General features: G+C 35.0%; 7 protein-coding genes and 1 long non-coding RNA gene across 12 annotated transcripts; 4 read left to right on the plus strand and 4 right to left on the minus strand.

Moving 5' to 3' along the window:
- Positions 1-28,796: 28,796 nt before the first annotated feature.
- Positions 28,797-29,735, minus strand: LOC149944183 (uncharacterized). The gene has a single exon (XM_090176302.1). The coding sequence runs from the start codon at positions 29,733-29,735 to the stop codon at positions 28,797-28,799; it is 939 nt and encodes a 312-aa protein (XP_090032428.1).
- Positions 29,736-30,970: 1,235 nt separating this feature from the next.
- LOC149944184 (alpha-ketoglutarate-dependent dioxygenase alkB homolog 3-like) lies at positions 30,971-32,751 on the minus strand. Of its 2 annotated transcripts, none has more exons than XM_090175220.1 (8): positions 32,419-32,751; positions 32,275-32,364; positions 32,029-32,204; positions 31,868-31,965; positions 31,605-31,806; positions 31,324-31,545; positions 31,180-31,260; positions 30,971-31,125 (listed from the first exon to the last, which is right to left on the minus strand). In XM_090175220.1, the coding sequence occupies exons 1-8, from the start codon at positions 32,489-32,491 to the stop codon at positions 31,051-31,053; spliced, it is 1,017 nt and encodes a 338-aa protein (XP_090031346.1). In that variant the 5' UTR covers positions 32,492-32,751; the 3' UTR covers positions 30,971-31,050. The 2 variants fall into 2 exon arrangements, with proteins under 2 accessions (XP_090031346.1, XP_090031347.1); XM_090175221.1 differs by having other exon boundaries at positions 32,029-32,192; positions 32,419-32,745.
- Positions 32,752-34,414: 1,663 nt separating this feature from the next.
- LOC149944185 (ubiquitin carboxyl-terminal hydrolase 20-like) lies at positions 34,415-39,749 on the plus strand. 2 transcript variants are annotated; one of them, XM_090175944.1, is made up of 15 exons: positions 34,415-34,807; positions 34,870-35,203; positions 35,267-35,336; positions 35,394-35,872; positions 35,934-36,165; positions 36,230-36,422; positions 36,480-36,691; positions 36,754-36,904; positions 36,975-37,155; positions 37,215-37,411; positions 37,474-37,661; positions 37,725-37,833; positions 37,899-38,001; positions 38,071-38,139; positions 38,203-39,749. In XM_090175944.1, the coding sequence occupies exons 1-15, from the start codon at positions 34,736-34,738 to the stop codon at positions 38,526-38,528; spliced, it is 2,916 nt and encodes a 971-aa protein (XP_090032070.1). In that variant the 5' UTR covers positions 34,415-34,735; the 3' UTR covers positions 38,529-39,749. The 2 variants fall into 2 exon arrangements, with proteins under 2 accessions (XP_090032070.1, XP_090032071.1); XM_090175945.1 differs by having other exon boundaries at positions 36,230-36,416.
- Positions 39,750-41,389, minus strand: LOC149944186 (beta-1,4-mannosylglycolipid beta-1,3-N-acetylglucosaminyltransferase brn-like). Its single transcript, XM_090175946.1, has one exon. It carries the CDS (start codon positions 41,305-41,307, stop codon positions 40,108-40,110), a length of 1,200 nt encoding a protein of 399 aa, XP_090032072.1. The 5' UTR covers positions 41,308-41,389; the 3' UTR covers positions 39,750-40,107.
- A 15,487-nt stretch (positions 41,390-56,876) lies between these two features.
- On the plus strand, positions 56,877-81,327 carry LOC149944187 (retinoic acid receptor RXR-alpha-B-like). Of its 2 annotated transcripts, none has more exons than XM_090175909.1 (8): positions 56,877-57,230; positions 77,196-77,356; positions 77,447-77,550; positions 77,627-77,796; positions 77,864-78,009; positions 78,076-78,202; positions 78,271-78,495; positions 78,569-81,327. In XM_090175909.1, exons 1-8 carry the CDS (start codon positions 57,098-57,100, stop codon positions 78,817-78,819), a joined length of 1,317 nt encoding a protein of 438 aa, XP_090032035.1. In that variant the 5' UTR covers positions 56,877-57,097; the 3' UTR covers positions 78,820-81,327. The 2 variants fall into 2 exon arrangements, with proteins under 2 accessions (XP_090032035.1, XP_090032036.1); XM_090175910.1 differs by having other exon boundaries at positions 56,881-57,230; positions 77,627-77,784.
- Positions 81,328-81,904: 577 nt separating this feature from the next.
- Positions 81,905-130,416, plus strand: LOC149944188 (uncharacterized). 2 transcript variants are annotated; one of them, XM_090175906.1, is made up of 4 exons: positions 81,907-85,419; positions 102,214-102,445; positions 128,274-128,561; positions 129,047-130,416. In XM_090175906.1, the coding sequence occupies exons 1-3, from the start codon at positions 82,696-82,698 to the stop codon at positions 128,507-128,509; spliced, it is 3,192 nt and encodes a 1,063-aa protein (XP_090032032.1). In that variant the 5' UTR covers positions 81,907-82,695; the 3' UTR covers positions 128,510-128,561; positions 129,047-130,416. The 2 variants fall into 2 exon arrangements, with proteins under 2 accessions (XP_090032033.1, XP_090032032.1); XM_090175907.1 differs by lacking the exons at positions 128,274-128,561; positions 129,047-130,416 and adding an exon at positions 102,837-103,081 and having other exon boundaries at positions 81,905-85,419.
- LOC149944189 (uncharacterized) lies at positions 128,968-156,697 on the minus strand. The gene is made up of 2 exons (XR_016481057.1): positions 156,488-156,697; positions 128,968-129,211 (listed from the first exon to the last, which is right to left on the minus strand). It is a non-coding gene; the product is annotated as an uncharacterized LOC149944189 (long non-coding RNA).
- LOC149944190 (WD repeat-containing protein 47-like) lies at positions 131,174-189,501 on the plus strand. The gene is made up of 14 exons (XM_090175908.1): positions 131,174-131,385; positions 131,611-131,858; positions 131,927-132,274; positions 132,544-132,962; positions 133,032-133,220; positions 133,357-133,573; positions 133,637-133,902; positions 145,404-145,539; positions 183,246-183,467; positions 185,951-186,125; positions 186,186-186,371; positions 186,441-186,581; positions 186,653-186,871; positions 187,642-189,501. Exons 2-14 carry the CDS (start codon positions 131,619-131,621, stop codon positions 187,785-187,787), a joined length of 2,904 nt encoding a protein of 967 aa, XP_090032034.1. The 5' UTR covers positions 131,174-131,385; positions 131,611-131,618; the 3' UTR covers positions 187,788-189,501.
- Positions 189,502-262,605: the final 73,104 nt, after the last annotated feature.

A 262,605-nucleotide genomic window follows, 5' to 3' on the forward strand; every position in this document is an offset into this window, starting at 1 on the left:
ATACTGTACAACTAGTACAAGGAAAATCTTGAAATAATCGAATATTTGACAACCCGACTCAATCGAAATATTACACGACTCGACTACCCAATGAGTAATAAATTAATGAAATTCGATTGCATAAAACCACTACTCGCACAGACCCGTGATTGACTGCTTCGTAACGAAGCCTTTCCCCACTTCAAGCACTTGACCTCCAAAAAGCTGCCTCCTTCGGTTGCTTTATGGTCAAGCTTGATGACGCGCTGTTGCGCGAGCTGCGCGTCATCTAAACTATGTTTTGTTACCATGCTAACTATGGAGCGAATGTTTTCGGAGTTCCGGTAGGAAGTGGATAAACACTATTGACTACGCGAGAGACAGTGTTGTCGAATCTAGGGTACGAGGTTTATATTATTATTTGATGTAGGCCTTTAAACAAACAATTTAACTCAATTTTTTTTAAACTTGTGGGGTAGTGATGATTTTCTTCCTGGCAACCGTAATTAATTTTCCCGCAATATTGGCTTAGTTGTATAATGCATAGACTAGTTAATTAGGGAAATATAACTTTCACTGTAATTAGATGTCATTATCAGCTGTTAATATTAAGTTATCGAACATAATTTAATGCAAGGGATGATGAGGAACCAAGTCTTGAAAGCGATTTCGGAACCCGCAAGGAATCTGTATTAACTGTCGATTTTATTCAAATATGAAACAGTTAGATATGGTCCTTACGGTGGAGGCTGATAACAACGCGTAGATAATTAATATATGTTCATTGGAATTAACTTTATTTGCTCAATCAATTATTCCTAACACCTGGTGGTTCAGATTACAACTTCATGGTCTGGAATTTAAAAAATGTTTAAGGGCTTACAGGTTTTTGGGACATAAAGATGCCGTTAACTTCGTTACCCAGTGGTGGATTCACCAATAGGCTGATAAGGATTAAGTGGCTTAATTTAAGCCTATGGGCCCTGAACCAGTCAAATGTTTAAGGGCCCGAAACTAGGATTAAGCGAGTTTAGAATGGGCCCTAATAAGGTTTAAATTTAGGTGCCTGGGTGGTAGTTTCTCCACCACAGGCATTACCACGATCTGTTGGGGAACCTTCTGGAAATCTTCGCTGTGTTGACATATTTATTGAATGTCCTCTATCTGTTGGGTAATTTACTGGATATCTTCGCTGTGTTGAGGTATTTGTTGAATGTCGTCGATCTGTTGGGGTATTTTCTTGATATCTTCGCTGTGTTGACGTATTTGTTGAATGCAAAGGTGGAAACTGTACAGCTTACCTGTGCAGGTCTGTAGATAACAGCAACCTGCACAAGTCAGGTCAGATCGGTTCACGATTTTTGCAGGTTGCAGGTTGGACAGGTAAAAAGAGTCGCAGATACAGGTTGGCTAGATCATCTAATCGCAGATTATTCTTAACTCTCTCCAGTCTCTAACTCTTTCCACGAGGTGGCGCGCCTCGACTTAATTTCGACAGCCGGTTTTGTTCTCGAGGGTGGATTTAACATTCTTTCACGACCATTTCGAATAGTAAGGACATTGTTTTCTTCAGATTTATAATAGAACCAGCGCAAATAATATCCCAGACTCGGATAATATTACTATAAAAATAAAAAATAAACGTTTAAATGATTGTACTTGCTTACTCTTTAGTATTTACCTCAATAAAATATATATTAATACTTCTCTACATATATGTCCTTAATAGTATTTCTGCATGTGATTTTCAGCATGGATTAACAATAACTCACAGGGATAGTTCTCTTACATAGAACTATCATAGCCAGCCCAAAATACGTTTGCTAGAAACTCTTCTCCCCTTACAGTCCTAAACTCCCCACTTTCCGCCCCAAAAACGATTCAAATCCAGAAATAGTAACGCCATCTCGTGTCTGAAATCAACACTAAGTTTTTTTAATATGGTTTTTAAAAATGGCGATTGTCAGTAAAATTGGTCCGCAGATTATTTTGTTCGGAATTTAATAGGATTTGTCATTATTTAAGCCGTATTTTTAATATCGCATAGGTAAATAGTAATTAGCTTTGAAGTACCAAAAACAGAAAGCGATGCAAAAAATGCGTTAGATTTCGCGGCGCCAAAAAAACTGCCCGTCTGCTCGCCGAATTGAATTGTTTCCTCTTAGGCCTAGTTCTGATGTCACCCGCTAGGACCGATGGCGTTTGAATCAAACTTATTTTCGAAGAGAACTAGTCCTGTGAGTTATTGTTAATCCATAATTTCAGGTTAACTGCGCGCAAATTCGACAGGTTAAATAGCTTGCGGGTGCAGGTTGGGTAGATCATTGGTTTTAGGAAAAATTGCAGGTTGCATGTTGAACAGGTGCAAGTTGGACAGGACATCGAAAATGCCTGCAGGTCCCACCTTTGGTTGAATGTCCTCGGTCTGTTGGAAAATGTTCTATATATCTTCACTGTATTGAGGTATTTGTTGAATGTCCTCGATCTGTTAGGGTATTTTCTGGATATCTTCGCTTTTTCGAAGTATTTACAAAGTATCATAGCTTTCACACAGATAAAACTTCATTTGGTGTTGTCAAAAACAATTTCGGTTGCCATGGCAAAACTATATCCCTTTAAAACTTTTCCTTTTTTACTTTTCCTAAATCCTTAAGTTCAACCGAAATTGATGAGATACACCTCGGCTAGTCTCTTTGAAAGTATATAGCAAGATAAAACCACAATTGATAATATTTTAATAAGTTTCCGAACTGTACTATTTAAAAAATTAATTTAATTTTTAGGGTGAAGGGAGCATGAGGGGATTGGGAGCAATATGCTGAAATTCGTCTCGACGTGGCCATTTTGAGCATGAGGGGATTGGGAGCAATATGCTGAAATTCGTCTCGACGTGGCCATTTTGAGCATGAGGGGATTGGGAGCAATATGCTGAAATTCGTCTCGACGTGGCCATTTTGAGCATGAGGGGATTGGGAGCAATATGCTGAAATTCGTCTCGACGTGGCCATTTTGAGCATGAGGGGATTGGGAGCAATATGCTGAAATTCGTCTCGACATGGCCATATTGAGTATGAGGGGATTGGTAGCAACGATGAAATTCGTCTTGACATGGACATTTAGAGCATGAGCGGATAGGAAGCAACGATGAAATTCGTCTTGCCATGGCCATTTTGAGCATGAGGGGATTGGGAGCAATATGCTGAAATTCATCTCGACGTGGCCATTTTGAGCATGAGGGGATTGGGAGCAATATGCTGAAATTCGTCTCGACGTGGCCATTTTGAGCATGAGGGGATTGGGAGCAATATGCTGAAATTCGTCTCGACGTGGCCATTTTGAGCATGAGGGGATTGGGAGCAATATGCTGAAATTCGTCTCGACATGGCCATATTGAGTATGAGGGGATTGGTAGCAACGATGAAATTCGTCTTGACATGGACATTTAGAGCATGAGCGGATAGGAAGCAACGATGAAATTCGTCTTGCCATGGCCATTTTGAGCATGAGGGGATTGGGAGCAATATGCTGAAATTCGTCTCGACGTGGCCATTTTGAGCATGAGGGGATTGGGAGCAATATGCTGAAATTCGTCTCGACGTGGCCATTTTGAGCATGAGGGGATTGGGAGCAATATGCTGAAATTCGTCTCGACATGGCCATATTGAGTATGAGGGGATTGGTAGCAACGATGAAATTCGTCTTGACATGGACATTTAGAGCATGAGCGGATAGGAAGCAACGATGAAATTCGTCTTGCCATGGCCATTTTGAGCATGAGGGGATTGGGAGCAATATGCTGAAATTCGTCTCGACGTGGCCATTTTGAGCATGAGGGGATTGGGAGCAATATGCTGAAATTCGTCTCGACGTGGCCATTTTGAGCATGAGGGGATTGGGAGCAATATGCTGAAATTCGTCTCGACGTGGCCATTTTGAGCATGAGGGGATTGGGAGCAATATGCTGAAATTCGTCTCGACGTGGCCATTTTGAGCATGAGGGGATTGGGAGCAATATGCTGAAATTCGTCTCGACGTGGCCATTTTGAGCATGAGGGGATTGGGAGCAACGCTGAAATTCGTCTCGACATGGACATTTTGAGCATGAGGGGATTGGGAGCAACGCTGAAATTCTTTTTGACATGGCCATTTTGAGCATGAGGGGATTGGGAGCAACGCTGAAATTCGTCTCGACATGGACATTTTGAGCATGAGGGGATTGGGAGCAACGCTGAAATTCTTTTTGACATGGCCATTTTGAGCATGAGGGGATTGGGAGCAACGCTGAAATTCGTCTCGACATGGACATTTTGAGCATGAGGGGATTGGGAGCAACGCTGAAATTCGTCTCGACATGGCCATATTGAGCATGAGGGGATTGGTAGCAACGATGAAATTCGTCTTGACATGGACATTTTGAGCATGAGCGGATAGGAAGCAACGATGAAATTCGTCTTGCCATGGCCATTTTGAGCATGAGGGGATTGGGAGCAATATGCTGAAATTCGTCTCGACGTGGCCATTTTGAGCATGAGGGGATTGGGAGCAACGCTGAAATTCGTCTCGACATGGACATTTTGAGCATGAGGGGATTGGGAGCAACGCTGAAATTCTTTTTGACATGGCCATTTTGAGCATGAGGGGATTGGGAGCAACGCTGAAATTCGTCTCGACATGGACATTTTGAGCATGAGGGGATTGGGAGCAACGCTGAAATTCTTTTTGACATGGCCATTTTGAGCATGAGGGGATTGGGAGCAACGCTGAAATTCGTCTCGACATGGACATTTTGAGCATGAGGGGATTGGGAGCAACGCTGAAATTCGTCTCGACATGGCCATATTGAGCATGAGGGGATTGGTAGCAACGATGAAATTCGTCTTGACATGGACATTTTGAGCATGAGCGGATAGGAAGCAACGATGAAATTCGTCTTGCCATGGCCATTTTGAGCATGAGGGGATTGGGAGCAATATGCTGAAATTCGTCTCGACGTGGCCATTTTGAGCATGAGGGGATTGGGAGCAATATGCTGAAATTCGTCTCGACGTGGCCATTTTGAGCATGAGGGGATTGGGAGCAATATGCTGAAATTCGTCTCGACGTGGCCATTTTGAGCATGAGGGGATTGGGAGCAATATGCTGAAATTCGTCTCGACGTGGCCATTTTGAGCATGAGGGGATTGGGAGCCATATGCTGAAATTCGTCTCGACGTGGCCATTTTGAGCATGAGGGGATTGGGAGCAATATGCTGAAATTCGTCTCGACATGGCCATATTGAGCATGAGGGGATTGGTAGCAACGATGAAATTCGTCTTGACATGGACATTTAGAGCATGAGCGGATAGGAAGCAACGATGAAATTCGTCTTGCCATGGCCATTTTGAGCATGAGGGGATTGGGAGCAATATGCTGAAATTCGTCTCGACGTGGCCATTTTGAGCATGAGGGGATTGGGAGCAATATGCTGAAATTCGTCTCGACGTGGCCATTTTGAGCATGAGGGGATTGGGAGCAATATGCTGAAATTCGTCTCGACGTGGCCATTTTGAGCATGAGGGGATTGGGAGCAATATGCTGAAATTCGTCTCGACGTGGCCATTTTGAGCATGAGGGGATTGGGAGCAATATGCTGAAATTCGTCTCGACGTGGCCATTTTGAGCATGAGGGGATTGGGAGCAATATGCTGAAATTCGTCTCGACGTGGCCATTTTGAGCATGAGGGGATTGGGAGCAACGCTGAAATTCTTTTTGACATGGCCATTTTGAGCATGAGGGGATTGGGAGCAACGCTGAAATTCGTCTCGACATGGACATTTTGAGCATGAGGGGATTGGGAGCAACGCTGAAATTCGTCTCGACATGGACATTTTGAGCATGAGGGGATTGGGAGCAACGCTGAAATTCTTTTTGACATGGCCATTTTGAGCATGAGGGGATTGGGAGCAACGCTGAAATTCGTCTCGACATGGACATTTTGAGCATGAGGGGATTGGGAGCAACGCTGAAATTCATTTTGACATGGCCATTTTGAGCATGAGGGGATTGGGAGCAACGCTGAAATTCGTCTCGACATGGACATTTTGAGCATGAGGGGATTGGGAGCAACGCTGAAATTCTTTTTGACATGGCCATTTTGAGCATGAGCAGATAGGAAGCAACGATGAAATTCGTCTTGCCATGGCCATTTTGAGCATGAGGGGATTGGGAGCAATATGCTGAAATTCGTCTCGACGTGGCCATTTTGAGCATGAGGGGATTGGGAGCAATATGCTGAAATTCGTCTCGACGTGGCCATTTTGAGCATGAGGGGATTGGGAGCAACGCTGAAATTCGTCTCGACATGGACATTTTGAGCATGAGGGGATTGGGAGCAACGCTGAAATTCTTTTTGACATGGCCATTTTGAGCATGAGGGGATTGGTTGACATGGCCATTTTGAGCATGAGGGGATTGGGAGCAACGCTGAAATTTTTTTTGACATGGCCATTTTGAGCATGAGGGGATTGGTTGACATGGCCATTTTGAGCATGAGGGGATTGGTTGACATGGCCATTTTGAGCATGAGGGGATTGGGAGCAACGCTGAAATTCGTCTCGACATGGACATTTTGAGCATGAGGGGATTGGGAGCAACGCTGAAATTCATTTTGACATGGCCATTTTGAGCATGAGGGGATTGGGAGCAACGCTGAAATTCGTCTCGACATGGACATTTTGAGCATGAGGGGATTGGGAGCAACGCTGAAATTCTTTTTGACATAGCCATTTTGAGCATGAGCGGATAGGAAGCAACGATGAAATTCGTCTTGCCATGGCCATTTTGAGCATGAGGGGATTGGGAGCAATATGCTGAAATTCGTCTCGACGTGGCCATTTTGAGCATGAGGGGATTGGGAGCAATATGCTGAAATTCGTCTCGACGTGGCCATTTTGAGCATGAGGGGATTGGGAGCAACGCTGAAATTCGTCTCGACATGGACATTTTGAGCATGAGGGGATTGGGAGCAACGCTGAAATTCTTTTTGACGTGGCCATTTTGAGCATGAGGGGATTGGTTGACATGGCCATTTTGAGCATGAGGGGATTGGGAGCAACGCTGAAATTCTTTTTGACATGGCCATTTTGAGCATGAGCGGATAGGAAGCAACGATGAAATTCGTCTTGCCATGGCCATTTTGAGCATGAGGGGATTGGGAGCAATATGCTGAAATTCGTCTCGACGTGGCCATTTTGAGCATGAGGGGATTGGGAGCAATATGCTGAAATTCGTCTCGACGTGGCCATTTTGAGCATGAGGGGATTGGGAGCAACGCTGAAATTCGTCTCGACATGGACATTTTGAGCATGAGGGGATTGGGAGCAACGCTGAAATTCTTTTTGACATGGCCATTTTGAGCATGAGGGGATTGGTTGACATGGCCATTTTGAGCATGAGGGGATTGGGAGCAACGCTGAAATTTTTTTTGACATGGCCATTTTGAGCATGAGGGGATTGGGAGCAACGCTGAAATTCTTTTTGACATGGCCATTTTGAGCATGAGGGGATTGGGAGCAATATGTTGAAATTCGTCTCGACATGGCCATATTGAGCATGAGGGGATTGGTAGCAACGATGAAATTCGTCTCGACATGGACATTTTGAGCATGAGTGGATTGGAAGCAACGATGAAATTCGTCTTGACATGGCCATTTTGAGCATGAGGGGATTGGGACCAACGATTAAATTCGTCTCGACGTGGCCATTTTGAGCATGAGGGGATTGGGAGCAACGCTGAAATTTGTCTCGACATGGACATTTTGAGCATGAGTGGATTGGAAGCAACGATGAAATTCGTCTTGACATGGCCATTTTGAGCATGAGGGGATTGGGAGCAACGATTAAATTCGTCTCGACGTGGCCATTTTGAGCATGAGGGGATTGGGAGCAACGCTGAAATTTGTCTCGACATGGACATTTTGAGCATGGGGGGATTGGGAGCAACGCTGAAATTTTTTTTGACATGGCCATTTTGAGCATGAGGGGATTGGGAGCAACGCTGAAATTCTTTTTGACATGGCCATTTTGAGCATGAGGGGATTGGGAGCAATATGTTGAAATTCGTCTCGACATGGCCATATTGAGCATGAGGGGATTGGTAGCAACGATGAAATTCGTCTCGACATGGACATTTTGAGCATGAGTGGATTGGAAGCAACGATTAAATTCGTCTCGACGTGGCCATTTTGAGCATGAGGGGATTGGGAGCAACGCTGAAATTTGTCTCGACATGGACATTTTGAGCATGGGGGGATTGGGAGCAACGCTGAAATTCTTTTTGACATGGCCATTTTGAGCATGATGGGATTGGAAGCAACGATGAAATTCGTCTTGACATGGCCATTTTTAGCATGAGGTGATTGGGAGCAACGATTAAATTCGTCTCGAAGTGTATACCTCTATAGTTTCCTGGTTGAATATGTCAAGGTTTAATTTACCCATGAGGAGGATTGGAAGTGACTCTAAATTAGATGGTCTCGACTGTATCCCTAAGTAGAAATAAATATGTAGATGTATATTTTTATGTAACTAATTAAATATTTTGAAACCAGTCATGAAGTATCTCGTCCTTTTATATCATATTATTTCTAAAATAGAAATAAATAAATTCTTGATAATAATGTTAATTTTTAACCGCTGTGAATTCAACTCTTATAAATCGATCCGGATCTTGCAAGAAGACGAGTATTTTTATAACTGTAGTTTTGTTCTTGAAATAACATTTCACATATGAATTGATGGTGAATTTCGGTTAAGCAAAATATTTTCAGGCAATGTTTTACTAAGCAATACGATTATTATTTGGGTCAATTTCTCGTAACAAGCATTTCATAGAAATATTTTTCAGAATCTGTGACGGCCGATTCCGAATTTTCCATTCCAAACTCCAATAAATCCACCGTGTGACGGTGAGCGTTAACGGAATCATTTGCGGTTTGGTTTGGATGGTGTTTTTTCGCTCACCGTCGTGACGGTTCGGTGTATTACGTTTTTGTAATGTTTATGCGTAGGTTGTGAGTGTTGAGTTTGTTGTGTTTGTGTTCTGATGGTTGTGCATGTTGAGCCTGTTGTGTTTGTGTGGGCGTTTTCTCTCCAACTTCTTCCTGATGACTTTGGGATGGACCGAGTGCTGAGTGTAATGCTACCTCTCAACGTCCAATGGCAGTGTTTCCACCAGTTGTACACGGTATTCGTCTTAGTATCAATTTGCGATCGCATCGGGCGGGATTTGAACCCGGGACCTCCTGCTTGACAGGCGGACGTTCTACCACAGAGCCACCAACACTTGTTACGCTGTATTGAAAATTAGACCTTCAGCTTTATCGGAAGCGTATTTAATAGAGTACGAAATTTTGGTTTAATTGAAATTGAAATTATTGCATCGAAGAAATTCTAATTTAGCGTTTCTCTATTGATTAAAAACAAATGCGCCACCCAGGTTTCGAACCCAGGCCATTCGGCTTGGCAGTCGAGCGCTCTACCACAGAACCACCGATAGCTGCTTAGCTTCACTGAAATTAAGACACACATCGTAAGCATAATAGGTAATAAAGTCCTTTTTTATTAATGAATTTATGAAGGCCTAATCTGGTTTTTTTACGAATGAAATTTTAAAGGTTAAATCTTGTTTTAGCGCAGTCAGCCGATATTAGAGGGTTAAAGGGTAGACCCTGTGGGTGGTCCACTTTCTTAACGACCTATATATAGTTCTGTTAATTCAAAGGAGATAATTTAACGTTAATTGCTTTAAGAGCTGGCGGTTAGTCAAGTGGCTCTCTGTGCTTTGTTGATGGTAAGGTTTTTGCTTCTTGTAAATATATTTGGTGTGGATATTTGGATATCTACGATTTCTAACGCAGTCAATGATTTCCTGGGTGTGCGAGTCATTATATGATATTGGAAATTGGACGGCATTGGTCTTTTTCATGCGGTATGTGTCACAACGTCAACTGGAAGTCTACGAGTGTTGAAATAAAATGAGCGTTAAAGATGCGGCAAGTATTTCGTAAGCGAGAAAAATACAAATACCATCTGTAGATATTTCTTTCATTAAAATTTGCTTAGTATTATATTCAACTGATAAACATGTACTGTAAAAAGGGTTAAATTCAATTGTGCATTGTTTTAGTACGTCTAACTCGCTGTTGTAAATACTTAATTTATAATATTCTGAATAAATTAAACTCGATTGTTTCGTCTCAATTATTTAAATTAAAATTAAAATTTTATAACGGGCAGGGTTTGAACCGAGAATACGTTTTTCGTAAATAACTCTGAATTGCGGAGATATCTTTGGGGGTCGTGTCGAGAAATTAATGTCACTAGGGACCATTCTTCCGAGGAGAGGTATATTTTGGCTTGCCAACTTGTTTTCTGCACAATCAACAAATATACAAACTAACTAGTAATTTAAGTAGTTGTAAGTGGGGGAGGGGCAGAATAACCAGAGTGAGAAATTGGTGTATACAGGGTGTTTCAAAAGGTTAATAAAGAATTTCAAGGAGTTGTAGGGGGTGAGTTGATACATGGACTAATTAAAACCGGGACACCACATTCCCGAATATTTGCTTCGGGCGATTGTTAAATGTGCGCTCTGGCGGTATAGTTAAGAACTAACGGAAAACTAGGGTCAAACATAAAGCTAGTCCATGTGGCTAACATGTTGTGGCGCGTAAAGTTTTGTTTTTCGGATTTAAATTAGCAAGAATTGTCCTTCTTAAGGGGGAAGACTACAGTGGCCATTGTCTACTTTCGCGCTATTTCAAGCTGAACTCTTTTAATTTTGTATTTTAACTTATAAAATTAATATTTCAGTGTAAAACAGCCTCTTGTTTAGTGACTAAAATAATTTTAACAATTTTAAATTTTAAAGAAATTAAGTTATTACGTTTTAATTCAGACCCCCGGAGCCAAACAAGTTGGGCAAGCGCCCAAACTACCCTTTAGTTAGGACCTTGCATCTCGTTAACTTTTAATATTAGAATTATCAAAATTATTTTAAACACTAGAGGAAGGTTCAGCCTAATAAGAAAAATATAATTCAATTATGTAATTGTTAAAACAGAAACGTTCAGCTTGAACGAAAAAGAGGCTTTTACTTTATTCTTCCCCCTTAATTTGAAGTAAATAGAAAATGAAATCATCTTCATTAATTTATGAAACGATATTCATTTCTCCATTTAAAAAAGGGAAAAAAAAATTTGATATCGATTTTGTTTCTGGTAACTGTTTACCAAGGCTTAATAACCAGACTTTGGATCGCTATCAATTTCAGAATTTTGGTTTAGGGAATGGTATAAAAAAAGTCCACTTATATGCTGTTTACTGCTGTATCTTGAATCACTTTTACACTATTTACTTAAACAGAGTTTTTTATTTTACCCAATAAAAATGTAATCTAATGCTAAAAATTATCCTAAAACGTATTGTCGCGGCAAAAAAAGACCGTTGTAAAAACTGTGACAGAACCGTCTGCTATATTTTTCAAAATTCAGAAGTGATATTGAAAACTACTAGATGGCGGCAGCCGTTTCCTCCTTGTGACGTTTTGACCCAAGTAAAATTCTGTCGGGGGGGGGGATAAAAAGAGGAAGAACATTTAACAAGGGTCTTTAGGAGCTCCCTATAGGTATAACATGGGATCGGAGTGTCCCTGTGTTAATTAGTACATGGTTGAGATAGTATGCCTCTTTTTTCCCCATTTTCCAACGATGAGTTAAAAGAGCGACAGAGAGCTTCAAAGTGTGGCCTACTTGCCCCGGGAAGTAGGCTGCAACAAGCGCAAAACCAAGCGACACTTTAATAACTAAGTATCTGCCAAAAGCGATGGCGTACCAGTAATCCAGAGAAGATGTTGGCTTTTAGTCAAGAGGGGAACCGTAGTATTCAGGCTCTTCCAGGGGTTTCGTACCAGTCTTTTCAAGAAGCTTGTCGTTACCAAACCTAATTCTCGTCAGCGTCTCCAAAAGCATTGGTTCGATCCGGAAGTGAAATCTGCCACACGGGACCGCAAAATAGCTAATAGAAACTATCATACGATTGCGAGGAAAAAAGTTCGATCGCTTGAAATAGTATCGGAGTAATAGTCCAAGAGCCCATGACAAAATAAGCACGTGATAAGCTACACGATGGGTCAAGGTATTTTTTAATTAGGTTAATGATTTGTAACAAAGAACTGTTTGTCTTGCGGGTCAAAGTGGGGGCTTTCCGGAAATAAGAACCACGTGACGTCACTTCCGGTGACCTTGAAAATTGATATGACCTGATATTGGTATCATTCGATTGGTCTCAACCTTCAAATCTGAACCAAACGGCGTATAAGACTTAAAAAGTAATTTTGTCTTATACATGTAAATTTGGGAGGGGCTCGAAATTTCTGAGTTTCATAAAGTTACACTACTCTCCCAATGGAATTCAAAAAAAGTTATTTTAGCTTGCCCAGCTTGTCACTTTTTCAAGTCTTATTTTGTCAGTGAAAAAGACGACTATTTTTTTCGCACCAACGCTATTTGTACGTTTTCGGTGACGCTCTACAATTTTCTCATTGACAATTTTCTTATAGCACCTAGCGGTTAAAATTTTTCGATTTAGATGCAATTTTGGTAGAAAGTGTCCCCCGGTACGTATAATGTACAGTACAAATTTCAACTTTCTAGAAAACATAGTTTATGACAAAAATCACTTTTTCGAGCAAAAAAAACACGCCCATCGTAAAATTGCCATTTCTCAAAGCCTCTCAAAGTTATACCTCACTATATTAAAAAAACCCCGCCTCGTTTGCTTGGTGGAAGATAAACGTATACTGGGTGGGCTTCTAAATGGGTTTCGTAAAGACCGAAGAGGAGCCGATAACCTTTTCACGCTTACGCGACTAATTGAAATGTCGCGACTTGAAAACCGATTCATGTACGTCGCATTCTTAGATTTACGTAAAGCGTATGACAGCGTGAATGGGAATATGTTGTGGAATACCCTTATTCATCTGGGAATCCCGTCGAATTTTGTTAACCATCTATGGGCTATTTACGCGTCTACGGCTTATTGCTATTGGTTCGGAGACATCGCTACCAGCTGGATCCCGTCCACCTGCACCGTCGGGGGGGGGTGGCAAAGGGAGCATCTGCCCCACCCCCCCTAGATGGTGGTTGCTCCGTTGCCCCCCCTTAGCTCGGACTTTGCTCCCCGTAAAATGTTTGATTTTCATACGTAGTTACGTTTTTACATTTTAAGATATCCTTATTAAATTATGCAGTCCGGACGCACTTTTTGAGTAGAAAGCGCAACGATATTTTCCGGGAGGTACATACTGAACTGACGACGAATTAAAATTTAAAAGTGGTAAAGCAGGGTACAGTAAACACTTTTTATTAAGTTACATTATCTATAGATTTTAGTATTGAAAATTGTATATCGTCACGATTTTGAGGTACCCGATATTGAGTTATTAACGAAAATAGAAAAATGTATTAATTTGGCATTGAACAGTAAAAATTTGCTGGCCCTTGGTCCTTGGAAAATTAGGAAGTGATAGGCGAAAGATTTAGAAACGTAAGGAATATTATCTATTTTCTAGTTTGATAAAACGTTTTGAGATTTTTGTTGGGATTTAAGCATGGATATACGAAATTATTTTTCAAATAAAAAACTTAAAACCTCCAATGAAAATTATAATGACAATGTAAGTATAGTCATTTTGGAAACAAATCCTGAACCCAATGAACCTCATAGAAGTGTACTGAAAAATATAAATGACTTACAAGGAGACTACCCGAGGTGTTACACACCGATTTTGTTCTTTTGTGTATTGATTCTTGTATATTTACGGAATGAGCTTTAACGTATATGGATATAACTGATTTATTACATTGATGAATATATACATAATATGAAATGATGCATGACGCTTGTGTCGTAGTAACGGACTAACTAACTTCTAGTTTCCTATCTACAGCGTTGCCAGGTCCCAAAACTGAAATTATAGTATCGAAGCTCAAAAATTATCGAATTTTCTAGAAAATTATAGTACACAAGTACGGCCAACTTTGATTAAAGCTATAGCGTGGTAGCAGTTTATCATAGTTGGCCGTTACTAACATATTTCGTTTTCGTTAGGCTACAACACGCTTGATTAGTCAAGTCGGCCGTATTTTCAAGTACTAACCAAACACTTCAAGGAGTATAATATTTCAATTCTTAGCCTACTAGGAGTAACATAAGAAACTGGAAACGCCGTTCTTATGTTAAAAGAAAGGAACTTTCTAAAATTTCTTAAATTATCGCCCAAATATCGGAAATATAGTAAAATTATAGTACAATTATCGCAAAAAACGTACTATATAGTACGCGATTGAAATTATAGTACGGAAAAATTTGAAAGATAAAATTATCGAAATGTACTATAATTATAGTACGGTTGGCAACGCTGCCTATCTATCTCCTTGACTGCCTCTACTATATGCGCCACCTAGCGGGGTCTATCTAAAGAGTCTATGATGTCATACACTACATGTTCAAACTCGGGGGATTAGTAGACCTTCATGTAACTTGAAAAATCCTAAAGGTATTTCATTCAATGGGCAACGGTTTTGCCATGGCAACGAAAAATGTTTTTGACAACATAAAATGGAAATTTTCCCATTGAAAATAACATGGGATTTTGACCAATTCCAAGGGCCCCCCCCCCCTATGAAACATTTTACAAAATTGGGAAAAAATACACCAAAATAATAGAAAAATTGACGAAAAAAATAAAATTGATCACATTTTTGATCAATTTTTTAAATTTTTTTCACAGGGAAATCGGTTAAAATCCCATGTTATTTTCAATGGGAAAATTTCAATTTTATGTTGTCAAAAACATTTTTCGTTGCCATGGCAAAGCTGTTGCCCATTGAATAAAATCCCTAAAATATATTAGACGTTGGGAAATATTTGGATCAAAGAAATGCTCATATAACCGATGATTTAAAAGTACAGATTTTACGTACACCATGGACACCACCATCGAGCTACGATTTCAAAAGCTATTTACCATATGTGGATAACGAATCGAAATCAAAACCAAAACGTACTTTTCGCCGTCAGTGGTTGACTGAATATTCGAATTGGCTCGTATATTCCGCGGAAGTTAAAGGCGTTCTGTGTAGAACTTGTGTTTTATTTCGGACACCTACGCACAGAGGATACCACGGTAGCTTCGTAGTCCAACCCTTTACGAAATACCAACATATTCATGAACGCTGTAATGACCATTTAAAATCGGAATGCCACAAATTTTCTACTCTACAAGAAAAAGCTTTTTTGGATACTGTTGACAAACAGAAGAACGTAGTGGAGCACATAACTTCTGCTGCTAGTCTAAATATTAAAAAAAAAAATAGAGAGAAACTCGTATCAGTCGTATCATCGCTAATATTTTGTGGAACCCACGGGGTGTTTTCCGTGATCTACTCGAGTTCCGTGTTGAAGCAGGCGATACCTTACTTCGTGATCATTTTAGTGTAACCGAGCATTCTTTCGCGAAAAATGCCAAATATACTTCTCATAGAACTCAAAATGAACTAATTTCTATTTGTGGTCAAGTAATTCAAAAAGATATTATATCGGAAATTAACGCAACAAATGCGTTTACCGTAATTGCGGACGAAACAGCGGATATTTCTGGGAAAGAACAATTATCAATTGGGGTTCGTTTTGTTGATAGAAGCCAAACTTCAGCAACGATAAGAGAAGAATTCTTAAGGCTGGTTCACACGGGCAGTGTTTTCCTGGTGTTCTCTATTTTCTCGTTTTACCACCTTTTCCCGTTGTTCTGGCGCACGGGAAAGCGACTGTAAACACGGACAAAATTTGCCGGATTTTTCCGCCGTCAGCGCTGCCGGTAAACGAGAAAATGTTTAAATATCTCTACTTTATTTTCCCGGTTTTTGAAGCTCTTTGAGTTCGACTAATCAGCGAGCGTTTCGCTGTCACGTGATATAAGGAGCGATTTTGAAAGTCTTTAAAAGTAGGCTTAAGAATTTTTGCGTCTACCACGTGACGGCATAACGCTCGCTGACTGGTCGAGCCCAACGCCCCTCAAAAAAAGGTTATCTGTTTCCTCGTTCCCCGGCAGCGCTCGCTGTGATAAAATCCGGCAAATTTTGTCCGTGTGTACAGTTGTGTTCCTGCGCGCCAGAACCACGGGAAAACGCGGAAAAACTAGAAAATATAGAAAACCAGGCTTTAGGTCTTAGATCGTTGGAAAAGTTAACTGCTGAAGCAATATCTAAGGAAATTTTGAACTTTTTGCGATCCTGTGGATTAGATATGGAGAAACTAGTTGGACAAGGCTACGATGGATGTTCTACTATGTCTGGTGAAGAAGGTGGCGTTAACAAACTGGTCAGAGATGAGTATTCTAAAGCATTATATTTTCATTGCGCTAGTCATAAATTAAATTTAGTCGTAAATAATATAGGGCACTCTGAATGTTTATTAGTTTAACTGATATCGGCAGATCTCCGAGTAAAGCTAGAGTTCCTACACAGTACTGATGAGCCCCAAAAGGGCGAAACCGGTCTACTGTTGGAATCTCTGGCTAAAATTTTGACTTTTGATATAGTCGTAAATGACTTAAACAAACTAACAATTGTAAGCGCGATTCGAAACACAACAGGTTTAGTGAAAGAAATAATCAAGTTCTTTCGGGAAAGTGTTTTTAGACAAAAGCTAATTCCAAATATACCTCTTTTTTGCGAAACACGGTAGTCGGCCAAGTACAAGTCCATTCGAATATTCTCAAAGAATTTTATTTTCACGAATGGTCATCGGCTGTTAGCCGCGTGTACTACTCCAATTTTTATAGTGAGTTTACATAATATCGCAAAATATTGCGTTATCCTCGAACCGGTGACAAATATTCTACAAGGGGAATCTTTGGATCTTTTAAAAGTACGGGATCACATCAGTGAGCTAATAAATATTTTTCGTAATGAACGGGAATTTGCCGCAGAACACTTTCAAACACTAATGAATGCCGCTAAAACTATGGCAGAAGAACTTAAAGTTGAACTGACAATACCTCGAATTGCATCACGTCAAACCCATAGAACAAATATAGCAGCAAAGTCTCCAGAAGATTATTTTCGCATTTCACTATTAATTCTTTGATTTCCTCCTTAGAAGCACGTTTTTCCAGCAATAACACTTATCGTACTCGTTAATGCTGTTACACCCTAATAACCAGCTACGGAACATTCCTCGAGAAGACTTTAACAAAAGTGCTTCGAAGATTGCCGATTTCTATCAACTAGAAGATTTTGAAAACCAAGCGGATTGTTGGTATTCAATATGGCAAACAAAATAATGCAATTGTAATTTAAAAGACCTTTTTCAAGATTGCAAGGATATTTTTCCAACTGTAGCGTTAGCCATTTGTTGTATATTTAATATTATATAGTTGTGATTCTTACCACCCGATGTATTAAGAAAAGTACGCCTATATGTCAGGGGCGTAGGAACGTTCTAGAAGTTGGAGGGGGCAAAGAGAAACGAAAAGGGGTCTGGAGAATGGTTTTTAATTTTTAATGGAGTGTAGATTCTCCGAATGCATGTGTACTTTTTAGTACTATGTAAATTGGCGGGAAAATACTGAAATTTAAACACAGTTGAGATTCTATAAACTGTATATGCTTTCAAAATGATAATTTGAGTCTTTTGAAGATTTTAACTGACCAAATAGTTGGACGGGGGCAATAACATTAGTTGCCCCTCCCAACCAAATTCTAGGGAGGGGCATTGCCCCCCCTGCCCCTCCCGGTTCCTACGCCCCTGCTATATGTACAAGCAGACGATATAGGCAGATATAAAAATAAGAATGTAACAAGCTAGTCAATGTTACTCAATGTAAACAAATACAAGTTGGCAAGCCAAAATATACCTCTCCTCGGAAGAATTGTCCCTAGTGGTATTAATTGCTCGAGATAACCCTTAAAGATATATCTCCGCAATTTAGAGTTATTTGTTAAAAATATTAACCCATTTCTATCCCGCCCGGTATAAAATTTTAATTATAATTAAAATAATTGAGACGAAACGACCAATTTTAATTTATTCAGAATATCATAAGTTAAGTAGTTACAACAGTAAGTTAGACGTACTATAACAATGCACAATTGAATTAAACCCTTTTACAGAACAAATTTATCAGTTAAATATAATACGAAGCAAATTTTAATGAAAGAAATATCTACAGAGGCTTTTTGGAATTACTCGCTTACGAAATACTTGCCGCATCTTTAACGCTCATTTTATTTCAACACTCGCCCTTGATGAAGATACCGTAGATATGTGGTAGTGGACGACTCGTTCACTTCCTGTTGACGTTGTGACGCATACCACATGAAAAAGACCAATGCCGTCCAATTTCCAATATCATATAATGACTCGCACACCCAAGAAATCATTGACTGCGTTAGAAATCGTAGATATCCAAATATCCACACCAAATGTATTTACAAGAAGCAAAAACCTTACCATCAACAAAGCACAGAGAGCCACTTGACTAACCGCCAGCTCTTAAAGCAATTAACGTTAAATTATCTCCTTTGAATTAACAGAACTATATATAGGTCGTTAAGAAAGTGGACCACCCACAGGGTCTACCCTTTAACCCTCTAATCTCGGCTGACTGCGCTAAAACAAGATTTAACCTTTAAAAAATACCAGATTAGGCCTTCATAAATTCATTAATAAAAAAAGACTTTATTACCTATTATGCTTACGATGCCTGTCTTAATTTCAGTGAATCTAAGCAGCTATCGGTGGTTCTGTGGTAGAGCGCTCGACTGCCAAGCCGAATGGTCTGGGTTCGAAACCTGGGTGGCGCATTTGTTTTTAATCAATAGAGAAACGCTAAATTAGAATTTCTTCGATGCAATAATTTCAATTTCAATTCTATTTCAATTAAACCAAAATTTCCTACTCTATTAAATACGCTTCCGATAAAGCTGAAGGTCTAATTTTCAAAAAGGCGTAACCAGTGTCGGTGGTTCTGTGGTAGAACGTCCGCCTGTCAATCAGGAGGTCTCGGGTTCAAATCCCGCCCGATGCGATCGCAAATTGATACTAAGACGAATACCGTGTACAACTGGTGGAAACCCTGCCATTGGACGTTGAGAGGTAGCATTACACTCAGCACTCGGTCCGTCCCAAAGTCATTAAGAAGAAGTTGGAGAGAAAACGCCCATATAAACACAACAGACTCAACATGCACAACCATCAGAACACAAACACAACAAGTTCAACACTCACAACCTACGCATAAACATTACAAAAACGTAATACACCAAACCGTCACGACGGTGAGCGAAAAAACACCATCCAAACCAAACCGCAAATGCATCCGTTAACGCTCACCGTCACACGGTGGTTTTGCCAACCCTTTGAGAAACTGCGTACGCAGTGATTACACTTTGCACCGAAAATGCGAACGCGTTTGCAGTCCTGACAGACAGACAGACCCACCCACAGACAGACACGGTCGTTGTATAACCCCTCCTAGGGGACTTTGTCCCCTCGGAGAGGTAAAAATATATTTGTATTAGTTTAAAATAGTTTTTGGTAATCTTTAATATTACAACACCATTGAGATAGCTCTGGCAATTCGGGCTACGTCATGTAATGCTGAAAGGTCATTTAGCACTTTAAGACGAGTGAAAACTTGGTTACGATCAACAATGACGAATGATAGGCTAAATGGACTTTGTATGATGAGTGTTCATAGAAAGCGTGTGAAAGATTCACAGAAAAAGGCGGCATTCATAGAAAAGGTTATTGATACCTTTGCCCAAGAACCACGAAGGTTATTATTTGTTTTTAGTAAAGACTCAAATCACTCAATTGAAGCCATGTAACTATTTTTTGTAAGAGTTAGGGTAAGAAATGTTTAGTTTCCAAAAGCTTCCGCTTAGAGGAAATTGGAAAATAAAATTTACCTCATTTGTTTTATTGTAAAAAAGAGTTTAGTCTAAAATATTCTTTTTATTTTATACTCGGGAGTCCGGTTGTTACGCGCGTTGCTTTAAACATAGAAATCTCATAGGTAACTAGAATGCTGCCGTGTAACTGGCAAATGGGCCAAACGCCGTGGCAGACGATAGCCAGATCTCAGCCAATCAGAGCACTACGGCAGTTGATAAAGCCAATCTCTTGGCTTCTACCTTCCGTAGTACTTTCCCGGTGTACGATCTGGGTGAAGTTCCTCTTCTGGAACCCCGAGCACCGATAATGCCTGACATATTATATTCTACCAAGGGAATATACCAATTACTTGCTAAAGCCAAACCACACAAAGCACCTGGTCCGGATGGTATCCAATCTGTTGTCCTCCGCAAATGTGCTAATGCATTAGCAGCTCCACTCACAGCCATCTTCCAGTCGTCTTATGACGAGGGTGCTATCCCGCGTGACTGGAGCCGAGCAAACATCACACCAATACCTAAAGGTGGAGACCGATCTGACCCTGCCGAGCACCGCCCTATCGCCCTCCTGTCGCAAGTTCTTAAGACTACTGAGCACGTAAGTGCGTCGGCCATCTCGTCGCACTTCACCTTACACAACTTGATAAGCCCCTATCAGCACGGGTTCCGGAGTGGTTTCAGCACCGAAACTCAGCTTCTCTGCTGCATCGAGGATTGGACCTCTGGACTAGAGCAGACCGGACGAGTGGACATTATTTTTCTAGACTTTCGCAAAGCTTTTGACTCGGTTTAACATGAACTTCTCAAAGCGAAACTCCACGCTTACGGAGTAAGAGGCCGCACTCTCAACTGGCTGTCGGCATACCTTAAAAATCGGGAATTCAGGGTTGTCCTTCCAGGAGCCACGTCAGACTGGCTTCCAGCTTCTTCTGGGGTGCCGCAGGGTTCTGTCCTGGGGCCGCTACTTTTCATCATATACATCAATGACGATGGGGAAAACGTTGTCTCCACCTTGTATATTTTCGCGGATGACGTGGCGCTCTCCAGGATTATCTTCTCGCAGCAGGACTGCGCCATCCTACAAACTGACCTCGACTCTATCGGCAAGTGGAGCGAGCGTTGGCTTCTACCGCTGAATTCAGCCAAATGCTCTGTCCTTTCCCTTCGCAGGGTGGGCCAGCCAGAGCAAGTCGCTAAATATGTCCTCCATGGAGTTGATCTCCGACAGGTCCCCTCCCTAAAGTATCTGGGAGTGACGCTCACAGATACACTAGAGTGGACCACACACATCACCCGGGTTACCGCGCAGGCTGCGAGATTGCTGGGTTTCATTCGCCGCCACCTCTCTCACTGTTCCTTCACCACGAAGTCTCTTGGAGTTAAAACATATGTTTTTCCGATCCTAGAGTACTGTTCTGCCGTCTGGGCTCCCTCGACTGTTGCGGGTGTCCATGCGGTTGACCGCATTCAGCGGCGTGCCCTCCGCTTCGCTGCCAGTGTTGGCTTTTCGTGGAGTACCTCTATGACCAGAGTTCTCAAAAACTTCAAATGGGATAACATGACTTCGCGTCGTCGCCTTAAGAGATTGGTTATCGTAAATAGTGTTGTACATCGCACTTGTGGTGCCCTCGCTCCGCTTTCGAAGGCCATCTCTGGCTGGCATCGCCCCCCTAGAGGAAATCGTGCGGCCTCTATGGTTCTCCCCGGTTTTCGCCTCGCCGTTCGAAAACATTCTTTCCTCCCCTCCTCCATCCGCGAGTGGAATTCTCTTCCGGAGCATCTGAAAGACATTCCGAGCCGTGTTCCTTTCCGGAAGGCACTCTCTTCGTACCTGGACATGTACGAGTAACATTTTTTTAACATTTTTATTGTCTTGACGTGATGGGTTTCGACCCTTTGTTAAGCTATTACTGAACTTAAGAACTTAAGAACTTAAGGATCCAAGGAGGATTATTATCCTCCTTGGCGGAACCACTCTACGGCCTCTCATTGGCTGAAGGTTCAAGGCGAAATGGCGTCAAGCTCGGCCGTAGGCGGCAGCATTCTAGTTACCTATGAGATTTCTATGGCTTTAAACCAAGCTTAAAACGTTTTACTGCGCCGGACGACCATTATCGCAAATTTAGTCGGATATTTTTAGGGCGACTGTGCCATAGAAATCGGATAACAAACTAGAACGATTTTTGAAATTTTGTCGCGGGGTCCGATTAGAACTTTTAAAGAACCCTGCTTTTGGCCCATGCTTTTCGTTTGACTGGCAACGAAAGCTACGCCATCGGCGCTGTACTGGTGAACTAACACTCTATTTCACCTAAGATTAAATGGCCGACTTTAGCTCGACACTGACGCGGTTTTTTGACATCTTTAAGGCGACTTATGTTTAATTAAAGTTGAAGAATGGCTCAAAATTGCGTAATTAAATCATGTAAGAGTAAATACACAAAATAAAACATATCTTTTCACAGGTTAGTGTTCGAAATAGTTTTCTTTTTACCATAATTTCCAATCGCTAAGAACGCACTAGAAAACGCGTTTCTTTCAAATCATGGAAAGCTAGTTTTTTATAAATAAAAAATGAAGAATGGTTCAAAATTGCTTAATAAATATTTAAGATGTAATTACTCAAACAAAAACATATCTTTTCACAGGTTAGAAATAGTTGTTTTACGCGTAATGGTTATGGGGGAAACCAGTGCACAGTAATGGTTTATCACGTATATCTACGTTAGTATTGTAGGTACAGCTATAAACCCAATTACGAACATTAGGGTCCCGCTATTTCCTACATAAAATGTCTAGAACATTTTACATACGAGCAATCGTTGTGTCGAATCATGGGCAACTTTGATCTCTCGCGCTACAGCGGCCATCTCAGTCGTTGAAGTTTCTGTGTTAACCTATGAGCAAAAGATGTGTATGACGTGAGCGCCTCTAGCGGATTATTATTTTTAGAATAGCTTTTACATTGAAGCCAATATAAAAAACGAGCGTGGCGCTGAACTCCTACACACGTTATAGTACAGTTTATAGAGATGTATCACGTCGTCTGCTCTCCCTAGCTTTACCAGTGGAAACGGTCGCCATGTTGTGGGGGTTTCTCTTTGCTAAAAAGCATTAGTGACGTTAGTCACGTGGTCACTAAAATATCTCTATAGGGGGAAAATCCTTGCTCGCCCACAATGGCGGCCATGGCCAAAGCTACGGAGTGCTACTACTCTATATTAGGCTAATAGCCTAATCATAGTAATTAATAATAAAGTAACCATAGAATATTTTTTTTTGGAATTATTAATGTACCGTCAGTCCGTATATTGCTTAGGAAGTTAAGACTCCTAAGTTCTAACGCCGCGCCGGCCGACATCCGAATTCGTGAAGTGACACTCCAAACCAAACAAAAACTTAATAATAATGTTTGAAGAAAAACATCGCAGGCGCACTGCGTATTAAAAAGCGTGATTCATCCCCAAGGTCATTCAAAGCATTTGTTGTTTGTACGTCTTGTAGGTACCCTTTATTATTTCCACCCCAAAAAATTGCAAAAACCCGTCTTTGAACTTACAGCAGCTTATTCGAGTAATCAGATACCCGACTATTCAACTTTTTGGTCTCGATAATCGACGAGTATTTTCCAATTACTTATTCGAGGTCCAGTACAAGTACTCGATTTAAAAAAATGCCGAGTAATCGATGATGTACGAGTACTACGCACCATAATAATAGAAATGAGACTAGAAGTAAGATTAAACTGTGGTGAGATGTACGAGTAAGAAGGCTGCCATGAGAGTGGAATCGTCAGTATTCTTTGTGGGAGCACGCCATCTATTTTATAAACTTTAAGTTTAATTTTTTTTTAATAGATGGCGCACTCCTGCGTGGATTAGTAGCGATTCCACTCTCATGGAAGCCTTCTAGCTTGCCCGTTTCCCTTGAGATTACCAGATAGCGCAGTGGTTCTAGTCTCATTTCTATTTTGATGACTCGCACAGCCCTAGAATTAACCATATTAAAAACCGTTAAAAGTTAAAACACGCTATTATAATGTAGCAGACGAAGTGCACTGGTCATGGTCCAGTTTGTTTATTCTAGGCATAGAGGAAGTTCCTCTATGTCACTGGTCACCTGTCCACTTTAAAAAAAAAAGTTATTTCCCACCCTGCCACCCAAGCACTATGTTCCGAAACGCCCAAAAAAACGGCTAAAATTCCCCATAGAATATTTAAAAAACCTTTTTGCATATTATGAATCAGTGTAAAATCAGATTTCACCCACAGAAATTTCTATTCTCTGCGACCCCTGGCGGCGAAACTAGCCCCCCTGGCGGAATATCGCAACAACACTTACCACAATCTGTAGTTTGCCATCGGGCTAGTCATTTTTAAAATTTTCAGCATTTTTCCACTGCCCAATTTGTTGCCGCCACCGTAAGAAAAGTGAAAAACCCCATTTTCGTCCATGTTGGTAGAGGTTTTTCTCAAAAACCCGCGGGTACCTTTTCAAAAGTTTAACGACGTCTCCTAGTACAATACCCCAACATTACGTTGTAATTACTTTCACGCGTTGATCTCCGCGCATTTTAAAGAAAAATTCGTTTGAAATTTAAAAATAATTTTTCTAAAATAGCCCAAAAACCGCCAAAGTTTTGGGCTAGCTTTGGCTGAAAAAAAATAAGTTAGTTTTTTGAAACAAAATGTTTCATTCGTGTACCTGGCTTTATTCAGTTTTATTTTTCCATGTTACAATGTAACGAGTAAGACTAACGCCTTATTTGCATATATATTCTTAATTATCGAGTTCCATTTCATCTTCTATTTCTAATAGAATATTATTCAATGTGTTTCTAGTGAAGTCTTCAAGGAATTGGTCCTCGTCAGAGATATCAGTTGATTCGTTTGAAGAAAATATATTGTTTGGAAATGGCGGTTCGTCGGGTTCTTTAAGTAATTCTAGCGCGGCTTTCGGAAGTTGAATGGCGCTTCGTTTTTCTAGCCTCTTTTGTAATGAATAGTTGGGAGACAATTGGATCAGAAGAGTCCATAGCTCTATTGAATATATCTGTTAAATTGTCAATTCTTGAACTTTTTCGAGCGTGTAACTCTCGATCCTTGCGATATAATTTGTTTCGGGACTCGCCTGCATGTTCGCTTAACATGCCCATAGGCAAAGTCGAACTTTGAATTATTTCTTGACCATGAAAAATAATTTTATGAACTGTAACTGGCAAATAATACCATGGCCATGGTATTATTTGCCTATGGGCATTTAAGCGAACATGCAGGCGAGTCCCGAAACAAATTATATCGCAAGGATCGAGAGTTACACACTTGAAAAAGTTCAAGAATTGACAATTTAACAGATATATTCAATAGAGCTATGGACTCTTCTGATCCAATTGTCTCCAACTATTCATTACAAAAGAGAAATAGAAGATGAAATGGAACTCGATAATTAAGAATATATATGCAAATAAGGCGTTATTCTTACTCTTTACATTGTAACATGAAAAAATAAAACTGAATAAAGCCAGGTACACGAATGAAACATTTTGTTTCAAAAAACTAACTTATTTTTTTTCAGCCAAAGCTAGCCCAAAACTTTGGCGGTTTTTGGGCTATTTTAGAAAAATTATTTTTAAATTTCAAACGAATTTTTCTTTAAAATGCGCGGAGATCAACGCGTGAAAGTAATTACAACGTAATGTTGGGGTATTGTACTAGGAGACGTCGTTAAACTTTTGAAAAGGTACCTGCGGGTTTTTGAGAAAAACCTCTACCAACATGGACGAAAATGGGGTTTTTCACTTTTCTTACGGTGGCGGCAACAAATTGGGCAGTGGAAAAATTCTGAAAATTTTAAAAATGACTAGCCCGATGGCAAACTACAGATTGTGGTAAGTGTTGTTGCGATATTCCGCCAGGGGGGCTAGTTTCGCCGCCAGGGGTCGCAGATAATAGAAATTTCTGTGGGTGAAATCTGATTTTACACTGATTCATAATATGCAAAAAGTTTTTTTTAATATTCTATGGGGAATTTTAGCCGTTTTTTGGGCGTTTCGGAACATAGTGCCAAGGGAAGAAGTCTTAGAATTTTGACATGCCCCAAGCAGCCAAAAAATAACGCCCACTGTTAAAAATATTTTTCATAAAATAACCCAAAATATAGCTCATTAATTTGAAGAAACATGTATTTTTTTTAAGCCCAAATTGAGTATAATCTGTGTGGCACTGTCCCACATACTTTAAAAAATGACAACCCTGCAATAAGGAAGAACATTTTATCCTCAAGGTCTTTGGGCGGGGCCATGAAAAATAACAAAAATGAGCGTTTTTGGCGGTTTTTTTAATATTCGCGATTATTGCCTTGTAGTGATAGCGCATGGTTACAAAATATACCCGAATTGTTCGAAATTGGTATACAGCTCTGAAAATTGATATACACGTGCCTTGTACTATACTCTCACTTAGTTTAATGTTGTTTTAAAATGATATGTTCTACGTTGCACCGTATCTCCGCAACTTTAGGAATAAAAAATGGTAAATCGCGTGTAGCAGCCGAGTTACACGTGATTTACCATTTTTCCCTATGGAGAAAAATGAAAAATGGTAAAAAACGTCAAGTAAAAAAAATACCTCGATGTGGTTCCATATCAGGTTTTAAGTAGCACTGTGACACGTATTACCATAAAAAAATTCATAACTTTACCACCTTTACCACACGAGCTACACGCGATTTACCATTATTTATTCCTAAAGTTGCGGAGATGCGGTGCAACTTAGATATATTAATTTTAAAAACTCCACGATACTAAGATGCGCGCGTCCTCCCTGGCTTTGGCCTTTCCTGTTACGATCCCTCTGTGAGCGGAATGAATGACATCCAGAATGTTTTGGCGAGCTTCTTCAGGAACAACCAAGCCCTGACCTCTGCAAAGAAGTCCATTCGAGGACAAGTAGAGTTCATCTCGACAGTGAAAGTACGGCCTCGCTCTGACCCGAGCACTTGTCTTAGCATCTGGCCATCCATTAGAGACATGAAAAATTACGTCCTGAAGTGCCAAGCTGCGATCTGTCAAGGTCTTCAACTCGTTCCATCTGGTATTAGACGCTGTTACCAACAGACAGACCTGAACTGGCACTGGAATGGACTCTTCCATAAAATGGTTATCGATCAGTTGGGCTCGGGACAATGCGTCAGCAACGAGGAGTTGCTTCCCTGGAACATACGTCAAATGTACATTATATCGATTTAACTTCAACAATAGTCTCTGAAGTCTCGGAGAAATCGTATCATACGGCTTCAGACTTAACCCCAAAAGCGGCTTATGATCACTCTGGACTTCAACGGGCACCCCATACGTGTAATAATGGAAATGTTGTAGCCCAAATATTACTGCCAGCAACTCCTTTTCAATTTGGGCGTATTTCTGCTGAGTTTCCGATAAAGATGCTGAACCATAGCCCACTGGACCATCATCTTGAAGCAGAACGGCTCCTAGCCCATATTGACTGGCATCCACTGATAGCAGGACTGGTTGACCAGGATTGAAGAACTTCAGACATGGCGCTTCAGACAAAGCGCCCTTGATTGCGTTGAAATCGCTCTGGACATTTGCGTCCCAGCACCATTCTGACGACTGCTTCAACAGTTGACGTAAAGAGTGGGTCAGCGTCGACAGGTTTGGGGTGAATTTGGTGAGATATGTTATCATACCCAAAAATCTTCACAGATCTTCTCTACTCGTTGGCTGGGTATACTTTACGACCGCTTCAATTTTCCCTGGATCTGGCTCTAGACCTTCTTTGGAAACGACATGACCAATATATTTCAATTTCGTCTTGGCCAACTGAATCTTCTGTGGGTTGAATTTAAGATTGACCTCTCTCGCAACGGACAGAGTCCTACGCAGCAATGTACAATGCTCAGCCACGTCTTTGGAACCAATGGCGATATTATCAAAATAGGGGTTGATTCTTGGCTCCTTCTCGAATATGTCATCCATGGCCTTTTGGAATTCCTCTGGCGCATTGTTTAGTCCAAATGGTAAGACCAGAAAGCGATATCTCCCCCATGGTGTTGCAAATGTCGTAAGATATGAAGACTTTTCATCCAACGGCAGCTGCCAGAAGCCATCCTTTGCATCAAGCGCCGTAAAGATACTGCAGCCTTGAAGTCCTGCAAACAGTTTATCTGGTTCTGGTATGGGATAATGCGGACGCATTATCCCTTCATTCAACTGCCTTGGATCTAAACAGATCCGTATTTTATTCGGCTTCTCGATCACCACCATGTTGTTGACCCATTCTGTCGGCTTGTCGACTCTTGTAATAACTTCCAACTCTTCCATTCGTTGCAGCTCGCGCTTTATTTTTTCTTGTTGAGCCAGCGGAATTTTTCTTGGCGCAGAAACGTGAGGGTTGGCGTCTTTCTTCATGTGGATGGTCACCACTCGCTTCAGACGGCCCATACCTGTGAAGACATCGGAAAAATCAGCAAGGACCCTTGCTGGCGTGTCGACTTCAGCTTGACAAACGGATGCTGACTTTCTGACTCTTTCAACCAAACCCAGCTGAACGCAGGTATTAGCGCTCAGAACGGGTGTGGCCATCAGGTCTGTCACGATGAAACGGAATGTACCATCTCTCTTCATAGAGTCTGTGGAGCAGGCTAAACGACAGTCCCCAAGCACAGGAACTTCATTTCCGCTAAAGTCCAGGACTCTCTGATTGGTCTTTCGGACAACTGGACAATTTGACATCTTCAACAGCTCAGATTTTGTAATTACATTTACCTGAGCACCCGTGTCTAGCTTGAAATTGACTTTCTACCCATTGACAGATATTTCTTCATACCAAACGTCACTTTGATCTTGAGAATCGCTTATCACATGTACTGATGCTCCGCACCCTTGGTTACATACGTCGACTGAACCGATGTAGACAACGTCATCCATGGATTGAGAAACTACATCAACTCTCTTATCTTTTGGCGCATGTGGTTTGCTCTCTTTAGCGTTCTTGCGGCACTTGGAGCTGAAATGGTTTTTAATCCCACAGTTGTGGCAAATCTTACCATACGCCGGACAGTTGCTTGAAGCGTGACTTAAACCACAATATCCACAATTTTTAATTTCTCGGGAACTTGCCTTGCTGCGACCTGCTACGACCTTCTTTTTCCGTGTTACGATGTGGACTTCGCTCTTTGGATCGTTCATAGCGATTGCCTGTGCTTTTGATAACTCTGCCGCTTTACAGTCGCTGATAACATCAGCTAGCGTCTTCTTTTTCCGACCGGCTTCCCTGAGAAGTCGTTCTTGTAAAGCTTTGTCTTGCAGCCCATGAACCAGCTTATCTCGCAACATCCTCTCCATGGCCGTGCCGTAGTTGCATTCTTCAATGGCCAGTCGCAGTCGAGAGTAAAATTCAGGAAAAGGTTCACCTTGCTTCTGCTTGATACCCAAGGCAAAAAACGACGCCGAAATCTCATTAGTATATGCATCATACTGTTTGTTGAATTCGTCAAGGATTTGAACCAACGTCACGTCTGTGTCTGGAGACAAAGGTTGTAATTGAAACGAACGATATTGCTGCTTCAATTCGTCCCCACAAACGTGTCTGAACAGCGCTGTCTTTGTCGACTCTTCCTCCGTATCGTATTTCAAGGCTGAGATGTAGTCCGTGAAATCCTGTCGCCAAAATCTCCATGCTTCGGCTGGGTTGTTTCCTGCGTGAAACGGCTTAATCGTCGGAATATTACTCGCCATACTGGAAGATTCCTGAACTAAGCTAAAACTTTGACTTAAGCATAACCTCTTCTAGGCAAAAATTCTATTAGGCGCGACGTTCTTCATAAATCTGACACCATGTTATGTCCTGGCTTAGTGTACCACAATATAAGAAGGAGAGAGAGTAACACCAAGGTTTAGATGCAACTTGAATGTGTTTTATTAGAACCAAGCGAATGAGTTTATATACAAATAAAATAGACCTCTTTTAGGTTTTGTTAAAACAAAGCATATATAAAAAACTAGATTAGCAAAACAAAACAATAACATAACAAAACCTAAAAGAGGTCTATTTTATTTGTATATAAACTCATTCGCTTGGTTCTAATAAAACACATTCAAGTTGCATCTAAAACTTGGTGTTACTCCCCTCCTTCTTATATTGTGGTACACTAAGCCAGGACATAACAGGCAACAAGGGCGTTTTTTGCTTATAAAGTTTTTCCAGCCGGTTTTTTTTTAAATAAAATTTAGGTAGTCGAGAGTATAGTTCAAGGCAAGTGTGTATTAATTTTCAGAGCTGTATACCAATTTCGAACAATTTATCACCCTGCGCTCCCACTATTGGTTAAAAAACGTTTCACTAGAAAAAATAAACGTTGGCCTCAAAACTTTCGAGTACTCGACTCAAAACTCGATCGAGTACTCGCACATTTCTAATATTTAATGCTAAGGGCTCCCAGCGATTTTAAAAAAAAATATTATAGGAATTATAGGAAATTTCTTAGAAAATATAGGAATTTATAGGAACATTTTTAGCCAAAAAATAGGAATTTATATGAACAATTTAGCTAAAAATAGGAATTTATAGGAATTTTTTTTGAAAAAATAGGAATTTATAGGAACTCTGTGAGCCCAACTGTTGAGGTTTTCGGGAACACCGGACCTAAGCCAGAGCTAAGCTCTATTTAGAAGGCAAATTTTCCCCAAACGTTAAGGCGGTTTTCTAATACATTATTTTTAAAATTATAGGAATTTCTAAATATAGCTATAGAAAAACTAGAAAAATTCTAAAAAATAGGAATTTATAGGAACAATTTTGAGAAAATAGGAAATTATAGGAATTATAGGAACTCTGGGAGCCCTGAATGCTGTGACCACCGCATTAAATAAATTATTTGTTCGCTAAATAGCTAATAAAAAAATGAAGCCTGATTATTCAAGTATGAATCTTTTTTAATCATTCCGACATCACATATTACACATAAAGAAAATTTACATTTAAAATTTATTAAAATAAAGCTTAAAAGTACAGTAGGAACTTCTTGTTCAATTCTTTGGAGCAAGTTTTGATTTAAAGAGGTTGAATGCTACGGTATGTCAGATTGATTCTTGGCCCTCTGTCGTGGTATTCGGTAGGGACTCTATGCTGTTAAAACAATTATTAACTTTATTAGTTATAAATAAAGTAGAAATTGCGTACTTTCCAGTCCAATTGCGTATTGCCACTCATCACCAACAAGCTACCAGTAGCTAAATAGACCCTCCATTCTGGCTCGGAAGCCTGGAATGGAAGTTTAATATATTACAAATGAACGTTTTAAAAGAAAATGGTCATATCACACACATCATTGCGTTTCAACTCAAATTTTCTAGTTTCACCCAAAGAAATAGAAGCGATAGTAGGCTGCACTCCCATGGAAACTTCATCGTCGCTGTGCCACGCAACACCATCCTTGCAGTCTCGATAATAATTAAGAAGCACAGAGTTGAATGTCGCATCACATTGGGCCTTTTTAGACAAATATTCCACTATCTTCATTTTGATTGCTTGAACCTCTGGTGCCCACTGAAATAGATTTAAGATTAGAAGCTCTTTGACTATTTGTAAATGTATGAATCATTTACTTCGTTGTTGGCTTTGTGTTTGATTCCCCTGCCATAGATATAATCCAAAGGGCCATACCAATATGTTAATCGGGGGATTGGAATTGGGGTGCCATCTTTTTGCATAGTTTTTTGTTCCCATTCAAAGTATTGGGAGTTTTTCAGGGCATTAAAATAAAACGATGCTTCCTGGGCGTCAAAAAAACTAGGATCATAGTAAATTCTGAAATAATAGTTATTTGAAATGATGATCAAAATGGCATTTGTAATTATTGCTAAATTACAGAGATTCTTTTTCAGCTGTTGGATCTAATTTAATCCATTTTCTGTAATTTTCTCCCTTTAACACCTTACAAGGTGGAGGTGGTTTATCTACTTCTTGCTATGAGAGAAAACCTTATTTTAATATTTTTAAACAAACTAAGATATTGATTTGAAATCATACTCTAGTGCTTTCATAATTAAGTTTAGTCGCCATAGTCTCTGAAACCGTAGTGTTTCGTCCTCCATTCTGCATTTTATCAGCATACTTAATGATTTCTGCATTGACACTATTTACAAGCGATACCTGAGGTGATACATCTGTTGCGTTTGGTGAAGCACCAATACCTGAAAGTGATACTATGTAGGGAAAGGTTAAATAATTTTTTTTTTAAACAAATAAAAGTATATAAGATTAGTTTAGGTTTACTTCTTCTTGGAGGTTTACTATCCAAAGAATAACGGCCTTGTGTTCTAGAGGTTTGTGTTACTTCTGTTGAGTTTGGGGAAGCACCAATACCTGAAAACAGTATTATAATAAAAAATGAAATATAAAGAAATAGTTTTGGTTTACTTCTCCTTGGAGGTTTATTATCCAAAGAATATCGTCCTTGCGTTCTAGCTCTTCTTCTAGCGTCTTCACTCATTTTTGTTATTCAATCTAATATCACAAACCACGTGCTTTCAAGCTGTCAATTTTTTAAAAACAGTGCAGAAGCAAAAGAATCTTCGTTGTCGAAAGGTCAAGCAATTAAAATTTATCTCCTAGGTTACGAACCTTGCTAGGTTACCACCAAATGGCGATAGTAGCGCCAGCCCACGACCAACTTTGACACTCGCGCCATGGCGGCCAACCCATTCGTTGAAGTTTCTATTAGCGTTTTCCATTTGATTGCTCGAGATTCGTACGAAACTGTCTCTGACGTCATAGATCTCGTCCCAATCGACTAGAGTAAAACCGCAAATGAAACAAGTCATAACATTAACATAATTATTCCCGTGCTTTGTTGTTTTTCATCTGCTAGTAATATTAATTTTCGCGTCTTGGTCTGCCATTTTGCCAACAAAACTAAAAGGAACACGCAAAAATTTTCTCCGATCTCGATCTCGATCCGTTGATCTGTCAAAATCGGCAGATCAGTTTTGGGCGATCTTGGACAAAGAATTTAGACCCCAGGAATGGAAACTGCAGCTCTATCTAGTATAATTGTGTGTCTCTAGCCTCCAAAGGCAAACCTAGGTTGACGGGCATATTTCCGGTTCTATTGATTCGCCTAGCCGGAAGCTCTCCCGTCAACTCGAGAGGCGAGGCATAAACGGTTTTTCTTTCGATTCCTGGGGTCTATATTCTTTGTCTTGGAGCACCCGAGAAAGGGAAATGGAACTTGCGAAACTTGATCGATCTAGAGCGCTCGAGAGCAGTCAAATGGAAAACGCTATTCGTTAACCTACGAACAAAAATACCTCTCTGAGCGCCCCTAGCGGAAAATGATTTTTAGAATAGTTTTTGCATTGAAGTTAATATAAAACCATGATAAAACCGAGTGTGGCACTGAACGCCGATAGTTTATAGCAGGAAAATCCTTGTTCATGGAATTTCGGCGAATGGGTTAACCGCTATGGACGCTCCAATAAAAGATACTCGGTTTCTACTCCCCTTTCCAAATTCATCTGGGAAAGAGCTATTTCCGGTCGGTCGGTTAAACGGTTAGAATGGCTAGCCAAATGTCATATTTAAGCCAAATGGAGACGCGTTTTTTCCCTCATGATAATTTTGCGTCAGATAAGAAATCGTTGGCTCACGTGTATAAGGAACATACTAATGTTAATTTTCGATAATATATTTTAAGGTAAAATATATAATGTTACTAAAACTAAGTATAAGAAGATAATAATATTATTATTATCATCCTCTTATGGTATAAATAATTTAAATTATATGTAATATTTTTATAATACCGGCAATTTTAAAGCTTCTCGTGGAGGCAGAGTTAATTCTTTTCGTATAAAATTATATTTTGGAAAAAGATGCAAACTGATTCCTTTAGAACTAAACATTACTTTTGCAGTACGGTATGCAACAAGTGTTTCCTTTTAACCAGGTAACTTTTTTGGCATGTTAAGGCTTAGCAAAAAACCGATGTTACGTTCGAGAAAGTTTCCAGCTTTCTAATATTTCAACAAGCACTATATAAATAATAACTTATGAGTCCTGGATGTCGGAAATATTACTTCTTGGCAATTTCTGGGAAGATGTTTTATTTAAGCGCCTATTGCGCGAGTGTAAAAGTTGGCCGTGGCCAACCTAACGAGTTGTCGAGTTCTAGGGTAATTAAAACTTAAAACGGATCTTACATAAATTTAAAGAATTCATTGGAGAATAACTATAAAAGCTTTTGGAGTGCTTTCGAAGAAGCAAACGAAGGTTTGGACCAAGATTAGTAAAGAAGTTTGTAGAGGGGAGAGGGGTGATGGAAACGGAATAGTTTCCGAATTCTAGGGGAACAAATAATAAAGTGGTCGGTAGCACTGTAGTTACAAAACTCTAAAAAATATTTCCGGTGTTTTATTTATTTCATTTACCTTAGTTTACGCGTTAATATTATTAATCGATAAAATGTAACTTGTTTCTCGGGTTCCCGTATTTTGTGCCCGCTACCTATATATTTTATTGACTTTCTTTGTTAAATCTGTCAGTAAACTCTCTTTATTTACTTGATGTTTGTTGGTTTTTGTAGCCGTAGTTAGAATAACAAAGGCTTAGGGTACATGTTTAAATGTTTCACTAGTTTTAGCAGAGTCATTTTTATCGCTTGTTGTACCACCAACATCGACCGGTTTTCCTTGTGTTTTCTAAATGTAAAAACTATTCTGAAGGGAAAATTTCGATAATGTCAAGCACTTGTGGTCATGTATGCATTGTGGGAGACTATACACAAGAAGATATAGCTAAAAAACAAGAAGTAAGATGAATTGACAAGTATATTGAAGGGTTTTTACTTTGAATGTTATTTAACTTTTGCAGAAAAATAAGTGTGAAAGTTGTGATGCCACTGGTCCTAATCTGTGGGCCTGCTTGCATTATGATTGTCTTTATGTTGGTTGCGGAGATGGGCAAGCAGATCACAGCACGAAGCATTTTCAGAAGAATAGCATGCATTCTTTGACACTGAATTTGTTAACACTAAGAGTTTGGTGCTATCTATGTCAAAGAGAAGTTTTCTTAGAGAACAATGACCCACCCGCCCCAGGAATTTTGTCTCAAGCCGTTCATATATCTAGCAATTTGGTAACTGCTGCAGAACCTGATGTTAATGATGATGATGACAATGATGATCCTCAAAACTTTAAGCCCAGAGGTTTTACTTTTAACTTATTAGAATTGTAAATCTTTCTAAAAAACTTAAATTGGTCCTTTTTAGGTTTAACTGGCCTCCAGAATTTAGGCAATACATGTTATATGAATGCAGCTTTACAATCTCTTTCCAATTGGTTAGTTTGATTATAAAAATTGTTAAACAGTTTAAATATTTTATCTTTTAATTTCAGTCCGCAACTTACGCAGTTCTTCTTGGATTGCGGTTGTTACGTTCGATCGGATGTAAAGCCAGGCTTAGCAAAAAGCTACATGAAATTAATTTCTGAAATCTGGCATAAGCAAAGGCCAAGCTATGTAGTTCCTTCTGGTATTTCGCATGGTATAAAATTAGTGTTCCCAGTTTTTCGTGGCTACACCCAGCAAGATGCCCAAGAATTTTTGCGTTGCTTTATGGATCAACTACACGAGGAATTAAAAGAGTCGGTTCCAGAGTGCGACTCTGATTCTGATTCTGGTTGCATGATGGAAACAAACAACAGTCAAGCTAGTGGAAATGAAACGGATAACTTAATAAGAGACAGTGATAGATTTCACGGCTGTGGTGACAAAAAGGAAGTGGCAGATGTTTCTCCTGAAGATTCGAGTCAATCTGAAGCTGAATTTGAAACTTGTGACTCAGGGTTGAGTAGTGAAAAGAGTTCGTACTCTGGTTAGAATCCAGTTTATTTTTGGTCTCGACATGATGGAGAATTGCAATTTAAATTTTTCAGGCGAATTTGTAGATCAAGAACACATGGATGAAACTGAATTTGTCAGTTCAAACACCAAAGAAAATGAAAACACTCTTCAATCTGGTAGGCAAGGTTTAGATGACAGTGACGAAGGCATTAAATTAGCCAATGAAACTTCTTCAACAGCGTCTCTTGACACGACAATGGAAACCAATGCCGATAGAAATGCAGCTGGACCAAAGTCAACTGACAGAACAAATGCTCCCTACAGGTTCTTAATGAGACCAACATTTACTTAGAAATATTCTTATATTAAATTTTTTTATCTTTTTCAGATTTTCAAACACATTGTCACCTGTAGCCGTTGGAAATAAAGCACACCATGTACCTAACAAATGTGGTCGATCTACGATGAAAGGACAGCAGGGAAAACGAAAAAAGCCTACCCTTTTTCACAGCATTATTTCTGACATCTTTGATGGGAAAATTCTTAGCTCTGTACAGTGCTTAACCTGCGATACTGTAAGTGTAAGTTGGTTCAATTGAAATTTGCGTATATTATATTGAACCCGGGATCTGTTTCAGGTCTCAACGACTCGAGAGACGTTTCAAGATCTTTCGCTACCCATTCCGTCTCGAGATCATCTCAATTTACTTCATTCCACACACGGTGGCCTAATCAACTTACAGAAAGTTAATAGTACCAGTCAAAGCAGTTTAGTAGCTGCTGGAGGATCATGTTCCGAAGGATACAACCACCAAACCTGGTTTCAATGGATGTTTGGTTGGATGTTAAAGTTAGTTTTTGAATTTTTTTATTTACAAATAACATTTATTATATATTTACATACTTTAAAAGCTGGTTCTGGGGTCCAACTATCAGTCTACAAGACTGTCTGTCAGCTTTTTTCTCAGCTGATGAGCTAAAAGGTGATAACATGTATAGTTGCGACAAGTGTAAAAAACTTCGCAATGGCATCAAATATTCAAAAGTCCTTCAACTACCTGAAGTAATTGACAATTTTATGATTTTTTCTAAAATATGGCACTGATTATGTATAAATCGCATTTACATTAAAGGTTTTATGCATTCATTTGAAACGTTTTCGTCACGAAGTTATGTTTTCATCCAAAATTGGTAGTTACGTGACCTTTCCTCTGGAAGGATTGGACATGTCTATGTTCCTTCATAAAGAGTGTCCAAGAGGTGTGACGACGTACGATCTTATTGCTGTGATTTGTCATCATGGAACTGCAGGATGTAATTAACAACTGATAAATACTTAATGTAAAGTTGCCCTAATCCTATTTTAAATTTAGCGGGTCATTACACATCCTATTGTTTGAATCACCTAAATGAACAGTGGTATGAGTTTGATGACCAGTATGTCACTGCTGTTGATCCCCAAGTGGTACAGAACTGCGAGGCCTATGTTCTGTTTTATCGTAAATCCTGTGATGAAATCATTAAGAAACGACAACTAGCCGTAGAGCTAATGGAGAGGAGCAAGTCCGAAGTGAATCTTTATATATCAATTGACCTTTAGAAGTGTTTTTAAAACAATAACGCCATTTCCAGCCTGGACTGCTACAGTTTTTCATATCAAAGCAATGGGTGAACCGCTTCAACACTTTTGCGGAACCTGGACCAATTACCAACACTGACTTCCTTTGCAGTCACGGCGGTGTTCACCCAAATAAAGCAAATTACGTCGAAGATCTTTGTACCATGCTTTCGCAAGCTGTGTGGGAGTACCTACACGACACGTAAGAATAACAAATGTGCTTTGCAAATGATTGTCATTTTTATAAATTTTTGCTCAACTTTAGGTTTGGAGGTGGGCCTCCGTGCAATCATTTATTCATTTGTCCAACATGTCAAGGGGAACAAAAAGCTTTAGAATTTAGACAAAAATTGGAGCATGATACCTTCGTCATGGTAATTCGTATTTACGGTTGTACTACTAATGATTTTTGTAATTCAATTATGCAAATACCTCACAGTTGAACCAAGAATACCAAGCACAAGACTCACCGCAAGCGGTTTATGCCTTGTCCCTCCATTGGTTTAAACAATGGGAAGCCTTTGTCAAAGGAAAATCTAGTGGTACGCGTTTCTTCTACGCCTTTAACTACCAATTTATTTTGGTATTGATATAACTTTTTAAATTTATAGAACCACCAGGTCCTATTGATAACTCCATGATTGGTTACGTTAAAAATGGTGTTAATGTTCTTCGTTCTGGTACATACCCATTATTCCAGTTGCCAAATGAAAATGTAAAACTTAATGAGAACTGATTTCTAGGTACAGACTATGGTTCGATCTCCGATTCAATGTGGAAGTTTCTACTGAAGATTTATGGAGGTGGACCTGAAATTGTCTTACAGAAAAGCATTCAACATATGCAAAATACAAGCAGCAGCCAGTCCATTCCTACTGCCGTTCAACAAAGCGCTTTAGCGTCGCTTCACACTACAGGCAGAGCCAGTACTGCAACCAATTTATCTGGAGGGGCCAGCGTAAAAAGAGAGAAAGAAACTCCCGTTGTGCACGATTCACCATGTGGCTCGTTAGCCAGTTCGTACAAGGGATCATCAGCTTCGAGTTTAAATCCTTTCGCAAGCGAGTGAGTTTTCTACTAAAGACTTGGAAAGCTGGGGCATTATTCATTACTGAAAATCTCAGTATAAAAAAGTGATTGCGTAAAGTGCAGTATTTATATATTTAAAAAAAAAGAGAGGCAAGAGCCAAATTTTAGAAAACCAGGTTTTAATCAGTAATTTCAACTAGTCTGATATGAAACAGCCTGTTGCTCTGGTGGCAACATTTACTAACTGATAGAAAGTTAAATTTTTATTTCAAAATTTCACCTTTTATCTTAAATATGAAGGAATTTTCTAAATTATAAATAAATTACCTAAAATACTACGCGTGTCATAGAAAATTTTAATCAACTAACGTATGTTTTGATTTTAACAAGGGCTGTTTATAAAAATTTGGCCTATTTTACAATTAACTTAGAGAAACAAAATTTAAAGTAAATTTTCTATTCCATTTCATAAAATTCCTAAAATCTGATTAAAATAAAATTTAACAAAAACTCCAAAGTAACCAGAAGTAAATGGACATTATCAGTAAGCAATATATTCCACACGTTAATATCTTCACTTCTTTAACTAATGATTGATTTACTCCATAAATGGTGTTTATAGTTATTATTTTTTTGATTTAAAGGTAAAAATTAATAGCATTCGTGTTTGCTAGAATAGGAAGTTAAATCTTTTCATTTTTGGAGTTTCTTCCAATACCCGTGTTTATTTACTTCTGGTATTACAATATAATAATTACTATGAAAGTTATTGTTATGTAACGTATTGAGAAACATTACATGTAATACAGGCACTTTCAACTCAAAAAATAGAATTTCTCTTTCCGAGTTGTTTCTCACATAATATAACCACAAATTATTCAGACTTTACGGCGAGTAGCTGATTAATATTTTAAAACTAGATTCATCACTCGTGATACGAAATAATTCACAACTAAGTCAGTTTATTTCATTGTTAAAGTTTAATACTATTTATTTATAAGAGACATTTCGTAAACTTTTCATGTCTGTAAAACTTTTTGAGAGTTTAATCTGCAATATTGTGTGAAACTAAGTACCTGCACTTAGAAAAAAAAGGGGAAAAAATGTGACAACCATATCTATATAAGGAATAAACCCAAAGAACTCACTTTTTAAGAAAATAAGACGGAGAAAAAGAAAGGTTATTTCTTTCAATCTGACACAAACAATCCAAATAAAAAATAATAATACTGCTTGAACAATAAAGTTAAAATGATAAAAACTATATACCAAAGCTTTTAAGAAATATTTTACATTATTAACCATTCACATTAAAAGTAATAATAAAAAAATTCTGATACCATGAAATGTAAAACGAGGGAAAATAAAACTGTATTTTCTTGGAAACATTTTTTGGGATTTTTTAAGGCCTACATTTTTAGGATTTTATAGGTTTGATTGTCTAAGGTAGATTTTAAGTTTACACTCAACCAACTTTGAAGAGTTTATGTCATTTAAAACTATAGCTATTTTGAATCTAGTTGTATTTTATTTTTAAGTCCACACAGATATGTTCTTTGAATCATGCATAATTTCTCAAAACTTTGAATAATTTTAAAATTTAAATATCTAAAAAAATTCTAAGCATTTCCAGCACTTCTTTGTTCTTCCCAGGTTTTGTACAAGATTTGAGGGTTGTTAAACCCATGAGCAACTACAACATCGGAAAACCCATCTTTAGTGTAAGATTTCCCCCAAAAATAAAATCTATCACTATGGATAGGAGAAATATCTGCCCTTTTGGCCAAAATTCCCATGTAAATATCGTCAAATTTAAAATTTTTCGTATAGAAACTGACGTGATACATATCACTCAAAGCGGGAAAGCTAAGAGCCACAGCACCAGCACTAATATAAGGTGGATATTTATGATACGGGTAATCGGCTAAGCTGATATACCATTTACTAGTTTTATGTCTCATGGGACTAGAGCTGGGAAATAAATATCCACCGTATAATCTCCCGTCATAAAACTTTCTTCCATTTTCCAGACTTTGGCTTTCAAATTCTTCAACGTAGTCTACATCATCTTTAATTACGCTGTCAAAATTACTTTTTAAGACTACTCCAAACATTAACTTTCTGGAAGCCATAATTTGTACATCTAAAGGGTTTCTCAAAAATTTAAGTAGATTTTTTATAGAAACATACATATCATCATCTACTAAAAACACAAATTGAGTTTTGGGGCAGTTGATCACAGCCCATTTGAACCCCATCATCGTTTTGATGGTATTGTTGTAATATGCATCAACAAAATCCGCTTGTACTAAGTCGTTGAACTTCTCATTTTCTATGTTAATTTTACGCTGTGTGTTATCTTCGAAAGGATCAGTCCCAACTAAAAAAACTCTTCTTATTTTGACATCGGAAAACCTCCGTTCAAATCCCCAAGAATTTCTTATGGCATCTCTCTGCTTAAAATTGTTCATGGCAGACTTGATTAATATTAATAACGTGATATCGTCGTATTCTCTTTCGTCCAAAGTTTTGCATTTTATTTTATTGCTAATTAAGAAAGTGTAATTGTAAAAGTTAATGGGGTCAACCTCAACCTTCTGCCCTTCCTTTTTTGCACTAATAAGTTTCATCACATTGATATCCAAAGGATATGAGAAGTTGTCGTAGTGAGTTTCCAAAACATGACTGAAAAGTCCGCAGATATCGGCAATGATAACCACCAGCACTCCACACAGAACATATTTAATTTTTAATCTGTAGAAGGTTAATTTCATTCTACAGAGCTTGGGAGAAAAGTAACCAAAATGTAGTTTCGTCATGCATAATCCGTGAAACCAAGGCTAAAATTTTATCACAGGCCCCTATCGGATCAGCAAAACCGCGTGGCATCGAAATATTCCGGGTAAGTTTCTCTAAAGAAAATATAGTGAGGAATAGAAATTTAAGCAAGGGGCACTCACTTCCGCTAGTATTATGACGTAAGCCTATTCTACAAAAGCTTTCAAACGTCGAGTATGGTATTAACGCCTCCTAGAAGTTGTAGTTTCTATTCCTCCTCTTAATTTTCTTTGGTTTCTCTTTCAGGAGCGTCTTAGAACATTTCATTGGTTATAATCATTTTTGTCAACCAATCAACAACGTTCTTTTTGGAAATATTTTTCGAAACGCCGACTTTTTTTCAATTTTTTTTGCGTTTCGCAACGTTCATTAGGTATCGAATTCCTTAGTAAGATTGATTTAATTCGTTCTTTGTTTTGGTCAATTATGCGTATTTTCGTAACCGTTATCCTCTAATTACAGCTTTAAATTAATTTAATTAGATTTCGTTTCGGACAAGTTCACTGACCGTAGCTTAGCAAGCCGCGGTGTGAGAGGCCTCTGCCGGGCGATTCGATTTTCAATGTTAAGGGGGGTGGAAACGTTAAAGCGTTTCGCCTATCGCCTATTTCGTTCCATGCCGGGGGACGCAGACAGGCAGGCTTTTCGAACAACAAAATTGACCTCAAAACATTTAAAAGTAGGCCTAGATGCACCTTTCAATTATCGGAAAGACCGCAAGTACTACAAGCTCTACATCGGAATTATAGTATGAAAAGTACTTTTATTAATATCGTTCTACAAGAATTTTGGACGTTACCGTGTCTAAATGCTTGCAGAGGCCCTTTAGCTCCTCTTAAAATGGGCCTCCTGTTGTGCATATATTTGCTTTAGAAGAAGCCTAGGCTTAGATCAATCTCAACATTCAAGCATTTATCACTTGAGAAAGGTAACTTTATTTCTTTGGAATACCCTACAAGTAGATTTACAATATAATCGGACGTATGGACCTAAATTTGCTAAATTTAAAAGCATTTTATCTTGTGAAGTATCTAAAGAATGTTATTTTGCACAGAGATTCTGTCAACTTTTCAATTGTGGCTGATAATTCATTATCAGGATTTGATATCTGGCTCCAAAATATTTGGACTCTTCATTTGATAATTGAAGACTGTTAGAAGGTCAATCACCAATATACCAAAAGGACAAATGGATTTAGATGATGAATGTAAGTGTCAAATTTCTTGTTTACACATTTGTATTTTAGCGTGTTACTTATGCCATAATTTGGGATTAAGTTGTTTGTGAGATTAAATAGCATTAAAATATCGATTTCCCTTTCATTTTGACCACTAAATCTATACAATTTATGTAATTGAGAATGTCCCAACCCTGTGCTGCTTTTCAATCTTATCTAGGTCAAAACACAATTTTTATGTAGGTCCTGCTAGGTCTAGGTCTATAATATTAGCAGGTGCATTTCATTAAGAATTCGATCCGTATTTAATTGATGGATTTATTGATATCATAGATATTTTAACTATTTTATTATCATTTATCACTCCGTATTGAAAATATTAAACTCCCGATCGGCAGTAATATCGCCAAACAGATGGCGCTAGTGGTTCCGTAAGCCACAGAAATTGTCGAAATCATAGTTTCGTAAGTCGATTTGCAAGATTTTGATAAATTAAAAATGAGCGCGTGACAATGAAAAGTAGGTTCTCTCGCTATATTCTCGTTTTCGTAGGCACCCGTAAGTTGTCTTAACCTTTGAGAAAGGGTTAAATTTTTTTTCCAATATACACTGGTTTCTTATACGCCGCGATAAAAATCTGTTTTTTTTTCTTCGCCGGGGAGGGAGGGGGAAAGGAAAAGGGGGACGTCTGCGAACATTAAGGAATTCAACAGTGGCTCGTTTCTCTACTGACCTTGAATCGGCCAAGTTGTTTCGCAGGTTTTTCAACTCTGTTGCTATAGAGACGGGAAAATATCTATATATGAAAAACTAGATACCGAATCGAGGATTCAGCCCGTGACGTCAGTACGCGGCGCGATTGTATAAGCCGGTTCTTTTAAAAAGCAAAATAACCACCCTTTTTTTGTCCTTTCCCAGTAACATGGCTTGGCTTTAGTAGTCTGCTAACCCGAATTTGTTATTTTCACACTTTTAATACGTTACCATTTTATTTATTAACACTCTTTTACGTAAAATCGCGCATCGGTTTAAGTTTATTTTCTTAAACGATTCGTTTACAAATACCTAACGATCGTACCGAATTTTTTTCGCGTCCGAATTATCGGAACTAATAGCTAGATGGCGCCAGCCTTCACGTACCCTTTGCGATTACGCTTTTTTGGCTCTTATAAGTCACGAAGGCCAAACTTTAAAAGTTCAATGAAATTAAACCTACCGTCTAGCGAGCGAAAAAGAAATAATTATTGTCAAAGGTTGTTCACTGCTGCTGGGTGAAAACACAGAATCTAATAATGTTTTTGGATTGTATCCAACTCCGTCGGTTTTAAATAAGCAAGGCCATAAATTTTTATTCGCTTTCGTATCGCCGTGTAAAAAAGGGTTAGCTTAACTTCTATTTTAAAAGCGAGTTAAAAAAATTCCTCTGTCAGTCTCGAAATGGCCTCCAATTTTTTCTCAACAACGGTATCTACCTTATCAGTTATCACCTTGACACCAAAATAAAGCATTTTTTAGCGAGTTCTAATACCCCTGTCGTTAGAAAACGTTGTAAGTTAGTTTTTTACGGTTTGAGGTTTGGCGTATAGGCCTATTTAAATTAAATTAACAGAGTTTTAGTTGAATGTGGTTGAAGGCGACAACTTGTTTCGAAGGCGTGAATTTTACGATAAAAATATATGATCTCGAAGCTACTTCATAATGATGATGAAAATACCTCATTCTAGAAATAGAGCCGCCATCTAGTGTCAGAAACGAGCGTTCAGAAATTATATGATTTTAGTTATTGTAAAACATTCTCTATAGAGTTCACTCAACGAACTTCCTCTTAATTCAGGGTTGTCACAGGTCAGGAAAACAGGGTTGCCACACGTCAGGGAAATCAGGGAATTTAAGAATGGACCTAAAAAGTCAGGGAAATGTCAGGGAATTTTTAGAATTTGTAAAAAGTCAGGGAATTAAATTTTATCTTGGCACTTTTTTAAGATTATTTTTTAGACCAGATCTATGACAAATTTTATGATTATCATTTATTTCCTTGAAAGTTTGGCTAATTTTTTCAACATTGCAATAACCTTTTTACTGAAATATAAGTTCATTAAAATTTATTAACTTCTGATAAAAGTCAAATATAAAATAAAAATTGGCCTTAAAATGTCAGGGAAAATGTCTTAAAATAGTCAGGGAATTTGAATCTCAAAATTTTGTGGCAACCCTGGAAAAGGTTGGGGAATTTTATCAACTGGGAAAAACGTCAGGGGAATTTTAAAAACTGGTAAAAGTGTGAAGGATTTTTATAAACTGGTAAAAGTGTGAAGGAATTTTAAAAACTGGTAAAAGTGTGAAGGATTTTTATAAACTGGTAAAAGTGTGAAGGATTTTTATAAACTGGTAAAAGTGTGAAGGATTTTTATAAACTGGTAAAAGTGTGAAGGATTTTTATAAACTGGTAAAAGTGTGAAGGAATTTTAAAAACTGGTAAAAGTGTGAAGGATTTTTATAAACTGGTAAAAGTGTGAAGGAATTTTAAAAACTGGAAAAAGTGTGAAGGATTTTTATAAACTGGTAAAAGTGTGAAGGAATTTTAAAAACTGGTAAAAGTGTGAAGGATTTTTATAAACTGGTAAAAGTGTGAAGGATTTTTATAAACTGGTAAAAGTGTGAAGGAATTTTAAAAACTGGTAAAATTGTGAGGGAATTTTAGGAACTGATAAAATTGTGAAGGAATTTTAATAGCTTACAAAAGTGAGGCAATTTTAAAAACTGGGAAAAGTATGAGGCAATTTTAAAAACTGGTAAAAGTGAGATGGAATTTTATAAACTAGTAAAAGGGTGAGAGAATTTTAAAAACTGGTGAAAGTGAGATGGAATTTTAAAAACTGGTGAAAGTGTGAGGGAATTTTACGAACTGGTGAAAGTGTGAGGGAATTTTAGGAACTGGGAAAAGTGTGAGGGAATTTTATAAACTGGTAAAAGTGTGATGGAATTTTATAAACTGGTAAAAGTGTGATGGAATTTTATAAACTGGTAAAAGTGAGATGGAATTTTATAAACTGGTAAAAGTGAGAGGCAATTTTAAAAACTGGTAAAAGTGAGAGGCAATTTTAAAAACTGGTAAAAGTGAGAGGCAATTTTAAAAACTGGTAAAAGTGAGAGGCAATTTTAAAAACTGGTTAAAGTGAGAGGCAATTTTAAAAACTAGTAAAAGTGTGATGTAATTTTAAAAACTGGGAAAGTGTGAGGGAATTTTTTAAAACTGGGAAAGTGTGAGGGAATTTTTAAAAACTGGGAAAAGTGTGAGGGAATTTTTAAAAACTGGGAAAAGTGTGAGGGAATTTTTAAAAACTGGGAAAAGTGTGAGGGAATTTTTAAAAACTGGGAAAAGTGTGAGGGAATTGTTAAAAACTGGGAAACGTGTGAGGGAATTGTTAAAAACTGGGAAAAGTGTGAGGGAATTGTTAAAAACTGGGAAAAGTGAGAGGCAATTATTTTAAACAGTTATTGAAATAGCCCGATCCTGAAACGTTTTCAAATTATTTACGGTTCCCTTAAACTCCCCCAATTGATAATGCCATGATTGCCATCTAGCGCTTCGAATCCTGCCCTGAAGTGAGCTTTAAGGAAATCTAAATAAACGTAATATTATATTTCGATTAAATGTTTCCAAAAGTTTCCAGCGTTTGTAAATGGGTTAGAAATGGAAACGGCACCACATAAAAATAGCGCGTATGTAAATAAGTGAAAACCAGATAGAGGTTTATGAAAACTAAAACTTGTCGGAACGAGTTTTCGACTCTTCCTCCGAACGCTGGCATCTTGGTTTGACGTGGCACGCCTTCCACGGAGTACTTTCCGTTTCGATTAAGTTGACTTAATGACCTTGGCCTTGAAGAGCTTCGCGGGAATGTGGGTTTCACGTTACGTCCCACCCGCGGCAAGACTACCATCCTTTCGATTTTATTTTTTTTTAATAAACGTTGACCACGTAAACCAAAACAAAGCGCAAACTGATCACGTGATCCTCAAACCCACTAATTTGCGTAATTCCGTTTGGAACCTCTCCAAATTGAAGAGTCGCCGGGTTTTTCGCGGTTCATGGTGCGTAGGTTTCTAAGAAATTTAACAATAAAAGGTTTTACTATTAATTACTAACAACAGCACCTCTAGGGTGTGATGCGCGTGGAATGGGACGCGAATTTTGAAAGGGCTAAATAAAATATCTTTTAATATATTTTGATGGTGTGGTTTTATTTTTTACATACCAATGCGGGCAGGACCATAGTCCATAGAATATTCCAAACTTTACATCGCGGCTGTTAAGCTGGTTTTTACCTACATTGGTAATTATGTGTATTAAAATCGTGTGCGGTGTGGCAGCCGCCGTACTGCACATACTCTTCAACCGCTAAGGTTAAAATGGTAATTGATGCACCTATCTGTAGGAAGTTATACGCCATCAACACCAAACTGGTTTTTACCTTCAATCTCCAATTGGTAATTGTGTGTATTAAATAGTGTTGTAAGTCCGAAAATGACCGAGGCCTTTTCCGTATTTTTCTGAAAAAAATAAAAAAAAATGTTTAATTCCATGATTAGTATAATATTGTTTTCAAATTTAAATAAAGCGGTATTTTTTCGAATCTAAAAGTAAAACTAAACCTCTAGACTAGTTTAAACTGATAAACAATGTAACACTATTAAAGTTTTGTAGAATGTTTACTGATATTAGACATTTTATATCGATAAAAAGTCAAAAACATTAAAAACCCTTAAAAAGTAATTTATGGTTCAATTTTTTATTGTTCCGATTTTAATGGTTCTTTGGTGAAAAACTGAAACATTATCTCACGTGTAAGTGATGCTACATATCTGAAATATATTATTTACATCATTTAAATGTATATACTGATTATAAGTAGCTTTTTGCCATATTTGCCACTTTTTGCCACTGACATTTATTCTAAAAAGTGACATTTAGGTAACACTGTTAAAATGGTAAATGATTTACCTATCTGTATTAAGTTAAACTCCATCAATGCCACACTGGTTTTTACCTACAATCCCCAATGGGTAATTGTGTGTATTAAAATCGTGTGCGGTGTAGCCGCCGCCGTACTGCACATAACTCTTGAACCGCTAAGGTTAAAATGGTAAATGATACACCTATCTGTAGGAAGTTAATTAATGCCACAATATTGATTTCGGTGATCGGTGCGCTGGAAGTTGGTAATTTGCTCGTTTTAGTAATTGCGACGATAGTGTGTACTAAAATGTCGTCGACATCTTGTTCAATTGTATCCGCATTTAAATATCACGTAGAGATAAGAAAATTTTTTCTTGATACAAAGTATTAAATAGCCAAAATACTGATAAGCAATCTCACTTAACCTTATCCACATATCCACAAACTATATATAACTCAAATGAAAAATGTATATACATACATACATATATTTATTTTCCTTTTGATTATACAAACCCCTTTTGAAACCGCCGGGGAAACCATTTTCACTTTTTCCAAGGGAGAAGATCCTTTTACAGGGGTAGTCTTACCAAAAATTTAAGTTGTCTAAAAACTACGAAAATGTAATAATAATAATAATCAGCTAGGCTAATACCCAAGGCACCACCTTAGGCCCAAGTCATCTAGCGACTTTTAAGGCCATTGGTTCAGGTGGCCGGGTTACAACGCGTAGGAGGGTGGTGGCCAGCCCTTCAAGCCACGCGAGCCAACAGCTCCCTACACTCACCTTTACCGTTAACCTCAAGTTTTTATGGAAAGGGGAAACCGAAAAACTCGAGGGAAAACCCCTTAAACCAGTGGGGATATAACTTGCAATCTCAAGTTGTTCCGAGTTTTCACCCAGTGCCGCTAGCTAGGATCGAACCCGGTTCCCTTTGCTGCGAGGCGAAAGAGCTAACCAATCCGCTATTTTTTCTAAAGTGTTAAATAGTGGTTTTTTTTAATATATCGTTTTGAATTAACTTCCAAAAAAAATTAAAATGGCGCCATCTAGTAGAAATAAATGCATTAATATCGAACCTTTAAAGGAAGTATGAACCTAGTGATGATTGGCGCTAGTTACGCTAAAAACAAGTCTTAGCGCGCGTTAGTAGACGATTTTTCGATTTAGTTCATACTCCCAGGGTGAACAGACTTCCTTCATTTTAACCTATTTTCCTATAATTTCACGGTCGTTTGAAAATGAAAGAACTTTTTTGAACGTTTCTTAGAACCTCTAATGAAAACACAGCCACTTTCGAACCAAATCTGGAAATGTACGGCCTTTGTAAATCCGCTAAGTGATCCAATAATGCAATGCAGTATACAAATTTTTTTCAATATTCTTGGTGATTCGAGTCAAAGTATACCGATATGCAATAATTACCTTATTATTTTTTCCCATATTTTCCTATAATTCGCCTATTTTATTTCTTATATTTTCCTATAATTCGCCTATTTTATTTCTTATATTTTCCTATAATTCGCCTATTTTTCCCTATATTTTCCTATAATTCGCCTATTTTATTTATATTATCCTATAATTCGCCTATTTAGTTAATTCGCCTATTTTACTTCCTATATTTTCCTATAATGCCTATTTTCCCCTATATTTTCCTATAATTCGCCTATTTTATTTCTTATATTTTCCTATAATTCGCCTATTTTTCCCTATAATTCGCCTATTTAGTTTCCTATAATTCGCCTATTTTACTTCCTATATTTTCCTATAATGCCTATTTTCCCCTATATTTTCCTATAATTCGCCTATTTTTCCCTATATTTTCCTATAATTCGCCTATTTTATTTATATTATCCTATAATTCGCCTATTTAGTTTCCTATAATTCGCCTATTATTCCCTATATTTTGTTATAATTCGCCTATTTCATTTCGTATATTTTCCTATAAACTTTTCAAAGTCTTTCCCTGGTCACCCTGTAAATAAAATAAAACTTTAAATAGTTATTTAAATCAAATTATTTAATCAAGCCCTGGTCACCCTGTACTCCCTTTAAGGGCTTCCGAATGTTGGTTTCCCTGTAAGCTACATCATTCTTAAAGCTTTCGATTTCGTAGATTTCGAATCACTCTATAAAATCCAATGGCTCACTTTCAAAATGGCGGAGTGACGAAAATCACCCACTTTTTTGACTTGACTGGTAAAAAAAGGTTCTTAAATTTCCCCCAACTTCCGGCCCATGTTTTTGTTCCATTCCAGGGGGTGTCCCTCCTTTCTCCGGGTGGGGAGGTAATGTAGGCCACCGGGAACACTCCTCCGAACCGCGTCTTGGGTCTAGGAAATTACTATACCTCCCTCTGCCGGCGCGCATGTCGGGTCCACGTGCGTCGCGTGTGTTTTTGCGTGGCGGAAGACGATCAGGGTTCTGGCGGTGCTCGCGAGAGCGAAAGGATAACACCTTGACCTTCAGACGCGTTCGTGGAGACTGCAGCCGTTTGCTAATGAACATCTGGTCCGTGTGTGTTTTTTTCAGGAAATCACTTTAGCTGGGTTTATCACTTCTGGGTTTAATTTTCATTTTTATGTTATGGCTGAAATGGGGTGCCGGAAATATTATCTGGGTTAGCTGAGATGGATCCACAAACAGAGATTTGTTTTCTGTTTATATCGTATTTAAAGTTTAAATTTTCAAAAGACGCGGTTGTAATAAGTGTTACTTTTAATTCCACGATTTTGTAATGATATTTATTTTTATAGCAAGAAAATTAATGTATTTTATTGTGTACTATATTAATTTCGATCAATTTTATCGAAATAATTTTGGATTCATTAAATTAATCGTAAAATATACGATAGCAATTTTAATATCGATTAATATTTAAGATTTTGGATATTAATTTTATTAAATATTTACGATATGCAATATTTATTTCGATAAATTTCTATTAATCGCCCAATATTAATTTCTATTAATCGCCCACTATTAATTTCGATTAATCGCCCACTATTAATTTCGATTAATCGCCCACTATTAATTTCTATTAATCGCCCACTATTAATTTCTATTAATCGCCCACTATTAATTTCTATTAATCGCCCACTATTAATTTCTATTAATCGCCCACTATTAATTTCTATTAATCGCCCACTATTAATTTCTATTAATCGCCCACTATTAATTTCTATTAATCGCCCACTATTAATTTCTATTAATCGCCCACTATTAATTTCGATTAATCGCCCACTATTAATTTCTATTAATCGCCCACTATTAATTTCGATTAATCGCCCACTATTAATTTCGATTAATCGCCCACTATTAATTTCGATTAATCGCCCACTATTAATTTCGATTAATCGCCCACTATTAATTTCGATTAATCGCCCACTATTAATTTCGATTAATCGCCCACTATTAATTTCGATTAATCGCCCACTATTAATTTCGATTAATCGCCCACTATTAATTTCGATTAATCGCCCACTATTAATTTCGATTAATCGCCCACAATCAATTTCGATTAATCGCCCACTATCAATTTCGATTAATCGCCCACTATCAATTTCGATTAATCGCCCACTATCAATTTCGATTAATCGCCCACAATCAATTTCGATTAATCGCCCACAATCAATTTCGATTAATCGCCCACTATTAATTTCGATTAATCGCCCACTATTAATTTCGATTAATCGCCCAATATTAATTTAGATTAATCGCCCAATATTAATTTCGATCAATTGCCCTATTAATTTTGATTAATTGCCCTATTAATTTTGATTAATTGCCCTATTAATTTTTATTAATTGCCCTATTTTTTATTAATTGCCCTATTAATTTTTTATTAATTGCGCTATTAATTTTTTATTAATTGCGCTATTAATTTTTATCAATTGCCCTATTAATTTTTATCAATTGCCCTATTAATTTTTATCAATTGCCCTATTAATTTTTATCAATTGCCCTATTAATTTTTATCAATTGCCCTATTAATTTTTATTAATTGCCCTATTAATTTTTATTAATTGCCCTATTAATTTTTATTAATTGCCCTATTAATTTTTATTAATTGCCCTATTAATTTTTATTAATTGCCCTATTAATTTTTATTAATTGCCCTATTAATTTTTATTAATTGCCCTATTAATTTTTATTAATTTTGATCAATTGCCCTATTAATTGCAAATATATAGTAATTCTAATATTTATTACTTGTCAAAAAAGGCTTTAATAATCGTTACTCAAATGTCTAAGTTTCGATTTTCGCCTGATACCGAAATTGGAATTTTCGTAATGTCAATGAAAACGGGGCTGCGTTTGATAATGACTCTACTTTAATACAAAGTTTCTTTCCCTACCTTACGTGTATATCTGTACTTGTATCTTCAGCCGCTGTGATGACACTTATATTGGAGCTTTCTCCTTATCAGCATTCTGTTCTCCAGAGTTTTATTTTTAAATCTCTGTTTGATCTTTTCGGGAAAATAAATACCGCTTTTTGGTCGACGTCGCGCCGCGGAAACAAATATTGTCACTTTGGTCGCTATATTGAAAATTCTTTTAATTAAATTCTCGCGGATTTAAGCCGGTGATCGCGTTTATTTTAACAACAGATAAGCTCCGCCCTCTCCCACCAATTTTTACGCGTTTTTACGCTTTCTTAAAAACAGGGAATTTGATCATGGGTCTAAAAGTCGGGAGGAAAATCAAGGAATTTAAAACAATTGGCCAAAAATCAGGGAATTTTAAAAATTTGTCTATAAATCAGGGAATTTAAAACAATTGGCTAAAATTTATGGAAATATCAGGGAATTTTAAAAATGTGGCTAAAAATCAAGGAATTTAAAACAATTGTCTAAAATTATGGAAATAACAGGGAATGTAAAAACTTGTCTAAAAATACGGGAATTTAAAAAATTGACTAAAAATACGGGAATTTAAAAAAATTGTCTAAAAATCAAGGCATTTTAAAAAAAAAATCTAAAATTAATGGAAATATCAGGGAATTTTAAAAAATTTGGCTAAAAATCAGGGAATTTAAAAATTTGTCTAAACTTGGAAAAGTCAGGAAATTTGATTGTGAAAAATCTGGCAACCGTGCTCGACCGCCGTGGGCGTCTTAGTGTCATGGCCGACGTATACGCGTTACCACGGCAACGAACACAAGCCACACCCACGAGCGAGCTACGAATAACTGACGCCACGCAACCGAAACGTGTAACAACGCTGAACGACGTAAACATTCTCGTAATGAAGGTTTCGTATGGACCCGAAAAGGACCACGTGACGCGTCTGCGCGGGAGTCGGCAAAAATAACAAGTCGTAAAAGAGAACATTTCGAACGAAACTTTCAACTTTGAGCCTCGCATCTTTCTCTTTGCGACAAATGGCCGAAACACGGGCCATTAATATTACGAGGGGGAAATGGGGAAAATAAATAGCGTCTAATGGGTTGAAAAAGAATACACGCAGCGGGAAACCAACTCGGATCCCTTCGCTCAAAAATACGTATCGATAGGAAAATCTGTATTTCTACAACGTTGAATTTCGTAATCCTCGTCTGAGGTTTGGAAATAATAACGTTCTTCTTTGCCACCCCCAGGTTAGCAACCGATGGTAATTTCGCCAATCTTGTTCCCAAAATGATAAATAAGCAGAAATCTATGCCAATCGTTATATAAAATGCCAAATAAATTAATGATCTTCACGAGCCTATTTATTTCAATTAAAAAAGATCGCTACTGGTTAAGGAAATAGATCGGGATTCGAGATAAATTTCGACAAGATGGCCGCTATGGATCCAAGCGTGATGGGGAGCCTTACAAAATATAGCGACGTCACCTGAAAGCTCGTCAACAGGGCGATTTAAAATTTGGTCTGTAGTTGGCGGGGCGAGCGAAGCGAGATAGTATTGCTAGTAAACTAGAAATTGTCGGTGTGTGGCTAGGTTCTGTCACGGTCACAGGGGTGTGCGAGATATTTGGTTACACCAAATAATTCGATCGAATACCAAATCGAATATTCGATTTATCGAATAGACCTTATAAATGTTGGCGAATATTCGTTTTTCCCTATCAAATAGTTGAATATTCAATTCATTGAATCGAATAGACCTTTTAAATGTTGGCGAATATTCGGTTTTCCTGATCGAATATTTGATTTTCCTGATCAAATAGTCGAATATTCGATTTCCCTGATCAAATAGTCGAATATTCGATTCGTCGAATCTAATAGACCTTATAAATGTTGGCGAATATTCGGTTTTCCTGATCAAATAGTTGGATATTCGATTCGTTGAAACAAATAGAACTTGTAAATGTTTGCGAATATTCGGTGTTCCTGATCAAATAGCCGAATATTCGATTCGTCTAATCGAAAAGAGCCTATAAATGTTTGTGAGTATTCGGTTTTCCCGATCAAATAATCTAATAGACCTTATAAATGTTGAAGAATATTCGGTTTTCCTGATCAAATAGTCGAATATTCGATTCGTCGAATTGAATAGATCTTATGTTTTCGAATATTCGGTTTTTCCCGATCAAATAGTCTAATATTCAATTCGTTGAATCGAAATGTTTGCGAATATTCGGAAGGGTGGTAGAAAATATTTGGCATAGCTTGCAAAACTGTCCGAATAACCGCGTTTTTTATTGTTGCGCAGCTCCGTTGTTAAGTATCTTATTGAATAGATTATTGAGATTGTTTCCTAGAACAGCAAGCTAAAACGGTTAAGCCTAAATACGTCCAATTATTTAGTAATCGAAATACTATTGGGTATTTGATCAGTAACTGGCTTTTTTCATTAAAAAATATTCGATCAAACTATTCGACATTTTAATTATTAGATTCTTTATTTGACTCAGTTATAAAACAAATATTTGATATACGATTTGACCCCATAAAATATTGTATTTGCCTACTTTTACCAAAAAACCCCAATGCGAGTTGTTAGGACCAAATACATATTTCTATATTTTGGAAGAAGCTCTTGTGGTATAAATATTAGCTCTCTAAATCTGACAGATCCGTCAGTTTAAATGCGTAGAAAATGATTTAAATAAAAACTAATAAACAAACACCATCTCCATCATTTCATTTATTTATTTATTAATGAAATTTCCAGAAATTCCTATAAAAGGGTTGCCATGGTACCTGGAACTCCTGGAGATAGTGGGGGGGAATCTCCGGAGATAGTGGGGGGGGAATCTCCGGAGATGGTCGGGGGGGGGGGGAATCTCCGGAGATGGTCGGGGGGGAAATCTCCGGAGATGGTCGGGGGGGAAATCTCCGGAGATGGTCGGGGGGGAAATCTCCGGAGATGGTCGGGGGGGGAAATCTCCGGAGATGGTCGGGGGGGAAATCTCCGGAGATGGTCGGGGGGGAAATCTCCGGAGATGGTCGGGGGGGAAATCTCCGGAGATGGTCGGGGGGAAAAATCTCCGGAGATGGTCGGGGGGAAAATCTCCGGAGATGGTCGGGGGGAAATCTCCGGAGATGGTCGGGGGGAAAAATCTCCGGAGATGGTCGGGGGGAAAAATCTCCGGAGATGGTCAGGGGGGAAAATCTCCGGAGATGGTCGGGGGGAAAAATCTCCGGAGATGGTCGGGGGGAAAAATCTCCGGAGATGGTCGGGGGGAAAAATCTCCGGAGATGGTCGGGGGGGGAAAATCTCCGGAGATGGTCGGGGGGGAAAAATCTCCGGAGATGGTCGGGGGGGGGAAATCTCCGGAGATGGTCGGGGGGGGGAATCTCCGGAGATGGTCGGGGGGAAAAATCTCCGGAGATGGTCGGGGGGAAAAATCTCCGGAGATGGTCGGGGGGAAAAATCTCCGGAGATGGTCGGGGGGAAAAATCTCCGGAGATGGTCGGGGGGAAAAATCTCCGGAGATGGTCGGGGGGGAAAAATCTCCGGAGATGGTCGGGGGGGGAAAATCTCCGGAGATGGTCGGGGGGAAAAATCTCCGGAGATGGTCGGGAGGGAAAAATCTCCGGAGATGGTCGGGAGGGAAAAATCTCCGGAGATGGTCGGGAGGGAAAAATCTCCGGAGATGGTCGGGAGGGGAAATCTCCGGAGATGGTCGGGGGGGGAAATCTCCGGAGATGGTTGGGGGGGGGGAAATCTCCGGAGATGGTTGGGGGGGGAAATCTCCGGAGATGGTTGGGGGGGAATCTCCGGAGATGGTTGGGGGGGAATCTCCGGAGATGGTTGGGGGGAAAAATCTCCGGAGATGGTCGGGGGAAAATCTCCGGAGATGGTCGGGGGGAAATCTCCGGAGATGGTCGGGGGGAAATCTCCGGAGATGGTCGGGGGAAAAATCTCCGGAGATGGTCGGGGGAAAAATCTCCGGAGATGGTCAGGGGGGAAAATCTCCGGAGATGGTCGGGGGAAAAATCTCCGGAGATGGTCGGGGGGAAAAATCTCCGGAGATGGTCGGGGGGGAAAAATCTCCGGAGATGGTCGGGGGGGGGGAAATCTCCGGAGATGGTCGGGGGGGGAAATCTCCGGAGATGGTCGGGGGGGAAAAATCTCCGGAGATGGTCGGGGGGAAAAATCTCCGGAGATGGTCGGGGGGAAAAATCTCCGGAGATGGTCGGGGGGGGGGAAATCTCCGGAGATGGTCGGGGGGAAAAATCTCCGGAGATGGTCGGGGGGAAAAATCTCCGGAGATGGTCGGGAGGGAAAAATCTCCGGAGATGGTCGGGAGGGAAAAATCTCCGGAGATGGTCGGGAGGGAAAAATCTCCGGAGATGGTCGGGAGGGAAAAATCTCCGGAGATGGTCGGGAGGGAAAAATCTCCGGAGATGGTCGGGGGGGGAAATCTCCGGAGATGGTCGGGGGGGGAAATCTCCGGAGATGGTTGGGGGGGAATCTCCGGAGATGGTTGGGGGGGAATCGCCGGAGATGGTCGGGGAAGAATCTCCGGAGATGGTCGGGGAAGAATCTCCGGAGATGGTCGGGGGGGAATCTCCGGAGATGGTCGGGGGGGAATCTCCGGAGATGGTCGGGGGGGAATCTCCGGAGATGTTCGGGGGGGGGGGAACCTCCGGAGTTGGTCGGGGGAAAAACCTCCGGAGAAGGTCGGGTAATTTGAATGATAAAAAACTGTGGCAACCCTGTATAATTGAAAATTTGAAATGACTAGCATTCGCGACGCTTTTAAAGTACCTGTCTAGCCTAATTTTTCCCAATATAATAAAAGACGAAATATTTTCGCGTTGATGGACAGACGGCATTAGCAGTTGGGGGAAATCCATGGGCCACCCAGGTCGGAAGCTCCTCGCGCGCTCGTAACGGGGCGGGCGTAAAAGAAAGACCTTCAAATCAGTCTCACTGTACGTCGTATTATTAGCGTTTTGCGTATGCTCGGAGGATGCGAGAGAGAGAGTCTTTTACTCTCCCGAGAGAACTCCGTTGAGTCGGCCAACGAAGAGGCAACGTTCACAGGTCCTCGCGAGCCCGCCAAAACCCGCGGCGTTGCCGGCCACGTAGTTCCTGATATCCTCACACGTGGTGTACCGCGCACGTGTTCCCCGGTACCATTTAAGCGCGGGTGTACCGCGTACCAGTAACCGGTATATTTCGATTCTGAGCCCACGATGTACGCCGGTGCCACGGTTTGAATCATCGCCGATATGTACAAGAAGGAACGACCCAAGTTGTCGGTAACGGCGCTGTTGTACGGCAGTCCGTGGATGCACAATTTGCCAAATTGCGGAAATTTAAGCCCGCCAACTACACCGACGACGCCTTTAGGCTTAAATACAGGTAATTTCGACGGTTTTAATGCGTGTCACTTGTTCGTGTTTAGTCGTTTGCTGTTTTATATTTACCGATACATATATTTGAACCGATAAGAATTTTTAAATTAAGGATTGTCAGATAGTTGTTACTTTTCTGAGTACTCCCAATTTTAAGTTCTACCGATATTTCGATTTTACCGATATTTAACCGATACCGGTATCTGAACCGATATTTATATTTTACCGATATTTAACCGATACCTGTATTTGAACCGATATTTCGATTTTACCGATATTTAACCGATATCTGTATTTGAACCGATATTTCGATTTTACCGATATTTAACCGATACCTGTATTTGAACCGATATTTCGATTTTACCGATATTTAACCGATATCTGTATTTGAACCGATATTTCGATTTTACCGATATTTAACCGATATTTCGATTTAACCGATACCTGTATTCGATCCGATATTTCGATTTTACCGATATTTAACCGATATCTGTATTTGAACTGATATTTCGATTTTACTGATATTTAAAAGATACCTGTATTTGAACCGATATTTCGATTTTACTGATATTTTACCGATATTTAACCGATACATGTATTTGAAACAATTTTACCGATATTTAACCGATACGTGTATTTCAACCGATCTTACGGTTTTACCGATATTTGAACTGATTTTTCAGATTTTTGAACCGATATTACAATTTCACCAATACCGATATTTGAACAGATTTTACCGATTTTTGAACCGATATTTACCCGATACCGATATTTCAATCGAACTACCGGTTACTGTTTCAGTTCCAGACATGGATATTCTTATTTCATTTGAAACATCGGTTTGCATATCGGTTATTTTCTTCCCAAACCGAATATCAGTAAAACTTAAACTTTACTGAAGTTAAGGTCATTACTAAAAATGTAATTTGTACATTAAATATCGCAATAACATTTGACATTTATTCTAATAGCCCCGTAATAAAATCATTTAACTAAAATTGATTAAATCAATGCCATTTTCCGATAACGGTATACTTTTCTCCCTACAAACCTATTTTTGCTATTTTGAAACGCCACGCAACTCCGCGGAGATAAAACTAGTCTGAGAATGTAAATATAAACAGAAAATTGGATAATAGAATCGGTTTCATTGTTTCTACACTTTTTATTTTCTGCTTTCTAAGCGTTTTCGCTGCTTTAACCCACTTAATTTCGCTAAAGGTACGATAATTTCTCTTTGGAAATGTACACCCGTGAACGGGCTGATTTGAAGGATAACACGTTTAATAATTATCCACGACTCTCTTGACATTGTCATACCAAAAATCATTGGTACATTTTAAAGCGCGATTTTTTGGCCAAAATGCTATTGAACATTAAGGATTTTAAGAGCAAAATGCCATTGAACATAAAGGATTTTCAAGCGAGATTTTTACGACAAAATGCCATTGAACATTAAGGATTATTAAGCGCGATTTTTAGTTCAAAATGCCATTGAATATTAAGGATTTTAAGAGCAAAATGCCATTGAACATAAAGGATTTTCAAGCGAGATTCTTAGGACAAAATGCTATTGAATATTAAGGATTTTAAGGACAAAATGCCATTGAACATAAAGAATTTTCAAGCGAGATTTTTACGACGAAATGCTATTGAATATTAAGGATTTTAAGGACAAAATGCCATTGAACATTAAGGATTTTAAGGACAAAATGCCATTGAACATTAAGGATTTTCAAGCGAGATTTTTACGACGAAATGCTATTGAACATTAAGGATTTCCAAGCGTTATTTTTCTGCCAAAATGTGATCAGTGTATCGGTTTCCGTGGTAGATCAGCTTTCGTGGCGTTTTCGCAGCATCCGTAGCAGGTGCTTCACGTGAATTTCATGGTGTTTTTAAATGTTACGCTTTAGTCATTTCAATCGCGCCGTAGCTGTGTCTTTCCATTCGTAATATTTATCTCCAGGGTTGAACTGAACAAATTTGACAACGTAGTATTCAAGAACCAGTACACATCGATATGTATTCGAATGGAATTTACTGTGGGCTATTCTTCCAAAATATAGGTAAATTAATGTCCTCAATAGTCTTTTATTTATATTTATTGATCTACTCAGCAAATCTCGTTCGATTGAACATTTTTTATACATGTGTATGTATGTTGTTATACAGCCTGTTATCAAGAAAGTTGATAACAATTTATAAATGTACCGTTTTCCTTTTTAAATGACGCTAAAAATCTAACTGAATTGTGTGATATTTCGATTTGGATATATAGCATTAAAATCTTTACCTTAATACAAAAGTATATATTTGTGATAAATATTTAATATAAATCTAGAAAATGCTGTTTATTCAGCTTTTAAATTATACACCCTGATAAATGTAGGAATGACATAAATTAATTTAATAATAGTGTTCTTATAATTCAAAATAAAAGTAATAAAAAATAAATTACGTAACTTTTTAGCCGTGGCTGCCATGTTGGTATACAATTTTTCACCTACATGTATAGCCAAAAGCATTTTTGACGTTCCATGACGTCATAGTGCCAAGTCTCTATTTTCTATATACCGTGTAACAATGATTTACCATAATTTTTCCTTAAACATTTTGCAGTTTAAACTTAACTTATCGATAAATAATATTTCTTAAACAATATATTAATAATAATAATAATCAGTTAGCCTAATACCAAAGGCACCATAGGCCTAAGTCATCGAGCGACTTTTAATGCCTTTAATTCAGATGGCCGGGTTACGACGCGTAGGAGGTTGGTGGCAAGCCCTGCATGCCACGCGAGCCAACAGCTCTCTACACTTATTTTTATCTTTAACCTCAACCAGTTTTTATGGTAAGGGGAAACCGAAGAACTCGGGGGAAAAACCCCTTAAAGACCTAAAAACCATTTAGGGTGAGCTCGAGCTAATTTGAATAAATAGGTAGAAATTTTAGGTATAATACAAAATATTTGTAAAAAATATATTTTCGCCGATAAATCTTAAAATTGCTACATTACATTATCTGAACGATGTATACAGATTTTTAGATTTCGTTAGAAAAACGACGCCATTTTATAAAATGGCGGATACAAATATAAATCATGGTGCAATAAGTTAGGTAATTTGTATCCGATTAACCTAAGATTTTCTACGTTACATTATCTACCCGAATGAATTCGTACTATAGATTTTTATAGAAATCCGAAACCATTTTGGAAAATGGCGGATATCAATAAAACTCATCGTGCGATAAGTTCCGTAAATATTCGTCGATTAATCAGACATTTTCTACGTTTCATTATCTGCCCGAGTTAATTAGACCTATGGGTTTTCCAATAATAATCCGACGGCATTTTGAAATATGGTGGATATAAATATACCTTATGATGCGATAACTGCCGAAATTATTTGTCGATTTACGTGAAATTTTCTACATTACATTATCTGATCGAATAAATAAGCCCCTTACACTGTGATAGAAATATGACGCCATTTTACAAAATGGCAGATATCAATATCTCATAATGCGATAACTGCCGAAATTATTTGTCCAATTACCTCGGGTCGTCTCCTTGTAAGTTAATTTAAAGGGGGACAGGCAGAAAAAACCTAGGCCTTTAAGCCAGTGGGGAGAGAACTAGCAAACTCAACGCGGAAGGAGTTGTTCCGAGTTTTCACCCAGTGCCTAAAGGCGGATGCACACATAGTCATGGCGCATGGGCGCGTGCGCGAAAATTCGCAGGCGAAATCGCTTGCGAACCGAACCGTATGTGTGTTTGGGCCTTTAAGGTGGGATCGAACCCGGCTCCTCTTGCTGGGAGGCGTATATGATATATATTTTTAATTTTCTGGTCAGAAAACGGTCTCCTTGTAAGATTTAACCTTAACGGCGCCATCGCCATTGTCATAGAAGCCGGTAATTTGTGAGATAAATACACGGATAGTCGACAGATCCGGTCGCCATCCGAATTTGAATATCCCCTTTCGTTTATCTGTGAAAGAGAGACTCGCTCATTCACGGTGTTGTATTACTTTTTCTTCGGAGATAATTTCGTCTGCGATGAAACGGTATGTCTGAGGATAAGCCTTGTTTTTCTAGTTTTAACCTTGAAAACCGTATGCCTTGAAACCCGAGGGAGGAAATTTGCGTAAGATACGATGCTATATTTCTCTTAACGGATATCTTAAATTTCATCCGCGTTTTAGCCAGGCCTAAATATTTCTTGTTTTTAAGTAATATTTTAAAGCTCCGTTATAACAGAAGTTACTTATCTTACGAAAGAAGTATCCACGAGGGCTCGGAGATTCACCAAAAATGTGTACGGGAATTCTTGCTTGATTTCATGATTTCTTGTTGGATTTCGGATTTCTTAACTTTAGTCCCGGATTTCGGGATTTCTCAACGGATTTTGCAATTTCTCTATTTACCGTCAGATTTCTGGATTTTTTGCCGCATTTCGAGATTGCCAGTCAGATTTCTGGATTTTTTGTCCCATTTCGAGATTTCCAGTCAGATTTCTGGATTTTTTGTCCCATTTCGAGATTGTCAGTCAGATTTCTGGATTTTTTGTCCCATTTCGAGATTTCCAGTCAGATTTCTGGATTTTTTGTCCCATTTCGAGATTTCCAGTCAGATTTCTGGATTTTTTGTCCCATTTCGAGATTTGCAGTCAGATTTCTGGATTTTTTGTCCCATTTCGAGATTGCCAGTCAGATTTTTGCAGTTCATAATAAAAATACAAAATGCATTTTAAAAATGTTTTTTAAAAATGCTAAATGTTTTTAAAAATGCAGTTTAATTTAATTATTTTTATTATTAATATTCAATTAATAATGAATTATTATTGTTAATTAGTAATGAATTATTATTGTTAATTAGTAATGAATTATTAATAATAATTACGTAGAGATTTGAAAACCATCCTCGCAGCCAGCGTGGGAAATACAGCGATGGCACTGTACGAATGTTCGTCTGCTTCTGCTTCTGAGTAACTGAGTATCGCCATCTATGATTACTTGCGAGTAAATAGCAGACGAACTTTCTCTACAAGAGCGGCGATGATGGTAGCAGAGTAAAAACATTTTGAAAATGTTTTTCCACATATCAAACCCACAAAATGCAAAATAGTTTCCTAGAAGCTCAAAATGTAAAATGCCAAATAGTTTCCTAGAAGCTCAAAATGTAAAATGCCAAATAGTTTCTTAGAAGCACAAAATGTAAAATGAAAAATAGTTTCCTAGAAGCTCAAAATGTAAAATGCAAAATAGTTTCCTAGAAGCTCAAAATGTAAAAATGCAAAATAGTTTCCTAGAAGCTCAAAATGTAAAAATGCAAAATAATATTTTGCATTTTCAAAATGCATTTTGAACAACGCTACCGAATATTGGGTTTTAAATCGGCCAACTTCCAATTGGTTTTCTAGTTTTGACAGTTTTAGGAGAGTAAACATACCTATCCAATTTCTTAAGGACTATTAATTTTTTTCGGCGCGTTTGAAATTTATTCCTTTGAAAATCACGCCCGCAATATTTTCGAAGAAAAAATATTCGCCGCGTTAAAAATCCTAGTTTGAGCTCCGTTTGCACCTCGCTTTCTCATCTCAAGGTCGGTTTTTCCAATGTTTTATTGAATGGTTTATTTTGGGCTAGACTATGTCTGTCGAAACGTCTCGTATTTTTTACTGTTTATTTTGCACAAAATTTAGGACGAAAAATATAACTTCAATAAACAAAAGAAATTTTCACCGGGCCAGGGTTTTCTGATTCAAATCAATTTGATTTAAATCAAGTGATATAAAATAATCATTGATTTAAATCACCTATTTAGGAAAATGTCTGTCTAGAAATGTCAATTCAGAGCAAACTAAAATTAAATTTAGTTTTAAAATGTAATTAAAATGTTATTAAAATCAATTTAAATTTTAGTTTACATAACTCAAATTATTATTCATTTTGTCAAAAAAAAGGCATAAAATGTTAAATAAATCATTAAAATAAAAAAATTATTAAAATCAATAAAAATTTAAATCAAATTAATCAAAAAACTCTGTACCGGGCTTATTTGATTTGGAACGTGTGGGGGATTGGGAACCACTTAAAATATTGTCTCAACATTCTCCCTACTTTGAAATAAAAATGTCTGTTTTAGCTATATAATTCCTGAAAAATGGATTTAAAACTTTCTACGCTAATTATAAGTTGAAAATGATAAAAGCTTTAAATTCATGTAATACCCTCCTTAGAAGCATCTTAACCTTGAGGTAAGAGAGCATTGGGGTTAAGAACAACTCGCAGGAGCCGACAAAAGCGAAAGAAATTGACTAAACCCCCTCGTTAGTTGAAATTGTAACCGTGGTCCGTTCTTAGCCCCATGATTAAGCCCTTGTTAGTTGTTACGGTTCAATCCTAATATCATTTGACAGCACTCTGAAAGGCAGCGAACGGGTATAATCTGTAACCTTCTCAGTTCTTATATGAAAGGTCTTTTCTTTCAAATCCGAGGAAAAAATCGTAGCAAAGGCTTAAGAAACCTTAATTTCGTCCTCATCCTTCAATGGCGTTTCCATGGTAACCGAAGCAGACGATCGTCCTAATAAGTATTCTTATCCAAATCTTTTTTTTTGAGCCGTACTTAGGGTGATTTGCATTTTTTGTCACTTTTGGGGTGATTAACCCTCGACCTTTCATTGCACCATTGAGATGCGTTGCTTAATATACTTTAGTCGTTAAGAGATCATATTTTAAGTTATTAATATTATTATCATTATTCATTTACTTGGTAATTTGGATAAAATAGACCAATGGTTTTGTTTTTTTCTTAAAGGTCTATTTGGGGACTGTTAACAATGGCGAAATAAAATATATTTTATTATTTATGTTTAGTTTTCTAGGTAAAGCAATAGATAAATTCGTTTAATTTAATAATTTGAAGGTTTATTTTAATTTAATAGTATTAAAATTATATTAATATAAATAAAAAGGAATGTAATAATAATTTAATTTAATGTAAAAATATTAAATTAACTAATATCAACAATATTTAAATATTTTAAAAAATTATTATAAAGTACTAATTTGCAGCTGCAATTAGTAGTAAACAAATTTATTTATTGCTTTACCTAGAAAACTAAACATAAATTTAAAAATTTATTTTATCATTTAATTTAATAGTATTAAAATTATATTAATATAAATAGTATTAAATTAATTTAATGTTATGTAATGTAAAACTAGTAAATTAACTAATATAATCAATATTTAAAGGGAATATAACCAGGTATTTAGTGTGGAACACCAACGTTTGCAGCTCTGACCGCTCTTGCCTTTAGCTTTAAAAATGTTTGGCGCCACTGTACAGGGTAATTGGAAAAATTGAAGAGGTCTTCCATAAAGATTGCTTTGCAGGTTATATTTATATTCCCTTTAAATATTTTAAAAAATTATTAAAAAATAAATTATAAAAGTACTAATTTGCAACTGCAAGTTACAATATTTGATAATAAAATTATTAACTATTTTACCCCTTTTACAGCGTTACGTAATTTGTGAATGGGCCCTTTTCGTAATTTTGTGACCAGTGGAGTGAGCTCTTCCAAAAAATAAAAATATTTTTAAAAACGTTTATTTTAACGAAAATAAGGAAGAAATCTGACTTTTAAAAATGGTTTAATAATTGCTACCTTTTATAGAGAGTATGAAAAATGAATTCGGCTTTTATAAAGCAATGATTCTTACAGACAACTGTAAACATTTCGCAGTTTTTTGCTTGAAACGAAATTTCAAGATTGTACCCTCTATCATTTGACATTTTCTTGAGTGAAAATAAAGAAATTAGGCGAATTAAGGTAAAAAGAAAAACTTTAACCTCTTGTGAGCACCTTTAAAAAATCATTGCATTTGTAATTCTTCATTTTGACGATAAAAGGTAGCACAAGCGTTTTTGGAAAGGCGAAATTTTGTTTTCTATGGATTTTTGGAACACCCTACAGCGGAGGTTTTTCTATAGTGGGGAGTTTTTGACCGATCGTGGTTTTTGTAAAATGGGGAACATCTTGTGACTGATCGTTGATTTTTGTAAAATGGAAACTATCTTGTGACCAATCACGGTTTTTGTAAAATGGAAACTATTTTGTACCCGATCGTGGTTTTGGTAAAATGGGGACCAAGTTGTGACTGATCGTTGGTTTTTGTAAAATGGAAACTATCTTGTGACCGATCGTAGTTTTGGTAAAATGGGGGCCAAGTTGTGACTGATCGTTGGTTTTTGTAAAATGGAAACTATCTTGTGACCGATCGTAGTTTTGGTAAAATGGGGACCAAGTTGTGACTGATCGTTGGTTTTTGTAAAATGGAAACTATCTTGTGACCGATCGTAGTTTTGGTAAAATGGGGACCAAGTTGTGACTGATCGTTGGTTTTTGTAAAATGGAAACTATTTTGTACCCGATCGTGGTTTTGGTTAAATGGGGACCAAGTTGTGACTGATCGTTGGTTTTTCTAAAATGGAAACTATCTAGTGACCAATCACGGTTTTTGTAAAATGCGAACTACATTGTGTCCTAAAGATGACTTTGTAAAATATATGCTATTATAAAACACCTTTTTTTGTAAAGTAGGGGCCAGGCTGGTTCCAATCGAGGATTTTGTAAAAATAAAAAATACCCACGCTACAATTCCCGCAAGACAAACACGCCAATGAATGAGTTTAATGGGGAAAAAAATGTTTTTATCTCGAGTTTAATCGTCTTGAATAGCGTTTTAAATGCTCCGGCAGCGTCATGTTTCCAGCCGAGTGCCTTGTTAAATTGACTGCCTCTTAAAATGTTTGAGATATTATTTTAGTGTCTTTTCATTGTTGTTCCATAATCCCACATTCTAGAAGCCAGTTGCGGAATGCGCTTATAGTGTTCAAATCAAAGTGGGCATTTGCCTCGCATGGATGTCTATTGTCATTTGTATTACCGTAAGTAACATAACATGATAACAACAATAAGTATGACAATTAAAGAGATTTACAACCGAATTGATTTTCATAGTTATTGCGTAATCAGGATGTTTTCGCGGCACAGAGCCCTCTAGTGTCTAAAATACGCGAGACTTCCGCCAAACCGAAATATCTGGTTCCCGATAGATAGGCGGAATATTAGGCTGAAATTATAAAAATGTAAGTAGTTTTTCTCGGCGCCACGAGCTAATTTTTTTTATCACGCGTGATTCGCAAGCGGGCTTCGAAACAAAGCCAAAGCCCCTCGCGTCTCCAGATATAGGCTTAATTTTTTATCAAAAAGTAGTCATCCAAAACGGTAAGTCGCGAGTCCAAGTCGCAGCTTGAAAAGAGTATCAGTGCCGAAAAAAGGTTCGGTTAGAAAATTAGCATTAAAGCAATAGGAAGTGTCATACTTATTGTTATTATGTTACTTATGGTATTACCCAAGAATGCATTTCTTTTTTGGGAGAATGCCTATGTTAAGACGATCCAAGGGCATTACTGGTCTAATTTCCCACTTGCACGACTCGTGAGAGAGGGGATAAAGGAAACACGTCACAGGTGTGCACTGCAATCGCTTAGGAAGACGTTAGTTTTACCATGGCTAACTTTGATTAAGCGCTGCTCGCTACATAGCGGCCGACCCGTTTGAGTACGTTTCTATGCAAATGAGCGAGAATAAAACTCCCGCTAGGAGCGCTGCCTCCATACAGAAATTTTCTTCTTCTTTATATAAATTATAAAATAAAGGCGGGGAATTCGGACTTATATTAATAATTTAATTATTTAATATATTTTAGTGTTTTGAAAAAAAAAACTTTTAACGATATAATTTAAATTTCGTGAGAAAAACGCGACTTATTTGTAGTTTTAAAAAAGGAAACATATAATTAAAATCAATATATTAATGCTTGAAACTAATAATAAAAATAATAAGCTAGGCTAATACCCAAGGCACCACCTTAGGCCTAAGTCATCAAGCGACTTTTGAAGCCTTTAATTCAGGTGGCCGGGTTACAATGCGTAGGAGGGTGGTGGCAAGCCCTGCATGCCACGCGATCGAGCCAACAGCTCCCTCACTAACTATTACCGTTAACCTCAACTAGTTTTTATGGAAGGGGAAACCGAAGAGCTCGGGGGAAAACCCCTTAAACCAGAGGGGAGAGAACTTGCAAACGCAACGCGGAAGGAGTTGTTCCGAGTTTTCCACCCATTGCCACAAGCTGGGATCGAACCCGGCTCCTCTTGCTGCGAGGCGAAAGTGCTAACCACTCCGCCACCCCACTATTAAACTAACATTGAAAAATAAACTTACCTTAATTTTTTTAAATGTTTAGATTAAAACTATTTAGGTAACAAGATTTTTTGAATTTCACCGCCGTTTTTATATTGAAGTCAATGGAGGAAATCATGTGTGGGTGCAGCGCCGTTTTCCCCCAGCGGGAAAATTCTTGTTTACGAAAAAAACAGCGACTGGATCGGCCGCTGTGTAGCGCGTAGGGCGTTATCAAAGTTGGCCATGGTTTTACAGAACCAATGAGATACCAGTCTGATTTGATTGACTTTAGGGGGACTCGAGCGTGAACGGGATTGGCCGCGACATTAGAAATTGGCTCAACCTACAATTGTTAGTCATTCTCCCTAAATAGAATTTATTCCATTCTTGCTAAATTACCTGCAGCTGGAAGGAAAGTTAAACTTTTCCTCAATTATCTCGGAATTCCGATTTTTTATATAAATATTATCCTTCAGTCCATTGTTGATATAAATTATTCTACTTACCAATGTATTCACGTAATGTTTGTAAAATACCGATAATTTATGTAATTTAAGACCAGAATATCAGCATAACGCAATGCACGTGCTATGACTTAAATTCTGGAATACCTTGGTTACCAAATTTTAATGTTAATTACAATTTTCTACAGTTCTATTGTTAATTAAATAATTTATTAATTAATTATGTCTTCAATTAATTTATAATTTTTTTGAAATATCTAAATTTAATTGATATATTTTTTGAAATATATAAATTATTTTTTTTTTGAAATATATAAATTATTTTTTTTTTAAATATATAAATTTAATTTATTAATTTTAAAGTATCTTTCATGAAATATCTAAATTTAATTTGAAAGTATCTTTCATGTAATATCTAAATTTAATTTATTAATTTAAAAGTATCTTTCTTGAAATATCTAAATTTAATTTATTAATTTAAAAGTATCTTTCATGAAATATCTAAATTTAATTTATTAATTTTAAAGTATCTTTCATGAAATATCTAAATTTAATTTATTAATTTAAAAGTATCTTTCGTGAAATATCTAAATTTAATTTATTAATTTTAAAGGATCTTTCAAGGTTAATTTATTAATTAAAAAATATTTGGTTAATTTACGTATATTTGCTTAATTTACAAATTTAAACGTATCTTTGGTTAATTTATAAATTTAAAAGTACTTTTGGTTAATTTATAAATTTAAAAGTACTTTTGTTTAATTTAAAAAATTCATAGTATCTTTGGTTAATTTACATCCCAAAAAATATCTTTAATTACTAATGTTAATATTTCAAATTTTTTTTTAGTTTACAAATTTATCTACCTCTTTTATTAATTTATTTAGTTTTCAAATATATCCTTAATAAATTTGTATTCATTCTTTTAATTTAGTAAATAATCATTTGTAAAATTAAAACATCCGCAACACTTAACAATATTTGATTATTTTTAATTAATTTTTCGTATATTTCTTGACGTAATTAAAAGTTAATTGAAATTGTATGACGTATACGAAATGACAATCGTCCTCGAATTAAAACAAATCGAAAAAAATGCGAATAACACAGTGACAAAATTCTTTTATCTTTTCTTCGTGTAGAGCGAGCGAATAAAACCGTAGGCGTACGACTCGTCATTATACACCGACTGGATTATGTCCTTCGAAAAAATACCTATTGAAATAAGTTCTGTGTATATTTTAATATACCTGTGTACATCCTCTAGGTTGACTGCACCGCGACTATCTCGTTTAAGTAAAGGTATTCTGCCAAACTTTGCCAGTTCCAGTCTCTGTACCTTTACTTGACCAGAGACGAAATAGAGTCGGGCGCTCACAAACCCGCTGACCTTGGGGCACGGTGCCAAAATATTTCTATCTCATTCTTCTTAACTGAAACCTCGTATTGTTTTTAGCGAAGGTTTTCCAAAGAGTTTTCGTGTCTTCGGGTCCTACAACCATTTATCCAGACTAGTCTCTTTTGGTTTGACGAACTCTTGCGAAATCAACGCGTAGCTGTAATATTTTTTGTTTCTTTTATGTTTTCACGGTTAATATTTCCTACGCAGGTTTTTCTCTCCGCTAAACCCACCTGTTAGAAAGGATACATACGGCTTTTCACTTTATTACATAATCCGGTATCTGGCATTTAAATGTTTTAAATGTCTCGTTAATATTTGCGCTTAGCAACGTTTAAATGTTATTTATAAAATAAGGTTTTTTTCTCGAAATTTAACTTTGAATTATAAATTTATAATAGGTTTACTGACCTACTGACTAAGGGGCATTAGGGAAGTAAAAAAGTTGGTAAAATCGGCAAATTGAAAAATAGGCTTATAAATTCAGTTTAATCGGCTAATTTAAAAATAGGCTTATAAATTCAGTTCAATCCGGTAATTTAAAAATAGGCTTATAAATTCAGTTCAATCCGGTAATTTAAAAATAGGCTTATAAATTCAGTTTAATCGGGTAATTTAAAAATAGGCTTATAAATTCAGTTTAATCGGGTAATTTAAAAATAGGATTATAAATTCAGTTTAATCGGGTAATTTAAAAATAGGCTTATAAGTTCAGTTCAATCGGGTAATTTAAAAATAGGCTTATAAATTCAGTTTAATCGGGTAATTTAAAAATAGGCTTATAAATTCAGTTAAATCGGGTAATTTAAAAATAGGCTTATAAATTCAGTTAAATCGGGTAATTTAAAAATAGGCTTATAAATTCAGTTAAATCGGGTAATTTAAAAATAGGCTTATAAATTCAGTTAAATCGGGTAATTTAAAAATAGGCTTATAAATTCAGTTCAATCGGGTAATTTAAAAATAGGCTTATAAATTCAGTTCAATCGGGTAATTTAAATTTTTTAAAAATAAGCCTAAAAAGTCAGGGATAGATCAGGGAATTTAAAAATAGGCCTAATAGTCAGGGAGTCGGGGATTTTTAAAATAGGTACAAAAAGTCGATTAAACCGGGAAATTTATAAAATTGGCCTAAAAACTCAAATAATTTAAAAATAGGCCTATAAAGTCTATGAATCGGGGAATTTAAAAATAGGTATATAAAGTCTGGGAAATCAGGGAATTAAAAAAAAAACCTATAAAGTCGGGGAAATTTAATAAATAATAAGTAAAAATGGATATAATATGTAAACTGAAATTTATCATAAATTTTTTTATGGATGTGATGTATAAAGTTATGTTCCGATCTGAAAAGTTAACTTTTTACTAAAGTATCACCAAATTAATTAATTTCTTGTATAAGTAAAATATATGGTTACAAATGTCTCGTTTTGGCCTTAACAAACGTCAGAGAAAATCTCTAAAATGATCAGGGAATTTGGATATGAAAATACTGCTGCAACCCTTCTAGCTATCAAAACGTTTTTCGTAACTCGTTTTTACACACAATCCCCAAAGGATTTGTGTGTACTGGGCTCACGTATAGTGTAGCCGATGCCGATGCCGCCGCTGACCTATTCCACATAACTTTTTAACAAATAGGTCTAGAAGAGTCAGTGATATGTCAATCGAAAGCATACGGCATACCCTCGGTATCCCGTTATAAACTTTTGAAATCGAAGCCCAAGAAGTTAATCATTTTTACATATTAGTGGTTTTGGCGATATTTGACTTCAAATCTACATACTTTTTTTAAATTAAGAGCTACTTGGTTGGATATTATATTTTTAGTTAGTACTGATCATTTCAGAAGCACGTTTTCGGTTGCATTATGAAATTTTAATTTGAAGTGAGATTTCTGGCCTATTTGCGGGACCCTACAACCCGTGTACGCACTATTGTCATATTTGCATTCGTGACAATTGATGCAGGAGATATAAATTAAAAATTAATTTAAATTAAATAGTTCGCGTTTCGCTACTTCATTTCCAAAACCAGGTAACTCACAAAATTCTTTTTCGATGAAATTCCTCTTGGGTTTATTCAGGGTTCGTACACGACCTGGAAAAATGTGGAAATTCAGGGAATTTGAAAATATTACAAAAGGTCAGGGAAAAGTCAGGGAATTTGAAAATGATTCCAAAATGTCAGGGAAAAATCAAGGAATTGGAAAATGATTCCAAAATGTCAGGGAAAAATCAAGGAATTGGAAAATGATTCCAAAATGTCAGGGAAAAATCAAGGAATTGGAAAATGATTCCAAAATGTCAGGGAAAAATCAAGGAATTTGAAAATGATTCCAAAATGTCAGGGAAAAATCAAGGAATTTGAAAATGATTCCAAAATGTCAGGGAAAAATCAAGGAATTTGAAAATGATTCCAAAATGTCAGGGAAAAATCAAGGAATTGGAAAATGATTCCAAAATGTCAGGGGAAAATCAAGGAATTGGTAAATGATTCCAAAATGTCAGGGAAAAATCAAGGAATTGGAAAATGATTCCAAAATGTCAGGGAAAAATCAAGGAATTGGAAAATGATTCCAAAATGTCAGGGAAAAATCAAGGAATTGGAAAATGATTCCAAAATGTCAGGGAAAAATCAAGGAATTGGAAAATGATTCCAAAATGTCAGGGAAAAATCAAGGAATTGGAAAATGATTCCAAAATGTCAGGGAAAAATCAAGGAATTTGAAAATGATTCCAAAATGTCAGGGAAAAATCAAGGAATTGGAAAATGATTCCAAAATGTCAGGGAAAAATCAAGGAATTTGAAAATGATTCCAAAATGTCAGGGAAAAATCAAGGAATTTGAAAATGGTCCCAAAAAGTAATGGAATTTTAAAATGACCCCAAAATATCAGGCAAATTTACCACAAACCATTCTTTTATTCTACAAAAATGGTCAGGGAAAATTTGGCAATTTTATTCCGGAAATTTTGTACGAACCCTGTTATTAAGTTAATGTAAGATGATTGTAAATTCGTTCAAATTTAAATTTAATATTTAAAATATAGTTAATACATCGGGAGGATTGTGTGTACTTAAATGTCCGTGACATCTTGTTTTTGGTTTGATCCGTTTTGACCTTTAAGCGTATTTCTTTTGACAAAATATGTAAATCCGCTAAGTTCGATTTGGAAATATCTGCAAAATTTTTAAATCAGTTTTTTTGTAAGTTGTACGCTTACTTAACCTTTAACCTTATATTTTAGGATTAAATTTTTATAAAGATTCCAAACCCACTGATATTAAATGATGTCATAAGTATATAAAATTTAGTTTCTATCTCAAATTCCGTTAGTATTTACAAGAATGCATGCACTTTGAGATAATGACTATTTCGAGACGATTTTTTTGCGTTGTTTTGAATCTTAAAGTAATTTCAGAAATTAGAAACTTATTTTGAGATTTAGAGCAAGATTTTCATTTTTCTCTAGAGAGTAGCAGAATGTTTAGAAGTGTTGAAGGAAAAGCTATTTAATCCGTAGCAATGTGCAACGCGCAAGGTTACAGTTAACTAAGGCATATGTTGTCATTAGAAGCTGTTTTTCGTGCGCGGACTATAGACTCGTAAACGCGCTTCCCCAATCGACCGCCATTACCTTACAGTTTACGGGGAGGGTGATGATAAAACCGGTTTTGGGGGGATGAAATTTCTGCGGCAGAGCGCTTGCTCGTCGGTTGCCTGTAGGATCATGGCGGCGCCCAGTAAATGTTTCTAAAAAGAGTGTTACTTACACAGTAGAATTTAGTGACTAAACCGTGACTGAAAATCTACCAAAATAAAATCTGTTTTATTGCTTTTTTTGACTAGTTACACTAGTTTATACGGAATACCCGCGAAATCAAATGAGCAGACGTACTTCTTAGTGCACCCTCCCAGGGTGAGAAATAATGATTTTTTTAAAACTGTACCTGTGGCCAGTAGAGCCTAGATAGTTTAATTAAAAAACTGGCCACTGGCCACTTACCATTTTTAACCTTCAAAATCAGGCTTTCATAATTTAATGAACTAAAATCTTGAAGGGAAAAAACTTTGAATTAATTAAGTGGTCACTAGGGCCACTAACACCCCAAGCATTTGATTTTTAAACTGGCGATTGGCCTGTGATAGTGCCTTATTTCTCACACTGCACCCTCCTCTCGCGGAGCTTCTCAACTACCGCAGCGCCAAAATGAGCAAATTATTAAAGTAACTGGCGGGATTTTCAAAAATTTAAAAAAGAAAATTATAAGCGAACGGAGTTTTATTTTATTATTTGTAAAGAAAAGGGTTGTAAGACAGTTTTCTAACGTTCAATGCTAAGGAAATCTAGAAATTCCAAAAAAGTGATAAATAGTAACTAATTTTGGGAAAAGTGACTTTTTGTGACAGATTTAAAAAAAGTGATTTTAAGTGAGAAAAGTGACTCAGTATATCAGGCCTGTATATATCGTGATAAGCGTACGCGTTTTAATAATTCCAGCCGTCGAAAGCATTGACACTATTCAAGGTCGATTCGTGTACAAACATAATGACAATTGTTTTTGTAACTGTCACTTCAGTCGTTGACCTAAGCCATCGAGATCGTGGCACGTTTACTTACGCTTATTAATTATCGCGTCTTGAGCAATTTGCTCAATATGGCCTCAGGTGGCGTCAACAAGTTACGTTATTAATAAGCGTATGGCTTCTGTAGGTTAGAAAAACTTAGAATATCTGATAAGAATATTTTGGGAAATCCGAGTGGCCTAGAAAGGAATTCTAATAATGACGAAGGCTGCTCACTGTGATTTTCTTCGGGTGGTGTTGACCTTTTCAATAATAAAGGTTCAAGGCTGCTCATTGTGCGCTAAGTTAATACTCTGTCAGTTAAAGGACCATTTCGCGCGCGATCGAAGGTCGTTCGTTGTAGAGCTCGAGAGGCGGGAAGCAACGCGTTGGAAGGGTGGGAACCCCCCTACTTAAATGGCGGGTAGTAAATGGCAAACTCGATGGCTTTTGATCGAAGCTTTTGTTCTTATTTTGGAAAATGTGCGGAAAGAAAGAGGTTCGAGGTTATTTGACCTTTAGACTGACTTTAATTTCATTGTAATCATGTTTAAAAGGGGGTGGGGGGGGGGACAAGCTACACGCGACAATGCGTTTTGTCTAATTAGATCACGATAGAACCTTTTAGATGGACGCGAAAGTTCATAGCCGAGGCTTAAATGGATGGTCGCGCCAAGGCTAAATTTAATTACGGCTGAAAATCTTGTATTGTAAACGTATATTGCCTACCACTACTGCCGGAGACATCCGATTTAGGTAGTGACGCTCGGTTTACGCCCTTGGAATAGTTAATGCCCCGTATTATAAATTTAGGCGTTAGGAGGGGCTGAATTGAGTGGTAGTGGGATATTTAAAATGACCAGCGGTCTCTTCGCCGTGGTCATTTGCCTCTTGGTGTAACTGTATTTATGGGAGGAGGATGGTAGCGCTGACACGATATTTTCCGTACCGTGAGAATAGTTTAAATGATCGGTTGCTGGGAAATACGAATAAATGTGAATTATTTATAGACACTTGTACGTGCTTCTCTATAGAGTAGTGGCACTCCGTACCTTTAGCCGTGGTCGCCATGTTGGTGACTTTCGGTGACGTCACAGTGCCATTACTCTATAGTTAGACCATGGTTAGACATATAACAAGTACTTAGGCGAAACGTGTCTGCTGTGTTTCGAATGCTGTTCCTTTTATAGTTCGATTGGCCGAGCAAAGCGAGGATTACAATTAAAGTGTAAATAGCTAGTGCGAAGATAATATAAACCTCGTACCCTAGATTCGAAATAACTGCCTCGTGAGTAGTTAATAGCGGTTACCCACTGCGTAGTTACCATGGTAACCAACTAAAGATAAGACCTAGGCCAACTTTGATGACGCGTTCACAACAGCTCGTAATCAAAGTGGGCTGTAATAGGACTATGGGAGCTAGGAGTAACAAACACAGCACCCCACACAAGAAGAACGCAACCCGTCAAGAGTCGTACATTTTTGAATGGTCAGACGCTTTAGCGCCTGCTGCCGTCAGAAGAGGAAATTTCGGAAATTGTTTTCCCCCTTTCCATAAAACGTGCAGAGTAAAGATTCGTCCAATGAAATTTGTACACAACACTGCGTTAGCGTGTTTAAAGCCTAGCTGCGTTCTCCTTGTATTTGTTGCTCCTAGATGGCAGCGACCGTAGATATTTCGGAGGTCACGTGCCGGTAATGGGTAAACTCTTCGTTACAAAACCGTCAATCAGAAAGCTCTCAGAATACGAATCTAGGGTATGAAGGTATTTAATTCTCCTGAGGATGTGTGTGGCGGGAAATACGTCATCATTCAATGGCGTCGGAAAACGTCAGTTTTAGGGAACTTAGATTCTTTTAGGGTGAAGTTTTTTGTTTGTTTTTTGTTTAGAGCGTGAGGGGGTTTCGGGAGCAAAGCTTAAGATTGTTGTCTCAACAATCAACAATAGGTGGTTTCTTTTCGCCTGTTCTCGGACTAAAAGTGTACTCTTTTTACCATAAATTGTTTTATTCGCCTGTTCCGGGGGATGATAATTACTCCGGCCCATAAACTATTCGCTTGTTCCGGAGTATTAGGGCTACTCTTTTTACTCCTTCTGGAAAGGAGGTGTACACGAGTAAATCGAATTTGGTCGTCTGCTAGCCAGAATTTATCTGCTAAAAAGGCCACAGGCAGCCATTTTGGAAAAACTTTTTACTCCGACTCGAACCAACTTGCTCTAACTATCTGAGTAAAATGACGTCATAGCCTCTTCTTGCCCAACTCCGAAATCCCGGAACAAACGAAAAGAAGCCACCTATCGTCATTCTCCCTAAGAATAAATAAGTACATTCTTGGTTTAAGGGAATAGACTCACTTACAAGGAGAGTACCCGAGGTGTTTATTGCCGATTTTGTTCAAAGTCGGGCGTTATGTAGACCTAGATGAGATATGAAATTTCCCAAAAGGAGACGTTGCACTATCCGTTCGATTTTCCATGGCAACCGAAAATAAGATCTTTTCCTTACTTTACCCAAAAATTGTTACAATTTTACCCAAAAAATGTTCCAATGTGGTCCAAATTACCCATTTCGTGATTTTAAATTTTTCTAAAAAATTTTGTTTTAAGTGATCAAAAACATTTTCGGTTGCCATGGCAAATCGAATGGGTAGTGCAACGTCTCCTTTTTGGAAATTACATATCTCATCTAGGTCTACATTACGGCCGACTTTGAACAGAATCGGCAATAAACACCTCGGGTACTCTCCTTGTTAGTTTCTCTTGAATTTTAAAGTTGGTCGCTTCTTGTGATACCTCCGCACAGGGGCGGTCGCTGTTATGTATATTGTTTTTTCACTCTATGGGTTTTAGTTTTCATGGTCCTACAGGGGTAACTGGGGTAGCTTCTTTTTCGGGGTAACTCGGAGCGGTAGCTCTTATTGGGGGTGACTGGGAGGGATAATTTCGCTTTCGGGGTGACGGGCGGTAATGAAGTATTCGGGGTTACGAGGGTTAATTTGGTTTTCGGACTGACGGGGGGGGGGGGGCTATCAAGTATTCGGGGTAGCTGGGGGTAATGTCACTTTCGGGGTAGCAGTTGGTATTTTTTCGGGGTAACTGTGAGGGGGGTAGTTTCGTTATCGACGAGATTTTATCAAAAAGATTGAGTTCCAATTGGTTTTAAAATCTAAACCTAACCATTTCCTCTGTTACCTGTGCTTTTGAGTTGTAATTTTTCAAAAGAATTTTTTTTTGTTACGATCTAATATAATAATTGGTTTTGTCTTTGTAGGCTCACTTAGCACCACCACAACGAGTAATGGTGTGGCGATCAGCCCTGTTGGTAGCTCAAACAGCAGCTTGAGCCCTCCATCCTCAGTGACAAGTAGTCTTCCTCAGTCGAATTATTCTTCTTCAACTGGACTGCTCAGTTCTTCTTATATGACTTCACCCGTTAGTATCAAATGCTCTTTTTTATGTCCCTTTTATAGACGGTTATAAACACTGTTTAAGCTTTTATCTCAACTGGTCTTATCTCCACAGAATTCCTCTGGAAGGTATCCGCCGAATCATCCATTGAGTGGCTCCAAACACCTCTGTTCCATTTGCGGAGACAGAGCTTCAGGGAAACACTATGGTGTATACAGGTAAAGAAATAAAAATTGAAAATAATATAATTTGATCTTAGATAATTAAATTTATAAATGTATTAAAACCATTTAGTTGCGAAGGTTGTAAAGGATTCTTCAAAAGGACAGTGCGAAAAGATTTGACTTACGCTTGTCGGGAGGAAAGGAACTGCATTATAGACAAACGACAGAGGAATCGTTGTCAGTATTGCCGGTATCAAAAATGCCTCTCCATGGGGATGAAACGCGAAGGTATTGTTAGTAGTTAAGTGGTTTAGGTTCTGAAGAATCCGTGATTAAATTTTATTGACTACTTTTGTTACGTTATTAGCCGTACAAGAGGAACGTCAGAGAACGAAGGAAAAAATGGAAAATGAGGTGGAGAGCACTAGCAACTTGCACAATGATATGCCCATAGAGCGTATGTTGGAGGCGGAATTGAGAGTGGAACCCAAGAATGAAGATCTTGGAAATAATGTATTTTGTGAATTAATTATAATGTTAAAAATTCCTTTAATAATTTAGCATTTTCGTATCTTCTAGCGAGATCCGGCTCTGAACATATGCCAAGCTGCTGATCGTCAGTTGTTACAGCTTGTGGAATGGGCTAAACACATCCCACATTTCACAGAATTACCTCTTGAGGATCAAATGGTGCTCCTCAAAGCTGGTAAGATAATTTACTCTTAATTTTAACTTGTGACGGTGCTCATTCTTAAATGCTCTTTATAATTTCAGGATGGAATGAGCTTTTAATCGCATCTTTCTCTCATCGTTCGATTGGTGTCAAAGATGGAATAGTTCTGGCTACAGGTTTAGTTGTTCATCGAAATAGCGCTCACAGTGCCGGAGTTGGTACCATTTTCGATCGAGTTTTGACAGAACTGGTGGCCAAGATGAGAGAAATGAAAATGGACAAAACCGAATTAGGATGTTTGCGAGCCATTGTCCTCTTCAATCCTGGTAATAGTTTAAACAAGTCAAATATATGTATTAAAGAAAGCGTATTTACTATAAAACATTTTTAATATTATAGAAGCGAAAGGTTTAAAATCTGTCCAAGTTGTGGAGAATTTACGGGAAAAGGTTTACGCTGCTTTAGACGATTATTGTAAAATGAACTATCCGGAACACTCTGGGCGTTTCGCTAAACTATTATTGCGTTTGCCAGCCCTAAGAAGTATCGGGCTCAAGTGCCTAGAACATCTTTTCTTTTTCAAACTGATCGGCGACACGCCAATCGATAACTTTCTTATGAGCATGCTAGAAAACCCCAGTGATTCTTAATAAGAAAGCCTAGCAGTAACTTTCGAGCTGGTCAAAGTTTCAATCTAATTTTTTTATTTTTTAATAGTTCACTTGATCTTTTTTTTTTATCTATCATGTTTCAGGATTTTTGGGCTGTTTATTGAAAATAGACAATATTTTACATCAGTTTTGACTCCATTTGTTATAGCATTTTGAACACCAGTAGTAATTTATTTTTAATATACTCTTTGATTTTTAATTTTTTTCCCGTAAAAAATGAAAATTATCTAAAAAAAAATTTGTGATAATTAAAAAGTTTCCACACTGAATTTTTACAATTTGAGATAGTGGTAATTAAAGTATTTATCTATTTTCAACAATACAGCATCGACACAATTTCATCCCCCGTTCAGTTTTTTATTTATACGAAGTTACCATTTTTTTACATCGCATAATAAAAGTACAATGTCCGTAGGGAAATAATTCTAATATAAAAACTATTTTTGGGACTTTAAAATCTATATATATTCGATAATAAAATCGAAAATATTTTGAAAGTAAACGAATGTTTGGCGAAAGGAAACAAAAAAAAAAGTGTATAAATGAAAAGTTCACAATGAGTCTGAAAAGAAAATATATTCGAAATGTGATAGCTCCATAACGAAATTGTGCTATCGTATTATGAAATAAGGAAAATCGAGGAAAAAGTTATTTTAACGTTGTTATTAAGAGAAGATATAGGCCTTGTTAAAAATCTAATGTCAACCTAAAACTATATTGTTCAAGTTTTTCTTTACCAAATCTACTTTAATATTTGGTAATCTTAATGTTTAGACTACAGTCCAGATCATGTCGTTATTATTAATGGATTTCAGTGTTGTTTAGATTACTTCTAGAGTGTTTGTACCTGTTAATAATTCATTACCTCCCGAAATAAATGTAGGCCTAGCAATGATTGACAGTTCAGAGTGTCTTTGACATTATTTTTGAGATTAGATCATTTGAAATAAATCTGTACGAGAGTTTCGGATTGGTTGTCCGAGATTGCGACTGTTGCTAAAGAATTCAAGCTTATTTTCTCTACACTGAATTGTCCATCCAGGCTGCCTACGCTGTAATTATGTTGTATAATGAAATTTCGTAAAGCTTTAGCCCCCTTGTTAGTAAATAATATCTTATTTAAAGATTTAATACAAAGTAACGACTATGTTTGGGTGCTTTTGGACCAATCACGGCTGTAAATAGAAACTCTTTTATTTCTAATTATTTTTGGAAATAACGGAAACTTTTCACATGTAAACAGAACGTCTTGTTTTTGCCATGCGTTAATATGTCAAAAAAGCTACCTGGTTAAAAGGGAACGCTTGTTGCTGCTGTAAAGGTGAAAAATTTCCATTATTTTAACAAGCACTATATAAACAGTGACTTGCAGGTCCTGGCTCTTGGAAATATTACTTCTTGGCGATTTCCTGGGAGAATGATTTATTGAAGCCTCTATTAAGATTAAAAAATAATAATTTTTACAATAACAGTTATATAGCACAAACCTCAAGTGCGATCTCTAATTTAATGAAAAAAATCCTATTTTGGGTAGAATTTTCTTTGCTTCTGTCCAATAACGAACTTCTTTGGTTAAAACTTTTAGCTTGTCTTTAGCTGTTAGTAGCAACACTGCTATAAATTTCAGCTGCAACCAACAAACAAAAATTGACCGGAAACTGTCTCGGCAAGGCTAGAAGTATTAACCATTAATCTTTTTTGGACAGTGCTTATGTGTATTAATAACATTAAACATCATTGTGATAAAATAATTTAAAACTGGTGCTGCAAAACTAAAATTATTGAACATTAGAATAATTGTTTTAACGTTATTTGCCAAGTTATTTTATTTGATCCTATTAATGATACTTAAAATCTATCACACTGCCTCTTTTCATACCATCTGGCAAAGTATCTTACGCTTGTGTAATTAACACTGCCATTGTAATTGCGTAACTTTTTTCGGTGGAAATTCCTTTTAATAATAATAATACGATGCAGGCTTAATTTGTCTTTTTTAATATAAGAGTTATACCTTGTACAATCTTTTAATATAGTGTGAAACCCAAATTTTTATTATATCAAAGACCTTTTATGATCATATTCTAACCTTGTTAGGTTTATAAAAATATTAATCCGGGCATAGTTAACGCGTATTTTACATAATAAAACTAAAAATTATCAGTTGAAAGTGTTGAATTAAAATTTCATTAATCCCCGAAATTCAATGGATGTTTTAGAAGGTTGAATAACAACATTCCTGTTACACTATTGTTTGTATATGTAAATAATTTGAAGAAAGAGAATGGTTTTTAAATAGTTACAAGAAAAAAAAAAACAGTTTCTTTATATAAAATCCACAAGCGGTTCTGGTTTTTTAGATAAATCTAAATTGTATATGATACTTATGAATTATGTATATTATTCAAATATTACTTAAAATCTAAGGTTAATTTTAAAAATGGATTTATTACAAAAAAGTACAACAATGCCTGTAAAGAATAAAAATGGCATATTAAAGTTTTCTAGGTGATGTAACAATTGTACACAACAAATGGTGTTTATAATGGCAGCAGTTTTTGTTCTTTGGTTTTCAATATAATCCGGATATTATAAGTTTGTTAAAAAAAATACTCTGGTCTTGTTTTAAAGATCTTAAAGTTTTTGATTAAGTAGTTTTAAGGTGATATTCATTTCATGCTATTAAAATGTATTAATCGTTTCTTCATGACTAAGCGATTTTGTATTCGCCATTTAATGTTTTTCCCCATTCATTTTGGATTTTGTGTATAGTCGAACAGGGTTCATAAGTTATTACACCAGTATTTTTCTTTTAATTTACGAAAATAAAAATGATTAAAACGTATTTCGTCTTATTTATTTATCGTTCTTTTATTTTCAAATCAAATAAAAACGCTCTTTTGAATTTAGCGCGATTTATGGGGTAATCTTATTGGCGGAAGTTAAAATTGATTTTTGGGTGGTTCGAAATAAAGCCGCTAGATGGAAGTATATGTCCACATCACAGTTTTTTTTAAACGATTTCGGATTATGGATTTTGTAGCGTAATAACGTACGCCCAGGGAAATGGGCTACGCTGCTGGTTAACTTTCGTTACGAAGAAATCGATAAAGTGTAATCGAATCTTTATAAAACAATCGAATGGAAATGCGCTCGAATGATAAGAGAAGTTCTACCTTTTTAGCTAAAAAATAGGTTCCAAGGGCGTTTTTTTCTCAACAGCTAGCCTATGAAGCGTAACGTAACTACTCGTAAAAGCTATTTTTCCTTTCTCGCTCTTCGCGCCTACGAAGCGCTAAGCCTAGGACCGAACTTCTCCATTTTCAAGACATTCCTGCTTAAAAGAGACATCTCGTCATAGTGCTAAACATTGGTTTAATGGGATATCAACTTTTGCGATTAGTCATCGTATCGTAATATCGTAAAAGAAGCCGGCTGAATAATCGCTGCGTAACCGGAGTCGTAAGCCTAGGCTTCGTAGACCAATGATAACCCATTTTCCAACCAGCTGAAGGAGTAACATTCCTCGCCGGCTTATGCAGGTACTTTCCGAAGTGGTCCACACCTTTTTATACGCGAAATATTTATGAAAGTTTAATATTTTTATATATAATTTATTTAGCTCAATTTTTAAATTAATTGTTAGTTGTAAATGGAACTTTTTTTAATTTAACGTAAATACCGCTATTGATAAAAAAAATTACCTAAGTTGAAGACCATCGTATGCCTATTAGCATGGTGCTGGGAGAACCGCCCATTACTCGATTTAATTAGCGAACTCGACCTTTTGTACGTAATAAAAAAACTTTTGATAAAAATTTAAATACGCGAGCGGCAGAAAAGAAAGAAAAAAAAATGACGAGCGCGGCCAAACAAAACGCGTCACCACCCGAGTTCCTGATTCAACGAAATCTGATTCTTCAAAAACGTTCAACGAGCGTTACCACTACCGAAGATAATGGGGAAGATAGTGAGAATTTGTCGTCGAATTCAGACGTGTCAATCGGCGGACCGTTGAAGGGCAAGAGCGATCGCGAAAATATCAGCCCAAGCAGCGCCACTCGAAGTGGCGCTCTCGGCCCGGGAGGAACGGCATTCAAGGGTGTTCACCCCTGCGATGAAAAAACTGGAAGCGCCCGAACTCATTCCAGCCAGCAACTCCAGGAAAATCGGACACGCGGCAACACTGCCTCCGGTTCCCGCGGTTCGGCAGCAGCAGCAGCAACAGCGCTCGTGCTAAATAGGCGAAATTCGCCGGGGGCCACTTCTCGCTCCGACTCCGCCGCTCCTCGTCTTTCGAGGACGACGTCTACAAATTCAGACAGCCACGGCGGCAGTGATAAAGAAACTTTTGACCGGGACGCGTCGTTTACGAGCAAAAACCGCGAGTTCCCCCGACAAGGCTTAACTCGTACCGGTCGTAAAATGGGGGAAGATTATTCGGACGCCTCGTGCATCGCTGGAAATAGGGCTAACTTATCCGGCAAAGCGTCTTCAGACAGCGGCAGTGATATATCGGTCGTAAACAGCGATATCGAAAGGATTATTACCAGCAACAGGTACAATAAAACGCAACCTATGACGAACGGGGTGGTGTCGTCCGTAGCGAAGGAGAGCGGCGGCGTGCAAGAACAAGAATTCAGCTACGGCCCTGGCTTCGTCGACAAACTCAAGTCGAGATTTATTAGTCTGTCTCTGCGGGATAAAGTCAAGTCGGGTAACGCGCTACGTCGTTTTTCCAGCTTGGAGAACGTGCTGGACAGCGATGCCGAATACCCCAACAACGACGTCATCAAGAGAAAGCGCCCAATCGGAACGGCCAACAACGCGGCGTGGAGCAGCCGCTTCCACAAAAGTGCCCCCGCCAAAAGTAGTTTCAAAAGGGCCAAAAGCATGGAAACTCTTTTGCTGGAATCAGAGCGGAGAAAAATCCCCAGCAGAAGCAACGGCGCGCCCTCGCGCAAAAATCGCCCCGTCTCGATGATCGATTCCGTGGCCAATCTGACGGGCGGCCAAGGCCTGGGCACCTTGGGACTGATCAACGAAAATCTGGTCATCATCGAAAGCCCCAAGGGCGAAAGTCAACCCGACAAACCCGACAATATCCTCAACAACAACGTCCTCAATCGCGCCAAAAACAACAAGAACGCCGCGCGACAATTGTCCAACATCAGCGACGAGGAATTACCCAAACCGGACATTGTTAAAACCTGCAAATTGATCTTCGAAACGGGGGTCAAGAACGCGGCCACAGTCCCAGTCAACGGAACCACCACGCCTACCACCGCTATCGCCCCAATCGCCCCGATCAACAACGCTAATACTCGCAACGGAAAGATCGTGCCCGCCACCACTGTCCCGCGAAGTGCCAAAAACGGTGTCACCACCCCAGCCTCCACCACCACCACCACCACCACCACCACCAACAACAAAAACTCGTCGGCCACCTTGCCCAAAACATTCGCGACTCAGCAAGTAGTGACCAACAACGTCAGTGCCAAAGATTTAGTCAACGAAACGAAAGTAGTGAACGAAAGCAAAATAAACAAAGACTCAGTCGTCGGTGGTGGTGGTACCAAGCGCGATGGCGTCTTCACGAATGGGGAAGTATTTAGGAACGACGGAAGCGTGTCGCCTTCGAACGGAACGTCGCTGGATTCGGAAATGAAACAAAGACAAGAAGAAGACGCGAAAGTGAAAGTGACTCCCGACGTCGTCGCTTCTACTCCCGCCCTCACGAACGGAACCGTCGCTAAAGAAAGGTGCTTTTCGCCTACAACGAACTCGAATACCATGATTTTCAACGGTACTACTATGAATAGCAATTCTGTCGGCGGAGGTGGATTACTGAAATCATCGGTGCCCCGCCCTCCGACGCTAAATACGAGCAAGTCCGCCGGCGACCAAGTTCCAAAGACGTCTCCCCTGAACTCTAAGGAGGTTACTCCGTCATCGTCGCCCCTTTCTCCTCAAAGCCAGAATGACGCGACCGCCCGCAAAAACAGCGGCGGCTCCCCTACGAGAGGCATAACTAATTCCAGACTGAAGGGAAAACTCGAGGCCGAGACGAAGAACGTCTCACCTCTTCTCCCCGTTTTGGCTGCAGACACCAACAGCACCCCCGCCCCTAAAACAACTAGTCCAACTTCCACTGGCAATGTTGCCGAAGAAACAGCCCCGAAAACGCCCGAAGACGAAGTCTTAAAACCGAGCACTCTCTTGGGGAACAAGAAACCGGGCTTGTGGCAAAAAGCGCCGCAGATGACCACGACCATCGTCTACGACTTCAGGGGCAAAGACGTCAAGTCTCACCTTCCCACGAACCCGGCTCCGTTCGGTTGCGCGCCGACCCGCGTTAAGAAGAAGAAACAAACGGACAAAAAAGAAGGATTACAGTTGAAAAATGGCGTCGATTTGGGTGATTTTAGCGGTGGTGAAAGCAACGATTACGAGGACAGTGATGACGAGTACGACGGAACGGACGTTGGTGCTCATCTGCCTGCCAAGTCGGGTATTAATTTCATCGGGGAAAATGCCAAATGTAGCAAGAGTTCGTTACTGACTATTCGCAACAAAAAGGTGAGATCTATCATTTCCTTTTATAGCGCTAAGCCTCAAAATTTTACGCAAAATATTTACGAAAGACGCAAAAATTTCGCTCCTTTTTTGATGCGAAGACAGACCAAGGCTTAAATTCTAGTTTACTTCCTATATTTTAAAGGTCACGAGGTAACCTCTAACGCGTTTTTGATAGCTCGCAATGAAAGGGTGTAGCTACTTAATTGTCCTTTGATTATTTTTGTTTCCATTTAAACTTTATAAATTTCGCGTAAAAGGAATCCTAGACGTATCTCTCGAACTGGCTTTTCTTGTTTTGGCTGCTAACCTCCGATAGGCCTAATGATGCCAGTTTCCCAAACTGCATAGAGCGACTGGTTTTCCAAGTTCTTGTAAATTCCTCACGGTGAGATGGCTTCAGGGAGAGGATGATTTTTTTTAATGAGAGTCTTTCAACCCCTTACTCTTAATTGCTTTTCTATAGAAGCCCATCAAGTCATTTATATCGGAAATCTTGTGGCATTTCTTTCAATTTCTACGCCTATTTAATTGAAAGAACGACCTTCATATAGACCCTTTAATTATACCCGTGATAGAAAATATGTAAATCAGGTGGTTTAGTTGAAGTTGTGGTTTTGAGTTTTTTTTTTAAATACGACAATACTATCAATTAATGTAGATGTATTTATCCTTCCTTTCAATGACAATATTCTACCAATAACCTCTATTTTACTTTCTAAGCCAAAACCAACCATGGTGGGTTTATGTTTTAGATATTTTTTTAATTATTCGATTTTTAGTTGATTTTTTTATCATTTTATGCCTTTTTCTTGACAAATTGATTAATAGTTTAGGTAAATTAAATTAGCCATAATTAAATTTAATTACTACTTATAATTTAGTTTCCTCTGAATTAGAATTTCTAAAGAACCTATACTTGTGCACATTTCCAAAAAAAACCCTAAAAAAGTGATTTAAATTATTAATAAAATCACTTTATTTAAAAATAAATATTAAAAGATTTAAATCTTTATTTAAATGTAAATTTTTCATAAATACATGAGGCGATTTAAATAATTAAAATATCAGAAAACCCCTAAAACCAAATATTAAAAATACAAAATATTAGTTAAAACTCTATTTGTAATTATTTTAACCAAAATTAGCTCAAATTTTTTAACTTATACGATTAGCTCATTGACTTTTTAAAAATTTAACTTTCGTAAATCAGTTGAATGAATAACTCTATAAATCGTCGGGTATAGCACCTGCGTAAATCAAGTTTTGAATACAGAGAAAAAATACGGCTTTATTGAACTGGTTGCGTTTAGGCCTATATACGTATAAAAGCGTTAAGTTCTAGGTAAAAAGAGAAACATTTCCCCTCCAGTCGAACCTTATCGCGAAAAATGGGCTTGCTTCCGCCTGCAGCTAGGTCAGACTGTTTCGAGAGAGATAAAAAAAATATCATTATTATTTTTCTCCATGGAAAAATACTGGTACATTTTAGTTTTATCAAAAAGAAGGAAATTTTGTTAACTCTAATTCCTGTTTTTTTTTTGTTTATTTACTACCCCTATTTTTCGGCCCCCCGACGTAAATATCAAGTGAAAGGAAGCGCCGGAAGTTAATGTGCCTCGTTACCCTCCTTTTCCGGCGGTGACGTCACGGGTTCGAATACCTGTCTCGCGCTGTTTACACCCCCATTCCCACCCCTCCAGTACAGAGTATTTCTTTGGGCTGGATGTGGAAAATGTTAATAGCGTGAATCACGGTGGAAATTCTTTTTATTAGCATACCGCTTCGTCGAAATGCGGGCTTTCGGAGGGAACGCGACTAGTGTTCGCTGTGACTGATTGTGAGAAGAGAAAGGTGAAACCCGGGTCCCCCTCACACGCCGCTTCTAGCTACCTGCGAAGCACTGCCTAATATTGAGTACGGAAAAATTCGGGCCATTTGGGGGGGTTTAGTTTGAAATATTCGCTACCTGAGAACCAAAGTCAATCGAGTCTAAAATCCTCTATTCCGGAAAAACTCATTATTTGTTTCGAATCTGCGCCAATAACAATGGTAATTTAATAGTGCAAATTACAAAAAGAAGGTTCAAATATATACAATAAAATTTAAATAATGAGTTAGTCTAATGTAATTCGTATTTAGAATTTTTTTCTTGCTCTCGGGTAGCGTTATTGGACTTTGAAGTTCATTAATATTATTTTATACGAATCGTATTCTGACAGTTTTAAGTTTAAATGTGGTTCAGTTTTATACGGGTGGTGTTTTATAAATTTGTTAGGGTGGAGTTTCAATTTATTTTTTAGTGTTATATTCTCCAAGTTTATAATTACAAGTTTTAAAGAATTTAAACATAGTAATATTACAATATTTTATTTAAAAAATTATTATTGATGGGACATTATTTTGACTACAAAAATGATTGAAGTCCAGTTCTTATTGGAACGTTAAAAATTTGTTAAATTAAAAAAATCCTGGTTTTTTGTACCCTTAACAATTCAGACCAAGTTATAAAAAAATAGATTAATTTATATAACTTTTCAAGAAAGAGGCAATTTTTAAATCAGTTAAATAAAAAAAATCGATGTATGTAAATCTTTTTATTTTTAAATCAAGAAAATCAACATCTTCCATGATTATAAATTAACCTTAAATATACATTTCACATTAATTTTTTATTTAAATTTGATCATATACACTTTGTTTCAATTTATAATTTTTAATAATATAACCTTTAAGTTAATAATTACAATTTTTAAAGAATTTAAATATCCTAATATCACAATTTTTATTACAAATTTGTAGTGGTGATGGATGTTATTTTGACTTTTTAAAAAAGTTACTTTAGTCAAATTATAACAGTTCCTTTTTAAAACGTTAAAAACGTTTTTAATTTAAAAAAAACCTAAAAAATATCTCTATTAAAATTAAATTTGTTTCTTTAAAAGCAATATAAATTTATATTAACATTATTTTAAAAACACCACTATCGAAAGTGGAACGTCAAAACCTACATCCTTTGCTTAGTTAATGATGATCATAAATTGGTACTTTTAAAATAAATTTACTCAGACCAAAAACGGTGCTAGTTGGAGACAATCACGCGCTCAAATCTAACGCCAAATCTGGGTGAAAATGGATAAACACCCCTTATATTAAGAAATGTACAAAACAATAATCTTATTGTTCGCTACTGGATAAAAGCACTCAAATTATCTATCTGAAATAAGTCAGATTAAGCGCGTGCTCGAAAACGCCTAGAGGAACGTGTTTAAGCTCTATTGCCGAGCAGACTGTTCACCTACACGTTCGCAACTACGCGTTTTTTTTTGCACAGGCTTAATTCCACTGTTATTTGTTGCCACACCAAAATATTTACGTATTTACCATATCAGTTTGTCATTCATTTTGTCGGATCAACAGAAAACAACATTTGCGAGATTAGTGACCATTGGGCTTACATTAATTCTCCGCGCTTGGCCAAATTTGGTTATTAATATCAAAAGTAACGTACTATATAAAAATAAGTCGGACAAATACTAAAATTTAGTTTTGGCGACATTAAGGTTTAGTTCACAACCGTGATTTTCCAATGCTATTTTAAGTAGAGAAAGTTTAAACTTGAGTAGTGAAAAACATTTTTGGCTGTCATGGCAAAACCTATGGCCATTGAAACGTTTCACTTTAGGAGCTTTCAAGGTACATGAAGGTCTACTTAACCCCCGAGTTTGACAAAAGTCGCGGAGAAACACCTCGGGATGTCCCCTTGTTAGTGTTACTTAAGTTAATATTAGCACAAACTCCGGCTTGTGTCATAGTCAAGTAAAAATGTCACTAGCTTTGACATGTTATCATAAGTAATGTCACTTATTCACTCAAAGTTACTATTTTCTAATTTGGTTATAAAATTTATTATTTCCAAATTTGATAAATTTTCTCTACAAAAAAAAATTTTTCTGTAGTTTTCAAGTGAAATTTCAATGTAAAAAATGTTCCGACATACTTCAAATTTTAATTTAAATAACCAATAATGCTCTAGGCTAATATATTAAGTTAGCCATGTTGGAAAAGGTCGTTAAAGGTGAAGAAAATGAAAACCCATCTACAGATTTTATTTAAAACGTTAATAGAAAATAAGTAATTAAATTACTAATATGTCAAAGAAAAATTTAGGCCAATTGTATTAGAAAATGTCCCAAAAAACACGCCAAATGCTCCTTAAAAAAATACTGATCAAAGATGATTAATTTACACCTTTTGTAAAAGTAAGGTGAAATCTTCCGTTGAACAATGTTACAGTGCTTTGGGTCGATGCTCGCGTCTCGCGATGAACTTAACCGTAGGTCTTGCGTTAAAAGTTCAACTTTTGCTTTTGTTAACTGGACGCCTTTGTGTTTTATCGGGTTTGAAAATTAAACCATCTTGGATATAGTAATAAAATACGTTCGAGTGTTTTTTATGGGCCTTAGGCGTGGCACTTCACGTTATCTCTTGGAAAATATATAGTCCTTCCTGGTTTTATCCACATCAGCAGATTTTATAAACCGTTATGAAGATTTTTTTTGTCCCAATTTGAATTTTATTGTATTATGAAACATTACTTCATTGTTTATGCAAAATTTCCGTTCAATATATTTTTATTTTTAAATTTTATTTTGACAATTTTTTCTTGAAAATCATGGATTTAAATCACATAATGGTTCTTTTAGAAATAGGTTCTAAAACCATTCCAATCAGGAATCCATACCACTACTTGGAACGCATATCGCGGCAGATTTTCGTATCAATGTGGTTGACGGGTTTTTGACGTCACTATGTTAACTTAACAAACAACTAGGGGATTTATAAGAAGTAAATCACCATTTATTTCAGTAGATAATTAAAAATAGCCTATCTCGACAAATAAAATATTTCACTATTAATTAAATTAAAATTATTTCGTTTATTGCACTAATTAGATTAAAAGATCCATTAATTGTTTAACAACCCATAAATTCAGTAAAGTATTATTAATTAAAAAATAAATTTAGTAAAATATTAAAAAATTCATTTAGTGAAATATTAAAAAATTAATTTAGTGAAATATTAAAAAAATATTAAAATATTTAAAACAAATTAGTAAAATATTAAAAAATTTAATTAGTGAAATATTAAAAAATAGTAAAATATTTAAAACAAATTAGTAAAATATTAAAAAATGAATTTAGTAAAATATTAAAAAATGAATTTAGTAAAATATTAAAAATTAAGTAAGTAGAAAATTAATTTAGTAAAATATTAAAAATTAAGTAAGTAAAAATTTAATTTAGTAAAATATTCGAAAATATTTTAAAATATTTTAGTAAAATAATCTTACTGCATTGATGTTTTTAATATTAAATCCGAATTTACTAACAATTGATTTAATTATATTAAGTGTCAACCCTGTTTCCGATTAGAGGGGGACCAAAATTGGGAGTTGACCGAAAATAATGTCATCGCGGTGTGGGAACGCTTTCAAAGTGTTATGGTTCCCATGTATCGATATTTGCGAAAAATCCGGATAGTTCGGTTGATTATAAAAACGTCAAAGGGCAAATGCAGACGCGCCATACGTTTCTGGTATTTTGGTATATTTAGCTTGAGAAAAAGATTGATAAAAAACTAGTTTTAGGTTTTCCTTATCGTTCAAATATCTCACCTGTATTAATTCCGGTATAGCTGCTAGGGTTGTAATTTTGGGTGATTAGAAACAATGTCTTAAATTGTAATTCTAATTAATGGGAATTATTCCCTCGGAATGTACTTGACAACGTTGCACGTAGTTTAAGGACCAGGAATGAGGCGCCTTGGGGTTTTAATAACGTTGCCAAGTTACATTTCACCATTTCCCAAATATTGTTTGTTAAGGGGGAAGACTACCGTGGCCATTGTCTACTTTCGCGCTATTTCAAGCGTAACTCCTTTAATTTTATATTTTAACTTATAAAATTAATATTTAAGTGTAGAACAGCCTTTTGTTTAGTACTTAAAATAATTTTGACAATTTTAAATTTAAAAGTAATTGAGTTATTACGTTTTAATTCGGACCCCCGGAGCTAAACAAGCTGGGCAAGCGCCTAGTGTTCGTACGGGGACCCCGACCCCGACCCCGAAAGTCGGGGATCCCCGACTTTTGTCCCCGACCCCGACCCCGACCCCGACTGTCGCAAATCAAGTCGGGGTTTTCCATTTTTCGGGGTTATGTTTTCGTACTGTAATTTTAAATTTTCGCGCCGACGCACCCCGCTAAAATCCTAAAAATTTAAAATAGATAGGTTCCTTCTCTCCCCTTTTTTCGTGGGCGACAATAGAATGATCCGAATGACCTTCGGCTATGCCGCTGACGTAGCTCTCGCTTGACGCTGGATTATAAGTTTTAGTTTCATAATTGCCGTTGTTCGAACTCTCAGTCTCAGCTAAGGAGTGTGGAGTTACAACGTTTGTAAATAACTTGTGTATTTATAAAACCACTTATTTAAACAATTACAATGCCTAAGCTATAGACCTCTATTTTAAAATCTACCTATCTTATCTATTTTTACTATAGTCCTAGTCGATTATTTAAAATAACGGTAAAAAATGCCGCCGATCAGTTTTGTAAAATATTTTCGGCGGCGTAATCGTCGGCCATTTTCGGTAAGAAGATACAGGCCGGAAGGCAGGCAAGGCTGCCAGATTTCGATAGATCGAAAAAGGCCAACTCTCTCCAATCTTTTCGTTTTCAAAACGAAAATTTTGCGGCGTAGCTATCGACTAAGACTATTACTAATAGTCCCTAGGCTCAGAGGCTGGCTTACACAAGATACACTATCTAATTTTAACCAGTAAAATTGGGGTATTTTGATCATTTTTCTATTCTTAATAAATACAAAGAATTTTCCATCCCCGACCCCGACCCCGACTTGTTTTTCGCGGGGTTAGACCCACCCCGACCCCGACCCCGACTTTATTTTGACCCCGTACGAACACTACAAGCGCCCAAACTACCCTTTAGTTAGGACCTTATATATCGTTAACTATTAATATTAGAATTATCAAAATTATTTTAAGCACTAGAGGAAGGTTCAGCCTAATAAGAAAAATATTATTCAATTATATAATTGTTAAAACAGAAACGTTCAGCTTGAACGAAAAAGAGGCTTTTACTGTATTCTTCCCCCTTAAGCGTTGAAAAATGTGTTGTTCATTTTCTTGATTATGAAAAAAACTTTCGTTAGAATTTTAATTGATCAGTGTTTAATATTGACACTCTTTTTTTCCCTTTATAATTGATTCTTTGGTTACAACGGTAATCTAAACTAAAATTTGAAGTGAATCATAATTAATTTTATTTAGTTTGCATTGTTAATGGTTTAAAAAATAATTGACTTAAACCTAGTGTTAATGAAAATGTTCAAAAGTAAAATAATAGTAATTAAATTTTGACTAGCTCTACCTGCTTAATTCTTTTTGTAATGATTATCTAAACTAAAATTTAATGATAATTCTATAATCATTTCAATTTCTTAGCAGGATTATGTGATCTAAATCGCAATTTAATTCAAATTATTTTTATTAAATCATCCATTATTTTACTTCAACGTATTTATTAAAATGTACAACAGTAGTTTTTGTAGCTATGCCAATTAATAGGAAACGAAATTACAAGTAGTAATTAAATATTAGGCATAATATTTTATTTGATTTGCCGCGCCACGCACGCCGGACTTCAGAAGCTAGATCATACTGTTTTAGACGGGCGGTTACTAGTGTAAACAAATAAAAACAACGATATTCAATTTGTAACAGAAAATATATATCTAAAAGAAAATAAACATATTCGGGTATGCTCTTGCAAACGTTTTTTCATGAAAAATTAGAATAAAATGGTATGACAGTGCTCTGAACCGTCTATTACAAATGTTTTTATCATATACACTACTGTTATGATAACTTCGTTAATATTGGTGCATCCCTATAATAAATATATTTTTAATTTAAATTTTAGTTTGCAATACCATTGTAAAAAAAATCGGCATATGTTTAAAAATAAATTTAAATAAAAAACTATTTAAATCAATATTTTTTATTAAAAAAATAAAAATTAACAACACTACTTTAAATAGGCATTGATATGATATTTAAAAACATAACCTTAATCGGTGCTTCGCTTAACCCTAACTAAAAGTGTGCCATTTTTCTTTGTTCTGAAGCATTTTAAGGTTTTTTCAATATAAGACTATTGGTAACTTAGATACATGTATGTTAAAGTATTTAGACCTGAAAAAGAGGTATTGTTCAAAGGCAGTTTTCTAAAACGTTGGCTGATGGTCTCGCTCCGTAGTTATTTCCTCCTTTTTTTTTGAAAGGAAATTTTTCTCGAATCTATCTTTCTAATAGGGTTACTAATATTAATTTTCCCCTTCAGAAAACCACCAACCTACATGTATAAATTATCATTTTGATGAGACGAATTTATCGTTTAAGTGGCTGGCCATCCATTCTTCAAAGATAGTTTATCAAGTTTTATAGAAAAGGTTACGTACCCCATCCCATAATTATCCTTTCAATAAAAAAAACTAGGCTATCGGAACGATTTCATTGAACGATTATTAATTCGAAATTTATTCACTTTTGTTTCGGGCTGTTAATATCATCGCTTAATGGACCGATCCAAAAACGATGACGTGATTTTTTGAAGGGATAATTTTTTAAAATGTCATAAGCTATCTTGTTTTTTTAAATCGTTTGTTTTAAGAAATAATTTGATTGGAATAAGTTATTGATCTAAATCGCCTTGCTACCAGTTTTTTTTTAATGAAATATATTTTTAAATCTTTATTAAATTCAAATGGTTTTTTATAACGAACTTATTTATCTAAATCGCCTTTGCTACCGGGTTTATTTTAATGAAATAGAACTTTAAATCGTTATTTAAATCAAATTATTTTTAATAAAAATTAAAATCAATCGAGTTTTATTGAATTCGATATTTTTTATATTTTTATTTTTATACAATTAATGGCTTTTTCCCCGTATAATTAATTATACTTTTATGAGTTAGCTAATCTTGAATTAAATCAAATCTTAATTAAATTTAATTATTTAATATTTTAAATTAAGAAGCTTTTTTGCCATTTTTTATTCATCCGTTGAAATACATTTTGTGATTTAAATCACAGGGTTCGTACACGACCTGAAAAACCTGGGACAATCAGGGAATTTTAAAATATTTCCTAAAGGTCAGGGAATTTTAAAATGATTCCAAAGGGTCAGGGAAAAGTCAAGGAATTTCAAAATGGTCTAAAAAAAGTAAGGGGATTTTAAAATGACCACAAAAAATCAGGCAAATTAATTTTTGAAAGATGTATTAAAAATACATAAATATTTTTTAAGGTCTTACCTCAAACCACTCATTTTATCTACAAAAATGGGCAGGGAAAATTTGGAAATGTCAGGGAATTTAATTCCGGAAATTTTGTACGAACCCTGAACCATGAATTTTTTTTAAAAATCGCTCGATTTAAATCTGAATTTAAACAGCGAGCCCCGGTATATAACCAAAAATAATTCATTTAAACCCGACCGTAATTGTAGGTGCAATACATCCGCGGACTCTATATTTTAAATCAAATTTTGTCCAAGAAAACTAGTTCGGGCCAAAGTAATCGTTGATTATGGTTCCCGTGCTTTTGCCCAGTTAATCTGACAGTACTGGCCAAAAAGGATGAAGCATTCTAAATCTATGTCGGATAGTTTTCATTTATCCCGCCTTTAATACTACTCCCAAGTTAAGCTGTACGTTACGGGTTGACGATTATCCAAAAGTTCACACCCTAACTGTTTTTTCGTATTCGGTGATTAAACATTTCACGATTTTCGAGGGTTATCTGCTGTGGTTTTTTTACATCAAAGTCCTTGGACTATTTTTTTTTACTCCTTTTTTGTTAGTGCTGAATTTAGAACGTGAAAATTTTTAATCTTTTAGAAAATTGGTTTTACACGGGTTAGTTACGTTACTTTTTAGTTATTGTTTACATTCAGTAATGCTATAATAGGCATTTTACTGTTAGTCATGTAAAGAAACTTTCACGTTACGGTTTGATTCTGAATTCGATTTAACCGATATGCTTACCGTGTGTGTAATAGAGAGGTAGAGTAAATGTAACCAAACGTGTACGGAAAACGCGAAGACTGTAATCTATTCTGTTTCCTTTTAATGCCAGATTTAATGAAATTCGTGGTACCGCGTTCAGTAAAAAAAAAATTATTTCATATTTCTGATAAGAAATAAACTTGGATTTATCCAAAACGTTTTCTCAACATAAGTTTCGGTTTAGATTGTCAACAGGAAAGTCAGTGAAATATCAGGGAAATTTATGAGGGTTTAGAAAGCTTACTTTAAAAGAGTACAATTTTACCTCAATAATTTTTACTTATTAAAGATTGGACCAATTCAGCTTTAATATCAATGCTGAAATGATTAAAGATTGGTTAAGTTAGCAATGCCATGGAAAGTTCCACTAAGTGTTTGTTAAAAATCGAAATCTTTATTCATTAATTGTGTAACTGTATAGTTAATTGACTTAAGACTTTCATGTTTATTTTAATTTTGTATATATATATTTATCTTTGCTTGTATTATAGATGCATTCGCATATTGCCTACAGGGAAATATGCAAAAACAGGCGAAATCCACCCGAGGTACCTTCCTATTTAATAATGTTTAAAGTAGATGGCGACACTATAAAGTTTATGAAAAATAAACTTTTTTAAAAAGTTATTAATTACTAAATTATAGTACTTTAAATTCTTATTAAAAATATATAATTTTTGTAATTTAAATTAACAATTAATTTTAACAGTAGTTAACACTCTCCGCCATAAATGGCACTATAATACAATTTTAAACTATCCAATCAGGTAAGATAATATTTTATTTTAAATCTCGACAAAACCGTTCTCCACTAAAAACTGAAAACTTTCAACCAATCGTTATAAATAAAAATTATGACATCATGTGGCTATCAGAGCGCCATCTACTAACAAATAATGCCATCACCACGTTACCTCTGATTAATTTTACCCCTTTAAAGTCGTCTTTGCCCGTTAAAAATTGTAAATCGATCTATTGATGTAAATTTCCAAAGTGTATGCTTATGGTGAAACCAGGGAACACTTAACACAGGGAAAGGCAGCACAACGTGAAAAACCCGGCTGAATTTTCCCTTTCCCGCTTCGCCAAATGTCAGGCTCTATACCGTAAAGCGCAGGCGCGAGTGACGTACTGCGCCACGTGTTAAGTGTTGCCTGCTCTACCGAGCTCTTCATGTGGAAGGATTAAGTCCGGCATTGTTAGCGCTGTCAAAATTGTCAGCAGTGACAATGCCCTTGAGAACCGCGAAGTCCGAATTACGAGGTGACCGTCGATATCAATATAAGTACATAACTTATTCGAAGCGCGCGCATGCGCAAAGGTAAAATAGATTTAGAAACGAGCGAGAAGGTATTTTCGGACGCTCTCCGCCGGGTCATTGCCTTTCCCTCTGTTAAGTGTTCCCTGGTGAAACTCTTTCTTAGACCACCACCCTCCTACGCATTGTAACCCGGCCACCTGAATTAAAGACTTTAAAAGTCGCTCGATGACTTAGGCCTAGGGTGGTGCCTTGCGTATTAGCTGATTATTTATTTTTATTTATTTAATTGTATCTTTTTCGCTGTCAATCAGCATTATTGGTGGAGGCAGTAAGGAGCCATTTCGGGGCTCTCCCGTGAAACTTTTGGGTTTTTTCCAGCGAGAATGCTGGTCCTTTTTCGTTGCACGCTCTCAGGAAATTTCCCAGCATTCCGGGAGGGATTAAAGCCGAGTCCCGTCGGAGGCTTCCTCGCGCCTCTAGAGCCCAAAAATGGTAGAAATGTTTTAATGTTGGCAACTTGGAATCGTGCGGTCAGGGAATGTGCGCCGACCTAATGTAATATAACGTAGTGACCAATGTGCGGTCAAAGCAAATTAAACTTTAATTGTTAAATTTTAAATAAAGTGCGTTCCAGTTTATTTTTCTATAAGCGAGGTCTTACGTGTAAATGTTTCATCTTATTGACCTAGATGTATATTTATCTCTAAGGATATTATTTACTTTTGACCTCTACTCGTCACAGAGGGCTAATGTTTTTGGTAACCTCAAAGATCTACATTGAATAACGTTTTTGTGAGATATTTGAAATCTGATTACTTGATATTTAATTTTCAAGGACTCATCTGCTTTGTGGATAACGTTTAATTAAATTGCCGAAAATATGACCCCAGTACTTGCGCAAATTTAAACGGTGCTAAGGCTATTAAACCCAATGTTCTTTATTTGCCTTCTTCCGCAAACTTAATGCAGTTAATCTGTAAAACTTCTTATCTTGAAAGCAACCTTTATATTTGCAACGATAAGCAAACATCACTCTTAAAATGGGTGGCGCCACCTAACGCAATCCTATAACACATTTGTACTTTGAATCAGTGACCATCATGGTCTAGTTTTGCCCCTGCATTAGGGGGGGGGGCGGCTGTGCTTCGATTATGTCACTTTTAGAGAACCCATGAGACACAGAGCTTATTTCATTTTGTTTAGGGGGGCGGAGCTTACAGGTAGAACGTGAGGGGGGGGATTGATAACAACGCTAAAAATCGTGTCAACATTGTCACTCTCCTTAAATATACATGATTGTATTCTTATCTACAGTTTCCCCTTTCTATACATGATTGTATTCCTATCCACAGTTCCCCTTTGCCTTTCCATAATTGTTATCTTTCTTTTGACATTTATCGTGAACATAGTTTTTAAGCTCCATATAGATTAGATATGAACTAACGGAGAGCAGACGGTTATATGCAAAATGCCCTAATAATCTTAATTTGGTTTGCCAGCCTCTGACTGTTTTTTTATATTTTTAAATCAAACGTTTAAATGGATCAATGAAGCGTTGGAAAAATATTACGAATTATATTAAATATTATTATTTCTGTCGTTGCCCGTTTGAAATAAATTTCTTATCTATCCATGCATGTATATATCAAATGTTGTTTACTATATTCAAAGATATGGGTCTACATATTTTTGTGCTTATTTAGTTGGTTGGTTTGATTTAGTGTTCGATGGCTGTTATCAGACAATAGAGTAGTAGCACTCCGTAGCTTTGGACATGCCCGCCATTTTGGTCGCAAATTTTTTATCTATAGGACAGAGCATGGGTGACGTACTAGGACGTCACAGTGCCATTACTCTATTACCGAGATGTAGAAAAAAATATTGGGAAAATTCCAAAATCCTAGATTTTTCCACTTTTAGGATTTCCAAAAAATTAAATCTTACAATTTCCTTCCCAAAGAATTTTTTAGGGGTTGTTAATTTTCCGGAAAAATAAAATGCGGAAAAATTTCCGCAAATCGGAAAAATAAAAAATTTAAACATAAATTACTTTTCAAGGGTTTTTAATGTTTTAAACTTTTTATCGATTTAAAATGACTAATATCAGTAAACGTACTACAAAACATTAATAGTGTTACATTGTTAATCAGTTTAAACTAGTCTATAGGTTTAGTTTTACTTTTAGATTAGAAAAAATGGGGTGAAAATGCCGCTTTATTTAAATTTGGAAACAATATATTAGACAAATCATGGAATGAAAACGTTTTTAATATTTTTCGGAAAAATACGGAAAATTTTCCGGAAAAAAGGCCTCGGTCATTTTCCGTGGAAAATTTTCCGACTTACAACACTAGAATTTTTTAAACATCCAAAATCCTAGCTTACCTTGGCATTTTAAAAATCTTAAATCCTAAATTTTCCCTCCCATGGGAGTTTTAAAAAACCAAAAGTTTACGTAGGGAAAACTTAAAATCCTAGCTTACCTTGGCATTTTAAACTAAATTCTTAGATTTCCCATCCCTTGGCATTTTAAAAAAAAATCTAAAATCTTAGATTTCCACTCCCTAGTGATTTTTAAAATTTTTCTAAATTCTATATTTTATCTAGAACTTGTTAGTCGGAAAATTACCGAGGTCTTTTTTCTAGATAATTTCCGTGTTTTTCCGATAATAGGGAAAAAAGGTTCTCATTTCATGATTAGCCTAATATGGTTTTGAAATTTAAATTTCGCGGCATTTTCGCCTCATTTTGTCGAATCCAAAAGTAAAAATAAACTTCTAAACTAGGCTAGAAAAAAAACCCTTAAAAATTGATGTTTCAATTCTTTATTTTTACAATTTGCGGAAAACCCGCAGTTTGGAAAATTTTATTTTTGCGCATTAAATTTTTCCGGAAAATTAACAACTTTTTTATGGTTTTCATAATAATCATGCCCAAAAAAGTATGTTTGATCTCTTGTTTTGATTGATTAAATAGAACTTCAAAGTGGTTAGATCTCGCAAACTAGTCACCAACCACTCATTTTAGGGTAAAGCGTTATCTAATCATATTTATTAAGATAAATAACAAAGCATTATGGCCAAAAATACATAAAGAAATAAACGTATAAAACAGCCACCTGTTGGCCAAATTCGAATGTAGCTCCACCTATTTAGGTTATTGAGAACGTACGAGTCGACCGGGTCACTGAAATAACGCCATCTGTCACTTGTTTTAACAAATTTATGTGGACACAGTAATTGTTGAAAATCTACGGATTATTTGTCAGTTTATTAAAACTAAAAACAAATTTTTTAATTCCGCTTTAAACTTCCTAGTACTAAATTATTAAATTGGTACTAATTATACACCGCTTTTTTTTCGAAATAGTCTCTTAGTAGCAGGATTGGCACTTTTTAGATTTTTTTATTAAAAATCTTACCAATCGATGTTTTTGATTTTAATCGGATTTTGTTTATTTTATAATTGAATTTATTGATTTTTATACAATTAATGGCTCTTTTCTTGTATAATTAACTGATATTTAACTAATCTTGAATTAAATTAAATCATAATTAAATTTAATAAGCTGATTTAAATCTTGATTTTAATCATGATTTAAATCAAATTGGACCGCTGTGTGCCGGTCGTTCCCCTTTAGGAGCTCTCTCCAAAGGGTTTGACTCTTTACCTACGTAGGTAGGGTGTCGGCTGGAGTTGCTACAGCATCCACTCTTAATCCCACTGCTGTGTGCGAAGTGGGAAATGGTCCACCCATTGCTGCACCTTCTGCTGGGTTGAGTAGCTCGTGCCTAAGGTGCGACCATCAGTAGTAGGGTACTACTACCCATGCTGGATTTGTCACCTGTCCGGGCTTGGGGACGCTGGCGTAGGGCACTATGATGATAGTTGGTATGGCCCCTGTTGCTAGGAACACCGGGCTATAAATTCTGACGCCAACCCTGCTTAGTAGTAGTAGTAGATAATATTAGCAAAACAACTTCGTTCTCGATAACCTAAATACCTTCTCGATCTCATATCCACGTATCGCCAGAAGTAAGAAGTAATTAAAACTATGGCGAAATAAGCCTTGGGTATAGATTTAATTAATAATTTTACCCTTAAAATATTGGCTATATTTCATAAAGAATATAACCTATTTTCCGAAAAACAAATTTGTAATCGAAAGTTTAATCGGCCTTGTGACATTCCGCAGAAGGTCGATTCATTTTTGAAGCGAGATAGAATAAGGGGAATTTATAATCAGTATATTTAACAGAGTTAACCATTAATTACGTTTCAACCCCACTCAGTACCTTAAAAACTGAGGTTTTAAACTTAAGAAGGGGTATGGTAGGTCACGCCCAACCCGGAGGGCTTTGGCGATGGTATGCAGCGCCACTCGGCGGCTGGGGGGAAATTTTCGAAATGTTCGAAAGAATCGAGACATATATTTGAGTTAGATTGTTGATAATACCCGCAAATTTGTCGCTTGTCCCCGCTCTGTATTAAGAGGAAATTTGCGAACGGAAACTATGATTATGAACGTGAGTTGTCTCGTGTGGTTTGTTTTTGAGGTGTGGTTCTCACCTTCGAGTCCCTAAAATGACCTTTAACGTTGTAGGATGGATGGCGTGGGCTATGTTTTAGTTTTGAGTTTAAATTAAATCTATTTTTATCAGTTTTTTTACTGGATAGATTTGAGCCGATATTAGCTGGTCTGTTTGGGGGCCGAATTAGAGGGGGGTAGGAACGCGTTAGAAATTATTAGGACCCGCGTTGCATGAGGGCCCCTAAATTGTTTTACCGGGGCCCGGGCCTGCTCTCTTTTGGCCTGTATATTTATCTGTCTTCTATCGCGTCTCAGATTTCACCATAATTCTATCAAATTTCAATAGAGAATTATATATAAAATTTAGCTTACACAGTTAACAATTACCCAATTGGCAGTAAATCAAATTAAACTAGTAAATCCAAAATTAAATTTAGCATTATTTAAGGGGCATTGAACAATTGACGCGAACTTAAAGTTGCATTGGACAATTGACGCGAACTTAAAGTTGCATTGGACAATTGACGCGAACTTAAAGTTGCATTGGACAATTGACGCGAACTTAAAGTTGCATTGGACAATTGACGGGAACTTAAAGTTGCATTGGACAATTGACGGGAACTTAAAGTTGCATTGGACAATTGACGGGAACTTAAAGTTGCATTGGACAATTGACAGGAACTTTAAGTTGCATTGGACAATTGACGGGAACTTTAAGTTGCATTGGACAATTGACGGGAACTTTAAGTTGCATTGGACAATTGACGGGGACTTTAAGTTGCATTGGACAATTGACGAGAACTTAAAGTTGCATTGGACAATTGACGAGAACTTTTTTTTTTAAATCAACAGCTCAATATTCAGTTCGATGACGGCGCCACATCGACGTTCGAATACCCGTCAGAGGAATGGATCTACGACGACACGTCGACCCTTTTGGCGGCAGCCGCTGGGACCAATCTTCTGGAAACGGTGCTAAGTCCTGACAATCAAAGACCGCAGCCAGCCACGGAGGACGCCGACGACGAGGACTCCAAGGGACCCACCATGGGTCTCAGGAACACGCCCGGGATTGCGTCAACCGGTAAGTTGTCTTTCCCTCCACAAGTTTATTCGTTATCATCGTCAAGGTCATCTGGGGGCGAGGGACGTAATTGTACTGGCACGTGGTTAAGTGGACTTCCGTTTAAGTACTTATCCGCTCTAGCTGTACCGTTGTCTTTTCCGTTAAAATTAACCCCAATTATGTCCTATTTTACGCTTGACACGCTCGAGTTGAAAGGCAGTGAAAATATTCCATTGTGGCCCTGGAAACAATGCGTTCACGTAGTCGCCTGGCACTGGCATTTCCTCTTCAGCGTTGCAAAGTAACCTTGACACCCGCCGCCTTCCTATTTCATCGCCCGACAACGGCACCTGTCACTGAGACACGCGTTGTTTATTTCCTATTTTCATTTTATTTTCATTTGATGTAGCCGGCATTCGCAAAGGCCTAATTCACAGACTCATTTGAACTTGCGTAATTTTAACGAGAAGTTAACTTGAGTTTTTCCACGTAATTGTTTATTGATAATTATTTGTCTCGCTTGCTTGGTTAGAAAACTAAATATTTATTCTTAATGATGGTTAAAAAAAGTTAAAACGTTCACCATAAATGTTATTTTGTGTTCATTAAATTTTACTAGTTTATTTTTTAATTAAAACCAATTTTTTTTGGAAATACGACTTCTTTCAATATACAACTTATAAACTATCACCAATTTCCATATTTTCCATTTGAAAAAATACAGTTTGCTCAAGCGTGTAATTTAATGATCTGAAACGCGAAATATGACATTTTAATGTTTGTGCAAAACATTGTAAAGAAACATTTAGTTTTTGGAAAATAAGAAAAATTTAGAAAATTTAATTTTTCTTAGGAGTTATTGAAGTTGATAAAAATGTCATTTAAAATGCTTAAAATCTTAGATCAAATTACCTTTATTTAAAAAAACAGCTTTTAAGTTTTCCATATTCTCTGAATCATAATATATTGCAACAGGAATCCATACCTCTACTAGGAATGCTTATCCTGGCGTATCGCGTATGGTAAGATCACTCTGACGGCTTTGGCCCCGCCTACGATATTTAAAATCCCCTCTGCGCGCGCTCCCCTCTCACGTTGCTGTTTGTTAAGTTAACATAGTGACGTCTAAAACTAAAAAACCGTCGGCCACATCGAGACGAAAATCTGCCGCGATAAGTAGAGCTATGGAGCTTGCACGAGAAGGGGGAAGGAAATACGTCACCAGCGTGTGCCTCAATCGCGTAGGGTAGACGTCACTTTTAGGGATAATAAATAAACAAATTCTTGGTTGAGTTGAGAACATTAATTACAGGGTGACCAGACTTCCTATATTTTTAATGCCTTCCTATAAATTTCTTTTTTTTTAACCTTTTTCCTATAAATTAACGGTCTTTTGATAATGAAATAACTTTTTTGTACGTGTCAAAAAACATCTAGTTCTAACCCTGCCACTTTCAAACAAAATCTTGAAATGTACGGGCTTTGCAAATCCGGAAAGTGATCCAATAATGCAAAGCAGTGTACAAAAAATTATCAATATTCTAGGTGATTCGAGTCAAAGTATATCGATATGCAATAATTACCGTATTATTTTTCCCATATTTTCCTTTTTAGTGTCCTATATTTTCCTGTAATTCGCCTTTTGTATTTCCTATATTTTCCTGTAATTCGCCTTTTGTATTTCCTATATTTTCCTATAATTCGCCTTTTGTATTTCCTATATTTTCCTGTAATTCGCCTATTTAGTTTCCTATATTTTCCTGTAATTCGCCTATTTAGTTTCCTATATTTTCCTGTAATTCGCCTATTTAGTTTCCTATATTTGCCTGTAATTCGCCTATTTAGTTTCCTATATTTGCCTGTAATTCGCCTATTTAGTTTCCTATATTTGCCTGTAATTCGCCTATTTAGTTTCCTATATTTGCCTGTAATTCGCCTATTTAGTTTCCTATATTTTCGTGTAATTCGCCTATTTAGTTTCCTATATTTTCGTGTAATTCGCCTATTTAGTTTCCTATATTTTCCTGTAATTCGCCTATTTAGTTTCCTATATTTTCCTGTAATTCGCCTATTTAGTTTGCTATATTTTCCTGTAATTCCCCTTTTGTATTTTCTATAATTCGCCTATTTAGTTTGCTATATTTTCCTGTAATTCGCCTATTTAGTTTGCTATATTTTCCTGTAATTCCCCTTTTGTATTTTCTATAATTCGCCTATTTAGTTTGCTATATTTTCCTGTAATTCCCCTTTTGTATTTTCTATAATTCGCCTATTTAGTTTGCTATATTTTCCTGTAATTCCCCTTTTGTATTTTCTATAATTCGCCTATTTAGTTTGCTATATTTTCCTGTAATTCACCTATTTTATTTCCTATGTTTTCCTATAATTCGCCTCTAAAATTCCTATTTTTCCTATAAAATTTTCAAAGCCTTTCCATGGTCACCCTGTTAATATAATATCCGTTTACTTAAATCCGTCTTTAAATTGAACTATTTTCATGTATATTTTTGGAGGCTTTCTTGAATCTTCGTGGTTTAGCGCTTTTTCCTAGAGCCATTTCAAAATCATCCATTAATTTCTAATGGTAGATTGAAAGTCTTGAATTTGTCTCAGATTTGAAAGTCTCTTGATTTTTACCTGTACGTGGAATAATTTTTAAATAACTGTGGGTCGTTCCTATTGTACGTGTTTTATTTTTGATCTTAATATGGGAGGAAAGTTAACGTCTTCGGCGTTTGGAGGTAAAAGTAACCTGGATTTCGATGAGCTGAAATGAACCCCGAATAATAAGTTTCCTCGACTCGGTCAAATTGCCCATCCATGCGTTTTATTTAAACGTCATTTTTTTAACTTGTTTTGGAGTTATTTGCTTTTTATATATTTTTCTTTTAATGTAAGTGCAATAATAGGCCGTTCTGAATAATCCATACAGGGAAGCGCACCTTTCCTCTTTTGTCGAAGATGGCCAATGGTTCTTTAAAATTGAAATGATAATTTATTGCCTTTTCTTGGACTCTTAATTTTTGTAGCAAGGGTAATAACCTATGCCGTTTTTAACCCTTTATTCCAACTAGTATGGTTAAAATATAGAACATGTCAGATGCGTTTCTTTAAATAGTTTTCTTTACATGATTTTAAGTATTTTTATTTTCGAAAATAATATTTTGTAGAATATATGAACCCTACAAATAGATGAATTCCAGTCTATATAAAATCTTAATTAAATTAACATATGCATTTATAAACGTTTTGATTAATCTGAGTACTTAAATACTTGTGTTCCTTTATTTCACAACATTTTTATTTCTTAAATTATCGATTATTTTAAATTCTTAAATTATCGATTATTTTAAATTCTTAAATTATCGATTATTTTAAATTCTTAAATTATCGATTATTTTAAATTCTTAAATTATCGATTATTTTAAATTCTTAAATTATCGATTATTTTAAATTCTTAAATTATCGATGATTTTAAATTCTTAAATTATCGATGATTTTAAATTCTTAAATTATCGATTATTTTAAATTCTTAAATTATCGATTATTTTAAATTCTTAAATTATCGATTATTTTAAATTCTTAAATTATCGATTATTTTAAATTCTTAAATTATCGATTATTTTAAATTCTTAAATTATCGATTATTTTAAATTCTTAAATTATCGATTATTTTAAATTTTTAAATTATCCATTATTTTTAAATTTTTAAATTATCCATTATTTTTAAATTCTTGAATTATCCATTTTTAAATTAATAGTAATTTGTGTTTGCGTAGACGGTAGACATGGTAACCACCTCGAATAGGCTGCCTCATTGCATTTTCCAGCAAAACCTATTTTTTCTTTGCAAAATTAATATAATTATCGATTAAATAACAGATGAAGGCTTGTGAAATAAAACTTGGATAAGTTGAGGATCTCCAAAACAAACCACGCATAGCTAAATATTTTTCCCTCGCAAAAACAGCCAAAAATGAATAGCATGTCCTACATTATTAATAATAAATTTTGTGATTTTTTAAATGTTTTTGGTATAAAGAAAATAGTCAACCATAACCTGGAAAAGTCTAATGTGAAAGATAATAATAATAATCTTAAAAAAACTTAAGTATGAGAATGAGCTTACCTTTCGAGCATTAGGAGATTGGAAGCAGCGCTGACAATCGTTTCCACATAGTCATTCATTTTTGGTTTTACATAATTTATGTACATTCAGAAATAACCAAAAATAAATTTTAATACGGCACTAAAACATTCAATAGAAATTTTTCGATCTGAAGTACCTTGTTTTTAAATAATTTTACCGCGGTATAAATCATTAAATATAAAAATTTTCGATTAAATGTAAAATAAAAAATAAACACAATTTTAAGATTTGATTTAAGTCGGGCAGGGTTTATACAGACAGGGTGACCACAGTTCCTAAATTTCCTTTGTTTTCCTGTAATTTAACGTCTTTCCTTTTTCTCCTATAATTTCATTAAATTTCCTATAATACCCTATATTTTAACTCAAACGTCTGAAGAAATTAAAATAGTTGATATTTTACCCTTAGAAGTCTTCATATTGTCCTAGTTTTTAAAGATGCTTATTTCCAACACTGTTTGCCGATAGTTTTCGACTGTTCCTATCGGTTATCAACTTTATTTTCAATGTTATACCCCCTTTAAAAATCGGGGAAATATCCAGGAAATTAATTTTTTTAGTAAAAATCGGGGAAATTTATGAAGGATCAGAAAGTTTGCCCTAATGAATACAAGTTGACAAAGTTTTTCTTCTTAAAGATTTTACTTTATTTCTTCTTTATTAATATTAAACCAATTTCACTTAAATTACAATCATGAAATGAGTTCCTCTGTAAACCTTAGTTTTATTTTATCTTGCACCTGGAAAAATAAAGGAAATATTTGTGGGAAACCCTGGAAATATCAGGGAAATCGGGTTGGCAATAGCTGTATGAACCCTGTCAGAGATTTTAATTTAGTTGAAGATACCGTAATGTTTAGCGACAATAAAAATCGTCGTTATTCCTAAGTAGAAATAGACACATTATGGGGAGGGTTGGGAATCCTGGGAAACTCAGGGAATTCGAATATGGGTATAAAAATCAGGGAAATGTCAGGGCAGTGGCGTAACTAAGGAACTGCGACCGCGGGGGGGGGGGGCTTTCGTTTTAAGTATTGATTTTTTAATTTATTTAAATTTTTAAATAATTAAATAAATTATGCTTTAACTATTGGTAAAAATGTAGAAATCTGGCACATATCCCCTAGGGGTAAGACACACGGCGAACTCGGTGTACACTGCCGTACCTTTGACAGTGCTAAATGGAACTCGCGAACTCTTGAAAATATGTACCTTTAACAGTGCTAAATGCGCGAACTCGGTGTACAGATTATCTGAGACTGTCTTACCCCTCGCATATCCCCAATATTTTCAGAGAACTTGTAAAAATGGGGAAAAAAAATTGATTTTTTATAAAGGGCCCTTTTGATATCCTGCGGGGGAGCCCAAAATTTGTCGTTACGCCACTGTGTCAGGGAATTTAAAAATTAGTCTAAAAATCAGGGAAATGTCAGGGAATTTATTTTCTGTTGCAAAGGAAACTTTTTCTAAAATATAGGTAATCTTGGCGCGAAATAAGTCGGGGGAAATCTCCGAAGATGGTCAGGGAAAACCTGGAACTGTCACTAAGATGGGGAATTTGATATTGAAAAAAATGTGGCAACCCTGATAGGTATAATTATGGATAATAAAATAACTTATAAATATGGTAATAAAATCATTGATGCGTCATTGACAGACGTACTCTGAACCGCACGCGGGCGTAATGTTTCCTGGCTCCCCACGCGAAGTTTTAGAGGTTAAGACGAAATATTTCGGGGGTTATTTACACTTATCTGGCGTGTTAACGAACCAATTGAACTTGACCCTCAGTTCCACCGTGATTAATGGAAGCGCGTTGGGTGCTGGCCTAAAACAAACAGTGGGCGGCGCTGGATCCAATTTTCTAAGAAAAGAACCTAGTTTGATCTATGGCGGACGAAAATCTCTCGCCGCCCATATGAGCTTTCGTCTTCCCCGATCACGTCAGTACGCCGATCACGTAAAATTATAGCCAAGATACTTCACGCTGAAAGCTTACCAACGTTTCTCCCGGATTTATTAGCGAAAGTGGAAGAATTTTGCTTCTCAGTTATAGAGACCTATTTAGAGACGCCTTAGGCGCCATCTGGGAATTAATAACGCGAACTTAACGTATTTTTAATAGTAAATGGCAGCGTAAGTAACAAAATAAATATAAGTATGACACTGAACTATTTTGTTAAATATGCCTTTGGCGCCATCTTAGAATAAATTTCGTAGCCTGTACGTATTTTTTTTAGTAAATGGGAGCGTAAGTAACAAAATAAATATAAGTATGACACTGAACTATTTTGTAAAATATGCCTTTGGCGCCATCTTAGAATAAATTTCGTAGCCTGTACGTATTTTTTTTAGTAAATGGGAGCGTAAGTAACAAAATAAATATAAGTATGACACTGAACTATTTTGTTTAATATGCCTTTGGCGCCATCTGGGAATAAATTTCGTGACCTGTACGTATTTTTTAGTAGTAAATGGGAGCGTAAGTAACAAAATAAACATAAGTATGACACTGAACGATTTTGTTTAATATGCAATGCCTTTGAAGTTTAATAGATTATTTTTTTTTGTTAAATCAGACAACCTGGTACTATTTATTCAATATATATATGAAAATTTACAAGGTTGTATAAAATTGTTAATTCGGAGCACACTAAATTAATTTTGTTTTTTAATTAGTAATTAAATTAAAATTTCATTATAGTTTACGTAATAATTAGCTAGGCTAATACCCGAGGCACTACAACTACCTTAGGCCTAACTCATCATGCGACTTTTAAAGCCAATAATTCAGGTGGTCGGGTTACATTGCGTAGGGTGGCGGTGGCGTAGCTAGCATGGGTAACACCTGGCGCGGATATCATGGTGTGCTCCTTACTATTCTCTAGTTTGTGTAAGTCTTAATTTTTTCACGGTCGGGTGGCACCCGGGGTGCCCCCCCCCCCTAGCTACGCCACTGGGTGTTGGCAAGCCCTTCAAACCACGCGAGCCAACAGCTCCCCACACTCACTATTACCGTTAACCAAAAGGGTCATAAAACTGTAAATGAAATCAAAAAATCATTTTTTTTTTAAATTAAAAAAATCAACCACCTTCAATAGTACGACGTGTAAGTCTGTATGTTTTGATTGAAGTAAATGGTAGCGTAAGTAACGAAATAAACATAAATATGACATTGAACGATTTCGATAGTCTGTCGTGGAGTGATTGCTTAATCAGAAGTTTAGAAACCGGAAAGTCGACACAAAAATACAGTTTTACTGCCAGGCTAGTGTGATGGCGATAAGTACGAGAAAAAATGGCGTGTAGAGCTCTAATTCTAAAAATAACTACTTTCAGGAATGATTGGTAGGTTTATAATATTTAATTTTATTTTCCGGTTCAATAATTTATTATTTTACCAAATACTCAGTTGCAAGTTAAGTAACGCAAAATAACTAGCACATTTGGTGGAAAGATACTAAAGATCAGCGGCGGCAATTTCAAAGTTCGCCTATTTTTGCGGTTGAATTTCTAATTATACGTGCACGCGTTATAAAATTTCGGAAAGTTTCGTCTATTGCGTTATATTTTAAAGCGATAATTAATTAATTAACATAGATAATATTTAAAAACAGTTGTAATCATTTATTTTTAGTACTTCAAGTGAGGAATACCTTGGCGAGTTCAGGGTAAGTATAGGACGGGTAATGCCGAGATTACCACGTTGACGTACTTAAAGCGCGATTTGATGATTGTTTATAAGCATAATACTATAACGAAGCTTAAAAATAATAATCTACACTAAATATTTATTGATCACTTTGAAATTTACGCAATTGACATTTGTAAAATGGACTAATATAGCACGCGCAGAAAATCGGCGAAATTCGAAATTCCCGCCGACGATTTACCGGAAATTCGTGCTTGTAACTTTCCGCCAAATGTACCAGATATTTTGCTATTCTTAACCTGTCTCTGAGTCAAGTTACCCTTTTGAAAACGCGAACGGGAAACGTGTAGATTGTACAGAATTCTTTATAGTATAGGGAGCTAACAGTACTACGTCACACGACGTCATTCATGCGTTTTCCTATTGAAAAAAATCCTACCCTATGTATAATTTTAAGTAAAAAAAAAATAAATTTAACAACCCAACTTGGTTGTTTATGAAATGATTATGAAACTTCATCATTCTTAAAATATTTTTCTCCAATTATTTAACGTTATAAATTATCAAATATAAATTAATTATTACTGATTTTAAATTTATATATTATACTGTATGTTAATTTTCTATAACTAGTGATATAAATTCTTAAATGAAGTCTCTTGCCCTGACTAAATTAAAAAAGGTTTTACAAGAACTATTTCAGGTCTGGCATACCGGGTGATTCTGTACACGAAATTAAGGTTAAGTTAAATGGGTCCAAAATTTTAAACTAATATTGATCCTAAAGTTTCAGAAATATGAAAGCCCAAATTAAGTAACAAGTTTTGGCGGTTTGCTTAAGTGTTACCAAAACTGTTTTTATTTATAATTGAGATATGAAGATGCCATTTTAAGTAACCAATGAAATATCTGGTCAATTTGATTGAATCCTACAAACATTCTCCGTAAGTAAAAATAAATATATTCTTGGTCAGGAATCCATACCTCTACTTGGAATGATTATCCTGTCGTATCGCGTATGGTAAGATAACTCTGACGGCTTTGGCCCCACCTACGATATTTAAAATCCCCTCTGCGCGCGCTCCCCTCTCACGTTGTTGTTGGTTAAGTTAAGATAGTGACGTCAAAAAAACCGTCGACCACATCGAGACGAAAATCTGCCGCGATAAGCATTCCAAGTAGAGGTATGGATTCCTGTCTTGGTGTAACACATCTTTTAAAAATCGGAGCCTACAATTTTTAATTATTTTTAGGAACATAATATTTAATATTAGGTTTTATCATTTGTAATGGCATCATTAGTTTTATTAAGGATAAATAATAATTAATGTAATTTAATCATTAAGGTTAATAGTGTTATAATTATAATTGATGGAGGATCAGAAGTGTTTGTGACGTATTTAAGAGTCAGTGGTCTTTAAAAATTGTTGCTTTTATCGACAGTAAAGTATTTGCTTAACAAATTTCTTCTGACATTTTTATCTTATTTGAAATAAAGAATACGACATTCAATAGCTGTTTCTGAGTTCAAATACGGGGTTGGGGTTGGCACAGTTCCTGGAAAAGTTGAGGGAATTTGAAAATGGGTCTGAAAGTCGGGTAATTTTTTAAAATGTGCCTGAAAGTCGGGTAATTTTTTAAAATGTGCCCGAAAGTCGGGTAATTTTTTAAAATGTGCCCGAAAGTCGGGTAATTTTTTAAAATGGGCCTGAAAATCGGGTAATTTTTTAAAATGGGCCTGAAAATCGGGTAATTTTTTAAAATGGGCCTGAAAATCGGGTAATTTTTTTAAATGGGCCTGAAAATCGGGTAATTTTTGAAAATGGGCCTGAAAATCGGGTAATTTTTGAAAATGGGCCTGAAAATCAGGAAATTTTTGAAAAAGGGTCTGGGAATTTACTTTTGATTACAAACTGAACGTAGGTTAAAAAATTAGTTTAAAAAAGTCGTAAAAAATCTGTTGAAATGATAAGGGAAAACCGGGAATTGTCTGAAAAAAACTGTCAACCCTGAAATAAGCTAAATACGTGCGTGTAGTTATTTTTCGACTGCTAATAATCATATTGAAATTGACTAATTTATAAAAAAAATATTATTCAAATTATATAAAATGATAAAACAGTTGCGATATCTAATGGTATTTTTTTAGCAATTAAAATACTAAACTACCTTTTAGAAATCTTTATAGATTTCAGAAAGACAACAGATACCCCTGTAAACATTAAATTTCTTACACCCTGTATACATAAAATTTCTTACACCCTGTAAACATTAAATTTCTTACACCCTGTAAACATTAAATTTCTTTTACATCTTTAGACAAAAATGAGGGGAAATTCTTAAGCAACCGTGAATTTCCTTCCCCAGGCGTTACACGCTAAATCCAGAGCTGAGCCCATATTTGCATACCACTTAAATGCCTCATAGCTAGACATTTTCACATTGACGAATTTTTTTTAATTTAGCACCCCCTGGGGAGAGGGGTCTAAGTTTCAAACCGTTTCTCAGTCGATGACATTCGAAACTAATATTTGCTTCCAGGAGTGAGGTCTCGAGGCTTGGTCCCTTAATTGTCTCGAGTTTTATGGGCTGTGCAATTCTTTTACGCTGACGCAATGAATTTTTTCCGTTATGCTATTTCGCTTCTTCCTTAGAGCCTCTAGTGACGATACACCTACCGCGTTTTGTACTAAACTTATTATTACGCTGACAAGGACTTTTGGCCTGGTTCTTCACTGTTTATTAAAACTCTTCTTTTTTCTATAATGGTGTTACGTTTCTGTTGGGGTTTTTTTTTTAAGCTGTTGTTACTAAGTAGAGGTTTTGAACTTCATATTTTTTTGGGCGTTTTATCGACAGGAACGGTTGATATTTTTGGTTACCTCGGAGCAAGATGGTTCTTCCAACTGTTTGCATATCGTCGTTTTTTATTAATTAATTTTATTTTGTATTAATTAATATTATTTAATTTTAATATTAATAAAAATTAATTTTTATTAATTAATATTAATTTTAATTTTTCATTAATTATTGATTTTAATTTTTTATTAATTATTAATTATTTATTAATTATTATTAATTTTAACTTTTTTCTTAATTATTAATTTTACCTTTTTCGTTAATTATTAATTTTACCTTTTTTGTTAATTATTAATTTTCACTTGTTAATTGTTAATTCTAATTTTTAATTATTAATTTTAGTGACTACGTTCTCCACGCTTTTTCTATAGATAAAATTAAAATATTTCCCCCATTATCAAAGCTAAGGAGTGAGGTTGTTGTAGTTTTTCCTGGTTTACGTATTTGACCATTGTACGTTTTTCAAGAGTTGCCATAATTTGGAACTAAAATTTTACCAAAAATTTCAAAGATAATAAAGATGTCTTTGAAAAAATACTAACTTAAGAATGGAAATATTTTCCTATTGAAAATAGAAAAATTTCAATTATTTTATTACGTGAATTATGAAAATGGATAATTTTCTGGAAATTAGTGCCATTTATACAAAAAATCCCGGAACTTTTTTCTAATTTTAAATTGATAAAATTTATAAAAATAAAACATACTATTGATAAAAATTTCGCGTTGTGACAGTTCTTATTTTAAATTACTGCAACTTCGATAAATTTCTCACCGCGAACTAATGATACAAGCACAACGGCGCTAATGAGTGCTCCTCCCCGTTTTGTTTTGGTTCATTACACCTCGACCCCATTTCGCCACTCGAAGTGGTCATGCCATTATTCCCTTAAACGCTACTTACCGCTACTCTTGCGCTTCTGAAAAGACTTCAATTTCAAGATAAAGAATATGTTTAAACAATTTTTGACCCATTCATTCGAATTGCAACAAACCCGAGATTGACACGCTAACATGGTTAAAAAAATTCTTTGACTTATCGTGGTCAATAGTACTCGTCCGTTTAAATCAAGTTAACTCGATAAAAACTGCACCCGTTTCCTCTATCTTCCACTAACGGATAAGTAACCTTGGTTTTGCCTCCTTCAAAAATGGTGACCTTTTATGAATGAAGTTAAATATCGCGTGTTCTTACGGTATGAAATGAAAAAATTCACCGTTTCGATGGTTTCTTCACGATTTCGTGTGACGCGGTGGTATTTGTGGGCGTGTTCCCGTTTCTTTTCGAGTTGCACGCGCCTGGACACGGATTATAAATCTTTTGTGTTCGAGGAAACTGAGTTATTCCCAGTTACGCAATTGAATCTTGTGTATTTTTGTGATGTTACTCGTTCCCTGGCTGCTCGAGAAAAAATATTTCCTCTTTATCTTATCCTCGTGTCTTCTGTATTTCGCTGCCTAGGGGGAGTCAGGGCAAAATGTTTCTAACTTCGAAAAGTGTTTGTTTTGAGTTAATTCGAATTGATTTAGATTGTAAGTAACGAATACGATGGAACATGGTTTTTATTTCAAAATTGGTTTAAATTAAGAGTTACAAATATTGATTGGTACTTCAGGGCCCCAAAGCTTTTATAATGTCCTATAACATCCTATATTTTTAGCAAAAGAAATTCCTATAAAATCCTGTAATTTTGATATTTTGCCTATTTTAAATCCCGCCACTCGGTGAAATTGCTAGGTTTAACTAGAGGTCGGTAACGGTTAATCATTATCCATGTTTAAATGGATTTTTTCGGGGAAAAAATGTAAACAAAGAAATTTACCGGTTAATTTTTCGGAAAATGATTAAAAAACATGTATTATTCGTAAAATTTAAGGTTTTTATCGAAAAAAACGTCGTTTTTCCGATTAATTTTATAAATTTATCAAAAAATTAATCGGATAATACAGAAATATAAATTACTTGATCAAAACGTTTTACGAATAATTTTGAGAGCTTTATTTATTGAATAAAAGTTAACCATCCCCGACCTCTAGATTTAACTATAGGATACATTCCTATACAAAGTCATTCTAGTCTATACTTTGGTTATTGTTAACATGGTTAGCTACTAATATATTTTTGTGATGAAATGGTTAAATAGTTTCTATTTTTTAAGTGAAAATCAAAGATTTATTTCACTAAATATAGATTTTGTTTTTAAATGCATACAGTAAGTAAATGAAATGGCATATATAGTCCTATAAATACTATAATTTAGAAAAAAAATAGTCCTAAAAGGTCCTATATTTTTAGAAAAATAATCCTTTTCCCTATAAAACAATTTAGATTTGAGTGGGGCCCATGGTACTATCATAAGTAACATAATAGAGTTAAGTATGACACTTCCTATTGTTTTAATGCTAATTTCCTGACCGAAGTCACCAAACCCTTTTCGACACTGACTTGAAATTGCAACCGAACTCTGTGCTGAGAACTAAATCTAGACTGCGCAATAACTCTGAAAATCAGTTCGATGACAATTTTTAATAATTTATATACTTTTTTTTTACTTATGGTTCTATCAAAAGCATTTTACTTTGGCTAACAAAATTAGCCTTTATAGTTTAAATAGAGCCAACGGTAGACGCTTAAAAGCTGCTGTATTTTCGGCTGCTAATTAATATAACAGCAGCTTCTCACGTTGTCCGTTACGTAGCGCTATGTAAAACGAAAACGTCAATTAATAAGCTTACGATAAATGTGCACTGATATATTTTAATTTAATTTACTAATGGAACTCAATTATTAACATAATTTGATTTAATTTACTAATGGAACTCAATTATTAACATAATTTGATTAAATTGATGGAAACAATTATCCGAAATAAAACCGTATTTTCGTACGTAAAACCAAAGTTTATCTCAAATCTGCAAAAATCAGAGTTAACACAATCCTCCCCTGAGGTAACGGTTGGTTTCTTCGTAGTAAATCCTATTTTTTGACAAATTGAATGTCTCGAACCCCTTTTATCCGTCTTTGTTGAGTGGAAATTTACCAACAGACGTTTGAACATATTGTCAAGTGCTTTTTTTTTGCGTTATCTAAACTTTGTTACTTGACGTGAAAATGTGATTGACATGGATGACTACGCTCTTGTATTTATCCACAATTTGTTACCCCGTGGCTGGGTATTCTGATTTTAAACGGATTTTCACACTGCTTGGGAAGTTGCTTAGCCTTGTTCCGTTGATGTCTAATAACAATAATCAATAGAAATATATGTAAAGCGACTTGTGTACAAACTCAGATTAAAAAATTTAGAAACGCAACTTAATTTACACAATACAGTTGAAATCGTAAACTTATACTGAATAATAATCAACTTGGATAATCAAGGTTGTTGATTTTTATTGATTTTATTTTGTTTAAGGTTTTATGCCTGTTTTTCTTCACAAATTTATAAATATTTTGACTATAATCAACTAGGCTAATGTTGTTGGTTTTTAAAAAATTGAGATTTTTATAGATTTTTTTAAGGTTTTATGCCTGTTTTTCTTGACAAATTGATAAATAATTTGACTGCAGCGATAACGTAAACTATAGTTTAAATTAATCTTTATTAAATTGAATTATTAATTAATAATGAAATTTCATTGCATTTTCCGAGAATTTAAATTTCTACGTGATTTAAATCAATGATTTTTTTGAAAATCATTTGATTTAAATAAATTTAATTGAAATCAGACAACCCTGAGGCTAATGGCTAATACCCAAGTCATCTAGAGACTTTTAAAACTTCAACAACTACGTCCAGGGTTCTGAATTGGTATTTACCGATGGTAAATAACGTTATGGTATAAAATGGGAAAGTGATAAATTATGGTACACAATGGTAAATATATTTCCATTAATTATTTACAGTATTTAAAACTTAAACCTACATTCATGGAGGTATAAAACCTTTTAAGATTTAGAACAGACTTGTAGAGTAATGAAAAAGTTCAGTATCTTAAGTTGATATATTCACGTATGTTACTATACAATTACCATTATTTACCATTATTTACTAATGGTATATGCACAATATTCCAAAAAGTAATTAAGACTTTTAAATCGAAACTTTTTTGGAAACTGAATGGGTTTTGTTGTTCAGGTTTGAATCCTCCAAATGTCTCTTAAATAGGTAGTAATTTAATTACTCTTAAAATACCCTAAAATAGAGATATCGTCCCTAGGTTACCTATTTTAATAAATCTTGGAAAAAGCTCAAGATATTTTTACACTTCTGACCCAAACTGAGGTCGTTTTTGTGATAATTTAAAACTAAAATAATTTTTGAGGATTCGATATTACAATCCTATTTCAGATTTGTGGATATGTAGTAATCAGGGCTCCCAGAGTTCCTATAATTCCTATAAATTCCTATAATTTAAATATGCTCCTATAATTTTATATTTTCTCAAAATTGTTCCTATAAATTCCCATTTTTTTCGAAATTTTCTAGTTTTTCTATAGCTATATCCAGAAGTTCCTATAATTTTAAAAATAATGTATTACAAAACAGCCTTAACATTTGGGAAAAATTTGCCTTCTAAATAAAGCTTAGGTCTGGTGTTCCCGAAAACCGGTTGGGCTCCCAGAGTTCCTATCAATTCCTATAGTTTCAATATACTCCTATAATTTCCTATAGTTTCAATACACTCCTATAATTTCCTATAGTTTCAATACACTCCTATAATTTCCTATAGTTTCAATATACTCCTATAATTTCCTATAGTTTCAATACACTCCTATAATTTCCTATAGTTTCAATACACTCCTATAATTTCCTATAGTTTCAATACACTCCTATAATTTCCTATAGTTTCAATACACTCCTATAATTTCCTATAGTTTCAATATACTCCTATAATTTCCTATAGTTTCAATATACTCCTATAATTTCCTATAGTTTCAATATACTCCTATAATTTCCTATAGTTTCAATATACTCCTATAATTTCCTATAGTTTCAATATACTCCTATAATTTCCTATAGTTTCAATATACTCCTATAATTTCCTATAGTTTCAATATACCCCTATAATTTCCTATAGTTTCAATATACCCCTATAATTTCCTATAGTTTCAATATACTCCTATAATTTCCTATAGTTTCAATATACTCCTATAATTTCCTATAGTTTCAATATACTCCTATAATTTCCTATAGTTTCAATATACTCCTATAATTTCCTATAGTTTCAATATACTCCTATAATTTCCTATAGTTTCAATATACTCCTATAATTTCGTATAGTTTCAATATACTCCTATAATTTCATTATACTCTTATAATTTCCTTTTTTTTTTAAATTGTTCGTATAAATTTCTATTTTTAGCTAAAATGTTCCTATAAATTCCTATATTTTCTATGAAATTTCCTATAATTCCTATATTTTCTATGAAATTTCCTATAATTCCTATAATATTTTCAAAAAAATCGCTGGGAGCCCTGCTAGTTCAAATAAAGATTTTTAATTAATATTGCTTGCTATTTTACCCTATTTGTAAGTCCACTTTCCTCCTATTGATATGATAATATGAATATACAAATTTCTTTATTTATATAAATTGACATATTTGGTGGTAGAAGAGCTATTTGATTAAGAATTAGAATAAGTTTCCTTGGTTGTTTAAAGGAACGTGTTAACTAAAACGTAACTTTGGGCAAAATGTGGGCTATTGTAATAGATCTACAGTTATCGGAATTTCTATCAATGACCATCTGCTTGACCCAACTTGCAAATTTCGGAAATTAAATAAAGCTTAGGTCTGGTGTTCCCGAAAACCGGTTGGGCTCCCAGAGTTCCTATAATTTCCTATAGTTTCAATATACTCCTATAATTTCCTATAGTTTCAATATACTCCTATAATTTCCTATAGTTTCAATATACTCCTATAATTTCCTATAGTTTCAATATACTCCTATAATTTCCTATAGTTTCAATATACTCCTATAATTTCCTATAGTTTCAATATACTCCTATAATTTCTTTATTTATATAAATTGACATATTTGGTGGTAGAAGAGCTATTTGATTAAGAATTAGAATAAGTTTCCTTGGTTGTTTAAAGGAACGTGTTAACTAAAACGTAACTTTGGGCAAAATGTGGGCTATTGTAATAGATCTACAGTTATCGGAATTTCTATCAATGACCATCTGCTTGACCCAACTTGCAAATTTCGGAAATTAAATAAAGCTTAGGTCTGGTGTTCCCGAAAACCGGTTGGGCTCCCAGAGTTCCTATAATTTCCTATAGTTTCAATATACTCCTATAATTTCCTATAGTTTCAATATACTCCTATAATTTCCTATAGTTTCAATATACTCCTATAATTTCCTATAGTTTCAATATACTCCTATAATTTCCTATAGTTTCAATATACTCCTATAATTTCTTTATTTATATAAATTGACATATTTGGTGGTAGAAGAGCTATTTGATTAAGAATTAGAATAAGTTTCCTTGGTTGTTTAAAGGAACGTGTTAGCTAAAACGTAACTTTGGGCAAAATGTGGGCTATTGTAATAGATCTACAGTTATCGGAATTTCTATCAATGACCATCTGCTTGACCCAACTTGCAAATTTCGGAAATTAAATAAAGCTTAGGTCTGGTGTTCCCGAAAACCGGTTGGGCTCCCAGAGTTCCTATAATTTCCTATAGTTTCAATATACTCCTATAATTTCCTATAGTTTCAATATACTCCTATAATTTCCTATAGTTTCAATATACTCCTATAATTTCCTATAGTTTCAATATACTCCTATAATTTCCTATAGTTTCAATATACTCCTATAATTTCCTATAGTTTCAATATACTCCTATAATTTCTTTATTTATATAAATTGACATATTTGGTGGTAGAAGAGCTATTTGATTAAGAATTAGAATAAGTTTCCTTGGTTGTTTAAAGGAACGTGTTAACTAAAACGTAACTTTGGGCAAAATGTGGGCTATTGTAATAGATCTACAGTTATCGGAATTTCTATCAATGACCATCTGCTTGACCCAACTTGCAAATTTCGGAAATGATAGAATCGAAGGGGACTCACCGACCCGTTAGGCTGAACTTGTAGCGCCTCAAGAATTATGTTCATCATCACTACGATCATCTTTGGCGACAGTATGTGCGAGGAAGTTAGTTAATTTTTAAGTTTAGAAATGAAATGGATTCCCTTGAAAAACCTTAGCCATACGCGGTTTACTGGTTATTTTTACTTAACACAATGGTTAGTTACCATTACTTCAACTTTTAAAGAACCAATTTCAAAAATAAAAGGTCAAAAACTTACTAAGCCTAATCATTTAAGCGACAAAAACGGCGCCATTTTGTCAAAATTCAACGTGAACGCTCCAGCTTCTCTACGCCGGAAATCGACTTCAGCGACGCCAAGTTTGTTCACATTGAACTAAAATCAACCGTGATTTTCCTATTCCCAGTATTCACGCGTGTTTTTTAAACAATGAGTCCCCTTACAGGGTTCGTACACGACCTGGAAAAGTCAGGGAATTTGAAAACGATTCAAAAAGGTCAGGGAATTTGAAAAAGTTTCCAAAAGGTCAGGTTAAAGTCCGGGAATTTGAAAACGATTCAAAAAGGTCAGGGAATTTGAAAAAGTTTCCAAAAGGTCAGGTTAAAGTCCGGGAATTTGAAAACGATTCAAAAAAATAAGTCAAATACATTTTTTAAAGATGTATTAAAAATACATAATAAATATTTACCTTAAACCATTCATTTATTCTACAAAAATGGTCAGGGAAAATTTGGCAATTTGGTCAGGGAAAACCGGGGAATGTCAGGGAATTTCATTCCGGAAATTTTGTACGAACCCTGCCTTAGATTCTTGGTCCACGATGAATTAATCTTATTTGTAAACAGAAGAACATATTCATCAATTAGCTCCATCTATGTCACGATGTTAGTGTTAAATAAACCCACGTTTGTCTTTCTTCCGGCTTTTACGATTAATAAATACGGACGTCAATTTAGTCACGGGCGTAAACTTGACGCCGTACCTTCAATATTTGTCCAAGTCACCTTATGTCACTTTGTACGTCGTTATACATTCACCTAGACTACAGTAACCCGCATGTGGAATTTAAAAAAACCCCATCCCCCCATACAGATTGTCCGTACAAAAGGGGGAGGAGGTAAACACAGGCTATTATTTCGCTTGTTAGCTAATTTAATATGCGTCCTGTGTCTACACCCAGTGATTGTTATCGGTTCACGACCCAAATTTCCGCATTTGCACCCGGACGATTTCATTAGAACGCGTTTAGTACATCCCTTCTCTATTGTTATTTAAATTTCCTAATTCTTTAGTCGGATGACAAACGTTGTTCATACCAGAAGTATATTATACATCTTTTATGGGAGAAGTATTCATCGAATCGCTTGAAATTCGTGGGCTCCGATTTTTTTAAACGTTTGGGAAGAAAAAAACAGTGCACGGCGAAGACCGGCACAGGGCCCACAGAAGTATTATAATTCCTATAAAATCCTATATTTTCAAAAAGGTTCTATGCAATCTTATATTTTCAAAAATGTCCTAAAAAATCCTATATTTTTTCAAAATCCCCAAAAGGTCCTATAAAATCCTATATTTTTTCAAAATCCCCCAAAGGTTCTATAAAATCCTATATTTTAGCCACATCCCCAAAAGGTCCTAAAAAATCCTATATTTTTTCAAAATCCCCAAAAGGTCCTATAAAACCCTATAATTTTAATATTTTGTCAGTGAAATTGCTAGATTTAGCTATAGGTTAAATTCCTATTCAAAGTCATTCTAGTCTATACTTTTGTTATTGTTAACATGGTTAGCTACTAGTATATTTTTGTGGTAAAATGGTTAAATGCATAAAGTTGGTAAATTAAATGGAATATATAGTCCTATAAAATCCTATAATTTTGAATAGTGTTTTAAGTCCTATATTTTAAGAAATGTAATCCTACTTTTTCTATAAAAAAAATTTGAGATTTAAGTGGAGGCCCTGCTGTCATATTCATTTGGCGTTTTGGCGGAAAATTCGAGCTTAACGGAATAGGTTGTTCTGAGTTTTCTCGTAAGATATATATTATACACTCATGTTAATACGTAATATCAAACGTATATAACTTAAACGAGGGAAGTCTCCATAAAAACAATAAAACGGGAACATGTTTATTAATATCAATTTGATTTATTCTTTAGCATAATTTGCTAGATTTAATATTTAAGCACCCAAGACTCATTCAAAAACGGCGCTGCAACTTTATCAAGTGGTTTTCAGGGTTGGCTGATTTAAATCAACTTAATTTAATCACGATATAAATCAATTTTTATTTAGTATTTTTGAAAAAGAAAAAACCTCGCCAATTGCTTTAATTTAGGTTTAAATACAATCTTTATTGTACTTCCCCCTAATGTTGCATTGGATTCTACCTGTGGCTGGAGATTCCACCGAATTGGTTTTGTAAAGTACCAAAATAGGTTTTAAAAAATAAAAACTTCTATATGATTATTAGCTTAAATTTAATAAATTAATTATACATATTAGTCTTTAAAACATTTGTTTTAGGGAAAATTATGATACTAAATTATATAAAACTTTGAAATTTTAAAATCAGATAAATAAAAAAAATCAATAAAAATCCGATTTAAATAAAAAAATCGATTTGATTTTTTTTAATTAAAAAATTGCCAACCCTGGTGGTTTTATCCAGTTAATACCACCAATTAACTTTATGAACTTATAAATCATATTTTCTATCTGTAATAATTAAAAAACTGACTTATTTTGTCTCGCACTATTTTTTCTTTTGAAATAATAACTTTATAATAATATTATTTGTTTCGAAAAAAACAAACTTTGTAGGCAATCACTGAGGCATAGCCTACACAAGGTAATTGCCGGGACAATACAAACAAATATGAAAAGAATTTAAAAAATAAAACATTTTTAAACAATCAGAGAATCGTAAAAAATAAATTAAACTAAGAATCCTAGAAAAGCAAAATTCCAAAACCAATGACAGGGCTCATACAAACATGGAAATTAGTGAAATTTATTTAAAGCAAAAAAGTTAGAGAAATATCAGGGAAAATAAAAAATTTTCCTGAAAAATCAGGGAAATCATTGAAAATAATTATAAATTATGTGCGATTGGTTATAGTATTTTTGAAATTATTACTTAGTATTGAATTTCATACGTTCAATCTTGACTGTATTATATTAGAAAGTGTAACAGTAATTCTTTTAACATTTTAGAGACCCCTATTGTTTTAAAAAGTACACCTGGAAAATATTCAAAACTACTCTGGAGAACCTGTAAATATCAGGGAAAATGGTTTTTGAAATATTGTATGAACCCTGAATGAACAAAAATTATCGGAAAATAAAATTCGCAACCAAAGCTATCACCACGCCCTCTTCTGGCTACCGTCGTAAAGTAGATTGGTAGTGTATTAGCAGAAGCTAGTGTTAACACCCAAGTCAGCGAGCGACTTTTAATGCCTTTAATTCAGGTGGCCGGGTGAAATTGCGTAGGAGGCTTGTGGCAAGCCCTTCATGCGAATAGCGTAAACAATTTGGTATTGATATGTAATAACGCGTATTAGCGTGTTATATAAGGTTAATATTATAATATTATACTGTTTTGTGTATTTTCCATGATAACACAAACCACAATGGCCAGATTTGGACAATTTTATCTAATTTGAAAATAGCAGACGCTACAACGCCACCTAGGGTGGGCATAGAAACAGCCATACCGGTTATAGCCACCTGGTTAAATCCGGTTATAGCCACTTGAAAAAATCCAGATTTTATTGGCTTTTTTAAAAAAAAAATACGATATGAATATTTTAGTAAATTAATAGTTTTTATTTAGGAATTTAGTTTTTTTTTGTTTCATATTTAGAAACCGTTTTACTTTTACCAGTTTTTCGGTAGGTTTAAAGTTCCAAAGTTCGCTGCCTCGCTTCTGTCATACACAAAAACTAGGGGGAATTTCCCGAGGAAATCAAAAGAGTTCAGTTATTTTATATAGTTATTTCGCTTTATTTGTTTAGTTTCTTATTTACGACAATAACCGCAGACAATTTCTACTTACATAAGTAAAAGGTACTGTTTATATTTTAGCCGGTTATAACGGAAAAAAATCGTTTATAGCCAAGTAAAACCACTGGTCTGGATTTTTTCAAATAAAGCCGGTTTTTTTCCAACCCTGAATTTAAACCTCTAATATTGGATACTTCTAACGTAATGATATATAATATACTTCTGTTAATAACCGGAAAGAATCAAACCGACCGGAGACAACACCACAACTCCCTTAAAGTAACTTGTTTCAGATAATTATATTCTTGGCAATTTCTATTACCACGCTCCGTTTACCATCTTTGAAAAAACGAGCCAAAGAGAATAAGAAGATTTGACCCCGCTTTGACTGTAAGAAATGTTTTTTGGGGGTCAAGAATGTGGCCTCTTGATCTGGAAGAATGTGTGCCTGTCGGAACAATAGCCATTCTTTCCATTCTGCACTTCCTACTTGGATTAAAGTTTGTTGTTGCGTCCATCCAAGTAGTTCCAAATCCGAAGATGTTTTTAATTTCACGAGGAAGTTGGAACTATTAAATTCGTGAGAATTAATAATTACTTTCCCTTTCGATGATGCTAAGATGGACCTACATGAACCCCATCTTTCTTATTGAAAATTATTTGATATTTTTATCCGTAATTACTATCTTGTGTCGCGTCGAATTAATACCGAAATAAGTAGGGTATCTAAATCTAACCGTAACTTCCGTCTTACAAAGTGTATGGCAACCCTGTTCTTAAAAAATACTACTCTTTGATCTTAGCGAAACTAAGAAATGTTTATTATTATTAAATTTTAAAATTTATTTTACAGGGTGACCACACTTCCTATAATTTGACAATTTTCCTATTTTCGATATATTTTTTGTTTTGATTTCAAAGTAGTTTTAAAGTTCGATAGAAAACGCTTACTGAAACACTAATATTACATTAGTTTTTACGGTTGGCTAAAATGAAAATTAATGTAATATTACTTTAATGCGTAATAATAATCAGCTTGGCGAATACATTTATCTAGTCACGAGGTTTGTGATGTTTTCATATTTAATGTAATATTTCTAAATAACCAAAGTTGCTTTAAAAGCATTTGTTTTATCTGTATTGAAATTATTCCTATAATTTCCTATATTTACATAAGTTACTCCTATAATTTACTATAAAATGACTATATTTACTATTGGTGGGTTTCCTGTGGTCACCCTGATTTTAAACGAAGTAGTTTATTTAGAGCAACACAAAATATTTTTAAATTAAAAAAATAATTGACTTTTTTTTATTTACCCCTACGCGTAACCGATCTGTTAACCGATGACGTCACCCAAAATCCCATTACATGTACATAGCGAGGTTTTAAACAAATAACCTTGATTCGATTTGCAATAAACGCCCTATTTTTTCGATGACAAATTTATTAAAATACACTGTCAATTTGGAATTTATAACGCAGCTAATTAAAATGCTAATCATTTCAAGCCTTCTTGTCTAAATATTTTAAGAGTAGTTGTAAATATTTAACTTTTTTTCTGTCATGGTTTTTTATGAATAAATGAATGTAATAAAATAAACTAGATTTAGTCTAGTATCGTGTATTTTATTACATTCATATATTCAGAGTAAGTCCTTCAATAAAACATCTTTAACGAAATCGCCAGAAAGTAATATTTCCGAGAGCCAGGACCAGCAAATTTTTGTTAATATAGTGGTTGTTAACTTGTTGAAATAATTGAATCTTTTCATCTGTATGGTATGCAACAAGTGTTCCCTTTTAAGCAGGTAGCTTTTTTTGACAGATTAAGGCTTAGCAAAAACACGACGTTCTGTTTACAGATGAAACGTTTCTATTATTTCAACATACACCAAATAAACAGTAAAATATTAATATAAATTTTGTCCCCTCTCACGTTGTTGTTTGTTAAGTTAACATAGTGATGACAAAAAAACCGTTAGTCACGTAGATTCGAGACGAAAATCTGACATGATAAACATTCCAAGTAGAGGTATTGATTCCTGTTAAGTCCAAGTTTAATATCGATAATTCCACAAAATTCAGATTTACCATCAATATTTCAGGCGTACGATATTTTTTTCTAAAATCGATATTTTTTTGCCATTGTACGATAATTTGGTTTTCAAGATCGGGAAACGCGGCTCAATAGCAATAGCTTTAAAACGTGGGGAGTTTCCACTCCGTGTACAGGTTTCTATTCCTCGTGTATATTTTGTTCGCGACAATCGTGATTGTGATATTTATAATTCATTCATTTTAGCGCGACCAATTTCTCCTCTCGGGCGCTCGTACATTGCCATAACGCATTAATAAGTCCAAGGATAATGCGATACGTGTTAGGCCTAAATTATTGCGTCGGAAAATGGCGAGCATAGTGGAATGTCCTACTTAGATATCCATAGCCTTGGCGCTTGAACTTGTAACGCCATCTGTCGAACGCACGATTTAACCTTCCAATAGAAAAATAGGAAAAGTGAATTGAATATATTGAAGCCGAACGTTTAGATTTGGACGCGTTAATTTATGAACGTCAGCCTGTGGGGGTCTTCTTCACACTTGGTTGACGATTCCTTATCTACTTGAAAGTGTATCTAAATACCAGAGCGTAGACTTTACCATGATTCTAGCTTTAAACGAAATTCCAGGAAATTTTCTCATTCGCAGAGCTTGTCACGCATCTGTATTTTATCCTTTATAATACATAATTATACTGTATTTTTGTTTTTGAAAAAGATTTTTTCGCGCTTAACTTAAGGTTATTGCCCATCCATAGATTCACCCCATTTAATCGAGTCTACTTTGACCATAATAATAATCGGTTAGTAAAAACAAATTCGTGATTATGTAAAGCTAAATATTTTCTGTTATGGAATAAACCAAAGCTTTATTTTGTATTGAGATATGACCTCTTATCGTTGGAATTATTTCGTTGTCAAGACCCTTTTTATCTCTAATCATTAAATTTTCGTAATCTCGATGTTACAAATTTATGGTTGTTAGGTTCTAGGAAGCTCTTCGTAAAAATATGCGTAATCTTGACTTATGTATGTTTTTCGTTTTGCTTTATTAAATTTTATACCAAGTTCGAGAACCTTTTTTTCTAGTCATTTCCTACTTTTGGAAAACTAGCTCATTTGCATACGTTTCAATGAGTTACTTCGAAGCTAGGATTGGAGAAATCTCTATCCTTTTCAGTTGTCGTAGTGCCACGCAGCTTACAACCCGAGAAGCTCTTAAACTCTTACAGGTTTGCCCCAGTACCTGGAAAACAGGGGAAAATAGGTCTAAAAACCGGGGAATTTCAAGAACTAGTATAGAAGTCGGGGAATTTGAAAATAAGTCTAAAAATCGTGTAATTTGAAAACAAGTTTAGAAATCGGGGAATTTAAAAATGTCTATAAATCAATGGGAAAATCGGGGAATTTCAAAATAGATCTTAAAATCAAAGGAAAAATCGGGGAATTTGAAAATAAGTCTTAAAAATCAAAGTTCAAATCGGGGAATATGAAATTAGGCCTAAAATCAAAGGGAAAGTCCGGGAATTTAATTTTGGGTGCCAATGGAAAATGTTTATTAAAAATTGACAAATTTTGGCTATAAAAAGTCACGGCAAATTTCTAGAAATGGTCAGGAAAAGTCACGGAATTATAACCTGAAAAAACCGGCAACCATGTGCTGGAGTCTCGTCTGCTAAGCTGACGCTTATTGGTTTTTAATGACAAGTCGTCTACTGAGCAGACGAAAATCCAGGAGTTTCTCTCAATGGCCGCTACGTGACTATGTTAACTGAAAAGCCTTATTTGTCACGTCTTGCTTGTTCTCGGAATAAAGTTTCGGAATTGTTTCTTAACTAACGTTAAGCACTACACATCTATTTTGGTAATTTCTTCAAGGATATGTCCTTTGAGCTTAAAATTGCCGTTTCGTGATAACTGGCTTTTTTTTAACAAAATATTTTCATTTCAAAACTTAATGGGCTGTGAAAAACGTTTCAATGATGATATTTAGATAAGTCCCTCAAAAGTTTTACACCTGGATTAATAATGTGTTTTTTTAATTCTCAGGTGGTCTATCCAATTACACTCCTAGTATGTTGAGTTCTACGGATACTTCCTTCCAGTTGGGCGTCTCTAGGATAGCCAAGGAAGAGCCTTCGACCCAAAAGGAGAGTTCCGTGGACTCCCCCTCCTCATCCCCCGTCTCTGGTAGTCACGCTGACGAGGATGACCTCTTACCAGCCGACCCCGAGCAGACATCCTCCTGGTCATCGTCCACGTCAACGTCAGACCTGCTCTTTTAAGAAAAAGCACCGACAATATCTTGAAATTTCGCTTAAAAGAATTGCTTACAACGTACGTAGTTGTTTTTCATTTCCCCCTACCAAAAATTCAAATCTTACGTAGTTAACTTCTAATGCTTAGTGACGTCATTGGTAGTCTCCACGTTTGGAACCACCAGTGACGTCATAAATGTAACCGGGATTGCCACAACTCTAGGATAATGTCAAGGAATTTAAATTTATCTTGAAAATGTTTGAATGTGATCTATAAAATTTCAATAAGTCGTTTTTTAGTTGAATAATAACCCCAAAAGTCACCTTTATATTAAAATATGAGCCAAATCAATTTTATTAATGTCTTTGGTCTTAAAAAGGTCAGGGAAATCTCTAAAAATGGTCTGATAAATTTTAGGCAATTAGAATATAAATATTGTGGCAATCCTGTATAATATTGAATAATAAGGTAAAAGCTTCCAAAATTAATTTTATTACCCTGTTTTTATTTATTTTCGGGATTACAGAAGAATTTTGACCAATGTATTACTATTTTCCATACAGAATTTCAAAGAAATTTGGTGCCAGCCAATAGGAAAACTGAAAAATTGCTTTTTGGCTGCTGGTCAGTCTCCACCATGTCATCATCGTTGTCGTCCCGCCTACAATTAGGAAACGCCCCTATTTAACCTCGCCCCAATTCAGACATAGTTTTCTGTTGTTTCCTTTCTAGATAAACAAACAAAAATACATTATTTTTATTACAAACTCAGGATTTTTTACATTTTCTTACACGCATCCCAAAAATAGAAATAGAAATGTAAGTGTTATCGGAAGAAAAGAAAACCACGAAATAAACAGTAACAGTGCCACACTTGATTGTATCGTTAGAGCTGAGTTTTTAATCATTTAAATTAAATATTAGTTAAATTAGGGCGGATATCAGTTACGTTGAAAATATTACTTAAACGCAACCAAATATATCCTAAGAGCGTAAATGAATTTAGACAAATTTTGCAAAATATATACTTAGGAGATTTAGCTAAATTGTGGAAAGCTTTTTAAATATTATCTCCCCGCCAAGACATTTAGAAGTGTGTGATCCCTTTTTTACTCCAGTTGAGCGTTTTATTAAATAAAAGCCTGAACTTTGTTATTGCTCATGTTAATCGTGATTAGATCCCCCAAAAATTTTGATTTTAATTACGATTTAACTTTATATAAATATATAAATTTGTCGATATTGTACAAAAGCTTACGTTTATTATTATCATACTTTTTGTAACTACTTATATTGTATTAATTAACGTTTTAATGCTTCGACCTTGCCTTAATTATGAAATGTTTAGCGTTAAAGACACTAGATTAAATTTACTCTTAAATTCAAATTTGATTAAAATAGTTTGTAAATATAATTTGATTATTTCTTTTCCAGCGGTTAAATTAAGTTGCCAGAGGTTAAAATAAGTTACGGAATATTAATTAACCCATGGTAAAATTAATTAAAAATAGTTAATTAGTCCATGATTCAGTTAAACGTTTTATTAATTCTTCCATTCTGTGATAAGAAAAATTTCTTAATATTAGGTATTTTTCTATATAAATTAATTTTTCCTAGGACCAAAATTTTTATGTTATAATGGGACCAATTTTAAAAATTTTCAATTCTCTTTAGGTCCGATTTGATTTCTTAAGCTGGAACCTGCTAATGTTTCTTCTAATATATTCCAACTGTTTTTCTTATATCTTGGGAGGGTTTTTAATTTCTATTACTTAAATTTTTACATTTGTATAATCAAAGCCAATATTAGAGAAGTTTCATGTGAATGTGAAATTGAGTTGTTGATGTTTAATAAGTATAAAGAAACAAAAATTATTTGAATTTTGATCACAATTTCTGAGTGTATGCCAAGTTTGCAATAAATGCTTAATAATTAATTATGGTGTAATCTTATTTGGATAATTTTGTCATTTTTTCTAATAAGTAACTACCTAGTCATACCACTCGATAGCTTTTAAGTTTTCTCCCCGAATTAAACTTTTTACCTTGATTTTTATCTCGATAAAACCATAGAAAAGAGTAGCTACACTTTTAGAGATGCCCAACCTAACTCTGGGAATAAAATTGCTATAAAATGGATCAGAAAAACCCCTATTCGCTTTCACACTGAATTTAACGGATAATTTTAAATATTAACGAAATTACTACAGTTCAAAATATCCATTTCTATGGGGTTCATTGTGATAAACTATTTTCTATTTCCAAATTGTCTAATTTCTTTAAGGAATATTGTGAATAAAGAAAATTGGTCTTAAATGAAAGCAAACAACTTTCTTTTCTATTTGCAGTTCATTAGGTAAAAAAAAGGTAAATTTTTGAATCGTTGAAATGATTGTTTAGAGAAATGTTCTTCCTCCGCGTCGACAGATGTCGCTCACGTCAGAATATTTTGAGTCAAATGAAATTTTTTTCTGAGACTATATCGCCATCTACTAAACAATTTTGTACCTAGAATGTTTTAAGTTATCTACCTGCTATAACTTTTTGTTTCATTTTAACTCATTTTAAAAACCAAAAATTAACTCGTATTAATTTTATGCAGTTATTTTTTTTTTCTATTTGACCAAAACTAAATTATCGAAATGAGTTTTCGTTAATTCGTCCATAGATGTCAGCGCATAGAGTTTCTTTGACCCCTGGAGGAGAGATCACGTTCTGTCAAAAATTAATGCGTCTAATGCGTGCATTAATGGTGTGCGGTAGCGGAGTGGTCGCCTAACTCAGTCTTTTTTGGCGCTTATCATCAGATTTCTATTAATTTTAACAAAATTTAAGTTTTAATCATCATGCTGGTTTTAATCGCGGCTTAAAATAATCATCGAATGGTTGCATACTAACTGCGGTAAGTTGGGCTATTTTGAATTTTGGTAAATATCCTATATATGTAACGGGTCATTGATGGTTTAACGGAAGCCATGTGAAGGCCTATTGTTATATAAATAGGCTGGCTTCTATGAATAATCGCGTCGCAGATTTTGCGTTACAAGAGTATAGGCAATGCTAAACATAGTGAATTCTAGTTAAGAGACCAATATGTAATGCGTTTATATTTCAATTTTAATAATAGGGATAAAGATGCCTTCCGCTCATCTAACATTCAAAGAGGAAGAGGTTATCAAATTAATATTAGAGTTCCTATCAAATAGAGAATTGAGCATATCACAGCTTTCTCTCGAAAGAGAAACGGGTGTAATTAATGGAACGTATTCGGATGACGTGCTATTTTTAAGACAACTGATTTTAGACGGGCAGTGGGACAATGTTCTGGAATTTATACAACCTCTTGAATCTATTGAGACGTTTGATGCTAAACAGGTATTAATACCGAACAATTTAGATAGTTCAATTTAAGTTAAATTGATAATTTAACCCTTTTGCGCTAGGTGAAATATGTAATCACCAAACACAAGTACATTGAGTTACTGTGTATTAGATCTGAAGTTAATTCTTTGCAAAACATTGATGTTGCTGTTGAAGAAGTGGTGCAATGTTTAGGAGAATTAGAACAGTTTTGCCCATCAAAGGAAGATTATAATAGTCTTTGCTTATTACTGACGCTACCGAGGCTGTCGGATCATTTGGATTATAAAAATTGGAATCCAAGCAATGCCCGGAATCAGTGTTTCAAGGCAGTCATCCCCTTGGTTGAACGTTTCTTGCCCCTCGATAAGAAGGGTGTCGAATCTCAGAAAACAGCCAAGGGTGATCGTCTCATTCAGCTAATAATAAAGGTGAGTGTTTTTCTTTTGAATAAAGTAGGTTTTTGTTAAATGGGTTACTTAAAAGCGCAAGCTCTTATTGGGCCAATATCATATATAAAGCATGTACAATTTTTGAGTTGCACCATGAAGCAGTGGAATTGATAAGACTACCTTGATCAGTGTTTAGAGTAACATGGGTGGCTTTGATAAGGGCTTAGGGTAAAAAGGATCTCCCTAATCAATCTTAAACCTTGAAACAAGGTCTAGGCCTAATATATTTCATCGTAACTTTCATACAGGGTATTTTATACGAATCCTGCGTTGAATACTGTCAACATCGCGCAACGGCGTTACCAGTTTCATCCCATGAAATGAATTTCTCAGAAGTGATGAACGGAACTGGATTTAGTGATTCGGACTTGAGTCTGTTAGCCTGGCTTCAATGCATACCCCCCGAAACGTTTTCGTATCCGTTTGAACAGAAAACCTTAACGGTTGATGTTGAACAATTGGAAAAGCCTTCGCTAGAGGCGTCGTGGTCGGAACAAATTTTAGTCACACCAATCAAGCCCAGGATATTTCCACACTCGGCAACACCGTTCAGGAGGCTGAAAGCGGCCGATATCATGTCAAAATCATTAACACCGACTATGGACGTTTTAGGAAATGGAAAAAATCTAATGGCCTTTTCTATGGTGGATTTATCAGCTATGTCAAGGTAGGATCCAAGGCTTAATCGTATGGCTTTATTATGAGCTAATTAAAGGTTTTTAACTATTCAATGTAGGTCTTTTGCTGGATTTCATTTAACCGGGAAAAAAGCCATGATAACGTCTGTAGATAGGTTATTTGAAGAAGGTGATGTATTCAGCACCAGTATGGCGGACTTACACACAACGCTGGAACTAAGCCCAACGTGTCAACCCAAAGGAAAGCCTCCTTTGCCTCCAAATTCAGCCCAAAAGAAAACAGAGAGGTGAGAGGCGTCTGGGTAATTTCTATTTAATTAACCGTTGTGGGTGGGAACAAAACCCACAATGGTTTCTAATTTTTGGGAAGGGGTTCTCATTATTTTGAACGCGTATATAGTAAAATGCTTGCGTTTATTTCAGTATTACCAGTACTCCGATAAAATCTCTAGATTCGAATGAAGATGGAAAAGCGTCTCCAATTTATAACGAAGAAATTACGAAAACGAGCTTAAAAAAGACAGATAACGGTGAAGAAACCGAAAAAGGCAATGTAGAGCTTTGGAAAGAGTTCAACCGAATTAAAAATCAACTTTACGAAAGTGTTGATGATTGCAAGCGCAATAACGATCAGTTAATGGTATGTTGACTAAATTTGTTCAATTTATTTATTATGACATTTTAATAATTTTCTTCCGTTAAGATGCGCCAATGTAACAACGCAAATGGACGTCTACCGCAGCGCAATAATCTAGTAGATAACCACCTCAATATAAGTTCAACTAACGGATCTCTACGAACTAGCTCTCCAAATACAACTGGTCAACAGAATATTCAAATGGGTCCTCAAAACATGTCGCCCAATCTCAATCGCAATAGTGCCATAGATCGCAAAAGTCTTGGAACAACTCTAAATATTACGGCTAGTAATCATCCATCGGTTCCAGTTACTCATTATCCAAACACTAAGTGAGTAAACGTTTTATTTTTGTCACATTAATTTAACAAAAAAAAATAACAATTGTATTAAAACATGTAACTTAAACTGGAACAAATTTAAAAAAATAACGATATAAGATCGTTAATTTAACTGACACAAAAAGATCTTTTAGCTAGCAGCGTTTTAAATAGTTCCTTGAAAAATAAAAACTTTAATTTTTTTAATTATATCTTGAGGGAGGACGGAGCGCTTTTTATTAAAATATCGTAAAAATTGATTCAAATGAAAGTTGGGAGACCGTTTTTTTCATGGGAGGCGGAGACGACATTATTTTTAACTTCCCTGCGGGGGTTTCATCCTTGATATATATATAAGTTCAAAGTCGCTCTAGCCAGTTTACTCTCAGAGGGCTCTTCATATATTTTTTTTTCACCAGGTCATTCCATAGAAAACCTGTTCTATTAGAGGAATTTTGTGTAGTTTATTATCTGGTTCAAAATTCTTTGGTAATATCATTTTATTACGGAAGCGTTTCTCTAAATGTGGAATTTTTCTGACCAAAAAAATATATAAAGATGCTTAGTATTTCTTTGCCTTTGGGACTTATTCAAATTATTTTGAAAAATAACGATTGCTCCCTTTTTTTAATGGTAAAATTTACTAAGATTCAATTGGGGTACTTAAAGTCTTGTGGTAAACGAAATTATACGATTGGTATCCTTTAAAGAAATCTTTAAATCTAAGCGCCTTTTGTCAACTTAATCTAATATTTTTGTTAGATACACGATGAAATCTAAAAGAAAATTTCAAATTAATGAGACACCAAAAAAAAATTAAATTGCAATATTTATTTGACATTCATAATAAAAGTATGATAGATCCACCTTTCTCTAAAACGTTAGATTTTATTTCAATATTATAATGAAAAATATAATATTAGATAATATAGTATATATTTATTAGATATATGAATTTTGTGTCTCTATAATACATTATTAGGCATTAAATGAAATATAATATAATATATATTTGATTTTTTTTTATGTCTTTATTAATTTAAAAAAAGACCAATATTTAGTAAAAAAGTTCTTATTTGAAGATAACGTCAAAATAGGATTTGGGCTCGGGGGCGTAATGTTCTTTTAGAGAAACTCAATTTGCCCTTTTTAACAAAATCACCAAGTTAGCTAATTTTTTTAGCGTAAAGCATTTTTCTAAAAATACAAATTTATAAAATCACTAATTTTTAAACTTAAAAATTGGTAGTTATGGCTCCTGAAATTTGGAGCTATCGAAATATTTTTAGTGTGGCCATCTCCCTTTGAATAATCGTTTTAACGGCAATTCAGATTGTAGTATTTCAATGCCTTTGCCATCCATTACCTTTTCATAATTTTAAATTATGGAATGGGGGTCAAGGTTACAGACTAGTTTATCATCAGCCAGAACCGCTCGAAATACTAAGAAGTTGTATAGTATATTTCTGAGAAAGGGGAATAACACTTTCCCCATTAAATCTTTGAAAAGGATTCCATACCGTAATAACACCATCTTTTAATATCGTGGAGCGTTAATGGCTTAGAAGTTGACTTTCATGCGTGAAATTAAATCCTTGAAGAATGAGTTTGTCATTTGCTAGGGACTGAATCGGGTATAATTTACATAAATTACACATTTTTTATTTCAAATGGCTGCCACGTGTACCGCTATGTAGTTGGACCTTATCTGAGGTCAGAGGCGTAGCTAGGAGGGGTGCACAGGGGCACGATCCCCCCCCCCCCCTCCGACAAAGTCCTGGCTACGCCACCTTGATTTTGGAATAAAGAGATCCTTATTTGATATGGAAAAGGTTCTTCCATTAGAGGATGATTTTTTTCAAAATAAGAATTTTTAAATTCTCGTTGTCGTTCTAGATGGCGCCAATAGTCTTAAACATTAAATATTAATTTTTCCGTGTTTCTTTTTTATGCCGAATTTTTCCTGAATTATTCTTTAAAAATTAAAGATCCCTTGAAGCTGTGTTAGTAGTTGTTTTGTGTAATAAATCTGTATTTAAATTGGCGCCATCTGGTATAAATGAAAGCATTAAAATAGAACCTCTATAAGCATGTATTTATTTATACTGAGGCGATAATGCGGGCATCATTCACCAGCGCGCGCTTTCATCGCGTCGTAATCGTTAGGGAACCAATTACCGCGCTGATTTTTTTAGGGGGGTAGGTACTTTCTGTTAGAGACAGAGAGGGATTGGAAATATCCCTAAAAATCTTCTTGACATAGGCATTCTACCCAAATATAAATAAATACTTTCTTAGTTTTAAATGATGGTTTCCCTTTAAGCAATATAAGGATCATTGTTTATTTAGCTTCTAAACCACGTATGAATTGAGACAACTCGTTCTTGAAGTCGAGGCGTGTAGCGAGACAACAATTATATCGTTTTGGAGTTTGGTTTTTTGGCGAAAAAGTATATTTAAATAACCTTTTGTTTCCAAGGGGATTGTAAAGCGTGGGAAATGGTTTGAATGGTACTTGTTTCCGGTACGCTTATTTCTGGCGTTTCAATTTGCAAGACGGCGAAGCGAATGTTAAAGCGACAATGAGAGTTATATTAGAGGTTGAGTCATTCGTTTCTTTAGTTTAATTTTTTACGGACAGAGGAGCGTTAAAATTGTCGTTACTAGCCCAGGGGGGAGGGTACATAATAATCTATTGCTTTCCCGTCTATCATGGATCATTTAACAAGATTTTCCGTAGATTAGTGAATGTTAATTATTTTTCTTTATTTTTCGTACACTGATAAACAAGCCTTCGGGACTTAATGAATTCTTGATATGACCTCTTAAATATTATTTCTAAAGCCGCGTTCACACTTGCAGGGTGACCAGACTAACTATATTTTTAATGCCTTCCTATAAATTCCTTTCTTTTCACGTATTTTCCTATAATTTGACGGTCTTTTGAAAATTAAGAACATTTAGTGAAAACACTGCCACTTTCGAAAAAAATCTTGGGATGTACGGGCTTTGTAAATCCGCTAAGCGATCCAATAATACAAAAAAGCAGTGTACAAGAAATCATCAATATTATAGGTGATTCGAGTCAAAGTATACTGATATGCAATAATTACCTTTTTATTTTTTCCTATAAATCACCTATTTTATTTCTTATATTTTCCTATAAATCGCCTATTTTATTTCTTATATTTTCCTATAAATCGCCTATTTTATTTCTTATACAGGGTTGCCACGCGTCAGGGAAATCAGGGAATTTAAAAATGGGCCTAAAAAGTCAGGGAAATGTCAGGGAATTTTAAGAATTGGTAAAAAGTCAGGGAATTCAATTTTATCTGGGCACTTTTTGAAGGTAATTTAACTCTAGATGTATGACAAATTCCACGATTATCATTTATTTCCTTGAAAGTTTGGCTAATTTTTTCAACATTGCAATAACCTTTTTACTGAAATATAAGGCCATCTAAATTTATTAACTTCTGATAAAAGTAAAATATAAAAGAAAAAATTTGGCCTTAATAAGTCAGGGAACATCTCTTAAAATGGTCAGGGAAAACAGGGAATAGTCAGGGAATTTGAATCTGAAAATTTCGTGGCAACCCTGTTATATTTTCCTATAAATCGCCTATTTTATTTCTTATATTTTCCTATAAATCGCCTATTTTATTTCTTATATTTTCTTATAATTCGCCTATTTTATTTCTTATATTTTCCTATAATTTGCAACTAAAAATCCTATTTTCCTATAAAATTTTCAAAGCCTACACTTTACCTTGATATATATTCAAAACTTTTCGAAGTAGTTGTGTGAACCCATTCAAACCGTTTTCTACCGCTTACGTGTGAATGTAACTAATTTTAAGATAAGACTAGTTTTCCCGTGGACATGGTAGGGGGAAGGAATCATTTTTTTTACTTCGATGTATTTGTGAAAATGTACGAAAGTAGGTTCTTTAGAAATTTCAATTTAGAGATAATGAAATTAATTTTCATTTTTAATTAATAGTTCAATTTAATACAGGGTTGCCACACGTCAGGGAATTTTTAAATGGGCCTAAAAAGTTAGGAAAATGTCAGGGAATTCAATTTGAACTTGGCACTTTTTGAAGGTAATTTTACTCTAGATCTATGACAAATTCTATGATTATCATTTATTTCCTTGAAATATAAGTCTATTTAAATTTATTAACTTCTGATAATAGTGAAATATAGAAAAAAAAATTGGCCTTTAAAAAAGGCCTTAAATCTCTTAAAATGGTCGAATCTCAAACCTTTGTGGCAACCCTGTAAGTCCGTGACCCCACACAAGGTGAACGCCACTCGTCGTTCATTTTCTTGCGTACAGTTTCCATTGGTTAGACGCTTCAGCGCCTGCTGTCGTCTGAAGGGGCAAATTTGTCTTCCCCCCCTCCCCCGCCCCTAAAAACGTTCAGCGTAAAGGTTCATCCAATGAAATTTGTACACAACACTGCGTTAGCGTGTTTAAAGGCTAGCTGCGTTCTCCTTTTGTTTGTTGCTCCTAGCTGTAATAAAGATTAATTTAAACTATAGTTTACGTTACCGCTGCTTATCAAGAAAAACATGCATAAAACCTAAAAAAGTCAATAAAAATCCAATTTAAATTTTTAAGACGTCAGTTATAGGGAACCAATGAGATATCGGGATGATTTGATTGACATTTAAGGGGAGGAGCATAGATCGAGCGGTGCATCGACACATGGATTAACAATAACTCACAGGGATAGAACTATCATTGCCAGCTAAAAATACGTTTGCTACAAACTCTTCCCCCCTTACTGTCCTACACTCCCCACTTTCCGCCCCAAAAACGATTCAAATCCGGATATAGTAACGCCATCTCGTGTCTGAAATCGACTATGGTTTTTAAAAATGGCGATTGTCAGTAAAATTGGTCCGCAGATTATTTTATTCTGAATTTAATAGGATTTGTCATTGTTTAAGCCGTAATTTTTTTATATCGCATAGGTAAATAGCAATTAGCTTTACATCAATAAAAATTCAACAGTTATTGCATTCTATTATTATTTAAAAAAAATTACCTGATGAAAACATTTAAAAAACTAAAAACAGAAACGCGATGCAAAAAATTCAATAAATCTGCCCGTCTGCTCGCCGAATTGAATCGTTTCCGCTTAGGCCTAGTTCTGATTTAACCCGCTAGGACCGATGGCGTTTGAATCAAACTTATTTTCGAAGAGAACTAGTCCTGTGAGTTATTGTTAATCCATGATCGACAGGAACTTTAAAGAACATTTGATTTTATAAAATGTCTTTACGCTTGCCCAACTTGTTGAAATGTTGCCCTGGAATAGTTCAGCCAATGCCTAAGAATGAGTTCATAAGCTCTTTAGTTAGAGAGAAAACGGATCCACAGCTGAAGCGGGGAGGCAACATTTCAACAAGATGGCCAAGGTTATTTTATAAGAAGAACTATTGTTTCGGCATAGTAATTTACCTTTACTATAAATTATTTTAGTTTTAATTAGTAGAAACAAAGTAATACATAAAATAAACAGCGCAGAACAAAGTTTTCCCTCTAAAATGCTTAGACAGTCCGTTCCAATTTAGATAATGTTACGATAAATAATTAATCATATTAAAACTGACAAATTTTGGAATTACTTCCTTGTTTTTTTTTGCAACCGTCGGTTCGTCTTTATGTTAATTAAGTGTTTTTATTTATTTGATTGATTGCTATTGGTTAGAGATAAATCGAAGTATTCCGTCCCAGAAAAAGGGAGCGTCCATAAAGTACGCGAGGCGTTTAGGGGAGGGAGGGGGTCGAGCTGAATCTCACCCTATCTCACGTGGGGGGGGGGGGTTTCAGCAAATATCACGTAATTTTTTTCCCGCAAAAAAGTTTAAAATTGCGATAAAACTGGGTTAAATTTTAGTAGTTCCTTAATACTTAAAATTTAAGTATTTTATTGTTCGATTTTCTCACTGTGATTCTGGACTACGTTTACAATACTAGTCTTAACTATAGTCTTAAATATAAATAATTAAGCAAATTATGTTTTTTTTTAAATAAATCCAACAGGGTTGCCACAAAATTTTGAGATTCAAAATCCCTGACTATTCCCTGTTTTCCCTGACCATTTTAAGAGATTTTTCCTGACTTTTTAAGGCCAATTTTTTATTTTATGTTTGACTTTTATCAGAAGTTAATAAATTTAAATGGACTTATATTTCAGTAAAAAGGTTATGGCAATGTTGAAAAAATTAGCTAAACTTTCAAGGAAGAAGAGAAAATCAAATTCCCTGACTTTTTAGGTCCATTCTTAAATTCCCTGACTTTTCCCTGACGTGTGACAACCCTGTCCAACGCAATCCAACACAGATTAACGTATTTACACTAAAAATACGCATTTTGAAAAATCTCACGTGATATTAGGGAGGGGTCGAGCCAAATCTCACCAAGGGGGGGGGGGTCGAAAAATCGCCAAAATCGCCTCACGTAATTAATGGACGCTCCCTTAAAGTAACAAATTCGACAGCGTTCGAAAATAGCCTAGTCTTAGCCACCGTTGGCAGATGGGGCTACAATCGGTGTTAACAATTTAAGGAACGTGCGTAAACTCTCAGTTCGGCTTGACTGACTTCGTGTCGTTAAAAATATTTTATTATTAGTCTTGATCGCCCGTAGAGGGCGTAATGTGCCGTCATTACCAGTAGAAAGTGCCCCCTATCATTCCTACCCAGTTTCACGCTCCAAAAAGTTTTCCGTCATTAAGCTATTCCGAAACTCTACGAAACATTTCCATTAAACGATTTTTTTATCGATACCGATGCTTAAATTTGAAATTTGTTTGGGTCGTAATTTTGTTTAAAATCTAAGGTATTTTAGTGGAAAGGTATAAAAATTTACAGTGAAAGCTTTAAAGGTCGTAATTTTCGCACTAATATCGGTTATTCATTCATCAAGTATTCGATAAGATTGCCGTTCGGTTATTCTTTCATCAAGTATTCGATAAGATTGCCGTTCGGTTATTCTTTCATCAAGTATTCGATAAGATTGCCGTTCGGTTATTCTTTCATCAAGTATTCGATAAGATTGCCGTTCGGTTAATCTTTCATCAAGTATTCGATAAGATACTGCTAGGTTATTAGTGAATTATTCGATAAGATGCTGCTAGGTTATTAGTGAATTATTCGATAAGATGCTGCTAGGTTATTAGTGAACTATACGATAAGATGCTCCTACGTTATTAGTTAACAATTCGATAAGAAGCTGCTAGGGTATTGGTAAACTATTCGATAAGATGCTGATAGGTTATTAGTGAATTATTCGATAAGATGCTGCTAGGTTATTAGTGAACTATTCGATAAGATGCTGCTAGGATTTTACTGAACTATTCGATAAGATGCTGCTAGGTTATTAGTTAATTATTCGATAAGATGCTGCTAGGTTATTAGTTAATTATTCGATAAGATGCTGCTAGGTTTTTACTGAACTATTCGATAAGATGCTGCTAGGTTTTTACTGAACTATACGATATGAAACCGTACGTTTATTCTTGGAAATTGGTAAACATCTGCCAACATTACCGATCCTGTATTAATCAACCCTTCGATAACATTACCGATCGGTTACTAGAGAACTATTCGATAATATTGTTTATCAGTTATTCGTCAAATATTCGATAACAATACAGATCGATTAGTAGGAACATATTCCATAACATCGCGTATCGGCTATTCGGCCACCTGAATTATTGGCTTTAAAAGTCGCTTGATGACTTAGACCTAAGGTGGTACCTTGGGTATTGGCCTAGCTGACATTCTATAACAATACCAGTCAAGTTACTCGTCAACCATTCGATAAAATGTTGTATCAACTATTCGGCAAATATTCGATAAGTCCGATTATTCGGCAAATATTCGATAAATGCGATTATTCGGCAAATATTCGATAAATCCGATTATTCGGCAAATATTCGATAAATCCGATTATTCGGCAAATATTCGATAAATCCGATTATTCGGCAAATATTCGATAAATCCGATTATTCGGCAAATATTCGATAAATCCGATTATTCGGCAAATATTCGATAAATCCGATTATTCGGCAAATATTCGATAAATCCGATAATTCGGCAAATATTCGATAAATCCGATTATTCGGCAAATATTCGATAAATCCGATTATTCGGCAAATATTCGATAAATCCGATTATTCGGCAAATATTCGATAAATCCGATTATTCGGCAAATATTCGATAAATCCGATTATTCGGACATTTTACAATGTTATTTTTTACTATTTCAATTTAAATGACGATAAAAATATCGTTCTATTGATATTTTTAGAAATATTTTAATTTATATATTTACATACTTTTAAAATTTATCACTTTCCCGCATTGTAATTATATAAAGAAGTGGGTATGCTAATTTGTCCCACACGGTTTTCAATTTTATCGCGCCTACGGAGCATTATCGTGACGTTGAATCAAAGAGCCGCTATTTCACGCTGTGCGCCAACTCACGTCTTTTCCCTTTCTATTCAGAAATTTCACTTATTAGTTCTGTCATGCGTCTCCGAGTTGATCCTTATTTATTTAGCCAAAAATTCGTGATTTTTCTATTCATTTTTTGCCATCAAATTGTTTATCAATCGCATTTTAGAATGCTCCAACCCAGCCACGCGTGCAAATAATTTTTCACGGACAATTTTTCAATAACAGAAGATATTATTTTGTTTTATTAGTATGTATCGGGGTTGAGTGACCCCTGCAATAACGTTAAGCTCTCTATATTTTTATTAATGCATTGTTTGAATTAAAAAATGTATTGTTATAATTTAAGGCTTAATCAATGGTAGAAGGTATTGTTGGTTTATTTTATTCCTTAGACTATTTTTATGTAATAAATTATGCAAATTTTTCGTTAATGAAATATATGGTTTTTAAATTTACTTGTGATTTTTAGCATTTTTTTTTATAATCTTAATAAATTCAATAAATTATTCTAGGTTTTGAAAATACTAAACCACTGGTATTAGTATAGAATATTTTGAGTGATTTTTGGACTCAACAAAGACCAATTTTATTTCTAAAATTGGGTTTATACCGTGTCATTTCAGCAGAAATTCCCACGTTAATGTCTACTTAACTAATGCCTGAATTTTATTTAATTAATGCCTAAATTTTATTTATTTTATGTCTAAAATTCATTTAATGTCTCGATTTGATTTAGTTAATGTCTAAATTTTATTTATTGTATATTTTTCCTTATTTAAATTAATATCACAAATTTTATTTCAATGTCACAAATTCAATTAATTTATCATATTTACCTAAGTTTAAGTTCATTAATTAAACCTATATTTACCTAAATTTAATTCAATTAATTTGTCTTGTATTAAATTTAGTTAATTTAACGCATATCTCTTTAAATTTCATTTAATAAATTTAATTTCACAAAATTAAAACTTTAGTTTCACAAAATTAAAACTTTAGTTTCACAAAATTAAAACTTTAGTTTCACAAAATTAAAACTTTAGTTTCACAAAATTAAAACTTTAGTTTCACAAAATTAAAACTTTAGTTTCACAAAATTAAAACTTTAGTTTCACAAAATTAAAACTTTAGTTTCACAAAATTAAAACTTTAGTTTCACAAAATTAAAACTTTAGTTTCACAAAATTAAAATATTCACCCGAATTAATTTTAAACATTTCATTAGCACGTGTTATATTGTGAAAGGTCATTGATGTCACTAGTTAAAAATAAGTAATTTTTCGTGGTATCGTTAATTGTTTACGTTCTGGCAGAAGCAAATGAACTGGTTCGGTGCTGGGGGGGGGGGAGCTTATTAACGTTTGGAAGTTCGATAACGGAGTAAAAACGATAATTTAGAATCGATTGGGGGAATCTCGAGCATCTTTAAAGTGTCGTTTGACGTATGTGGGTCATTTATGCGGTTTTTAAATTTGGTCTTGCTCGACCAACCGCGGAAATTATTCTCTTATATGGGAAAAAAGTGTCAATACCCAGAAATAAAACCCTACTTTTTTTGGTCGCGCGTGTCGCCAAATCCTTGATATCTAGTCGTGGTTTTGGAAATAATCAGAAGCTACCATGTTCGCTAGTCGTTTACACTCGATCTATTTGATAACAAGCCAGAATTATAGTTTAATTAAAGTGTAATTGTGATTAAATTTAAATGAAACTCAAAGGAGGATTGATTGGAGCAAGATGCTCAGTTTGAGCGCAATCGACAGGTATTTAAATACTTTGTTTTTATTGATATTTAAATTTTGATCGTTTCAATTGTTGGATATGAGTTTCAATTCGGGCCTTGTCGATTATTATGTGCATTATTGTGGATCACAGGGGTCTCAAACTTTATAGCGTGTATTCGTGTAACGGTGAAAAATATAAATATAAAACAGATTTTCTCAATGTAACAGAGTATTCTTATTTAAATCAAGTGGTTTTTTTTTAAATCTGTGATTTAAATCACAATGTATTTCAACGGAGGAATAAAAAATGGCAAAAAATAAGTTCTTAAAAGTTTACAATACAAAATCTCAGAACTAAAATATTAAATAATAATTAAATTTAAGATTTAATTTAATTCAAGAAAAAAGTGCGAACCCTGCAATGTAATAGTTTTAGGTAGTTAGTATATTATGTATTTCCCGAGGAAAGCTATTGCGAAATTACTTGTTGAGGTTATCGGTAATAGTAAATGTAGGGAGCTGTTGTCTCGCGTGATCCGAGGTGGACAGTTCCAGGTGGACAATATTGGAAAATTCCGGCCTGGACAAAAGTTAATTTAGTGGACAATCTGGCCAAAGGTGTCCAATAAATATTTTTATTACAGAAAATTATAAAAAAAAATTAACACGGAAATTTCTGATTTGGGCTACTTAACTCAAATATATATGCATATGAATGGTCAGTTTCTGATTAACAATTGGAATAATTAGTTCAGTGTAAACTAAGACATTTTTACAATAAACTTTTTAAAAATTTAATTCAAATTACTTTTTTAAGCTTTGAAATGCATTTTTTATTAGCCACTTTTGGCCAATTTGCCACAAAGAAAAATAATTAGCTAGGCTTAGTACCCAAGGCACCACCTTAGGCCTAAGTCATCAAGTAACTTTTAAAGCCATTAATTCAGGTGGCCGGGTTACAATGCGTAGGATGGTGGTGGCAAGCCCTTCATGCCACGCGAGCTAACATCTCCATACACTAACTATTTGCCACTGGCCTGGACTTTTCTCCAAAAAGGTGGAACACTGATTTAGGGCTTGCCACCACCCTCCTACGCATTGTCACCCGGTCACCTGAATTAATGGCATTAAAAGTCGCTATATGACTTGGGCCTAATGTGGTGCTATGGGTATTAGCCTAGCTGATTATTATTATTATGACGTTTCAAACGAAACACATTAGCAAAATATTTATCTCGCGAAATATGAGTTTTGTACATCTGTTAGAGCTAATTCGTGGTAGTAACTTGTATTTCGTTGTCTTTGCAGTTCTCATATTACTTCGAGCAACCAGGATGGCAGTTCCACCATCTACGTACACCATGTGCCATCGCAGCCCACTTCGTATACAAATACTCATTTCAGCACCACGGACCAATCCTACCAGAGCGGTGATAGCCTCATGGTAAGACTAATCACCTCTTATAAATTTCGTGCCTAGTTCAAATTTTGGTCATAAGTATCGCCGCCTACCGACCGGGTTTTGAATTGAATATATGAAAGCTGGATGTGCGCGTTCAAAATTATCTCTGCGCAACAGCTGAAAGTTCAACCGAAAAACATAGAAATTTAAAAATCGTTTGCTCAGGGAAAGGTCAGGGAATTTTAAAATGATTCCAAAAGGTCAGGGAATTTTAAAATGATTCCAAAATGTCAGGGAATTTTAAAATGATTCCAAAAGGTCAGGGAATTTTAAAATGATTCCAAAATGTCAGGGAATTTTAAAATGATTCCAAAAGGTCAGGGAATTTTAAAATTGTACCAAAAAGTAAGGGAATTTTAAAATTGTCCCAAAAAGTAAGGGAATTTTGAAATGATTCCAAAAGGTCAAGGAAAAGTCAGGGAATTTGAAAATGGTGCAAAAAGGGCAGGGAATTTGAAAATGATTCCACAAGGGCAGGAAATTTTAAAATGGTCCGAAAAGTAAGGGAATTTTAAAATTGTCCCAAAAAGTAAGGGAATTTTAAAATTGTCCAAAAAAGTAAGGGAATTTTAAAATGATTCCAAAAGGTCAAGGAATTGGAAAATGATTCCAAAAGGTCAAGGAAAAGTCAGGGAATTTGAAAATGGTGCAAAAAGGGCAGGGAATTTGAAAATGATTCCACAAGGGCAGGGAATTTTAAAATGGTCCAAAAAGTAAGGGAATTTGAAAATGACCCAAACAAAACAGGCAAATAAACTTTGGAAATATGTATTAAAAATACATAATAAATATTTTTCAAGCCATTACTTCAAACCATTAATTTATTCTACAAAAAATGGTCAGGGAAAATTTGGCAATTTGATCAGGGAATTTAATTCCGGAAATTTCTTACGAACCCTGATTGCCGTTTCTTCACGATTTAGTTGACGGATATTATGGCAGATGGCGCTATATTTCCTAAGCTCGAAAACTATATACTATTATTATCCAAATCACTGTTACCTTCGACCACTACCAAATGCGGGTATTTCCGCCGGAAATATAGTCTGCTAAATAAAGTGATATATTTGAAATATTATTAGATAAGAATTAGGTTATATTTTTAACGGCCACTAAAATGAAGAAAGGGCTTTTAAAAAAATTACTATTTTCAAAAATTTCGTCTGCTATGAACGTAACCAGGGTCAGCCCAAACTTCTGTTAAACCGGGGGGGGGCAAAAATATTAGCTTAAATCACTGCATTTCTTAAGCCTAATGAAAGAAATATAAAATATTTTATTAAGTTTTAAAACTACAATGATTAAAGGGACAGTGTCGTTTAAATTGTTGTATCTGCTATCACGTCGAAAGGAATCTAGAAATTCGGGTCGAAATTTTTAAATGGTTATGGTCCTTTTAACAGGGCTCCCACCAGGTCCCTAAAATGCCTAAAAGCCCCTACATTTTTTCGAGGTCCCTAAACCACCATAAAAGAGGGATTTGGTCACTAAATCACCCTATTTCTAATACATTTGGTGAAAAGTACCATCAGCTTAAAATATTTCGTTATTTTTTGATCGATAAAAGTTTTTTAGAAATTAAAACTAAGTAATTTTTGTGATAAAACATTAAAAAAAATTAAAACTTAGTCAGTTTTAAAAATTTGCTACTTTTAAAAGAATAAAGATCTTATTTTTGTTTATTAAAATGGTCCCTATTTGGTTCCTACTTTAAAATATTTGGTTCCTATTTCAACCTATTTCTAGCCAGAAAAATCCCCAATTTCCCTATTTTTTTTTCTTCAGATTTTGGTGGGAGCCCTGTTTTAAGTTAAGATTTTGCACGGTTTAAAATATGTTTGCTTCATACTTGTTTGATGCGTCAAAATATTTTCCCTAAAATATCGCAGACGTTTTCCAAAAATTCAGTTTATACAAGAATCCTTTATTATTTAATACTTTTTTTCCTTGTGTAATATATTTCTCGATTTGAGCGAAGTTATGGGGGTTACTGAACGATTGTAGAAAAAGTTTTTTTCTGTTTTTCACAAAGTGTCTGGCTGAAAAACGCAATTTGAAACTCGTAGTTTCACCTTTCGCAAAAACTTGATAAGAAAATCCTGAATTATTACCCAACTCGTACTTCCTTTCACTTGACAGAACGGCTGGAAAAGAGTAGAAGGGTGTAGTCTGCGTTATCGTTCGCGGATGATACCTTTAGGTGGAATACGAACGAGTGCTAAATGTTTTACTTTGGAAAGTACAAGTTGAAATCGTGTCATACCCTTTTTTAGGCTAGTCGAGTCGCTATTTCTGGAGGCTTATCGAGTTGGATTCGATGTCTGGTATATTTTAAACGCTTCCTTCTGTATTTATTTTGATTATGTGATAGTGATTAAGTTGCAGGTCTCTAATGTATTTAAACAGTTTTTTGTCACGGTAACCGTTCAAATACCGCGAGAATCAGATATTTCAGTTTCGGTTAGGGAATGGGTGGAAACGGTAATTTCGAGTTCGGGAATGGTAGGGAAAGGATTTTCAAACTGGTCACGATGCTTTGAATCGGGGATAGGTGGGATTCGGAAATCTTTTTGTTTAGGGAATGGGTGGAAACAGTAATTTCGAGTTCGGGAATGGTAGGGGAAGGATTTTCAAACTGGTCACGATGCTTTGAATCGGGGATAGGTGGGATACGGAAATCTTTTTGTTTAGGGAATGGGTGGAAACGGTAATTTCGAGTTCAGGAATGGTAGGGGAAGGATTTTCAAACTGGTCACGATGCTTTGAATCGGAGATAGGTGGGATTCGGAAATCTTTTTGTTTAGGGAATGGGTGGAAACGGTAATTTCGAGTTCGGGAATGGTAGGGAAAGGATTTTCAAACTGGTCACGATGCTTTGAATCGGAGATAGGTGGGATTCGGAAATCTTTTTGTTTAGGGAATGGGTGGAAACGGTAATTTCGAGTTCGGGAATGGCAGGGAAAGGATTTTCAAACTGGTCACGATGCTTTGAATCGGAGATAGGTGGGATTCGGAAATCTTTTTGTTTAGGGAATGGGTGGAAACGGTAATTTCGAGTTCGGGAATGGTAGGGAAAGGATTTTCAAACTGGTCACGATGCTTTGAATCGGGGATAGGTGGGATTCGGAAATCTTTTTGTTTAGGGAATGGGTGGAAACTGTAATTTCGAGTTCGGGAATGGTAGGGAAAGAATTTTCAAACTGGTAGCGATGCTTTGAATGGGGAATGGGTGGGAAGCTTATTTTTTATTAGGGAATGGGTGGAAACGGTAATTTCGAGCTTGGGAATGGTAGGGAATGGGTTTTCAAAATGGTCGCGATGCTTTGAATCTGGAATCTGTCAAATTTAATGGGAATGGTTGGAAGACAAATATTGAACGGAAATGGAATGGTAATGGAAATGTTCAACAGGAATGGTACCGTTTCAGCTTCAAACGCTTCTTTATAAATGATGTAACTGGCATAGTATTAAACAGATCTGAGCTTTACCAACGTTTTCAATTCGTAACTTTCGTGGCGATTAGAACCGCTAGGTGGCACTTCCAAAGGGGCAGTTGGATTAAGTCTGATTAGTTGTACCCGTTAAGATATTTTTTTGATTGTCTAATGATGTAAACTTACAATTTTTGATCCTAGATGGCGGCTCTATATTATTTATTTTATTTTCTCTATAAAAGGTTGTTCTTTCTTAAAGGAGTATAAAATTCCATATTTATGATGGATTACATTTCTACCCATTTGGCACGTTCCACTTAACACTTGACACCGAGCGTGACGCTACTAATTAGAAACGGGAAGCTCCCTAGTGTTGCGTGGCGCCATCTTGAGCTCAAATAGATTTAAAATCAATGATTAAAAACTATCCACATTGTCGCTAGTTACGATCGATGGGTAAGACAGTCTCAGATAATCTGTACACAGAGTTCGTGCATTTAGCACTGGTAAAGGTACATATTTTCAAGAGTTCGCGAGTTCCATTTAGCACTGCCCAAGGTACGGCAGTGTACACCGAGTTCGCAGAGTGTCTTACCCCTCGGTTACGATCAAGGAGCCACAAACACCAGAAGAACGCAGCTAGCCTTTAAACACGCTAACGCAGTGTTGCGTACAAATTTCATTGGACGAGCCTTTTTGCTGAACGTTTGACGGGAGGGGGGAAGACAATTTCCGAATTTTCCCCTTCCGACGGCAGCAGGCGCTAAAGCGTCTAGCCAATGAAAAATGTACGCGAGAAAATCCGCGACTTTGGACGGGTTGCGTTCTCCTTGTGTGGGGTGCTGTGTGTGTTGCGCCTAGGTTACGGCAAAGATAATCTAGACTACGGTTACGGTAAAAACAAGTCGTCGCTAACACGTGATACCGAGCTTGTGTGGTCACCTTCAATATTGTAAGGGACTACTTGTTTAGCAAACACAACTTAAGTTTATAACCCTATTTTAGTTTACTCAATCGCGAAAGAAATATTGTACGGCAACCTATGAAAGAAACGCTTTGTTTTTAACCAGTTAAAAGTTCTGCAAAACTCCAACGTAGATTTCTCCTCTCGTTTCTTCGTATATGAGTGTTGAAATTGTCAAACGGTAGGCCGACAATTTTTGGGAAACCGTGGGTATTTCGGAGATTTTTTTAACGTTTGCTAGAATGTTTAAGCTTCAGGTATTCGCGTTTGGGGGCTTATAAAATCAACTACGTAATAGAAGAGTCTTTTGTGAAACCGCGCCTATTGGGTCTAATACTCCCACTACATTTTGAACTCGATAGTGTGTGTTTTGCCGGGGGATTCTACATCGTGTCACATCTACGCGTATTTTAGACTCGTTACAAACGCTAAATATCATTTTAAAGAGTCGTTAGGACTTGGTTCGATAATTTTAACGCCTTTTAAATATGGATGAAACGGCAGTTCGTGACAAAATTGACGGCATGTTTGATGATATTCCCGGTAGAGTGCATTCTCCCGATGACGGACACAAGAAAACCTTTAATTTACACCATCGAGTGTCGTACTCCTATGAGGTAGTTATCAGTTTTCCATTTTAACGGTTTTCTTATTGGAATTTGGGGATTTTTAGGGGTTGGTTTATGGGCGTAGAAATTTAACGAAAAATTGGCTGGAATTGGCAATAAAATTCTACAAAATGGCCTTTTCTAGATAAGTCTATTTTTAAATGTAAATTTTTAAACGTTTTCTAATGTTTTCTGTGTAAGGTTTTGGTTGGTTTATGGGTGCAATTTTGGGCTGTTATACTGAAAATTAAATCCCAAAATATTCCTAAATTTAGTAATAAAATTGTACTTCTTCGAAATACGATAATTTTAAATCTAAATTAAAAAAATTCTAATGGGCATTTGGTTGGTTTAATGCCTGTAATTTTAATCGTTTTTAGGTGAACGTTCGATTGAAAATACACCCTAAAAATTCAAAAATAAATTCCAAGAATTAGACATAAAATTGCACAAAGCTTCTTCAAAAATCCGCTAATTTTTTATTATTTTAAAACTTTTTCTAATTTTACTGTGTGGGAATTTGGTAGATCGCCATTTTGGGTCTTTTTCAGTCACAATTTGGATTAAAAATTCACCTTTAAAATGAAAATATTCCAATTAACAGTGTGAGGGTTTGGTAAATTGCAATTTTGGGTCTTTTTCAGTTACAATTTAAATATAAAACTCACCTTAAAAATTGAAATATCCCAATAACCAGTGTGAGGGTTTAGTAAATTGCAATTTTGGATCTTTTTCGGTCACAATTTAAATTAAAAATTAACCTTAAAAATTGAAAAAATCCCATTAACTCCAAACTATAATAAAAACCTTAAAAATAAATTATAAATTTAAATTTTGAATTATTCCCCTCCCAAAAATTCCAAACATTTCCACGTGACCAACTATTTCCGGAAGAAGCTCGAAAATTATTCAAAAAGCACCGGCTAATTTAACCCTAAGCCTGGCCCCTCCCGCTGAGAAAACATCCTCGCGTGAATTATAATATTTTGGCTTAATTATTTCCCTAATGAGAGATAAAGTCCTTCATCAAAATATTTGCTTAGCATTTGCATTAAGAGTTATAATCTAAATATAATGGTGTCTAACGCGCGGTAGTGCATTTCGCCGATGGGCTCTTAAGTCTGGCTCACTTTTCTTCCATTTTTGGCTTGGAAGCGTCGTAATTTAACGGGGCGTTTTGTCCTTATTACGTGACTGGTTTCCGAAGAACGTGACACTCGCTCGGATTCCTAGCGAGCGTCGTCGGCGACTCCAGTCCTCGCGCACGCCCGCGCTTTCGTGACTAAAAGCGACATCTAGGGAGGTAGAGTGAAAGTACCGAGATTTTTTTCAAATCGATAGTTGTTGCTACGCGCGGTAGATGGCGATAGTGTACCTGCGAGCGAAGTTTTCGGATTTTATATCGAATGGGCATTTCCTAAAGTAACCTGGCCTTATTGTTTAGTGTTTTTTCCGTGCTTCTACATTGCTTCCCCAGCTCCCCCACTAAAGAGAGCTAATGAATTCGTTCATAGGCTTGACTGCACTATTTCAAGAACAAGTTGGGCGTTGTAAAAGTATTTTAACGGGACTTGCAGCGATTCTATAATTTGGAAATGGGGCTATGAATCGAGGGGTCGGACACTTGCCATTATTTTGTACGGGATTTCGGGATTTCAATGTTAATTTACCATAGAGAGAGTTAAAAGATTTTGAGATTTTAGACAAAGTGTACGGGATTTTGGTAAATGTCCGACCCCTCGCTATGAATAGCGTTACCAAAGTCCGTCAATAGTTTTACCCTATAAAACTACTATAAATAGGTAATTTGATCCTCATAAATCTATACATTTGGGGTTTTAATCCTATGAATAGTGTTACCAAAGTCCGTCAAAAATTTTACCCTAGAAAACTACTGTATATATTATTTATATACGTGATTATTTCGTAGGACCGTGAGGCGTTTTGCCACGTGATCTGTGACGTGAAATTAATGTCATGGCGGCTGTTTCAAGGCGGAGCTTAATAATGACGTATGCTTACGACGCTACGAGCAAGCACCCAATAAATAATTTAAATTTTTAGCAGGGTCCTTGTTTTCGGCAAATTGTTAGTAACACAAATTTTTTAAATTCATTTGACCCTTAACACCAAGGTACTTAATTAATTTTTTTCCAAAAAATATATAATTAAAATAATAGTAAACATAAACTTAACTGGTTCTTCCAGTTGCATCCCTCAAACGATCCCAAGGTCTTCATTAGAATATTACTAAAAATGCCAAGCCCATATTTCGTAATTATTTATTGACAACATTCCATTTATGCTTGAGTTAGCATTGAAACAGCCGCATCTGCTTCGCGTTAAACATATGCAAATCTCATTTTTTTAGTAATAAAATAAATACTGAAGATCCTTTTTTGTGTGAAACAAAAACCGTTTTGTCAAAAGGTGAGAGAGTTTGTATTGGGCGTAGCACTTTCGTTCCGGTGGTTTATGATCTGCGAAAACTATTATAAAACAAACGCCTTGAAAAGTCGAGAATCAAAACGAGATTTTTTTAAAGGTGTAGGACTAATTGACAATGGATGGCGCCACCGGTGCTGTCTCAACCCCAACTCGACCTTGGATGTTACGCAATTTATTTTTTAAAAAGCCCCAGGGAACTTTATGCGGAAATCTTTGAATAGGTATTTTATTATTTAATGTAGGGTCTATGGCCAACGGTAGCTATGTCTGTCAACGGGATATTTTGTATTAGTAATATTTACGTGTGGTTAAATGGTGTTTCTTGTTTAGATAAATTAATTTTAATAGTAGAATAAACGTGAAGTGGTAGGTGTGTTGTTCCTAGCTAAAAATCGCCCTTTAATCACGGGTTTTGGCGCACGATTGCTAGGAGTTTTTAATTTTGACGTTTCCCTCTGGTGGTAACTTGTTGGAATGGATACCTTTTGTTGACAAGATCCGTTTATTTTTCGCCATAGAATTCCTATAAATTGTGGCACTCAAGGATTTTCCTCATTGATCTATAGTAATTTTTATTCCTTTTTAAAATGAAATATTTTAAATTAATTGTTTAGGTTTGTGTAATAATGCCGTAATATAGATTTCCGTTGTAATGATATTTAAAAAAAAACATTTTATTTAAATCCAGTTTCTTTATTTTGTTTTATTTAAATTGTTCGTTTCGCTTGATTAATTAATTAATAATTGGTATTAAGTGGGAATGTAAATTTAATTTAAATGTAATTTAGTTTGGTGTGGATTGGCATCGCCTGAGAACCTACATTTGCACATTTTCATAAATGCATTGTATTATTATAATTATAATGTGATATTTAAATCAGTAATTTTTTAAACAAATCACTTGATTTAACGTTTATTAATATATAGGTTTAGAATATTTAAGTTTTGGGCTAAAAAAGTCGTGGGAAAATATGAAAAAGTCATGGAATTTATAAATGGGCCTATAAAGTCAGGGAATTTTAAGAATTTGTAAAAAGTCAGGGAATTCAATTTTATCTTGACACTTTTTGTAGGTAATTTTACTCTAGATCTATTCTATGATTATCATTTATTTCCTTGGAAGTTTGGCTAATTTTTTCAACATTGCCATAACCTTTTTACTGAAATATAAGTCCATTTAAATTTATTAACTTCTGATAAAATTAAAGTATAGAATAAAAATTTTGGCCTTAAAAAGTCAGCGGAAATCTCTTAAAATGGTCAGGGAATTTGAATCTGGAAATTTGGTGGTAACCCTGTTGTTGAATTCACTTACTCACGGTTTTGTTAAAATATTTATGCACTTTGGCAAATTTAAAACCCTTACGTTAGGTGACCCCTAATAATTACGGTCCTTAGAAATTAATTTCGAAACTGTGCTGTTAAAGATAACCCATCCATCAATGCTACTTCATATGATTGATAGAAACTGTCAGAGTCTAATCTATCTTATATTACGGGGACTAGAACCCTAACTAGGGTATTATAGCGAGTGACAAGGCTTAGCGACCTACAGAACAAAGGCGAATTTTCCCAATAGTCTTGTTTCTGCAACGCGATGATGGGCACTTTTTCAAAAAGCATTCTCAGCTCATAAGTGTTAACCTGACAAATTTGTCTCCCACGTTCTCAGCGGTTCTGATAATGGCTCTCTCTCTCATACTCAGATCAAACGTGTTTACCGATTGCTCATCACACTTCTCTCGCCAATTTTTATAATGAAAGTGCTTACTATCTCATTATCAAATTAATTGCAGCTAAAGCTCTTTCGTTTTCAAATCCTGCTCGTATCATCAAACAGATCACCGTACATGGAAAATTCCAGTTCTTTTAAAATACTGAAAACCAATTTTATCATAGTATCTTTTTAACTATTTTAAGAACCAAATAAAATGTAGAATTTCAGTTGATCGAGAGTTTTGAGTGTTTTATCTTGCTCACTCTATTAATAAGTTATCATATCTAAGTTAAGCACGCTTTCAGACATCTGCTTAATTAACCAATCTAATATTTGAATTATTGGACAATTCAGTAGCACATCCTGCTCTCTTCCAACCTCTCAATTATTTCAATATGTTTGGTTCATTCTACCTCAAAACGTTCCAAATCACTCAAAAATGAGCGGAGCGTGCCCATCGCTGACGCGCTGTGGTTTTAAAACGAGATGGCCATTTCGAAAGGGCCAATACAAAGTTCCCGTTTTAAAATTTTAAACACAACACATTGCCGCAGTACGGGCAATTTTACTCCATTAAATTTAATTACTTGTATTAGCATCAGAATAGAGACGTAATAGTTCCATTTTCGGTCGGTCTTAATTATCTATTCATGCTCGGCCCACACGATAGACGGAGCTGATAACCGACTTCCCATTCTTCGCCGTTATGACGCGAAAACTCTCTAAGCCTCGGTCAGTATTACGGATAAAACTTTAAAACTCGTAATACGTTATTTTTGGCATGTTTTTGGCCGAAATCTAGACTATTATCTAAGCAACCTTCGTTATAGTTCGCGGTATAATTTATACATGGTAGAATTCATTTCCGCGCTGCTTTCAATTAAAATGAGCCACAAGGCTACGTAGCTGTAATTTTCGGTTTTATACGAGAGTTTCCTGAAAATCTATTGTTGTTTTTTATCTCCCTTACCGGTTAGTCAAAATGCTGGAATTTGCTTCCTTCCAACTAGATACACTTAATTAACATTATAGCGAAAGTTTTAAGCGAGGTACAGTCCACGCGTGACCCGTTTTGGATCGTTGTCAATTAAGCTTCGTTTGGGACTGTTTTAGACAATATCATTTTAGTGGTCGTTTTTAACATTGCCGATTTTTGCAGACGTTTAAATTTTTTTTCCGGGGGAAGGGGGAATTTAGCTGTTGTTCCCCCCTCCCGAGTTGGCTCCCTGGTTTAATCTTCGACGCTGTTCGTGACTAGACAGAACGGCAGGTGCGGGCCGACTTACTTAAGCCTTGGCCAAGTTTCGTTATATTATAAAAACGCGCCATTTTTAACCCTTCTTTCCATGTCAAAAGCTAACGTCGTGCGTTACATTAAGTAGGCAATAGTGAGAGCGCGCCAGGGCAGGACGCGAAAACTTTCTCTTTTCACTTTTTCGGACGCGTTATTTTTCCACTCTCGCGTGGCCTGAAATGAGAGTTTTTCCATTTTGTAAAAAGGTTCTTAGTGCCGTTTCTAACGTTGATGACGGAGAAATAAGTAAACCGGAAGTAACTTTTTAAGAACCGGAAGTGTGGACCCGACAGCATGTTGTGGAAAGTGCCCCGTAACGGGGGTGTGTCGAACTAGCGATAAAAAAACAATAAAATGTTCTGATATTTTCGCATTCGCTGCGTTACGCGCGTCACAAAGGTTATGTTCCTAAGTTAATCCCCCTACTTGTACAAAAAATCAACACAGATGTCCAAGTTTGCTTACCCCAGTTATTGCGTCCACCATTTCCGGCTGTGTCCTCTAAAAGACGCTCTTCACGACCAGAATGGCCGTATTGAAACCTCAATTTTTGCCGTAAGTATTGTCCTGCGTTTTACGATCGCCTGGTGTACGCGTTCTTCTCAATTAAACATTTTCTGGGTTAATTTGTTTGAGCTTTTAGGAGAGCTTTGTTGAGGTCCGTACTGAGTACGGGTATTTTACGTAGCGGAGGTTTTGCCAATCTTTGAACCCCAGATGCGGTTGATTTTAAACGCGTCATCTCATGTAAGTGTGCTGCGGAATTGATTAGTGGATTATCTATGAGATTTTGATTGCGTTTTTGTCGAGGTGAGAGTTAACGAATTATTGAGGAACTGCCTTAAGTGTCGATGTCTAGTTTTAAATATTTTCTGGATAATTTCTGCCATTTTTACACCAAATTCTTCCAACCCAAAATTATCTTTAAGAAATAAATATAGTAAGTTTGCCAAATGTTATGATTTGAAGTTGCTTTTAATTTTAACAGGGCTGCCACATTGGGGAAAAAACCAGGGAAAAGTCCGGGAATTTCAAAATTGCTCTAAGAAAACCAGTGAATTTGAAAATGGGTCTAAGAAAACCGGGCGAAAGTCAGGGAATTTGAAAAGGGGTTTAAAAAAACAGGGAAAAGTCAGTGATGTTGAAATGGCTCTACGAAAACCAAGGAATTTGATAATGGGTCTAAGAAAACCGGGGGAAAGTCAGGGAATTTGAAAATGGGTCTAAGAAAACCGGGAAAAATAAAATCATTGTAAAAGACTGTTCAGTGCACTGTCATACCATTTAATTCAAATTTTTCATTAAAAATAGTTTGCAAGAGTTTATCCTAATATGTTTATTTTCATTTTACGTGATACATATTTTCTGTTAGAAATTGAATATTTAGTTAATCGATAATTTTCTTATTTTGCAGTATGTCTTGAAATTACTTTTCTTATACCGTTTAAGCCGATACCGATATTAGAAAAATAGGTTGATATATCGGTGCATCTCTATTAGGTATATATGTTGCTTTTAAAACAATTTGATTTCGAGATTTAAATTTTTAGATGGTTTTAATAAACAAATAATCGATTTGAATTATGTAGAAGTCTTCGCTTAATTTATCAAAATCTACAAATACTCAAATAGCTGAGCGATTCTTATCAAAACAAACTATAGTTAATTAAGATAAAATTAAGAAAATTTGCAAATGGGCTTAAAAATTCGGAACATTTTAAGAACTAGTAAAAATGACAATGAATTTAGTTTTAACTAAAATCAAGTGTCGGCTCGACGTGTAGTAACTCTCTTTTCAATAGATGTCGCTAGCTTCGAAATCAAAAAGGCTATACTTATAGGTACCCTTCGCGTTGATTGGATCGTTTGTAAATTGGTCAATAACATAAATTACAGCAATTATAAACAATACTTTTACGTAGGATATATAATTTAGATTAAAGCCCACTAAATAGAGTATAAGTTGTCCAACTATAATGCTCTACAATGTTTTTCTGACGACGTTATCATTTGGCCATTTTGAATTTTAGCTTCCTTGGCCATAAATAGATGGCACCACGCTCTCCACTAAAGTCGCGTTTTTCGAAGAATCTTATAGATTCATGGCCATCTCTAATAACATGGGCCTTTTCATAATACAGGTGGCTATGATAGAGCCGCCACTTGCTTTAAAAAATCTGGAGCGACCATCTTAATAAATTATTTAAAAAATTTCCATTTTGTCGTAAACCAAAGAATTTGAAAATAACTAGATATAGTCAGGGAATTTTAATTTAATGGCAACCCTGTACATTCAATAAATATAAAATCAGCCGCATTCTGATTTCGAGCCGTCAAAACAAAACCACGTAACTTGAGATGAGATACGTGGTTTTGTCAAAATTGACATATTTAGATTCTACACCCCAATTTACGTATATAACATTAAAAACATTAATAGGTTGCAATTGGATTTATTTTTTTAAATCGAGAAAACATTTAAACGTATCTTTGATATTCACAACGCATTTCGCGCAAAAGCACGTATTTTGCTTATTTTCAGCTCCTATCTCACTTCATGACGCAAAACCACGTATCTCTAAAAATTCCACTTATATTTTTAAATTAAAATCCTCATAAAGAGTCAATATTGAAACGAAATTATTTAACTATAAAATTAACTCGCGTGTAAAAACCTAACACGCGATTTCACAAGTCTCTGCAAAATTAAAAAATCCATTTTTCCCAAAAAGGCCACCGAAAAGATACGTGGTTTTGTTTTAACGGCGACGATTTATCATCTGCTTAATCCAGTAGCTTATGAACTTCTCGCGTTGGCCGCTACGTGGCTCTATGTATACCGAAAAGGTCAATTGAATTTGTTCAATCATCTGACTTTTAAATTACATAAATCTATTTTTAATTCACATTTATATGCACAAAAATAAACAACCATGGCAGTAGGTCAAATGATTATTGCGAGGAACAGATGACAGTATAAATGCTGTTTTGTTTATAATAATACGTATAATTTCGTCATTACAAATATTTGGGAGGGGGGAAGGCAATGTGTTAAAAATACCGTGACCCTATTATGAGGAATTGCATAGCATGAACCCCCGATTCTATTGTTTTTTGGCCATTCTCTATCTTTCACCTTGCGATGTTGCAGTTACGAGGCGTCTTTTTAACACGTCGCGTCATGCTTTTGTGATTTCGCACTTTTTCCTTGCACGGTCCCGTTCACGATACATTACAATGGGGAGGTTCAGAACGAAAAATACGCCAAGATAATACGTCTATAGAACTTCTATAGTTCTCAAATGGTCTTATAAAATCCTATAATTCCATTTTTTTTTCTTATATTTTAGCATATTCGGAATCCAACTGATAAATTTTGAAAAGAATTACGCCAGAAATATATCTAATTTGCATATTTTCTCGTTAAACATTGACCCTATCGAAATCTTGCGTATTTCTATATTTTACCCGTGTAAAACTCCTTTAAAGTTCAAATTGCTAATTTAGTCCTATATTTATTCTGAGTGAAAATTAGTCTTATAACTAGCCTGTAATTTTGAAATTTAGCCCAATCCTATAATTTTGACATTCAGCCCAATAATTTTGAAATGTAGACCTATAATTATCCTATCATTTTGAAATGTAGACCTATAATTATCCTATCATTTTAAAATGTAGACCTATAATTATCCTATCATTTTAAAATGTAGACCTATAATTATCCTATCATTTTAAAATGTAGACCTATAATTATCCTATCATTTTGAAATGTAGTCCTATAATTATCCTATCATTTTGAAGTTTAGTCCTATAATTATCCTATCATTTTGAAGTGTAGTCCTATAATTATCCTATTTTGAAATGTAAACCTATAATTATCCTATTTTGAAATGTAAACCTATAATTATCCTATTATTTTGAAATGTATACCTATAATTATCCTATTTTGAAATTTAGTCCTATAATTATCCTATCATTTTGAAATTTGGTCCTATAATTATCTTATCATTTGAAATTTGTATCCTATAACCCTATATATTTGAGCACTTTTGGCTATTATCATTCTTAATGGTATAAATCTGCAGATTCTCTACGTATTATCTTGACGTATTTTTCGTACTTAACTTCTCTATATGTTTGAGCTCCATTGTTTTAATGGACAATATTTTAGCGAAAGGGAAAAATGTCTAGCCAGTTTCTTTGTCTTTTATTTTATCATTACACGTATACAGACTGTTTAAAATTTTCACAGTGGCTCGTAAAAAAAATTAAATATTATTATTCACTAAGCGTAAAATTTATCTTTTTTAACAAGGCTATAGACTTATACACAATTGGTTAGAGAAAAGGTGTAAACACCATTAGAGGTCGATTTTTAAATACCAGATGGCGCCAATGGTCTAAAAAGTACCAAATGTTTTTGGCAACTGCCTTATATTTTGAATGATATCTGTAGATCTCAGAGGAAATCCAGAATTCATACGCAATACTGATTGGATATAACCTGTCTATAAAAAAGTTTGGTAAATTTTAAAAAAATTAAAAAAACCACTAAAAAAATATTATTTTTTCTTGAGTTTATAGTTTTTACGTAAAACATCGTTTAAGTCACTAAATAATTATTGAATTTGATGTCCATGGTCAAAATGATAACCATATTTAAATATCACGACTGATACTTCATGGTTTTGAAAACATTATTTATATTTTAGTTATAATTTATAAAAACGTTAAAATTTGCGAGCTTTGGGGTACGTCAACCTTTGTCTTACAATTCCTAAAATATTTATTTCCCTATCAACAGTCTTAAGTCAGTATTTATCACCTTTATGCCAAAAGCTTTTAATTAACGCCATCTGGAATATATAAAAAGCATTAAGATCGAACCTTTCACAGTGTTGCCACGGTACGGAGAACCTGGAATTCCTGGAAAAGTCAGGGAATTTGAATATGGGTATTAAAGTCGGGGAATTTTAATAAAATTCGTCTAAAAATCAGGAAAATGTCAGAGAATTTAATTTTGGTTTGCAAATAGGAAACTTTTACTAAAATATTGGTTATAAAATACAAAATCTTAGCACAAAATAAGTCTTGGAAAACCTGGAAAAGTTGAATTTTATTTGTTTCAGGATTTTGCTATAAATATTCCTGTTGTTGTACTACGCAAATTGTGAATCGATCTATTCATAGCAAAATTGAAATGTTTATTTACGAATATCCATAAATGATTCAACTTTTCCAACTTTAGTCAATTTCACTTAATACAGGGTTGCCACGGTACCTGGAATTCCTGGAAAAGTCAGGGAATTTGAATATGGGTATAAAAGTCAGGGAATTTTAAAAATTATTCTAAAAATCAGGGAAATGTCAGGGAATTTAATTTCGGTTGCAAATAGGAAACTTTTACTAAAATATACAAAATCTTGGCACAAAATAAGTCAGGGAAAATCTTCGGAAATGGTCAGGGAAAACCTGGAAAAGTCAGGGAATTTGATTGTGAAAAAACTGTGGCAACCCTGTAATAGATAGGTTAAGCTCTTGCTGGAAAACGCGTAGGGCTAACGTGTAGTATTGTAGACGTACGCGTTTTGCAACGCGGTCTAATTAAGATGCTACAACGTTTCACGATAATGGTCTGAGTATGAATCAGACTTCGGTATAATTTCGGCATTAACTGAAAGAAAAATCAAAGTTATTTTAGCGAACTTATTTAATATTTATGTAAATATTGGTTCAATAACGTATTAAATATTTATCGATTTCCAAATTTCAGAATTTTTTTAAATTCTATCACTGAGAAGGGTAGTACCCGAGGTGTTTATTGGCGTTTTTGTTCAAAGTCGGGGGTATTTTAGACCTATGTGAGATGTGAAATTTCCCAAAAGGAGACGATGCACTACCCATTCGATTTGCCAAGGCAACCGACAATGTTTTTCACAACTTAAAACAAAATTAAGATTTTTTTAATGATTTTACCCCAAAAATGTTCCAATTTACCTAAACTTGATGAAATTATCTAAATGTGGTCCAAATTACCCATTTCGTGATTTTAAATTTTTTCTAAAATTTTCGTAGGTGAATCCGAGAAAATCCCATGCTTTTTAAATGGATTTTCTTTTGTTTTAAGTGGTCAAAAACATTTTCGGTTGCCATGGCAAATCGAACGGGTAGTGCAACGTCTCCTTTTGGGAAATTTCATATTTCATACGCCCGACTTTGAACAAAATCGGCAATAAACAACTCGGGTAGTCTCCTTGTAAGAGTCACTTTTTCAAAAATAAGTCACTGTTTATCACTTTTTTAGGATTTTAGCGTTTTTAATATTATTGGTCTTCCAAAACGATCTTCTAAACTATTTAAAATCCAAACTGAAATGGATTCGTGTGGAATATATTGTGTAATATGTGAAATCAAAAATATTTTAAACTTTATTACCATTACCAGGAGCCATTACTCTACAAGTCTGTTCTAAGTCTCAAAGGTTTTATCTCCGTATATGTATGTTTAAGTTTAAAGTACTGTAGTTAATTCATTTAAATATATTACTTACCACTTTTCCAATTTCCCATTTTATTCTTATACATTATTTACCAAATTATTTCTAATTTTATACCATAACGTTATTTACCACATAATTTATAATTTTATACCATAACCTTATTTACCTCTTTCAAAATTTTATGCCATAACCTTGTTTACCACTTTTCAAATTTTATACCATAACGTTATTAATCATTATTTACCACATTATTTCCCATTTTATGCCATAACGTTATTTACCACTTTTCAAATTTTATACCGTAACGATAGTTATCATTATTTACCACTTTTCAAATTTTATACCGTTAAGATAGTTATCATTATTTTCCCCCTGTTAAACACCACTTTGAAACCCTGGTTTGTTTGGTAAATTCAGATAAATTGTAATTTTACTATTTCGGAAAATTAATCTGGCACCATTTTCTTCTGCAATGTATTTGAAACCATGAAACAACCTGTAAATTGTAATTTTACTATTTCGGAAAATTAATCTGGCACCATTTTCTTCTGTAATGTATTTGAAACCATGAAACAACCTGTAAATTTGACGTTTTGACGCTGTGTGAGGGGGGCGTTCAGGGGTGGGGTTAGTCACTGCGGGAGATGAGATGGAATAATAACTCTCAGTATTATGACAGGCTCTAACAGCGGGATCATCCTTTGTCGTACATTACGGAGGTTAAGTAACGCGAAAAACGCTGGAAAATACTTCAGCCATATCACTCCTTTTCCAACACATTTCCTAACTGCATCCTTGCTGCATCTAGTTCATCTTTACCAATAATTTATTTATTTCGAAGAGAGAATAACTTAGCTGGGACGATCCGCTATACGCAGTTGCGGGTTAAGAAAGGCAAAATACCTAGTACATTTGGCGGAAAGATACTAGCACGACTTTCCGGTAAATCGATGGCGGGAATTTAGAATTTTGCCTATTTTCTGTTAAATTACTAAAGGTTCCTACGCGTGTTATTATAATCTATTTTAGAAATTTCTATGCGTAAATTTCCAAGTGATCAATAAATATTTAATGTGGATTATTATTTTGAAGCTTCATTATATAAAAATACTAGCTGGGCAACAATACATAGATTTCGACTCGCTTTTTAACATTATTTAATTAATTCACTTTAACATAATTTAATTAATTAACTTTAACATTATTTAATTAACTTTTAACATTATTTAATTAATTAACTTTTAACATTATTTAATTAATTAACTTTTAACATTATTTAATTAATTAACTTTTAACATTATTTAATTAATTAACTTTTAACATTATTTAATTAATTAACTTTTAACATTATTTAATTAATTAACCCAAATTGGAAATCGATGAAAATAGCGCGACTCGCTGCCTTTGCGCCATAAGAATAGCTGTGATAAATTTGGAGGTCCTAGGTTGAACGGCTCGGACGCTTATAGAGAAACAGACGCAAGACAGACAGAAGACACTTAAGGAATATAGTATAGATAGTATAGATCTTGTACATTTGGCAGAAATATACTAGCACTAATTTCCGGAGAATCGGCTCCAAGAATTTTGAATTTGGCCTATTTTCTGTTGATTTCCTAAAGGTTCCTATGCGTGTTATATTTATTCATTTTACAAATGTCAATTGCGTAAACTTCAAAGTGATCAATAAATATTTAATGCAGATTATTATTTTGAAGCTTCTTTATATAAAAATATCTAGCACATTTGGCGGAAAGATACTAGCACTAATTTCCGGTAAATCGGCGGCGGGAATTTCGAATTTTGTGTGTTTACGGCTGAATTTCAATGTATACGTGAGGGCGTGATATAATTTAGGAAAATAGCGTCTATTGCGTTATATTTCAAAGCGATAATTAATTTATTAACATAGATAAGATAGTTCTAATAATTTATTTTTAGTACTACAAGTGAAGCATACCTAAACAAATTCCGTTTGGCGAGTCCAGGGTAAGTATAGAACGGGTAATGCCGAGATTACCACGTCGACGTACATAAGCGCGATTTGATGATTGTTAAGAGCGTAATACTAAAAATACGCTATACTGAAGCTTAAATATTTATTAATCACTTTGAAATTTACACAATAGACATTTCTAAAACGTCAGGGAAATCCTCGCTACGCCACTGTAGTCATTCTCCCTGAAATGAATAAATTCTTGTTAAAACTTAACCTCCCTAAAGGACCCCTAATATTCCAAATATATTTCTTGGTTTTAACATTTTTATTATTTTTATTACTATCTTTAGTATGATGTATATAAATAGACTTGTAGGGTCGTTTAAATTGTGGGCGTAACTTGGAGATCTCCCGTCGCGTTTTTTCCGTAGCGATGAAACGATATATATTGCCATCAACACCCCCGCCAGCTTTCTCTTCTCTTAAAATTTACGATAATTTTATGTGACGGGTAGATGGCGGTAAAAATATGGCGCCATCTGGCGGTATTAAACTAAACGGAGGGGGATACTTTATCTTGAATGTACGCCCGAACTCTTTAGCTTGTGAAGTACGCCGTGGAGTTGTAGTTGCTAGTTAAGTTGTCGAAGGGCGTGAAAGCATTAAGAGAATGGGGTGAAAACTATTTTAGTTCTTTTTCGTTTCGGCGCTGCGGTAATGTAGGGACATTAGTATCCGCCAGACGGCGTTCATTATGCCGTTGCTCTCGTAAAGACGTTTTTACAGGTACGAAGTAGACATTTTTAGACCTCTTCAGAAGGTTAAAATATAACTCTTAGTTCTTCCAAAAGTGTATAATTTTATCTCGTATAAGTGTGCCAGTTAGGCGAAATAATTACTGTAGTTTGACGTAGAATGGACGTCATATCAGGGTTTTAGTTTTTTTTTAAATCGATAAATTCAAATTATTAATTTTTATTGATTTGGTTTAATCATTTTATGCTTTTTTTCTTTACAAATTGATGAATAATTTGCCTGCAGCAATAATGTGAAATAAAATGTAAATTAATTATAATTAAATTACTAATTTTTATTATATTGAAGCAGGGTTGGCGGATTTAAATCCATTTGATGAAAGTCAAGATTTAAAATCCATATGATTTTATGTTGTCAAAAACATTTTTCGTTGCCATGGCAAAACGGTTGCCCATTGAATAAATTCCCTTTAGGATTTTTCATGATACATGAAGGTCTACCAATCCCCCGAATTTGAACGAAATCGGTGGGTTACACTTCGGGATGTCTCCTTGTCAGTTAAATTGCTAGATTTAGCTCTAGGATAAATTCCTATACCAAGTCATTATAGTCTATACTTTTGCTTTGTATATACTAGTATTTTTTGTGATAAAATGGTTAAATAGTTTAAATTTTTTAAGTGAAAATCAAAGATTTATTTCTCTAAATACAGATTTTGTTTTTATATGCATAAAGTTAGTAAATTAAGTAGCGTATATAATCCTATAAAATCCTATAATTTTGTAAAATAGTCCTATAAAGTCCTATATTTTTAGAAAAAGAATCCTATTTTTCTTAGAAAAAATTGAAGATTTGAGTGGGGGCGATTTAAATCCATTTGATGAAAATCAAAAAATTTGTCAATCCTGAAGTATAACTTAAGCTATTTAAATCAGAGAATTTCTTTAAAAAATCACTTGACTTAAATTAATAAATATGGAATGTTTTTAAACTAGACAACCCAAAAATATTAGCACGAATCACAGCTAATGAATCAAATGACCTAGTCTGAAGGCCACCATAAATGTGTGGTCATTCTCGGAATGGCTCCTAGTAAAATATAGAATTGGCACACTTATGTGAAAAGTCTTTATAAACGAATGGTTTTTTTTTAAACTAATTTTGGACCCAAAGATATTTTATCAAGTTCCTGTTTTCCTGGATTAAAATTCAGCTGGGAGCCATTTCTAGAATGACCACACATTTATGGTCAACTTCAACTATGCGAACTCCTGATAATTTTTCAGTTGCGTATTTTTTCCGCTGGAAGCGTTTAACTTTTTTGTTATTACGTCAAATTCACGTCACTCCATTCATAGCTATTTTATTAAGAATATATTATAGACTTAAGGTCTGAAAATTATTCAATTTGTCTGCCACTTTCACTATTTATGTAGTTCAGCTTCTGCGAATATTTACGTTGTAAATATTAGGATTAGCAAATTTTTTTTTTGCTAATTCTAATATTTATATTTTTCTACTTCTGCCAAATTTTACTTTTTACTGCCAATATATTTTCTGCTATATCGAATATTTATATTTTTATTCTACTGCCAATCTTTACTTGACTTCCAATAGATTTTCTGATATTTACTGCCAATAGATTTTCTGATATTTACTGCCAATAGATTTTCTGATATTTACTGCCAATAGATTTTCTGATATTTACTGCCAATATATTTTCTGATATTTACTGAAAATAGATTTTCTGATATTTACTGAAAATAGATTTTCTGATATTTACTGCCAATAGATTTTCTGATATTTACTGCCAATAGATTTTCTGATATTTACTGCCAATAGATTTTCTGATATTTACTGCCAATAGATTTTCTGATATTTACTGCCAATAGATTTTCTGATATTTCGAATATTTATATTTTTATTCTACTGCTAATCTTTACTTTTCTCTTACTGCCAATATATCTTCTGATATTTACTGCCAATATATTTTCTGCTATTCCCAATATATATATATATTTTTTCTACTGACAATCTTTAAATTTGTTGATATTGCTAACAGTTTTTTAGCAATTTGCCAATAGTTATGTTTTTGACTACCGGAAATTTTAATATTTGTCAACTCATTCCAATAATTATTTTTTTGTGCTACCGCCCATATTAATATTTGTTTGATACTTCCAATATTTTTTCTGCTACCGCCAATATGATTTATATGCTACTTTTAATATTTTCCCGTTACTTAAAATATTTAATTTTGGCTTCTACTGTGAATAACGTGGACTTCCTCGTTTAAAATAATTATATCAATTTGCCCAAATTGAGTCAAATTGACGGCTTTATTTTGATGAATTACCGGTAATCAAATATTCCCTTTCCAAAACACGGTTGCGAAACGTGTCCAATTAGCATATATTTATAAACCCACAAGACGATATTAACGCGGATTAAATTCTTAAATTGACTTGAATTCAATTCGAAACGGTATTCCGTAATGAATTAATTTGGTTACAGACTTAAAGATAGTTTTTTAATTTATTTCGTCGTGATAGACTGGAATTCGTGATATCTAAATTTCGGTTCCTTCTTTCAAAACTTGTTTTTCAATTTTCTCGAGTCTAGTTTTTTTTTTCTCGGATTAGATCTCAAACTCGGCAATATAATAATATCTTTCATAATGAAGCGTATCTTCTTCCTTGTGGAGAACCGAAAAATGAAGCTCGTATTAATACGGTAATCGATTTCCCTCCCCCTTCGCCACCATGTAGCGTTCATTGGAACTATCGACTCGGGTACCTCCCAGTACTGGTTCGAATTTTGATAATGGAAGGGTTGCCGTATAATTTTAAATTTTATTAAATTCAAAATTTCAATTTTAGTGCTTTTTTTTCTTTGTGTATTGTAGTTATTTGGGGATAAATAAATTTAGGGTTTAGGGCTATGATGGGTATTTTTGATATTTATTGCACCAATTGACCTATATTTGAAATTGTTTTATTTCGATTATAATTTATTTAATCTGCGGGTGTTAGTTTTACTACAGGTTTTTTTTTTAAATGTCTCGAGTTTGTTTTGTTTTGTAAACACATTGAAATATTATCTGGTATATTGTGAAATACAAGTTGCATTTTTGATAGGCCGTGAACCTTACGGCATTTTTTGGTAAGCTGAAATTGGGATAATATAAAAGTGTAAATGGTTTTTCTCAACGTCAGTAATTATTAGCGGGCGTGCGCTCTTGTAAATACGATATTTGTCGCGTTCAAAATAGTGTCGCAGGAAAAACACAATTACGCAACCTCCGATATTATAGAAGGAAACTGTTGTATTTCTAGAAATGGTTCATTTAAATTTGTAGTATTTTTAATACTACAATAAAAATTAGAATTGTCCCTACTAAATCGTAATGACAAACAGTATTATCTGATTTAAATCCAGTTTTTTCTTTAATCATTGATTTAAATCACCAAATATTTTTATAGACTAATTAAAAAATGCCAAAACGTAGGTTTCAAAACGATTCTCATTTAAGCAAACTAAAATATTAAATTTTATTCAGATTTCATTTAATTTTAGATTATATAACCGATAGTTAAATACTAAACTTGATATGATTTTAGATTATTTTACTGATAATTAAATAGTTATTAAATTAGATTTAATATTAGATTATATAACCGATAGTTAAATATTTATGAAATTTATTTTATTTAATTTAATTTTAGATTATATAACTGATAATTAATTAGGTATTTAATTAAGATTTATTTTTAGATTATTTATTATTCCATTTAATTTTAGATTGTTTAAGATTCCATTTAAGTTTAGATTGTTTAAGATTCCATTTAATTTTAGATTATTTAAGATTCTATTTAATTTTAGATTATCTAAGATTCCATATAATTTTGATCAAATTACTAATTAACTTTGGGTTACCTAAACTTAATTAAGATTCCATTTAATTTTAGATCAAAATGCTAATTAACTTTGGTTTGCATAAACTGAATTAAGATTACATTTAATTTTAGATCAAAATACTAATTAACTTTGGGTTTCATAAACTTAATTAAAATTTAATATAATTTAAAGATTCTATACCCACCAAGTAAACTGGAATAAAGTCTATTTGTTCAAAAAAATTCAATAAATGAAATTAAAATTTAAAAATTATTTTATAACAAAATGTTACAAGATCGTAACAACGTGTTGTATAACAGTCGAGGGCAATTTGTCAATTATCTAATTACGAACTATATGGAACGATATAAAAAACCCACACTTATTACCTATAAATAAACCAAATAGAATCGTTCGAAATTATACAAAGCCAACGTATTATTACAAAATTTAACAAGTTTCCCAAAATATACGGTACGCTTTGGTAAATTTCTTTTGTTTGAATCGTAATATTGTAGCTCAGAAAATGGATAAGAAACGGCGCGTATATATCTGCAGAAATCATAATTACCCCGATGTAATTACGTTTAAAAAGGGCTTCCCGATTACAATCACGCCGAGAAAAATGCGTAATTTCGTTGTAATTACACGCTTCGGAGACTCAGGACGACGCGTTCTTCTCCATAGAAACTTTAATTGCCGTATAACTTCGCCGTAGAAAGGATTTGATGCCGCGTGCTTGAATAGAAAAGTCAACATTTAGCCGATGGGGATGGTTTCGGCGGGGCTGGGCCACTGAGGAAAAGAGCTCGCATTTATTAGGTACATCGTTTTAGCGGCCGGGCTCCAAAGAGTTCCAAGGACGATTATACGATGCCGCCCCGAAATAGGTCGTTTTTTGCGGATATACGAACAAGGGGTCCCCGGACAATGTGGCTTACTACGCAGCAGCAGTGTACCAAAAATTGCACATTTTAAAAATATTCTGCATACCAGTTGTAAATAATGGGGAATATGGAAATATAGGGAAATATGTAGACAACGGGAGATATAGGGAAATATGTTGATAACGGGAAATATAGGGAAATATGTTGATAACGGGAAATATAGGGAAATATGTTGATAACGGGAAATATAGGGAAATATGTAGACAACGGGAAATATAGGGAAATATGTAGACAACGGGAAATATAGGGAAATATGTTGATAACTGGAAATATAGGGAAATATGTTGATAACGGGAAATATAGGGAAATATGTAGACAACGGGAAATATAGGGAAATATGTTGACAACGGGAAATATAGGGAAATAGATAGACATAAGGAAATATAGTTAAATAGATAGTCAATGGGAAATTTATGGAAATAGGTAAACAACGGGAAATATAGGGGAATATGCAAACAATTGGAAATATAGGGGAATATGCAAAAAATGGGAAATATAGGGGAATATGTAAACAATGGGAAATATAGGGGAATATGCAAAAAATGGGAAATATAGGGGAATGTGCAAGCAATGGGAAATATAGGGGAATATGCAAACAATGGGAAATATAGGGGGATTATGCAAACAATTGGTAACATGGAAATATGTAAACAATTGGTAAAATAGGGAAATATGCAAACAATTGGCAATATAGGGAAATATGCAAACAATTGGCAATATAGGGAAATATGCAAACAATTGGCAATATAGGGAAATATGTAAACAATTGGCAATATAGGGAAATATGTAAACAATTGGAAATATATGGAAATATGTAAACAATTGGAAATACAGGGAAATATGTAAACAATGGGAAATATAGGGAAATATGTAAACAATTGGAAATACATGGAAATATGTAAACAATGGGAAATATGTAAACAATGGGAAATAGGGAAATAACGGGAACATTAAAAAATCAATGTATCAACTTTAGAAGATCTTATTATATTATACGTTTTTACTTAGCGACCTAATTCGTGACCGAAAACTATCGCACTGCCTTCTTTCGCTGGCGACTACCGCCAACAATTGATTAAAATTTCGAAATTTAATTTAATCGATTAACTGCTCACCTTCTGTAGGTCGTATTAAAATGAATTCAGATTAGTCTCGGACTTAAACTGTCATCTGATCTGATATCTGATCCATCTAGTTTGTGTGCAGTTAAGAAACATTCACCTTTTAATTTCTTGAAGGCTTTTTTGCTTTAAAAATTTGTTTTTGTTAAATTCATTATTTGATAACTATTTTTTAAACTCCAAATTTTAATTTATCCTCCCTATTATTAAAATATCGTGATATAGTGTAATGTTTCGTTTTTGTATATCTGGATAAAATTATCCTGATCGTGCAAATTCCTCAAATTATTATAAATTACATTTATAAAATAAATCGGTTTTGTTAAATTAATAATTTGATAATTATTTTTTAAACTCAATAAAAAATGTAACTTTATCCTCCCTATTATTATTATAATATCCTGAAATAATATAATTTTTCGATTTTGTATTTCGGGATAAAATTATTCTAATCGTGCAAATTCATCAAATTAAATTAAATTTATTAAATATATCAGTTTTGTTAAATTAATAATTTGATAATTATTTTTTAAACTCAATAAAAAATATAACTTTATCCTCCCTATTATTATAAAAAACAACCTGAAATAGTATAATTTTTCGCTTTGGTATATCTGGATAAAATTATCCTAATCGTTCAAATTCCTCAAATTAAAATAAATTAAATTTATTAAATAAACTTAAAAATAAACTAAACGGTGAGAGTAAAAGACGAACATTTTAATCGCCACTATAAACCCGCCCGCTTCGTCTTCATTTCCCCATCAAAACATTTAATCCTTACGGTGTCTCGAATGTACAGTCGAAGTCTTACAACACGTTTATTCCTGATGCCTTTTTTTGTTTGTTGGCCTAACGGCGAAACCCTGTTTTTGAGACGGTTATTTGACTACGCTACCCCCTCTCTTTGGCCGTCGCGCGTGTGGTTGCAACTTGTTTTATTTCGTACATTACTTTAAGCGATTTAAGCCTTACATGGTAGGATGCACGGTCGGGGGAGGGCAAAGACGAGGGGGGAGTTAAAAAGTTGAGAGGCGTGGAAAACGGTTTTTCGTCGCGTAGTTTAGGTTTTCTTAGTTCTGGCGCGAGATCACAACCGCTCGGGACACGATTTGGTTAATTTCTTATTATCGCGACTCCATAAATTGCTTAGAGTCGGTAGCATGGCGGACGTCGTGTTTCGAGGCTCGCCCCACCACAATCACCACAATTCCCTGCCCCACTTGACCACTACCGCGACCCGTAATGGTCACTCCGGGAGAAGTGTCAGTGTCTCTTCGGCCCCTCCGATTCGAAATGGCAATCATAAAGCCTGTCCCGTTCATCATTTTAAACGTAATAAAAGCTTGGACCATACTGGACAACAAACGTTTCGCCTTCTTGTAAGTTCATTTTATTCAAATTAGTTACCTCCTGGATTTACTTTTTTATTAATTTTATGTTTGAAATTATTAATTTGTTGTTATAAAATTATTAATTTGTTGTTATAAAATTATTAATTTGTTGTTATAAAATTATTAATTTGTTGTTATAAAATTATTAATTTGTTGTTATAAAATTATTAATTTGTTGTTATAAAATTATTTATTATAGCTTCATCAAAATATTGGTAAATTAAGTTCTTAAATATGTAATTATTTAACAAGGTTGTTGTGATTTTAATTTTTTCTGCAAAGATCTATAGCTTTTTCAAACAATTGAAAATTTGCTTGAAACACTTTAAATTTGCAACAAATTAATTAATTCCTTTTATAATTAATTACCCGGTTTGGTTGTCATTTTAATTTAATTCTGTAGAGATCTATAGCTAAATCAAAATATTTAAAATTATCATGAAACAATTAATTTGGCATTAAATTAATTACTTTTAATAATTAAGTAATTACCGGAATTGTTGTAACTTAAATTAATTTAATTCTGTTCTGCAAAATTCCTGTTTGCAAATTATGTAATTTCTTTAATAATTAATTACCGGGATTATAAATTTAAGTAGCTATAGCATTTAAAAAATCTAAAATTACTTAAAAGGATTTAATTAAAAAATCACTTAAAAGGACTTAATTGAGAAATTAATTCCTTAATTTTTTCAAGTATTTAATAAATTGATTTTAATCTAATATAATAATTGTTTATCTATTTGATTTGTTTTAATTGGTATTTTTGTTGTATATTCCATTAGTATATTATTTTACTTAAATAAATCATTTAAAATAACGATTTAAATCCAATAATCCGTTTTTCCTTAACGTTAATAGCGCTAGCTTAGATTGGGACTAATCTTGGATCCTTTTAAGAAAACATTCCGGAGACGAGTTAGTCGCTATAATTAAATAACCGGTATATACAATAAATTTTTGTCGAGGCAATAAAAAGAAAATCAGGTCTTCAAAAGTTCCAATTTTCAATCACATCGACCAAAAATTTCCAAAGAAGAAGAAAAAAAGTTGGAAATGAGGATAATTAAAAATACCACTTTTAACACTTTTCCCAAAACCGATTATGAAAATTATAGAAATTATAAATATCGTTGGCGCATGACGTGGTAAATAAACCTCTCCATATTTAAAAAAATTGGTCTCTTGAAGCGAGACAGGAAACCTCCAAAATACTCATCAGGAAGAACTAAATCAAACAAATTCCAGAAAAAGGATATTTATTTTTCGCTATTGCCATTTCCTGAAATAATTAGTCACATATTTTCACTTTTCCGTTGTGCTTTCGAAAGTAAAAGTGGAAGAATTTGGGTTTTTATTCTGAGTTTTCATTTTTTCCCTTTATTTAGCTAAATTTAAAATTCTAACCGGACACTGAAAAATAAAGGGCCGGAGTAGGTATTAGTTTGCTCGTAAATGTAGCAACTCGAGAAATAACGGAAACTCTCTTTTATCCTTTTACGGTGTTTTGATTTCGTCGCGAAATCGCTAGTATATAAAAATGGATTTATTTTTTTGTCGTTTCGACATTTTGATAATTTTGGGTGACGGTATTGTACAATTGGTAACTTCCCCGACTCGCCTCTTTTCGTCCAAAGTCGCGGATGTGTTCGGAGGATGACCAGAAACGCCTTTTGGATCGAATCTCTAACCGAGGTATTGAATTTCATTTGTTTATTCTGCGATTTTGACTCCTTCTAGTGGGGCCACGTTCTTGTCTCCATTTAGGCTACGTTCATTGTGGGTGGCCGCTGGGATTGGTGTGTTTGGCTGTCTTAAATCTCTCATTTCTTACTTCGCTTTTCGAAAAAATTTCATTTAAAATAAGGGGATCGAAATATAAATTCAACGTTTGTTTTTATAAATATCTAGGGATCATTTTTCTTGAAATCTGAAAACGGTAGATATGTTGACCATAGTTTGTGTGACAAAATACCGTTGTTTTGAAAGATTGGCGGACTACTTAAGTAATCTGTTGTACAAGTAACGATAAATTCAATTTGTTTCTGGAAATTTAGATATCCACAAGAAGTATGGGAAATATTTTAAGTCTCGGGGAAATCCCTGGGAATATTGGAAGTATCGGAAATTATTTTAAGTCTCGGGAATTTCCTGGGAATATTGGATATATTGAGAAATCCCTGGGAATATTGGAAATTTCGGGAAATCTCTGAATATTGGAAATTTCGGGAAATCTCTGAATATTGAAAATTTCGGAAAATCTCTGAATATTGAAAATTTCGGGAAATCTCTGAATATTGGAAATTTCGGAAAATCTCTGAATATTGAAAATTTCGGGAAATCTCTGAATATTGGAAATTTCGGAAAGTCTGAATATTGGAAATTTCGGGAAATCTCTGAATATTGGAAATTTCGGGAAATCTCTGAATATTGGAAATTTCCGAAAATCTCTGGGAATATTGGAAATTTCCGAAAATCTCTGGGAATATTGGAAATTTCCGAAAATCTCTGGGAATATTGGAAATTTCCGCAAATCTCTGGGAATATTGGAAATTTCCGCAAATCTCTGGGAAAATGGGAAATTTCCGAAAATCTCTGGGAAAATGGGAAATTTCCGAAAATCTCTGGGAATATTGGAAATTTCCGAAAATCTCTGGGAATATGTGAGATTTCGGGAAATCCCTGGGATTACTGAATCTTGTGAAATACTAAAATCTTTTCAATATTTCTGGCAATTCAGAAATCGGCAAGAAATATGAGAAATACGAAGAAATATTGAAAACTAGAAATGCACAAAATATGTCGGAAAATCCAGTAGATAAACAGTGGAAATATTTGTAAATCAGAAATCTTTTGGGCATTTTTAATTTTTATTTTTGAGGTCGCTATCCCCTCGGTTTTGAAAATCAATCAGCTAATGAGCTTCTCGAGTTGGCATCAGAAAGGGGAATTGGCGTTAGAGATTCAATTTGTAAAGCTTCGAAATTCTGTTCATAAAGAGCCATTTTTCATCTGAATACGAGACTGCGTAAATTTTTAATTTGCTTTGGTCTGATCATTTTTCAATGAAATTGCTGGCATTTTAGTAATTACATTTCCACCCTTTAATTTTTAAACCCGTCTAAAAGGTTTTACACTACACCGCTTTCTAATTTACCCTAATCGAACAAATTGAACCCCATTCTTAAAGGGCCACATATTCAGTTGAAATTCGGGTTGAAATTTCCTAGTGATCTCTCTTCGTGATAGCGCGGGAAAATAATAATAATAATAATAATCAGCTAGGCTAATACCCAAGGCACCACCTTAGGCCCAAGTCATCTAGCGACTTTTAATGCCTCTAAATCAGGTGGACGGGTTACTTTGCGTAGGAGGGTGGTGGCAGGCCCTTCATGCCACGCGAGCCAACGGCTCCCTACACTTACTAATAATAATAATCAGCTAGGCTAATACCCAAGTCATCTAGCGACTTACGTCTTAAACAGGTGGCCGGGTTACAATGCATTACTATTACCTTTAACCTCAACAAGTTTTTATGCAAAGGGGAAACCGAAGAACTCGGGGGGAAAACGTCTTTAACCAGTGGGGAGAGAACTGGTAAACTCAACGCGGAAGGAGTGTTTCCAAGTTTTCACTGTGTACCACAAACCGTCTCTTCTTGCTGCGAGGTAAAAGTGCTAACCATTCTGGCACACGTACTGAAATTCAAACTATGCCGTGTCTCTTCAACAGTACTTGTATTGTAGTACGTTATTGTAGTATTCTCATGGTTGCCACAGTACCCGTAAAACCAGGAAATTTTAATTTAGGTCTAAATGTCAAGTAACAGTTAAAAAAGTAAAAAATTTAGCACAAAATAAAAAGTCTGGGAAAATCTCCGGAAAGGGTCAGTGAAAACCTGGAAAATTCAGGGAATTTGAATCTGAAAAAACTGGCAACCCTAAGAGTTACTGAATTATCAATTCGTTACGCGAAGTATGTACAAAACTGGAAATTCCACCTGGTTACTTAACGATACCGTTTAAAAATGTCCGTTATTTAGGAAATTCGTAGCCTATCTCTGTCCTAGTTTTATTTATTACCCTCGGAATTGTTGTGGCGCTGTATTTAGTGGCATTAGTGCGAGGCGGCAGGATTAGAACAGAGCGCCAATTCATCAATTCGAGCTTGTTAGGAAGGGAGCTTCGATAGCCCCGATTTCTGATGGATTATTTATCCCGAAGACCCCAGCCTTTTAAGTTCGCCCTCCGTCAAGACGTTTCACTTTTTAGTTTCACACCAGCCTAGCATAGCCTGGTGTTAAACTTCTGAATCCGTCACTGTCGTCGCCGCCGTGTTGCCGCTTAGTATTATCTGTACCTTTGGAGAAAACGTGAACATTTTGTACTTTTCATATTATTATCAAGTTTCAAGTTCAATTTTCATGTAAATAAAGGGCTAAGTCAGCTTGCGACTTGTAAGCCCTTTTTATATTATCTATTTCATCTATTTCAAATAATGTCGAAATCACATCAAAGCGAATTAAATAAAATTTTTAAAATCGGATAATTTGCAACAGGTATGAGATTAACCTTAGACTAAAAATAACAACAATAAAAAGAACAAAAAAACATAGGTTAAATAATGTTAATCGTTGATAAATGGCTTGTAAAAAAAAACATTTTTTCACAAGAAATTTAAATCTTTAGACTTTGTAATGATGGGGCAAATTGTATATTATTATCCTAAAGGTGAAAGTTTTTTACGCCTTTTTAAAAAAATTACGTATTTTTTTGCTTGTTTTACAGTTTGGTTATTTTAAAATCTTATTTGTTCCAGTTCTTATTGTTCGAACTAATTTTTCAGAAATTTTTAAGTCAGAATTTATGCCATTATATAAAAGAGTTTTTGAATTCTATCAAAGTTTTTGGCGCTTGTATTTCCCCAGATACAAATGGCTTAGGAGAGTGTCGAATGAAACAGTGCGCTATATAGTTCAATACATTGAAGGTGTTGGCAGTCAGGGCTAAATTAATATAGATCAAATTCTTTATAGAGTCGCTTTTCTCATATTTTTGTGCTTTTGAAAGAACGCATCAATTATAGAAAAATTTCCTCAACCTTAAAACGTACCAAAATGCATTTAAAAACGTTGTACTTAAAATTTGAAAAGTACAATATTACCATTATCTTACAATATTACCATTATCTTACAATATTACCATTATCTTACAATATTACCATTATTTTACAATATTACCATTATTTTACAATATTACCATTATTTTACAATATTACCATTATTTTACAATATTACCATTATTTTACAATATTACCATTATTTTACAATATTACCATTATTTTACAATATTACCATTATTTTACAATATTACCATTATTTTACAATATTACCATTATTTTACAATATTACCATTATTTTACAATATTACCATTATTTTACAATATTACCATTATTTTACAATATTACCATTATTTTACAATATTACCATTATTTTACAATATTACCATTATTTTACAATATTACCGTTATTTTACAATATTACCGTTATTTTACAATATTATCGTTAATTTACCATATTATCGTTAATTTACCATATTTATCGTTAATTTACCATATTTATCGTTAATTTACCATATTTATCGTTAATTTACCATATTTATCGTTAATTTACCATATTTATCGTTATTTTACCATATTTATCGTTATTTTACCATATTTATCGTTATTTTACCATATTTATCGTTATTTTACCATATTTATCGTTATTTTACCATATTTATCGTTATTTTACCATATTTATCGTTATTTTACCATATTTATCGTTATTTTACCATATTTATCGTTATTTTACCATATTTATCGTTATTTTACCATATTTATCGTTATTTTACCATATGTATCGTTATTTTACCATATTTATCATTATTTTACCATATTTATCATTATTTTACCATATTTATCATTATTTTACCATATTTATCATTATTTTACCATATTTACCATTATTTTACCATATTACCATTATTTTACCATATTTATCATTAATTTACCATATTTATCATTAATTTACCATATTTATCATTAATTTACCATATTTATCATTATTTTATCATATTTATCATTATTTTATCATATTTACCATTATTTTATCATATTTACCATTATGGTAAATATTGTAAATAATGGTATGTAGTTTACCATATTTATCATTATTACCCTTACTCATCGTGGAAGCTCGTGTGAAACTTATTTGGTACCCGGCGTGACCCTCTTGTTTCTCTGTAGCTTTTTTTGGAGGATTACAAGGAAGGGATTTTCACGGTCTAACGGACTTGACTTGGCCCCTTTTTCGGGTCCATACCAACCCGTTGATGCATCCATCAATACCACCCGAGAGGGAATATCTTGCCTTAAAAATCGTTATTGTTCAGGCTTATTTCGCGTTTGTGATTAATGGAGGCGTCTTGCCTAGCCATCAACCTTTGCCATTTTTTATTCCTTTTCGGCGAATCCCTCTGTAATACCCTTGTTGCGTTATTATCATATTTATGGCTTGATATAAAAGTAATTTGTTCGAATATTTTTCTTTAAGTCGTAAGCAGATTTTTGATTCATTATTTCTCGGTTTAATTTTTGTGACGGTATTACTTATCGTAAGAGTACAAATTTACATCAATAAGTTTTACTTGTTAAACAGGGTTGCGACGGTACCTGGAAATCCTGGAAAAGTCAGGGAATTTGAAAATCGGTATAACAATCGGGGAAAAGTCAGGGAATCTGAAAATCGGTATAACAATCAGGGAAAAGTCGGGGAATTTAATTTCAATTGCGAATATTAAACTTTTACTAAAATATTGGTTAAAAAATACAAACCTTTGGTACAAAATAAGTCAGGGAATGAAAATGTCGAGATTATTTTGAGCGTTTCTCCAATTCCACCCGTTGGGGCCCCCGGTATGCTCCTCCGCTTTAATAAAATCAAATAATACTGCAATCTCATTGGTTCTTAAAAATGACGTTCTTCGACGCGATTAACGCTGCTGCGAGGACGGGGTTAGGGCTTCAACGTGTCCGTCGATAGTCTCGACATATTCATTCTCCCTGAGTATAAATAAATACATTCTTGATGATAATATTGAACTAATTTAACTTAAATGATAATCATGAAATGAGTATTCTGTAAATCAAAGTTTTATTTTATCTTGCATCTGGAAAAATCCGGAAATTATCCGTGGGAAAACCTGTATGTATCAGGAAAACTAATAAGTTAGTGTCCTTCGGTTTCATATTTGGAAAAAAACCTACAGAAGGTTAAAGGATCTGTTAGTGTAATAAGATTTAGACATTATTTAAGATTTAGATTCGAACCTTTAGAATTCTTTCACTTTGTGGCTCAAACGGCAATGATTTCGAAGTGAAAATCAGCAGGCCATAGAAAAAGCCATTGGCATTTTATTAATATACCTACAAAGAATTTTTATTTATTACAGAATATTTTATCCTTTAAACACGTTTTTGCCTTTCCGAATAAAATTCAATCGGGAATCTTCTTGAAATATAAATATACTTTCTGAATTATGTCTTGAAGGAACCTAACTTACAATACAAATGCTTCGTTTCGCGTTAAGGATAATACGAAACAAGTTTCGTATTTAGCTCCAAACGTTTTGTCTTCAGCAAAGTTCAAATCTTAAAATTTTCCGTACAAAGTTATACACTCTTTTTAGAATCGTTTAATGGCGGTCGATTGGGAAGGCGCGTTTAAGAGTATAGAGAAAACTTTCAAACAATTTAAAAAAATTGCTAGAAATTCTACAGTGTAAACTCATTTCAAACGTTAAATAATGGTCTGCATAGTTTTGAATTAGTGGTTCGCGCGCAGTTTTGAATAAGTGGTTCGCGCGCAGTTTTGAATAAGTGGTTCGCGCGCAGTTTTGAATTAGTGGTTCGCGCGCAGTTTTGAATTAGTGGTTCGCGCGCAGTTTTGAATTAGTGGTTCGCGCGCAGTTTTGAATAAGCGGTTCGCGCGCAGTTTTGAATTAGTGGTTCGCGCGCAGTTTTGAATTAGTGGTTCGCGCGCAGTTTTGAATAAGCGGTTCGCGCGCCGTTTTGAATTAGTGGTTCGCGCGCAGTTTTAAATTAGTGGTTCGTGCACAGTTTTAAGTTGGTGGTTCGTGCATAGTTTTAAATAAGTGGTCTTTGCATAATACGAAATAAATAGTTTATACATAACTAAATACATGGTTTCTGCATTACCACATGATATTATTTAACTAAATATATTATCTGCGTAATTATATATAAATTATACCTAATTTTAAAAAGATTATATCTAATGATAAATAAATAATATATTGTCTAATTTTAAGTAGATCTGCATAATTTTCAATAGATTGCATCTGCATAATATTAAATAAATTAATTTATTAATGACTAAACAGACTACCATTCAACGGTATCGCATATTTCGTAACTAAATATTGCGAAATTTAAATATATTTGAATTGATGCTATCCGGAACTGGTACTTCGTAATAAATATTGCCGATGTTTGACTTTGAAACTATTTCGCAATTGTAGTTCCGCGTGGGATGCTGTTTAGAGCGATAAAAGATGCTCCACGCAGAAGCACCGCTTGCTTTTTTTTTTGGCTAGTCCCACTTATATTTTGATTATGAGATTTACTCTAGGAAGAACAAAAAATAACCCTTTCGGCCATATGTATCCAGTGAAGTAATCATTCTCCGGTATTTTTGGGTGTTAATATTTCCAGTTTGCGTCGTAAACACGCTGCTAACTCCCACCATTTGGACCTTGAAATATTTTTAATGGAAAGCAAATCCCGATATTTTTGTCGTACGGTTTTTGAGCAGCCTACTACTTTGATGTAGGCGAACCTGGTTTTAATTAGTTTTTAAATATTTTCTCAGGCAATGGTAATAGGCTAATTATCTACGCTTTACACGGTAAAATATGTCTTTAAAGTTATCGTTTTTAAATGTGTGGCTAGCGAAGTCGTTGTGGGTGTTGTTCAAAAAGTATTTCTAGAGTACGTGTGACATAATATTCCGTAGGTGTTTGGCAAATGAATTTAAATAAGGATGTTGCTATCAAATCTTGTTAAATTTGTATCTAGATCGGAGCGTATTTAGAACATCTATTTTATTATGTTACATTTTGTTTTATATATAGTATGAATAATAACCGATGTAATATTTAATTCCACGAAAAACCTTTAGAAATTTATACGCTTGAGTATTTTTGAAGGATTACATTAATTAATGTTTGGAAAACGTGTTTGTTGATCTTTTATGTACGTTTATAATACAGCATCTATTTGTAAGCAAATATCAATGTTTCTATAACGTTTCAATAAGTGATCTGAATTCCAAATTTGTTACAATACCAGGGCCCGTCATCTTCGATCATGGCGGGGGCCTGTAGTCTTCGAACATGGCGGGGGCCCGTAGTCTTCGATCATGATGGGGGCCCGTCGTCTTCGACCATGGCGGGGGCCCGTCGTCTTCGACCATGGCGGGGGCCCGTCGTCTTCGACCATGGCGGGGGCCCGTCGTCTTCGACCATGGCGGGGGCCCGTCATCTTCGACCATGGCGGGGGCCCGTAGTCTTCGACCATGGCGGGGGCCCGTCGTCTTCGACCATGGCGGGGGCCCGTCGTCTTCGACCATGGCGGGGGCCCGTCGTCTTCGACCATGGCGGGGGCCCGTCGTCTTCGACCATGGCGGGGGCCCGTCATCTTCGACCATGGCGGGGGCCCGTAGTCTTCGACCATGGCGGGGGCCCGTCGTCTTCGACCATGGCGGGGGCCCGTCGTCTTCGACCATGGCGGGGGCCCGTAGTCTTCGACCATGGCGGGGGCCCGTCGTCTTCGACCATGGCGGGGGCCCGTCGTCTTCGACCATGGCGGGGGCCCGTCGTCTTCGACCATGGCGGGGGCCCGTAGTCTTCGACCATGGCGGGGGCCCGTAGTCTTCGACCATGGCGGGGGCCCGTAGTCTTCGATCATGGCGGGGGCCCGTAGTCTTCGACCATGGCGGGGGCCCGTAGTCTTCGACCATGGCGGGGGCCCGTAGTCTTCGACCATGGCGGGGGCCCGTAGTCTTCGATCATGGCGGGGGCCCGTCGTCTTCGACCATGGCGGGGGCCCGTCGTCTTCGACCATGGCGGGGGCCCGTCGTCTTCGACCATGGCGGGGGCCCGTCGTCTTCGACCATGGCGGGGGCCCGTCGTCTTCGACCATGGCGGGGGCCCGTCGTCTTCGACCATGGCGGGGGCCCGTCGTCTTCGACCATGGCGGGGGCCCGTCATCTTCGACCATGGCGGGGGCCCGTCGTCTTCGACCATGGCGGGGGCCCGTCATCTTCGAGCTTCTTTCGGCCCGTCAACCTCTTAACCCCTTCCCCTTGTGATGCGTGGGCCTAGTCAGCCTTACGGATTAAATAAAATTTTGTGGCTCTTGGACTCTTGGTGGTTCAAACTTTACCGTTGCCTAGACAACGGGGGTCCAGATACGAGACAACCTAATGGCCTTTATAATAACGTAGGCAACGGTTTTCCTAAAATCTAAACAAATATCAGCGTATTGATGACATTTTCACGAAATCATATCATTGGGCATTCCTTCTAATTTTTGTCTTTTTTTTTGGTAGCATGGCCCGGGTCAGAAGGCGCTAAACAATGGCGGCCTCGGCGGTCCAGGCAGCGTGACGGGCGAAGGGCCCGACGGCAAGAAAACCAAGTTCGTGGCTGTGACTCGTCTGGAGGACACGCAGGCCATCCGAGCGGCGGAATTCCACCCTAATGGAGAGCTGTACGCCATCGGCTCCAACTCCAAGACACTCCGCATCTGCTCCTATCCCAAAATTACAGACCTCAGGCGAGTTGTCTTTCTCTTAATTACATATTGTCGAAACAAGGATCCCCTTTTTTTTCCTCCACAATTTTTATCCTTTAATTACCAAACTCATCATCTGTTTCCCTTTTTTAACGCGCCCAACCCGCTGGCGCCGTATTTAAAAGTCATTCCGTACCCTGCCCATTTTTATTAGATTTAATCCATATTTAGGCCTTTGGGGAACTTAGTTTTTTTTTTCTAAAGCTTGGGTCAAAAACATTTCTGTACGCCTATTTTATTTTTACAAACCGTGAAATCCTCATTAAGGTCACACTACTGGCTTTCACTTGTTATTATTATTTTCCCCCGACTTTCATTTTATATTCTTTGTCTGAAGGATTGAAATTATAGAAGATGTAATTTAGGCTGGGATTTTCCCTTATTTTATATTTTGTGGTATTTGCTTTGAAGTTGAGCATCATTGATGATGTCGACATGGAGTGCTTATATAACCCGCGTTTTTAACCTTTTCCTCTAGTATAGAGGAAGAGGCAGTTATTTTCGTTCCTGATGTTAACGGTGGTGATGGTGAATAATATTGTGGAAACTATAGCTCCGTATAGGTCCCCGGGAATCGACGAATTCTCTTCAATGGCATTCGATATAAATTTAATTCGGGCATCATTCGATAGGTCTATCTAACTATGCCAGTATTAAGCCACGGTTTTTAATCAAAGAGGTCTAGGAGGAAGAGGCTACTATTGTGGCTGTGTCATCTTGTTTAAACCACTTTTGCTTTGTAAACCAATAGTTCTTTTTATAAAATAACCTTGGCCATCTTGTTGAAATGTTGCCTCCCCGCTTCAGCTGTGGATCCGTTTTCTCTCCCACTAAAGAGTTTATGAACTCATTCTTTGGCATTGGCTAAACTATTCCAGGGCAACATTTCAACAAGCTGGGCAAGCGTAAAGACATTTTATAAAATCAACTATTCGCTAAATTGTTTTTGAAATTTTTAAGTTTCCTTAGAGGGACCAGTGGGTTGGGTATCTTAAGCAAGTTGAATTACCAAATCAGAGGTTGCCCAAAATCGTTAACCAAATAGTTAGGTTACAATATTCGCTTAAATACTATTTAACCGAATCCCATTCGACCAAAAACCTTTCCGACGTCATATATCTAGAATCTTTACCTTTTTCCAGCCCATTGGCTGGTTTCGGTTCAATGGGAAGTAAATTAAATATAAATAGCCGTTATTTAAACACAATTAATAATATTTAACTGCTGCCAATCTAAAGGACCAAGGTTTAGGTTAGGTTAGGTTGCGATTTAGGGGCGTAGGAACGTTCTAGAAGTTGGACGGGGCAAAGAGAAACGAAAAGGGGTCTGGAGAATAGTTTTGAATTTTTAATCGAGTGTAGCTTCTCCGAATGCATGTGTGCTTTTTACTACTATGTAAATTGGCGGGAACAGACTGAAAATGAAACACAGTTGAGGGTCTATAAGCTTTATATGCTTTTAAAATGAGAATTTGAGCCTTTTGAAGATTTCAACTGACCAAAAGGTTGGAAGGCGAAAACATAAGTTGCTCCTCCCAGCAAAATTCTAGGGAGGGGCATTGCCCCCTTCCTGCCCTACCCCTGGTTCCTACGCCCATGTTGCGATTTTCCTGTTTTACTATTAAATTTCCTATAATTAGGGATGCACCGATATATCGGCTAATTTTTCAAATATCGGTATCGGCCAATATCGGCTTAAGCGAGGTCGATATTAGCCGATACTTCTGATATTAGAAAAATATTTTCAGGAAAAACTTTAAAAAAAGGCGATACTCAACTAACTAATTAATGGAAAACATTTATTGCCACAACCTTACATTTCCTTTTAAAAAGGCCAGTTGATCGCTGTTGTAGGAAATAATTATTCGCGTCCAAAACGGTCAGGAATCATAAGTGGTTTTTCGACTCCAAAAGCCATAGATCATATCATTTTTTAACAGGTGGTTACGAGAGTAAACAAAAAAGCATAATATTGTGATAGGTAACTTTGTTAATATCGGCCGATATATCGGCTGTACCCATATCGGTGCATCCCTACCTATAATACCCTATATTTTAACTCAAAAGTCAGAAGAAATTAAAATAGTTGATATTTTACCCTTGGAAGTCTTTGAAACGTCCTAGTTTTTAAATATGCTTATTTCCAACACTGTTCGCCGATAGTTTTTGACTATAATATTTCTATCGTTTATCAACTTTATCTTCAATGATATACCCCCTTTAAACAATTTTTACAACCGTTTTCCCTTATTGTATAATTAATTTTCTCCTATATTTTCCTTTTTTTCCCCCAGTTTTCTTCCTATATTTTCCTATATTTCTCTGATAAATTTCCTATAATTCCTTTAAAGGATTCTAAAATATTCCGTGGTCACAATTTCAAACGTTCTAATAGTACGCCCTGTAATAAATCTATTATTGTGAAAGAAATATAATTTTTATTGTATGTCCATTTGTTGACTTCAGGGACGACCACGCGGCTCATCAACCGGCCGTTATGTTCAAACGACTAAAACACCACAAAGGATCCATCTATTGTTTGGCCTGGAACGCCACGGGTGACCTCTTGGCTACTGGGTCAAACGACAAATCAGTCAAATTAATGAGGTTCAACCCTGACACTTGCAACGTCGACGGTAAGGACCACTTTTTCTTTTCGAGAAAAGAGCAAATGTCTAAATGTTGTGGTTGAATAGGAGGCGGAGGAACTGGAGGTGAAGTGGAACTGACCATGCATGATGGGACGGTTCGCGACATGTGCTTCATGGAAGACCTCAGCAATCGTTCTTCCTTACTCATCAGTGGCGGAGCCGGCGACTGTAAAATTTACGTCACGGACTGCGAAACAGCGACACCTTTCCAAGCTCTAACGGGTCACTCAGGTTAATGTCCATTTTGGCAATTACTCCTTCGAAACTTTTTGGAAAGTTAATGTTTTTTGCGTCTTATAGGTCATATTTTATCTTTGTTTACGTGGGGTGGAGCCATGTTCGTGAGTGGATCTCAAGACAGAACTATTCGTTTGTGGGACCTCAGAACTCGAGGTTGCGTCAATCTTATTACAGCGCCACCTGCCAGTGGTTCAGGGCCAGGTATTTATAAATCATCAAGCGATACATTTTCCTGTTATTGCTTACTAAATGTTCGACAATTGGTTATTCAGGGAGTGCGGTAGCGACGGTTTGCGTCGATCCATCAGGCCGGTTACTGGTATCGGGTCACGAAGATTCGACTTGTATGCTGTATGACATCCGAGGAAGTCGCATGATTCAATGCTTCAAACCACACGCCAGTGATATCAGGACGATCAGATTCTCGCCCAAAGCTTTCTACTTGTTAACAGGCTCATACGACAATAAAGTTGTTCTAACCGATTTACAAGGTGAAGTAATCTTCGATCTTTTAAAGTTTGACATGGTTTGGTTATTGATTTATCTATACCAGATTTAAATTACAATTGGAACTAACATCCGACATCTTAGTTCCAGTTAAAATTTAAATCGGATATTGATAAATTAGTAATCAAATGATGTAAAATTTAACTATCCAAAATAGTACTTGTTAGTAAAAAAATCTTAGTATCATTTCATTCTAGTTTCACGGTAATAATAGGCCTACCCTAAAAATAACTTCCAATTAAATTAACAAAAAGAGCGAAGCCATTAGAGGTTTTACTTTAATACCTTTATTTATTCTAGATGGCGCTAATTTAAATATTTTGGCGGGAGAGAAATTAATACTTAGTGATTTATTACAAAACTATTTTTAAGCTTCGTTTTATTTAGGCTATAAACAAAAGTTCAATTCAGAATCATTGTAACATATAAAATAAAATATTTTTCATGGTTATTAGTTATTTTAAAATGCCAATGTTTCAGACTAATGGCGCCATCTGGTAACTCTTTAGGCATTTAAAAATTTGCTGCTAATGGCTTTACTCCTGTGAAAGGATCTTCTCCTTTGACATAACTGGTGATAGATTAGTTTCAATGTGTGCTACATGATTAGCTTAATATGTTTAGTTTGCTGCTTCAGCGTTTACTGAAATATCTGTTACTGTAGAAAGGCAATACTTAGTTTAAATATAGAAAATAAATAGCTTTTTAGAGAACTCTTATGAAGATGAATTAACGCTTTAATTAATTCTTATAGGAGACCTCATCCAACCGCTTCCGAGTGTAGTGGTGGCAGAACACACGGACAAAGTCATTCAAGGTCGTTGGCATCCAACAGAGTTCTCTTTCCTAACAACCAGCGCTGATCGAACGGCAGTGCTATGGGCTCTTCCGCCCAACTAAGGCGTCACACTTTCCAATAAATCCCATTAACCCAAAACAGGTACGAATTGTATGTCATTGATATCATGAACAAAATCGCCCTCCCCTTTTCCGCTTCCGCCTTGTGTGCCCCCTAACTGATGTTTGAAATATTTAAATGGAAACGACTACTAAATTAAATGTTGTTGTAGCTGTTTTTAACAAAATTGTATAAAAGCTGACAAAATTTGATCATGTTGGAAGTTGATACGGTTAGCGTCAGTTTACAAAGTTTTTAGAACTATTATTAATATTATTATTCCAGTTTGGATATCTTATAACTTTTAGCTTTTTAATTTGACTGTGTACCTTAAAATTGGTAGCTACCGCGTTTTATTCGCTATAAATTTAGAAATATTTGAAAGTAAAAGGGGAAAAAGTGTGTGAAAGATAAAATGAAGATTGTGAAAAGGCTTCTTTACAATTTAAGTTTTTAAATATTTTTCTTTACAAGTTTAAATGTTCGATATATAAAAGTTTTAAGAATAATAAAATGCACAATGGTAGGGTTAACAACACGCAAAATATTGCAAATTAGATTCGAAAGAATATTATAAAATAGTACAAGATACGGTATTTTTTTGGAGAATTTCTTTATAGAGCTATTTAAAAACAAAATATATATCAAAATTATCTCCCACGAAACGATACATTTCTAATTTTATTTTGTCAGCTATTATAAATGATATTGTAAATAACTTTTTTTATGTATATATATCGCTTTCTTCATATATAAAAAAAATAGAAAATGTTTTATACAAAATAAATTTAAAAGTTATTTTGTCTGCTACATAACTTACGCATTTAGTGGGTTTTTGAGTTTTTAAAAAATATTATATTTAGAAATTTTAGTTTAGTTACTACTAATTTTGTTTTATTTTACACCAACGAAAATCCGCTAAAGGCATTTTTTTAATAAAATTGGGGAGTTTTTCTACTAAGATATTACCATTGAATTAGGAATCGTACCGCTAGAATTACAGTTTCAATTTGCCTTCCGTCAATATTGAGAACTATCATTTGTCGGTGGCGCCATCCGCTGTTAAAATCCGCTATGAAAATAACTTTTCCCAATATTCCACCTTGAAAGTGATAGATGGCGCCACCGTATAATGATAGTGTTGACGTAATTCTAGCGGTACTATTCCCAATTCAATGGATATTACGCATAATCAAAATAACATTCCCAAATTGAATTAAAATTAAATAATTTTTGGTTTGAACAGGGAAATACGAGACGTGTAATAAGCTAAAAGTAAAAAAATTGTCTTTATAGGTGAAGATCTGTTAGCTGTGATAATAATTTCTCCGTCTATATATTTTAATATTTAACGTTATTCTTTCGGGTTGCGAGTTTATAGAAATTAGCTTTCTAGGGCTTGTCTAGGGTATTCATTAAAAGTCTTTAAGAATTAAATTTAGGAACGTATGGTCATGCTTTTGCGTATCTCAGTGTACTTAAATGTCAAAATATTAACGATATATCTTTGTATTTTGGTTTTTTTAAATTAAACCAAAATCATTGAAAAAAAAATATTTTAAGAAGTTTTGTGCCAAAAATTGTATTCCCTCGTTTTTTATACACCCCTGGTTTTTGCCCTGACATAATAGGTCAAAAAGTGACCGATTTAAGTAGGTTTATATGATTTCATAATTGTACAGACTTTTAATGTGCTTTTTTTTGTAAAAGTGTAACGTTAATAAATCTATGAAAAATACTATAACTCTGTAGAAGAATTTTTCATCGTCTGAGAAGGAAACATTTTTGTGACATAAAGTATATGAAAAATGGTAGAAAAACTAAGAGCGTCTAGACAGTAGGCAAAGTTATGAGTTTTTCTCCCCCTTTTTTTTGGCGGTAGTTTTTATATGGTTTATAGGAATTTATGCCCAAACCATTTTTGGGCAAGCTTTTGTCTTTGATGCATGTGAAAGTATTGGTTTTTTATCATTGGTAATGGCATTTTTGCGCTTCGTTTGTTTTTTCCCACCACATGCCTATCAATTTTAGTTTCGGCCGTCCGAACTAGATGGCGGTAAAGTATCGTACGTTTCCCCGCCGAAAACGCTTTTTGCGTTGAAAAACTTGAAAATTTCAAAGTGCTTGGTGGTGACAGGTCGGTTATCGAGGAAATAGCGTTTTTTGCTTGCACGTTCAATTAATTTGGAGTTTAATTTTAATCATACTTCAATTATTGGTAAGTTGCTTGTATTGTGGAAGATTTGTAGTATTGAGTAAACGTTGATTTGCCAGTTGTTATTAATGTAATATTAGAAGAATGTGTAATCTAATTAACTAATGAGCCGACACTAATTCAAAGGAAATGGTATCATGGATTAACTAACCAGAACTAGTTGATTACTTAATCCACGAGGGAAGTAATAGAGGCTTATTTTTACCCCTTTGTAGTTTTTACTATACAGACTATGGCAGGCCTAAATTCAGTTGCGTTAGTATAAAAGTAATTAAGAGATTAACCATGGTAAATCAACAGGGTGGGGGGGGTGGAAATTTACTATAGAGTGTTGTCGTATGATACTATTTTGAAAACTTGTAACGTCACAGTTGTAGTGTTATTAGTGGCCGCCATGACAGTTACCGTTTTTTTATCAATAGGCAAATTACAATGGTGACGTCGCAGGGTTTCAGACGACAACACTCAATAAGCCAAAGTATGGACAAACAATAGATTTCACCAAGGACCGAAAACTATCGCTACGCCCCTTTTGGTTCGCCATTGAAACCTAGTTAGGTAGCGGCTAAAGCAGACGCTATTAGTTTTTCCTCATCGTTAATCAGAAATTTGACAGTATAAATAATGATATTTGTATTATAATATAATTTTTATATCGTGTGCTTATATTTTAGTAAGTTAATTTAAGAAAAACGTTCTTAAGACTTATGAATTTGACTTTAGCAGACGCTAGATCATAGGCGCTACCTAAATAATAATAATAATAATAATAATCAGCTAGGCTAATACCCTTGGCACCACCTTAGGCCTAAGTCATCAAGCGACTTTTAAAGCCTTTAAACAAGGTGGTCCGGTTACAATGCGTAGGATGGTGGTGGAAAGCCCTTCACGCCACGCGAGCCAACAGGTCCCTGACTTAACTATTACCTTTAACCTCGACAAGTTTTCATGGAATTGGAAACCGAAGAGCTCGGGGGAAAACGTCTTAAAGCAGTGAGGAGAGAACTTGCAAACTCAACGCCGAAGGGGGTTGTTTCGAGTTTTCACCCAGTGAAGAAGCTAGCACCGTTACGCCACCTAGACTCGGTTCGGTCGCCAATAGTACGCCAGCAACGAATTGTCGAAGAAAGGGTACTATGTAGTACGACCTTGAAATTATAGTATGCCCATAGATATACGGGATTTACGAGAGCATTTCTGTGGGCGCCGTCATAAGATGTCGGCACGCCTTTTTCATTGGCTGACATTCCTTGTCGGTGCATCGAAGCCGGTAGCTTCCACAGCACTAGCCTCCAAAAAGGGGGCGGTTACCTCGTAAATCGCGTATAGGAAACGTATATAAAGGTCTAGATAAAATATTTCAAAGGGAGTGAATACGGAGGTGACAGCTAGCAGAAACGCGTAATTTCTGCAGGCTATCCTTATAAGGCGCTATCTATCGGTAAGAAAGCTCGTGCTATCGTCGCGAGAGCCATTGTCTCCTGCTTAAAAATTATATTAAAAGTCACCAACAGATGGTGTCTGAAGACTACGGCCGGCGGAAAGGTCAAGCACTTAGTACTAAAATACTAAGAGAGCTCGCGCTCTTGGTCACGTGCCTTCCTCGGTGTCTGCTAGGTGTCAATTCCGTATTTTATGTTAGGCTTAGACGCCCCGAAATTTATCTAGACCTTTATATACATTTCTTATATCTATGAGTATGCCCCAAACATTCCCTCGGAATTATTGAAAAATCCTTTAATTATAAGACGTCTGACAACGCTGCACATATCCTCAATGTAGCGCCACCTTGAGAGAAGATGTTGCAAAAACGTAATTTTATGGTACACCTAAGAAACCGGAAAGTGTGTACCAATTTTCCCGCATATACATATTTAATATTCTTTTAACTATTGAAGTATATATACATTTGTTTAGGACTAGTTAAAATAGTTTAAACTTGTTAGTTAGCAAAGAGTCACCCAGCGGTCAAAGCAAGAAGCTCAATTAATTACCTAATTTCACTTTTCTGACACCAGGGCTGAGTGGCGTTAGTTACGTTAAAAACAAGTGGTAACACGTGTTAGTAGACGGTTTTAAAAATTAGTCGAAAAATCAGGGAATTTTAAAAATTAGTCGAAAAATCAGGGAAATGTCAGGGAATTTTTAAAATTAGTCGAAAAATCAGGGAAATGTCAGGGAATTTTAAAAATTAGTCGAAAAATCAGGGAATTTTAAAAATTAGTCGAAAAATCAGGGAAATGTCAGGGAATTTTAAAAATTAGTCGAAAAATCAGGGAAATGTCAGGGAATTTTAAAAATTAGTTGAAAAATCACGGTAATATCAGGGAATTTAATTGAGGTTGCCAATAGAAAACCTTAACTAAAATATAGGTTAAAAATTAAAAAATGGGACGCAAAATAAGTCAGGGAAAACGTGGAAAGATCAGGGAATCTGAATCTGAAAAAAAAAACCGCGGCAACCCTGAGTTATGACTTAAGCCTTGTCTGTTGAAATATACATTAACCGCTATTCCTTGTTTATATTTTCTGTAGCTTAAATTTAACACGTGAATAATTATAAATAATGTGCTACGAAAAATACTTGCGGTATTTTCGAGAGTCACGCGTTTTGAATAAAAATATTCACGTGATTAATTCGTTTTATCGTCCATTGCATTGCTACTAACGAATAGACCAAAAGTAGCTTGAATAGTGGGAAATCAAGGTTTGCTGTTTCCTCATCATTGTCTTTTTTACGTCGTAGGACAGTAAAGAAGTTCGAACCTAAAAAAATCAGAATAAAAAGCTAATTCCGAGAAGTCGGTGCCCTTTCTTGTCGAGGAGGGAAATTGCGGCAGAGCGACCGAAAAATAAAGTAAGTCGAAACATTTTTTTTTATTCAACCCTCTTCCTTCTGTGTATTCCTTTAACTTCCAACCAGGGTTATTTGAGTTTATGGAGGTTAGATAACTGGGAGGCTATTTTGTAAAAATCAAAAATGACAAAAAAATAATGATATATCAAAAATGAAAATGCGCGTGTGCAGATGAGGCTGTTATCGAAATATCAAACTATCGATAGTATTGGTCCAATTCAAAACCGTGGCGCTCTGTAATGCCGACGTTAGTGATTTTAATTAAATACTTCGACATACGGTCGATGGTGCCAATTTAAGTCTTGGGCACCAAAAAAAACAGATATTTGTCGTCCGCTTAAGCATTTTGTTTATGAATTGACTAAAATACCGGAAATAGCGTAACATACTGCCACCTAGGAGCAACAAACGCAGCACCCCACACAAGGAGAACGCAACCCGTCAAAAGTTGTGGATTTTCTTGCTTTAGCGCCTGCTGCCGTCGGAAGGGGAAAATTCCGGAATTATCTCCCCCCCCCCGCCCGTAAAACGTTCAGCGTAAAGGCTCGTCCAATGAAATTTGTACACAACACTGCATTAGCGTGTTTAAAGGCTAGCTGCACTACTTAAAATGGAACTTACACAATCGATAGTTTGATATTTCGTTATCTGCCCCTTTCTCCACATAGGCATTACCATTTTTGACGGATAGATATTTTTTGGTCGTTCTTGATTATTACAGAATAGCCAGTAATATAAATGCGTGTATTATAATAAGTAAGCCTTTCTTCCCTCTCACTTGGGTGACGATGATGGATTTTATGTTGATTTGTAAACAACGCCATCTATGGCGGATAAAGAGAAACTTTGTTAAAAAAAATAAGAAAATAATGGTGGGCTTGATTAATAAGTGAGTTTCAATAACCGTATCGCCATCTATCGGCTTTAAAAATAACTATTAGGATGGTACGTGTCACAACAAAGGGATGTCTAAGCTGACGTCATAGGTCAAAGAGGTCACGCTGAGGTATGACGTCAAAGTACACTTTATCGTCTAACTGCGCGTGTGTCAGATATTGAAACTCTTATTATGAAAATAATTTAATAAAATTTATTTAATAGTCCCTCTATGAATTAGGACTAAGGTGCTGCCTCGGGTATTAGCCTAAAACATAGAAATATCAGGAGAAATTCGGGGAAATTTTATTTTTTTAGTAAAAATCATGGGAATTTATGAAGGTTCAGAGAGTTCGCCCTGATGTGTACAAATTTAAATTAAGTTTTCCTTATTGACGATTTGCCTTTATTACTTCTCTTGTATATGTAGTTTAAATACATCTTCGTGAAAGGATTGGTTAAGTTAGCAATGACACTTGGGATGTGTTTGCAAATATATTAAAATAAATTCTTAGTTATTATTGAGGTTACCTAAAAACATTGGGTGCTCTTGCACGTGGAAAAACCTGGGAAATATCATTGAAAAAAATCAGGGAATTTTCAGAGGCCAAACATGGATAAATCAGGGAAATATCAGGGGGAATCACCTAGAAGAATCAGGGAAATTTCGGTGGAAAAACCTTTAAATATCAGGGAAATATCAAAATGAAAAACCTAGAAGAATCGGGGAAATATCGGTGGGAAACATTTAAATATCAGGGAAATACCAGAGAGAAAAACCTAGAACTAGGGAAATATCAGGGAAAAACCTAGAAGAATCAGGGAAATATCAGTGGAAAAACCTTTAAATATCGGGGAAATACCAGAGAGAAAAAACTAGGGAAATAGCAGGGAAATATCGGTGGGAAAAACCTTTAAATATCAGGAGAATATCAGAGAGAAAAACCTAGAACTAGGGAAATATCAGGGAAAAACCTAGAAGAATCAGGAGAATATCAGTGAAAAACTTGGAAGAATCATAAAAATATCAGTGGAAAAACGTTTAAATATCAGGGAAAAACTTGAAAGAATCATGGAAATATCACTAGAACCCTGAAATCTGACTTATGGGCGCCATCCGAAATCGTCCATAATCCAACCTCCTATAGTTGAAAAACCCCGCATCAACAAGACTTCCTGGCGATAGGGGGCGGGCAGGAATGGTTTTATTTCGTCTCACTTAAATCGATAACCCCTTGAAATACTCCAAAAAATAGCAATTCTTCAGAGTAAGAATTCAATCACCATATTTTACGCTTTTCTCTCGGCCCGTTTTATAATGGCGAAGGATTTATCCAACCTTTGGACTTTCAAAAATAAAGAAATAAAAACCGCGAATGTTTCCCGTGAAAAGTCGAAAAGTTAAACCTTTCTAGAGATTCACAATCGAAACGGAATTTTTTGTTGATTATTTTTTTGGCCATTCTTGGGTATATTATTAGACAGAAAGTTAATTCAATACAAAAGTACAGTAACTCTAAACGGGGTATATTATTAGACAAAGTTAATTCAATACAAAAGTACAGTAACTCTAAACGGGGTATATTATTAGACATAAAATTAATTCAATATAAAAGTATAGTATCTCAAAACGGGGTATATTATTAGACAAAATTAATTCAATACAAAAGTATAGTAACTCAAAACGGGGTATATTATTAGACATTTTGCTGGTTGGGTCGGCATTTTTACCCACCTTTTAATAAAGGTCAATTACGTTGGAAAATCGTGAACCTGGTTTCCAGAACGCATAGAAGTAAATAAGAATGTTAACATTGTTTCCTGCTGCCATGATGTTATACTTCTTAAAATGAAAACACCCTAAAAACGAGTTTGTAGCGCCATCTGCACAATGCAAAAGTCGGATATTTTCTCCCAAAATGATAAGATTTTTTTTAATTTGCATTCGCTGACTGAAAAATTATATTTTATAAAAATAATTTAAAATTAACAATAAATATTAATAAATTTTAATTTATTAACTTTATTTTTCGCAGCTATTTGAGAAGCATAACTTGATTTTTTAAAAAGAATTAAAAAAAAACGATTTATATGATTTAAATCGGTTTTTTTATTGATTTTTAAGTTATATGCCGGTTTTTCTTGACAAATTGTAAAATAATTTGAGTGCAGCGATAACGTAAACTATATTTTAAATTAATCTGTATTAAATTGAATTATTAATTAATAATAAAATTTAATTGCATTTTCTATTAATTGAAGTTTTTAAAGAACCTACTTCCGTACATTTTCATAGGTACATTGAAGTATAATACGTGATCTAAATCAATAATTTTTTTGGGTGTAGCTTTATTGTGTACAGCCTGCACCTCCTAGAAGTTCTTCGTTCACGTTTCCCAGGTGTTGCTTTACGTATCTAATATTTTGAAACTCGAAATTCGCATACAATTTTACTGAAAATATAGATTTTTTTTACCTTAAAAAGTTTTATAATTTAACAGACGCTGGTCACGTTAAACCATTTCGAAGCAGGCGATTTTAGAATATACTCTTTTTAAATTTACAGTTTAAAATTTTGATAAATTAACTTATCACTTATCTCAAATTAAAAATAATCCGAGTTACGGTGATTTTGCACGTCGTCGTTGTGTTTAAATAGAGCAATTTTAACAGGGAAAATGCTAGAGTCTGGAGGTCTTGAAAATGGTCTATTAGGGAGGGCTGGCTCGTATACTTGAGCCTCGATTGCCAGGACCTTAATGGCCATTCGCTCCATTGAGGTGTTCAAAATAATAGGCTAGATCTCTGATACGAAAGAGGAAAATATTTCCCAAGTGGCTTTCGGGAGGTGCTTTCCGCGAAGGACAGACGCCAGGGGTCGCTGAAAAATCTATTCTATTGAAAACATCCCGTATCCATCGCCCTGCTTTTCCCCGGAAAGCGGACCTCTTCTTTTTAGGTTTACGCGAAGCTATCGTAGTTTGGTGCGAAACTTCTATAGCCGCTACTCTCGCCGTCGCCGTTGTTCGCAGGGACAGTAACTAAAATCCCAGTAACGTCGCGTGGTAGTAGGAAACATCCTACCGCCAGAGAGATTAGTAGCAGAGAAGGAGTAGACTGAGGGGTTGGACTTTCAACAAAAATGGGTACGGGATTTTGGAATCCGGGATTTCACGCTGGATTTCAAGATTTCACGCTGGATTTCGGATTTTTTAACTTTTGTCCCGGATTTCGGGATTTCGAGATTTATCCACCGAAATTCAGGGAATTCGCGATTCCTCGACGAATTTCAAGATTTCACGTTGGATTTTGGAATTTCACGACTGATTTCGGGATTTCTTGCCGGATTTCAGGATTTATTACCGGATTTCTAGATTTCCCGACGGATTTCGGTATTTCCCGATGGATTTCGGGATTTCTTGCCGGATTTCGGTATTTATTGCCGGATTTCGAGATTTCCCGCCGGAGTTTGGGATTTCTAGCCGGATTTCGGTATTTATTGCCGGATTTCGAGATTTCCCGACGGATTTCGGTATTTCTGGCCGGATTTCGGTAGTTCCCGACGGATTTCGAGATTTCCCGACGGATTTCGGGATTTGTTGCCGGATTTCGATATTTATTGCCGGATTTCGAGATTTTCCAACGGATTTCGAGATTTCCCGACGGATTTCGGGATTTGTTGCCGGATTTCGGGATTTCTTGGAACGTGTACGAGATTTCTTTGAATGTCCGACCCCTCGGAGTAGACGCTATCACGGCACGCCGCAGGACCGAGATAGAGAAAGTGGGTTCAATGTGGAAACGACCCAGGGTGGCCGGCTTGTTCGCTTTTGGGGCAAATGAGGAAGCATTGGACTTTCACTTCGCTTTTCCGAGAACGGCGCTACGGCCGCTTGCCTGATTTTCAATTAGGATGGAATTCATTTGCGTGTCCCTAAAATCCCACAGGAATAAAAACTAATTTTATTTACTAAAATAACTCTCAAGAAAAGGGAAAAAATCCCGTGTATTTACCTGGAAAGGGAAATAAAAAGATAAATTAAATGGAAATCCGAATACATAGTACTTGGAACAGGGGCGTCACCACGTTTGGCTAGGATGAAATCTCTGGAGGCTTACCTTTTATGAATTGGATTATCGGCTGTATCTTTTATTTTACAAGTAAAATTATAATTAAAATATCCAATTAAATTTCGTTTATATTTATATTTTTGAGATCAGAATATTTATCCTGCTAGCCTACCTCAAGAAGAAATTACTTTTGATATTCAACAACGATTTCAATGCTAGTTTATGGCAAAATAGCTAAGTATTTTTGCTACAGAAGTTGACACATTAGTAAGCACTAACAAAGGTGGTTATCACCGATTTTGTTGAAACTCGGGGGGTACAGGTAGACCTTATGGTAGTATGAAAATCGCCAAAGGGAAAAGTTGCAATGGGCTTTAGTTTTCCTATGGCAACTGGAAATGTTTTTGATCTCTCAAGACAAAAAAATCTCCATTTAAAAAAGCATGGGATTTTCTCAGTTTCACAGGGTACTTACTTAAAAAATTTGAAAATTTTTTATTTTCAAAACATACCCAAAAAGATTAATTTGACCTATTTTGGGTAAAATTGATCAATGATTTTGGCTAAAATTGATAAATTTTGGTTAAATTTTGACAAAATTTGGGTAACCTAGAAAATCCCATGCTTTTTTAAATGGAGAGGTCAAAAACATTTTGGGTTGCCATGGGGAAACTAAAGCCCATTGCAACTTTAACCTTTGCGAATTTTCATACTACCATAAGGTCTACCTAACCCCCGAGTTTCAACAAAATCGGTGATAACCACCTCGGGTAGTCTCCTTTTAAGTGTATAATATTGTAACATAAGTGTGACACTACATTTCGTTTTCAGTCAAAAGAGAGCACCACGAAAGGTTTAGTAGGCGGGGCCTGAGTAATAACATAAGTGTATAAAATTATTACATAAGTGTTTTTGCTGACAAACTACATTACGGGCTTCGTCGCCGTTTTGCGTCCGCTTGCTCCCGCGTCACACGTAGCCTTTGACAGCGCCTCGCTGGGGGGAGATTTTCCTCTTGTGATAATAGCACTTCGTTACTAGCTCTCAGTAAAATACTCCCCAAAGTGACAAACTTATAGAACAATATTATGGACTTATGGTAAGCATGAACTGTAGTTCTATGATCTTTTGAACTTTGTTGTAGTATCGTCCAATCATTTATTTCTTCTTCAGGTATCCTGCTTTATTACAAAAGTTGGTAAGGGAGTTAATGGGTGTAGAGTGGTATAAGTGTTACGTCACGCGACGTCACTCATATTTTTCCAATGGAGAGGAAAAACGTGCATGGCAGTCATGTTCAAAGTGAAATCTTGGACGAATAAACTACTGGACTCGAATCAAAAACCAAATTATAATTTTTGAAATGACACCGGCTGCGAGCGCTCCTATCGAGAGAATCGCGAAACTGTTCCACCTAAATACGTAGCACGTACTTGAAAATTTTAGGCCTAACTTCATTTGCTTATTATATTTCCACTACCTACGTAATTAATCAAAGCCCGTGCATGTTCGGAAAAAAAACATACATTTTCTAGTCTTTCGAATTCGCTGCAAATTCCCGCTAGGGGCCCATGTACCTCGAATCTACTGCTCAGGCCTTGTTTATAGCATAGGCCCTGGTGATAAATCACGTAGGCTACGGCAGGTAGTGGTTGCATCGCAGCTTCGTATGACAGCGTTTAGAGAATAAAACTTATGTTTAATTTTTTTATCATAAACCTCAATATTTATATTACATTATTTTAAAATCCAAATGCTAGTTCTAATATCGGACACCGTGGCGCTAAAAGCGGTGCTACTTCTTAATAACCAAGAGCGCAATTTAGATTCGGGTCCAGAAGTTTACTTGTCCAAGGTTGTCTCGGTGATCGTGGCTTCAAAAATCACGATTGGTGATAATGTAGTGTTGCCACACGTCAGGGAAAATAGGGAAAAGTCAGGGAATTTAAAAATGGGCATAAAACGTCAGGGAAATGTCAGGGAATTATAAGAATTTGTAAAAATCAGGGAATTGAAATTTTTATCTTGACACTTTATGAAGTTAATTTTACTCTAGTTCTCTGGCAAATTCTATGATTATTAATTTATTATTTAGTTCCTTTAACGTTGCAATAATACTTTTGTACTGAAATGTAGGTTGAATTTAATTTATTAACTAATCTAATTTTGGTTTTAAAAAGTCAGGGAAAATCTCTTAAAGGGGAACGGTCAAGCTTTAACCAGTTAGATAGCCCTATAGCTAGAGCTCGGCGTTTGGATAAGAAATAATAACTTTATTTATTTTTATCCACAAACGAAAATTATCCGAAAAAAACCCGATTATTTTACATGTTAAATTTCTACATAGCCGTGGATAATATCCATGGATAAACAGTTAATCGTAATTTTTATGGTTAATCAAAACTTTAGCGGTTAATTTATCTGTTTCGCCGAGCTCTACCTATAGCCCGTTAAAAACTAAAATTTATGGCGTAAGCCGCATCAAAAAATATTGAGTGGTTAATTTTTAATAGAATAAAGAAATTTCGGGAAATTGTAAAGCGCGCGTCAGCCGCGACACCTGGTGAGAAGTCGGTGAGACAGAAAAACAACGTAAAAGCGCGCGCTACTGAAGACGCGAAAATTTTGTTTTGCACGCGCGGGGCGTTCCAGTTATAAGAGACCTAAGCCTAAATTGCGCGATTTTAAAAGTTAGGATAGTTCGCAAATCGCTCATACGGTGTTAGGGGCGCTGGCGGCAGCCCCTAAGATGGCGGCGAAAATTCAAACCCAAACACCTAGCGTTATTTTTCGTTTCAACCTTTTGGGCCAAAAGCTATTTTTTCAAGACAAAAAAAGGTACGTATTAGTATATTGAACGTCTTGTTAAGGTTTTGATACGGAAATAAGGCCATATTTGGAAAAGCTTGGCCGTTCCCCTTTAAAATGGTCAGGGAAATCAGGGAATAGTCAGGGAATTTGAATCAGAAAATATTGTGGCAACCCCATTAAGTTGGGAATAAATAGAGGTACAAATAAATCTGGCTAGCGCGGGACCAATTTCGTTCAATATGGAGACTTTTTAAACTATATCGTTCAACCGTGGCGGCATCTGTCTCTAGTGGGGGCAACTATATTGCAATTGAATTTTTGCGCGAATCATATAACTTTACAAAATATAGATGGCGCTACCGCCCAATTATAAAGATGAATATCGTACAGTCGTCTCAGAACAGGTCCCGCGTAACCATGGCAACCGAAATGGTAATTGCAATTCTAGCAGTATTATTCCCAATTCAATGGGCAACCCTGGAATGTCATCCACCACCCCAATTATTATTTAGAACCTTTCGATATTATATATTAACTTGTTAAAAAGATTCGATAGTTTTCCGTGACGAGGGTTTTAAAACGGGAGCAAAACTCATATCGAATCCAGCTTATCTAAATGGGTTGCTAACCCCTAAATTTAACACCCTTCTAATCTATAGATAACGGTCCTTTATGAACGGGGGCAGAGCAGGGGTCGGGGTGACATTAGGGGTGCTCCAGAGTTAATGGGGCTAAAGCCCCTGCCATAATTAGGGGGTAGACTCCTCTAATTGTTCCAAGGTGTGCGCCCCCCCCCCTCCAACAGCGGGGGGGATTCTTATGGGGAATCGATTTCCCCTCCTCCCGGTAGATGGGGCGATGCGCCGAATGAGAATTAGAGGTCAACTTCTATTTTACTACCCGACTTGGAAGCTGTATTAGATCTGGAAGTAAAATGAGGTTAGTGGCGATTATAACCATACTATTGAAAGGTATTTTATAATATTTACGCTAATAAAGTATTGGGAATTTATCCTGATAATCTTTTTCAATAATTGTTAGGTTTTTTGATATTTTATTTAAAAAAAAACGATTTATTTGATTTTATTCAGATTTTTATTTATTTTCATAGATTTTTTGATTTCATAAGGTTTTATGCCTGTTTTCTTGACAAATCGATAAACTATATTTTACATTAATTAATAATAAAATTTAATTGTATTTTCTCTGAATTGAAATTTCTAAAGAACCTACTTTTGTACATTTTTATAATACGTGATTTAAATCAATGATTTTTTTAAAAACAATCACTTGATTTAAATCAAATTTATTCAGATTTTTATTTATTTTCATAGATGACCCTGATAGTTTTTCTGTTAAAATTTGAAAAATACTTTGACAACGTTTTTAAAAATTACTCTGTTAAAATTTAAAAATTCGGTAATAAACTTGAGAAAATACTAAAATGTTTTAAAGCATTATAATGATAATCTTTTTAAAAATTACTCCGTTTAAATTTAAAAAATACGCTGTTGAATGTTTTAAAATAATTCCGATAAGCATTATACTGATAATACTTTTTAAAAATGCGACCATTAAATTTAAGTAAATACTTTGAATTTTAAAAAGCATTGTTCTGATTATGTTTTCAAGAATTAATCTGGGTTAATAATTTGAAAATACGCTGTTTAAAGTTTTCAAAAATGTAGTGAAAAATTTAAGAAACTACTCTAATTAAAGCATTATACTGATAATTTTTTTAAAAATAACTGTTTAAATTTTAAAATAATAATTAATTTAAAATAAGTTTTAAAATTGCGGTGAATAAATTTAAAGAAAATAGTCTAATTAATTTTTAAAGCATTATACTAATAATGTATTTTAAAAATTACTTTAACTAAATTTAAAAAATAAAGTGTTAAAAGTTTAAAAAAATTAGATAATAAAATTTCCATATAATACTAATATTTTTTAAAGTTTTCTACTGATATAGTTTCTTTAAAAATAACTATGACAACATTTTTTAAATATTCTGATAATATTATTAAAATTTAGTCCTGGAAAATTAATAATGAAAATTTTTAACACTATTTTTAAAGCATTATACTGATAATGTTTTTAAAAATTATAAAAAAAACTCTGATAATCATAAATTTAAAAATTGTTTAAAGTCATGGCTAAAGTTAAATTTAAAAATATATAATAATAGAGACGAGATATTTCATGACTTAATTTTTTTAATTAAAATAACAAAATTATAACATCATAACTTTATTTAATTTTAAAAATGGCCGAGGTTCCTTTTCAAGCCGTTGTTTCATACCTACTAAACTTTCTTACAAGATTGCAATTTCGCGGCAATTTATGATTAAACTAATTAATTAAATAAATTATGATATTATAATTTTGTTATTTTAATTAAATATATTTTTAGTCATGAAGAATCTCGTCTCTATTATTCTAATTTTTTAAATTTTACTCTGATAATGCTTTTAAAATTAAAAATTAAATATTGTTTTTAGAAAAATAATCTTAATTCTTAACATTTTTTTTAAAACTACCGTTGAAAAAAAATAATATTTTATTAAAGGAAGTATGAACTTCCATGTTTATGGTGGATCAATTAATTTCACGGTTCGGCCACCAGGTTTAACAGAAACTAGGGGTAATCGGCGCTAGTTACGTTAAAAAAGCCGCGTTCACACTAGACACTTTGGAAACATTTTAAAATGGTTTCGAAAGAAGATAAAATTGAAATTTTTCGGTGTCAGCTGTATTAATAGGCATACGAAAAATACGTTAAAAGGAACCACCTATGGACTGTAATGCAAAAAATACATTTGACGCCAAAATTTTACTATTTGATCTTTCGAAACCGTTTTTAAACGTTTCCAAAGTGTCTAGTGTGAACGCGACTAAAAAGGCGATTTTTCGATTTAGTTCATAATCGCGTTAAATTTCAAAGCGCTATTTACAAAGTGACACACTTTTCAAAGTTAGCGAACTTATGTCGTTAGTCTGCGCGGTTCCACTTTTGAAGAGTGATGCATCCGCCGCAACCGTTTGTCTGTCTGCGTCAGTCCTTGGTGAATCAACGTCCCTTTGGCGTCAACTCATCGGCGACGCTATCCGATTTCGACTTAATTGACTTTGACACTCGTCTGACATTTCGGCGTCGCTACGACGGATTCTAACGTCGCGTTTAAAAAAGGTCATTTGGGTTTCCTCTTCCTTGTTTATCAGTCTCTCCATTTCAACTTTCACGCTAGACGTTTAACGCTGCGTTATTTTAACGAGCATTTAAACGCGCCTATAATTCACCAAAAATATTTCGAAATTATACGGTACAAATATCGAAATTGTAGGATTCTAATCTCAAAATTATCAGAATTTTAGTATTCTAATATCAAAATTTTAGGAATTGTAGGATTCTAATATCAAAGTTATGGGAATTGTAGGATTCTAATCTTGAAAATATAGGAATTGTAGGATTCGAATCTCAAAATTATGGGAATTGATGGATTCTAACCTCAAAATTATGGGAATTGTAGGATTCTAACCTCAAAATTATAAGAATTGTAGGATTCTAATCTCAAAATTATGGGAATTGTAGGATTCTAATATCAAAATTATGGGAATTGTAGGATTCTAATATCAAAATTATGGAAATTGTAGGATTCTAATCTTGAAATTATGGGAATTGTAGGATTCTAATCCTGAAATTATGGGAATTGTAGGATTCTAATCTCAAAAATATGGGAATCGTACGATTCTAGTCTCAAAATTATGGGAATTGTAGGATTCTAATCTCACAATTATCGGAATTTTAGTATTCTAATATCAAAATTATAGGAATTGTAGGATACAATAATGGAAATTATAGGAATTGTAGGATTCTAATCTCAAAATTATAGGAATTGTAGGATACAATAATGTAAATTGTATTAATTGTAGGTTACAATAATCGAAATTATGGGAATTGTAGGATTCTAATCTCAAAATTATAGGAATTGTAGGATACAAATCTCAAAATTATAGGAATTGTAGGACCATGCATTTCGCCCGGGCCCGCGAGACCTCTAAGCACGGCCCTGACTAGTTTTCTAGTATATATTTAAAAGTAGCAGAATTATGTAGGACTATTCCAAAATTTTTGGAAAATATAGGATAAAGAATTATATTATAGAATAATATAAGTCTATTTCAGAATTTATAGAAAATGTAGGATACAAATTAAATTATAGAGTTCTATATGGGGCTGTATAAAAACTACAGGAATTTTATAGGATAATAAATTAAATTATAGGATTATTTTAGAATTATTCGAAAATATAGGATAAATATCCCATTATAGAATTGTGTAGGACTATTTCAGAATTTTAGAAACCTTTTGGATCAACAAATCTTGGGCCTCTTGTGAGTTAGCCAAAGGTTTAAGAATTAAATAAACGCTTACTCAGTATTTCGTGTATTGTAAATATTTACCTAATTATATAAATTCGTGGGGAGCATTTGGATTTATGTTATAAATATACCAAAGACTAATCGACCGATAATTTATGTTTGTTAATACTCTTTTACTTAATAAGGAGTTTCAGCAGTCCATTAAAATATATGACCGAGAACGTCTACGCCAAATTCGCTGATTTTTCCTGACGTCTAGATCTAGAGTTCTAAATATTTACTTATGACGTGAAAAGTTCCAAAAAGCTACTCGCTTTTGTACTATTTTCAAAGACTGTATTTTTGCGTACAGAAAAACCAACATTTTAGAGTTTATTGCGTTAATGCTTTTATTTGTTCAAGATGGCGCCATCTGCTAAGACATACAGGATTTAAATATTTGACTCTATAATGGCGTTCTATTATCCCTCTATAAATTTGTAACGCTTTAGTTTTAATTCCTAACCACTAGATGGCATGTAGGAGCAACAAACACAAGGAGAACGCAGCTAGCCTTTACAGATTTCATTGGACGAACCTTTACGGTGAGCGTTTTACGGAAAGGGGGAAGACAATTTCCGTATTTTCCCCTTCTGACGGCAGCAGGCACTAAAGCGTTTAACCAATGGAAACGCATTGTCAAAACTGGGATAATTCAGGGGCGTAGGAACCAGGGGGCAGGGGGGCAATGCCCCTCCCTAGAATTTTGCTGGGAGGGGCAACTAATGTTATTGCCCCCTCCAACTTTTTGGTCTGTTGAAATCTTCAAAAGGCTCAAATGCTCATTTTAAACTCATATATAGGTGGTATTCACGAGAAGATGGCGGCCATTGCTCTAATTTAGATAGTTATGGGATAAAGGGGGATGACACTAGCCTTCCACTACAGTAATAGAATACATCCTATAGATAATAGAACCACAACTGTGTTTAAATTTCAGTCTTTCCCCACCAATTTACATAGTAGTAAAAAGTACACATGCACTCGGAGAAGCTACACTCCAATAAAATTTCCAAACCACTCTTTAGACCTCTTTTCGTTTCTTTTTGCCCCCACCAACTTCTAGAACGTTCCTACGCCCCTGGGAAGAACGAGATTGTTGATTGGAGGACGCGTTTTTAATCATGACGCAATCATCAATTAGTTGACGCTAGATGGCGGGTTCCTCTCAAGAATGTAACGTTTTCGCCTTAATTGCAAGCGAACTTTTAAATCGAGCTAAAATTGCTTTACGATATTCTTTTAGTATCTCCCTGCTTTAATTAAAGTTCATCCCTAGCGTGATATAATTATCGGAATGAAGTCCGCGGGCGGTATTTGATTAAGCCACCACAATTTTATTTGTTACCGTTTACTTAAAAAGATTAATTCCGCGTGGTTTTAACAAACCTCCGTTTTGCGTCGCCACGAAAACTTTTACAGTCGGTTAAGGCGTAAATTTCACCCTCTTATGACTCTAAACGGTACTGTCAACTGATAATTGAGTCGGCTATAGGTAAATTCTCCTTGAAAATCGCCCCCTCGTGGTCGGAAGCGGTACTAACGAGTTTCAAATTGATTTGGTATTCAAGATGCGGGCTTTCCCGCAAATATCTCCTTCCCCCCTTCATTGTTTGGCAACCCCTCCTCCCCCCGTGGCACGATACAATTTAATGCCGCGAAGTTCCGCATTCCCTCACCAGGGGGACCACCCTCAGAGTAAAGTCCTTAAATCACGGTTTGGTCGACGGCAATATTATTGTTTCTTCATTTTTCAAGTCGCAGCGGGGGGGTGGATTGATTTTTCTCCATTCTTTTCCGAATCATTAACATGATTAATACGATTCGCCCGCGATGTTTTCCCTGGAAAGATAAAATCCTCCTTGGAAGATATTCCTTCGCGGTTTGTCTCCGAAATTATCTCTCGGTTTCGCGGCAGTGGCGCCCTCTATCAATTTTACGCAAAATCACCGAGGATTTTTTTCTTCTGTGGTAGGGCTGTAAATTGGAAGGCCTTTTTTTCCTGCTGTGTCTATCAATTCGGGAATATCTGATCCATTCGAATAAGGATTTTTTCTTTGGTAGGAGTTTATGATCGTTTTCTATAGGATTAAGAATCACCAACTGAAATAAAATTTTTACAAGACTTGTTTAAACAATAACCATCGTTAAATATCGTATTTAACTATTACAGGCGACCCGGCGGTCCAATAATTCCTATGAAATCCTATATTTTGAAACCTATTCAATATTATCCTTTAATTTCTTGAAATTACCTATATAAACTCCTTTAATTTTGAGTAAGTATATTTTTCTGAAATATTTTTTTAGCTTAAGAAAATTGTATTAGAAAAACTACCGTCCACAATGAACGTCATTACCATAAGGCTAAAATATTGTTCCATAAGTTTGTCACTTTGTGGAAAATTTTACTAAGAGCTCGTCACGGAGTCAGCGGCGGCGATCGGAAAACATTTCTGTGGGGGCACGGGCCAGTATTTTTTATCCAAAAATGCATATACTTAAAACTTAAGCAAGAAAATGTACAGCTCTAAATTTGTATTACTATAATATTTTTCTTAAAGTGTTCTTTCTGATATCTCTTCCGTCAATGAATACATTGATAATAAAAGTTAAGTCAATATCTTTCGAAAAATATCTGTGTACATGGATAGATAATTAAGCCTTTCTTGGCCACATACTTTAGGAAGGTATTTTAGGTAAAATAGTATACACGGCGGGCCGATTTGGTGTTTGGACGAATCTATCTAAATCAATTTTACGGTTATATCATCTTAATGCTACTCGCATCTGCAATCTCAAAATAACTTCTAAATAAAGACCAAATTTGGACCAAAATAAAGGCAGTGAGATTATAAATTTTTCCCTGGTTGCTATTTTTCCTCAATTTTATTTCTGTGGGGGCTCTGCCCTCATTTGGTTATCCCTGTGGGGGCTCTGCCCTCATTTGGTTATCCCTGTGGGGGCTCTGCCCTCATTTGGTTATCCCTGTGGGGGCTCTGCCCTCATTTGGTTATCCCTGTGGGGGCTCGAGCCCCAGAGCCCCCACGGGATCGCCGTCACTGCGTGACGGAGTGACGTCATAACGAGAAGAAAATCTCCCCCTAGCGAGTAGCGAGGCGCTGTCAAAGGCTACCTGTGACGCGTTAGCAATCGGACGCAAAACGGCCCGTAATGCAGTCTGTCTTGTGAATAGCTCCTAGTAAAACTTTTGCATGTAAAGAATAGGAAATGTCATATTTATGTTAAATATTATATTACCATGTGTAACATAATTACTCATAAGTGTGCCTGAAAGAACTTTTTCTCAATGACACCTTGTTGCAAGGATATGACGTAATTGACGTCACTTCCCAGTCGATGACGGTTTTATCGTCATCAAAACTAGTTCTGGCGGGGAGGGAAGGAAGTTAAAACCAGTTTTACGCGACGTTAGTCCGTATTTTCTTTGGTGGCGCTGTGAAACAAGGTCTCATTTAAATACAGAGATGTTAAACAGAAGCAAACTAATGAGTAATTATGTTACATATGTCATTACTAATTACTCCAAGCGGCGGATTTTAGACGCTGATGAATAGAATTGGGGAAGCAGATAATAATTTAACAGGGTTAAACATCAATACGCGGCGTTATTTCAAGATTTACATCGTCAGGCGGATTAATACAAGTGGTAAATTCGAGAAGGAAATAATTATTATAAAAATGTTTTTAATCTCAAGTAATATGCGTAATTCCAAAACAATATCAAATAATATGCGTAGTTCCAAAATGATATCAAGTTATATCCGTAATTCCAAATAATCTTAAAGTGTTGGTTGCACGAAATTTTAGCTATGGCTAATTAATGATTCATTAGAAAGAGCAAACATTTTATAGCAAGTACAGAAAATTTCATCAAAATCGGTTAAGTGGTCTTTGAATTATTATAAAAAGAAGTCGAAATGGTGGAAATCGAGTTTTTCGGCGAATTTCCAGACTTTCTCGGCACCCATGACGTCAGAAAATGCGAAGCGTATGATTGGCTAATTGTCTGTAATACATTTCTTTACATCTGGGATTAAAAGCAGGTTGATTTAACGCCCAGGAAAAAGTCCTACGCGGTAGTAATTGAATTAAGGCTGGTTTATACTAAGGCAAAACCGCCGTGACGGCGGGCGCTAACTTTTGAAATCCTCGTTAGGCCTAATAGAAAATTTTTGCGTTCACGCCCGCCGTCACGACGGTTTTGCGCTAGTGAAAACCAACCCTTAAGCCCCATTTTCATGCTCGCTGGTAGCGGGTAAAAATCGACAAAATCCGCTTCCGCTACACACTTTTCAGTTTCCGCGTCGATCTGTTTCAAACAGATATTTTAGCTTTATTTTCACGCTTGCGAGTTGCGGAAGCGAATTTTGTCGATTTTTATCCGCTATCAGCGAGCATGAAAATGGGGCTTTAAGCCCCATTTTCATGCTCGCTGGTAGCGGGTAAATATCGTCAAAATCCGCTTCAGCTATACACTTTTTGACTTTCCGCGTCGATCTGTTTCAAACAGATATTTTAGCTTTATTTTCACGCTTGCGTGTGGCAGAAGCGAATTTTGACGATTTTTATCCGCTACCAGCGAGCATGAAAATGGGGCTTTAAGCTTGTTTTCCACTAGCGCGCGTAATAATGTTATTTTCTTTACGCGCGTAAAAACGTTTGAACGTTTCTAAGCTGAGAAACGCGTCGTTACGCGCGCCAGTGGAAAACAAGCTTTAGGCATACACAAGGCTACGTAGTAGAAAAACGATATGAAACCGACGGCTCCTCGTAAATTTTTTGTTAAACGACGGGCCGCGCGCGCGTAAAAAAAAAAAAAATTTTTATTTTGATAATAAGTCTAATATTATAATTAAAAACCTCTGGTTTGAAAACTTCTACAAGTAAACAGAATCCCTCCACTTCAGTTCCTTCTATTTTAGGAATAAAACTACACCTTTGATTTGCCCCAAATTGCTCGTGCTACCTAGGAGCAACAAACACAACACCCCACACAAGGAGAACGCAACCCGGCAAAAGTCGTGGATTTTCTTGTGTACGTTTTTCATCGGCTAGACGCTTTAGCGCCTGCTGCCGTCGGAAGGGGAAAATTCAGAAATTGTCTTCCCCTCCGCCTGTAAAACGTTCAGCGTAAAGGCTCGTGACGCTCGTCCAATGAAATTCGTACACAACCCTTCGTTAGCGTGTTTAAAGGCTAGCTGCGTTCTCCTTGTGTTTGTTGCTCCTAGGTGCTACGGAGGAGAGAAATTCACCGAAAATTTCAGGATTTTGAGGAGCGAAAAAGGTCAGTTTCGGACTCAAAGTTAATACACTTAGGCTTGGAAATTTGTTTCGACAGTGACATTTTTGGAAAGAGAACGTCCTGGGCTTCATTCTTTTATTATTATCGATTTTTCGTGCAACCAACACTTTAAATTGGAACGGTCAAGCTTTAACCAGTTAAATAGTCGGTGAGACAGAAAAACAACGTAAAAGCGCGCGCTGCTGAAGACGCAAAAAATTTGTTTTGCACGCGCGGCGCGTTCCAGTTATAAGAGACTTAAGCCTAAATTGCGCGATTTTAAAAGTTAGGATAGTTCGCAAATCGCTCATACGAGGTTAGGGGCGCTGGCGGCAGCCCCTAAGATGGCGGCGAAAATTCAAACCCAAACACCCGGCGTTATTTTTCGTTTCAACTTTTTGGGCCGAAAGCTGTTTTTTTAAGACAAAAAAAGGTACGTGTTAGTATATTGAACGTCTTGTTAATCTTTTGGTACGGAAATAAGGCCATATTTGGAAAAGCTTGGCCGTTCCCCTTTAAGTAATATCCGTAATTCCGCTGCCTTTTGGTGGGACCAATTCTGCCTTGAACAATCAAATGTGGCACGTATTCCCAATATTTTGAAAGAAATTGAAATATTGGGGGTAAAATAGGTATGACAAAAAAAACGTAATATCAGAAATCCTAATGAATCTCGCGTAATATCAGTAATCTCGCGTAATATCAGTAATCTCGCGTAATATCAGTAATCTCGCGTAATATCAGTAATCTCGCGTAATATCAGTAATCTCGCGTAATATCAGTAATCTCGCGTAATATCAGTAATCTCGCGTAATATCAGTAATCTCGCGTAATATCAGTAATCTCGCGTAATATCAGTAATCTCGCGTAATATCAGTAATCTCGTGTAATATAATAATAATAATAATAATAATCAGCTAGGCTAATACCCAAGGCACCACCTTAGGCCTAAGTCATCAAGCGACTTTTTGAAGCCTTTAATTCAGGTGGCCGGGTTATAATGCGTAGGAGGGTGGTGACAAGCCCTGCATGCCACGCGTTCGAGCCAACAGCTCCCTACACTAACTATTACCGTTAACCTCAACAAGTTTTTATGGAAGGGGAAACCGAAGATCTCGGCGGAAAACCCCTTAAACCAGTGGGGAGAGAACTTGCAAACTCTACGCAGAAGGAGTAATATCAGTAATCTCGCGTAATATCAGTAATCTCGCGTAATATCAGTAATCTCGCGTAATATCAGTAATCTCGCGTAATATCAGTAATCTCGCGTAATATCAGTAATCTCGCGTAATATCAGTAATCTCGCGTAATATCAGTAATCTCGCGTAATATCAGTAATCTCGCGTAATATCAGTAATCTCGCGTAATATCAGTAATCTCGCGTAATATCAGTAATCTCGCGTAATATCAGTAATCTCGCGTAATATCAGTAATCTCGCGTAATATCAGTAATCTCGCGTAATATCAGTAATCTCGCGTAATATCAGTAATCTCGCGTAATATCAGTAATCTCGTGTAATATAATAATAATAATAATAATAATCAGCTAGGCTAATACCCAAGGCACCACCTTAGGCCTAAGTCATCAAGCGACTTTTTGAAGCCTTTAATTCAGGTGGCCGGGTTATAATGCGTAGGAGGGTGGTGACAAGCCCTGCATGCCACGCGTTCGAGCCAACAGCTCCCTACACTAACTATTACCGTTAACCTCAACAAGTTTTTATGGAAGGGGAAACCGAAGATCTCGGCGGAAAACCCCTTAAACCAGTGGGGAGAGAACTTGCAAACTCTACGCAGAAGGAGTAATATCAGTAATCTCGCGTAATATCAGTAATCTCGCGTAATATCAGTAATCTCGCGTAATATCAGTAATCTCGCGTAATATCAGTAATCTCGCGTAATATCAGTAATCTCGCGTAATATCAGTAATCTCGCGTAATATCAGTAATCTCGCGTAATATCAGTAATCTCGCGTAATATCAGTAATCTCGCGTAATATCAGTAATCTCGCGTAATATCAGTAATCTCGCGTAATATCAGTAATCTCGCGTAATATCAGTAATCTCGCGTAATATCAGTAATCTCGCGTAATATCAGTAATCTCGCGTAATATCAGTAATCTCGCGTAATATCAGTAATCTCGCGTAATATCAGTAATCTCGCGTAATATCAGTAATCTCGTGTAATATAATAATAATAATAATAATAATCAGCTAGGCTAATACCCAAGGCACCACCTTAGGCCTAAGTCATCAAGCGACTTTTTGAAGCCTTTAATTCAGGTGGCCGGGTTATAATGCGTAGGAGGGTGGTGACAAGCCCTGCATGCCACGCGTTCGAGCCAACAGCTCCCTACACTAACTATTACCGTTAACCTCAACAAGTTTTTATGGAAGGGGAAACCGAAGATCTCGGCGGAAAACCCCTTAAACCAGTGGGGAGAGAACTTGCAAACTCTACGCAGAAGGAGTAATATCAGTAATCTCGCGTAATATCAGTAATCTCGCGTAATATCAGTAATCTCGCGTAATATCAGTAATCTCGCGTAATATCAGTAATCTCGCGTAATATCAGTAATCTCGCGTAATATCAGTAATCTCGCGTAATATCAGTAATCTCGCGTAATATCAGTAATCTCGCGTAATATCAGTAATCTCGCGTAATATCAGTAATCTCGCGTAATATCAGTAATCTCGCGTAATATCAGTAATCTCGCGTAATATCAGTAATCTCGCGTAATATCAGTAATCTCGCGTAATATCAGTAATCTCGCGTAATATCAGTAATCTCGCGTAATATCAGTAATCTCGCGTAATATCAGTAATCTCGCGTAATATCAGTAATCTCGCGTAATATCAGTAATCTCGCGTAATATCAGTAATCTCGCGTAATATCAGTAATCTCGCGTAATATCAGTAATCTCGCGTAATATCAGTAATCTCGCGTAATATCAGTAATCTCGCGTAATATCAGTAATCTCGCGTAATATCAGTAATCTCGCGTAATATCAGTAATCTCGCGTAATATCAGTAATCTCGTGTAATATAATAATAATAATAATAATAATCAGCTAGGCTAATACCCAAGGCACCACCTTAGGCCTAAGTCATCAAGCGACTTTTTGAAGCCTTTAATTCAGGTGGCCGGGTTATAATGCGTAGGAGGGTGGTGACAAGCCCTGCATGCCACGCGTTCGAGCCAACAGCTCCCTACACTAACTATTACCGTTAACCTCAACAAGTTTTTATGGAAGGGGAAACCGAAGATCTCGGCGGAAAACCCCTTAAACCAGTGGGGAGAGAACTTGCAAACTCTACGCAGAAGGAGTAATATCAGTAATCTCGCGTAATATCAGTAATCTCGCGTAATATCAGTAATCTCGCGTAATATCAGTAATCTCGCGTAATATCAGTAATCTCGCGTAATATCAGTAATCTCGCGTAATATCAGTAATCTCGCGTAATATCAGTAATCTCGCGTAATATCAGTAATCTCGCGTAATATCAGTAATCTCGCGTAATATCAGTAATCTCGCGTAATATCAGTAATCTCGCGTAATATCAGTAATCTCGCGTAATATCAGTAATCTCGCGTAATATCAGTAATCTCGCGTAATATCAGTAATCTCGCGTAATATCAGTAATCTCGCGTAATCTTCAGTAATAATCTCTAATAATATTATTTGGATTACTCGAAATAAGTAATCCCGCGTAAATTCCCTCCATAACCCCAACCCCCTTACATTCGTGAAAACTCCTCGGAAAACATGCACAATATTTCGGGAGCGACCAAATATTTAACATTTTTAATGAAATTATAAAAATATTTAAAAAAAATACATATATGTGACAAAACGCATTAAATAAAAGACAACAAAAACCAGGCATAAGCTATATAATTGTGTTTTGAGAGCCGCAATGGCGGAGCAGCGACTTTCAGATTTGACCTTGAGGGGATAGAAAAACCGGAATCTACTGCGCATGACGAAACTATCGCATGCTGCCTTCACTTTTTCTATCTTGTCTCTTATCCCCCCAAAAGTCCCGCAAAATATGAAGATTTCGAGAAAAATTCCCTTTTCCCCTCCCCGACAATTTAACGACGAAAATTCCCGCAAAAAGGGAAATTTCCCGCACATTGGCAACACTGCTCCGTATGAGGGCACGGCGGACCCAAGGAGGATAGGAAGGGAGGCGAAGTATGAGGGATGAACGCGCCAGCATCGTTGTAAGAAGTTCAGCGCGCGCTCGGCGGGAAAATTTCGGAAAAATGGCGGCAACACGTAGCGTAGCGGCCGCAATCTTGCCGCCATTTTTCCGAAATGTTCCCGCCGAGCGCGCGCTGAACTTCTTACAAGGATGCTAGCGCCTAATCATCCCTCCTACTTCGCCTCCCTTCCTATCCTCCTTGGCGGACCCATCTCCCGGCCTTTTGGGGTTCCACCGGGATATCCGGTGCCAGCTGTGCCGGGTTATGCGCAGCGTTGCCAGACGTACCATAATTATTGTACAAAACAATAATTTTAGCCCAAAATTTTGGTCGTACCATAATTTTAGGCTTGAACAATATTGTACGCTTATTTACAATAATTTTAAAGTTGTGTACCATAATTTCAATAATTTTAGTTTAAGATGGTTTTTTCCAGTCTCGTCAGTTTATTTGGTTATGGCAGTTCGGAGAACTTCGGCTTCGGCCGTAAGCCCGGGCCTCGCCCATATACAATGGTAAGTTTGGTCACGTATTGTAAATTTTAGAGGACCGGTATTCCCGAGGTATTTTACGCCTCGTTCACCGATCAGGCTGACGGAAGTCGCTCAAGGTCATTAACTAAAGCGCTTGTATTTCGGTCGGCCAGATTTCCAGATAACATGCGTGGGGGGGGGACTAGCTCTATGCCTGGTACAAATGACCTTGACGGACTCTCTCTCTATTTCGAAGTGGTTGATGCACGGGGAAACCAAACTTCTACAGGGGAAGTCAACGCTTTACTCGTCCTCTAAAATTTACAGTCCGTGGTTTGGTAACATGTTCACTTTCAAAAGAATCCTTATTTCCCACCCTGGTCTCAGTTCCCTTGTTCAGTGCGCCCATGGATATTCTATGTACCGCGCCAAATCCTATCGTTATCTGCTTGTCACTTATCATTGGGTTTGGAGTTCTTTGGACAATGGAGAAAGAAACTACGATACCTCTAGCACAGGCCGATTGTTCGAAGTGCGGCACGAAAATCCGCTAGAGGCGGCAGGCGTTCAGCCTGGTTCGTAGGCTTTTAGCGACTCCTATTTTAAGACAGTCATTTTTATAAAGTTATAGTTGTTCCATTCATTAAAAGGTGGCGACACTCTACTAGGCACAAAGGTGTATTGGGCCGCTGTTCGCGCGCCTGCTTTTCTTCTCCATGATAGTAGTGGCTTCCTCCATGTTTGGACAAGTCTAGTAATCTTAGGTTAGTGGTTGAGAATCACGTTGAAAGCAGTTTAGGGATACATGGGTAACATTATACCAATTATTATTTTCTAAAAAGAATGACGACTTCTAATAACGGTAAGTTTTCATTTTGGAATTGGTATTGAAACTCTTTCTTAAAACAAATTAATATTTACAGTTGAATTATTGTCTGAAGAATCTGATTCTGTAGAGATATTTTATTCTAAGACTCGCATTCCTATTTTAAAAATTTTAATTTGTAATTTTTTAAATATGTGCAATAAATTTTGCAATACTTCTACTTCAGTGTTATAGTGTAAAATAGGTATAACGTAGATAGTTAAAATTTCAATATTTACACTATTTTATTTTTGAATTTCGCGCGGCTAACCCTAAAATTGGCCGTGTGAGAATTGCAATAATTTATCCCAAGAATCAATAATTTTTAAGCAAGAATACAATAATTTCGTTTTTCAAGTCTGGCAACGCTGGTTATGCGGGATGCTGTGTGCCCGTCGTTCCCCTTTAGGCGCTCTCTCCAAAGGGCTTGGTTCCCTGCCTCTGTAGGTGGGGTGTCGGCCGGAGTTGCTAGAGCATCCGTTCTTTATCCCACTGCTATGTTCGAAGTGGGGGCTGGTCAGGGCCGTGAAGAGGGGGGGGGGGGCAGGCGGGCAAAATCCCCAGGGCCCGGGCGAAAAGGGCCCACGAGGAGGGCCCGTAGCTGTAGGGCCCATCGAAGAAGCTCAAGGGGGGGTGCAAATCAAGATACCTTGAGAAAAGTTTTCAGGGCTCAAAGGGGGGGGGGGTGCAAATCGAAGGGGCCCGCGAGTAAGTTTGCCCCGGGCCCCAGGATACCTCTGCACGGCCCTGGGGCTGGTCGACCCATTGCTGCACCTTCTGCTGGGTTGCGTGGCTTGCGTCAAGGGCGCGACCATCAGTAGTGGGGTTCTGCTACCCATGCTGGTTTTGCCGCCTGTCCGGGTCTGTGGACGCTGGCGTAGGGCATAATGATGACAAACCTCCGGTGGTGTGGTTTAAATCTTACCGGGTACACCGGGCTATAAATCTGACACATGTCCATGGCAAAACCGTTGCCCATTGAGTAAAATCCCTTAAGAATTTTTCTTTACATGAAGGTCTATTACTAGAGGTGTGCAAATACCATTTTTTGTGGATTGAATCGAATATCAAATATTTTTTTCAAAGCACGGCAAATACCAAATTGAATATTTATAACGTCAAATAATTTGGTCGAATATTTTTAGGGCAATAATTTAGACCAGTTAAATGATTGAAATCACTGTTCGTTTTATTTGAAAATAGTAAAATATTAAACCAAACACAGTATAACCTAGAACAAAGTTCCCTGGGCGAACTTGGTAAATCAGTGGTATAATGACGGGCCCGTCCTAAAAGATGGTCTTTTAAATTTTTAATTTTACTTAGCCTTCTCTAAGGCTCTTAATAAAAAACACTGAAGGGGGTCCATTGTCTCAGGCTGCAGGCGGGCCAAGCATTTTATATTACGCCACTGTGGTAAACTCTAACTTACCATTCAAATTAATTCTAATTGTTGTACAAAATGTCTTTATTTTCAACCTTCCTTCGAACAATTTTTTCGATTTGATCAAAATGAGTTGATCATAACCTACAAAAATATAGTGCATATCAACTTATCAATTATCATACATATTTTAATTGGGTACTATGGCAAAATAATAATAATAATAATAATAAACTAGGCTAATACCCTAGGTACCACTCCAGGACCAAGTCTTCTAGCGACTTTTAACCTTTAATAACTACTAACTACAATTAAAATCAAAGGACATGCTACATACTTCATAGTTTGCAAACACTTAATTAAAATTTCAAGTTTTTAAATATATGTAAAACGCGAGGGAGCGGATCTTCTGTTACAAATTAAAAAATTGCATTTATATTAATTTTTAATCAATAATTATTAATTTAGTTAACTCAAAAATTCTAAACAGAAAAATCCATAAAGTTACTTATTTCAACTTTCCTCCCGGTTTTTAGTTCTGTTTTGGACTTGGTTTACGTTTTAGTCTTTTAGACTCAATTTTAGTTTTACTTTGCTATTCTACGAAACAAACCGTTAGTGAAGAAATAGAGCTAGTGGCATATTTTTGAGTAATTATATTGAAATGTGGGTAAAAATGCCGACCCACCCAGCAAAGTTTTAAAATATATAAAGACATGAGCCGGCTACACACATGAGACGCGAAATTATAATAAAAAGCCTAGTTTCGCACACTAGCGCGCGAATTTGTGTTTTGAAACTACGTATGCGTGCGCGGTCAAAATTCGCTTGCGAGCTTTATGTGTGCAGCCGGCTTAATGCGCATCTGCCAATTTTTTACACGTCGAATGAAACCAAAGATAATATAGAAGTTATAGACCTCCGTACCCTAGCTAGAATCGAATTCTGACAGCTTTCTGATCGACGTTTTGTAACGAAGCGAATACCCACTTCCGGCACGTGACCTCCGAAAAATCGGCCTCCATCGGACGCAGTAGTTTCCCCCATATTGTATACATATATTGGATACATAGTCTCCTTGGTAGTTAATTCCGGTTATTATTATTATTATTACTATTATTATTATTATTTTTATTGTATTTTACTCTATACTGATATCCCCTACATTAGTTTCTTGTTTTGTAATTTGTCCATTATTTTACTTATATTACTGTAATTTTAATGCTGTGCCCTGATGTTTCATCGGAGCCGCCCTGAAATAAAGGGTAAAATATGGCAAAAATAAAACCTTGTAACCTTGTCCTACCACGGCGCGAAGGGTGGGGTGCATTTGGCCGACTGCTCATATTTACGAATGCTCATTTGGTCAACTTTTCAGTCGGCCAAATGAGCAGAACATAAGGCCGACTACTCTTTTAGCCGAAATTCTGGTCGGCCAAATGAGCAGCCCATACTACTCATTTGGTCGATTGCTCATTTGACCGACTGTTACATGTCCTATACTATGTCTTTAGTGTTAGGTTGACCAATAGAACGGGCAATGTATTTTAAGTATTGGGGCCTGACGGCGCCGCGCACTCACTTCGCTCGAGCTTTGGGGGGGGGGGGGGACCGGTGCCCCCCAGCCCCGTTCTTTATAACTAAGCTGGGCCTTCTAGAGCAGCGGTTCCCAATTTGTTTTTTCTATGGAACCCTAAATTATCCACCTAATTCTATCGGAACCCCAACTCATTTTTTAACTTATCTTAAAAGCCTCTTGACACAAACAAATATGGCTGCGCTGCGAATTCTCGGAACCCCTGTGACCCTTCGACGGAGCCCCAGGGTTCCGCGGAACACCTTTTGGGAACCCCTGTTCTAGAGGACAGTACCTAGCCAAACGCACCTAGTATCGTCCAACCTGGGAGGACGTCCTCCCAGGTCCAACCGCCAAATGAGAAGTCGGCGTAACGTGCAGCGGCGGCGATCGGAAAACATTTCTGTGGGGGCACGGGCCAGTATTTTTTTATCCAAAAATTTTTATTACTATAATATTTTTTTAAAAGTGTTCTTTCTGATATCTCTTCCGTCAATGAATACTTTGATAATAAAAGTTAAGTCAATATCTTTCGAAAAATATCTGTGTACATGGATAGATAATTAAGCCTTTCTTGGCCACATACTTTAGGAAGGTATTTTAGGTAAAATAGTATACACGGCGGGCCGATTTGGTGTTTGGACGAATCTATCTAAATCAATTTTACGGTTATATCATCTTAATGCTACTCGCATCTGCAATCTCAAAATAACTTCTAAATAAAGACCGAATTTGGACCAAAATAAAGGCAGTGAGATTATAAATTTTTCCCTGGTTGCTATTTTTCCTCAATTTTATTTCTGTGGGGGCTCTGTCCTCATTTGTTTATCCCTGTGGGGGCTCGAGCCCCAGAGCCCCCACGGGATCGCCGTCACTGGTAACGTGCATTATGTGGTCGGCCAAATGATAAGTGGGCCAAACGAAACTCTACCGGCGCAAACAGCCCATCATGAAAGTTGGCCAGGGTCTTATCTATAGTTGGTTACCATGGTAACTATAGAGCTAATTTATTCTGAATTCTGGCAGGAAGTGGGTAAACGCTATTTGCTACGCACTGGGCAGGTATTTCGAATCTAGGGTACGAGCTGTCTATATCATCTTTGATGAAACGCAAACGATTTTAAACTGAAAATACGCAAAACAGGAAATTGATCTTCGTAAAAATAAAAATTTTGTAGGGTGGGTCCAAGGTTCGGGGTGGGTCAACATTTTTACCCACCTTTTGAAACTGAGTACCGCCCTTGGTAATTGGAGGATCTTAAAATTCATTTTGCGCGTGAAAATACGCCGCCATGTTAGGGTATAAAAGCAGGTAAATATTTGCCTGCTATGCCTCACAAGAAACATAATTTAGAAATCGATCAATCAAATACATAAGGTGGACACTTTTAGCTTGTTCTGGTATTTCGGAGTAGGCAAATAAGAGTTACCCTATGACGTCATTTCTGTGGTGGGTAATATTTCGGTGTCGGGGTAAAAACCAGATAAATTCTGGATTTAGCAAACGATTTTATCAGTTTACTCATTTTACTTTCGCTTTTGAGGAGTAAAAAGTGTAGCCCCAATACTCTGAATAGTTCACAGTGTAGTGCACCATGCAGAACAATCGAATAGATTTACCGTAAAAGGTGTACACCTTTTGTTCGAGTTCCAGAACAAACGAAAAGTATCCCCTTGTTATTATCTCTTAAGTTACGGTCGTTGCAGTCAACGCTACAGGCTTCTGTCCAATAATTATTCAGGTCAAAACCTCTTGTAGTTAAAATTTTTGAAACTTAAGTGTAGTCCCTCTAATTAATTAACTGTAATTGCCAACTTGTGTCTAGGCATCCTCCGCGCCTTAAACAATATCGATCAGCCGCGTGCGGGCCTTAGTCTACTGTTTAAGCCTTGGCTGGGGGAGGGGGGGGGGGAGGTCGCGGCCGCCACGGCTGTGGATTTGGGCGATTTACAACAGCGAGCAAAGCCCTTAATTTCCCCTATTTTTAGCCGGAACCGCGCGCGTCTTCGTCTCGCGTGTCCACGTGATGCCCTAATGTAGCCGAGACTTCTGTCATAGCTTTAAATTATTGGCCCTTTATCCCCCCCCCCCGGCCTCAACGATATTTTACCGACGCGAGGAAAAGGAGAGGGGGATGGAAAGGAAACTGTAGGCATAGAACTGGCTCCTCGGATTGGTCTTTAGAGCCGTCGTGATAAATAACCGAGACAATTTCAATATGCAAAACGGGCTAAATCAGCCACCTCCCCCCCGTCGGTCGAGAGAGCGAAGTCGTATCTACGAATGGTCCTCACCAATTTCTGCCCCTTTTGTGAAAAGGTTTTAAATTTTAAGCCTTTCTTGGAATAGAATTCTCCAACCGTGGACTTTTAAGAATAGCTAACTCCGGTGATTTTCTTAGTACCAGCTGTGATTGTAGTTTGAAAATGGTCGATAGTTTAAAGCTCGTCTTTAGTACTGGTTCGAGCCGCTGTGTGGTGCCGCTCTCAAATATGGGGGAAAGTCGGAAATAACGGAACCACCTCGGGGGATATCCCTACTCCGAATCTACTTGATTGGTTTATCTCAAAAATATTTTTGGCGAAAGATGGCGGAACTGTCTTTGTAATGTGACATTTTTTAGTCTTCGTATTCGTCGTGCTTTATCACGAAAATCTTGTCAAAAATTGTTTCATTTAAGTTATCTTATTTGTATACCGGGTGTTTGAAAAGGTTATGCCAAAATTTTTATTTTCATACGATGAATTAAAAGAGCGCTAGAGAGCTTCAAAGTGTGTCCTACTAGCATTTGGAAGTTGGCTGCAACAAGCGCAAAACCAAGCAGCAGGGACTTTAAATACTGTTTAAGTTTACTTTTTTACGCTGGTTACCTCGATTGGTTTACAAAGTCCTTTTTTACCTATCACACGAACCCAAACCTTAATGTTCGCGTTTCCCCGCTGCTTAATTTCGCGCTTGTTGAGGGGAGAGTAGGCCACACTTTGAAGCTCTCTGGCGCTCTTTTAACTCATCGTAGGGAAATGAGGAAAAAACAGGCATACTTCTCAACTCACCCTCTACAACTCCTTCAAATTTTTGCATAACCTTTTGAAACACCCTGTATAATTAGGTTTCCTTAGAGCTATTTTATATTGATGTTCAGTCTGAAAAAACGCTTTTGCGTCGTTAAGTTACTATTATCCCCGATAGAGGCGCTTATCAATTCGGATATGACGTCACTCGACACAGGTATAAGTAAATATTTCTGCTAACTGTCACTGAATGGTTTATGCAATATAATAATCAACATATCTTTGAGCCTATTGAAAAGTAACGTTTTAGTGTTAGGATTTAGAATTCTTCGTCACCCCACGCAGCTATTAGTAATTATTTATTTCTACTAACTGAAAGGCTTATGCAATATAAATATTTACATATCTTTGAGCCAATTGAAAAACGTGTTAGGTTTAAGAAATGTACTAATTAAAGACAATATTTGGCACGATTTTCATTTTATTTTTAAGACTACGCTAAAAGCTCCCTTTATAAATAGTTGACACATTTCTAAAACGCGAAATGCGTTTGAAAATAATCCGAAAAACGTTAGAAATAGTTCGCGGGAAGAAAATGAAGCCAAGGCCTAAGGGTTGTAGGTCTTTATCAAACACATCGAATGTGTTTATAGTCGACAGAAGAAGAACCCTTCCACCGAAAATAGAATCGTACCTCGCACTTTCTCCCCCATCTTCGCTTTTGCGCCTCCGAATCCAAACAAGAGAAATCTTTAAACATATTTCGTGCTTATACCTTGCACGGTTGCTTGAAGTTGGACCCTACACCAGAGTCGGGGAAGGAACGAGTGAACGACGCGTTAAATCAACGTACCGGCGATGGAAGAACAAGGCTCTCCATGGACGCCTATATAACAAATAATAACATTGTTAAAAATATCTTTGATATGATTTCTCTCTCTATCCCAGCGTTGCCAGGTCCTTCAAATAAAATATAAAAGAATTATCGTGCGCCTGAAAATTTGTGGTAAATTTTAATTTCGTGGAAATATGGACGTTAAACCGAGGGGTCGGACACTTGCCATTATTTTTTACGGGATTTCGGTATTTCGTAGAGATTTTGGCGATTTTATCATTACTTTTTGAAGTGATTTTGGAATTTTAATGTTAATTTACCATAGAGAGAGTTGAAAGATTTTGCGATTTTAGACAAAGTGTACGGGATTTTGGTATTAAACTGACAAGGAGAGTACCCGAGGTGTTTATTGCCGATTTGGTTCAAAGTCGGGCGTAATGTAGACCTATATGAGATATGAAATTTCCCAAAAGGAGACGCTGCACTACCCATTCGATTTGCCATGGCAACCGAAAATGTTTTTGACCACTTAAAACAAAAGAAAATCCATTTAAAAAGCATGGGATTTTCTCAGTTTCACCTACGAAATTTTTTTTAATTTTAAAATCACGAAATGGGTAATTTGGACCACATTTAGGTAAATTTCATCAAGTTTGGGTAAATTGAAATATTTTGGGTAAAATTGTAACCATTTTTGGGTAAAATAAGGAAAAAAATTTAATTTTTGTTTTAAGTGGTCAAAAACATTTTCGGTTGGCATAGAAAATCGAATGGGTAGTACAACGTCTCCTTTTGGTAAATTTCATATCTCAAATAGGTCCACATAACGCCCGACTTTGAACCAAATCGGTAATAAACATCTCGGGTACTCCCCTTGTTAGTCAAAGTTATGGTCATGATAAGTACATTTTTAAATTAAGCTCTCAACCATTAAATAATTTAGACTAAAATAAAAAACTAATATTAAAAAGTTTCAGCTTTAAAGGCCGACTACGTAACTCTTCGGTTTACTCGGTCTTTCACTGGAAGAAGGCTTACTGCAATACACATGTGCCATGCAGTCAGCCTACTTCCAGTGAAAGACAGAGTAAACCGAAGATTTATGTAGTCGGCCTTTAACAGGTTTTCTGCCAAAAATAATTGTCGTACGTTATCGTAACTCAGACTGAATTATCGAAAATAGCGTACTACATCGTACGATTTTAAAATTATCGTACGCCGTAAATATTAGCTCGGAAATATCGACACGTACGATAATTGCTGTACGTCTGGCAACGCTGCTCTCTCCCATCTCTGGTGGCTGGCCGTGTAAGATGGATCCAAGCGGAAGATCACTGGAAGGAGATCGCGTGCCTGTGCAGTAACCATGAGTAGAATCTCTCAGTGCCGAAACGCGATAAGGTCGAGCCCCGCCCGCCAAAGAAATGGCTCGGAATTTCACGCGGGGACTAAATAATCAGCTCAAAGGGTAAAACACGTATCTCGCAAAAAGTTTAATAGAGCTTTCGCGTGTGTATTATCGTTCGACTATAGTACAAGTTAGGTAGAAATCGAAATAATTATTTTAGGAAAATTTTAAATCCACTATAATTATTGGAAATTAGAGAAATTTACGAATTATTAGGAAATTCGGTGACATATTAGAAATATCGGAATATAAAATGAATTTCTGAAAGATTTCGCAAATATTGGAAATCTTTAGACGCATTAAAACATTTTACATAAATTGTAAATAATTGAAGCATTGAAAATTTTGACAGATAGGGACCATATCTAAAATACTTGTGAAATACCGGAAATATTTGATAATTATCGGAAATATTCGAGAAATATGGGAAATATTTGAGAAATATTTGATAATTATCGGAAATATTCGAGAAATATGGGAAATATTTGAGAAATATCGGAAATATTTGATAAATATCGGATATATTTGATAAATATCGGATATATTTTATAAATATCGAAATACTTGATAAATATCGGATATATTTGATAAATATCGGATATATTTGATAAATATCGAAATACTTGATAAATATCGGATATATTTGATAAATATCGGATATATTTGATAAATATCGGATATATTTGATAAATATCGGATATATTTGATAAATATCGGATATATTTGATAAATATCGGATATATTTGATAAATATCGGATATATTTGATAAATATCGGAAATATTTGATAAATATCTGAAATATTTGATAAATATCGGATATATTTGATAAATATCGGATTTATTTGATAAATATCGAAATACTTGATAAATATCGGATATATTTGATAAATATCGGATATATTTGATAAATATCGGATATATTTGATAAATATCGGATATATTTGATAAATATCGGATATATTTGATAAATATCGGATATATTTGATAAATATCGGATATATTTGATAAATATCGGATATATTTGATAAATATCGGAAATATTTGATAAATATCTGAAATATTTGATAAATATCTGAAATATTTGATAAATATCGGACATATTTGATAAATATCGGAAATATTTGAAAAATATCGGATATATTTGATAAATATCGGAAATATTTGATAAATATCTGAAATATTTGAAAAATATCTGAAATATTTGAAAAATATCTGAAATATTTGATAAATATCGGAAATATTTGATAAATATCGGAAATATTTGATAACTATCGGAAATATTTGAAAAGTATGTCTTTAATATTAAAAATCGGGAAATCCAAAAGTACAGAAAATCAATGTAAATATTACATCGCAGAGTGTCCGCATCATTTCGTTTGGTGAGAAATCCGGCTCTTCGTTGTGACGGCAGCCGTCACTTAAGGGGGAAAACTACAGTGGTCATTGTCTACTTTCGCGCTATTTCAAGCTGAACTCTTTTAATTTGGTATTTTACCTTATAAAATTAATATTTCAGTGTAAAACAGCCTCTTGTTTAGGGACTAAAATAATTGTGACAATTTTAAATTTAAAAGTAATTAAGTTATTACGGTTTAATTCGGACCCCCGGAGCTAAACAAGTTGGGCAATCGTCGAAACTACCCTTTAGTTAGGACCTTATATCTCGTTAACTATTAATATTAGAATTATCAAAATTATTTCAAGCACTAGAGGAAGGTTCAGCCTAATAAGAAAAATATAATTCAATTATGTAATTGTTAAAACAGAAACGTTCAGCTTGAACGAAAAAGAGGCTTTTACTGTATTCTTCCCCCTTAATAAGAATAAAATGATCGATCTAAGTTCGTTATTTAATATTTCATGTACGGTTTGATGTCGAATTTTCATCGGCCATTCGTACATATTACCATCTCTGATTTCCCCCACTGAATAACTAGAAAATTATTTTCAAACTCGCTTAAACTTTCTAATTATTTTCCTAAACCTTGTGCCTTAACTTAGTTTATAACCAGAAGTGTATTATGCTTCTCTGAGAAGATAAGTATCCCTCTCTCAATTCGTTTGAAACACGTTAAATAAAATATCTTTTTTTATAAATAAATATCCCTAAACAGTCCAATTTTTACATTTTAATCTAAGTAATACAATGAATTTTTTTATTTAATAAATTTTATAATTATTTTATTTAATGGGTGAAATTCTCAATATTTTTACATGTTTCAGCGTTAGTCTGCGTAGATTTCGCTTCCATCACCCAGATCAAGGGAGTTCAAATGGTTTATCTTTAATAAATTGACCTTCAGAATGGTGATAGAGACCTTCAACATGTTTATCTTGAAAATATACTAAAATCTTATAATAAAAAATAACTGCTATAAACAGAATGATCTTGACATTCAGAATGGCAGACATCCCAGTGGTTCTGTAATTCCTACAAAATCCTCTATTTTTTAACCTGTCCTATATTATCCTGTAAATCCGTGAAATGAATCCGAAATACTTTCTTATTTAGCGACGTAATTATCATCAGCGCCACCTGTGCCTGTCAACAGGAATCCATACCCCTACTTGGACTACTTATCCTGGCGTATCGCGTATGGTAAGATCACTCTGACGGCTTTGGCCCCGCCTACGATATTTAAAATCCCCTCTGCGCGCACTCCCCTCTCACGTTGTTGTTTGTTAAGTTAACATAGTGACGCCAAAAAAAGCGTCAGCCACATCGAGACGAAATTCTGCCGCGATAAGCATTCCAAGTAGAGGCATGGATTCCTGCTGTCAACTAATCGTCAAATTATCACAAAAGATTTGCACTAATTACAATACTTCGTATGTGAGAAATTTTTGTCCTATATTATTCTACGTAATTAAATGTGATCTGTTTAATCCTATAAATTAAAAAATATTGTCCTGTGGTGGCGGTGTGGTTAGCACTTTCGCCTCGCAGCAAGTGGAGTAGGGTTCGATTCCAGCTTGTGGCACTGGGCGGAAACTTGGACCTGCTCCTTCTGCATCGAATTTGCAAGTTATCTCCTCACTCGTTAAAGGGGTTATCCACCGAGCTCTTCGGTTTCCCCTTCCATAAAAACTTGTTGAGGTTAACGGTAATAGTGAGTGTAGGGAGCTGTTGGCTCGCGTGGCTTGAAGGGCTTTCCACCACCCTCCTACGCATTGTAACCCGGCCACCTTTTTAAGGAAATAAAAGTCGCTAGATGACTTGGGTCTAAGGTGGTGCCTTGTGTATTACCCTAGCTGATTATTATTATTCTTAATTTCTAGCTCAAGAATTTGATTGGTCGGATTTTTTATCGCGAGGATAATTTCGACCCGAATTTCAACTGATTATCTGACTCTTGTAGAATGGGGTAATGGTGGTACCTTGCTGATTATTATTATGAAGAATTTTAATTTTTGACTGGGCTTATTTAGGAAATTGGAATACCCCTAACAGGATTGCCACACGTCAGGGAAAGTCAGGGAATTTAAAAATGGGCCTAAAAAGTCAGGGAATGGTCTCGGAATTTAATTTAAATCTTGACACTTTTTTACGGTAATTTTACTCTAGATCTATGACAAATTCTATGATTATCATTTATTTCCTTGAAAGTTTGGATAATTTTTTCAAAATTGCAACACCTTTTTACTGAAATATAAGTCCAATTAAATTTATTAACTTCTGATAAAAGTAAAATATAAAATAAAATTTTTGGCCTTAAAAGGTCAGGGAAAATCTCTTATGTTCAGAGAAAACAGGAAATAGTTAGGAAATTTGAATCTGAAAATTTTGTGGCAACCATTATTTTCCATTGTGTTACCATATTTTCCAATTCGTTACCATATTTACCATTGTGTTACCATATTTTCCATATTTATCATTATTTTACCATATTTATCATTATTTTACCATATTTATCATTATTTTACCATATTTATCATTATTTTACCATATTTATCATTATTTTACCATATTTATCATTATTTTACCATATTTATCATTATTCTACCATATTTATCATTATTTTACCCTAATTGCCATTATTTTACCATAATTGCCATTAAAAAGTCGAGGAAAATCTCTTAAAATGTTCAGGGAATAGTCAGAGAATTTCAATCTGAAAATTTATTGACAGCCCTGATACTTATCGGTAAGAGAGATTATCTACTTCTGGTTCAACATCTTGCTAGAAACCACCCCTTAGAGCATGCACGATTTACGAACCTTGGAAACCACCTACAATCTCAGCTGTGTCTCCAAGATACGTGACTTTTTATCCGCAGGGTGAACTTCCCTCTTTCCCCACGAGCCACTTCTCGTACGAACAAATGTTTATTTCATCTTTGCGGAATTCCTTCGCCCTCTCGATCGATGAAATGGTTATTTCGACTCCAGAAAGAGATCTATATTTTTTAAAAGAATACTCGTATGGCGAAAGAAAAGGAAAAAACGGTTCTGGCGGATTGGAAACTTAATAAGTCGACTCTCGTCTCGTGTTTAGGGGGGTCTGATACGGCGTACTTCTTCTTTAAGAAGCTTGGGCCGCGAGATCATTAACGTCAGACTGGGGGGGCTTAGAGAATCAAAGTTGAAGGAGAAGACTCTTCCTAATCGACTCTGATCCCGGCTTCTACGCGCTCGTCGTTTCCAAAAGATTCTCATCTTTCTCCAAAAGATGAGAGCGTTTAGTTTTAGCAGAGAGCTCTGGTTTTAGCTTTACCCAGCTGAGAATGAGGGAAGTGAAAATGGGGGAAGTTCGGACTTTGTTCGCGGAGATAAGGTATATTCGCTGAAAGGTTTGTTTCCAAAATGCAGGCTCTAAAAATAGATAGGGTGGTACTCCAATTCAATGATTTTAAATTACCCTATTTTAATGGATATTTAAATCTGTTGTTTTTTTAATATTTTGAAATTAATCTTGAAATGTACGTCAATGATTGTATGGAAATGAACTCGCGTCAAAACGAAATAAACCAAATTATAAGTACTAATTAAATTTAACAAGGATTTGGTTCTAGGGATTTTAGCCGAGCGTGTATTTAAAGTATTAAAAAAGGGTTGCCACGGTACCTGGAAAACCGGGAATTCCTGGAAAAGTAAGGGATTTTGAATATTGGTATAAAAATCATTGAAAATCAGGGAATTTGAATATGGGTATAAAAATCAGGGAATTTGAATATGGGTATAAAATTAGGGAATTTGAATATGGGTATAAAAATCAGTGAATTTGAATATGGGTATAAAAATCAGGGAATTTGAATATGGGTATAAAAATCAGGGTATTCGAATATGGGTATAAAAATCAGGGTATTTGAATATGGGTATAAAAATCAGGGTATTCGAATATGGGTATAAAAATCAGGGTATTTGAATATGGGTATAAAAATCAGGGTATTCGAATATGGGTATAAAAATCAGGGTATTTGAATATGGGTATAAAAATCAGGGTATTTGAATATGGGTATAAAAATCAGGGTATTCGAATATGGGTATAAAAATCAGGGTATTTGAATATGGGTATAAAAATCAGGGTATTTGAATATGGGTATAAAAATCAGGGTATTCGAATATGGGTATAAAAATCAGGGTATTTGAATATGGGTATAAAAATCAGGGTATTCGAATATGGGTATAAAAATCAGGGTATTTGAATATGGGTATAAAAATCAGGGTATTCGAATATGGGTATAAAAATCAGGGTATTTGAATATGGGTATAAAAATCAGGGTATTTGAATATGGGTATAAAAATCAGGGTATTCGAATATGGGTATAAAAATCAGGGTATTTGAATATGGGTATAAAAATCAGGGTATTCGAATATGGGTATAAAAATCAGGGTATTTGAATATGGGTATACAAATCAGGGAAAAGTCAGGGAATTTTAAAAATTAGTCTAAAAATCAGAGAAATGTCAGGGAATTTAATTTCGGTTGCAAATAGGAAACTTTTTCTAAAATATACAAAATCTTGGCACAAAATAAGTCAATGAAAATCTCCGGAGATGTTCAGGGAAAACCTGGAAAAGTCAGGGAATTTGATTGCGAAAAAACTGTGGCAACCCTGTAAAAGAATATGTGGCTTTGATCTTAGCAAAACGATAAATAAAAATATTAATTATAAAAATATTAATAATCATCTGGGCTAACACCCCAAGTGATCTAGCGACTTTTAAAGCCATTAATTCAGGTGGCCGGTTTACAATGCGTAGGAGGGTGGTGGTAAGCTCCCTAAGGTTATTATGAAATTTCAAAAAAAAATAATGTTTTATGCAACTGTAGAAAACAGATTTTTATGTTTTATAGTTTTTCCTTTATTTCGATTGTCTTCCTATAACTTCCTATAATTTGGCAATTTTAATATATTATCCTATTTCGCGCTTTGCATTCAATATAGTTTTAAAGTTCGATAGAAGGCGTTAAAAACAGTCTTTTACTAAAACTAGTGTTGTAAGTCGGAAAATTTCCCGCTCGGAAAATATTCAGGAAAATGACCGAGGCCTTTTTTCCGGAAAATTTTCCGTATTTTTCCGCAAAAAATAATAAAGGTTTACATTTGATGATTGTTTGCAAATTTAAATAAAGCGGCATTTTCATCCCATTTTTTTCGAATCTAAAAGTAAAATTAAACCTCTGGACTAGTTTAAACTGATTAACAATGTCACACTATTAATGTTTTGTAGTATGTTTACTGCGAGCGGTTTACTGATATTAGACATTTTATATCGATAAAAAAATTTAAAAAAACATTAAAAACCCTTAAAAAGTAATTTATGTTTCAGTTTTGTATTTTTCCGGAATATTTTGTGAAAATTTTTCCGCATTTTATTTTTCCAGAAAATTAATATTAATTATAATAATAATTATTATAATATTAATAATATATCATTGGCGTTTACGACTGTGATATTTTCATATTAAATGTAATATTACTATGGAAGCACAGTTGCTTTAAAACAATTGGTTTTAAATTTTTACAATTATTCCTATTATCCTATAATTTCTTATAAATTTGCTGAACGTTCCTATAATAATAATTTCCTATAAAATGACTATTAATTTTTGTATTTTCGGTGTTTTTTCTATACAAATTTGTAGGGTTTCCTGTGGTCACCCTGCAAACTATTTAGCATCTTCTCATCTACACAAATTATTTTTAAAGGTTTTCGAATAGTGTGTTACAGAATTACACCAAAAAAGGGTATGTCCATTCATGTAGTTTGCTAAAAAATATTTGCGTAGAAAGTTAGCTTTATACATGGCTACAGAACAAAACGCAAATAAACAATGAATTTATTTTGCAAGTATCGATGAATTTGGGAATGTTATAAATAAGATTTAAATCAAATCCTTGTTAAACCAACCAATTAAATTAAAAACCAATTTTAATTAAATCTATTTGAAAAATATCTAACAAATTAAAAAAATATCCGATTTAAATTAAGTCGTAAAATATTTTATTTATTTATTCATTGTAGATTTAAACCGAAATAATTCTATTACATGATTTAATTCCGCTTTAAAATTATTTTAATTCTTTTAAACGGAGTATTTTATGTACGTTTATACATAACTACAGGAGCTGTACAAGCTTAACATACCCGTGGGAAACAGAGTTGGACATCAGGATATTTTTTTAGTAGTCACTGACTAGTGGGGTTAAAAATGGGGATATAAAAACAAGAAGGGCAGCCAACATTTTGCTTTACCCGTCAGAATTAAAATAGGAATTAATTATCACTTGAGTTACATGACTTTGGCCGATCACAATTGTTTTTAAATAAAATGGGATTGTTGAATTTATGATACGCCATATTCGCCATTATTTATTAATATTTAGGTAAATTTTTCACTATAGTCAAATTGACTAATGAGCCCCAGATTTCGATTAATTTTAAGAGTCAGAGCATTTATTTTAGTAGTCAAATGCCATGACTAGTGACTTATGTCCAACCCTGATTACCCTGTTGAAGAATAAACGCCTTCCCCTTAAGTTAATTAAACCAGCCCGGTATTTCATTGGTTCCCCAACGCGATAGAAGCGCCATCCGGTGACGTTTTTCCTTCCCCCTCTAGTACCGGTTTTTAAATAATACCATGATGTCCTTGAACATAGTCATTCTACCTAAGTATAAAAAAATAATTCGTGATTTAACTAAACCTTATTAACCAAAAATACACGATAATTTATTATTTATTATTCAATATCTAGTTTGGCTGCAGCAACTCCAAACACCCTAACACAGAAACGCCACTTCAGTAGCAAGCTGTAACCCCCTTAAAACATCGGAATTCTTGAATTCCGGTTTTAAAATAATCTATAAACCCACTCGCGCGCGAGCATTGAATGATAATGAAAATGTCGAAAATTAAAACCTTCAAGTGCAGTTCTCTCTTTCGTATTTGCGAATAATCGACGAAACCCGTTCGACGGGCTGCCAGCGGCGAAAGAGTTAATTACTATTTTCAAAGAGAGGAAGCTCATCTTTATTTTATCAAATTAATGAGTGGAAATTGTTTGAATATAATAGTCTTTCCTGCGCCACCTTTCTTTTAATATATTCAATGGGGCGCACGTAAACGGCGTCGAGTGAAAGTGAAACCCCCCTTTTTTGTTATTATTAATCGAGGGCGAAGAAAAACGAACGCTCTCCTTGACATTAATTAACCGGTGCTCGAGATATGCTTCATTATTTTTTTCCTCCAGCCCGTTTCGCGTGCCTCGGTCGATCTCTCGCAACGACCTCATTTCTGCGCCCAGTATTGATGCCCATGGTTCATCCACTGTGCCACCTAGGCTAGCTTCCGAACTTGATTCTATAATTTACTTGACGGTGAAATTTTACGCGCGCTGGGGGGACACGCCAACCCAATAATTTTGGTCAGTTGGCGAAAATCTTGTTGACGAAACGAATTTTTTCTTGGCGAAATGGATATTTTCATTTTGTTGACAACACGAAAATGTTGTTGAAAGAACGAAATTTTTCTTGGCGAAATGGAAATTTTCATTTTGTTGACAACACGAAAATGTTGTTGAAAGAACGAAATTTTTCTTGGCGAAATGGGAATTTTTATTTTGTTGACAACACGAAAATGTTGTTGAAAGAACGAATTCTAGGTCAAATGCCACGGAAACATTATGGTAAAAAGTGCCCAACTCGACTACATATCCAATGTTATTTACACGAAAACTTTCCATATATCTATTTGATATTTATCCCTAAAAGGTTTTTCCAATACTTGCAATTTTTCCACAATAATTGCTTATCTTTTTAAATATTTATTTAATTTAAAAGCAATCGAAGTTTTAGTAGAATGTTAAGGGAAATAATAAGCTAGTTATCGAGCGACTTTTGAAGCTATTAATTCAGGTGGCCTGGTTACAACGCGTATAGGAGGGTGGTGGCAAGCCCTTCATGCCACGCGAGCCAACAGCCCCTACACTCACCATTACCGTTAACCTCTACAAGTTTTGATGTAAAGCGATCTTGCAATCTCAACGCAGAAGTAGTTGTTTGGAGTTTTCACCTCCGGGCTCCTCTTGCCGCGAGGCGAAAGTGCCGACCACTCCGCCACCCCACTTGAAATCGACCTCGGGGTATGATTTCGGACAGTCGTACACCCCAAGTCAGTGACCCTGTCCCCAAATTCCGTATTTTTCTATTTAAGCGGCGCAAATATTTTCTAGCACGCGATTGATTTTTTGCGTCAAAAACGCCTTTCGGTGGCGTGCTCGCGTCGTTGAAAGCTTCGTTAGTTTTTACAAGATGAGGTAATTTCCGTACCATTAGCCTAGATTAAGCACCCAGCTAAGCTATTGCCTCGAAATCGACTTATACTGGGAATTCGCCAGAGAAAAATATATTCTCTACCTTAAGCCTAGTTCCCACTTAGCGAAAAAAAAAAATTTCGCGCTGAAAATTGACGCTCGAGAATAAAATTTGCGATTTTTTTTCAAATTCGCGGTATCTAGCGAATGTTCTATTTTTTGGCGATAAAAAGCTTCGGCCAATCAGAAAACGCGTTCCCTCGATCTACTCCGCTCCCGTCCGTCACTTATTAGGCCTAGGTCTTTATAAAAGCAGCTCAGCCAACTTGACCTTGGATTAAGTAAGCATATTCTTAATCCAAGACTTGACCATGATACTGAAGTAAAGGTAATTATCTCACGAATAGAATCGTTTATTTATTGAAATTATCAACGGGAACATCCATTCGGTTCATTTTAAACTGATGTTTTATGTTAGGCCTAAAACATGACTAAAAACCCGCACGAGTTGTTTTCAGCGTTTTTAAATTTTCGCGCTGAAGTGAGAACCGCTTCCCCAGCGACCGAAAAAACGCGTCTTTTTTCGTTGCGCGAAAATTTTATTCGTCTCGAAAATTCGCCAAGTGGGAACTAGCCTTAAGTGTGTTCCTCTCTTACCGGCAGAAAGGAGTAAAGGCTGATGGGCGTGGTATCTCTTCCGGGAATCACAAGGCCGCGTATTCTCCATTATTACGTGGTCAAAATACGGTTTGCTGACCTCTCCCCGCTTTCGGATCCTTTGACCGATTTGATCTGGAACTGGTCAACGCCTAGATGGCAGCTCGAACGGAACAGGGTTGTGGAATGTAAACAGTGCTTTTAGTGGTTGTTCCGTATGTCGGTCACCACTGTTATGTTTTGTCCGGAAATGATATAGGGCATGGAATACGGATGATTATCAATCGCGTTTCTATGGATTTACGATCTACATCTTGTGTTTATACGTTTCATTAGATATTGGAGATACTAACCTGGGAATATCGCTGTTGCTATTGCCGTAAATTGTTTTAGTTCAAGTTGCTTTTCTTCACGGATGCCGTACACGTTCACCTACTGCTTAAAATAGTTTTGGCAATTTATAATTTCAAGTATAATATCATATTCATATAATACGTATTATATAATATAATATCATATTCATATAATACGTATTATGTAATATAATATCATATTCATATATAATATGTACAAAATTAATATATTTTATTCATATAATATGTATAAAATTAATATAATATTTTATTCATATAATATGTATAAAATTAATATAATATTTTATTCATATAATACGTACAAAGTTAAATTAATATAATATTCATATAATATGAAATGAAATGAAATGTTTTATTAACGTGTTTAGCAACAGTACCGGGGTACCTACAAGGTTAAACACGGGGGAGGGAAGAAGGGGGAATACAATGTACATAAATTAATATAATATTTTATTCATATAATACGTACAAAGTTAAATTAATATAATATTCATATAATATGTATAAAATTAATATAATATTTTATTCATATAATACGTACAAAGTTAAATTAATATAATATTCATATAATATGTATAAAATGAATATAATATTCATATAATATGTATAAAATGAATATAATATTCATATAATATGTATAAAATGAATATAATATTCATATAATATGTATAAAATGAATATAATATTTTATTCATATAATATGTATAAAATGAATATAATATTTTATTCATATAATATGTATAAAATTAATATAATATTTTATTCATATAATACGTACAAAGTTAAATTAATATAATATTAATATAATATGTATAAAATTAATATAATATTTTATTCATATAATATGTATAAAATTAATATAATATTTTATTCATATAATATGTATAAAATTAATATATTTTATTAATATAATACGTACAAAGTTAAATTAATATAATATTCATATAATATGTATAAAATTAATATAATATTTTATTCATATAATATGTATAAAATTAATATAATATTTTATTCATATAATACGTACAAAGTTAAATTAATATAATATTCATATAATATGTATAAAATGAATATAATATTTTATCCATATAATATGTATATTATATAACACAATATAAATTTTTAATCCTTAGAGAAGTATCCATATTTGATGTCATGAATGTATTTTTTTCTACTTCGGGAGTTGGCGTCGGGCTCGAACTTTCAACTGGCACGAGAGGGGGACGGAAATACGTCACCGGGGGGAGCTTTATTCGCCTCGGAAGACATCAGTCTCAGAGAACCAAGAAATATTAACAACCCTGTGCAATAATATAATTTATAACATAAAATAATATTATTGTAATGTAATATAATGAAATTTACTTCGCTACTTATAAATATTTCATTGTTTAACACTTCAATAGAACCTATTTTTAAAATTATTTGGCATCCGAAGTGTTTTATCTTTCTCTTAAGAGATAAGTTATCCATCTAGACCAAACCGCGGATGCGTACACCGCTTCAAGGCTTCAAATTTTCCATGCCTTATATTTTTCCTCACCCTGTTAAATATTAAAATTACCCAGCATAAGAATATGTACTAATTATAAGTTATTTTCATTCTGTGAATAGTTTTAGAAACTCTTGCCAAAAGCATTTTGAAAAATCAGCGGGGACTTGCGAAGGCACATGTTGCAAGCGATTAACATTAGCAGTATAGTGAGATGAAAAACTTATCTATATATTGTCACTTAGACTGGTAAAATGTAAAACAGCTAAATGATTTAAAGAAAAATGTAAAAAAAATCTGAAACAAATAAAAAATAGGCGTTTCTATAAAGTAGCATTGACCTTCATGTTTTGATGTTCCATCTGCGTCACGGGTGACGTATCGATGACGTTTCATTACGAAAAGCCCTGGACATAAGAGTAAATTCGACGAGGCACTCTGTTTATAACTGAACTGAACTTCTACGTTTTTCGTGACGAATGAGATACATAAAAACCAGTACAGCAAGTATAGCTTATTTATTTTATTTTCTATAAATTCCTAGCTAAACAGGCCAAAGACAACATAGCGCAACTTTAGTAGGACTAGCCAACTTATTTATTCTTTGATTTTAAAAATTATCTTTACGCTAATTCCTATTTTATTAGTATTTTCTTAAGCGTCACCCTTAAAGTCGACTTTGAAAATATAGCTTAGGTAGCCTACGTGAAGATAGTATATTTCAAAATATAGTAAGTCCAAAACTGAATTATTTACAAAATCAATGAGGTATAGTTAATTAACTATTTATAATGGTTTGTATAAAATTAGTTCCGTTAAATGAGTAGGATTTTGATCAAAAATCCACTATTTATCGAGACAACTAGGTTGGCAGGTTTGCTAGGGAATCCTTTTTTGAGCCTCCCTGGTTCATGAAAAATCGGGCCAGACCTTCTGCTTCTCTATACACAAAAGTAAATAAGCACATAAGTAGTATTTTATAGAATGAGCCTCCCTGGTTCGTGAAAAATCGGGCCAAACCGTCTGCTTCTCTATACACAAAAGTAAATAAGCACATAAGTAGTATTTTATAGAATGAGCCTCCCTGGTTCGTGAAAAATCGGGCCAAACCGTCTGCTTCTCTATACACAAAAGTAAATAACCACATAAGTAGTATTTTATAGAATGAGCCTCCCTGGTTCGTGAAAAATCGGGCCAAACCGTCTGCTTCTCTATACACAAAAGTAAATAACCACATAAGTAGTATTTTATAGAATGAGCCTCCCTGGTTCGTGAAAAATCGGGCCAAACCGTCTGCTTCTCTATACACAAAAGTAAATAACCACATAAGTAGTATTATATAGAATGAGCCTCCCTGGTTCGTGAAAAATCGGGCCAAACCTTCTGCTTCTCTATACACAAAAGTAAATAACCACATAAGTAGTATTATATAGAATGAGCCTCCCTGGTTCGTGAAAAATCGGGCCAAACCTTCTGCTTCTCTATACACAAAAGTAAATAACCACATAAGTAGTATTTTATAGAATGAGCCTCCCTGGTTCGTGAAAAATCGGGCCAAACTGTCTGCTTCTCTATACGCAAAAGTAAATAACCACATAAGTAGTATTTTATAGAATGGTCTATTGCAGTCTTGGCGAATAAATCGAAATAAATCATCAGCAGGATAAAGAGATCGATACTTATCTCTGAACAAAAATCTTATAGACTTCTGGTATCGTTTAACGGTGATTTCCATAATTGTTTTTCACCAAATATATATTTTTTTATAAATAGAATCCGTATCTTATTTTCGTCGAAATATCCGAGACATTCAACGCGAGTTTAAAAGGGGTAATATGGTCGTTTTATCAGGTCGTTTAAGCGTCGGTCCTCTTGGAATGGCCCATGGCGCCTCGTGGCAAACAGAGCGAAACACTTGTCAGCCGATAGCGCGTTTCCCCCTCCCGATCCAAGTTTATCTTCAGTCAAAAGTACTAACAAGAAAGTGATAAAATTCCAATCTAAAAAAATAACGGTTTCGGATTTCAGTTCTAGTAATAATCGACTTAATTGAATTTGATTTTCGCTGATTAATACAAGAAGCGCTTCAGTACTGAGTGTTAACTTAGTGGAATGCGGTTAAAGGGAGTGTGAACTAATTTAAAAATCGTCTGTTTATAGTTTAAAGGGCAATTTAACATAAATTAAGGAAATGTATGCTCTCATTGTAGTTTAAAGGAACTATACTCACAAGGAGACGACACGAGGGGAAACACACCGATTTTGTTCAAACTCGGGGGTTTGGAAAACCTTCGTGGTACGTCTCCATAGGAAACCGTTTGGCCATGGCAACTGGCAACCAAAAATGTTTTTGACAACACACAAAATTGAAATTTTCCCATTGAAAATAACACGCGAACCTGACCAATTTTTAGGGTACCCCCGGTAAAAAATTACAATTTTTGAAAATGCTAAAAATAGAAAATATAAATAAAAAATAATTAAAAAGTTCGAAATTGATTAAAAAATTGGTGTTGGTCCATTTGATCGAAAAATATGTGATCGACAGTCGATCATTATACGTTGCAATTGATCGAAATTCCATTTGATCGAATCCCATTTGTCATTTGTTTCATAAGATCGAACCTTCAAATGATCGAATACTATTTGATCGAATTCAAAAGTATTTATAGTACCAGTTGGTATGTTTTTATTTTACCGAATGTCAATATGAAGTGCAGAAGGAATAATGATGGAATAATTCCTTGCTTAAGTGCAGAAGGAATAATGATGGAATAATTCATTGCTTAAGTGCAGAAGGAATAATGATGGAATAATTCCTTGCTTTAACTGTATGAAGCCACAAAGATGAAGAGATTTTTACCTCTCCGAGGGGACAAAGTCCCCTAGGAGGGGTTATACAACGACCGTGTCTGTCTGTGGGTGGGTCTGTGGGTAGGTCTGTCTGTCAGGCCTGCGAACGCGTTCGCATTTTCGGTGCAAAGTGTAATCACTGCGTACGCAGTTTCTCAAAGGGTTGGCAAAACCACCGTGTGACGGTGAGCGTTAACGGATGCATTTGCGGTTTGGTTTGGATGGTGTTTTTTCGCTCACCGTCGTGACGGTTTGGTGTATTACGGTTTTTGTAATGTTTATGCGTAGGTTGTGAGTGTTGAATTTGTTGTGTTTGTGTTCTGATGGATGTGCATGTTGAGTCTGTTGTGTTTATATGGGCGTTTTATCTCCAACTTCTTTTTAATGACTTTGGGACGGACCGAGTGCTGAGTGTAATGCTACCTCTCAACGTCCAATGGCAGGGTTTCCACCGGTTGTACACGGAATTCGTCTTAGTATCAATTTGCGATCGCATCGGGCGGGATTTGAACCCGAGACCTCCTGATTGACAGGCGGACGTTCTACCACAGAACCACCGACACTTGTTACGCCTTATTGAAAATTAGACCTTCAGCTTTATCGGAAGCGTATTTAATAGAGTACGAAATTTTGGTTTAATTGAAATAGAATTGAAATTGAAATTATTGCATCGAAGAAATTCTACTTTAGCGTTTCTCTATTGATTAAACATAAATGCGCCACCCAGGTTTCGAACCCAGACCATTCGGCTTGGCAGTCGAGCGCTCTACCACAGAACCACCGATAGCTCCTTAGATTCACTGAAATTAAGACAGGCATCGTAAGCATAATAGGTAATAAAGTCTTTTTTTATTAATGAATTTATGAAGGCCTAATCTGGTATTTTTTAAAGGTTAAATCTTGTTTTAGCGCAGTCAGCCGAGATTAGAGGGTTAAAGGGTAGACCCTGTGGGTGGTCCACTTTTTTAACGACCTATATATAGTTCTGTTAATTCAAAGGAGATAATTTAACGTTAATTGCTTTAAGAGCTGGCGGTTCGTCAAGTGGCTCTCTGTGCTTTGTTGATGGTAAGGTTTTTGCTTCTTGTAAATACATTTGGTGTGGATATTTGGATATCTACGATTTCTAACGCAGTCAATGATTTCTTGGGTGTGCGAGTCATTATATGATATTGGAAATTGGACGGCATTGGTCTTTTTCATGTGGTATGCGTCACAACGTCAACAGGAAGTGAACGAGTCGTCCACTACCAGATATCTACGGTATCTTCATCAAGGGCGAGTGTTGAAATAAAATGAGCGTTAAAGATGCGGCAAGTATTTCGTAAGAGAGTAATTCCAAAAAGCCTCTGTAGATATTTCTTTCATTAAAATTTGCTTCGTATTATATTTAACTGATAAACTTGTTCTGTAAAAGGGTTTAATTCAATTGTGCATTGTTATAGTACGTCTAACTTACTGTTGTAACTACTTAACTTATGATATTCTGAATAAATTAAAATTGGTCGTTTCGTCTCAATTATTTTAATTATAATTAAAATTTTATACCGGGCGGGATAAAAATGGGTTAATATTTTTAACAAATAACTCTAAATTGCGGAGATATATCTTTAAGGGTTATCTCGATAAATTAATACCACTAGGGACAATTCTTCCGAGGAGAGGTATATTTTGGCTTGGCAACTTGTTACTTTATACACTATATGATGGAATTTTTTATGACTTCGACGATAACGGCCCGTTGTTTTTGATATATATAAATAGGGTCAGGTCAGGTTAGGTTAGGTTAGGTTAGGTTGATGTACGCGCGCCGTAGGCGCGTATGCACCGTTGCCTTTTCGATTTACTCCCAAAAACTAGTAGTTTTACCCTACAGTAGCTTTCGATCAAATTTCGTTCGATCAAATGGAAATTCGATTAAATGGGACCCGTTCGATCATTTGGGAATCGATAAAATAGATTCAAACCAAATAAATTTTCAAGAGGGGAAGGGGGTTACAGTATCCTTGGTAGAATGAAGTTCTAAATTAACAAAAGGTCTCGAACGCTAACGCCATAGAGTTTCATCATAGAGCTTAGTTGCTAAGGATAAAACTATAGAGCAATAGAGCGTTCGAGTTATTGATTCGAATCATTCCCCTTTAGTAGGTGGTTTTTTTTCGCTTGTCCGAGGACAAAAAGTGTAAACTTTTTACCCTTAAACGTTTTATTCGCCTGTTCTCGGGGTAAGATTTGTCCTTTCTCGAATTTTGTTAGCTTGTTCCAGAGCTCTATGGTTACACTTTTTACTCCTCCTCGAAAGGAGGTGTAGAGGGAGATATCTAGCTTTGTCGTCTGCTTATACGAAAACATGAGTCGTTTAGACCTCTTCACATGAGGCAAGCTTTTTGTAAATAACCTTTAACCTCTAACTACTCCCTTCTTACTGCAACTCGTTTTTTTCGTCAAGACATAATTGAAGTAAAATAACGTCATAGGGCTACACCTTTTAACCTGCTCAAAAAACCCAGAACAGGCGAAAAAAACCACCTAATTATACCGAGAGCCAGTAAACGTAGTTTTGTATATTTTTGTATTTTTAGTGTATGCCAATATTTAACCATGGATAGTAGATTTTAGAGGATCGGTAAAAAGCCTGGTTTTTAGCCCCCGTAAAGCAATCACACGAAGGGAGTCGTCCAAGGTTATTTGAAAAAAACAAGTATCGCTAAGAGTAATAGTAATAGTAATAGTAATCAGCTAGGCTAATACCCAAGGCACCACCTTAGGCCTAAGTCGTCAAGCGACTTTTGAAGCCATTAATTCAGGTGGCCGGGTTACAATGCGTAGGAGGAGTGGACGATACATTTTTACGCCAAAAGGTATTTTTTCACGTTTTTATAGATTAAATATGATAAACTAAATATCAGTTGATAGTTTTTATTGAATTAAAAACCAAAATTTAAAATTACTAAAATATAAAGCGCAAAAACTTACGTAACAATATCAACCGCATTAGATTGCCATTTTGAAATTTTAAGATCACGTGGTACAAACGACCTTGCAAGACTCCCTCGGAGTCTCTCGAGCTGAGTGATACGCGGGGAGAAATCAAATGCACTGTGGAAGGGTATCGAAAACCTGTCCTCTTAATTTACTGTCCATGATTTAACCGTAATTCCATTCTTAATGTTTAATTAAATGTTTCTTAATTCTTATTCCATTTTGTAGTGTTCTAAATTCGTAACTCTAAGTCATATAATTCATTGTAATAATTAGAGATAGTTCAGTTTTAAATTAATTGTAAAAACAAATGTGACGATCGGGATTTGAACCCGGGTTTTCCGGCTTTGTAGGCGAATGTTGTACCACAGAACCACCGACACATCTGAAGGTCTTTTTTACTTAACGATTTTATAAACGTATTAACGTCAATTTATTCTATAATATTTTTAAAATTATTAAATTTAATAAAAATGAAGTAATTATTTTAATGTAAAATACGGTTGTAACCAGGAATCGAACCCGGGACATATTTTTAACACGCGAATTGTTTACCGCTAAACCATTGCCTTTATTGTCGCTATATTGAAAATAAAAAATGGAAACTCTTTGTCTTGCCAACTTGTTAAATTTTATCTATGTTAATTAATTGATTATCCCTTGAAAATATAACGCAATCGACGCTGTTTTCCAAATTTATACAGCCGCGGAGGAATACTGAGAAATTCAACCGAAAAAAGGGCAAATCCGAAATTCCCGCCGCCGATTTACCGGAATTTTGTGCTAGTATCTATCCGCCAAATGTACTAGATATTTTGCCTTTCTAACCTGCAACTGACGTCGTGAGTATAGGATCTAATTCGAAAAATAGTCGGCTAAACGGTCTACTTCTTTTTAACGGAACTAGCGCCAATCAGTCCTAGCTTCTAATAAACCTATTGACAGAATTGTGAAGTTTGGTGATCCATCATAAATATACTCCCTTTAGAGACATATTCGCCCATAAAACGTCTTAGCTTAAAATTTTATAGCTAATAATTTTAATATTCATTCTTCCGATAATATTCAAAATATTAATAAAACATTTGTATATTATGTATATTATATACAAATATTAATAAAACATTTGTATATTATGTATATTATATACAAATATTTATAAAACATTTGTATATTATGTATATTATATACAAATATTAATAAAACATTTATATATTATATATATTTTATACAAATATTAATAAAACATTTGTATATTATGTATATTATATACAAATATTAATAAAACATTTATATATTATATATATTTTATACAAATATTAATAAAACATTTGTATATTATGTATATTATATACAAATATTAATAAAACATTTATATATTATATATATTTTATACAAATATTAATAAAACATTTGTATATTATGTATATTATATACAAATATTAATAAAACATTTGTATATTATGTATATTATATACAAATATTAATAAAACATTTGTATATTATGTATATTATATACAAATATTAATAAAACATTTATATATTATATATATTTTATACAAATATTAATAAAACATTTGTATATTATGTATATTATATACAAATATTAATAAAACATTTATATATTATATATATTTTATACAAATATTAATAAAACATTTGTATATTATGTATATTATATACAAATATTAATAAAACATTTGTATATTATGTATATTTTATACAAATATTTATAAAACATTTGTATATTATGTATATTATATACAAATATTAATAAAACATTTATATATTATATATATTTTATACAAATATTAATAAAACATTTGTATATTATGTATATTATATACAAATATTAATAAAACATTTATATATTATATATATTTTATACAAATATTAATAAAACATTTATATATTATATATATTTTATACAAATATTAATAAAACATTTGTATATTATATATATTACATTACATTACCATACATTACATTCCATTACCATACATTACATTACATTAGGGGCTGTTCACAAATTACGTAACGTGGTAGGGGGGAAGGGGGGTGGGTTTGGCAAGCGTTACGAATTGTTACGTGGGGGGGGGGGAGAGAGATTTCACTAAAATGTTACGTAACACATCTTATTTTTAATATCGTAGAATAAAATTTTCATCACTTTCAGAAACAGTCGCAATTATTAAAAACATAAGCATTTTCATTGGTTTACATAAAAATACAGTTGTAATTTCATATGTAAATTACAAACAACAAAATTTAGTACCTGATCTTATAGTACTTTATTACCAGCATATTAGTTGTTACGTACTATAATAATATAAGGGGGGGGGGTCGATATTTGTTACGTAATTTAAGAAGAGGGGTCTTTCCATTTGTTACTCTTTGTTACGAGGGGGAGGGGGGGAGTCCAAAAAGTGGTTTTTCTGCGTTACGTAATTTGTGAACAGCCCCTTACCATACATTACATTCCATTACCATACATTACATTACATTACCATACATTACATTACCATATATTACCTCACATTACCTTACATTACCTCACATTACCTTACATTACCTCACATTACCTTACATTACCATACATTACCTCACATTACATTGCCACACATTACCTTACATTACATTGCCACATATTACCTTACATTACATGTTACCTTACATTAAATTACATTACCATGCATTACCATACATTACATTATGTTACCGTACATTACCATACATTACATTACATTACCATACATTACATTACATTATCATACATTACATTACATTCCCATACATTACATTACATTGCCATACATTACATTACCATACATTACCTTACATTACCATACATTACATTACATTACCACACATTACCTTACATTACATGTTACCTTACATTACATTACATTATCATACATTACCATACATTACATTACCTCACATTACATTGCCACACATTACCTTACATTACATTACCTCATATTACATTGCATGTTACATTACATTACCTCACATTACATTGCATGTTACATTGCATGTTACATTACATTACATTGCATGTTACATTACATTGCATGTTACATTACATTACATTGCATGTTACATTACATTACATTACATGTTACATTGCGTGTTACATTACATTGCATTGCATGTTACATTACATTACATTACATGTTACATTGCATGTTACATTACATTACATGTTACATTGTGTGTTACATTATATTACATTACATTACATTACATTACATTACATTGCATGTTACATTGCGTGTTACATTATATTACATTACATTACATTACATTGCATGTTACATTGCATGTTACATTGCATGTTACATTACATGTTACATTACATTACATTGCATTACGTTACATTACATGTTACATTACATTACATGGCATTACGTTACATTGCATTATGTTACATTACATTACATTGCATTGCATTATATTGCATTATATTACATTGTTTGTTTGGTTTTTTAAAGTTTAAGCCTACCTGACTAGCAGGTAGAAGTTTATTTGTAACTCATTTTCCCTTTTTACATTATTTTTTAATTACAATAGATAAAAAGAGTGACACAAAATTAAATTTTGAAATATTGACAGAAATTGTATGGAGATAAAATAAAAAAATGTGAAGGGAAATTATGAAAAACAGCTTTTGAAGCAGCGATATTTGATATTTCTTATGGCATTCTTTTTCAAATTCAACGAATTTAATAAATTTTTATTTGTATATTGTAATATTCGTGATTTTTAAAATAATTGGTAAGACTTGGCGTATTCAAAAATCGTTCATTGAACATCGCTCCATTGACGCATGCTCAGTATGTCTAAACGTAAGAGATATCAACCAAATGTAAAATCAATGATACGAAACCATAAATTTAATCTCGGAAATTGAGGTTAGAAAATTAATCTGGCTAAAAAGCGAGTAAAAACGTCATTCTTTTCTCATTTCTCAAAAGTCATTTTCTTCTAAAAGGAAACGTAAAGGATTGCTGAAACTCACCTGAATGACAAACAAAAGAATTGAAACCAAGCTTTCGGCATTTAGTTCTGCTAATAATATAAAAACAGTAGATCGAGAGGAAAGGTTATTCAACCTTACAATATAATAGTCTTATAAACTGGCCAATTTTTGGTTTTTATCTTCTTTTTTCGTTTAGTGTTTTTTCTTGGTCGAATGGGAGTATGGGTTGGTATATTAAGGACTTGAAGCGTGAGGGAATTTACCCCTTAAAGTAATAGTTCCCGATGCTGGGTGGATCATTTTCTGTATCATGCACGTCTTCGCTTTTTATTGTGTGTATAGCGTTTATGGAACATGTTGCTCTATTTTGGAAGGAAATCTTTATTGAATTGAACAAAGTGCGAATTTATGGGTTGAGGTTTTTAAGAATTTGGCAGTTTTTTTTTTGTATTCTTTCAATGATCTGTTTATTTTGTTACGCGAAAATGTGGCAAAAAATATATAAAAGATTTCTTTTTAAGAAATAAGAATTCAATTTACCTTAGGTCAGGGCTCCCGGTCAAAAAAGCTCACTAAATAGTAGGAATTGTAGTAGTTAATTTTAAGGATTCAATGTACTTTAGTGACCAAAAGCCCACTAAATAGTAGGAATTAATTCAATGTACTTTAGTGACCAAAAGTCCACTAAATATTCGGAATTGTAGTGTAGTTAAGTTTAAGAATGCAATGTACTTACTTAAGTGACCAAAAGCCCACTAAATAGTAGGAATTGTAGTGTAGTTAAGTTTAAGAATACAATGTACTTTAGTGACCAAAAGCCCACTAAATAGTAGAAATTGTAGTGTAGTTAAGTTTAAGAATTCAATGTACTTTAGTGACCAAAAGCCCACTAAATAGTAGAAATTGTAGTGTAGTTAAGTTTAAGAATTCAATGTACTTTAGTGACCAAAAGCCCACTAAATAGTAGGAATTAATTCAATGTACTTTAGTGACCAAAAGCCCACTAAATAGTAGGAATTGTAGTGTAGTTAAGTTTAAGAATACAATGTACTTTAGTGACCAAAAGCCCACTAAATAGTAGAAATTGTAGTGTAGTTAAGTTTAAGAATTCAATGTACTTTAGTGACCAAAAGCCCACTAAATAGTAGAAATTGTAGTGTAGTTAAGTTTAAGAATTCAATGTACTTTAGTGACCAAAAGCCCACTAAATAGTAGGAATTAATTCAATGTACTTTAGTGACCAAAAGCCCACTAAATAGTAGGAATTGTAGTCTAGTTAAGTTTAAGAATGCAATGTACTTTAGTGACCAAAAGCCCACTAAATATTAGGAATTGTAGTGTAGTTAAGTTTAAGAATTCAATGTACTTTAGTGGCCGAAAAACCCACTAAATAGTAGGAATTGTACTGTAAGAATGCAATGTACTTTAGTGACCGAAAAGCCGACTAAATAGTATTAATTGTAGTGTAGTTTAAATTTAAGAATTCCATCTTTGGCAGGTCGGTTCTCGTGGCTAAAAAGTCCTTGAAATAGTAGGAATTAGAATAGTTAAATTTAAGAATTCCATCTTTTTCATGTCAGTTCTCTGCGCCCAAAGGATCAGGGTTTCCGGCCAAAAAAACTCTTAATAGTAGGAATCGTAGTATTTAAATTCCAAATATCAATATTGCATAGTCTAGATAGTATTGATATTGGATTAAAACATCTAAATATGGGTTTTTTTTTAATATTTAAAAATTTATTGTTAAATTTTATTAAAAAAAAGTATTTATTTAATAATTTTGGAAATTTATCTTTTTAACTTATTCACTAAAATTTAATTTAAAAAATTTATAATTAAAGTATTTCCTATGCTTCAATAAAAGTTATCTCAAAATAATTTTAATTACAATACTAAACCAAATATGTAATATAGGATATATTTATTATATAGGACATCTGTTAGTTTTTATGAAGGTTATACCCATAACAAAAAACTTAAATAAACTCGGTAATTTAAATTTAAATTCCACTTCATTTCCTATTGATATCAATCTATTAGAATTACAAAACGGCTTAATCACCTCCGATCAGACTGGCACCATGTTCAATTAAAATTAATGTTCCCAATTTAGATAAATATATTTCTATTTTCCAGACGCTTTGGAACCAAGCATTTCTGGAAGGAACAACTTATATAATTGATTCCTCCATTTTATTGATTGCCTCAACACTTTAACGAGTTCAAGATATAAAATGCTAAACGGAGCAAAAATTCAGACCAAACCACTTGGCTTTTTTATTAAATTACAGTTGAAATTAAATTCAATTATTTCCTATTTCAGTGTAAATTATCACCTAGAAATTTACTAAATTGTACCCTATTTTAGAGTAAACTATCGCTTTAAAATTTACCGAAATCTACTCAATTTTAGTGGACATTATTACCTTAATATAAAATTTACTAAACTCTACAATATTTTAGTGTAAATTATCACTTTCAAATTTACCAAAATCTACTCAATTTTAGTGTCTTAATATAAAATTAACTAAACTCTAAAATATTTTAGTAAAAATTATCACCCCTAAATTTAACAAACCCTACCCTACTTTAGCGTAAATTATCACCTTAAAATTTACCAAAATCTACTCAATTTTAGTGTCTTAATATAAAATTAACTAAACTCTAAAATATTTTAGTAAAAATTATCACCCCTAAATTTGCCAAACCCTCCCCTACTTTAGTGTAAATTATCACCTTAAAATTTACCAAAATCTACTAAATTTTAGTGTCTTAATATAAAATTAACTAAACTCTAAAATATTTTAGTAATAATTATCACCCCTAAATTTACCAAACCCTCCCCTACTTTAGTGTAAATTATCACCTTAAAATTTACCAAAATCTACTCAATTTTAGTGTCTTAATATAAAATTTACTAAACTCTACAATATTTTAGTAAAAATTATCACCCCTAAATTTGCCAAACTCTACCCTATTTTAGTGTAAATTAACACTTTAAAATTTAGCAAACTTTACACCCTATTTTTATGTAAATATCACCTCAACATTTACCAAAATGAACCCTATTTTAGTGTAAATTATCACCATAGACGCAACTAAAATTTCTATCAAATTCAAAATAAAATAATAAATTTTCGTGGATTTTGAATATCAAATCGATTTCAGAAATCCTAATTTTATATTACAAACTGATTTTCTCCCAAGTTAATCAAAATATGTCTCAAATCATATTTGTCTAAAGTGTTCGTAAGTTTTAGTAATATCCGCTATTAATATTTTAGTCGAACCTCTACGTAGAATTGATTTCCATTTGATAACGATGTTTTCAAACTTCAAATAGACGTTGAAATTTGAATGTCGTCTGGATAACTCCGAATCGTTAAAGGGAATATAACCTCAGGTATTTGGTGTGGAACACCAACGCTTGCAGCTCTGACCGCTCTTGCCTTTCGCTTTAAAAATGTTTGGCGCCACTGTACAGCGAAATTTGAAAAATTGTAGGGGTCTTCCATAAAGATTGCTTTGCAGGTTATATTCCCTTTAAAATCGTTAAATTTGGGCAATATCTTATCTGAGAGATCAAAGCGGAAGCGCATTAGCTTTTAATTAGTGGCTGTTGCCTTCGAATATTTGCCTGCTGATATTTATAGTCATGAAATGCCTTCCTAGATTAATTTTAATTTCGTCCTTAATATTTATAGTTGAACAGACACCCGCTCTTGATATTAAACCTAAAGCTATTTACAACGCCAGCTAGGAGCAACACAAGGAGAACGTAGCTAGCCTTTTAACACGCTAGCACAGTGTTGTGTACAAATTTCATTGGAAGAGCCTTTACGCTGAACGTTTTACGGGTGGGGAGAAGGCAATTTACGAATTTTCCCCTTCCGACGGCAGCAGGCGCTAAAGCGTCTGACCATTGAGAAATGTACGCGAGAAAATGTTCTCCTTGTGGGGGGTGCTGTGTTTGTTGCTCCTAAACGCCAGCATCAATATTTATTGTCAATCGGTATTAGCCTATAATTATTTATAAACTGGATTAAATTAATTTTCTTGTACGTCGTAAACTCAATTTAACTATTATTATTATTTAAGACCTTACACCAATATATTGTGGGATTTTAGGAATATTAAAATCTCACCTGGTTTTAAGTTTAATTATTTTTTAAGGTTATAAACGGGATGAAATTAATTCCTTGTACATCTTAACTTAATTAACTTTTATTTTGATTCCTGCTAAAGCATTAAGTTAAAATATTGTGAGATTTTAGGAATCTTAAAATATTAACTGGTTTTTAAATTTAATTATTTTTTAAGGTTATAAACGGGATGAAATTAATTTTCTTGTTCATCATAACCTAGTTTCCTTGTTCATCATAACTTAATTTCCTTGTTCATCATAACTTAATTTCCTTGTCCATAATAACTTAATTTCCATGTTCATCATGACTAATTAATTTCCATGTTCATCATAACTAATTAATTTCCTTGTTCATCATAACTTCATTTCCTTGTTCATCATAACTTCATTTCCTTGTTCATCATAACTTAATTTCCTTGTTCATCATAACTTAATTTCCATGTTCATCATAACTAATTAATTTCCATGTTCATCATAACTTAATTTCCTTGTTCATCATAACTTAATTTCCTTGTTCATCATAACTTAATTTCCTTGTTCATCATAACTTAATTTCCTTGATCATCATAACTTAATTTCCTTGATCATCATAATTTAATTTCCTTGATCATCATAGCTTCATTTCCTTGTTCATCATAACTTAATTTCCTTGTTCATCGTAACTAATTAATTTCCTTGTTCATCGTAACTAATTAATTTCCTTGTTCATAACTTAATTTCCTTGTTCATCATAACTTAATTTCCTTGATCATCATAATTTAATTTCCTTGATCATCATAGCTTCATTTCCTTGTTCATCATAACTTAATTTCCTTGTTCATCATAACTTAATTTCCTTGTTCATTATAACTTAATTTCCTTGTTCATCGTAACTAATTAATTTCCTTGTTCATCGTAACTAATTAATTTCCTTGTTCATAACTTAATTTCCTTGTTCATCATAACTTAATTTCCTTGATCATCATAACTTAATTTCCTTGTTCATCATAACTAACTATTATTTCAAATTTAATTTGATTCTTGCTATTTATATCTTGTGATATCTTAGGAATCTTAAAAACCCAACTGTTTTTAAGTTTTATTATTTTCTTAAGTAACAATGGCGATTGAATTAATTATCTTGGTATTATTATTTATTATTTCTAAAATAATTTGATTCCTGCTAAGTCCTTACGTTGACGTTTTGTGACATTTTAGAAATCTTAAGATCTTAACTATAGTTTTTAAGTTTAATTATTTTTTAAGGTAATAAACGGTATGAAATTTAATTTTCTTTTACAATCATCACTTAACTAACTCTTATTTCAAAATTAACTTGATTCCTTAAAACTCTTTTAAGCTCAAACATTCTAAAATCAATTTAACAATTTCAAATTTCATCTTACGCTGGAAAATACCACTATTTTATTAGTGTATAAAATGCCATAAATAAGCCAATATGAAAAGCCAAACTTGTACAGTTAAAATAATTTTTAATTTATCGTGACATTTTCATCGTCATCAAACATGTTTTAGGATATTAATAATTAGATATTTGAATTATAAAAAAACACTTAATGTAAACAAATCATTAGAATCAATGTACTCAGACTGTAATTTTACAGGAGGGAAACGTTTCTCTAAAATCTCCTAATCACTCTCGGATTTCCAAATTCACTTCGAAATATTCCATAAATAAGTATTAGGTACCATCATAAGTAACATAAAAACTATAAGTATGACACTTCCTTTAATTTTGAAGCTTATTATCTTATCGAACTTTTTTGCGAAACTGACACTCTCAATCAAATCCGACGTGGACTGACAAATTATCAGTATATTATCGTCCTTTGTAGTTGTATATTTGGTCTTGGACATATTTAGACCATGGATTAAATAACCTAACAGGGATAGTTCTCTCTAATACATTTTACTATACTACGAGTTGAAGATGTTTGTTTCAAACGAGGCTGCCAGATATTTTTGCCGTCCCCTCAATTTTATTTAATCCATGTTTAGACACTAGGGGGCTCTGTGCTGAACTAAACCTTGATTGCGGAATAAATATAAAAATCAGTTCGGTGATAATTTTTGCTATTTGTCATACTTATTGTTATTAAGTTACTTATGGTACCATTTATTTTATCGTCACGTTAATTAAACTACCAAAATTCAAAATAATCATTATGACTAAAACAATAAAATATCATGAAATATCAATTTTTTAATTCAGAAAATGAAATTGGATTTGTTTAACAAATAGGCTGAAATAGCTTAAAGTAACGGAATTTTTTTTAAATAAATTTAAATAAAAACATTTTCAATAAAAACCAAAAATCGTACCCGATAATATTTATTGAAAAAAAATTACCAATCCTTTTAATAACTTAATTTAAAAGCGCAAAAATATACGGTTTTGTTTTCCCAACTCGAAATTGTTTATTTGCATTTTTAAACTATCCAGTTCAGGAAACGTAACCAAATTAACTTCCGCCTTAGTAATAAAAAAATATATAACAAAAAATGATCATCAAAAAAGAAAAAAAATAATTAAAGTACATTGTAGGAAAAATTTGGAATGAAAATAATAAAACTAAAACCTATTAGCAAGCTCCGTTACAAAAGTTCTCGAAAGAAACAATTTTATTGTAGATTAGTTCCTTCCAAACCGAAGTGCAAAAAAACCCAGCGATCGGCAGTCTTTTATTCATTATTTCCGCTTGAATAACGCGTCGATTAGGTGGCCATCTTTTTTTTCCTCCGGACGTGACGTCATTCCGACGCCCTCGCTTCCGGTTGAACTTCCTCGGTCGAAAATAAAAAAAAGGCGAACGGCCAATCGCGAGTCAATGTTTGCGCCGTTGCGTAATGGCCCGGGATAATGAGACAATTTTAAATTAAGGGTAATCAAGGGGGGGGGGAGGTTTAGTGGTAGTAGCCAAGGCTTAAGGGGGGGGGTTTACTTTTCGATGATGACATACGCCGTAGAGGGAACTTGTCAAGATAATGTGCTTTTCGAAAAGGAAAGGTTAGTTGACTTCCCGTTGGAATCCTCGGGTTTCGCTTTCTCCCTGTTAGTTAGTTTCATAATATTATTACGCTTTTAATTAAAAAAATTGAGGAACTGACTTCGAAGGAAATTGAGAGATACGCATTTTTGATGTCCGGCAGGACTCCCAGGGGCCCTATAATTCCTATAAAATCCTATATTTCCAAAAATGTCCTATAACATCGTATATTTCTAATGTCCTATAACATCCTATATTTCCAAAAATGTCCTAGGAAATCCTATATTTTCCAAAATGTCCTATAAAATCCTATATTTTCCAAAATGTCCTATTAAGTCCTATATTTTCAACAATGTCATATAAAATCCTTTATTCCCAAAAATGTCCTATAAAATCCTATATTTTCAAAAATATCCTATAGAATCCTATATTTTCAAAAATGTCCTATAACATCGTATATTTTCAAAAACGTCCTATAAAATTCTATATTCCCAAAAATGCCCTATTACATTCTATATTTTCAAAACTGTCCTATTACATTCTATATTTTCAAAAATGTCCTATAAAATCTTATATTCCCAAAAATGTCCTATAACATCGTATATTTCCAAAAATGTCCTATTACATTCTATATTTTAAGCAAAATTCCAAAACAGTCCTGTAAAATCCTATAATAAATAGGATAAATTCCTATACAAAGTAATTCTAGTCTATACTTTGGTTATTGTTAACATGCTTAGCTACTTGTATATTTTTGTGATGAAATGGTTAAAGAGTTTCTATTTTTTGAGTGAAAATCAAAGATTTATTTCACTAAATATAGATTTTGTTTTTAAATGTATTAAGTTAGTAAATGAAATAGCATATATAGTCCTATAAAATCCTATAATTTTGAAAAAAATAGTCCTATAAAGTTCTATATTTTTATAAATATAATCCTATTTTTCCTATAAAAAATTTAAAGATTTGAGTGTCCGGGTTTCGGTTTTTAAAATTGATTTTGTTTATTTTTATATTGGACCTGTAAAATGTTAAATTTTGAAACTGAATTTTCCAAACAGTAAATTCAAATTTCAATGATGAATTAAGCAGTAAAAATTAAAATTTTGGAACTGAATTTTCCACTAAAACAAATTATTTTTCCAAATTGAAAATTATAATTTCGAAGCTGAATTTTCCAAATTTATTGGAAATTAAAATTTCGATGGTAATTGTTTATACACTTCAATTTAAAATTTCGATGCTTACCAAAAATTAAAAATTCAAGGTTGAATTTTCTAGTAAAACTTAAAATATAAAAGCTGAATTTTTCAAATTGAAAAATTAAAGTAATGAAGCTGTTTTTTTTCTAAACTAAAAGATACAACGCCTTTTTTATTTTACAAATAATCCTACTTAATAACCCATTTCCAAAATCGGCATAAATTATTAAAATTATTCTTAATAATATTAATAATTGAAGATAAATTGAATCAAAACAAAGTTACTATGTAGCAATATTTAATACATACGTATAAACATAAGTAACATTATAAACATAAGTATGACACTTATAATAAGTAATATCGGCGTGACGTATGTCGACGTCACCCATGTTTTTCCCTATAGATAAAAATCTGCCTAAAAATGGCGGCCATAGCCCAAAGCTACAGAGCGATATTACTCTATTCACCCAATGCAAATTTTTTAATGATTGTCTGTTTCACCAATGACAACGTAAACCATTACGTACCAACGGACTGACGACTCTCCGCGAACTGTTACTAGTATTTGGAGGATGCCCGGAAAATCGGCGACGGTCCGCCGGCAGCCTTTTCGACGGACCAGCCAAGGCCCATTAAAAATTTAACTGCTTTCGAAACTGTAAATAACACTTACTTTTGGAAAATAATGATGAATTATTGAATCGGTAGTTAAAAATAACTATTATAAACACTGGCTCCATTTCAGAAGTTAGTTTTTTTCGCATTTCAAACCTAAACGCGTGTACGCTCGTATTTCTCGGAATCAAACTAAGCAACTATTTTGCCAACGGAAGGAGTAGGAAGGGACGAGTTTCCTGTTCGGAAACTTCCTATTTCGCAAACACCCCGCGACAGACTGTCATTAACCGAATTCGTTCTGTGCCATACTTATGTTTATTATGTTACTTATGGTATAAAGAATGAATGTAAAACAAACTAAGAGTCTTAAAATTTCACGAGTGTCCCGAAACGTCAAAAACAGTTTACTATTTAAGTAAAACAAAAATAGAAAAAAAAACTTTGCGAATAAAATCGTTTAAATATTTCTCCACTTTAGAGTATTTGAGTTTCTTATTCGTTTTGTAAACAGCTCCGAGTGGCAGGCCTCTCTTCGACTTTGACCTTCTTTCCAGTAGTCACAAGTGAGTGTGCTTCGTTCCTCGCTTCAACCGAAATCTTTGGACCATACGTACTATGATAAATCAGTTAGAGGACACACCCCTCACGTGACGTTCGCCGTCAAAGCCACCCGGCGAGGGTACGAGCTATATTATAATATTCCCGTCCGTATTGCCAGGTGACGAGTAATTCGGGACACCCAAACACTCCAGGGAAAATGTATAAAAACCATTATCGCTGGTGGCTCCCCCTGGCGTTTGCAAAAATTACCAGCTTTATCGTAAGCTTTCGTCGATGCAAGGTTAAATAAGCCAGGTGTATCGGAAGAATATACTAACAGAAAAATGTCGACTTGGCGTTTATATGGTTGTAAAGGAAAATAATGTTTTGATTTTAAGCCATTCATTGCGTTGGCTAATTATTATCGGGCCGGATTTGTATGCAAATTTGTTGGAAAGTTTTGACTGTTTTATGATGAAGAATGTATATTGATTTTCTTATACGCTGAAAGGTTTCTTTATTTTCTTTGGGTTTTTATCGTTACTGGGGAGACGCGATTGCCAAAACACCACTCGAAGTTGTTAAAAATACTAAGAAATATTTAATTTATCTTAGAAATATTTGATTTATTCTATTATCAGTGCGTATGTCTGAGAATTCCAACTTTTTATTGGGGAATAATTTTGGTCAGTTTGCAAATCAGAATTCCCAGTTGGAAAAAGTAAATTTTTAATATTATTAATATTAATATTTTTTTATCTTTCCAAAATATTAGGTTGCACTTTGTTTTCCTTCAAGGTTATTACCATAATTATCACCCTTGGCAAAGAATTTAAAATATGAATATATAATTTAAAAATTGTGAACCATGTTAATTATTTTACGTAACGTGTTATAGTGGGTTACGTAAATAAGGTTAACTGGTTGAAAAAAACACTGTATAAATTGTTTGAACCTATTTAATTATTTAAAAACTGGGATCCTGACGTCTGGGACCATTTAAACAAGGCATATATTTTTGGGACCTATTTAACTATTTTAAAACCCAAATCATGAACTCTAGGAACCGTTTAATATATCGGTTCTGAACACTGGTACCAGTTTAATATATCGGTCCTTAATTCTGAGACCAGTTTAATATATCGGTCCTGAACTCTGGTACCAGTTTAATATATCGGTCCTGAACTCTGGGAACAGTTTAATATATCGGTCCTTAATTCTGGGACCAGTTTAATATATCGGTCCTGAACTCTGGGACCAGTTTAATATATCGGTCTTGGACTATGGGACCAGTTTAATATATCGGTCCTGGATTTCGGGACCAGTTTAATATATCGGTCCTCAGTGGCGTAACTATACCATCTGAGGCCCGTGGCAAATTCTTTGGATGGGGCCCTCCCAGTAAAAATCGTCACATTGTAATTTAATTAAGTACTTGAAAAAATTTTAATTTTTAAGTACCTAGGTACAATATTTTGTTAAAAAAGTTAGGCTATTTCTGAACTCACGGCCGCTTGAGCCGGGGCCCTCTCGGGTCGGGGGCCCGTGGCATTTTGCCAGCCCTGCCACCCTATAGTTACGCCACTGTCGGTCCTAGATTTCGGGACCAGTTTAATATATCGGTCCTAGATTTCGGGACCAGTTTAATATATCGGTCCTGGATTTCGGGACCAGTTTAATATATCGGTCCTGGATTTCGGGACCAGTTTAATATATCGGTACTTAATTCTGGGACCAGCTTACTATATCGAGATTTTCATAGAAGTTGATGATCCACTTTGGTCCCAAAACCTATTTTGATAGTTGGAATTGGATGTCAGTTGAGCCAAATAATTTCTTAGACAGCTCCCAAGTACATATTTGAAGGGGTATTACCCTGGTTATTTCCGGTAATTTATTAAGCAAATTAACACTAAGGTCCTATTAGCCCAATGCGAAGAGTCTACGTTACCGCTTTATCATAGGAATTTAAAAATTTGCAAGTTACATCAGTAGCTGTCATTTTGTAAGATACATACTTCAGTATATGTGCCATATTTTGGTAAATTCCTGCCCGAGTGTAAGCTTAAGAATTTGAATAGTAGTATGTAACGTAATTTAAGTGGTAGGGAGGTGTGGAGTTGCCAAATATTTTTGCTAATGAGCAAAACCAAAAATTATCATCTTGCTCCCGCGTAATTCTACAAAGACTTCTTCTACATCGCGGAAGAGAATTCTTCGAATAGCATTACGATGACCTCCAGTCGCTTCTGACTAATATTATTTCTCTTTTATTTTACCCACGCTGTTGGTAGATGAAAAGAATTTCATCCTTTACAATAAAACCGTTCTGCAGATTAAAGCCCCGTATTTACCGCCTATAAAAAGAATGTTTTCAACCAGGTATGAAGTAACAAAAAGAAAACATGGCATCCTATTATGATAATAATATGCGGGGGAAGTTTATTTCGCTACCCTCCCCCGGCGTGTACTATCTGAGACGGCAATATTTGGCATATACGTACTTCGTGGGTGGTATAATGGAGTTGTTATTTGTAGTTGGAATATTTATGTATTTGGGGTTGAAATAATAAGAATTTTTTGCTGTTAAGCGAGGAGGAAATCTTATTGAATTATTTAATTAAATTTAATTAAGTGTTTACAAACAAGTTCAAGATATTTCAACTGTTTTCTTTATGATGAAAAAGAACGGTCAAATATTACCCAAATATTTTACCGATACCCATATTGGAATCGATATCACGATTTTACCGACATTTGAATCGATAAAGATTTTACATATATCCAGATTTTCCTGATGTATAGCTATACTCACATTTGAACAGATTTTACCGATATTTGAACCGACACATTTCGATTCCCAAATTTGAACCGATATCACTATTTGGCCGTTATTTGAACCGACATATTCCGATGCCCACATTTGAACCGATATCACAGTTTTGACGATATTCATTCCGATATATTCCGATGCCCACATTTGAACCGATATCACTGTTTTACCGATATTCATTCCGATATATTACGATGCCCACATTTAAACCAATATCACGGTTTTGAAAATATTATTTCCGATATATTCCGATGCCCACATTTGAAATGATATCACGGTTTTGACGATATTCATTCCGATATATTACGATGCCCACATACGAACCGATATCACGGTTTTGACGGAGGGGCGCCGTCTGGCCCTTAATTTAATTTTTTAAGTATAAAACGTATTCAAATTAATTAAAGTCGTTGTAAAAAATTAAAACAGTACATTCTTCTTAAAAACACTGTTAAACACATACTATAAAAATATATAAAAGGGCGCCTAATATAATTAACCCAGGGGCGCCTCAAAGCTAAAGACGGCCCTGCCATCCGTAGCTATCAGCTCTAAACTATTCTTCGGTCTGATATTTTATCTATAGTATGGCGCCATTAAAAACGTTAAATAATTTTTTGGTTTACCGTTTCACCTCATTGTTATTTTAATACTCCCGTTACAAAAATTGACAAAAATTTCGCTTATCATTGGATATTTATCCACTCTTTAAAAAAATACCTGAAGTATCAATTTCTGTTGACGACATATTTCCTTCCCATCTGTCTGTTTTGTCTGTCGCGTTTTTCCAGGCGACTGCTGTCGACATTTTGTCTCATTTTTACCTCTATTAAAAACATTTTAGCAAGGGCGTAACTATTTTAAAAGTACCACGATACGAAGCTAGGATTATGCAAATTTGCGGGGGAAAAAAATTATTAAAACCTTGCCCTTGAATTTGTTTTTTAACCTTTGTAATATATTTTTCCACTACAATGATTTTTTTGAAATTGAAAGATGGATGTGTTGGCCCCTTTTTGTATATTATTAACTTTGAAAAAATATATATCAAATACCCTTGGACGGGTACGTAACTTTTTGGTCCGTATCGTACGAATTTTGGTTCAATTTCCGCCTTAAGGGCAGACGACATCACGAGAAATCTTAATTCATTTTTTCTTCTTATTTTCATCCATTTTAACTCTTTTCTTAAAGCCATTTTTTTATTATAATCTTTTCAACGACAGCTTTGAATGTAAAAAAAAAGTAGCCAAAAAAAATTATTTCTGGCTTCAATCTGGCGTCAAGTTAAATTGATACTTTCAATCCGAAATGAAAGGGTTCTTGTTTTACGGTATTGCGCCGCTACGACGCTACTGGCAAGTTAAAATGGTGGATTGTTAGTACGTAGTTTGGTCGGTTTGTGAGTCATTTTAACGTAATAGTTGAACATATATCAAAGTGCCCGCATTCGTATTTTTCAGAACTTAGATATCGTCTAGAAGAAAAAAAAATTGCAACGCTTAAATAGGTCGTTTTTAGATTTAAAAGAAAAATAATTTTTATTCTCGAAATGTAGAAACGTGGGTCTATTTGGAAGAGTAAAAAGTTGGCATTGAATCGTGGTCATTTTAGGAGCTTTGAGATAAGGAGACTCTTACCCCAATTTATTTTTAAAACTGAATTTCCATTGCCAAAGTTAATTTAAACGTTCCATAGGTATTATTACGCCAAAGTTGCGTAGGCGTTAGTACCCTTTTTACCTCTAAATGATATTAAAAATCATTTTTAAATAAAAATAAAAGTTATTATATTTTAGATAAACTCTATTTGTTTCATCAAAACCTGGCAATATTACATTATTTAATAGTTTTTTTTTTAGAATAACTCAGTGTATGGTTGATTGATTTAAAATAAATTGGTTTTTAACCATTATTTAAATAAAGTAATGTTTTTTAAGGTATGATTTAATCAAGTTATGTTTTTTTAAGGTATGATTTAAATCAAGTATTTTTAAATTATGATTTAAATCGAGTAATTTTTTAAATTATGATTTAAATCAAATAATGTTGTTTTTTAAATTAGGATTTAAATCAAGTTATGTTGTTTTTTAAATTATGATTTAAATCAAGTGATGTTGTTTTTTAAATTATGATTTAAATCAAGTGATGTTGTTTTTTTTAAATTATGATTTAAATCAAGTGATGTTGTTTTTTAAATTATGATTTAAATCAAGTGATGTTGTTTTTTAAATTATTATTTAAATCCATTAAGTGATATTGTTTTTTAAATTATTATTTAAATCAAGTGATGTTGTTTTTTTAAATTATGATTTAAATCAAATAATGTTTTTTTTATAATTTTGATTTAAATCAAATAATGTTTTTTAAATTTTGATTTAAATCAAATAATGTTTTTTAAATTTTGATTTAAATCAAATAATGTTTTTTAAATTATGATTGAAATCAACTAATTTTTTGATCATGATTGAAATCAACTAATTTTTTGATCATGATTGAAATCAACTAATTTCTTGATCATGATTGAAATCAACTAATTTTTTGATCATGATTGAAATCAACTAATTTTTTGATCATGATTGAAATCAACTAATTTTTTGATCATGATTTAAATCAAGTCATTTTTTAAATCACGATTTAAATCAAGCCATTTTTTAAATCGCCATTTAAATCAAGTCATTTTTAAATCACAATTTATTTCAATTTAGGAATAAAAATTAGCGAAAAATAGGTTCTAATTAAACACATTTTTAGTAGAAATAACATCTGGGCACAATTAAAATATTAAATAGCAATTAAATTAAATTAATTAATTTGATTTTTAGATTATGTTACGGATAGGTACAATAGGTGCAAAGTAACCCTAAATTTCAATTATTTGTATATACAGTTAAAAATCAACTTTCTATAAAAAAATTATTGATTTGATTTTTATTAAAAAATTACCAACCGCGCTTAATTTTAAAGAATTTATAATTTTTTAATTGTTAATAAATGTGAAATTAATTTCCGGTAGCTTCAATAAATTAAATTAATAATACGTGTGTGGTTTTGCTATGTTAGACACCACATGATTTTGACCACGGCGTACCCATTGTTACGAAATCTATTTCTCAAACTTCAGAAGACTTTGAGTTTTATTGACCCATCTTTCGGGGGTGTCAAACTCCAATAAACCCATTTTGTTCCAAGAGAGAGAGAGAGAGTTATAGAAGCAGGGGGTAAAAAGCATTTGACCTTTAGCGGAGGCTAAATATACGAGTATGACATTGACTATGTCACATTAGAAGCCTTACACTTGGTCGTGTCTGGCATCCGGTTCTGCCCCCCACCCTCCCCCGGGTTTAATAGCGCCCCTAGTAGTCTTTTAAATTGGCCTATTGTATTTAGATATAAGCCTTGGCGACTAGAACGAAATCAAACGTGGAGAGAAAGTAATTGTGTCTTTTGTACAATCGAGGGTGACTCAGTTAACATCACGAATTCTTTCCCAACTCCCATTTTTTTGTCGTCTCCGATTCTTTTTAAACGATTATGGCTATCCTCTTATGATAGTACATACTTGATATCTGGTATTTGTGTGGGCGCTGGAACCCACATTACTAGCTGAATCAAAATTTGATGACCCCCGAGAGAGAAAGATATTTAAATGATAATGATGAGGTCCAGTCAGACATTTTTACGCCTCGTCGAAAAAGTTACGCAAAAATAAATGGCACGTACAGATGTCAATGTACAATGGATGTCCTTTAAGAACATTTTTTAATAGTTCGAAATTCAAAGGTATGGCGTAATGTCAGACGTTTATATTATATTTCTTACAAGAGAAGTATTTATATTTAACGTTTAAATGGAACGTGTACCAACGCAGGTAACGAACGCGAATTTCGCGTCAAACGGCGGATGGGTACACCGCTTAAATTCCTAAAGCCTGACTTACTCCGCCTAATGATGTAAGATGTAGTAAATAAACTACCTGAGGATATTTAAATATTTAAAAATGATATTTTGTTCTGTAATAGTTTAAAAAAAATCACTATTTCATGTATTTCACCCCGCACTATCTTTTCTT

Source organism: Leiobunum rupestre, chromosome 5 (assembly GCF_980474605.1).
Source record: "Leiobunum rupestre chromosome 5, qqLeiRupe1.1.hap1, whole genome shotgun sequence".
NCBI classification, from domain to species: Eukaryota; Metazoa; Arthropoda; class Arachnida; order Opiliones; family Sclerosomatidae; genus Leiobunum; species Leiobunum rupestre.

Bases quoted from the DNA above. Each gene is read 5' to 3' on its own strand.
- LOC149944190 (XM_090175908.1), top strand. From the start codon at position 131,619: ATGCCTTCCGCTCATCTAACATTCAAAGAGGAAGAGGTTATCAAATTA. The intron at 145,540-183,245 runs GTAAGACTAATC...TTTTTTTGGTAG, and splicing joins AGAGCGGTGATAGCCTCATG to CATGGCCCGGGTCAGAAGGC. The intron at 186,372-186,440 runs GTTAATGTCCAT...TGCGTCTTATAG, and splicing joins AGCTCTAACGGGTCACTCAG to GTCATATTTTATCTTTGTTT.
- LOC149944183 (XM_090176302.1), bottom strand. From the start codon at position 29,735: ATGGCGAGTAATATTCCGACGATTAAGCCGTTTCACGCAGGAAACAAC.
- LOC149944186 (XM_090175946.1), bottom strand. From the start codon at position 41,307: ATGACGAAACTACATTTTGGTTACTTTTCTCCCAAGCTCTGTAGAATG.
- LOC149944187 (XM_090175909.1), top strand. From the start codon at position 57,098: ATGTACAAGAAGGAACGACCCAAGTTGTCGGTAACGGCGCTGTTGTAC. The intron at 77,797-77,863 runs GTTAAGTGGTTT...TTACGTTATTAG, and splicing joins ACGCGAAGGTATTGTTAGTA to CCGTACAAGAGGAACGTCAG. The intron at 78,203-78,270 runs GTAAGATAATTT...TTATAATTTCAG, and splicing joins AATGGTGCTCCTCAAAGCTG to GATGGAATGAGCTTTTAATC.
- LOC149944185 (XM_090175944.1), top strand. From the start codon at position 34,736: ATGTCAAGCACTTGTGGTCATGTATGCATTGTGGGAGACTATACACAA. The intron at 35,204-35,266 runs GTTTTACTTTTA...GGTCCTTTTTAG, and splicing joins TCAAAACTTTAAGCCCAGAG to GTTTAACTGGCCTCCAGAAT. The intron at 36,423-36,479 runs GTAAGTTGGTTC...GATCTGTTTCAG, and splicing joins TAACCTGCGATACTGTAAGT to GTCTCAACGACTCGAGAGAC.
- LOC149944188 (XM_090175906.1), top strand. From the start codon at position 82,696: ATGACGAGCGCGGCCAAACAAAACGCGTCACCACCCGAGTTCCTGATT. The intron at 85,420-102,213 runs GTGAGATCTATC...TTAAATCAACAG, and splicing joins TGACTATTCGCAACAAAAAG to CTCAATATTCAGTTCGATGA. The intron at 102,446-128,273 runs GTAAGTTGTCTT...TTTAATTCTCAG, and splicing joins GCCCGGGATTGCGTCAACCG to GTGGTCTATCCAATTACACT.
- LOC149944184 (XM_090175220.1), bottom strand. From the start codon at position 32,491: ATGAGTGAAGACGCTAGAAGAAGAGCTAGAACGCAAGGACGATATTCT. The intron at 32,205-32,274 runs GTAAACCTAAAC...TTCCCTACATAG, and splicing joins TAGTAAACCTCCAAGAAGAA to TATCACTTTCAGGTATTGGT. The intron at 31,126-31,179 runs GTACGCAATTTC...TTGTTTTAACAG, and splicing joins ATACGCAATTGGACTGGAAA to CATAGAGTCCCTACCGAATA.